Source organism: Felis catus, chromosome C1 (assembly GCF_018350175.1).
Source record: "Felis catus isolate Fca126 chromosome C1, F.catus_Fca126_mat1.0, whole genome shotgun sequence".
Classification (NCBI taxonomy): Eukaryota; Metazoa; Chordata; class Mammalia; order Carnivora; family Felidae; genus Felis; species Felis catus.
In genome coordinates, this window is record NC_058375.1 from 18,028,853 (window position 1) to 18,281,296 (window position 252,444).

General features: G+C 47.9%; 4 protein-coding genes and 6 long non-coding RNA genes across 35 annotated transcripts; 4 read left to right on the forward strand and 6 right to left on the reverse strand.

Annotated features, from left to right (window-relative positions):
* Nucleotides 1-13,749: 13,749 nt before the first annotated feature.
* Nucleotides 13,750-24,658, reverse strand: LOC102899441. Of its 3 annotated transcripts, XR_006584000.1 has the most exons (5): nucleotides 24,541-24,658; nucleotides 23,499-23,654; nucleotides 17,019-17,140; nucleotides 15,640-15,755; nucleotides 13,750-14,496 (listed from the first exon to the last, which is right to left on the reverse strand). It is a non-coding gene; the product is annotated as an uncharacterized LOC102899441 (long non-coding RNA). The 3 variants fall into 3 exon arrangements; XR_006584001.1 differs by lacking the exons at nucleotides 23,499-23,654; nucleotides 24,541-24,658 and adding an exon at nucleotides 17,225-17,335; XR_440867.5 differs by lacking the exons at nucleotides 23,499-23,654; nucleotides 24,541-24,658 and having other exon boundaries at nucleotides 17,019-17,556.
* LOC123379515 lies at nucleotides 20,883-21,396 on the reverse strand. Its single transcript, XR_006584004.1, has 2 exons — nucleotides 21,062-21,396; nucleotides 20,883-20,931 (listed from the first exon to the last, which is right to left on the reverse strand). It is a non-coding gene; the product is annotated as an uncharacterized LOC123379515 (long non-coding RNA).
* A 1,872-nt stretch (nucleotides 24,659-26,530) lies between the features above and the next one.
* Nucleotides 26,531-32,951, reverse strand: LOC123379514. Of its 2 annotated transcripts, none has more exons than XR_006584003.1 (4): nucleotides 32,816-32,951; nucleotides 32,194-32,268; nucleotides 30,363-30,495; nucleotides 26,531-26,633 (listed from the first exon to the last, which is right to left on the reverse strand). It is a non-coding gene; the product is annotated as an uncharacterized LOC123379514 (long non-coding RNA). The 2 variants fall into 2 exon arrangements; XR_006584002.1 differs by having other exon boundaries at nucleotides 30,363-30,610.
* On the forward strand, nucleotides 32,723-67,271 carry GRHL3 (grainyhead like transcription factor 3). Of its 5 annotated transcripts, none has more exons than XM_019836398.3 (16): nucleotides 32,723-32,991; nucleotides 44,612-44,798; nucleotides 47,839-47,900; nucleotides 49,299-49,644; nucleotides 49,901-49,974; nucleotides 50,901-51,054; nucleotides 51,265-51,376; nucleotides 52,770-52,864; nucleotides 54,492-54,650; nucleotides 55,207-55,285; nucleotides 55,405-55,541; nucleotides 57,553-57,587; nucleotides 58,714-58,802; nucleotides 59,695-59,780; nucleotides 62,180-62,244; nucleotides 66,346-67,271. In XM_019836398.3, the coding sequence occupies exons 1-16, from the start codon at nucleotides 32,975-32,977 to the stop codon at nucleotides 66,458-66,460; spliced, it is 1,812 nt and encodes a 603-aa protein (XP_019691957.1). In that variant the 5' UTR covers nucleotides 32,723-32,974; the 3' UTR covers nucleotides 66,461-67,271. The 5 variants fall into 5 exon arrangements, with proteins under 5 accessions (XP_019691957.1, XP_044891226.1, XP_044891224.1 ...); XM_045035291.1 differs by lacking the exons at nucleotides 32,723-32,991; nucleotides 66,346-67,271 and adding exons at nucleotides 35,500-36,028; nucleotides 64,679-66,324; XM_045035289.1 differs by lacking the exon at nucleotides 32,723-32,991 and adding an exon at nucleotides 35,504-36,028.
* Nucleotides 67,272-71,095: 3,824 nt separating this feature from the next.
* STPG1 (sperm tail PG-rich repeat containing 1) lies at nucleotides 71,096-129,153 on the reverse strand. Of its 12 annotated transcripts, none has more exons than XM_045035294.1 (11): nucleotides 127,836-127,871; nucleotides 124,894-125,005; nucleotides 122,304-122,444; nucleotides 109,476-109,597; nucleotides 98,763-98,864; nucleotides 94,153-94,323; nucleotides 89,254-89,362; nucleotides 83,474-83,639; nucleotides 82,381-82,446; nucleotides 74,352-74,542; nucleotides 71,096-72,383 (listed from the first exon to the last, which is right to left on the reverse strand). In XM_045035294.1, the coding sequence occupies exons 3-11, from the start codon at nucleotides 122,374-122,376 to the stop codon at nucleotides 72,307-72,309; spliced, it is 1,077 nt and encodes a 358-aa protein (XP_044891229.1). In that variant the 5' UTR covers nucleotides 122,377-122,444; nucleotides 124,894-125,005; nucleotides 127,836-127,871; the 3' UTR covers nucleotides 71,096-72,306. The 12 variants fall into 12 exon arrangements, with proteins under 12 accessions (XP_044891229.1, XP_044891230.1, XP_044891236.1 ...); XM_045035295.1 differs by lacking the exon at nucleotides 127,836-127,871 and adding an exon at nucleotides 127,018-127,036; XM_045035301.1 differs by lacking the exons at nucleotides 109,476-109,597; nucleotides 124,894-125,005; nucleotides 127,836-127,871 and adding exons at nucleotides 128,488-128,648; nucleotides 129,021-129,153.
* Nucleotides 129,154-129,266: 113 nt separating this feature from the next.
* Nucleotides 129,267-180,624, forward strand: NIPAL3 (NIPA like domain containing 3). Of its 3 annotated transcripts, XM_023258314.2 has the most exons (13): nucleotides 129,267-129,420; nucleotides 133,859-134,182; nucleotides 154,345-154,413; nucleotides 155,884-156,055; nucleotides 158,496-158,555; nucleotides 161,112-161,257; nucleotides 164,937-165,033; nucleotides 167,108-167,243; nucleotides 169,532-169,620; nucleotides 171,048-171,111; nucleotides 173,874-173,968; nucleotides 175,393-175,424; nucleotides 178,308-178,445. In XM_023258314.2, exons 2-12 carry the CDS (start codon nucleotides 134,087-134,089, stop codon nucleotides 175,407-175,409), a joined length of 1,041 nt encoding a protein of 346 aa, XP_023114082.1. In that variant the 5' UTR covers nucleotides 129,267-129,420; nucleotides 133,859-134,086; the 3' UTR covers nucleotides 175,410-175,424; nucleotides 178,308-178,445. The 3 variants fall into 3 exon arrangements, with proteins under 3 accessions (XP_023114082.1, XP_023114081.1, XP_044891228.1); XM_023258313.2 differs by lacking the exon at nucleotides 175,393-175,424 and having other exon boundaries at nucleotides 178,308-180,624; XM_045035293.1 differs by lacking the exon at nucleotides 178,308-178,445 and having other exon boundaries at nucleotides 175,287-175,424.
* On the reverse strand, nucleotides 149,223-158,060 carry LOC111561692. Of its 2 annotated transcripts, none has more exons than XR_002744364.2 (3): nucleotides 157,887-158,060; nucleotides 150,560-150,691; nucleotides 149,223-149,547 (listed from the first exon to the last, which is right to left on the reverse strand). It is a non-coding gene; the product is annotated as an uncharacterized LOC111561692 (long non-coding RNA). The 2 variants fall into 2 exon arrangements; XR_006584005.1 differs by having other exon boundaries at nucleotides 150,422-150,691.
* Nucleotides 180,625-181,802: 1,178 nt separating the features above from the next.
* LOC111561693 lies at nucleotides 181,803-184,904 on the forward strand. Its single transcript, XR_002744365.2, has 2 exons — nucleotides 181,803-181,935; nucleotides 183,912-184,904. It is a non-coding gene; the product is annotated as an uncharacterized LOC111561693 (long non-coding RNA).
* A 14,667-nt stretch (nucleotides 184,905-199,571) lies between these two features.
* On the reverse strand, nucleotides 199,572-202,437 carry LOC123379517. Its single transcript, XR_006584007.1, has 2 exons — nucleotides 202,201-202,437; nucleotides 199,572-201,981 (listed from the first exon to the last, which is right to left on the reverse strand). It is a non-coding gene; the product is annotated as an uncharacterized LOC123379517 (long non-coding RNA).
* On the forward strand, nucleotides 201,610-241,119 carry RCAN3 (RCAN family member 3). 5 transcript variants are annotated; one of them, XM_003989663.6, is made up of 6 exons: nucleotides 201,610-201,748; nucleotides 208,699-208,950; nucleotides 231,936-232,109; nucleotides 233,384-233,555; nucleotides 235,687-235,839; nucleotides 240,605-241,119. In XM_003989663.6, exons 2-6 carry the CDS (start codon nucleotides 208,756-208,758, stop codon nucleotides 240,772-240,774), a joined length of 864 nt encoding a protein of 287 aa, XP_003989712.3. In that variant the 5' UTR covers nucleotides 201,610-201,748; nucleotides 208,699-208,755; the 3' UTR covers nucleotides 240,775-241,119. The 5 variants fall into 5 exon arrangements, with proteins under 5 accessions (XP_003989712.3, XP_011282839.1, XP_044891241.1 ...); XM_045035305.1 differs by lacking the exon at nucleotides 201,610-201,748 and adding an exon at nucleotides 220,291-220,429 and having other exon boundaries at nucleotides 208,769-208,950; XM_011284537.4 differs by lacking the exons at nucleotides 201,610-201,748; nucleotides 240,605-241,119 and adding an exon at nucleotides 239,067-239,602.
* The last annotated feature ends 11,325 nt before the right edge of the window (nucleotides 241,120-252,444 follow it).

The window sequence follows — 252,444 nt, forward strand, 5'->3', positions numbered from 1 at the left end:
CCGTCAGGGAGCATGGAGAATGCCATCTAACGCTTTCTCAAAAGTGACATCGCCTTCTCCAGCCCAGGGTGTTGTCAAGCTATGGCTGTGACCACGGGACAGGAGGGCATCTCACAGAACATTTAAATAAATGTGGAAGAGGCCGCAGTGAGTGAGTGACCCCCGCCCCACTTAGGCCTTCCCCAGGAATTGTCAGGTGCGCCTTCTGTGTGCACCGCCCCCCGCCCCCCCCCACCCACCCCCTGCTTCTGTCTGTCACCTCTCGGAGCTGACCTCATTCAATCGCGTGGGGAAAATCAACTGTGTGATTAACGAAAATTGCAAGACACGCTCAGCTTTACCTGGAAACTCTCCAGAGAGCTGCTTCCTCCAGGAGCAGGGAACTGGGCCACATGTTCACTTTATTTACTTCCCTACACATATCTGGCCCACTTTGCACGGTGATTCATTTCAGGAGAGGTGGATCAGATAGGGCAGCACCCAACGCGGAACCCGGCTGGGAACGGATGCTTGAGTCCCAGAATTGCCTTCCTGGTAACCTCGGAAGCGGGCTCTCCTCTTTCCCACTCCCACTCGCCCTCTCTCCTACCTGACGAGGCTCCTCGCCAGAGCCTTTTGCACATTTGCCACAGGAAAAGGGGACTGGCCTTTCGGAGGGGCGAGTGACTCAGGTGGAGTCCCCAGGGAGACCCCACGGGCTCGGAGTGCCACTGTGGAGCCCTAGCAGGTTGAGGACCTCCTGAGGACCCGGTTTCCTCATCTGCAAAATAAGATGCTTCCTCTCGGGGTGCTACCAGTTTCAGGGAAATCACATTGTGGGTTAGCTTGCCTCTGGGCCTTCACACACGCTGTTCCTTCTTCCGGAGACACGGTTCTTGTCACTCCACCCCAGTCCCAGCCCCTCCGCCTGACGGACACCAACGATACTTTTGGACATAGTTTACACGTTATTTCTTCACCCCCAGTCTAGCCTGCGCCCAGAAATACACAGTCTTTTGCGCTCTTCTTACCGCCTCAGCTTAAGTACCTCTGGACTCTTTTTAACGCCTGCCTCCTCGGCCCGGACGGGGAGCTTCACGGGGCAAGGCTGGGTCTGCGTGACTCGACCCCCCCACCCCCCGTCCCCGGCTCCTCACACAGGTCTGACCCATCGCTGGCCCTCAGGAAACACCAACGTCCCTTTCAGAATCAGGAGGCGGCCGGCGGCTCTAAAGCCTCCCATGCCTACGTGGGAGGCCCTTAGACTTGGCATCTTGCGGATCAAGTCCGGGCCAAGGCCAAGGGGACTGTGGCAGAAGCCGTGACGTTCGCTGGGGTGCCTTGCAGCCCTGGGCCCGTGGCCGAGCTCCCCCTAGAACTCGGGGTTCAGTCAGTTCCCTGATTGTGCGGTCAGATTAGGGGCGGGCAGGCCCGGGCAGGCCTCCTCTGAAGCACAGGCCGCTGGGACGGGCAAACCCAGGGCCTCGCCCACGCTGCCCTGCACGCTGAGCGCACGCAGGCTGCTACACGCCCGGCGAGACGCGGCGGGCTGCTCGCCCCACACAGTCACAGCCTGTCTCCATTTTGAGGGCAAGGGAAGCCCCTGAGGTACAGTGTGGCCCCTTGAGCCCCCCACGCCAAAGACACACCGGGTAGACACGCACGCTGACAGATGCCCCTGTGCGCCCACCCTCCACTCAGAGAAAACTGGGGGGGCCGGGCCCAGCCCTCTGCTGTGGGTTTTCACGGGCCCAAACAGTCCTGGGTTTACGAGCTGAGGAGGGTGGTAATCCTGATAAGCATGGCCCCGTGCCACAGGAAGCTGCTCGTCTGTGTGCCCTGGGGAGCTACATTGAGTGTGAGAATCATGCCAACGGTAGCCGCCACCGAGGCTGGCTTTTGTCAAAGGCTCGCCGTGTGCCAGGCACTGCGTTAGGCCCTTGGGACACAGCGAGGAGATGAGCCAGACCTCAGAAGTTCTGGCCTCGTGCAGCCGATGGCTGGAGAGGACAGACGATAAATGGGATAAATGGCGTGGCTTCCAGCGGGTTGGAAGGCGGCCGGTGCTGTGGAAGGAGAAGAAAATAGGAAAGAAGTGTGGGGCTGGGCGGGGGATCTCTGAGCTGCTGCACGGCGGTGATCAGGAAAGGCCTCCCGGAGAAGGAGTCCAGGGATCATCTCGCGTCACCTTGTTAACAAGCTCTTGGAGTCATTACACTCAACATCCCCATTTTATGGATCAGGGAACTGAGGCTCCGAGGGTCTCCCTGATATCCAGGCGCTAACCTGCCGTGAGACCCTGTCCCCTTGCCCCCTTGCGTGGTGGCCCCAGCCTGCCAGGCCCCTGCAGGACCCTGGGCTGTGCTCAGAACCCCACCTGCTGGGTTGGCCCAAAGAGAGCAGCTGCCGAGTGTCCTAGGGCCCGGGACTCCTGCCCGGCAGACCTGTTTGGGCTGGACAGCCCAGCCCCTGAAAAAGTTCTTTTGTGTTTTCTCAAAGGGCCTCACAGAGGGTTAAACGCCCTCACATTAGTGCTAATTTGGGGCTGACTGTCCTATTCAGCCGGTGACAAAGCCAGGTGTTTGCACAAGGACCTGAGGAATGGGACCACACGCACTGCCAGGAGCACGGCTCTGTGCCCTCCGCCCCCTGCCCTCCCAGGCACCTGTTTCTGTCCCAGTAAGTAACCAGAGCTCTGTTTCTGGCTCTGCCCCACATCTGCACCAGGCTTCGCCCAGCTCTCCCAGTGGAAGAGACCTCTGGGAAGGACTGGGAGCCCCACCTACAAAAGGGCCCAGGGGACCTTGATTTGGCTGCAACCCCCTCATTGGCACGAACAAAAATGTTTGTAATAGGGGCACCTGGGTGGCTCAGTCGGTTAAGCGGCCGACTTCGGCTCAGGTCATGATCTCGCGGTCCGTGAGTTCGAGCCCCGCCGACAGCTCAGAGCCTGGAGCCTGTTTCCGATTCTGTGTCTCCCTCTCTCTCTGCCCCTCCCCCGTTCATGCTCTGTCTCTCTCTGTCTCAAAAATAAATAAACGTTAAAAAAATTTTTTTTTAAAATGTTTGTAATGATGAAAAATGAAGACACCGTAAATGACCATCTAAGGGAGAAATAGCTTAATAAATGAGAGAATACACCACAGATATTTAGAACGAGTGAGGCAGGTCTGTAGGGACCAAAACACAGAAAGTAGCACACAGCCTGCTGTTATATGAGAAAGGGAAATTGCACAATTAAATAGACAGTAGTCTCCCATGTAGGTTAATTGAAAAACAACCCAAAAGAGGGGCACATGTCTTTGGATATGGTTGTAAACATATATATGAGTCTGATTTAAGGATTTAGAAATCAGTTCACTTTGGTCAGTAAAATCATAAAACATTAAAAATTTTTTTAAAATTTTTTAACGTTTATTTTTGAGAGAGAGTAGGGGAGGGGCAGAGAGAGAGAGGGAGACCCAGAATCGGAAGCAGGCTCCAGGCTCCGAGCCGCCTGCCCAGAGCCTGACGCAGGGCTCGAACTCACGAACTGTGAGATCGTGACCGGAGCCGAAGTCAAGACGCTCAACCGACCGAGCCACCCAGGCGCCCCTGAAATGTTTTTTTTTTTTTTTTAAGAGTCTGGAAACAAAACATCAAACTATGAACGGGGAGGGGTATGGATGGGGAAATAAAAGTGGACTTTCAATGTTTCATTGAATTTTCTTCTGAATTGTTAAAAAGTTTTTAAAGAATGAGACTACACGTATACATATGTATTTCTGTGTGTATATGTCTCTCGGGGGCGGGGGCCTGGGGAGAGAAGCACGTTCAACAAAGAACTCCCATTTTGTTCATTTGTGATAGTTCTGTAAAGTCCCTACTGCTCCCAGGGGAAATACAGGCGAACGTTCTTGGAAGCCTCTGATCACGTTTTCATCAACTGATCAATCTGTAACCTTGTTTTGCATGTTCCTGTTTAAATGCACCCTATTTAATATAATTGCTGATTTATTCACATTGACCTCACAGCCTCTCTCTCCCTCTCTCTCTCTCCTGTTCTCTCTCTCCACCCCTCCCCCACCCACGCATGTGCGCACCCTCTTTCTCTCTCAAAATAAATAAATAAAACTCAACAAAACAAAACAAACCCGAAACAAGAAGGTGGAGCGTCACCTTGTTTATCGTCAACTGGGAATGTGTGTCTTGGGCAGTTCGTATCCCCCCCCCCCCCACACTGGATGTGTGTCCAAAAACGACTTGGGGGTTGCGAATAAATCTTGGCAAGCTGGCTACTCCACACACACAGACTCTGCGAATAATGAGGGTCGACTGTCTGTTCTTCAGCCTTCTTCCCACCGCAAGCTCCGGGTACCCGTGTCAGGCCGCTGGGGGGGCTGTGTGACCTTGGCTATGTCAGTATCTGAGCTCGGTGTTCTCTCTGTACCAACGCGGTGCCTGACAACTTTTTGGTAGGTCTTCAAAATTCGAAAGACGACCACCGTTGTTACTGCCACCCCACTCCCCTGCGTCTGTGCCCTGCGGGGAGGGGGACGTTCACCTGAGGTTTGGAGAAGTTTGTCTCAGAGTACCGGGCTCACATCCTTGGCACGCACGCTCTTTGTCCCAACCTTCCCCTCCCTGGCTGTCCCGCCAAACCCAGACGACCATCTGAATGTCGAAAGTTGCAGTCACCTCTGGTGCGGCGGTGTGGCCCTGGGGCTCTGCTCGCTCCTTGGGATTCCCCTGAGACGCTCAGCCCAGGTCCCACTGGGTGATGGCTTAACGGTCCAGATACTCGGGCCCCGGGGCCAGAAGAGCCGCTCACCCTGGGCAGTCAGTACTCCCCGGGCTCAGCACAGGGCCCTGCAGAGATGGGCCTGTGATCGCCGAGCCGGGCAGAGACCGGCGCCCTGTGAACGCCGAGTGGAAGAAATAGGGACCGGGAGTGAACAGAACTTCCCACCACAAAACTCCCAGCACGAGCAGAAGGCAGTGAGCCCGTGGAGAATAGATCCAAAGTAGTGCTTGTCATCAGCGTGCGCTTCATAAGCGGTATCCAATGTTACTGATATTTTTGGCTCAATCTAGCGTATCTCAAATCCTAAATGGCCCCCGATACATTTTGCACTCTAATAAAACTACGAATAAAAGGCCTGGGAGCGGAGCGGGGATTGCAATTTTTCATTTAAAAATTAAAACTGAGCCTGGGTGGCTCCGTGGGTTAGGCGTCAGGCTGGTCCTTTCAGCTCAGGTCACGATCTCACCGTTGATGAGATCGAGCCCCACTTCTGGCTCTTTTAATATTGAAGAGATTAAACACAGTAATGGGGAAAAAAGAAGGAAGCAGTGAACAGTTAGCGACCCTTATGTACCTGCGAAGAGGGACAGGAAAGGAGGAAGCAGAATGCCTGACAACTAAATAACCAAACAATCCAGTGAAATGACACCTGAATCGGACGGAGACATCGGAGCCCTCCTCCTCTGACCACAGCTGGACAGGGCAAGCAGTGAAATGAGCCAGGGGATATGTAACAGGCACTCGCACGACAGGTGCAATTGCGGTGCGATCGGTTCTGTGCTGTGTCTTTTGAGTGTGCAAACCAATTTAAGCTCCACACCAGTCCTAGAAGTATTACTGACCCCATCTTACAGACGAGCAGACTGAGGCTCCAAAGAAGCAAAGCAGATTGCCCAAGGTCACAGGACCGGATAGCAGGGCGAGTGAACTTGAATCCCCGCGGCTGGCTCTAGACCCTGCCCTCCTAGCCACTACGGGCCACTGTCCCTCTGGGCTGTGATTGTTCTTGTCCCTCAGAGGCACCTTCCAGGTGGTGGACATCCCATAGGGTGATGATAACACGAGGCTTGTCGGGACCACGCCCAGAGTCCGCCGCCCAGATCACTGGGTCCGGACTCCCCTTGCTTGCCTCTTTCCCATTTCTCTGCCACCTGTTCCAACAGACCTTTCCAGTCTTATCTCCTTCCCCTTCTTCCCCTTTCCACCGACTCGACTCGGTGCCCCAGCCCAGCCCAGCTGCTCCCTGTTCCCCAGTCACACCCCGTGCATTCCTGTCTCCAGGCCTTTCCCGTTGCTGTTCCTTCCTCAGCCCAGAATGTGTTCTCCCACCCCTGTCCACTGGACTCCTCCCCACGTCCCAAGTCAAACTTTGGGGCCACCTTGCTCGCGAAGCCCTCCCTGGCTGTCCTGGGTGGAATGTGTCACACCTGGCCAGCCTCTCGATCGGCCCCAAAGCCTGTCCCCCACGGCCACAGCCCACCCTAAGAAATTCTCACTGACCGGCAGCCTGGGCCGCACGTTCGCACCCCTTCCCACCACAGATGTGGGGGTGCCGGAGAGCAGGGAGCTTTGCATAGCTCATGTCTCTGCAAAAGCCTCACCCGGCATTTGGCATGGTAAACAGAAGTACTTCCGGCCCTGCAGGTGCAATGAATATCTTGACGGCAAAAGTAGTGACAGTTTCAAAGTCATCTGTTCTATGGATCCGTGCTCTGTGATTTATTTGCCCCATGAGTCTCTGGGTGCCGTGAGTTCGTGTTGTCAGCCATTAGGCTGATGATAGCACGATGGTGTTCCCAAATCTTCAGTTCCAGGGCTCCTTGGGGCTCCCTCAACGTACACCATTTTTCATCACACCTTTACCACGCTGTTCCCTCCATCGGGAATGCTTTTCCCCGCCACAGTTGCTCAGAGAATCCAATCCTTGCAAACTGGGTTTACATGTCCCCTCCTCGGAGAAGCCTCGCCTGACCGCTCAGCACCCTCTTTTGTCCCCAGAGCTAACCATTTCTTTTGAGTTCCCGTCACACTTCACACCTACCTGGGTGGCAGGTAATCTTGCTGTGCACTACAGTCGATCTGTCTGTATGTCTGTCCCCTGATGGCTTTTTAAGGCCAGGGACATGTCATATCATCTCTGTGTCCTCAGGATCAAAGATCGTAATGTTCAAGCGTTTTTAGGCGTGGACCTCTCTCTCCAAAAGAAAATCTATGAGCATCTTGATATAAAACAGGTTCAAGGAAAACAGTTCCTGGGGCGGTGGGTAGACACCCCTGCCTGTGTGGTCACCTCAGACCCTGCCTGGGACCCTCCCTTGGAGCCCCTGAGCTTCTACAAAAGTCTGAAAGCCCCTGACTCAGCACCATGCTGGGAACAAGGTCACTGCTCAACAGATACTTTTTAAATGACTTGAAGAGCAAACCCCTTCGTGACCCAAGGAATGAATTCCTTGGAGGAGAATTTCGGACACCTTGATTGCAAGGAGGGGTGCACCAAGCCTTTGGGTCAGGAGACAGGGGTTCAAGTCTGAGCCTGATTGCTGTCTGGCTGGCAGGGACCTCACCTCCCTGGACCTCATTTTTCTCATCCATAAAATGAGAATGGTAACACCTCAGCAGGGCTCTGGGTTTGTGATTATTCCCAGGGGCAGGGCTGTCTAACCACCCCTTCCCCTACCCATCATTCATGTTCACTGAGCATGGGCTTTGGCACTAGATCCCGGCTCTGACATCGACTAGCACGGTGAGCCTCAGTTTGTGCATCTGCCAAATGGGGATAAAAATAGTAGCTCAGAGGGTAGCAGTAAGCATGTGGCCAGGTCCAGAATGTTCTACCCTCAGGCCTGAGGCCTCACTTTCTAGCCCTGCGACCTTGAGCAGGTTAGGTTACTTAACCTCTTGGAACCTCAGTTTCCCCATCTATACAAAGGGGCCCATAGTAATTGCTACATGGGAGCAACTGATACCACCCCCCATGGGGCTGTTGTCAGGATTAAATTAATTTATATCTAAAATGTGCTTAGCCCATGGGGCGCCTGGGTGGCTCAGTCAGTTGAGCGTCCGACTTCGGCTCAGATCATGATGTCATGGTCCGTGAGTTCGAGCCCCGCGTCGGGCCCTGTGCTGACAGCTCAGAGCCTGGAGCCTGTTTTGGATTCTGTGTCGCTCTCTCTCTGACCCTCCCCTTTTCATGCTCTGTCTCTCCCTGTCTCAAAAATAAATAAAACGTTAAAAAAATTTTTTTTAATAAATAAATAAATAAAATGTGCTTAGCCCAGAGCCCGGTACGTGATAAGGGTTCGCCTGACAAGAGCTGATATTTAATATGAATTCAGTTCGAATTCAGCATGTTGCATATGAGCTTTGGGGGAAAACACACACACACAAAACCCAAAAAACAGAAGATGGGCAGAAACTCCAGGGCTTTGGATCTCCCTCTGTAACCTCCTGTGAAAGGGACAGAGGCAGCTTCGCTGGTAGGGTGGGGGTGCCCCACGGTGTGCTTCGGGGCGTGTCCTGCTGCCTGACTCAGAGAAAAGCACCCCCTCCCACCTGTCCCCCACCCGTCTCCCGCGGCACCCTGCGCCTGCCCATCCGTGTGGTGATCAGACCTGACCCTGGAGAGCTGCAAAGATCCTATCACTGCCCCAGGGCTAGGGGTGGCAGGAGCGGTTATAATTACGGGTTTCATCGAAATTGTGGCTATGATGAGCCCCGCTTTCCACGGCTCCTCTAAGAGCTCTGACTGGGCCCTCCCCAACCCCTCCCACCTGGGTGCTACCAGAAGCCGGCACTCCCAGCCCAGGGAGCTAAGCACTGTATTCGAAGTATCTCATTTAATGCTCACAAAAGCTATTGTCTCTCCCCCTCCCTCCGCCCCATTTTACAGATGAGGAAACTGAGGCTCAGGGAGGCAAAGCGATTCGCCCCAAAGCAAGTGGCCAAGACAGGCTCCAAGGTGCTTCTGGCTCATGGCCTGTGATCTTAACCTCCACCCCAGCCTGCATCTGGAACAGTGCCAAAATCTGCTTGCAATCGTACAGTTTGGAAACTGGGCTCTAGAACCCAACTGCCCTGGGTTTGAGTCTAGGCTGTGACGTTGTGTGATCCTGGGCGGTCACACCGCCTCTCTGAGCCTGGATTCCCCCCAACTACCCCCCCCCCCCAATCCCTCAGCTTGGATGTGAGAACTATGTGAGAAAACATAGGTATCTGGAAATGCCTGGAATAGAGAAGGGTCCGGTCAGGGTCAGATACCCTTCCTTCGCTGTTGTTAGTGTTAAGGTTTATTGATGAAGAGTCTGCATAGATACAGTCATCAGGGTGTGAAGAAACCTCTTGGTATTAGACGTGCCACATGTGACATTCCCAATTTTCTCCAGATTCTGAGTCATGAAAATGTGGATTGAGTCACGGGGTTTCCATTTTGCTTATATTAAGCCATCAAATTGTGGGATCTTTAACAGAATCTTTGGTGGAAAGCAAATGAAACAGATTCCTCCCCCACCCCCCCCATTTGCTGTATGAGTGGACCCCAGTCAGTCAATGTCTCTGATCCCAGAGTGTCTCTCTCTAGCTGAATGTGTTGATCCTTTGCCTGGAAGCTTGTAGTGACCACGGTACAGAGCCTGGAGCTCTGGGAGGGAAAGGGGTTTTAGAAGCCCTAGGTTGGGGCGCCTGGGTGGCTCAGTCGGTTAAGCGTCCGACTTCAGCCAGGTCACGATCTCGCGGTCTGTGAGTTCGAGCCCCACGTCGGGCTCTGGGCTGATGGCTCAGAGCCTGGAGCCTGTTTCCGATTCTGTGTCTCCCTCTCTCTCTGCCCCTCCCCCGTTCATGCTCTGTCTCTCTCTGTCCCAAAAATAAATAAACGTTAAAAAAAAAATTAAAAAAAAAAAAAAAAAGAAGAAGCCCTAGGTAGTCCTGTCCCTTGTTTCCTGTTTCCTGTCCCTTGTTTCCTGTGATAAATGACTGAGAGACAAAGATGCCCAATAGGGAAAGGGAGGGGGTGTCATTTACTGCTCTGGGAGCACCTCTCTAAGACACAGCTTGGAGTTCTAACCATCTCCGGTGACCCACTTCACTCTGTGGCCCAGAGCAAGTATCACTCTGGCTTTCAGTGACTGTGCCGTGATCACTTGTCTCAGACTTACTCACGTCTCCCGGCGAGGCAGGAAGGAAACACCGTGCCTGGCATTAGGCAATCCCGAGGACCGGGCAGGATTCCATTAACCCCAGAAATGAACCTTGGGTTCCCATCTGCCAGGTCCCACCCGTGCCGAGGCTGGGGCTTTATCCTAATTTACGAGCTTCTCCGTTTTGCCTGTTATTATGTCCCTCTTATTCATGAGCAGGCTTAGGACATTCAGGATTTCCTTAATTAGCGTTTCCTCCTTCCTGAGCATTCTGTCTTAGGATCTTTATAGGTCATTTACGACCTCGCAAAGTTTGACATTGTCCCAGGCAACTCTGGTTTCTTCGCTGGGGAGGACAAGGGACAGGTTGAGAGAAATGGGCGGCTCATCTCAGTGGGCAGGTGGGAGCCGCTTCAGCTCAGGTCAAGGGCAGCCTCTTAATCGCCAAAGGCCGTAAGCTCACCACGTCCGGTCACTGGAGGACAGACACCATGCAGACAACCGGCCCGGAGCGGAGGTTTTGTACGTACGCTCTTTGAAAATCCAGAGGGCCAGAAACTGGTCTCCAAAGACAGCAAGTTCCTATCACCTTCCCCACTTTTTTTTTTTTTTTTTTTTTTGAGCTTCTGGGTTTTTTTTTTTTTTCCGAGCTTCTAGTTCTGCGAGGTGCTTTCTCCCGAGGCCCTTTTCCCCCAGCCTCAAGCTCTCTCGGGCTGAGGTGGGCAGGGGAAGGGCCGGACGTGAGATACAGTCCCAGTCGACACAAGCACCTTTCTTTTCGTTCTGCCGTGTTGGACACACGGGCACGCTTAATAAAACAGGTGGCTGATCCGAAGTGCTGATTCGGCCACGCCCCCTCCCTTTCATCTTGGGCTGTGAGTGTTTAACAGCCACGCTTAACAAGAAGAAATGGAATTTATCTCCTTAATAAGCCACCCTGAAGTCACTGGGCTTAATCATGTTCATCTCCCAGGAGGCTGCGGGGATCATTTCTGGTTTTAGTAATAATTCACCTAGTGTGCTGCACAACGATCCATATGGTCATTTAAAACAACAGCAACAAACTCGGGGCGCCTGGGTGGCTCAGTCGGTGAAGCGCCAGACTTCGGCTCAGGTCGGGATCTCACAGTTCGCGGGTTTGAGCCCCACGTCGGGCTCTGCGCTGACAGCTCGGAGCCTGGAGCCTGCCTCGGATTCTGTGGCTCCCTCTCTCTCTCTCTCTGCCCCTCTCCCCCCTCAAAAATAAATAAACATTAAACGACAACAACACAGAAACCCCATTGATACGGGTCTTTTGAAAAAAGCAAGTTTATAAAACATAGCACCTTGTGTGCAATTCGGGTTTTGTTGGGGAACGTCCACTTGTGGACGGGAGAATAGTTTGGAAGGTTTAAAATATCAGCACTGGATGGTGAGGTAACGTGGTTTTTGAATTTTCGGGTATTTACTGCCTCTCGAGATTTTGATAAATTCCTTCCACAAACATACATTATACTCGAGAGTCAAGAAAAAAGTAACCCCCAGGATATCCCTCAAACAAACAAACTTGAGCTTGGCTCAAACAGTCTCGGGGACTCAGACCAAAAGAAAAATCTAGATGTCGTAACTAATTTCTGCTTTTGTATCCCCTTCCTCAATTCAGGCCCACCTCCCCGCAAGGCCCAGGAGTTGAAGCTAGGGAGAAATGATCACTCGTCATTTGTGTTCGACTCAGTAGCACATTTTTCCCCCTAGTTCTGGCTTCTTCCCACAGTGAGAGCTGTCACAGAGGCACGCAGGGGTGGGAGCGGCTGTCTTTCCACAACCCTCAAATGTTTGGTTTCTCCCAGCCTGTGCTTTATCCTGCAGGCGGGGGGTTAGAACTACCGTTCACTTCTCTGAGGGAGGGGTGTTGAGAGGAATTTGCCGGTTCAACCTGGGTTGAGGCAACCAGACCTCGAGTGTGGAACCAGCCTCTTTCTCGCAGCCTTTCGGGGGGCAGTGTTCTCGGCAGAAGCCGGGACGGGCAAGGCCTCAGATAGGGCCTTCGGGTACTAACTCTCTTCAGCTTCCTTGAGAACAGCCTGATTCCCTCCCCGCCTGAAGTTAAGCCTGGAAAGTTCCATCCCCCTGATTGGAGGAAGAAGAGGGGTTTACAAAAACGCCCTGGAAGATGAGGAGGAGGGCAATAGGCCGTTTGGGAGTCAAACGACATTGGTGGCAGATGAAGGCTGATTTTGAACCCCAGGTGGTAGTTTCCCGTGGGATGGGGAGAAACGGCGAGTGGGCTGACTGCTGGGGCCTGCTCCTGCGATGGCTGTGCCTAGGCCTCCCTTCTGCCAGGCGTGGCTGGCGAGGAGCGCCTTCCCAGTGGCCCGGGCCTCCCTTGGGCCCGCTGCCCCGCAGCTGCCATTTCAGATGTGAGGCTGCAAGCTTCTGAGAGGGGGCCACCTCCCGGGAGATTACACACCCCTGCAGGAAGGCTCCAGTGAGGAGGAAGGCCGGGCGAGAGGGGCTACCCAAATGAATATCAGGTCCACGGTGGGCACTCAGTAAATGAATGAACCCCGGGAAACAGTGGCTAAGAATGTGGCCACCGGAGCTGGTGGATCTGGGTTCACACCGCGGTGCCGCCTTTAAGAGCTGTGTGTCCGTCAGCAAAGGAGAACCGAATGCCCACTGCCTAGGACTTTTGAGGGGGATTAGCAGAGCATTGGGGCCTGCTAGTGCCACCGAGGACCTGGCTTTTAGACTTAATTTAATTTAATGTAACTTGTATTTAAATCTGGAAACTGACTCAGCGTAAAATATTTTCCTATGAAGGACCACTTTGTTGTTTTGGTAGGACTGCATCACACTTTTCATGTATTTTTCTCTAACTAGCTGCTTTATTAAGATATAATTTACATACCATTAAATTCTCCATTTGAAAGTATACAACTCAGTGGCTGTTAGTGTATTCACAAGGTTAGGCGACCGTCACCACTAAATGCAGAACACTTCATCACCCCAGAAAGAAAGCTCATACCTGTTAGCAATCTCTCCACGTTCTCCCCTGCCCCCAGCCCCTGGCAACCATAATGTACCTTCTGTCTCTATGAGTTTGCCCATTCTGGACATAGCATATAAATGGAGTCATTTAGGGGCGCCTGGGTGGCGCAGTCGGTTAAGCGTCCGACTTCAGCCAGGTCACGATCTGGCGGTCCGTGAGTTCGAGCCCCGCGTCGGGCTCTGGGCTGATGGCTCGGAGCCTGGAGCCTGTTGCCGATTCTGTGTCTCCCTCTCTCTCTGCCCCTCCCCCGTTCATGCTCTGTCTCTCTCTGTCCCAAAAATAAATAAACGTTGAAAAAAAAAATTTTTTTTTAAATGGAGTCATTTAATATATGTTCTTTTGATTCTGGCTTCTTTCACTGAGCATAGTTTCTCAAGGTTTCCTTCATCTTGCATTTACTCCTTTTATGGCTGAATAATATGTAATATTCCTTTGAAAGTGTATGCCACCATTTGCGTATCTATTCATCAGTTCACAGATATTTGGGTTGTTTCCATTTTTTGGCTACGAGCCCTTGGAAACATAGCATTCAAATTGAGATGTATGCTAAGTGTAAAATCAATTGCAGATTTTTTTTTTTTCAACGTTTATTTATTTTTGGGACAGAGAGAGACAGAGCATGAACGGGGGAGGGCCAGAGAGAGAGGGAGACACAGAATCGGAAACAGGCTCCAGGCTCTGAGCCATCAGCCCAGAGCCTGACGTGGGGCTCGAACTCACGGACCGCGAGATCGTGACCTGGCTGAAGTCGGACGCTTAACCGACTGCGCCACCCAGGCGCCCCATCAATTGCAGATTTCAAAGACTTGTACAAGAAAAGAATATAAAATGCCTTGTTAACACTTTATTTGTATTGGCTGTATGTTGAAATCACACTTTTTTTTTACATGTGTTGGGTTAAATAAAACATATCCTTACAAAAAACTAGCCTGAAAACAAGACCGGGAAGGCGTGAGCCGCTGGGGGGTTGGGGGGTGGGGGTGGGGGTGGGCAGGGGCAGGGGTAGTTCAGGGCCTGAAATGCAGAACAGGTTGACTCAGCAGCCAGAGCAGACACTTTTGGTCACCCTTCCTTGGCACTGAGGGCAGCTGCAGGGAGGAAAATCCAGGCAGGAGTTGGGAGCAGACCCGCACGTAGAATTATGGACAAAAGGAGTAATTGCAGTGGCCAGTGACAACAGTGGCTTCTCCTGGCACCTGGCCTGGGTCGGGGCTGCAGAGATGCTCACACCCCCATAAGCTCCCCAGCTCCTCCCAATGGGAGAGGCCTCCTTACCCCTGGGCACCGGGCATCTGGCTCCTGAGTGGCCATCAGGAGCCTGGAGCCCCGGCTCTGCTCTGTCACCATCCTGCTGTATGTCCTTGGGCAAGTCCCTTCCACTCTGGGCCTTGTCAGGCGAGGGGGTTGGCTTAGGGGATCTGGAGCGTTCTCCAGTTTTACTATTTAATATAACAATTTTAATATTAATATTTCCTATTCTAAATGAAAAAGTCCTGAGTCACACAGATGGGAGATCAATCCCGGCTTTCTCCTTACGGGCTGTGTCACGTCTCTGCCCCATGTTTCTCCATCTATAAAATGGGGTAAATAATAAATAGTTACCTCACAGGGTCACCGTGTAGTTTAAATCAGATAATCATTGCTGAGGCTGAGTGCTTAACTAGGTACCAAGTACTGTCCTAAGTGCTTTGCACAGATGAGCATATTTAATCTTCCCACCAAACCCTCCAAGGCAGGTCTCATCAGTTCCATTGCCAAGGGCACATAGTGACAGTGTTTCAGAGCAAGGGTTTTAAAGCCAGGACTTCAGAGTTCTTTATGTCTCATGCTAACCCAGTGCCAGCACACATAATAAACCCTCAGTAAGTGTTGGAAGGGAGAGGGAAGCAGAACCCCATGGTTGTTGATATACCTCGATGGAGACACTATTAAGCTCCCCACCAAACAGATAGGGACACCAGGCCCAAAAGGATGAAGTGATGTGTCCTGGGCCACCGCCAAAATGGTGACAGTGCGAAACCCAAGTATCCTGGCTCAGAGCTCCCTCCAGTCTTTGAAACAGGAGAGGATCTCATGCAAATCTGCTGGCAGATGAGTGGCCCCAACCCAGGCTGATCTCAGAACTTATCACTTGGCTGATTAACATCTGAATATCAGCGCGGTGCTTCTGGAAATGCCTTTGTCTTCCTCTGTGTAGAGTCCCTGAACTCATCTAGGTAGAATCCTTAGTTGTTAGGTCTCGCATTTAATAAGAATTGTCTGCCCAGGGCACTTAAAAAGTCACTCTTGGCTTGAGACTCAGTTCAGATATTTCTTGAGTGTTTACTGTGGGTAGAACATGTATTAGGTACCGGAGCTACAGGGAGATGAAGGGACTACCTCCCTGCCCTGCCCTCCGGGAGTTCCCAGTTGAATCAGACAGATAAAAGAAATTCCCTTGCTCAAGAATAATTGCTTAAAGATGGGCAAAAATGATAAAGGCCAGTGTTGGTGATGGTGTGGAGAAGGAATCACTCTTGTTCCCTGCTGGTGGGAAAGGAACTTGGTACCACCTTTCTGGAGAACAGTCGGTCACAGGGACTAAATGTCATAAAAATGTGCCTGCCCTTAAGGTCCTTCAATCCTACCTCTTGAAACCGGCCCCGGGGAAATAGTTGTGGCTGGGCACAAAGATTTAGCTGTAGTTATGTTAATACAGCATTGATTATACTAACCTCAAACTGGATGTAACTGGAATGTCCCTCAGTGGGTGCCTGGTCAATGAGGCCAGGTCTTCCATACAAAGGTCTTCATAGAACATTTCATGCTGGAAAGAGGTTCACGTTGTTGCCTAATGGGAGAGAAACAGCAGGTAACAACAGTATCCGTGGAGTGATATCATTTTTTTTTTTTTTTTTTTTTTTTTTTTGGTCAGGATACATATTTGCCACGATGAGAGCTAACATTTATTGAGTCAATTACAGGGATTATGTCAATCCTACAACATAGATCATTTCTTTAAAAAAAAAAAAACCTTCTGGGGCGCCTGGGTGGCGCAGTCGGTTAAGCGTCGGACTTCAGCCAGGTCACGATCTCGCGGTCCGTGAGTTCGAGCCCCGCGTCGGGCTCTGGGCTGATGGCTCAGAGCCTGGAGCCTGTTTCCGATTCTGTGTCTCCCTCTCTCTCTGCCCCTCCCCCGTTCGTGCTCTGTCTCTCTCTGTCCCAAAAATAAATAAACGTTGAAAAAAAAAATTAAAAAAAAAAAAACCTTCTAAATAAACTTTCATATCATAGATGCGGTCTTTATTTTCATTTTACAACTGGGGAAATGAGGTTCAGACAGTTTAGGAGACCAGGCCACCTGGTATAGTTGGGATTAGAATCCAGCTCAGAGAGCCTGTGCATTTAACCCAGGGGCTGTGGCCTTCCTGTAGGCAGAGAAAAAGGTAGGGAAGAGCCACAGTAGTTCTCTTTGGATGCAAATTTTTCAGTTATTTATTAAATGTATTGTTACTTAATTTAGTCTTCATTATATTTATCTGCATTTTCTTTTCTTTTTTTTTTTTTTTCTCTCGATGAGCACGGTTATTTTTACTTCAGATAATACTGGCCTATTGACCCTACAAATCAAAAAGATCAAAAGCTTGGGGCGCCTGGGTGGCGCAGTCGGTTAAGCGTCCGACTTCAGCCAGGTCACAATCTCGCGGTCCGTGAGTTCGAGCCCCGCGTCAGGCTCTGGGCTGATGGCTCAGAGCCTGGAGCCTGTTTCCGATTCTGTGTCTCCCTCTCTCTCTGCCCCTCCCCCGTTCATGCTCTGTCTCTCTCCGTCCCAAAAATAAATAAAAACGTTGAAAAAAAAAATAAAAAATAATAATAATAAAAAAAAAAAGATCAAAAGCTTGAACTGTCAACAGGGTTTTTTCCCTGCCATGCCTTCCAACTGCCAGAGGGCTGTTTCAGGCTAAGGAGCAGGCACACCAAGGTCCAAACTCCTACAAAGAGCGGAACCTCATCCCCAGCCAGCCCCCCTCACGCAGGATCCCAAAGGGCTAGGTTCCAGCCGAAGGGGTTCAGTCTACCCACCAGCCCCTGACCTCCAAGGCCTGGACCTCACCTGCAGTTCAAAGGTGGGCACTCTGGTCACGGTGGCCCCCATTCCTCTTGATGTAAGGCTTCCAACCACCTCATTTCAGAATGAACCAGGCAAGGAGAATCCCAAAGCAGGTGGCAAGGATTCTTAAGAAAACCAAGATTCATGTTTTTCCCAAATCAGTTAGCGATCCCCTAGTCACCACCCACCAAGGGGTTCGTTCTTTTTACTCCCTGTGCTGGCTGGCTGCTGTAATAACTGTTCATGATTAAAACTGTCACAACGGCTCTTAGACGGCCATATCTTAGGTTTCCACCCTCTGAGGAAAGGGAGACGTTGAGAGCAAGCCAAAGAACTGTTGGGGGGTGGGGGGCGGGGAGGAGTGGGAGCGTGGGCGGAGGAGGAGGGCAGGGAGTTGTAACCATACCGAAAATAGCAAAACGGTAATAATAAACTTAACCAGCATTTACTGAGAACTTAGACATGCTGTGAGGTTTACATGCATGATCTCATTGAATCCTCCCTTAAAACTCCAAGAGGTAGATCAGGCACTGTTACTACATGACCTCAAAGGTGGGAGAACCCAGGCGGAGTGATATTAAATAACTTGCCGGAGGTCATGTCACGCAGCTGATAAATGATGCAGCTAGGATCCTAAACCCAAGACCCCCTCTTAATAAGTAGCGCCTTCCTGGAGCTGTGGGAGCCCCAGTCTTTACACCTCTCGGTGCACGCATGCGTGCGCGCACGCGCGCGCGCGCGCGCGCGCGCGCACACACACACACACACACACACACACACACACGCGCGCGCGCGCGCATGCGCTTTGCAGTTTCAGGGAAACTGCTGCTTTCAAGTCTCTTGGCCAGAAAGGGCTCACATTTCTTCTGGATTTATGTGAGGCCACTTTGGAAATAGGCCAGCTCGACGACTCTGAGATCAGGCGCCCGGGTTTGTATCCTATTGCCAACACTACATGTTTCTGTGACCTTGGGCCTCAGTATCTCAGTGTAAAATGAAGATTGGTAATAATACATACACGCATGTACACAATCGCATGCTGACCATAAGGTTTGGAAATATACTATTATTTTGCCTGGATTATAATGTAGCATAGCTAAACCGTTCACACTGGTTATTCTTTGTTACTCGTATTTGCCTGTTTTCAGACTTAATGGCTACTATGTATTTATCTCATGGGGGTTATATGTATGCGCCTGTGTATATGTATACATACAGATATAGATGTTTAAACACATGTATATATATTGAACTATGTGTGCAAGGAACTTAGCATACAGCCTGACACACAGCAGGGGCTTAATACGTGATGGCCCCTGTTATTTTTATTTTCAGAAATCTGGCCTCAACTGAATCTCACCAATGTTGATTCAGTGCTTGCTATGGGAGGGCCCTGGGGGGAAGCTCACCCCCAGTGGGGTAGGCAGACATCCTCATGAAGAATTCTCATGGGAGTCTACATAAGTGATGTGCTACCTATATGGACACAGTGCTTCGAGAAAATAATAGACAAAGGAGTGCATGATTGCCAGGGAGACTTAAGTGGTAAGATTTTTATTTTTAGGTTAAATGCACAATACAGATAGGTGCACAGGTCTTAAATGTACAATTTGGTGAATTTTGATGGAAGTATACACTCGTGTAACCACCACCAGAATCAAGATGGAGAATATTTCTATTCCCTGCCCCCCCCCCCCCACCAAGCCCTTTTGTGCCCCTTCCAGTCACAAAGGCAACCACAGTTCTGTTTTTTCCACAGTAGCTTTGCCTGTTCTTGACCTTCACATAAATGGAATCATTTACAGTGTCCTCTTTTTAGGTCTGGCTTCTTCCATGTAACATGGGTGGCAGGTTCTAAGTTGAGCTTCAAAGCATTGCTAGGATTGAATAAGTAACAGTGGGGGCCAAGGAGGTAGCTTGAGAAAAGGTAAAAAGGGAGAAAGATTAACATAGTATGCTTGGGGAATGGTAAGTGTGGCTAGAATAAGGGTTGGGTTCCCAATGGGGAATAGTGAGAAAGGGATGGAAAGGTAGGTTGGAGTTTTGTTTTGCAGGGTTTTAAATGCCAGGTCAAACAAAGTATGTGGACTTTATCCTGAAGGCAGTGGAGAGCCACCTAGGATTCCTGAACAGAAGATGAAATGTGGGTTTTGAGAAGAAACATAGATATCTATCTCCATAGCAGATAGCATAAAATGGAGTAGAAAGAGTCTGGGGCCAGGGGATCTGTCGTTGGATCATTCATTCATACATGCATGCACATATGCGGGCATTCATTCAGTCTCCCAACTTTTTGACCAGATAGACTGTTCATTCATTCACTCAAAAAGAATGTATCTGTGACTGGGGTCTGGTTTGACCATTCTCCATTACATTGCATCCCTGGCTTTGGTCCTTGGACTAGAAAACAAATAAAAATTTGATAAACCCTGTCTGTTGTTGTTTCAAATTCTACTCTCCCTTCTTCCACATTCTAGAAAATCCTTAATCTATTCTGGGCATCATCATCAAGTCTTAAGAAAATCGTCATCCCCATCAAGTATATTTTTCTTGAAGACCCTATTGGGCAGGCATCCCCTTATTTTGTGAGATTAGCCCCAAGAAACAGGAAAGGCTTAAATCAATGAAAGCAAGATTAACTGCTTTTGGTGGAAGGCTGGCATTAGAATTTCCCAAAGTGGGTTCTGCACTGGGCCACTGGTTCTATAGTTGTTGCAGGTATTTGGTAGGGATAGGGAAGATGATTACGTGGCCACCTCAGTTTGGGAAACCCTGGGTTGAAAAAGCAAACAAAACAGCTTTCCTGAGATGCCTGGATGTCTCAGTTGATTAAATGTCCAACTTCCGCTCAGGTCATGATCTCACGGTCTTTGAGTTCGAGCCCCACATCAGGCTCTGTGCTGACAGCTCAGGGCCCGGAGCCTGCTTCAGATTCTGTGTCTCCCTCTCTCTCTGCCCCTCCCCTGCTCACGCTCTGTCTCTGTCTCTCTCTCAAAAAATGAATAAAACATTAAAAAAAAAAAAAACAGATTTCCTAACTGTTGGACTTTTAGAGACTTGACTGTGCATTGTTAATTTTTAAGGGGGTCTGGTGAGCAGCTCTACCCGAATGGTTTGATCCCAGAACCTTTTCTTGGGCATTCTTGTATTGCCCAAAAACACATCTATGGGATTTCCTGACTTGACTTTAGAGAATTCAAAAGCAATTGAGATCCAGAAGAGGTAGGGAGCAAACTGCCCAGGACAGTAAAGCCAGAGAGAGGAGAGCCAGGGGCTGTGAAGAAGAGGGTGCTACTTCCTCAGGAAGGGTGGGGTGGGGTGGGGTGGGGGAAGGGAGTGGGCTTGAGCCTCACAAGGAAGTGGGAAGAAGAAAGAAGCTTCCCAGCTGGAAGAGGAAGTGGCTCAGGCTGGACTGGGGCCTGGAGAGGATAGGCATCATGCAGAATTCTATGGAAATGTTCTCTTCAAGACTGACTGCATCTGGATGCTGTTGCAGGACAGAAGGAAGAGGAGGAAAGAGACCAAGGTTCCTGGCCACCGACTGGAACACAGGGTCCCCCATCACAATCTCTAGGGCTCCACCACACCCACGGACAGAGGCCTGTGAAGCTGAGCTCCGCCCCTTCCTGTCCTGGCTCAGACACTGTCACAGGCCCTGGGCTGCAGCTGCCCCTGCTGTCAGGGGACCAGAGGATGATCAGGTGGCGCCTCCAGAAAACAGAGTCTGAGGTTTCGTGAAAGATGGGCAGATCTGTGTCTCATCACCACCTAGGTGGTGGCTTCAGGCAAGTTTGCACACGAAATTACGGCTGCCGCTGATGTTCTGGGGTAATTCCGGCCCCGGGTTCAAGTCCCAGCTCCACACCCTCCTTGAACAAATAAATCACTTTACTTCTCTGGGCCTCAGTTTGCCCACCTGGAAAATGAAAAGCCTATTTTTTCCTAACAGTAAAATATTTTTTAAAAAAATAATAACATAATAGGTATAAAATATTTAGCATGCGTTGGGCACTAAGGGCTTTGTAAAAAGTGTGTCTGTTCCTTACCACCAATAAATTCCTCCAAAGCCCATTGTCTCTGCAAAGGGAAATTTGTGGCGTGTTAAAATGGTTAAGTGATGTTTTACTGTAGGGGGTAAAAACTGGTAGAACTAGTTGAAACCAATTGTTTTTTTTTTTCTGTAAACCCCACCCATCTCATCCCCCTGGGGTCAAACAGGGCATAAGAATAACTCAGTGGGGCTCTGCTCTAATGGACACTCCTGCGGGGAAGGACTCTCATTCCCAGGGATGCTAGACGCCTCCTCTATCCCCAGCATTTGTCCCCTGCTGTGGGTGACTCAGATTGCTTGATAGGCGAGGGGTTGGGGGGGGGGGGTTGGGGGGGGAAGTGTCAGAGGTCACTACACTAAAAAAAAAGAAAGAAAAAGAAAAAGGAAAGAAAAAAGAAAACGTTCCATTTCCCTGGCGGGGCCAGTTTTATAACAGATCACTACATCCCCAGGCTCCAGGGGAAACATCCCTCCCTTACCATAAACTAATCCGTCCTGAGGAAGTGAAGACCGACTCCTGCCTGAGGCGTCCGTAAGGGCAAAATCCTGGGGTGTGCTGTTTGAGGCTGGCCAGGTCATTGTGATGCAGGTTTTGCTTTCTGACCCCACACCTTCCCTGGGGCCTTGCTGGGGCCTTGCTGTGGCTCCTGAAAGCCTCGTGGGGTCTTGCAAACAGTTCTTGGGGTTGAGAAGGTTTAGCCCAGAGGCTGCTTGGATGCGGGGTGCATAGGTGGGGGATCAGCTTTTGAAGATGGCACCAGGTCGCTGGTGTTTGTGAAATGCGATCCTGGCAGATAAGACATCTGGCACTAACGCTTTCTTCCGTTCTGTTTTCTCTCGGGGGCACCTTCAACATCACAGATCACAAATCTTACCTAAAAGGAACCTGAATGACCTTCAAACCCAAACCTTTCACTTCACGGTTGAAGGGACTGGTTCAGAGAAGAGAGTTAACTTGCCTAAGGTCAACACAGCCAAGGAGAAGGCAGAACTGGAACTCAAACCTTGACCTCCTGCCTCTTGGTCCAGTGCTCTCTCCCCCACTGGGTAACAACAGTACTGGTAGCAGCCGTGTTAAGTGCTTCACATGCATTTCATCCTCACAACCATCTATGAAGTAGATACTGTTACTGCTGCCATTTTACAGATGGAAGAAACAGACCCAGACAAACAAGCTCAGGGTCACGGCTAACAAAACGCAGAACCAGGATTTGAACTCAGGTCTGGCTAGAAACCTGGAGCTCATGATCATTAACACTAAACTTAACTCTCATTATTCCAAACCACCTCCTGGGCTGCGGGGAGCCTGGAGAGTGGACCAGGGTGAAGCAAAAGGCTCGCAAACGTGTCACATCCAGGTGAGGCTAAGTATAAGCTGTCACTTATCCAAGGGTGACCGAATGAAATACTGTGGGACCCTATATTGGGTCATCAATCACTTCAGAGGCCACTAATAGTTTTGAAATATGGCCACACAGCCAAAGCCACTGGCTAGAGAGTCACGTCCCTGTCACCTGCCTACGGAGACTCTTCTCCTCCTGGAGGTGTCCTCAGGGCCCTTTAATGGGTAATACTGGGGGGTGTCTGCTCATGACTGAGGAGGGTGTGAATGACAGAGCTCGTTGTGAAAGGGGAGGGGGCTGAGGCTGAAGCATCTCTCCGGGGACAGTTGTCAAGGCATGACTCAGATTTCGAAAGAGCCTGGGCAGAGAGAACAGTCATGCTCACTTCCCCTCTGAGGATGAGGAATCTGGTGACTAACCTCCATCACCAGGCACATCTGCCCTGGGCTGCGTGCCCTGGTGGCTGGAGCCGAAGAAGAGACGAGACAAGGAACTCACTGTTTCACTGGGAGGCAAGATAAGCCATCTGTAATGACAGCAACAACAGCTGACATTACCAGGACTTAGAACACAAGAGTGGTGCTAAATGCTTTGCGTGTGTTCAATCATTTAAAACCCTACAAGGTAGGAGTTATGCCTACTTTGAAGATGAAGAAACGGAGGCTCCGAGAGATCAAAGAACTTGCCTAAGGTCCCGCGGGTGGTAAACGGTAGAGCCAAGGTTTGAACTCAAGAAGGTTGGCTCCACAATCTATGATCTCAACTAGATGGTGCCCTACCGTGTGTTCATGTGTGTGCACGTGCACGTGTGCGGGGCAGACGCTCTGCAGTAGAATCCTGCATCCCCTGGAGGGGGAGATTAGCACACTCTCACGGAGTCCCCCAACACGTGAGAATCTGACAATTCCAGCAGGAACCCGATTTTGCAGAAAGCCAGTTGTAGACAGAGGAAGGAGGCAAGGTTTTCCAGAGTAGAGGGGTTTGGTGAAGGTTCCCCCACCAAGCTTCCTGGTGGGCAGAAACATACCTTATTTGTTCCTCCCCCCGGCCCGTGGCACAAACGCTTGGCCAAAGCAGGTCCTCACTAACCTTACTGAATAACTGCTTGCTGAGGCAACATCGACTGGTGGTTCAAGGGCTTGAGCTTTAGAGCCAAATGTCCCAGGTTTGAATCCTAGCATGGTCACTCTAGGGCTGTAGGACACCATCAAGTTCCCTGGCCTTTCCACGCCTCAGTTTCCTTACCTAGAAGATAAGAGGTGGTGATTGTATCTAAACCTTTGGGCAGTTGTAAGGATTGAGTGAAACCGATCAGGGAACGTGTTCATCACAGTCTGGCATATAGTTAAGTGCTCAAAAAATAAGAGCTACCATTATAATTTTTAATGATTCAATGAATCTTCATAGTTGTTTAAATGAATAATGCACATATACAGACAGCAGGTCCTGAAGTGGAAGAGATTCCAGAACATCTGGAAAATGGAAGGTAGAGGTGGTAAATAAATAAACCCAGCCTGGGAGGGAAAGCTGACCACAGCGTGACATGCGCCCAGGTAGTGTGGGCAGCCTGTCCAGAGCACAGGCTGAAACGGTGAGTAGGGGCAGGTGGAAGTAGTGAACTGAGGAGGACTTCTGAGTAGCTGCCCTCCTGAGGGAAGAGCCGGAAAGGCCCGATCTCGGTAAGAGACAGGGTTCGTAAGCACCTCCAGGCCGCAAGAGGCCCCAGAAGCCCTTCCCCTTTTTCCTCCTCGCCGCTTGACCACCTGCCACCAAACTGAGGGCCTTAAAAATCTCCCAGCAGACCAGTCATGGATTCAGAAAAACCCGAAGCTGAATGTCTGGGGTCCAAGGTCGAGTACTGAACCTGTGACCACATGGCCTCTGCCTTCCTGAGAAGGTGCAGGGCCCAGAAGGCCCATGCATGTCCCTCCCTCCCCACTTCTCCAGTGAGATCAGATCTAAATAAACACCAGGGGCAGGCTCTGAAGGCATACTGTAAAGAAATAGCAACAACGGACCTTACGGGTTCATTATGCCTACTTGGAACCTCTCTGAGCCTGGAGCAGGCCCCGCCCCACCTAGCCCTACCTCTCTCTCACCTAGGGACACTCCACTAACCCCAGACACTCACTCCTGTTCAGCACTGACACACCAGGACTCTGTGTCCAAGCCAGGTCTTGGACATTTTCCTTGTAGTTCCTCAAGGAAACCCTCATCTGAACCCCGCAAGCCTCCAATTGGATCCCTGCAGACAGATGAGAAGGGGAAATACATTTTTAGCTTTGTTGGCCATGGTGGCAGTGGGATTAATAGGTGTTTTTTAGCGAGGCTCCCTTTTATTTGGAAGTGGGCAGTAACTTTTTTCTTTTTTAAGTTTCTTTGAGAGAGTGTGCAGGAGTGGGGGTGGGACAGAGAGAGAGGATCCCAAGCAGGCTCTGTGCTGCCAGCAAGGAGCCCAACCTGGGGCTCAAACCCCAGCGATCCGTGAGATCATGACCCGAGCCAAAATCGGGAGTCAGACGCTTAACCGACTGAGCCACCCAGGCGCCCTGGCAGTACCTTGTTTAATGGTGGCCCTTTTTTTTTTTTTTTTTAGTTTCAAAAAAAAATTTTTTTTTTCAACGTTTATTTATTTTTGGGACAGAGAGAGACAGAGCATGAACGGGGGAGGGGCAGAGAGAGAGGGAGACACAGAATCGGAAACAGGCTCCAGGCTCTGAGCCATCAGCCCAGAGGCCGATGCGGGGCTCGAACTCACGGACCGCGAGATCGTGACCTGGCTGAAGTTGGACGCTTAACCGACTGCGCCACCCAGGCGCCCCAATGGTGGCCCTTTTAACATGCAGACTGATGATGGCAATGGGGATGGGTCGCTAAGGCCAGAGAACAGGTTCCTAGAAAGAGTGGGCCTCCGGGGCTGAGCCAGGAGGGTTCTGTTCTTTCCAGAGGGCCCTCTCCTCCTAGGATGGAGGCTGCCTTCCCTGGCTGCCTTTTGCTCTGGCCAGTTCCTGGCAACAGAGAGAGACTTTCCAAAGAGTCCTCTGGCTGCTTCTTCCTTCCCAGCTCAGGGACAAGCCTTCTCTGATTTGCTACTTTTTTAAAACCAGTTTCCTTTTTCCTTTCTTTCTTTCTTTCTTTTTTTAAAAATGTTTTATTTTATTTGTGAGACAGAGACAGACAGAGTATGAGCAGGGGAGGGGCAGAGAGAGAGGGAGACACAGAATCCAAAGCAGGCTCCAGGCTCTGAGCTGTCAGCACAGAGCCCGACACGGGGCTCAAACTCACAAACCGCGAGATCATGACCTGAGCCGAGGTTGGACGCTTAACCGAACGAGCTACCCAGGCCCGCCACCCCCCCTCCCCCCACTTTTCTTTTTTATTAGCAGAAGAAATACTGTCCATAAGTAAGCCGAAAGAATAAAATATAAATGACCCCTGATCCATTATCCATGATACTCTCTGGTGTGTATCTTTCCTGTTCTTTTTCTATTCATATAAATGGGTTTTTAAAACAGGAAGTGACTAATTTACTAAAAGTAGAATTTGAGACTCAGAAGTAGAAAACAGACCCAGCTTCTAGACCCAGAAGCTTCCAGTAAGTTGCTGCATGAATGGGCCTCCCTTTCCTCGTTTGTAAAAGAGTAACGGCAGCTACCTCATAGGGTTGTCATGAGCATTAAATGAGATAGAACACTGAGCCCAGTGCCTTGCCTACAGTAAGGACTCTAACAATTGTGCTGTAAACTCAGTGAATAACTTTACGGGCCTCCTTTCAAACTGGCTCAGTGTACAACTACATTCGGGTATCTTATTCGTCACTGAGCTTCTGTTGAAGGGTATGTATATTAACTCTAATTTTTCAGGATTATAAACGGTGCTCTGATGCATAACCTTGCAGATAACTCTTTGCACCACAGAGATTACTTTGCTCAGACTAAATTCTTATGAGTGAAACTGCTAGATCCAAAATGAGCTAAAATCTAAAGCCCACGTTTGGACTGATTCACATTCCCTCCAGCAAGGAGAGAGCCTGTTCCCTCACCCTTAACAACACTGGGGTTTGGCATTTTCTTTCATCTTTATCACTTGGTAAGTGAAACAAACAAACAAACAAACAACACTTGCCTGCTTGTTTTCCAGGTATTCAAACCTTCTCTTGGCTTTTTTAAAGGGACGCTTTGAGGACAGTTTTAGACCCCATAATGATTCTTCCCGTCCAAAGCACTGCCAGGAAGGAACACAGGTGGTGTTAGCAGCAGAACTGTGATAAAAACCTCGAGTACAGAACCGAAGAGGGTCTGGATGCTGCCCACCCCTCACCCGCACAACTTGCAGCTTCTTCCATGCTTTCAAATGAGGGCTGTATTCTCTGTGTAGGGCGTGTGGCCCGTTTCTCCACTAAAGTCCAGGGATGGGGTAGAAAAGAATTTTACGATGAAATGTTTACAGAGCTTCAGGCACATGTCCAGGATAGCACTTTGGGGACCCATCAGGCTCCATAATGGTATCCAGGATGATGCTTTATCCAAAACCTGAGGTTCCAATCCAAACTCCTTTCTTAAGTAGGGATGTTTTCTCCGAACATCAAGTTCAAATGGGGCCAAAAATCCAACCCCACCCCCCCTTCACTACCTCCATCCTGATAAAGCCAGAGATAAGCCAGAGATAAAGCATAGGAAACATATTCTAAACTGAAAAGAGCTTCACACATCGGGCTGTTAACAGAGGCTGAGTGCTGAGTGCTTGCTGTGAATTAAGCCGTGTACTGAGGCCAGAAATAGGTGGTGGCCAAGGACCCTAAGCTGCATGCTCACCTATAGCCCCGGCTATCTTTTATTAGGTACCTACTATTAGCCACTGGCTTTCCATTGAGATCTTATTTAATTTAATCTTCAAATCAACCCCACTGAGGGATGATGGGGAAACTGAAACTTCCAGAAATGAGTCACTGGTCCAAAGGTATATGCTAATAAGAGGAAGTGTAGCGACTAGAAATTTGGAAGTCTTCCTTGGGGGTTGGAGATAGAAGGCAGCAGCCGATCTTCCCAGGATGTCAATTAGCTTCTGTACATTGTACATGTTCATCCATTTTTCATTTGTTCAACACATTTATTGAACACTTATGTTGAGACCTGGGACAGGTGCCACATAAGATTTATTTTTGTGTGGTTTCTGCACTCCAGAATCTTATAAATCCTTCCTACCTTACAAATCCTATCAACCAACCTATCTCTTTTTCCTCCTTTCTTCCCTCCTTCCCTTTTTCCTTCCACCACCCATTCATCCATCCAAGGCTTTATTCTAAGCACTCAGGATGCTGAAAGGACTGCTTCCAAGGCTTTAGGGTCAGGCAGACATTGGTCTGATTCCGTCACTAGTCAGACAGCCAGGTGACCCTAGAGGAGTTCCCTCACCTCTCAGAGCTGTTCCTCTTCTGCAAAGTGGGGATAATTATGACAACTACTTCACAGAACTCTGGGGAATGACATGACCTGCACATAAAGCACCTAGAACTGTGCCTGGCACGTTACAGGGACGATGGCACGTACTAAGGACAGTATCTCCTTTAACTTGCAATCATTTCACCGAGGAGGAAACTCAGGTAACAAGGAAGTAAAGTGGCTTGTCCAAGGTCTTAGGCAGTTGACTCCAGAGTCGGTACCCTGTGGTAACTTGGCCAGTGCTCCAGGAGTCAAGTCCGTCTGGAGTGGATTATGTGACCCCATTTGACAGGCAGGAATGGGATAAAGCATCTAAAGCAAGTAGCACAGGGTGAGTGCTCAATTAATGATCATTTTAATGAAGTCAAGGTTAGAACTGATTCCTGAGCTCCCTGCTTCGAACCTGCAAGTTGGGCAGCCCCCGTTTTCCATGCACACACTTCACAGGGAGGCTCCAAGCAAGGACTCCACATCTTTACTATCTTTATCTCCACCTTTGCTCCAGGAAGAATGGGGGCAGAAGGACCACTTAGTTAATGGGCATTAAAACTGGGGTCTGGGGGTGCCTGAGCGGCAGCTAAGCATCTGATTCTTGATTTCGGCTCAGGTCATGATTTCACAGTTTGTGAGTTTGAGCCCCACGTCAGGCTCTGCGTTGCCTTGCTTGGGATTCTTGCTCTCTCCCGCTTGTACTCTCTCTCACTCTTTCAAAATAAATAAATAAACAGCAATAACAACAACAAAAAACCCCTGGGGTTTTGCAGGGGTACCTGGCTGGCTCAGTCAGTAGGGTGTGTGGCCCTTGGTCTTGGGGTCATGAGTTTAAATCCCACATTGAGCACAGAGATTACTTAAAAAAATAAAAATATTTATGAACAACAACAACAACTGGAGTTTGGCATAGTATTTCTAATTAAAAAGCAATGCGAGATCAGTGCAGAAACCTGGTAGGGAAGAGAAGATAGGGAAAAAATTAAAATTCTGTCATTTTAGCACCCACAGAGAAGTACTGTTGACGTTTGGGAATTTGTCCTTTCAATATTTTTAGGTGGGTCAACAGATTTTCATTAAGTCTTGGGTGCCCATGAAGTCTTGATGTGTTAGAAAAAAAGGACTGTTCGCAGGGCCATCGTGTCCAACAGCGCAAGTCTTGTACCCTAAGATGGCACTGTGCTTGTGCGGTCCACAACCTCTGCAGACAAACAAAACAGCTCTTGCTCTTAGCATGTACTTAACTCCATGGTCCTAACCTTTACCCCTCCCCAACACGTAAAAAGTGTCACACTCTTTCAGAGATAAATCTGGAAAGGAGAAGGAGGGATTTCCAGAAGTAATCTAGAAAAGGAACCTGGGTGATCTCGCATGTAACGCCTCCCTTTTCGTGATTCATTAATCTGGTCTCAGAGGCTCCGAGAGAAGAAATTTACCCAGTTGTAGAGCTAGGAAGTGGCCAGCGGCCAGGCAGAACTTGAACCCAGGGCAATCCCTAACTTAATCTAGTTCTACAAGAATGGAGGCAGAAAGATGTAGGTTCAGATTTCAGCTTTTACTTATCAGCTTTTCACTTTTGAGAAATCATTTAACTCCTCTCAGTTTCTTCACCTGTAAAATGAGGCAGCAGCTTCCTCATGAGGTTTACATGAGAATTAAATGAGAAAAAAAGGCTATCCTAACAATTACTGAGTGCTCTGGGCCAGGCATTGCAGAATGCACTTCACGTGCATTATCTCATTGAATCCTCACAATGACCCTATTTCACAGGTGAGGAAACTGAGGCTCAAAAAGCTCAAGTCATTTGCCCAACATCACGTGGTTGGGCTGGGATTTGAACCCAGATCTGTCAGTCTCAGAGCAATACTGTTAGCTAACATAGGTAACTCTTAGCACAGGGCTTCCAACATACAAACGCGAAATAAACAGCAGCCACCATTATTTGCTTACACTGTTGTGAAAATAATTACTATGTCACATGTGACTGGTTGGTCTCTGTTTTCAATCTTCTCGGCCAAGAAACCAAGAATGGGGCCAATCCATAGAGGAGGAGAGATGCCAGCCCAGCTTAGCCCTGGGGCATGCCCAGGCTACACAGGAGGAGGAAAGGGGTGTGGGCAAAGCTTGGGTAGTGTCTCTCTCAAACCTTGGCATCTGTGATTCGTTTAATGAAGGGCTAGAACAGCCCACACCTCACAACTGGAAGGCATAGCTCTGCTGAGGGGTCTGGTAACCTTGTAAACTGGCTCATGGTGCCTGCGCCTACCTACCCTAGACCATTAGTCTATGGTCTCCATCCCACCCAGGGTGCCTTCCCATGTTTGGAGACACGGGACCCCTCTGCCCCATGATCTGGGCCTCTGCTGATCTCTGCAGATGGGTGTGTGTGATTAAAGAGGCAGAATCCAGAAGTAGAGAGAGAGGACCCATTTTAAAAAGTCCAGCGAGCACAGACACGCCGCCCGGAATCCCAGCCTCCATCTGAGCCCAGCCAACATGAGTCACCTCCACAGCCCTTTACCTGTGAGTTGCAACACAGCTGACAGAAACTCCCAGCCTTCCAGGAGGCGGCAGACCAGTGTGCCATCCCTTGGGCCGCAGTGAGCTTTGCAGTTACAGCTGGCACCAAATGGCTCTCCTGCCACCAATAACATCTGCAAAGGGGTTGGACACCGGCTCTGTTCTTGGATCAAATCCCAGCTCCAGCTCCACACTTCTAAGCTCTGCAGCTTGAGTAACTCAGTCACTTGTACTTCAGTTTCCTCATCTCTAAAACAAGGACAATGAAAGCGCCCCTCTCACAGGGTCCCTATGAGGATTAAGTGAGATGATGCACGTAACGGCGGAGCACGACGCCTGATATGTGGTATACCGAGCACCTACCGTCCGCCAGACCCGTAGTAGGCACTGGAGGTTCAAAAGCGAACAGGACAGACAAGGTCTTTACTCTAATGGAGTTCACATTCCAAAAAGGGGGGGGGGGGGGGAATGAACAATAAACAATTAGAAAAATATAAAAAGGTTGTTAGAGCTTTGCAGAGAGCCAAATAAAGTGGTGTGATATCGTGACTGAATGTGACTTTAACAAGGGCAGCTGGGGGGCCTGGGGGGCTCAGTTGGTTGAGTGTCCGACTTTGGCTCAGGTCATGATCTTGCAGTTCGTGAGTTAGAGCCCCGCAAGGGGTTCTGTGCTGACAGTTCAGAGCCTGGAACCTGCTTCAGATTCTGTCTCCCTCTCTCTCTGCCCCTCCCCTGCCCGTGCTCTTTGTCTGTCTCAAAAATAAATGTTAAAAAAATTAAAAAACAAAAACCAACCCCCCCCCAATAACCCAGAAAAAACAAGGGCAACTGGGAAGGCCCACTCTGAGCTGATGACTTTATTAGCAACCACTATTACTATTTACTGTTATTCGTCAGGGTCCCCTTGGCTGCCACCAACACAGCCTCCAGTGAGAAACCAACCTCTGACATTTCTCAAACCCAGTACCCTTTCTCCACAGGCCTGACCTCACCCTGAGAAGGCTCCTTCAGATTCTGACTTTACCCTGAAAACCTCCATCATATTGGCAGGAGGAGCTGAAACCGCACCCTTCCCTGAGAGAGAAAGGAGTGGGCCAAGGCGAGGCTCCCAGGAAGACAGAGCAAAGAGATAATTTGCTAAAAGGGAAGAGGGGGTGGGCAGAGAACAGAAAGAGAGAGGGAAAAAACAGATACCAAGATCTGTAGCTTAGATTTAATTTCAAATTAATCCTGGTGGAAGCTCTAAAAACAGCTCTAGCATTCTCCTAATTGTGTCTGTGGATCTTTCAGGTTTACCAACCTTGTTCCTCACAGAGCCAGCTCACGGCAATTATTCCACAATTACTTAGTCTGAGGAGTATCTGATTTCTCCTGTGTTTCCAATGAGGAAGAAAGCGCTTATTAGGCTCTGTGAAATGACCAGCTAGCTAAGGCTTCAGAGGTGGTGGACTTCAACTTTTCCTTCTGTGCTGGCCAAAGGTATCTGGTTTGCTCATCTCTCATTCAGATCTGTATCACACCAAATAAAAGGCTGCTTCCCACCCTATCTCCACCAACCCCCCCCCACCACCACCACAGGCACACACACTCCAATTGTAGACTCCTCAAGAACAGTGACCCTGTCTTCTTGGCCTCCGTCTCCTCAGAACCCAGAGTAAGGCCTGGCACACAACAGGTGCTCAGGAAATCATCTGTTGAATTGCGGCCACTGACTTCAGCTCTAAGGGACAGCCAGACTTGGAGATGACTGAAGATTCAGATCTGGGCTCTGACACTCAACTAGCTTTACCCGTGGGCAAGTCAATTTACCTCTCCCGCCTCCATTTCCTCACCTGTTAAGTGTGTTGGGAAGGAAGGGGGTGCCGTAATAATATCAGCCACGTAATAATATCAGCCACGGTGGGTTACTGTGAAAATCAAAAGAACTCACTTGAATAACTGTAAGATTATTCAAAAATAACATACTGTTATCTTAAGGGGAAGGCTCTGAAAAACAAAGGGAATTTACACACAGGACTCCCCCCCCCCTCCCCCCCCCCCCCCCCCCCCGCCCAATACGGTGGGGGTGGGGCGGGGAGATCAGCTCTCTGAGAATTCCCCAGTGACTGAAGTATTTGATGCTGGGTAGAGGAAGGGGCAAAGGAATTGAGGGGATGTTCCCAAGTATCCAAGATACTAACTAGAAACAGAAATCGACCTTTGGCCAAGTATCTGTCTCTGTACTTTTCCTCTATCTTCTCTCCAACATTTTTTTCCCCTCCCTCTCTCCTCCCTCTTCTCCACCTCCCACCCCCTCACCTAGGAAGGAATTGGCCAGCTCCACCCAGCCGGCCCCCTTGGCTCCGCCCCCAACGCGGCAGGCCAAGAGTTAACAGCTGCACCTGTTGAGGCATACCTGCTGTCGCCGGCACCTGTACCCATAGCCAATCAGCACCAGCGCTGCCGGGAACCTACCTGTCAGCAAAATCCCGACACTCAAACCTCAACATAAATCAAACACTTCCCTGGGCAGGGAATGTCTGTGTCAGGCAAGAATTAGAGACAAGCGGTCAGCAGAGCCTCAGTGCTGGTGCCCGTCTTCATCTTTGAGCTTGGGAGCCTGGGAGCAAGAAGATGTCGAATGAACTTGAGTGAGTAAACATTGGTGGATGCCTGGCGCTCTCTGAGCATGGAGGCTCCGTGGGGTTTCCAGAAGGGGGAAGCGCAGGGAGGCCGGCGCCAGGATTCACAGAGCAATTTGTAAGGGTAAATGAATGGGCTGACGATCTCACTTTGACGTGTTGAGGCAAGCCCCATCTCAAGCTAGAGTTGAGTGTTTCCCTGGGAAAATAGGTTTTTTTTCTCTCTCTCTCCATGCTGAGCAGTTTCGAGCCAGGTAGGGAAACACAGAGGACTGAAACCGCGAAGGCTGTCGGCACCACTTTCTAATACTCTTAAAGGGACTCAGAAATCAGCTCCAATCCCAACTAGGCTATCTTCTTGCCAAAAGGAACTTCTTTGAGGTAGTTCTAAGAGCAGTCTTAGGCGGAGAGCTGGATTTCTCTAAAGGGGCTTGTTTGTTGGGTTGGAACAGTCCCAAGTGGGAAGGTTACAGAGTGGTGTTTAAACATATGGGCTCTGTAGTCAGCCTGACCTAGGTTCAAATCCAGACTCTGCTCCTTATGGGGTATGTGATCTTGGGCAAGTCATTCAACTCACCTGAGCCTCATTTACTTCATCCAGAAAATGGGCACAAGAATGTTTTGTAGGGTTCCCGACAGAGTTGTGTGTGATAAAAACTGTAAAATGCTAAGCACAGAGCTCGGGTCTGAAGATGCTTTAACAAAATGTAGTTGATTTTATTCAGAGGCAGTTCTAAGCCTGAAGAAGCTGAGATGTGGTTTTCAGTGAGGTCATCTCCATTGCCTGGCAGGATGCAGCGCCTTCCTGCCCATATGAGTGAGATTTAGACTCCCCACTGGCTGATGCTGATGTTCACCATGGACCCCCTGCTTAGGGTCTAGACCTCAGAGAAGGTGGCTTGGAGCTGGGATTCTGGGCTGCTTTAGTTTGGGTTCAGGGAATTGGCAGATGCCAGGCTTCTAAAACACAGACTCTCCTTGCTTTGCTCAGAGGTGAGTGGGCAGAGACAAGGGCGGAACCATCTTTTTTTCTAGCTACTCCTCAATAGTTTTAAGAACATGAGACCTGCGGGGGGCAATTGGTGGGTCCTAATTGCAGACAGCGTTCCATGACACCCGCTAGCTCTTGAGTTCTCCTGGATTAGCCAACTATGTCCATAGTACACTGGGCATCAGATTTCACTTAACAAACTCCCTGGGGTTGACGATGTGTTGACAACTGGAATAAAAGCAGGGGCACTGGAGGCAACACCTGGGTTCAAATACCAGCTGTCGCTAATGAGCTGTGTGACCTTGCACAAGTCACTTCACCTACCTGAGTCTCTGTTTCCTCACTTGTAAATTGTGGGTGCCATAGTGGAGTTGTTGGGGGACCCAACTACTTTGGAAAAGTGATTGGTTTAAAGCCTGATAAGGAGCAAACTAACAATACCCTTGTTACTTCATAGAGAAATAACCGATGAGTATTTATGAGCCTCTTGCTTTTTGTTTTTCCACACGCCTAAAACAAAAATCTTATGTCTTGTAGATCTGCTGGTTAACACTGCAGAGGCTGGAGACAGAATCTGCTCATTAGTGCCCCTTTGGGGGGGGGGGGAGGGGTTGGTAAGTGTCCTGAAGCTAGGATACTTGAACAGAAAGGTTTCCTGATTTTCTCCTTCTTAATGATTTGGGTTTGAAGTCTGATCAGCTGACAGTGGACACTTCTCTGATCCGATTGGGGGAGGGGGAGGGGAACCTGTGCCCGAAGAGTAATTGCAGACAGACTCGGAAGCCACCATCTGAGATTACAAGGACAGAGCCTCAGTGCCCTGGGGCTGGGCTACACTTACGGATAAGGGGGGGGGGGGGGGGATCAAGTGCTTGGCTTGCAACTTTTGAGTAGTTGCTGCTGGTGCTGCTGTGATCACAGGCTTGGCTGCCGAATTCCCCCCCCCCGCCCCCCCCCAAAAGTGCCGAGTTAGGAGGGCTGGTTCTAGCGTCCATCTTGAGCTCGGACAGTGTGATGAACTCTTGCCAGGCCTTGGTGTGGTGGGAAAAGCCGGGCTCGTGTAGGACTAAATGCTGCCACTTGGCAACCGCAGGATCCTGGTGAAATTTGTTTCTCCTCTCCGACCCTCCGTGTCCTCCTCGGTCCAACATGGGCTGTGCACACCCACCTGGCCGGGGAAACAATGCGCTCCGGCGTGCGGGCCACCCGGCCCGGGGCAGGCCTCGGGTGGAAGGCGGCACTTCGAAGGCCGGGTCCTGGGGTGCATGGCGGCGCGTAGTTAGAACCCCGCTCGAGGCAGCTTGCGGGTGGAGCACTCCGGCCTTTCATGTGGTCGGGCCCAGCGCCTGCCGGGTGCGTCTGCCAGCCTCGGGGCCAACGCAGGCCGCCTCGGGTGCCGCCAGTGGGCGCCGTCTGCTGCCCCCGGGCTAGAGCCGCCGCAAGGGATCCTGGGGCTGCGAGAGGCGCAGGAAGTCGCGGCCTGGCGCGCTCCTCTCGCGGGACGCAGTGGGCGCCTGCGCGCTGCCCGCCGTGGCTTTCTGGGGGGGCGGTCCGCTTACAGCCCCGGGGTCTTATCCCGGTTGCTGTGGGTCCTTCGGGCCCCTTTGGAGCTACAAGTAGAGTGCTGCCCCGGGGCCTAGTGTGAGCCTGGCGCACCTGCCCTGGCTCGCCCCGCCCAGGAGGAAATGAAGCCTTAGGAGACTAAGTGATCAGCACATAGTAGGTCTAATGGAGTGGAGGAGAGAGAGTGAAGTGAGCGAGGCGCACCAGGATTCCCTCCTCCAGCCTTGCACGGTCTTCGGACTGAGAGCCCACCTGCCGCCTAGAATTTTCTCCCTCCCGAAAGCCTTGGAGAGACGGGACTGCCCGTGGGAGGGGGACAGGGGACGTCCCAGTGGGTGACCGCAGGCCTCTGTCGCCGCTCCATCTGATCTCCAGGAGCGCCAGGCTCCAGACTGCCTGGAGCGCTGAAAGAGTTAACCAGGAACGCCTCCCCACTGCGGTTTTTGTGGTCGAAACCATGATTGCCAGGAGCAAATTTTTGTCGTGCACAAGGTGTGTTATTAAAAGTCGGAGTTACGCTGCTGGTGAATGAAAAGTTAAGAGCCCTCATTAAGCTCGGCCTGTAAAACAGGCGGACTGAGGCTGAGACAACCCTAACGGCGGCGGCTCCGGGTGCGGGACGCTCCTGAGGCTCCTGCTACTGCACTGGCTGCCCAGGCACAGCGAGGGCCCGGGGTCAGGTGCCTGGAGCCAAAGGGGGCGTCGGGGGTCCACCCAGAGGAAGCGGAGCCGGAGGAAGGGCAGACAGGAGGAAGGGCCACAGGGCCGAAACAGAAATAGCATACTGGAAGCTTTCCCTTTGGTGAAAACAAAAGCAACAGCCAAGCATTGACCCGAGGGCCGACTCCACAGCAGACACGGTGCCCGGTGCTTGGTAAATACATGGTCTCCTTTACCTCTCCCAACAATCCAGTGAGGATGGGAGCATAAGTGCCGTGTTGTTCAAGGACGAGTCTGAGGCTTGCCCCAGGCTTGCTCGAGATCTCAAGGAAAGCCTCACCGGGTCTCAACCGAGGGGCTAGAAGGATGTTCCACACCAATGTGTCACCCTGCTTCCTATCATTGAAAAAAGAGGCGGAGATACGCCAACCTGTTAATAGTGGTTATCTCTGAGTGGAGGAATGCAGGTGAATTCTAGTCTCTGCTTCCAATTTTCTCTGTGTTTTACATTTTGTATATTGTGGTTTTACATACCTATGTTACTTTTGAAATGGGGAAGGTGAGGAGAGGGAGCCATTATTTTGCAGAGAGAGAATTATTGGTTCACCTAAAACTGATGTTCTCGAAGTGTGGTTCCTGGACCAGCATCATCATCTTCACCACCTGGGAACTTGTTAGAAATGCAAATTCTCAGCCTCACCCTAGACCTACTGAATCAGAAATTCTGGGGGTGGGGTTCAGCAATATGTGTTTTAACAGGCCCTCCAGGCGATTCTGATGCATGTTCAAGTTTAAGAACCATTGGCCTAGAAGACCTGGCAGAGGATTGGGAGACAAGAGGTTCCCAGATCCTCTTCTGACCTGCCACGTAGTTGCTGGGTCAGCAAGCTGAGAGCTCGTGGCTATGGGGGTCACGCTTGTGTTTGAGCCCAGCTCTGCCACGGAGGGACCAGGTGACTTTTGGTTGAGCTCCTTAACCTTTCTAGGTGTCAGTGCTGTATGTGTAAATTAGTGATAATACGCCTCCACCCCCCCCCCCCCAACAGGTCAAGTACAAGAATGAAAAGGCACAGGGCCTGATGCTTTTAAATAACAGTTCCTTTTCCTTCCCGTGTTGCCCTTCCCCTCTTGGGAGCTCAGCATTTGCAACATGGAGCAAATAATCCTGGCTTCCTTTCGTCTTCTAAAAAAGTCAGAACTCGGGGCGCCTGGGTGGCTCAGTCGGTTAAGCGGCCGATTTCAGCTCAGGTCATGATCTCGCGGTCCGTGAGTTCAAGCCCCGCATCGGGCTCTGTGCTGACAGCTCAGAGCCTGGAGCCTGTTTCAGATTCTGTGTCTCCCTCTCCTTGACCCTCCCCCGTTCATGCTTTGTCTCTCTCTGTCTCAAAAATAAACGTTAAAAAAAAATTAAAAAAAAAAAGTCAGAACTGACCTAGTGGATGTCCTGAAGGGAAATTATCTCACCAATATTTGGTGTTATTTCACTGGTGGGTGGAGCACCCGGGCAGCAAGAATTGGAAACTTTTGAGGGCAGGGACAGCGTGGTGTTTACCTTTGTGTCCTAGTACCCAGTACAGGGCTTATTATAGGGTAACTCTCAGTGAATGTTTATTGGATGAATCAGTGCGTGAATGAATGAAGGGATGTGGCACCCTGGGTTTAGAGGTGGATTTCAATTTCTTTCACATCTCAATTGAAAGAGGGAACAAGGGGTGCCTGGGTGGCTCAGTTGGTTGGGCGTCTGACTTGATTTTGGCTTAGGTCATGATCCCCGGGGTAGTGGGATCGAGCCCTATGTTGGGCTCTGCACTGAGCCTGGAGCCTGCTTAAGATCCTCTCTCTCTCTCTCTCTCTCTCTCTCTTTCTCTCTCTTTCTCTCTCCCCCTTTTCCCTGCTCACACACTCATTCACTCACTCCCTAAAATTAAAAAAAAAAAAGTGGGGGGGGGGACAAGAAAATTGGACAGGAAATGAGAAGAACATAGCACGAAAGAAAAATTCCCATAGAGGGCAGAATTTTTCAAAGAGGAGAAAGCGAGTTTCTGTTATAATTAGAAAATGGCACATGATTAATTTGCGTGCAACCGGAAGCTCTGGCTGGAGCCTGACCGCCCTCAGCTTGCCCACCTGAAGCCAGATGATGAAGCCGGCAATGCCTGCCCCTCTTATCTGGGAATCTCCAAGCTTTAAGTCTCCTGTTGCTGCTAGGAGGAGGTGTCCCATTTACAGGTGGGTGAAGGGGAGGCTGTGAGCTGTCGTGCAATTTGATGGGGGCTGCCCTACAAAGTGAGTAATAATAATGATAATAGTTCACATTATTATGTGCCGGCACTCTGCTGATTACCTGCATTATCTCATTGCATTTTCCAACAGTAATACCTCATAAAGCTGCAAAGATGAAATAAAACAATGACTAGAAATTGTTGGGCCGGCACCTGGTGCTTGTTAAGCCCTCGGGTGAACAGTAGCTATCATAATAATTCTGTGAGGTTAGTACTCTCGGCTTTCCCTCTTTTTACAGGTAAGAAAATTGAGGCACAGAGAGGTCAAGGTGCATTGTCACACGGCTAGTAACTAGCAGAGCTGAAACTGGAACCAGGTTTGCCAAACTGCTGGGGCCCACCCCGTAGTCATGAGCTCACACCACCTCGTTCAAAGTGGCGTCACGATAGAGCCATGCGCTAGGCTCCCTCTTTTTTCCATCGAGGCCCCCAAAGAGCCCCCAGCATGTGACAAGGCACATTCGCAACCTGTGCGTCCAGAAACCAGATGGGCCACTGGCAAGTACGAGAACCCCAGAGTGCTCCCATCATGCCCAGGGGAACACTGTGCACGGGACTCACTGATAAATGATTCCTCGGTGAGCGGTTGTGGCAAGGCCTCCCTGTGGGTAATTAGTGAGTGTGATTGATCACTGCTGAGGAGGCTGGGTGGCTCACGACAGGGTTTGCAAGTTACTGGGTGTATCTGGGTGTCCACACCCAGCTCAGGTGGCCCCTGGAACTCTTCCTCCTTGGGCTGGAGGGCAGTGGCACCCAGCTCACTAGATCTATCCTGCGCCAGGCAGGGGCTTGAGGCTACCCCCGTGGTGGTGAGTTTTCTTCTCCCTTCTGCAAAACTGAGTAAGAGTCCTTCCTTTTACATCTCTGAATTATTGAAAGGCCTTTGAGGTGGGGCAATGATTCAACTTAGCACTAGCTGGGAAGCTAAAAGACTCAACTCTCAACCCTGCTCTGTACTGAGTATCCTTTGGCAAAGTCACACTTTGTCTAAGAGACTAGAGTTTGAAAGTCCCTTTGCACCCTGAATTGAACCCCAAAGTCCTCAAGTAATGGCTCAGACACATTTACTTAGTATCATTGGGAGGTTCAAGTGGTTCTCAGCCCGCAGGCAGTGGGCACTCAGAGCCCAAAAGGACTTGGGAGGAAACCCACTTCATCATCCTGGGCTTCCTCCTCCAGCCCGGTGCCCAGAAAGATCCAGGGTAGAGTCAGGAGGCTAAGAGTATGGCTGGGGGTGGAACAGCTGGTGCCACACCCCTCCCGTGCTGTGGGCCCACAGTGAGCTGCTGGGACAAGGCCCCACCCACATGAGAACCCCTGCTTGGGCAGTTTGCACATCCCCACAGGCTCGGGACAGGGGCTTCAGGAAGTGAAGCTTATCAGGTAGACGCCCGAACTCCTCTCTCTTGATCTTCTATCCAACCCTCTCCCAAGTGGAGGAGAAGGCTGGACCAGGGAGGCTCTGAGGAGGCAGCCTTGTGAAGGTTCTTGATGTTAGAAACCAGAGACCTCTGTTCTAAGCTTTATGCCGTGAGATACTAGCTGGGTGGCCTTGGGCACGCCAGTGGCCCTCTCTGTGGCTCAACTTTTCCTGCTATCACACGGGGGATAGTCATACGTTCCCTCCCTACTTTACAGGGGCGTTGCAGGATCAGAGGTGATGACAAATGTATGAGAAGCATGTTGAAAAATATAACACGCTATGCAAATGAGAGGGATTATCAAATCTCTGACTTGAGTTTCCTCCTCAGTGGGCTGGCCTTCCTTGAAACAAGGCAACTTATGCAAAAAACCTGGCACACAGTAGGTGGACAAGCTCTGGGAGCGGTCCCAGGCTTATGCCTTTGATCTTGTGTCTCTTGTCCTCCGCTCTGGAAGATCCAAAATCCTCCCCACCTATCTTACTGCTCCCTCTTCCCTCCAGTACTCCTCTTAACAACATCCGGTTACTCCCCAGACTTTAGGCAGGTCAGGCTCCTGCTTCCTTCCCTTCATCGCTGTCTTCGCCCAATGTTAGGTGTGTGTTTTTGTGGTTTTGTCTGTCTTCCTGCCACTGAAATGCAACCTGAATGGTGGCAGGGATGACCTCGTTGTCTTGTTTGCCTAGGACAAGGCCTGGCACATAGTAGTTACTTGACAAATATTTGTTAAGATCAGGGATGGAGGGTTGGATGGATGCCACCCATATTTATTGGGTTTTTCCTCTCTTCTGCGTCCCTTCTTGGAAACTAATTGTCGGTGGAGAAGTGACTAGTTGTGGAGTTCGATCCCAGGAGGGCTGGCTTTGTAACTCACTTGACCAGTCCCCTGGAACAGGTCACCTAACATCTGTGTTGTCTATTTCCTGGTCTGTAAAGTAAAGATAATAACACACCATGTATGTTGGGAGGCCGCATGAGATAATGAACGTGAAAGTCAAGGCGAGGGGTTATTACACTGTCTCTTTTGTTTTTGACACAGAATCTTGTTCACAGGAGGCTCAGGGAGGATGTTAATTTAAGAACCTCAGGCAGAGTCTCCCCTTTACTCTCATTTGGGGGGCCATGATGATGGTGATCATGATGGCTATTATTTACTGAGTGATTATTCTCTGGCAGGCTCTAGGCTAAGCACACTTCTTACGTTAATGCATTTAATTCTCCTAACAGCCCATGAGATTAGCCCCACTCGAAAGTAGCCATCCCTGGTGACTCCCTCACATGACTGTTTTAATTTTCTTCACAGCACTTATCACTGACTAAAATTAACTCATTTACTCCTTGTTTGTGGTCTGTCCTCCCCAATTAAGCTGTAAGTTCCATGGGAGCAGAGCCTTATCTGTCTTGTTCTTGGCTGATTCACCAAGGCCTAGAGAGTCCCTGACTGGGTGCACAGAAGACATTCAGGAGACCCATCTAACAGATGAGGAAATAGGCTCAGAGAGGCTAATGCCTTACCCAAGGACACACAGTTGACTCGGGTCTGTCAGGTTATGACTCTGGTGCTATTTCTTTCCATGGTGCTGCTCAGGGTTCTTCTATGCCCTGGTAGAGATCTGACATCAAGAAGGCTGCCCAAGGCCAAGTCCTCTGGCCATCCTGTCCTCCCCCATTCTCCTTCCTCCTTCTTGTAGCCGAGGAGCTCTGCCTTGGGCCAACAGAGAGTTGGTGGAAGCCCTTGAGAAGGTGACTGCACAGGGTGAGAGTCACCTTGTCTCCCCTCCTTATTCTGGCTCTGTCACCCTTAAGTAAGGCTCACTACTTGGAACTCTTCACGTCTCTCACCCACTGGGCCCTTGATCCTCAATTCCAGTGTTAAGTGAAGGATAGAAGTTCTTGGATTTCAGGATTTGGCACATAAGTCAATGCCAGTCTTCTCCATAGTCAAGACTTTCTGGAAGCCAAGTGCTTAGTCTGGGAACATGAAATTGATCGGTAGCATGAGCAGGCATGGGGATGAAGACACTAGGGCTCCCAGCTCCTGGCCAGAAACTTCCAGTCATCTTGCTTTCTTACTCAGTTCCTCCTTCCTTGTGTGGGTGGAAAATCCTTTTCTGTATGTCAGTGGACCATTTGTTCAATGTATTGAGAGGAGGGGAATTTCCAGAATAAGAAAGGTATCCCGAAAGGAGACGAGCATGGGGTACAGAACATCTTAGAGTCCCGAAGGTCCGAGTTCAGGTTGAGCTTCTACCACCTACCAGCTGAGGGACCTTGAGCAGGTAATATTACCTGTTTGAGTCTCCATTTCCCCAGTACCTGTCTCTCAGGGCTATTGCACAGAGTCGATGAGACAGTGCAGAAAACCAGCACCGTGTCTGCCTGTGGTAAATGCTTAAGGTGTGACAGCCACTGTGTAGCAAGGACTCAGAGGGTGGGGTCCCAGCAGGGTGGACTGGAGACCCTCGTAGGCCAGAAAGGCCTCCCGGAATAACGACAAACACTGACCTTTTCTTCCTGATGGGACTTTATCACTGTCCTCTGAACTTGGATTTTTAAATACGGTAAGATAACTGATAGCTCATCGCAGCTGGTAATGGCCATTCCGCCAGAGTCAGCGAACGGGCTCCAGGCCCAGCTCTGCCACTGGCTTGCAGGGTGACCGTGTCTTGTATCACTTTGCAACGCTCGGTGTCTGGCTCCAAAGCTGGGTCCGGAGCACAAGAGTGGCTCTCATGTATTAAGCACTTGTTATGTGCCAGTCTCCGTTCTAATCATTCTTTGTGCGGCAATGCACTCAATCCTCATACTCCTATGTGGTGGGTGCTTTTATGAGACCCCTCTTACAAATGAGGGACAGTGCAAAGCACTGGGGGTCCCAACTGATGTGGAGGGAGGGCGCCCACCAGGCCTTTCCCTGCTTCTCCCCCGTCCTTTTAACGTGGGAGTTTCCTTTAGCCTGGGGCTGGGAGGGGCCGGGGCCAGCGACCTGGGATTGCTCTGTAAATTCTTCTAACCCCCCGGCCCAGGAGGCAGCTAGGAGGGGCCTACTTCTCACTTCTCCGTCTTAATGCCCTTGATTTATTGTAACAGAAACTCGGGGTGTGCCTCCCTTTCCGCACCCCTAGCGCAGGAAGGTTTCTGTCATTTCTCTTTCCTGTGTGACAGCTCTCTCCCCCTCCCTCTCAGAGCCCTATGTCCCGCACCCTGGGGCCCAGTGTGATGGGAGACACTGTGCCCTGGATGAAGCCTCCTCCCCCTCCGCCCCCGAGAGCTGCCGCCCACTGCCTGCCTGGGTGTGGTCTGGCTGCTGTTCCCACTCTGTGTCTGGGAATGCAGGCTTGAGCTGCAGGGTGGCTAGGGGGTACTTCCTGCAGCATGATTGTGAGGTCCTTGCCCACCCACTAGCCTCCCGCAGTGTCCCAGCCTAGCTGCTCCCATCTCTCACCTGCCACACTCCACACACTCATTTCTCTAAAATGAACAGACCGGAACTTTCCCACCTCTATGCCTTTGCTCACCGCTATGAGCACATTTTACAACCATGATTCTCAAAAGGTGGTCCCTGGACTACCGGCATCAGAATCACCAGGGAACTGGTTAGAAATGCAAACCCCCAGCTACCCCAGACTTACTGAATCAGAAACGCCAGGGGTGGAGCCCAGAATTCTGTGTTTTAAAAATAAGCCTTCCGGATCATTCGGATGCAGCTAAAGTTTGAGAACAGCATCCTGTATTACAGCATCCTGTATTACAGCATCATCCTGCTTGAGCTTGATTGCCCTCAGGGCCCCTCACTAACAGGAGTTTGAGCAATTCCCTTAGCTTCTCTGAGCTTGAGTTTCCTCATCTCTAAAATAGGGACACTAATAGTGCCTGCCTTGCGGGGTTCTTATGAGAATTAAGTAAGAGAATCCATGGAGAGTGCTTAGCACAGCATCTGAAACATGGTCAATGCTCAATAAAGATTAGATAATAATTTTAATAATCTACATCATTATTCTGTGTCACGTCCCTATCCCCATGGCCTCCCTTGGCTCTTCTGTGTGATCTATTCCCCAGTGCTGAGTATTCCTCCTGCTAAAATGTCCTGCTTCCTCCAAAAAGCCTCTCATGATCTCTTTCCTTTGAGCCCCTGTGGCTCGTCTCTTGGGCCACATGCCTTGTACGTGTCTGAAAGGCCACTTCCCAAGACCAGGTTCTGCCCACAGGCTTCCTCGCCCTGGCTCTCTCTGTTCCTCGCCACGCTCCCTAACTTGCAAACAATCGCCAGCCTTCCGTGGCCTTCACCGTCTGGAGAGGAACTTCTTTGGAAGAACTTGTGCTGGGCCATCTGGAAGTTTTGTTCTTTACAGCTTGTCGTTGTTTCCTATCCTTCTAATGCTGAATCCCCCTTGAATAAGGACCTACCGTGGAAACATCTTACTGAATCCTGTCTGAAGCTTTGCAAGGTTGGGGTTATGGTCTTTGTGCGGCAGATGAGGGAACTGAGGCCCGAGGTCTACGGCTTTCATATGGCAACATTTGATATTGACTGAAAGCATCTAGCGCCCGAGGGCAAGTACGTTCTAGTCCCCCAAGCTGCCCGGTGGTGGCAGAAGAAACGGTTCCAGGTTTTTAAGACTCTGAAATCCCTGGGCATTGGCCTGAGGCCAACCATCCACGGACCTTCTTCTGGGACAGCCTAAATTTAACATTCCTTACTCACCTTCTAGTTTCAGGTCCGTACGACTGCTAAAGAATGACCCAGTCAACTTCCAGAAGTTCCCCTACACTAGTGAGGACGAGGCCTGGAAGACCTACCTGGAAAACCCCTTGACGGCCGCCACGAAGGCCATGATGAGGGTCAATGGCGACGACGACAGTGTGGCGGCCTTGAGCTTCCTCTACGACTACTACATGGTGCGTTCACCCCTCTGGGCATGTCCCCCCCTGACTGAATGTATGCCTTCGCTTTCAGGCCTCACGGCCCGGCAGGCCTCCCCCAGCCCCTCGCTGTATTTTTTCTCTCCTCTGGGTCTTTGCACATGCTGTTCCCTCTGCCTGGCCCCCTCCCCTTTCCCCGTGACCAAACCCCACTCTTAACTCTGGATCTCAGCTTCAAGGTCACCTCATTCATTCACTGAGAACGGGGAAGGTTTTCTTGGGTCTCCCCTTCTGTGCCTCTTGGTTCCCTCATTATTACCATCATTACCCTTGACTCTGTCTTTAGAAACTTATTATTTATGCATTTATTTCTTCATCTCCCCCATGACTGAGCTCTCGAGGGCAGGAACCACGTGGTGATCATTACTCGGTCCTCAGCACCCCACACTACTGGCCACACACTCAGTGCTCCGTGTGTGCTGATGGAATGGATCAATGTGTACCAATGGCACACACACGCCCTGACACCTGCCATCTTCCTTCTGCCCCTGCCCTTGGGTCATCCCAGTTGCCCTGTCCCCCCCACCCACCTATCCCAACCTTACCACCTGGGACATGCCTGCTGCTCTTAAACCATTTTCTTTCCTTCCCAAGGCCACTTTCACTTGGCAGCTGTCCTGCCACATCACCTCTGCCTCTCCCGAGTGTCTGACTGTCCTTCCTGCCGTTGCTGCCGTTCTGTATGATTCAGCACCTCCTGACGGACGGCCTTTATTGTTCTCTGATTGTTTCCGGGGACCTTGGCCTTGACACTCTGGTAGACTCTCCGCTCCTGAGAATTAGGCCCTCCCGTATCTGACACGCGGGCTTGAAGTAGTCAGCAGTAACAAATACATAACACAGTGACCTAGCTACCCCTCCCAGTGCCTGTGCCAGACATTGCTAATGGATTACAGCCTGCATTCTCACTGGGGGTACGTGGGGCTGAAGAATCTTTTTCAATGCAGTGCTCCAAGCAGCCCCTACCCATCTGTCTGAATTGTCACATGACAGCAAACTTTCTTACCTTCCCTAGGCTGGGTGACTGCTCTAAGAGACTCTCCCAGATTTGAGACTAGGAAACAGAAACAGCCAATTATTGAGATAACTGGCTTTGAACTTGAAGATTTAAAGCTACTTTGTAAATAAGCCCTCAAATTTACTGACCAAAGAAATACTTTATCTACCTTACCCCAAGGGGGAAGGCAAACTCTCTGTGTAAACTCACGGGCCAAGGGTGGAACGTGTGGCCCCAGATTCGAGAAGGCCCCCAATTTTCTCTCTGGCTTTCCTTCTCCCCTTGGAGTGGTATGGTTACCCTAGCTTACTTCCTCCCCAGCAGACCAATAGCATCCTGATAGCATTTGGCACAGGCCGACTGCAGACACAGTGGGAGCTAAGAATCCTAGGCCTGGATTGAAACCCGGCCTGGGATTTACAGCTCGAGGTTGGACCATAAAGTAAAATCCAGCACCATCTCCCCAGGCAAAGGACCGTTCCCCAGGGCCAGAACGGTGGGGAGCCGCAGGTGACCCCTATGGTGGTTTTAGTGAAATACTGTGTCCTGATGAGGCACACCTGCCCTTCCTCCCCATTTCAGGGCACTCTGGGTTCAGAACAGCTCCGTGGATAATGAGGACAGGGTCTCATGATGTGAAGAGAGCACTGAGTTGGGATTTGAGACCTGGTCTGGTCACAGACTGGCAATGTGGTTTTGGGCAATATAGTTCTAAAGGTGACAGCTTATCCTTTCTTACTGAATGCCAGGTACCTTCCTTCATCCTGTCCCCTGGGGTGTGAGTAGGAGCCCAGGCTTTGGAGTCACTAGGCTGGGTTGGAGCCCTGGTTATGGCGTTATTAGCCAGAAGTCGAAATGACCTAGATGTTCTAACATACAACGATATTATAATTATAATCATTAAAATAACATTTATATAGTGTCCTCCATATGCTAGGTGCTGTTCTAAACATACATGGGGTTGAGGTTGCTATTATTATCCTTGTCTTACAGAGGAGGTACAGAGAGGTTAAGAGACTTGCCCAAGGTCACACAGCCACTATATGGCCTATCTAGGAATTGAATCCAAGAAATCTGGATCCAGAGTCCATGCTCCTAACCACTAAGACAACAGAGCCTCTCTGGGCCTCAGTTTCTTCATTCATATAATGGAGATAACATTAGTAGCTGTCACAGAGTGGTTGTAGGGACTAAATTAGAGATCACATAGAAGGCCCTTCATACAGGGCCCCGTGCACAAGAAGCACTCTACTGAAAAACCACAATGAAAGGGCTCCTGCTGGCTCAATCAGAGCATTACCTCTTGATCTTGGGGTTGTGAGTTCGAGCCCCATGTTGGGTGTAGAGATTACTTTAAAGTCTTAAGGGGCGCCTGGGTGGCTCAGTCAATTAAGTGTCTAACTCTTGATTTCGGCTCAGGTCATGATCTCACAGTTTGTGAGTTCGAATCCTACGTCGCGCTCTGCGCGGACAGCGTGGAGCCTGCTTGGGATTCTCTGCCTCCTCCTCTCTCTCTCTCTGCCCCTCCCCAACTTGCTCTCTCTCAAAAATGAACATTTATAAATAAAGAATAAGGAAATAAACAAATCAGATCTTTTTTAAAAAGTAAGCATTAAAAAAATAATAAAAATGAAAAATAAAAGTAAGCATTATTTTTATTAATAAATCTCCACAATACCCTTGAAGTAGGCATTATAATCCGCCACTCGCCATATGAAGAAACAGTCTCAGAAAGGCGCGGCCATTTATCTAGAGTCAGACAGCCCTTTTAAGCGGTCAAGTTAGAACTTAATCCGGATCTGCCTGACTCCAAATTCCATGATGCCTAACTGCTAATCTTGGGGTACTTCTCCAGCTGGGGGCTCAGGCTAAATGATGGCCTGCCAACTCTAAGGACTGGGTGGCAGGTTTTCTCCCAGTGACCAAGGTAGCTCCCCTGTCTGGCCAAGTCTGCTGGTGGGGGGGGGTGGGGGTTGGTCTTAACATGAACGTATAAATCCCTCCTTCCTCTCCTCTCAGGGCCCCAAGGAGAAGCGGATACTGTCCTCCAGCACTGGGGGCCGGAATGACCAAGGAAAGAGGTGAGGCACGCCCAAATACCATCTCTGCCCCTTTGCCCACCCTTACCTCCACCTCTGGGCTCATCCATTGGGCACAGAGGGCTCAGGGCTTAGGACCCAGGGGACTCTTAGGGGCCCATGAAAGTGTTAGAGTTTATCATCAAATCAGAAGAAAACAATGATTGTAATCCAACCTGGATTATATTTATTTTTATACCAATGCAATTGTAAAAGGTATTTTAAAATATTTTTCATGGAAGAAGGAGCCTGTGAAGGCAAAAGAGACTAGGGCCCACCAAGTCATAGAGACCCTGCTTGAAAACACACACACACACACACACACACACACACACACACACACACACACACACAGAGCTTACTGAAAACAAACTTCAAAGCCATCGTCTAGGAAAAGCCCTGAAGGCAGCTTTCTGTCCTAGCTCCAAACCCCTCCTCCCGGCAGCCTCCCGGGAAGGGAGACCTGGCCTGGGGCGGGAGGGGGGGAGGTGGTTCAGGTACTTCTTTCCTCTGGCTCTCTTGGGCCTCTGCCTGGCATTAGTGCCTTGGGGCACCGATGTTCCTCTCCCTGTGGAAGGCAGCCCAGGCCATGCTCGTGGTTAGATGGGCACTAAGAGGGACCCTGCCCTTTCTCTACTCTGCCCCAGCCCCCCTCTCCCACCACCTCCCCCACTGCTCTGCCCCACGTAGGGCCTCTGCTGGGAAACCTTCCGGGCTTCTGTCTGCCTTCCAGAAAATCCAAACTGCTAAGGCAGGCATTACCACTCATGCAGCTGGCTCAGGGCCCCTCCATGCTAGAAACAATAGGGTTTAGTGTGTCGGACTTTTCTGAAAACTAATTTTTCTTTTAATGTTGTTAGCTTTTCAGATTACAAAAGTAATACCTGTTATAAAATATTCAAGTTCTATAGAAATGTATAAAGTAGAAAGTAAAAGTTGCCTGTATTCCGACTCCCCTCCCCCCCCCCTTAACAGTTTGGGGTATATCCTTCTAGACCTTTTTCTGAACATATATTAACTGTACTCACAAATATACGCCACCACCCCCTACACACACACACTGTATTGATGACTGAATACAGGTGTTTTAAAGTGGAGACATTTGACTCTGGATAAGAAATAAATAAAATTTCAGTTTTTAAAATTACCAAGGACAGTAAAAGATAAAGCAGATGTTTTCCCTTCAGCCCTGAGCTGGTACTTTGTTCCGTTCTTAACACCCTCCTCCCCGCCCATCCCTGTGACAAACGGGCCTGGTACTGTGCCCTGAGTCACGCGTGTCGGGAAGGTCCGACGTGACATTGTGTTAAAGAAGGTCGGTGCTCACCCTCCAGTCCGGCCAAGGATCCCCCTGCCCCTGAAGAGAAGAGGGGCACTCACTCCGCCCTCCTCTCTCCCCAGGTACTACCATGGCACGGACTATGAGATGGACCTCGCTCCCCTTGAAAGTCCCACGCATCTCATGAAATTCCTGACCGAGAATGTGTCTGGAGCCCCAGAGTACCCAGATGTGCTCAAGAAGAATAACCTGATGAGCTTGGAGGGGGCCGTGCCCACTCTGGGCAAGGCAGCTCCCCTCCCCGCAGGCCCTGGCAAGCTGGAAGCTGGCTCTGTGGACAGCTACCTGCTGCCCACCAGTGATGTGTATGATAACAGCTCCCTCAGCTCCTTGTTTGAGAGCATTCATGGGGTGCCACCCACACAGCGCTGGCAGCCTGACAGCACCTTCAAAGATGACCCACAGGAGGTGAGGGCCCACCCCCATACCCCTCACAGCATCCCTGGATATGTGCATGCATGTGCAGAAGGGGAGAAGACAGTGAGGAGATCAGAGGTTTGGAATCCATGGGGTGAAAAGTCCTAGAGCAGAGGCAGGTTTGCCATGTACTGTTGTTCCAGTTGTGCACTAAACAACCTGCACAGCTGTATGGAGCAGGCCCGGGACGAGGCCCCAGCAGCCTGAATGTGGCCATTTATTCTCTCTGAATTGTGTTTCTCTGCAGTCACTGCTCTTCCCAGATATCCTGAAAACGTCCCCAGAACCCCCGTGTCCAGAAGACTATCCCAGCCCCAAGAGGTAACTCAGCTGCTCTGGAACTTTGGCCACTTGGGCAGTAGGCCGGGGGCTACAGACAGAGCCTCATACTGTCCCCAGAGTAGCCATCATCAATGAATGAGAAAAGGAGAGTGAAGGGACATGAAAGGAAAGAGACTGACTTCTCCATTTGTTTCCTGGGCTGGCAAGGGGCTCAGAGCCCTGTTTAAAACACTGAGGTTCTGAGGCACCTGGGTGGCTCATTCGGTCAGGCTGCCTGACTTCGGCTCAGGTCATGATCTCATGGTTCGTGGGTTCAAGCCCCACATCGGCTCTCTGTCGTTAGCACAGAGCCTGCTTTGGATCCTCTGTCCCCCACCCCCCCATGCACACATCTGCCCTTCCCCCGCTTGTCTGCCCTTCCCCTGCTTGTGCACGCACGGGCGCTCTCTCTCTCTCTCTCTCTCTCAAATAAATATTAAAAACAAAAACAAAACAAAAAAACCTAAGATTCTGTTGCCCTTAGTCTCCCCTATGGTTTTGTCACCCCTCAGGGGTCTCTCTGGTTTCCATTATTTGTTACTCAGCAGGATTGTGGCTCAAGGAAACCACTAAACAGAAACTCCAGGGACGCCTGGCTGTCGTAAAGCATGCAACTCTTGACCTCAGGGTTGTAAGTTCGAGCCATATATTGGGTGTAGAGATTACTTAAAAATAATTTTAAAAATCTTGAAGAAAGGGAGGGAGAGAGAGAGGGAGAAAGAAAGGAAGGAAGAAAAGAAAGGAAGAAAGGAAGAAAGGAAGGAAAGAAACCAAAAGTGTGGAAACTGAGGCCCAGGGAGGTTGAGTGATTTACTAGGTCACACGGCAAATCCATAGCACAGCCTCAGGCTTCCTGCCCCACTGCCCTCTGGGATACTCCTGCCTGGGAGCTCAGCCTTACTGTCCTCACCCTCTCTTCCCTGCAGTGACTTTGAGTACACCCTGGGCTCCCCCAAAGCCATCCACATCAAGTCAGGGGAGTCGCCTATGGCCTACCTCAACAAAGGCCAGTTCTATCCCATCACCCTGCGGACCCCAGCAGGCGGCAAAGGCCTTGCCTTGTCCTCCAACAAAGTCAAGGTATGTTGCCCCTGGAGCAGCTTGGGAAAGGGGTAGGATGGTTGGGCCAGCCCTGCCTGACAAGGACCCTAGGATAACTGTCCATTGCCATAGAGTGGGGGAAACTGAGGCAAAAGGGCAGGGGTACCGGACCAAGGCTCTGGGAAGGGTCAGGGGATGCCTGGGCCTCTCCGGGAGGCTGGGAGTCACTGTGGCTGCTTGTGCCTGCAGAGTGTGGTGATGGTGGTCTTTGACAACGAGAAAGTCCCGGTGGAGCAGCTACGCTTCTGGAAGCACTGGCATTCCCGGCAACCCACTGCCAAACAGCGTGTCATCGATGTGGGTGAGAGCCCACCCAAGCCTCCTCTCTTCTCCCTCCTCTTCTCTCCCTCCCTTCTGGCCCCCCCCCCCCCCCCCCCGCAATTTCTCTGTCACACACACACACACACACACACACACACACACACCCCAATCAGGTCTTAAGTGCCCTTTTCCCCAGCCCTCTGTGATCTCTGCAGGACTTCCTTCTGACCCCAGCCGCCTGCCTGGCCCCTGTCTCCAGGTCATAACTATGGGGTTTGCAGGGATTTGCATCTGTTGGCTGCAGGCTGTGGCCTTTTACTGTGTTGCTTTGGGATAAACAGTGCCCTAGAGACCCCAACGGTGTTGGATAAATAGACCCCTGGCCTGCTTGTCCCCACGGGGGGGGGGGGGGGGGGGGGGCTTAGCCAATTGAGACACAAATGCATAAGACAAGAGAGCAGGCAGCTGGTGACTGGGAAGGTTTGAAGGGCGGTGCGAGAGAGCTCTGCTCTGGGAGCTGGGACCTTGGCTCTGTCAGCAGCTAGGGGGCCCGGGGAAGGGGCACGAGGTGCCGCCTCATCCTTGCCCCGGGCCCTGGGATGGGACACGTAGGAGGCACAGCCCATCCTCGGGCCTCAAGGTTCTGGCTCCACACTCTTCTGACCGTGTGACCTGTGTCACCTCCCCTTTCCGAGCCTCAGTTTCTTCAGCGGTCAAATGGAATAAGGCCAGCCGCCCTGCCTGCCTACGTGCTGTTTCTTCTGCCTGGGAGCACGTGTACCAGAGAACATGATATACATAGGGGTGATTCTGTGACTTAACTGAGAGGCTACATAGCAAGTGGGTAGGAGCCTGTGTTCAGGGGCCAAAGCTGAGCTCCATTCTTGCTGTGCCTTTTTTTTTTTTTTATTTTTTTTTTAGCTGTGTGACCCTGGTCAAGTGACCCGACTTCTCTGAGCTTCATTTTTTGCGTGTGTAAACTGCGTATACATAGCATCATTGTGAGGATTAACAGAGGGCTCGCCACATTGACGTGTTCAATAAACGGGGTGGTGGTTCTACCGTTCGTTCGATATTCCTACCACCATCACTGCCCTCATCGCTACTACTAGTATTTTATCTGGGAGATCTCCTAAATCACAGTCCCAGTGAGAACGCTAACCCCCACCCCAAAATCATGAGGGCCCTGACCTAGTTGGCAGAGTTAGGGATTCTCTGTGGGGTGTGGGCAGATCTGCTTCCCAGGTTGGACCTCAGTCTTTGCATCTGCAACTCAGGGCACAGCAGTCAGTCCTTCCTTCCCCCTGCTCACCTGCCCCTGCCCCCCCCCACCCCAATTGAGGGATGGTTCTTGGGGAAGACAGTACAAACACCTCCCCACCACGTCCCCAAACCCCTTTCCTCCTGACTCTCCCGGTCTCCTGTGGTTTCAGCCGACTGCAAAGAAAACTTCAACACCGTGCAGCACATCGAGGAGGTGGCCTATAATGCATTGTCCTTCGTGTGGAATGTCAACGAGGAGGCCAAGGTCAGTGTGTGGCTGTGATGGGGCTGGTCACTCACAAGTCCCCAGGTGGGCACCTGGGATTGTGGCAGCCGGGACGGAGGAGGCAGGGCACACAGCACTGGCTCTAAAGCCAGAAGGGCTAGGCCTACCTCCAGCTCCGTGACCTCGGACCGGCGCCCCGGCCATCAAACTGGGGTGCAGTTGTAGCACCCACTGAGAGGTTGACGGGAGGATCACGGGAGATTAGTGGAAGTAGAGCACAGTCCGGCACCCCAGCGGTGGCTGCCGTTACGAATCCCATCCACCCACTCACCAGATGGGAGAACTGGGCCTCGTGCAAGGTCACACGGCAAGCCACCGAGGACACCAGCTTCCCTGACTTGCAGGCCATCGGTGTGGCAGGAGAAACGCTTTGGAGTCTGGTAGATGAGGCTGAGATCCGTTACGTGGCTTCCCGCGTCCGTCAGGAGGGAAAGGAGTCCACCTCCTGGGGCCGGGGTGGGGATTTATTCCATGGGATCGTGCGTGTCTAAGAGATGGGCCCGGCGCCAGACCCACTGGAGAGGCCTGAAACTGGAGCCTCTGGTGACTCTTTCATACCAGCCATTTGGTGCCTAAGGCCAACTTTCCATGTGCTTCCGGGCCTCTCTGTGCCCTGGTTTTCTGTTTGGAGAGCCGGCACCGTGGACAGGGCACGAGCCTGACATTCAGGGACTGGGTCCCTTTGCCTCCTTGGGCCAGGCCTGCCCGCTCATTCCAAGGTTGAGTCCAGCCCTGGCAAAAACGTTTCGGGCCTAGACAAGCGGGGGAGCTGGGTCCTGTCTGCCGGCTTGCCTCATGGAGCGGTCCAGGCCGCCGGGAGGGAACGGAGCTGAAGGGGCTCCGAAAACACAAAAGGAGGCACAAACGTGAGGGATTATTATTACTCAAACAGATGCCAGGGGCCAGAGGAGGGACTGGGGCCTCCAGTTCGGGGAGGCGGGGAAAGAGTTTCGTAGGAAGGGAGAGGAGGGTTTCGGTTGGGACTTTCTCACAGCCCTTTAAGCCCCCAGGCTTGGGTCTCTCTCAGGTGGGAGCTGGGTGGGAGCTGCATCAGGGCTGAGTTGGCTGAGGGGGAGGTATGTCAGGCATGCGCCCGGGGGCCTGGCCCCCCACAGCCGAGGAAAGAAGGGGATCTGCTCGGGCACCGCACCCCACCCCTACCTGTGCAGGTCAGGGCCACTTCCGAGGGAAATGGTCCCAGAGAACAGCGGCCAGTCTGGAGCGGGGTCTGGCCCTGGCGCCCCACGGAGGAGCCGGTCAGGCAGACAGTCGTCAAGCGAGCTTGGCAGGGAGTGCCCAGCGGAGACTCACCCCGGACTGCCTGCCGTCAGAGTTGGGCGGAGGCTTTGGGTTGAGACCCCAGCCGTCCCGCTCCCCATGACGGGCCACTGCGTGCCAGGCCCACTAGGTGCTCCGTGCACCCCCTGTGTCCCCTGGGGAAAGCTGCCACGCTGCCCTGGGCACAAGTCTGTCCATCTGTAAAAGAGGTGGTGACAGGCGCCTTCCAGGGGCGCCGTTTCCCAGGCTCGATATGCAGGGCGGTTGTGGGGCGGCAGGGCTGGCCGCCGGCGCAGGCTGTTTATCCAGCTCCCCCGTGTGTCCCCAGGTGTTCATCGGCGTCAACTGCCTCAGCACAGACTTCTCCTCGCAGAAGGGGGTGAAGGGCGTCCCCCTGAACCTGCAGATCGACACCTACGACTGTGGCTCGGGCGCTGAGCGCCTGGTGCACCGCGCCGTCTGCCAGATCAAGATCTTCTGTGACAAGGTGGCTGGGGTGGACGGGCCCTCTGCTGGGCCCCGGCAGGGAGGAGGGCCAGCCCCCACCCTCGCGTCCTCCCCAGCCGCGTGGGGTGTGTCGGTCTGTCTCTGCTCCTTGCTCTCCAAACACCTCTCTCCTCTGTGTGCTCGTCACCGTCTGCCTTGGCCCCTGTGCGCCTTTGCCCCGGTCTCTCTGCGCTTCTGTCTCTCATCTCTGTCTCTTTCTGAAGATCTCTTTCTAGACCTCAGCATCTCTCCGTGTCTCTTTCTGTGTCTGTCTCGCTCGTGTTTCTCTTTCTTCTTCGCATCCCTCTCTGACTCCACTTCCCTCTTCTCTGTTTCTCTCTCTGTTCCTCTCTCTCCACATCTGTTTCTCTCTTGTGGCCTGTACTGGCCTCAGACAAGGCTGGGCTGGGCCGCATAGGCTGGGAGCTGGTGCTTTCCCATCTCCCGGTCTCACTTTGCAAAGAAAGCAGCACTGGATGGCTGGTCCAGATTTAAGGTGCAAAGCAGCCAGCCCCTCCCAAGGCCCTGGGTGACCCCCTTTGCCCTCTTCCCGGCAGGGAGCAGAAAGGAAAATGCGGGATGATGAACGAAAGCAGTTCCGGAGGAAGGTCAAGTGCCCCGACTCCAGCAACAGTGGTCAGTGGGGATGAGTCAGGGGCTGGGCTGGCCTGGGGTGAAGGGGAGAAGGAGACTGGAGGGCAGAGGCTTGGGACGTGAAGAGAGGGGCCTCGGACGCAGTGCCTTCCTTTTCCCAGCAGGTATGAAGGGCTGCCTGCTGTCTGGCTTCAGGGGCAATGAGACCACCTACTTGCGGCCTGAGGCTGACCTGGAGACCCCACCGGTGCTGTTCATCCCTAATGTGCACTTCTCCGGCCTGCAGCGTCCCGGAGGGGTGAGGGTCTTGGGCCAGAGAGGGTCTCGGCCCCCGGGTGGGGTCTGATCAGCACAGGCCAGTGAGGAGAAACCTACCACTCAGCCACTACAGACCACTTTAGATCTTTATAGGCCCCAATGTATATATATTTTTAATTAATGAATTTATTTTGAGAGAGAAAGTGAGTGGGGGAGGGGCTGACAGAGAGGGAAAGAGACAGAGTCCCAAGCTGATGTAGGGCTTGAACTCTCGAACCGTGAGATCGTGACCTGAGCCGAGATCGAGAATCAGACTCTTAACCGACTGAAGCACCCAGGCGTGTTCCCCCCCGACCCCCGACTTTTTTTTTTAACATCAAGATGCAGATACTTGTATTAAATCCCAGGGGGTTAAACACATGGACATACATCCATATGTAACATTAGTGAAACTTTTCTACTGGGGAGAAGAAGGTTAACGAAGAAACGGATTTCATAACCACCAAAGCGTTCACACCTGGGGCACACACGGAGGGTCCGAATTTCTGAGCCCCAAATTAGATTGCAGCTGACTCAAAGCTGTGTGGATCACGATGGTCGCGGCAATGCCCGCGAGCGCTCGCTGTGCGCCAGGTGCCACTGTCAGCACGGTGCACGCACCGGCTGCGTTAACCTTCACTACCTCCCCGGGAGATCGATACCACGACTCTCCCTGGGCTTGTGGGCTGGACGTTGAGGCGGAGACCAAAACCACACGGTACATGGCAGAGCCAGAGTGTGGATGCAGGCACCTCGGCTTTAGAAGCCACGCCCGGGAATTCTAGCTGTACCGCCTCTCAGGCCAGTGAGCCATCCTTTGAGGGAGACACTGCTGTCCTCTCCACTTTCCAGATGAGGCCACACCATAGCTCAGTGGCAGAATCGAGACTCCAGAGCCTATCTAGTAGCTTGCTTCCATATTAAACAGTCTGACTATTTCCTGCCATTGAGGTCCCTCCGTGTAGGTGGGACTGTTTGCAGAAACAGCCCTTGCCCTCCAAGATGCGTTCAGTGCCTTGACCTCGAACAATAAGAGATTCTGGAACTGAAAGAGCAGGCAGTTCTTTTTTTCTTTTTTAAGTTGATTTACTTATTTTGAGAGAGCGAGAGAGAATAGGAGCAGGGGTCAGAGAGAGGGAGAGAGAGAGAATTCCCCACATGGAACTCGACACGGGGCTCGAAGCCACGAACTGTGAGATCGTGACCTGAGCCGAAACCAACAGCCAGCTGCTTAACCGACTAAGCCACCCAGGTGCCCCGAGAGCAGCTAGTTCGGATGCGGCCCGTGGTCCACACTTAAAGGCCTCCTGCGTCCACCATCCTCCCGTCACTGCCCCGCCCCGGAAGCGCTCTGTGGCCCCACAGTCAGGTGGCCGCATCACCCTAGTGTCTCTCCCCAGCCAGAGGCCCCGAGTTGGGAGATGACCGCTCTCGGGATTGAAGGCCCTGTGGCCAGGCTGACGGCTGCTCTGTGGGGAAGAGGGAGGCACCCTCGCACCTATGAGCCTGGGGGCCGCTCAGTCCCGACTCTGCCTCCTGCTGGGTGCGTTCCTTCCGGAGGCACTCACCAGGCCCGGTGCCTCACCTCACGGAACCGGTGATGACTGCCGCAGACAGTCTCTGGAACCCTCCGGAGAGTCCCCTTCCCCCCACCCCCTCTTCCCCTGTGCCTCAGCTTCCACTGCCCTGCATGATGGTGCGCAGTCCCCACCCTTCTGGGCGAGCTGGGGCTCAGGTGGGGCTCGTGGAGTTGGCCGCGTTCCTTTCACACCTCCGGGCTCAGTCCCCAACCCTTCCACTTGGGCTGGATGCTTCCCTTTCCCCTCAAGATCTCAGCTCACCTAGGAGGACTACATCTGAGCAGAATGGGCTGGAAAGCCATCACAACCGCATTCCCCACCTCACCCCCACAAAGATTGTGCCCCCTCCCCCCAGAAGGCCACCAGCAGCAGAAGGCCCCTTTCCTCTTCCTGCCTGCATGTGATGGGGAATGTCTTCTCTCTTTGTTGCAGGCAGTGCCCTCGGCAGGTCAGAGCAGCTCCAACAGGTAAGGGCCTCACCGCCCCTCCCCCCCCGCCGCCGCCTGGCCCCCTGCTGCTTGTGCTGCCCCCCCAAGCCAGGGCCTGGGCACAGAGGAAGCAGCCATGGGGCTCTGCTCCCAACCCCCAAGCTACATTCACGCTCCTTTCTCACTGAAACTGCCTGCGTTTTTATGGGCTTGTTTTATGTGAAAAGCTGGCGAATCTCTGGCGAGACACCTGCTTGTAAAAAGGGAAAGAAAAGGCCTCTGAGATGGTAGCACAGATTTGGAGCGTGAGGAGGGGCCACAGTGCTGGAGGACCAACTGAGGGGTCCACACACACACACACCCCCTCCCTGACTCGAGCAGGGAGGGAGGCGCCCCGAAGGGCCCCATCCTCCCCTGTGTCAGCCTAGAGATCTGTCCGAGGGAAAAAATGGAAAAATGGCCTCGTGGGCTTGAGGCAGGGATGGGGGGGTCAAGTGAGAGGAAAAGCGCACGTAAGAAAGCACCTTAGTGTCGATATCAGTCTCTTCCCCCATAGACAAGGGGTACTTTTCCTCTGTTGCTTTCACGCCGAACCACAGTGCCAGCCAGCCAGGCGAGCAGGGGTTATTGCCCGGCTTTATGGATGAGGAAACGGAGACTCGGAGAAGTGAAGTGACGTGGCCAGGCTCACACAGCTCTTAAGTAGCAGAGGTGGGCTGGAACCTAAGCCCGTCTTCCTCCAAACCCCACAACGCTTCCCCCTCTCCCCGCCTCGCATCCGAGTGGATTCTCCCGAAAAAGAACAACACGCTGATGATGGAACAAGAGTCCATATTTACTGAGACCCAACCGTGTGTCACACGCTGTTCCGAAAGCAGTTGGCGTGACGTCCTTCAGCCTCACAACTTCATGAAGTATTCTTGTCCTTACCTAATTGTCACCCCATTTGATAGAAGGGGACACCGAGGGACTAAGAGACTCATCCCGAGTCACCCGGCTAGTGAGTGGGATTCGAACCCAGGCAGTCCCACCTCCAGAACCTGCTACTTTCTCTGCCGTCCTCCTGCGCTGTGCCTGCCCTCATGGGGTTTTCTGCACATCTGGGACCCCTTCCAACTCTGGGATCCCCCGGATTCCTCACGAGCCCCTCCCTGTCACCCCCCAGGCTGCCTCTGAAGCGCTCCTGCTCACCCTTCGCTGAGGAGTTTGAGTCTCTGCCCTCCAAAAAGGCCAAGGAAGACGATCTTCAGAGAGGTACCCTCACCCCCGGCCCATCTGTTCTCTGAGCCCACCGCGTGGCCCCCCAGCCCCCCACGGGGCCTTCCCCAAAGCCTCGAACGCCAATCCTGGCCCGGCCGCCGGGGCGGCACCCACCCCGCAGAGAGGGCGCAAGGGCTCTTTGGAGCTGGATTTGGGCCACGACTTGAGGGTGGAGTGGGGATAAGGGTGACACGCAGGGTGCTTGGAGAGTTGACAGTGGAGCCGGAGGTCTTCTGCCTCCGCTGGCCTCGTGGGCATGTCCCCTGTTGGGCATCCCACGGCAGCTGGGCCGAGGCAACAGGTCCATTATGTTGGGCAACCCCCCCCCTTCTCTTCTGGGGGTGGGAACAGCATTGGGTTTCCATACCTGGCTTTCTGGCTCTGACAGCCTAAATCTGTAACTTCCTGGGAGAGGGGGATGTGCCCAAACCTCGGGGGGCTATAGCTGATCATCAGGAAGAAACCAGCCAGCAGCCAAGATCAGAAGCTTCTGGCAACCTTGCATGGAGCCTCGTGCCGCACTTGGTGTTTAAAATGTCATGTCATTAATTCCCCAACACCCCTGTGGAATAGGGGGTGGAGCCACCTCCATTTCCCATTTGGATAAAGTGAGGCTCAGTGATGTAACAATATCTTCTTCAAGGTTACCTGGCTGGCAGGTGATAGAGCAGGGATTCCAACCTGCCCAGATCAGCACAGTCTGACGGGGGCCTGCAGAGCCCGTGGGATTTCCCATCTGGGTACAGACCTCAGCGAGGATTTGCCTTTCCTGCAGAGTTCAGTCGAATGCCCGAAAGGATACTTTTGAAGATTCCCCCATCCCATGAGGGGTTCCCCGGCTCATTGACCCTCTCCTCACCACTAAAGCCACCCCTTTGCCTCTCAGTTCTGTTGTATGTGCGGAGGGAGACCGAGGAGGTGTTTGACGCCCTCATGTTGAAGACGCCAGACCTGAAGGGGCTGAGGAATGCGGTAAGAGGCCCTGGCTGGACCCCACTCTGAGTTTCTGTCCCCACTCTTCACTACACAGTTCCGATTTCCCACAGGAAGCCTCTGAGAAGGAATATGCCGGAACCCTGGCTTTCTGATGGTCCACCTGTCCCACCCCATTTCAGGGGGGCCTGCGGGCCTGGCTGGTGGGGGCGTGCCTCTGTGATGTTATCTCGAAGCCAGAACCCTGGCCCCACCCTGGGAGGCACACACACCATAAATCCTCCCTAATCTGATGGCTGCTGTCTGACAGGCCAGAGCTTTTTGTTGGCTTTGCAAACCTGTTTCTGTTTTAATGGGAATGAAACCCAAAAAGGCCAGGCCCCAGAGACTCTCTTTTTTCTTTTCCAGGGGGCCTCATTCCTCTCGCCTGTGGTTGGCTGGGGGGCACTGGCGGGGGCAGCCAAAGGTGGTGTCTGGGCAAGGAGACCTTCCCCAACCCCCCAGATTGCCAGAGCGGGCAAAAGACCTTTGAACAAAACCCACGGCAGCTTTGTGCCTCAGCTTAAAACCGAGCAAACACAAGCCTCCACCAGGGCCGGCTGTGCTTAAAGGTCCAACCACAGAGTAAAGCCAGACAGGTCCAAGATGCCAGGCGGGGGGGGGGGGGGGGCGGTGGGGGTGGGGGAATGAATCTAATAATAGCACCTTTTACTGAAGACCCACTATGTGCCAGGCATCGTGTCAAGCAAGCTGCATTTGCTAGCTCACCATATTCTCTTAACCCTGAAAAGTGGGTACTATCATTATCTCTTCATTTCCTACAAGGAAACGGCCTTCCAGTGGTCGGGCGACTTGCCGAAGTGACAGAGCTACCATCCAGCTCAAGCTCTCTCCACTCGGCTATCCCCTCCTAGTCACTTCACATACCGTCCACCCTGCTTGGTCGGCACCAGCCCCAGAAGTTGGGCTCACAAAAGGCCACTAACATCACTTGAATATCGACTCAGAATCTTTGGGCCGGACAGTACCTAAAAGGGTCCCCATCTGGTATTTGAGCTCTCTCCCCAGGCGGGTACCCGCTCTTGACTCGTGTCCTTCCAGGAATGGGGAGCTCACCGCCACACGGGGCAGCCTACACCGTCTTTGTACAATTTATGGTTAGAAAATACCTAAGTCCTTTCGAGTGAATGGAGATCTTCCTCCCGGAAGCTTCTAACCATATAGCCATTAAAACAAATAGCCTAAGAACTTTTCTGGACTGGAGGGATCTCCGGCAGGGCGGAGAATAACTGAGGAGCCAAACCTGACCCTCTTCCTAAAAGGCCCAGAGAGCACGTCAGTCTGAAGCCCTTGGTCTGAGGCTCGCCGCAGCCAGTAACGCCAGGCTGCAGAGTAACCTCTGCCTGAGCCTCTCACCAGGGCACAGGCCCCGCGCTGGGCCCTTCGTGTAATCTTCTCGGTCCCTGCGCAGGACCACGCTGTGCGTTTACCCCGTTATTGTGCCCGTTTTGCAAACGAGGAAGCCGAGGCTGGTGACCGGCTCAGAGTCTGCCCTCCGGGTGGTGGAGCTGGGACCAGACCAGACCCATCTGCCTCGGAGGAAACTTCCGGTGGTCTGGGAGAAGCGGGCTGGCTCTCACGGCCACACTCACGGGCCTCGGAGCTGCAGGTTCTTTGTCTGCAGAAGGAGCACCCGTGATTTGGGTTGTGACGGCTGGGATGGGGCAGGAGGACCAGGGATCCAGCTGGGCCTTGGTTGAGCCCAGCATCCTCCCCCATCCAATGGGGTTAGTAATTCCTGCCTAGAAGGGGGCAATATTTCGATCATCCCCCTCGCGACAGGGTGGGAGCGTCCCCACCACTCCCCTTCTAAAAGGACAACAGTGAGCACTTATGGAGGCCTTCCACCGCCAGGAACCGACCCAGGTGTTTTACACGGGCCAGATCGGTCACGTGAGCACCCCTGTGAGGTAGGCGCTTCGACAGGCTTCCCCAGCTAGTTTGCCCAAAGTCGGCAGCTGGTGAGTGGAACCCGCTGGAACAGTGTGGTTCTGACTACAGGCGAAGGTTGGGGACCTGGTGGCTGCTCTTTGGGGTATTTTACAGCCACTAAACATGCAGTTTTTCAGGAGCTTGTTGTGATGCGGGAAGGCTTATAACATACAGTGGTAACTAAAAACAGTTCTATAAAGCTGTCTGTGTGGAACATAAAAGATCTGTACACGTGGCCAAAAGATGGCAAAGGGCACACCCAGATGTCAGTAGCGTTTATCTCTGAGAAACAGGATTAGGGACTATTGAAATTGTCCTCTCTGGATTTTTCCACAGTATGGATGTATGTCACATTCATAATCAGGAAATAAAAAGTCCTAGTAGAAAAGGCTGGAATGGATCCAGTCTGGGCAGCAGACAACACATCCCCTACTGTTTTCTTCCAGATCTCTGAGAAGTATGGGTTCCCTGAAGAGAACATTTACAAAGTCTACAAGAAATGTAAGCGGGGGTAAGTGCTCATAACAGCTCTCCCTCCCCCTTCCCCCTGTGCTGCCCCTTTCCCTCTATTTTATTTTTTTTATTCTAATTTTTAATATTTACTTATTTTTGAGGGAGAGAATTCACGTGAGCAGGGGAGGGGCAGACAGAAAGTGGGGAGAGAATCCCAAGCAGGCTCTGCACTATGAGCGCAGACCCTGACTCAAGGCTCAAACCCACGAACTGTGAAATCATGACCTGAGCCGAAGCCAAGAGTCAGATGCTCAACCGACTGAGCCACCCAGGCGCCCCTGCCCCTTTCCCTCTAAAAGTGTTGGCTCTGGGAGCTCCCAGCAGGTGTGTTCTGCCTGGCCCATGCCAAGCAGCATTTGTACTTGGCTTCGTGGAAAGGATGAGGGGTGTGGGGTTGGGTGGAAAGCCCCCAGTCAGGCAAGGCCACCTGCAGAGACGGGACATTGAACACCACCAGGAAGGAAAGGAGTGGCAGACTGATGGAAGGGTCTTTGTAGAGACCACAGGTGGAGGGGCAGCGCAGGTTCAAAGATCAGAAGACCCAGGTCCAAGTTCCGAGGCCGCTGGATGGCCAAGTCGTTTGATTATAACGATGATGATAGTGACCACCATTCACTCGACTGTGTGCCAGATACTGGGCTACGAGTAGCTCACTTAACTCTCACAGCCACACTATGAAGTAGACACCCATTACCCATGCTTCACAGATGGGGAAATTGAGGCTTGGAGGTGATAAGGAATATCCAGGAGCGGGAGCAGCAGAGTAACGGCGTGGAGGCAGAAGGGCCCAGCAATGTGGCCACAGGCCGAGTCAGGGGGCCCCAGAAGGGCAAAGCTGCTGATGAGTCCGGAAAGGGGGTAGTGATTGATGTGGTTTTGAGGGAGCCCCCCCGGGGATGCTCCCCAGGCCTCCCGCTCAGGTCTGGATGAGGCAGCAGAGAACAAAGCTTTACCTTGCAGAGGGTCCAGCGGTGCGGGACCTTCCATATGTTCCTGGGGATTAGTGCTAAACACCACAGCACCCTTTGCTATCTGCCCGGGAGATCCCTTGGCCAGGGGAGACGGAGGGCCATGTGGTGACTGCCTTCCCAGGTTTGGGTCCCGTGGTCAGAGCCAGTGAGCTGGACCTTCACAGCCCTTGTGAACTGAGTCCCTGCACCTGCCCAGTGGGGGCCTCGGGTTAGCGAGGAATTGTCAGCGCCATTCCCTGCCCAGAGGACCCACTCCCAGCCCTCTGCCCACAGCTCAGACTCCATCCTCTTGCTCTAGATGGTGTAGCTCCAGCTACACTTACTAGCGTCCCCCGGAAGGTGCTTGGGCATCGCCCCGTGGCTACTGACTACGGGCTTTCCTTTTTAGAAGGCTTTGCAAAGCCAGGCAGGTTTTGTTCCCAGGCTGAGGCCCCATCCAGTCAGGCCTGGGGGTTGGCCTCTAGCCCTCCCTCCTCTTTGGTTCCCAGCAGCCTCCCCGAGAAGGGCGGGGGGGGGGGGTGGTGTGCAGTCGTGCAGCCCCTGGAGAAGGATCCGTTGGGTTTTGGTTGTATGAGCACCTAGGGTTTTTTGTGGGCTTTTTTCTTCCAAGTTTCGGTTTCAGATTGGGGCTCACATGTTCTCTGGGACGGAATCCACCTCCTAGCAGAGGGCAGGCCCTGCTTTGCCCAGACAAGCCCAGCCCTACTTCCCCTTGGTGCCAGTGCCCACGCCCCCCAGCTGCAGCGGCACCTGGGCCACCAGCCTCCCTGACGGATGCCACTGCAGGCTGCGCTGAGGGGCTAGGAAACGTGTCGGTGTGATTTGGGGGTGGGGGTACACACGCAAGGATGCCCCAGCCCCCGGGGTAGATGATAGTGTCCACGTGTGGAGCACGTCCTATGTGCCAGGTGCTGGGCTAAATGAGTCCCAGGCATAGTTCGGTGTGATTATCTGTAATTCTACAGATGAGGAAACTGAGGTTCAGAGTAGTTAGTAACCAGCAGAAGGAATCCCGGCCTGTCTCCAGCCTGTGCACGCACCCATTTTTTACCTCGCCTCCTGCTTGTTCCTCTAACTGCTAAGTGATGTGCAAACAGAGACCGTGGCCAGGTCTTGTACTTGCCTAACCCCATAGCCCAGGGCATCACTCAGCGGCCCTTCAGAAGCACCCTACAGCCCCCACACTCGCAATCATGAAAACTTCAGATCTAGCATCCTCTGAGATGCTTACATGAGAAGAGTCCACAAAAACGCTTTGGGGAGAGGAGATGCCGGGCCCATTTTCCACCGCCCTCAGCGTCAGACTCACCTCCTCTGAGGAAGAGAGAAAATTCTAATCGATGGCCTAGTTTCTTTGCACAGAACCCTCCTGAGTGTCCCCTGGACAAAGGTAGATACGATCAGCTTTACAAGCACCACTGAGTGATTGAAAGATTAACAAATACATTGTTTTCCCGGCAGCTGGCCAAGCGTTTCAGGGGAACCAGGACAGAAGACAGCTAGTAGCTGGCAAGTGACAAGAGGCCCACATTCTGGGACAGTGGTTCCCAACAAGCCCTGCCCCTAGGACCTGGTTGTCACTGACCTCTGAAGGGAAGGGGTCTGAGGGCTTGTCTGGGATCCCTTGTGTGTAGGTGTGCACTCGGGGCCCGCGGGGAGCCCGGCAGGGGAGTGGGAGGGAGGCAGCCTTCAAGTTCATGCACGTAAGGCACACAGGGCCTGGCATCTAGAAGCCCCCAGTAAATACCACTATCCGAATCACACACCCGGCTGCCAGCAAAGCGCTCACCCCTCTGGCCCAGGCCCGGCCTCCTCCGGTCTGTTCCCAGCCTGCAGCCCCCGGACGAGGATCCCTCTGTGAAAGGAAGGAACGGCTGACAGGACCTAAGGAAGTGGGGCGCCGTAATGAGACACTGACAGTCAGCACCCCGCCCTGGGCAGCCTGCGCCCAGACCTCCTTGCTGGAAGCAGCAGCGTCTGCAGAGACGGCCCGACACAGGCCATAGGCTTAGGCTCGCTGCTTCTGTAAGGTCTCCGTCCTCCAGACCCGGGGACGATGGGGACAAGGCTACCGCCTCCCCGGAGCTTCCCCTGGAAAGCCAACAGCTACTTGCCCGAAGCAGGGAGCAGAAAGAAACCAAAGCCTGGATTCAAGTCCAGTTCTGCCATCTATTAACTGTGTGACCCCTGTGCTTCTTTGAGCCTCCCCATCTACCCACTAGAGTAATAGGGTTACAAAGAGTCATTTTCTCGGGCCCTACTAGATTCTGAATTCCTGGAGGGCAGGCTCTAGGATCTCTGTGTGGCCCTTGTTCTTGCTGGGCGCAGGGCCCTGCACATGGAACGGCCTTGGCAAACGCTAGTGGGGTGGGTGGATGAGTGGCTGCAGACACTCAACTCCGTTACAAAGGGAAGCTGGTGTGGTCAGGTCAGGTCACATCTTGCTGGGCTCTTCATCGGGGAGGCGGCAGCCAGAGGGGTGTCCTCTGGCTAACACCATGGCCTTGACCCTCTGCGGAGGCCCACGGCGTGGAGGCTTGGTCCCGCTCAGGTTGGCCCAGGTCCCTGCCTGGAGGGTGTGGGGAGAGAGGACGGAGCCCCTCAAGTCTCTTGTACCATCTGTGAGATTGCAGCTTCGTGGGGGTGGAACTGAGAGGGCACTCGTGTGGCACCTGCCTCTGGCTCAGGTGGGCACATCTGAGTGACACAATGCAGCCTCCCACTGAACCCAAACCACACTGGTCCCCCCACCACACCTCTTGTGCTTGAACTCTCGCTTTGTGCCCGAGTCCTCGGTCCGGCCTGGTGACCAAGGAACACCGCATCTTCCACACATCTCACGTCAGCCGCTCAAAGTGTCCACACTCGTGTGTATTAGGAGAGGTGGTCTGGCGCAGCGGCGGCCGTGGTTGGAGGTGTGGCTCGGCCACTTGGGGATCGTGGCCTCCGCCGTAACGGGGGACAGTGAATACCCGTCTCTGTTGTTCTGACGGTCAGAGGGAAAGTCCAGGAGGTGCCCGAAATGTTGGCACCCAAGAGGTGGTAACCGATACTGTCATCCCTGTCGCCCAGCAGCCCTGAAACAAGGGGCCTGCCACGTTCTAGACACATCTCCTCTTCTCTTCCAGAATCTTGGTCAACATGGACAACAACATCATCCAGCACTACAGCAACCACGTCGCCTTCCTGCTGGACATGGGGGAACTTGATGGCAAGATTCAGATCATCCTGAAGGAGCTGTGAGGCCCAAGCATCCACACCCTCAGACCCCGTGGGGTGGCTCCAGGCAAGGAGCCCCCTGGGGAGTGGCCCATGCCGCACACAACCTCTCCTCAGGCCCCAGTGCTGTTACTTGAATGCCCTCCCTGAGAAAAACACATCACAGACCCGCAGATGTCAAGGTCAGGAAGGGACCCAGGAGGTGTCCTGACCTGAACCCCATCTCATGCTTGAATCTACCCTGGACTTCCTGCCAGCCCCCGCCCAGCCAGAAAGAGTTCCCATAGCCTGTCTCCTTCTCGGAAGACCCTGCTTCCAGTCCATCTCCTGGTTGGCCGTTCAGATGGTGCCAGTGGACCCTCTTTCCCAAAGCTGACTCGACTCCTGTCCGGCCTGCATTCTTGGTTCTTCCATCAACTTCAGACAGAGGATCCCTTACCCTTTGGTCAATTAACTTGAAAACTCTTTTGATTTTCAATGCAAACAACTTGTAAATGTTACCATGGTGGAAACACTCTCTTTCTCCCGGATTTCCTTAATACAAGTTGTAAATAATAGAGCTGATTCATTGGAGTGGCTGCTGTATAAAATAACTTCCATGCCTGTTCACTGATGTACACATTTCTTATTTACAATTTTCATTTATGTTATATATATATAAGTATATATTGTATATATATGCAACATTTTATATTTTTCATGGATGCATTTTTATCATTTCAAAAAATGTGTATTTCACATTCTTGGACTATTTTTTTTAGCTGTTATTCAATTATGCATTTTGTATACTCACGTGGTATTTAGTAATAAAATTCTACCTATGTATTACTTCAAACGCTACACTTGTTCCTTCTGTGGAAGTCTTCCCGGAAGAGAGGGCGAAACCAGATTGGGCCCGCCTCCTCCTCTGTCCTGAGGGTGCTTTACCTGGGCTCGAAGGCTGGTGGCGAGGGCTGGGCACCGGCGAAGCAGAGGTGCCCCCGGGAAGGGAGTGGGATCCTGACGTCGAGATCTGTGTCTCACGCCGCCCCACAGGTTGAAGGTCAAGACCATAGGACCACTGACTGGAGATGAAGAAGTCCCGGGAAGGACCTCACCGGGGACCTCCAGCGGGCGGAGCCCCAGGCTGGGAGCCACGTGACCGTGACCGGAGTTCTCTGCCAGCTCCGCCCCCACGCTCTGGGCCACTCCATTCTCCCCGCTGCTGACTCAGCGGCTCACAAAAGCTGGTGCTCCCGTCCCTTCCCAGCTTCGGTGACATCATGCTGGGACGTTGCCCAGGGAGCATTTACACCACAGACATTGACCACGGCTACAAATCAAGGCCTTTATTCCCTCTAGGGAACAGACGACAAACCTGCCCTTCCTTCCTCCTTCGCCCGCTTCCTAGCGCACGACCACCTCTGGGCCTCAGTTTCTTTGGCTCTGAAATGAGGGGCGTGGGTCTACGCCGGTCATCTGTTAACTATCATCTTTAGAGCCCCAGAGCTCACCGCTGGGTCTCAGAGGCCACCTCGAGGTGGGGGAGGGGAGAGCGGCAGCTTCTGAGGACCCTCCAGACTTCAGACCCGCTTTTCCCTGTTTACACGTAAGGGTTTCCCATAAACTTCTGTCTGAACAAAACTTTTTAAAAGGTCTGTAAACCGCAGATGCCTCCAACTCTCAGCTCTGAGAGCCAGAGCCTGTGGTTCTAATTCCCACCGCCCTGCCTGGAGTCCGCACCAGGACTAGGGTCCGGCCGGTGAGCCAAAGAGCTCAGTAACCAAGAGAAATCAACACAATGTGTTGCTTTTTTTTTTTTTTTTTTTTAATAAAGGCAAAAAAAAAAAATCCATGATGAACAAGATATCAAAATTTTGAAGCCAGGATCAGCATCACTGATGTTTCCTTTGGCCTCAGCCACCAATATGGCCTGCACGGCACTGCTCAGGGGACCCTGTGGGCATCCGGAGATGCCATGTCCACTCCCGGCCTCGCCGCTGCTCTGACACCTCCCGAGAAGTGAGAGCAGGATGACGTGTGAGGATGGAAGGACAGCATGCAGGCGGAGTGCCGGCACATCCGCGCGCGCCAGAGGTGCTCAGCATCTGTGTCCTTCCTTCAGAGCTTCCTGCCGGCTCCCCGTCCCCCTCCCAGAAGCAGGCTGGGAAGCAGGCAGGTGGTGCTTCTCGACCTTGGTTTGCACCCTGGAATCACCTGGGCAGCTTTTATCCCTCTCCCCACCGGCCAGACCCCACCCTGGAGCACTTAAATCAGAATTTCTGGGGGTGGGCCCAGACCTCAGAACTCGTTAAAGCACCACTCCACCCACCCCCGTGATTACAATGTGCAGTCAAGGTCCAGAACCACCGCTCTAGAGAGGCCATAATTATACAGGCCTTGAACTTGAAGCCTTTGTCATCCGGCAGTGTCTGGCCGAATTAGCACCCACAAGGAATCAGTACCCGTGCATAGCCTGCTTCGACGTTCGGGAAGGGAGCCGGGCAGCTCCATACCCACACGTGGCCAGCAGCCACCAGGGCTCAGTTCTCCTCAGCAAAGCCACCACGTGATGAGACCAGGGCCGTTGGTGCCTAGAAAGGCCGTGGGGACCTCAAAGAGAGCCCTGCAGGGCTTGAGGAAATTCAGCCCTGCCCTCAGAGAAGTCAGGGGGCAAGGGCAGCCCCTGAGCCTGACAGCTGCCATTCTAGGACTGTCCCTTGCTCCAAAGAGTAAAAGGGGGAAAAGGAGTGAAGGAAAGTCCTTTGCAAACAGGAGTCACTTTGGAAAGGTGGCTGTCAGCCGGTGGGGAGGGCATCCCCTGCCTGGTAGCTCTCCCCTAGATGGCAAGTTGCCAGTGATGGGGGGAAAGGGAATGAACGAATAAGTGACGGAATGAGAAGAAAGGAGGGAGGGAGGGCGCAGGGAGGGAGGAGGGAAAATAGGCAAACAGCGGACGGGCCAACAAACGGCCAGAGTTAAGCAATTAAGTGTATTTACGAGACCCTGGCTACCCTAAGTGTGGTCCACGGGCCAGCAACATCGGCATTGCCCGACAGCTTGTTAGAACTGTTTACACCTAAAACGAATACAGTGTGATAAGGTCAATTATATCTCAATTAAAAAAAAAAAAAAAGAAAATGAAATGCAGGCTCTCAGGCCCCACCCCAGACAGAATCTGCCCTTTAACGAGATATCCAAATGATACGCGTGCCCACTAAAGTTTGGAAAATACTTTATTCAGCTATCAGTGTATCCTAGCCTGAACTACACACGTCATAATCACGCTGAGAACTTTTTTTAAGTAATCCCTACGCACAATGTGGGGCTCGAACATGCAACCCTGAGATCAAGAGTTGCACGCTCTACCGACTGAGCCGGCCAGGTGCCCCTACTAAGAACTTGAATAAAGATACCAACGCTCAGGGGGCGCCTGGGTGGCTCAGTCGGTTGAGCCTCTGACTTCGGCTCAGGTCTCGATCTTGCAGTCGATGAATTCGAGCCCCGCATCGGGCTCTGTGCCGACAGCCTAGAGCCTGAAGCCTGCTTCAGATTCTGTCTCCCTCTCTCTCTGCCCTTCCCCCGCATGTTCGCACACTTTCTCTCTCTCACTCTCTCTCAAAAATTATACATAAACATTAAAACAGAAAAAAAAAGATACCAATGCCCAGGCCCAGACCCTACCTCAGATCAGTTAAATCAGAGCTCTGAGGGTTGGGGCCTGGGCAAGGCTATCTCTGTAACAGCTCCCAAGTGATCATAACAGCCAGGGTTTGAGAATCCCTGGGCTGGATGGAGCTGTGAACAGCAAACGACACCTTTAGAGAGACTAGACATGGTCAGGACAGACCCTCTGAGCTCAGGGCCTCACCTCCAATCGTGTCTTCGACAGAACACAGATTCAGACTGGCCACGAGCAGCCCTGCCACTCTTTTTCCCAGAGTCCCCTCTTCCCTGACCCCACTTGCAGGGGTCTCCTCTGGAGAGACAGTATTCACCTGCCGGTGCTCGGCCCAGCTGCCCAGAGAGAGGAGAGGCCTGTCTCGTTTTCCCATACATGTCCCCACGGAGACCCCCGGGCCCACAGAGACCAGACCCCAAGGCCGGCTGCTTCTAGCCCAACGGTCTGCTAAAAACCAAGGCGCGGGGATCTGGCCCCGTTGTCAAGAGTCTGGGGTCAAAGAAAGGTACAACTTTGAAAGGGTCTTCCAGAACTTCTAGCACCCAAGTGGACAACTGACGGCCTGCAGAAGTCTCCTTTAGCCCCGGCAAGCAATTCGAAGTTGCAGTGTGGTTGTCCGTGTCTCAGATCAGGAGATCTGGCATTTTAAATATTCCCCAGACTGTGTGGAAAATGGGCCTATCTGGCACCAGTGATCTGGAGCCGTGTCGGATGCCCCTTCAGCCCAGCAGCCTCGGCTTCCACACCCCATCCCTGCCCCTCACTGTTTTGCCCCATGTGCCGCCTGCCCGGCCCCCGCAAGTGTCGACCTTGAGCCCCGGAATTCGAACCTGACTCTACCTTCGAGAAGGAGCTTCGGACCTGACAGGATGGGAGCACGGGGTGTCCCGCCTCGAGGTCCAGGTGGCATCGCTCTTAACGAGGTGCCCCAGGCCACCTCCCGCCCGTCTGGACGCAGCGGGCCCTTGAGGGAATCTGAGGTTCACAAAAAGGCCAGCTTTGGCGAGACGCAAGAAGTCGGTTTAATTGGATATGGTATTCCATCCTTCTCCCTCCCTCTTCCTCACCCACCCCTCCCCACAGGGGGGGCCAGTCAGCGGCCATTCTGACGGGAAGGCCACTCACCCTCTGGTCACAGAGCAGAGTCAGGGGAGGGGCCCCGGGAGTGAGGGGCCTGGACTCCGTGGGGAGCGGGGAGGGAGCTGCATCAGTGCCTTCCGCTTGCAGAAGTGAACGACAACATCAAGGTTTGGGAAAGGAGGGGATGTGTGGTTTCTTCTATTCCCCCTTGGTTCTTTGGGAATCTCTCCCTCTTGCCGGGGGAAATGGACGTGGCAGGCCAGAAAAGATTCATCAAAGGCTGTGTCAAACTTGAGCAGGAGGCCTGGGAGGAGACGGAGGCCAGGCCCGGGGATAGGAAAGTCCCAGTAAAAGAAAGAACCCGCAGGCACCAAGCGGTGCCTCCCTGCCCCCTTGCCCCCTCAGAATGCTGTTTCCAGGGCTCTGGCTCCAGCAGCGGCCTGCCCACGTGTGCTGTTGAATGCTGGGCCACTCAACGGATGTGGTGGCCTTCTCCTGAAGGTGGGTACCGAGCACAAGTGACCACGGTGACTGGGGCCATGCTCTTCCTGAAGGTGAGGTGCGTAGGCTTAGCTGGGGGCCCGGGCCCAGGCAACCCCCTTGAGTCTGTCACAAGCACCTCTGGGCCTTCCCGGCTCCCGGAAGTCAAGGGTGAAGGATGGGAGTTGTGCCCGGGCCGCAGTCCTATGCGGTCCACCCAGCAGGTACAGTCTGGACCTCGAGCCCTGGCCCAGCGTCAGGCTTCTAGATGGGGAATCTGCCAATGGCAGCCTTCTCCCTCGAGCCTGAGCTTCAGGAACCTCTTACATCTGCGGGGAGGACTGCACGTCCCAGCACGGGCAGGTGCATGGCAGGTAACCAAGGAGGGCTCTGTCCACCCCTCATTTGTGCTCAGGGAACCACTGGAGTCAGTGGAGGCGGGTGTCCGATCTCCAGGAGGCAGTTCAAGACAAGGACAAACGCAGCCTCCCAGCTCCACGCCAGCCACGGGGGACGGGGGGCAGGGGCAGATCTGCCCTCCAAGTCGTCGTCTGTCACACACGAGATGGGCATTCTCTGAATGAACGTCCTGAGGGGCCTGGGTGAGGCGGCTGGTGGCCAGGGTTCTCCCCGAGCTTGTGTGGGGTCCCTACAGCACTGGGATCCATTTGTTGTCCTCGTTGTAGAGAAAGGACTGTTTTCCAGGGAATTCTGGCTTGTACGTGGCTGTGAGGGGAGAGAGAGAAAAAGACGGTATTAAGAGGGAAGAGGCCGGTTGCCCAAGCCCCTGGCATTCTACATCAGAGCGGGTGATGTCGGGGCACCCCTGCCCTGGTCCCTGCAACTTACAAGTGGGGAGGCAGAGAGGGGAAGGGATTGGCCCAGCCGAGGCAGGACTTGAACCCCGGCTTCCAGCCTTTAACTCCCTAACAGGAGAACATTTACAAAAGAGTTTTCGATCAGATTTGATAAAGAAAAAAAAAAAAAAAAAAGGAGTAAAACAATACTCTTAAAGAAGCAAGGTGTCAGCTTGATAGGGTTTTGTTTTTCTTTAGTCCAGAAATTTCCAGAAGGGCGCCTGGCTGGCTCAGTTGGTAGAGCATGTGACTCTTGGTCTCAGGGTTGTGAGTTCAAGCCCCACACTGGGTGTGGAGCCTAGTTTTAAAAAGGAAAGAAAAAGAAATTTCCAGAAAAGTGAAAGCCTTGACAACTGCAAGCACTTTCCGTAGGAGACCAGCTGCCAGGACCACACAGGGGTGACTGGAAACTCGCATACTGATGCCCATTCGGCCGACGAGGGTCCAGGCAGATCCGCACCCACGGGAGGCCAAGCAGGCGTGTGGCTCACTCCCAGGCCAGTCCTCCGGGAAACCCACCTAGACGCAGGTGGTCACAGCAGCAGGAAGTGGCCTGCACCTGTGTGCCAGGTGCCCCACACCATGTGCAGCGTGGAGCAGACACTCAGACAAAGCTCCTAGATGCCTGGACCAAACAGGGTCAGACAAGGCTCCGCACCGGTCCCCAGGCCTTCTGGAGCCCGCTGCTTGATTGGAGCGTGAGTACATTTGCCCCACCCTGCTGGGTCCTGCCTGCACTGACCAGGTGACCCCAAGGTCAAACCGCTGCAGTCTTCTTGACTTGGTTATCGTTCCATTTCCAAGGCTGGAGCCATAAGGATGACTCTCCCTGTCCCGTCCACCTTACGATTTACTCACCGGTATGTTTGGAGGGGAAGGTGTCTCCCCTACCAGACTGACACCTCCGGGGGTAACACCAGGCTAAGTCACCGTTGTCCCCCAGGGGAGGAGCGTCATCAGCGCTCCCTGGACGACTGATTTGGACAGACCTAGCAGCCACCCCGGCTCTGCCTTCCTCCTCCCCCACCGCCTGCCCACCAGCACACGCTGTCTAGTCCCCAGCGCCACCAGCTCCGGCCAACGTCAGGGAGGGGCAAAGAGCTAAGGGGCTGCGAGAGAGCTACAAAGAGGTCAGGGAGTCTAGAGACCACGCGCTGGAACAGGTCCCTCAGGCTATTAGCTCTCACGAAGGTCCCAGAGGCGACAGGGTCCCACGGCTTCAGCCATCTGCAAAGAGGGCTCGGAACCCGACAGCTCACGGGAGCTGCTCCAGTGAACAGTCCCCGACTTGTTTCACGACAACAGGGCACAGGGGGGAAACGGCGTGGCGCTCTGCCCTGCCGCTCTCTCACTGTGGCTCAGTGCACAACGTGCTCTCCAGGTCTTCCCCAGCTACAAGGTGACTCTGCCAGATCAGGCCAGTGATTTAAGTACTTTCAAGAACGGTGAAATTGTCGACCCATCTGACAAAGTGCTATGGCCCCTTTCTCCAAAATAATAGTAATAATGACAATAACAATAATGTCTTCATGCTCCAAATCTGCAGGCAGTCTCAGGGTCACAGACCCCTCTGGGGGTCCGGATCCCATCTCCGAGCCTCTCGGACATTCACGGTCATTGGTTGTGAACCCCTGGACGGGATTAAGTCCAAGAGTCCTTTCACCTTAAAGAAAATCCTTTCATAGTCCAAAAGCGCAGGCCTAAAAGTCTTCCGGATCGACTCTAACCTCTGTAACCTTCTTGGCAAACATCCCATAAATCAGTGACATTTGATGGCCCAGGAATGACAAACACTTCCAGATTTGGTTTTTACAATCATTTAAAACAATCCTCTGACCTGGGCCGGGCAGGCCTGGCTGGGACGGGGCTGCTGTCCACCGGCGGGTGTTGGACGCAAACGATGCGCTGGAGGTGAAGTGTCTGGGGGGCCCCTCGTAGTCCACGATCTCGTACTGACCGGGGCCTGGAAGAGGCGGCTTCGGGGGCAGGGGCGAAGGCTGGGCAGAGAAGTTCAGGAGGGGGTTTCTCCTTCAAAAAGAGACAAAATGTGAAGACGGTGCTCAGGCAGTCTGCTGGGGAAACGGTTGTTTTTAGACGTGGCCAAGACCTGCCCAGCACCGAGTCGTCGGGGCGGCTGGGCAGGGCCGTGGCTCCACTGCCGGGGAGCCGGGGGCCCCCGGGCCTCAGTGTTCTCTTCTGCGCAGTGGCGGTTCTCACAGCACTTTCCTCATAGGCTTACCGCCAGGGTTCAGTGGGATGTGGCATCTGTAACACAGAAGGCGGGGCAGCGCCCAGCACAGTGAGAGCGCCGCACGCGGTGTTGCAGATGATGTCGCTGAACTAACCAGAGAGGGCAGACATGTGCCAATTCTGATCACCCGGCGGCGCCCGGCTGGGGCTCCGTGTAGAGAACTCTGGCCTCGCGTGGGCTCTAAGGAAAGAGCATGCGTGATCCACTTGTGATACCTGCCATGGCCAGGAAGTGGGACGAGGCATCCTGAGTTCCAAGGATTTGCCATCCCAAGACTAGTAGATCTCAAGAGACCACTCCAGCACGGGCATGCCGAATCCTACTAAGTATCTTCCTGGCAAGGCAGGACATGAGAGTGGAAATCAAGAGACCTCTGCACAACACTTACCTTTTGCTGACACCTTTGGAAGCAAGGGCATTTAAAAAAAAAAGGTTTTTTTTTAATGTTTGTTCTTGATAGAGAGAGACACACACAGAGCGTGAGTGGGGGAGGGTCAGAGAGAGAGAAAGAGGGAGACGCAGAAATCAAAGCAGGCTCCAGGCTCTGAGCGGTCAGCACAGAGCCCGATGCGGGGCTCGAACTCACAAGTTGCGAGATCATGACCTGAGCCGAAGTCGGACGCTTGACCGACTGAGCCACCCAGGCGCCCTGGAAGCAAGGGCATTTTAAAACTTGGAGAGCTAGAGGGGACCTAGAGATGTCTTATCCACCCTCCTTACTGTGCTAAAGAAACTGGCACTCAGAGAGAGAAAGTATGTCACCCAAAGTCACCGAGCAAATGAGCGGTAACGACAACACCAGAACTTGAGTCTCCGGGGCCTAGCAATTTGGGGAAGGCATCATGGCAGAGGGGACTTTTTGAATTTTAGAGTCACGCAGACCTGCGTCTGAATTCCTGTCATCCCACTTACTGGCTGTGGGACCTCAGACAAGCCCCTGGACCTCTCTATGCCTGCAGGAGGGAGAAACCGCACCCTCTCTTTATAAGGGAGGTCAAGAATGGAGGAAAGGTATGGAAGGACCGAGCAGAGCCCACAGTAAGTGCTCAATAAAAGTGGCCACTGTTATGATGATGCTCCTGGAAGCCACTGCCTCCTGCTTGGTCTTAGAGGACGAACCAGCCTCAGGAAAGAGCCGCCAGGGTCCCCCCCCCACCCCCCACAGAGTCACCTGAGGCAGGCCAGCCGGCCAGGGGAGGCCCCTGAAAGTCATGGTAAATCTGCCGGAGGCTCACATCTAATAATGGAGGAACAGCTGGCGTGGATGCTTATATTTAGAACAAAGGTGCCCACAGAAAAAGGAGAGAAAACATTGCCTCTTTCTTCGCCTCCAGCTGACATGGGCGAACTGGTTATAGTGTGTGATCAACCACTTCTCCCCTCGGAGATAAAAGCTGGCTTCTCCTTGTTCTAGCTTCTGTCGCCCCTTCAAAGCACCCCCAGAAATTGGATGAGTGTGTCACTGGCATCCCTGAGAGACAGGCTGGATTCCTCCCCGCCGCAGCTGGAATGAGCCAACCATTGCATGAGGTCACCCCATCGGTCTGGCTCACGCCCTTGCCCTGATCTTCGAGAGGGCCGTGAGGTATGTACGTTCCTAACCAGGAACAGCCTGTAGGAGGCTGGGCCCGTGTCTCATCAGGATTCTTGGCCAGAGGGGTTAGAGCGGTCCCGTGCCCTCCACTCCGTCAGCGTGCCCAGGAGAGGCTCAGCTGTGACAGCTCAGCTGCCCGGACCTTTAAAGAGTGCCAGGGGCACCTGGGTGGCTCAGTCGGTTAAGTGTCCGACTCTTGGTTTCACCTCTGGTCATGATCTCACAGTTCGTGGGTTCGAGCCCCGCCTCGGGCTCTGTGCTGGCAGCATGGAGCCCACTTGGTTTTCTCTCTGTCTCCCTCTCTCTCTCTCTCTCTCTGCCCCTCCCATACTCTCTCTCTCTCTCCCTCCGTCTCAAAATACGTCAATAAACTTAAAAAATAAATAAAGAGTGCCAGCCACGTGTGCAGCTCTGTGCCAGGCAGACCCTGAATGCTCCCAAGGGCTTGACAATTCACGGCTAGCGACAGTCGTGACTGGTGACAACTTAAGGAAGTGCAGGCTTTGCACCCAAACTTGGGTTTGAATCTGCACTTCCCCACTCACCAGCTGTGTGTCCTTAGAGACGTCTCCTAGCCTCCCTGAGGCTCAGTTTCTTCATCTGTAAAGTGGGGGATAATAATACCTTCCATCCAGGATTGTTAGGAAGTTTAACTGGTGCTTTCTTTACTTGTGTTAGTATGTGTTTTTGTTTTTTGTTTTTTTTTTTTTAAATAGATGGGATATTTTCTTTCTTTTTCTTTTTTTTTTTTTTTGCAAAGTTTTTATTTATTTTCGGGACAGAGAGAGACAGAGCATGAACGGGGGAGGGGCAGAGAGAGAGGGAGACACAGAATCGGAAACAGGCTCCAGGCTCTGAGCCATCAGCCCAGAGCCCGACGCGGGGCTCGAACTCACGGACCGCGAGATCGTGACCTGGCTGAAGTCGGACGCTTAACCGACTGCGCCACCCAGGCGCCCCTAGTATGTGGTTTTTTTTAAGCATGAAATGTTAGAATAGAGGTAAAAACACTGCATTGACAGAGAGAGAGATTCCCACTAAGTGAACCCAGAAATCTACCCTAGAAGAGATAACCTTTGCCCTGAAAAGTAAGCAGGGAATTCTTCAGGTAGAAGAGGTGGGGGAGGGGGCATTTCTAGCAGAGGAAACAGGAGGGGCAAAGGCACGGACAAGGCACGAGCTGTGGCTGCACGTGGCAGGAATTGGGACAGGGAGGCAGAGGCCGAGCCTCCCAGACTGCCTTCAGCCCTCAACGCACCCAGGACTTCTAGGCTGTTCACCTGCTTCTGGCCATCCACCCTCAGAGACCCCGAGAGAAGCCGAAGGAAAAACTCCTAACCCAGCCTAATCCCTTAGGCCCCTTGCTCCCATTTGACCTTCCAGAAACACCCAACACAGATTCAGTCTTCATTCACTCCACGCCTTGGCCCGTGCTATTCCTTCTGCCAGGAGCACCTACTGTCCCTGCAAACTCTGATCGTTCTTCCCTTCTCACGTCCTTCTGGGAAACTTCTGTGGCCACTGCCCTCCCCCTCCCCCTCCCCCACCTCTCTTCCTGTGGCTTCACAGAGGAGCATGGGATCTGGAGGCAGCCGGACCTGCATGCCACTCCCTGCCCCACCAGCTTCATCTGTATTCTACGTGACAGTAGTTAGTGCCCTGCGGGGGCGCCGGGATGGCACCAAGGGACATCCGTCAACGCTCTTAGCTCGGTGTGGCTGAGCCCTCGCGATGTTCTAGCCATTCTTCTTTTCTCCGCACAGAACGTGCTGGGTTTCCTACGCTCCTTATGTGCCCAGCTCTTCATGGCAGGGGACTGCGTGTGACTCATCTCTGAGGCCCCCTCCCTACTCCCAGGACATTTGCTGAACTGTAGGGAAAACAGAGAGGTTGCACCAAGTAGGGGAGCCCAGACATCTGAGCCCCACCTGACAGTTTTATCATCGTCCAGGGCTGCTCCCTCCACGGCGAGGTGGGGCTGGGCAGATCACAAAGGTCCGGCTGGATCAAACCCAAGCCAGCCCTCAGTGCATTGTGACCGGAGCTTTTATGAGCCTCATTGCTCAGTTATAAAAGCCAACTGGGTCCTGCCCCGTAGAAAGAAAACATCTATCAAAGGCTCTGAGTTGGCCACAACTGGATTAAGTATGTTTGCAGCTTCCAATGTGAGCCGTTTGCAAATCGCCCGAGAATAATGAATGTCGCAGAGGACTCAGCAGGTCACTGGGGGAAGGCATCCGAGACCCCTCGGGACACTCCCAGGCACCGGCACGATTCACTCTGCCTCGGGGATTCCCAGGGTCGGGGAGGGATAAAGGGGCAATTTTTTCTCATCATTAAAGGGCAGCTGGTTGCCTCTGGGGTGGAATGCACTCTCTGTTTAACAGGGTAGAGGGTGACAGATTACAGCCGCTTGGGAAGAAGCATCCCATATCTAATTGAAAATCCCAGGGGAACGTTAGGTGGGTCATCGTAATTACCCAGATGGGAGCGGGGCCAACAGGGTTTGATTCTTCAGCTCTGGCTGTGGCAGGACAGCGTGTCTGTGCAAAACCAGCGGCTTAATAATTCCAGGAAGTAGATCAAGGGTTAGGAAGATGTCAGTGGGCGTTTCCCCTCGTTGCTGACGACAGCACCCGGGAGGGACCGTTTTGATCTCCAAAATAGCCCTTCTCCTGACTCACCCCTGATTCACTGAGCCATCACTGCGACACTTCTCTTCTCTCCTAAAGACCCCCCTGGGAGCTGATAAATGCCCTTAGCTTTGAGTCGGCAGGGTGGCCACGGCAAAGAGACACCTGTGCCCTGTTCTTCAGTTAGGGAGCCCAGAAACGGACATCCTAACACCCTGCCAGCCCTTAGCACAGCATCTGCCCTCCGAGGGCCACCCAAGAAGCACCAGGTGAGCGCAGAGGACCCGCTCACAGACCTCAATAAAAATGCAAGTTACATGTATGGAAAGCTTACCGCGTGCCAGACCCAGTGAGTTATGGGAGTTATTTTAGCCTTGCAAGCACATTATGAAGTGTTCATGTCACGATCTGCAGGGTTGAATTTGAATTCCCGGGAGTGAGGTGACCCCCTCCCCGCCCCCAGGCCCCCAGAGCTGGCAAGCCGGGAGGCTCGGCGCTGGCCTGACTTGGAGCCTGTGCTTTCCACCAGGCCACGTTGCCTCCGCAGCCCATTCTCAGCTCTGCAGGCCGGTCCAGGGGAGTGGAGACAAGACAGGCCCATGCCTGGCCCCCTGCCGGCCTCCCGACCGTTCCCAGGACATCACCCAACCCTCCCCTCCCTGGGCTTCGCTTTTGTTGGTGGGGAACACGGGACTAACAACTGTAGGGATAAGTAACATCTCCCGATTCTGCGTCCTCAAGAAAGCAGAGCCGAAAGATTATTTTTGCAGGCTAGGACCCTCCCCTCCAGATCGGGAGCCAAGTGTTCGCAATCGCAGACAAATAAGGACAGGCCTCACATCACGTCACATGGGTGTGACGCCTGTGTTTGCCCAAAAGAAACATGCGAGGTTTCTCAGTTGCCCCACGCAGCCCCGGAGAGCTAAATGTGCTCAGGCTTAGCGCGGATAAAGTCCCAACGAAGTCACATAGAGATGGGGAGGAAGCAAGGCAGACCTTCTCAGGGCCCTGAGGATCCCAGCAGGTGGCCCCCAGCTCCTGTCCCTCTCTTCCCTCCAGGGACACAGGAGAGGAAACAGAACACCAGTTTGAGAGACAGGAGTCTGGATTCTCCCTCCATACCACGACATCCAGCTGTATCTTTTCCTTATATTAACCCATTTCTTCATTATTCAACATAAGCAGTTGGATGTTTATTTAGGCTAACCCAAAGCACACTTGAGTTTTATCTTTTTGTTTTTTTTGTTTGTTTGTTTGTTTTAATTTTTTTTTCAACGTTTTTTATTTATTTTTGGGACAGAGAGAGACAGAGCATGAACGGGGGAGGGGCAGAGAGAGAGGGAGACACAGAATCAGAAACAGGCTCCAGGCTCCGAGCCATCAGCCCAGAGCCTGACGCGGGGCTCGAACTCACGGACCGCGAGATCGTGACCTGGCTGAAGTCGGACGCTTAACCGACTGCGCCACCCAGGCGCCCCTATCTTTTTGTTTTTTAAATACAATTACAGATTGTCAGCTTCATCCTTTCCATGTCAATTAAAAATTTATATATTTTGGGGGCGCCTGGGTGGCCCAGGTGGTTAAGCATCCAACTTCGGCTCAGGTCACGATCTCGTGGTTCATGAGTTCGAGCCCTGCCTCGTGCTCTGTGCTGACAGCTCAGAGCCTGGAGCCGCTTCGGATTCTGGGTCTCCCTCTCTAGCTCTCTGCCCCTCCCCCACTTGCTCTCTCTCTCTCTCCCTCTCTCTGTCAAAAATAAACAAACATTAAAAAATCTCATTTTTTAATGTTTATATATTTTGGGCCTCCTTTGGGAGTCCAGGCTGGTTCTACGTTCACTGCCCCCAATATGCTCTCCTGAATGCCATGGTGAGCAAACACAGGGTCGTGGAGTGTTGGAAACGAAGAGACTTCCCCTCTTTTCCCACATGATGAAACGAAGGCCGAGGGAGGTGCTGAGAGCCACCTAGACCATAGGGGCTGTTAACCAAATGTCCTGCCCAGGGCACCATCCACTCACCAGGGTGAACCCAAGTGGGGGGTCTATCTACTCACCAGGGTGAACCCAAGTTTAAGAGACACTGGGTTTAGTAGGGTTTTGGGGTGTTGTTGTTGTTGTTGTTGTTGTTTTACGTCGGGACATCTCAGAGCCTTTAATTAGGCCATGCACACAGTGATGCTCCCAGAGGTACAGGGCTCATATGCAGGGCTTCCTAGACTTATTAACCAAAGATCTGTCACTCGCAAAGCCCCACAGAGAGCCAGTGATCCCCAGACACCCCCAGACACACCAGCACCACCGCACTGCACCTGCTGGAAAGACTGCTCTCGGGATCTGTGTGGCCACACGACCTTGGGGCCATATGCTCCAGCATTCTGCTACCCCTCCTCTGCCTTGCTCTGGAGTTGTTCCCAGGTGAGCCTAGCTAAAGGCGTGTACAGTGCCCTGTTCACCCGAGCACCCCCACGGCCTCCGGCACAGACCCAGAAACCTACAGGGCCTGTTGACTAACAGACGCAAATGCCGTGAGATGGGAATTATCCCGAACCGCTCGTTCAAACTTCAGCAAAGGCCACACGGCACTTCTCTGGGGCAAGCGGTTCAACGCTGAGTATTCTCCACTCTCCTTCTCACCATTTCCTCAAAGAAGCTTCCAGATTCGAGCTAGGAGCCTGAGCGGCTCGCGCCAAGCAACAGCCGTCCCCTGTACGCTCATATGCCTATAGGATACGGAACAGCAGCAGCTCTAACGATAACATTTCTCGTCTAACCCCTCACAGAAGCCCTATGAGACGAGACTCTTATCCCCGCTTCATAACAGGGAGACAGGCTCGGAGAGAAGAAAGGGACAGAGCCGTGACTCACGCCCAGGTCTGCTGACTCCGAAGCCTGTCCTCTTACCCACTCTCTTCGTCGGGACAGTAAGGGAAGGTGTGCAGGGGTGCCCTGAGCCAGCCCGGAGGCGGTAAGTCCCTGGTGTTCAGAGAGAGCGTGTTCCTGGAGACTATCCTGCCCCGGTTTTGAGCCCTGGAGCCTGTGAAGGGTCACCCTGCAGAACCCAAGAACCGAAGGGCAGAAGGGACTTCTCCAGTGGCTTCCATCTGAGGTCTGGATCCCTTCTCCAGATCCTAAGTCTGGCACGGAAGGTTCATCACCTGCTCCTCTCCCCCCACCCCATCTCCTTGTCCTGGACTGATGGTCAGAGTATATGCCCAATGTTGTCAGTCTCCCGGGTTGCCTGGACGTCTGACCCACTGTGGGTATGAACCTGACCACCTGCCTGACCTCTTTGGAGGGATCTTCTGCAGGTCAGCCCGCCCAGTGGCCAATCCTGCCTGCAGAGGACTATACCCGGGTGAGGCCTCAGATGGTGACAGGCAGACTGACCTGGCAGTTAGTTCCAGAAGTTCTAGAACCATCTGAGGAATAAGTAAGCCCTGTGAGCCTTCGAACCTGTTAGGTGAAAGTAACATTAAATGCACCGGATATTAAACATGTTAACACAAATCCTGGGCTTCACTTTTTAAATTGGTGTGAATATTGTCACCTTCTGCACCTGCTACATGCCAAACATATATTATAAAATCTGAAAGCAACACTATGAGGGATGGACTGTCCCCACTTTGCTTCACAGACGAGGCCTTGGAGGTTCAGAGGGCTTAGTACCATGGCCAAGGTCACGCAGCATGAAAACAGCATAGCTGAAGTTCAAATCCAGCAGGTCTGACCAACTCCAAAGTCCCACTTTCAGCTTATCAGTGCAAAACTCAAACGGCCCTGTGCTGCTGTGTATCCTGCTACCCCAGTAGAGATTTTATGTTACAAAAGTAGAATCATGTCGGGGCGTCTGGGTGGCTCAGTTGGATGAGCGTCCGACGTCCGACTTCGGCTCAGGTCATGATCTCGTGGTTCGTGAGTTCGAGCCCCGCGTCAGGCTCTGGGCTGACAGCTCAGAGCCTGGATCCTACTTCCAATTCTGTGTATCCACCCCCCCCCCCGCCCCTCTCCCACTTGTACTTTGTGTCTCTCTCTCTCTCAAAAATAAATAAGCATCAAAAATTTAAAAAAAATATATAGAATAACGTCAGCACCAGGATAAACACAACATCATGAGGAATGCGGAAAGATCCAGACAGTCCTGAGCCTGATTCCTAGCGGCATTTCAAGTTAGCTGTGTGGACTTAGGCAGCTCCTTAGCTGCCCTGAAGCCTACCTATGAAGTAAGAATAATAATTCTTGCAACCGGGGTACTACGATGGTTGAACAGGATGCTAAGTTCCTGGTGCATAGTAGTTGCTCAATAAATATCATGCATTCAGCAAGTATTTCCTGAGCACCTACTATGTCACAAGGGCCCCTGGAGAGTGAGTGACCTGGCGCCATGTTCTGCCAAGCAGTGACACCCCTTCCTTTTCTGCTCCTGTTGGGTCCTTTCCCAGAACCGCCTTTCAAAAGAAAGATCAGAATAATCAGGACTCACGGGAAAAGAGCCTTTTTCAGAATTTTGATGTGGTCATTGGGGTTGTAATAAGCAGGTCCCGGGCCTGTTGATGTCAGTTTTAATCCACGTCCAGTTTTTGATTTAAAACAAGACGTCAATACCTTTGGCGACTGCTTCACGAGGGATTCGTTGATATTATAATGCCCTAAGAAGAAAGACATTTTAAAACAGAGTAAGGAACTCGTCCCAAATAAATAAAAAGCAGTACCTTACACCTAAAAATACATTTAATGACTATAAGGTGGGATCACTCCAAAATGGTCAAATGGGAGGGCTGCCTGAAAAATAATACCCTTTATTTTTTATTTTTTTTAAATGTTTTCATTTATTTTTGAGACAGAGAGAGACAGAGCTTGAGCGGGGGAGGGGCAGAGAGAGGAAGACACAGAATCTGAAGCAGGCTCCAGGCTCCGAGCTGTCAGCACAGAGCTTGACGCGGGGCTCGAACTCACAGAGCGTGAGATCATGACCTGAGCTGAAGTCGGATGCTTAACCGACTGAGCCACCCAGGCGCCCCGAAAAATAATACCCTTTGGAGAACATGGGCCATGTGCATCACACACTTAGCTCATTGAATCCTCACAGAAGCCCAGCTACATGGGTAATTGTCACCTCCATTCCAAAAAGGAGGAAATGGAGACTTGGAGATAGTGAATAATTTGCCTCCCACATTTCATCTCACTAGGAAGTAGGCCCAGTTTCCTCCGCTATAAGGTAAGAATAATTCTTCCAACAACAGTAATATTTTAGTTCCAGGCGTATAGTCGTTGTTTAGTAACTATTACGCAATCAACAAATATTTATTGAGCACCTACTACGTGGGCCCAGGGCCACCTGTCTCCAAAGTCCGTGCTTTCCCAGTACGCCCTGCTTCAAGAGAGAATAAAATTAACTTGCTTCAAGGAGGAAGACAATGACCCAGGCTGGGGGGAAGTAAAGGCAGTCTCCCCTAAATTGTCAGAAGCCCTGCCGGTGGGTGCAGGTGTTTTTCAAATGCAAAGCAGCAGTGCGGAGCGAAAGCCTTGAGGACATCGGGACCCACTACTCAGAAATTAAGGGAGTTATTCAACATGCAGGAAAAACTCTAAGCGTAGAGACTCACTCACGTAACAGCAGTAACTGCAGTGTGAGAAGGGCTAAGTGGCCTGAATGTCCAAGGCCAGGGGTACTGTCGTGGGAACAGCAGCCCGACCCGGTGGAATGTGAGCCTGGACACAGCAAATACGGAGACCAGAAGCCACACAGCAATGTTTTGGAAAAATAAAGGTGAGTGGGAAAAAAAAGCAAAATAATGCCTAAAATTTCCCATACTATGATGATGTCTAGGTACAAATGGATACATCTGAATAAAAATAGGTGGGGGACACCTGGGTGGCTCAGTCAGTCCAGTGTCGTGTCGTGTCGGAATTCAACTCTGGTCATGATCTCACGGTTCATGAGTTCGAGCCCCACGTCGGGCTCACTGCCGTAAGCAAGGAGCCTGCTTCAGGGATCCTCTCTCTCTGCCTCTGCTCTCTCTCTCAAAAATAAATAAACCTTAAAAAAAAAACAGACGGGAACCCAGAAAAGTGGAAGCAATTACATTAGTGTAATTAGTAGTTACAGTTACACTATGGGCGGGAAAAATATTTCAAATTTTCTAAACATGGTGAAGTTGACTTTGTTTTCAATAAAAATGTACTTTTCTTTTTTTTTTTTAAGTTTGTTTTTTTTTTAATGTTTATTTATTTTTGAGACAGAGAGAGACAGAGCATGAACAGGGGAGGGTCAGAGAGAGAGGGAGACACAGAATCTGAAACAGGCTCCAGGCTCTGAGCGGTCAGCACAGAGCCCGACGCGGGGCTCGAACTCACAGACCGTGAGATCGTGACCTGAGCTGAAGTCGGACGCTTAACCGACTGAGCCACCCAGGCGCCCCAAAAATGTACTTTTCCTTGGGGCGCCTGGGTGGCGCAGTCGGTTAAGCGTCCGACTTCAGCCAGGTCACGATCTCGCGGTCCGGGAGTTCGAGCCCCGCGTCGGGCTCTGGGCTGATGATAGCTCAGAGCCTGGAGCCTGTTTCCGATTCTGTGTCTCCCTCTCTCTCTGCCCCTCCCCCGTTCATGCTCTGTCTCTCTCTGTCCCAAAAATAAATAAACGTTGAAAAAAAAAAAAATTAAAAAAAAAAAAATGTACTTTTCCATTGCAAAAGTACTGAAAACAATATGGTACGTATTAGAAAGATTTTATTTAAATGATAATACCCAGTGGTGGCAAAGGTGGGGAAAAACAGTTACCTCACAGCAGCAGGAGGAAACTAATCCCTCTGCTGAAGAACAATTTGGCCACCAATGTATAAAAAAAAAAAACCTTAACTATTCTACATGCTTCTGACTTAGCAATTCCGCTTTAAGTAATTAATATAAGGAAATACTCTTGATTTTACACAAGCTGTGAGCTACAAGGATGTTTGCTGCCTCTCTACTTATATTGGTGATCGGTTTAAAACAACCTAAATTTCCAGTAAGAGGCCATTTGTTCCTTAACTTATGGTACTGCCATGGGATGGAATACCAAACAGCCATTTCAAAAAATGATATTCTTAGAAGGGTTTTTAATAGCATGAAAAGATGTTCCCAATATATGCTAAAGTTTTAAAAAAGTTGCTTCAGATTCTGTCTCACTCTCTCTGGCCCTCCCCTGTTCTCTCTCTCTCTCGAAAAATAAACATTAGGGGCGCCTGGGTGGCTCAGTCAGTTAAGCGTCCGACTTCGGCTCAGGTCATGATCTCACAGTCTGTGAGTTCGAGCCCCATGTCGGGCTCTGTGCTGACCGCTCAGAGCCTGGAGCCTGCTTCAGGTTCTGTGTCTCCCCCTCTCTCTGCCCCTCCCCCATTCATGCTCTGTCTCTCTCTATCTCAAAAATAAGTAAACGTTAAAAAAAATTTTTTTAAAGAAAAATAAACATTAAAAAAATTTTTTTTTAAAAAGCAGGGGGGCGCCTGGGTGTTCAGTCGGTTAAGCGCCTGGCTTCTGCTCAGGTCATGATCTCATGGTTTGTGAGTTTGAGCCCTGCATGGGGCTCTGTGCTGACAGCTCAGAGCCTGGAGCCTGCTTCACATTCTGTGTCTCCTTCTCTATCTGCCCTGCCCAACTTGAACTTGCTCTCTCTCTCTCTCTCTCTCAAAAAATAAACATTAAAAGTTGAACCATCGGGGCGCCTGAGTGGCTCAGTGGGTTGAGCGTCCAACTTCAACTCAGGTCATGATCTCACAGTTTGTGAGTTCAAGCCCTGCATCGGGCTCTGTGCTGACAGCTCGGAGCCTGAAGCCTGCTTCAGATTCTGTGCGTGTCTCTCTCTGCCCCTGCCCCGCTAATGCTCTGTCTCTCTCTCTCAAGAATAAACAAACATTAAAAAAAATTTTTTTTAAGTAAATGTCCAGTTTGCAGCCTTTATAATATTGGGATATATCTCTCGTATTAGGTTTATTTTTCTCTCATTCATGTGTAAATATGTATACATTTGTATATATGTTGTATAAAATATGTTTTCCCCTCCCACAGAAAGGTTAAAGCAACGCTTGATTATCAAATGCTGAAAAGCAGAAGCAAGACAAAACAGGCGCCCGTGATCTTACGGCCCAGAGAGAACCCAGTATAAGCTCTGGTGCATTTCCTTGGGGTCTTTTCCGGAGCGTGGTTGGAAAACTACTTGCTGCTGAGCCCACTGTTCAGATTCGATTCTGCAACCCCCGTTTTTCAAGTGATACTTTAACACAGGTGTTTCCCTTAACTGTAAGAAGCTTCTTCTATTTTTTTTTCTTTTTTTTTTCAACGTTTATTTATTTATTTATTTATTTTTGGGACAGAGAGAGACAGAGCATGAACGGGGGAGGGGCAGAGAGAGAGGGAGACACAGAATCGGAAACAGGCTCCAGGCTCCGAGCCATCAGCCCGGAGCCCGACGCGGGGCTCGAACTCCCGGACCGCGAGATCGTGACCTGGCTGAAGTCGGACGCTTAACCGGCTGCGCCACCCAGGCGCCCCTAAGCTTCTTCTATTTTGAGGAAAAAGAGAGGAGGACAGTCCTGATGAGCTCGGCAGATGCAAACTTTAGAAAACCCAAGCAGCAAACGTGTGGAGGTGAGCATTTGGCTCAGAATGGAAGGCGGGCGGGTCCTGGCCCTCCGCCCCTGAGGTAGGGGCCCTCAGAGCTGCTGGGACAGGGGCCGGCCGGGGTCGGGCCGCCAGTCACAGCTCCGCATCTGTTTTCCCCCGGCGGGGGAAGGAGAAACAACCAGAGTTCTTTCTGGGAGGTCAGGGCTGATGGTTTCTCCCAGGAGGGCGGCTCCCCCCAGCACGTTTCTGAGGCAGCAGGCGTCAATCGGGATGGGCCTGGATTCAGACCACCGACGGGCCCCTGGGCCTGCTTTCGAGGTGTCATTTTTTGGCTATAAAACGGGGGTCGATGATCGCAGTGGCTCACACCTTCTGAGCACGTGACGGCACGCTGGCCGAACACCCCGCGGCATCTGGACATCACCGGCTGAGAAATGGAGAACCTGTGGCACCCGGTAGGAGCTTCACAGACATTGGTGCCCACCTCTCCCTCTCCTGCTGGGTTGTGGGCTCATGCGGCTGGCTGAGAAGGTGCCCACCTTGGGGGGGGGGGTCGCGATTCGCTGGCAGGGCCTCTGGCCAAACTCCAGGGCTGCCGGCTTTGTTCTGTATAAACAAACAAGGTGGGGCTTTGCCTGTGATGATGCAAGGCCGGGAGCTTTAGCGGGGCTTAGCCTCCTAATTAGGGCTGGTTTTGTTATTCAGCTTCGGACTGATCTTCTCAGCTTTAATCTGGATTTGGTTAAATCTGAAGTGTGCTGCAACTTTATCCACACCCCCCTCCTCCCTGTTCCTCCCCTCAGCTCTGGGGCTCACGGCTCCCTCGGGGCGGGGAGGGGGGGGCAACTTCAGGACCCAGCGGGCAGGTGACAAGGGCTCCCGGAATACCAGTGGCAGCATCACCAGACCTCTCTCTGGAAACCTCTGGCTGAGGCTGGAAGCGGGGAGCGGGTCTGAGCCAACAGACCTCTCCCAGCCCAGGGAGGAAGACGCCTGCAGGCCCCCTCTTGGGGCAGTTCCAGAAGTCACGAGGGGCTCACAGGGGCAGCAGCCTCCTCAGTCAGACACCTCTGGACGTAGGCCTGCCATGTGTTAGCTGCGTGACACCAAGCAGGTCACTTCCGCTCTCGGAGCCCCCTCTCCTCACCTGAAATGCGGGCCCACGAGGGAGACAGGTGTGTGAGGGCTGCACAGAAAATACTTAGCACCGAGTAGGTGCTCAGTAAACGGAGCTACTGTCCATCGGTCAGTGACTAGTTGATGAAGCCAGCTCTAGGCTCAGGAGGAAAGGAAGGATCTGGACACTCAGTGCATTGAGGGCCCCGTTGGCCCGGGATGGCACCTGGGGCGTGTGAGCGTGCACACTTCTGAGGCGAGGAGCCGCTCCCCCAGCTGGCTGCCCAGGGAAGCTGCGCCCGGTCCTGAAAGGGGAGGCCAGCGAAGCTGCTCTGGGGGTCATTTCCGGAGCAGCCCTTCTCCCCAGAAGGGGGAGACCCCGCCTTCTCCCCAGCCTTCTCCTTTTTGTTCAACACCTGCTCAACATCCCCTTTCCCCCAAAGCCTAACTCCTTCCGAAGAGACTCCCTCCGGAGCAGTGGTGCCCTGCGGAGCAGATCTGGTCCGTTAACCCTTAGGTCAAGGCCAGTGCAAGGTGGCTGCTTACCTGGGGCAGGTCCTGTGTCAGTGATAGTGAAAAATCCTCTCTGGGTTTTGGACATAAACCCGGCTCGGGCACAGACGTTGTTTCTTTGCTTGCAGCAAGAGACAGAGGCCTGGGGACAGGGGAGAAAAAAGCATGGTGTGCCCAATGCCTTCCCTTTCTTTCTCTTTGTCATCAAGCCCAGACAAGGGGCACACTGGGGTAAAAAAAAAAAAAAAAAAGAAAGAAAAACAAATCTGATTTAAGCCTGTCCTCACAAAATGAACTGACGTGAATGGAAAAGGTCCCAGTGCCTTTCCCCGTCGCCTCAGCTAGAGCGGTCCGCGAGTTTGTGACCACCCTCAGATGTCTGGTCACCCAACATGGCGCAGAGGACCGTGCCCGGAAGAGAACCCGAAGACCTGGCTGCCAGGCCCGCGTCTGCCCCCACGGGGCGTGATTCTGCCCGAGGTGTTCAATTTCTCTGAACTTGGGTTTTCTCGCCTGTAAAGCAGACCCGATAATCCCTGCTCTACTCGATGGAGTTTATGCTGGTGACAGACTTCGTCTATAGGACGGGGATTTTTCTGTAAGTCTGCGACACCACACATGCACGTTATTTTCATAATTTTTTCTATGCCTTTCGTTCCTTTCAATACACTTAGTCCTACATATCTCCACCCTGATTCCGTACTGTCCAAACAGCCCTTCTATAAACGCAGGATTTGGGGCACACCAGGGCGTCATGTAATTTAAGATTACGATCAGATTTACAACGCTCCCTTGTCCTGACTTTTCTGGACCGACCAGAAATCAAGCATTTTGACTGATCCATGCAATATACAGTGTGCACAGCGCTCTAAAAATAACAGGGGGGGGGGGGAAGAACACTGAGATCATTCTTCTGTGATACGTGAATCATAAATATTTTAAATGCCAATTGGCAGTCAGTCCCCTGTATTCATTAGATAAAGGTGCAATAAAAATCGGATATGCCATGACCGGGCCTATTTACTGAACAAGTGAAACTATGTGCTGGGGCCCCGATGGTTTGATTTTCCGAGATACTCCTTTGTCAAAAAAATGTTTCGCGAGAAATGCAGATGGCATTTCGATTTTGTGTTTACAAAGGCGGAGGAATTTAGCTTTTCCCGGGGTCCTAATGGCTAGAATGCATGCAGGGAGGACAAACAAAAACATCGGGTGGAGAGGCTAATTACTGGACAGAGGGCCAGGAGCCAGGCTGCCTGGAGAGGAAGTAATCACACGGTACCACGAAAAAGGAGTCGAATAGAGAGGTGGGGGATCGCGGTAAGCAGAGGGGAAGAGAGGCCCCGACAAACCTCACTGCACCGTGTGGCTAACAGGATTAGCGCATTTCTGCTTCTTGCCAGTTGACTCAACCATTGTTCTCCGGGTCTGAAAAAAGCCTCCTGTAGACAAAACACGATCTCGGCCTGATTCCTCACCCAGACAGAAAAACAACTGAAAAAGGGAGCATTTTTGTCTACCCTGAGTGTGTGTCACTGGAAGATGTCACCATTAGACGAGGAAAACAGTCCACTCCACTAGCAGGTTGGGGGAAAAAGAAAAAATGAAACAGGTTTATTGTATTACCAGGGGGGGGGGAAATCCAAGATACAGTGGAGTAGAAAATGCACGTGTACTGTGGATAACGTAATCCTAATGCTGGAAGTAGGGATGGGGGAGGAAGAGAATATGAACGAAACTGCACCTGTTTCGAATGGCGGTTTGCTTCAGAGAGCGGAATCACAAGAGACTTCTACTTTCCTAGCTCAAGCATTTCTATAATGCTCGAATATGTTTTATGAGGAGCATGGATGCTTTTCACAGTCACATTAAAACCATGATCAACAAAAAAAACATGCACTCGAAATGGATCCGTTGGCAGAAGGTCCGAGCTCTGTCTTGGGAAGCGGTCTTTTCTACTAGATGAGCAGCTATACGCTACTGGGGGTAATTCCTTCAATGTCATAAACACTTATCGCCAAGTGCTTGGCATGCCAGGCCCTGCACGGGGCACCGGAGATGTGAAGTGAAGGAGCACCCAGTGGGCTGGGGAGGCATGTGTGTGAAACACTAAGTACCTGTGTCAGGAATGGCAAAGGCATTTTGCGGTGGCCAAGAACCTTTATTACCACTTTCTTGGACCGGGCCTTGACCTCTCTCCTGTTAGTATAAGAGCCTTCTAACTGGTTTTTCAAAAGCCACTCCTCGCCCACACCACGGTCCCTTCTCCATATGGCTGCTGGAGGGAGCTTTTTAAAAAAGTACATCAGGTGATGTCATCTCACACCCCCTCACCGCCCCCCCCTCCAAAGTCTTCCCACAGAGAATAAAATTAAAGATCCCTCCCAGGGTCTTTAGGGTCCTGAGTGAACTGGCCCCTGCCTATCTGTCTGGCTTCCCCTTCTCCCCTCTCCTCCTAGCTAATGCTACTCTAGCCACCTTCTTGTAGTTCCCAGAGCTGAGCTGCTTGCTGTCTCAGGACCTTTGCACATGCTGTTCCCTCAACTCTGCCTCTCCCTTCGGTCCTCAGGTCAGCCTCAGAGCCTTCTCTGACCACCCAATCTAACCCAATCTGAAGTACATGATACTGCCAACCCCTTATATTCTCTACATATTCTCCCCCTCAGGCTCTGTTTGTCTTTCTCAAAGCTGGCCACAACGTGTAATTATTTTGCTTCCCTGTTTCCTAGTTTTGTCTCGAGTTCCCCCACCAGAATCTGAGCTGGGTCACTGGTCTGGCACGGAGGAGCCACAGAACCCGTGAAGGGAGACCCAGCAGGGCTGGACCATGCTGACTGATCACCCTCCAGCCATATACCTCAGTCCTCTCCCTGTGCTCACTGATGTGCCAATGGTCCCTTCGAGTGGGGTGACTTTGGGCAAATCCCTTCCCCTGTCCGAGCACCAGCTTCCTCTTCTGTGAATTGAAGATAACCCACTTCATGGATTCTTGTGAATATTAAATAAGACAAATCCATAATGCTTAGAATGGCACATGGGCCTTGAAAAGGATTTCATCATCATCATCATCATCATCATCATCATCATCATCATCATCACTTTCAGGCTCTGATTAACCCAAGGGAAGACTGTCCAGAGCTATACCACCCAACTGGGTAGCCACTGGCTATCAGCACCAAAAACATGGCTGGTCTGGATTAAGATGTGCTGAAAATATAAAATACACACTGAATTATAAAGACTTAGATGGAAAGAATGTAAAACATTAATTATTTTTACTTATAATTATATGTAATTATAATAAAATTTATAATCAGGGATGCCTGGGTGGCTCAGTCGGTTAAGCGTCCGACTTCAGCTCAGGTCATGATCTCGTGGTCCGTGAGTTCGAGCCCCGCGTCGGGCTCTGTGCTGACAGCTCAGAGCCTGGAGCCTGTTTCCGATTCTGTGTCTCCCTCTCTCTCTGCCCCTCCCCCATTCATGCTCTGTCTCAAAAATAAATAAACATTAAAAAATTTTTTTAATATTTATAAAAAATAAAAATAAAACTTATAATCAATAATTTTATATTGATTTGATGTTGAAATAATGTTTTGAATATACTGAGTTAAATAGAATATGCTATTAAAATTTTTTCACCTATGCCTTTTTACTTTTCAGTGCGGCTACTGGGAAAATTTAAATGATGTATGTGGCTCCCATTATATTTCTATTGAACAGTGCTGGCCTCACAGGCATATATTGCTTTGAGCACATTATAATTGATTTGACCACTCACAGAAGGTGGGCAGGGGCCTTGTAGTCAGAAAAACAAATATTACTTGAAAGTGTTATAAAAGAAAAAGGAGGGGCGCCTGGGCGGCTCAGTCGGTTAAGCATCGGGCTCTCGATTTCCGCTGAGGTCATGATCTCACCATTTGTGAGACGGAGCCCCTTGGTCAGGCTCTGTGCTGACAGTGGAGAGGAATTCTCTCTCCCTCTCTTTCTGCCCCTCCCTTGCTCTCACTCTCTCTCTCTCTCAAAATAAATAAATATTTTAAAAAGGACATTAAAGATGAAGTATTCTAAGACCAAAACATTTTGCAGCATGGCATAGTGATATTAACACCTTACGTACAATTCACGTCTTATGTTTTCACACTTGCTGTCTCATTTGCTTTTTATAATAACCCCGTAGGGCAAGTATAATTGATTCCATTTTACAGCTGAGGCTCAAGAAGTGACGTGACTTCCCCAGAGACAGTTCTGCTGATCTCCATGTATAGTGGAACCCTGTGCGCCCAGGGCTGTGCCAAGCACTCAGCATCCATGACCTAATTTAACATTTGCATTAATACTACGAAGTGGACATGTGTCCCCATTTTACAGATCAACAAACTGAGTCCCGAAAGCTGAAGGGACTTGCCCAGAGCCACACAGAAAGTGGCAGAGGGGACATTTGAACCTGGCTCCATCTCTGAACCATTAATCATACCGTTCTGCCTCCGTGACTACATAGTGGGGCGTTACTGTTAAAAAAAAAAACCAATTTCTGATACGGAAATATCAGGTGGAAAATAAGGTGGTAAATACCTATTGTCACAGATGAGAAAACTGCCCCAGAAAGATTCTAGGGCAGGAGTGATGACCGTGTTTTCCAGGGACTGGTCTTCCCACTGCTCCGCCCTGACCTCCAGGGTTGCTCACATCTTTCTCCAGGTTCTGCAAATTCTCTCTAAAGGCCTTGCCCAGCCTCATGTACCCACTGGGCAGTCAACAAATACTAACTGATTTACTAATTGCATTAAAATGATATTTCCTAACTGATTTACTAATTGCATTAAAATGATATTTCCCAAAGCGTCGTCCCCCGAAGCGTCGTTCCCCCCCCTTCATTTATTTTAGTAAAGCATTCATTCGATACATATTTAACAAGCATACCCAACATCTTACATTGTAATGGTTTGGTGCAGGAGTTTCAGATTTGAGGGCTTTCGCAAAACTTGGCAACTGAAACATGCTGGAACAGGAATTACTGAAGTCTTTCTTCGAAACAAAATGTGATGGGATAGTGTACGCGTTAGCTGCAGGGTATTTAGAAATGATGGTGTCCAGTCGGGCACGCTGTAAGGGGAAAGCCAAAGGCATCAGCAGTCTTACATAATCTGGGGGCCCCAAAGGACAGACGTCAAGGGGATGATGCCCAGCACTATGTCCAAAAGCAGTTTATAAAAACTGAAACTCTAGCCGGTAACAACGATAAACTGACCTCGGGCTTTGAGGATTTGCTCTTGGAGGATGCGAGTTCTGGCCTGTTTTAACTTCTGTAAACTAACTCAAGTTATTCATCTTCTATTTGGGACTTGGCAAAAATAATGTTGCCATAAATGCATTGCCACCCAATCCCATTTGAGGCCACTTATACTTGACTCATCAGCTGTTGGGTAATTTATATGATGGGAAGCTTTCGACTTTCTTCCTCCAGCCAAGGCTTTCCTTCTGAGTAAAACCCCACGTCTTACTTCTAAGATTAAGTAATCTGAATTGCTCAAATAACAAGTTTGCTTCTAATGTCTTAAAGGCACAAGGGTCCAGGGGGCTTGCTGTCCACCTGTGCCTCCGATCCCTCACCTAATGGCTGATTTCAAAAAAACCCTACAATATTTTTCTGTTTCAGTAGAACTGATCCTACTCCTTCCAGGAAGCCACAATAAACTATTTTCAGTTAAAAAAAAAAAAACCACACAAACAAACAGAATCAATGTTTGCCAAATGAAAAGGGGCAAAAGCCATAGAAACTAGGTGATAACATCACTTTACCCTAGGATGCTATGGCAAGTATTGGAGTCTGATAAAACAAACGAAAAAATTCTCATTATTTTATGGTTAAAAGCTTGAGAACACTGCTCTGAGTTTTCCTCAGCGGGATAGGGGTCACTACCTATACAAGCACAGCGAGTGGGTGAGGCTGTGGGAACGCACGAACCCCCACCCCCACCAACTTCTCGCCCTTGCTCGGTTGCAGTGGGTCCCAACATTCAGTCTATGGACCACCGATGGTACGTGGGTGGATGTGCTCCCAGGGGCAAGAATGTTCTTGTCCAGAGTCCCAGCTGTTCAGAGTCGAGCCTGGGTTCAAGTCCCAAGTCGGCCTCCCCCTGTGTCCGGATTCACTGATGTTCCCAGAAGGAAGGTCACCCCAGCCCTGTATGCACTTTGCCTCTGAGTTTTGGGCAATAGTTAACTGAGTACTTTCCACGGGTTGTTGCATTTAATCCTCATGAAAAACCTGGGGAGTGGTTATTGTGATTATCCCGAATTTACAGATGAGGAGACTGGACTTTCTCCATCAAATGAGGAGTGGAACCAACATTATCACCCAGGCAGTCCGCCCCTACTATATGGTATGGATTAGATACCTCATTCTTTTTTTTTTTTTAATGTTTATTTATTTTTTTTATTTTTATTATTTTTTTTAATGTTTATTTATTTTTGAGACAGAGAGAGACAGAGCATGAACGGGAGAGGGGCAGAGAGAGAGGGAGACACGGAATCGGAAGCAGGCTCCAGGCTCTGAGCGGTCAGCCCAGAGCCTGACGCGGGGCTCGAACTCACGGACCGAGAGATAGTGACCTGAGCTGAAGTCGGACGCTTAACCGACTGAGCCACCCAGGTGCCCCAATGTTTATTTATTTTTGAGAAACAGCAAGTGGGGGAGGGGCAGAGAGAGAGGGAGACAGAGGATCCAAAGTGGACTCTGCGCTGACAGCAAGTCCTACGTGGGGCTCGAGCTCACAAACCATGAGGTCATGACCTGCACCAAAGTCGGACACTCAACCGACAGAGCCACCCAGGCGCCCCTAGATGTCTCATTTTAAAGAGGAATGGGTCAAAAGGAATAAAGCAATACACGTTTTCATTTACAAGCTGGCCAGCCGATAAATGACTGTGGAAGGTTCTAGTTCAAGAAGAATCGCTATGCTCTCTCTCCTCTGCCCACTAGGCTAGGCACATCTTTCCTCTTTCCTCTTCACTCCTGCAGGAAGAGGGTGGGAAGGTGAAACCCTCCCTGGTGGTACTGTCTGTAGCATTTCCATAGTGAGTCACTCAACAGATTAGGTAAGAACGTTTTTCTAAAGCACTATTTCCCAAAGTGTTTCTTGGCATGCAAAGTGCATAAGGTAAGTGAGTGTTGGTCGCAGCAGCAGGGGGAGAGTACCAGAGCCAAATAAACTTGAGAGGGTCTCACAGCATCTTCCCATTTTGAAGATTCATAATACCCGCCGCCATATTAAGTGCCCTGAGAAGTCCTACAATAAAGAAGCCTAACTATATTTAAGTAGGCCTTCCAGAACCACTCCTGCCACCATGCAAATACAGAAAGGCCATGGAAGTCTCCTCCCATCAGACTGACTGCTGTGTCATGAATAATTCTGGAACAAAGATTTAGAATATGCTAATGAAGCTCTTTAAATTACTTGGACTTAGAGCACAGGTCCCCTCCAAAGGTTGGGTGTAGTGGTTCCAACAACCATCAGGAAGTTTCTAGAATTTATAGATCCACAGAGTGTTTTGGTCAGCCTCACCTACAATCCCGCTCCTCCTGGCCAGACCGGGGTCAGTCAGGCAGATCTTTCTCTGACAAGGGCTGCTTTTAATTCCTTCAGAGTCTTCCGATCCGGAAAAGGAGGAGGTAACTAACGAATGTGAAAGTTACCAAGTGGGGGGCAGAGGCAGGAAATTCGCATCCGCGCAGAAAGCTAGGTGAGATGTGGGATCTCCTAATAGATCTCCCCCAGCCACTGCCGGCTGCTTCCAGGAACCCAAATGTCTATAAAAAATTCCCATATCCATCAAATCGGGGAGGGGAAGCCGGCACCACTCAACGGCCTGCGTTCTTTTTGGGTTTGGTCTGAATGTTTTAAAGACCCGACAGGCGTGATTCGATTCTCTAACACTCCGACCTTCCCTTGGGCCTCTTCTCCTCCAGACGGCCCAGCCTCGTCGTTTGGAAAGTTACCGCACGCAAAGCCTAGTCGGGAGGAATTGACCGGCCACGAACGAACGTCTCAGAGAAAACCTAGGTGTTGCAGGAGCTATTGTTTGTGACTCAGGTGGTAACACTCATGATATTTAGCGTGTTTACAATGCTCCCAGTTTCAAAGAGTATTTTGCTCATTGCAATTTGCCCAGAGCCTCCAGGGAGTCTCCACTTTTATGAGGCAACTGGGACACAGAAGGGTGACGTGCTTGAGGCCACGTCGAGCATCCACAGCTGAGTCAGGATCAGGTCTTCAGTCTTGTCTCCGGTGCCAGAGCCTGGTGAGGTGGCATTTCTGTTGCAGATTACTTTCAGGTCTCTTTGTTTGCAGGGCGTGGTTCCTCTGTAAGCTCACTGGGGGCATGTGTGACTTCAAGGGCTTTGCTGATGGGGAGCTAGCTCCAAAGTCAACTCGTTCCTTGAGTACTCACCTCTGCCAAACTCAAATTCCAGTAAGTGGCTGCATTCAGTGGGTCTTAAATGGACCCTTTGTGTGGTGTTTTCTTTGTGTGTTTTTTTTTTAAATCCATTCCAGTGTCAGGCATTATAATACATCTTTGCAAGAGTTAATTAAAAAAAAAATTTTTTTAATGTTTATTTTTGAGAGAGAGAGAGAGGGGGAGAGACAGAGCACAAGCAGGGGAGGGGCAGAGAGAGAGGGAGACATAGAATCCGAAGCAGGCTCCGGGCTCTGAGCGGTCAGCACAGAGCCCGACACGGGGCTCAAACCCGCGAACCACGAGATGGTGACCTGAGCTGAAGTCGGATGCTCAACCGACTGGGCCACCCAAGTGCTCCTTGAGGTATTTTAATATTTAAAGGGACAGATGGCATACATGTTTTGTTGATGCAAGTTTGGGTTTGCTTTTTTTTCACTTTCCTACCTCAGCCGGTCTTACCCTAGTTTGGCCCTTTTCCCTTGCTATGTCTATTCTTCTTGCCAATTTACAAAGATTCGAATAAAGAACAAGAAAATCCTGCCCAAGTCTGTTCAGGGACGTTGGCCCTTCATAGAGTTCCTTGATTCTTAGAGCCATCCACCAACATAAAGACCCTCATTGCACAAAGAAGGGAAATAGGGAGGGGAGGACGATCGCTACCTTTCAGGCCTGCTGCCTGCTTTCTTTCTGCCCCCATCAGATTTCTCAATATCTTGAATAACCCAATGAGACCAAGCGGTGTAAAACCTCGTATTAGAGTGAGATCTTTTCCCCGGAACCTAAAAATCTCAGGAGAACATCTGCTTAGTCCACTCCGTGATGACAGAATTGATGGTGGATGATCAGGTCCTGAATCTCCCTCTGGCCTCTCTTCCCACTCTGGCAACGTCTAGCAGGGGAGGGGAGCTACTTAAAGACACAGGCTCTAATTTATTTGCGTGACACGTGAGGTGGCAGTTATGCTCCTAATTAGAACCACGGCATTTGGAGAGAAGGGACCAGATGACCAACACGTGTTTATGCAAGGAGCAAAGCAAATTACTGATCCCGCTAGTGGCCTCACTCAAGGAGGGGGTTCTCACCATAGAGGGAAAAGTGCACGTCCCTTTCTTAGACAGCGAGACACTGTTGAACACCGGAGATTCGTGAATGACATTGTAGAAGCCAGGACCCGGGATATTATCCTGAAAGGGAGAGAACGTGGTGTCACTGGGATCCACACATTTCCACTGTGCTCTTCTGTGAGCTTTACATCCATTACATCCACGCTAAGCCTCAGTGTAACCCTCCAGGATGGCACCACCACTTTCCCGGTGACGGCTCGGCTCTACCGTTTCCTAGCCTGCCCAGTCACTGTCTCAGTGACCAAGCGCTGGGGTTGGAAGTCCAGCCCAGGTCTGGGACCCCCAAAGCCCTGACTCTCCCTCCACCATGCTGCCCTGCATTCCAGAAGAAGGCTATTGTTTTGTCATGGCATTAGGGAAGTGAACACAAGATGGGATGCTAAGTATAGCTGATGCGTGAGTCAGCGTGTGCTGATTGGGTCCGCCAAACCCAAGGTGAGGGACCGATGACCGCTGTCACGTTAACCGCACCCACCTGACTCAGCTTCCTCCTCAGCCTTTCAGAGGAGAAAGCAGGGAGCGTTTCTGTTTACAGAGCAAAACGAAACAAAAACAACCTTCCTCCCAAACAAGTCCCTTTCTAATTCTCAAACAAAAGGAGGCAGGCTCACGAGGCTCAAATGCTAAACGACGGAGGTATGAGAGAGAGGAATAAACAAACGCTTGATTTCTAAGCTCATTCCTGCTTTTGCAGCTAATTGGACTTTTGGCTCATTTCCCGGGCAAGTTACCAGGGGGAAGCATATGCTGACGGAAGTTGGCCAAGCGAGTGGCAGGAAATGAAAAGGATGTTCCGTTGCCTTGAGAGTTTACCGGGTGCCTACTCGATGCCACAAGCTTTTCAAAGGTTGCTTCATTTAATCCTCTGACAAGGAAGGGGCTACTGTCCCCATTTTACAGGTGGAGACACCGAGGCACGTGGGGATGCATTTATCCCACACCCCGCTGCTACTAACGGCCGTACCTGAATTCAATGCCAAGGGCATGATGAACGCAAACCCTTTGCGGTGGGGGTGTTAGCGGGCCCATTTTAAGGAAAGGAAGGCCCAGAGGCATTGGGTCCACATTTAGTAAATGGTGAAGCCCAGATTTAAATCCGGGGGCAGCCGGACTGCAGACTTGCTCTCCCCAACCTCTGTCACCCAGGCTCGTTGTCTCCACAATCCCTACCACTCTCCTCGGGGCAGAAAGAAAGCTTAAGGGGCCACCAGGGCTTTCCAGGACTTTCCAGTCTGGCCTGAGCAGTGTGTAATTAAGGTTTAATATTTGGGATAGGGCCATCAGTCAGTGAGATTAATAGGTTCTTCTGTGCTGAACTTTAAATGCAGGGAATCCTTTGAGCCTCGCTTAAAGCAGGTGGGTGAAGGGGCACTGATTCCCACTTTGTAGGTGATGGTGATCTTGGGTGCAGAGTGCGGGCTGATCACCAATCAGGTGCACCAGCGCCCTAGGCCGAGTTCGCACGTGGGAGAAGATTCGAGGAGCTACCGAAAACAAGGAAGAGATTTTTCTAGGGGGCTGTTTGTAGGGCTAGCATTTATTTATTGAGTGGCCACTCACTGTGTGCCAGGCACTGTTCTGAGTACTTTATTTTTTTTTTTAAGTGTATGAGAGAGAGAGAGAGAGAGAGAGAGAGAGAGAGCAAGTGGGGGGAGAGAGAGAATCCCAAGCAGGCTCTACACCATAGAGTCCAACAAGGGGATCAATCTCAAGACTGTGACATCATGACCTGAGCAGAAATCAAGAGTCAGACACTTAACCAACTGAGCCATCCAGGCGCCCCTGAGTACTTTATGATTTTTTTTTTAAGTAGGCTCCACCGAGCGTAGAGCCCAATGCAGGGTTTGAACTCACGACCCTGAGATCGAGACTCGGATGCTTAACCGCCTGAGTCACCCAGTTACCCGCAGTAACTCATTTAATCCCCATTTTAAAGACAGAAGGACAGGACCAAAAGAGATAAGGCCCAAGGTCACATGGCTAGTAACTGTCAGAGCCCGAATTTGAACCCAGGGGGGTCTTAGTACAAAGTCAACTCTTTTTTTATAGATTGAGGGATAACTGACACATAACATTCTATTAGTTTCATGTATACGGTGTAATGATTCAATATTTTTATACATTGGACAGTGATCACCCGGTAAGTCCAATAAACAGCTGTCACCATACAGTTACAGGATTTTTTCCCTGTGATCAGAGCTTTTAAGATCTACTCTCTTAGCAACTTCCCAATATGCAATACAGTGTTATTAACGGTAGTTGCCATGCTGTATGATACGTCCCCGTGACTTTTTTATTTTGTGATTGGAATTTTGTGCCTTTTCATTCCCTTCACCCATTTTGCCCATCTCCACCAAACATACAGAATCCACTACTCTTTTTTTTTTTAATTTTTTTAACGTTTATTTATTTTTGAGACAGAAGGAGACAGAGCGCGAGTGGGGGAGGGGCAGAGAGAGAGGGAGACACAGAATCTGAAACAGGTTCCAGGCTCTGAGCCGTCAGCACAGAGCCCGATGCGGGGTTCGAACCCACGGACCGTGAGATCATGACCTGAGCCGAAGTCGGACGCTCGACCGACGGAGCCACCCAGGTACCCCCAGAATCCACTACTCTTAAGCATTAAACCAAACTAATGTTCAAATGCAAAGGTGTAGGATAGAAGAAAAACAAAAATCGTCCTGCGTTTTGAATCCGCAAATTCCCGTCTCGGTGCTGCTACACACGCCAACTGACTTTTAGCAAGTTGCCCCTCTGGGCCTCAGTTTCCTTATTTGCAAATCAGAGACATGGGGCCACATGCCTTTCTTTGGGTGGGTGCCTCTTAGCTTGGAGAGTCCCTAAGTCCAGGGAAAGCTGAAGCAGGACATGTACTCGCGACTCTTCCAGGTTTAAACAGTGAACGAGGAAGACGCACCCCCCTGGCCCCTAGTTTACCGCTACGCTCGACGCCCGCCATCAGTTTCCCACCAATTTTCTGGGCACCTACGTGTCTGAGGAGCTAGAGTTGCCCAATAAAAGCTACTCCGTCCCACCCTGCCCAGGTGAGTTTGAATTTCAGATAACTACAAACGATCTCAGTGTAAGTACGTCCCCCGCAGTTTGGGGGGACACAGTGATACTAAAATAGTTGTTCGCCATTGCTCTGAAATTCTACATTAACTAGAGATCCGGCGTTTTTCTTTGCTCGATCTGGCAACCCCACTGGACCTAGCTCATGCTTTCATTCTGCTGTGTTGCAAACTGGTTGGAGGCCAGGCCAAATATGAAGAGGGCTGTCACCTCTTAGCCTGGAGGGACAGAGTGCTGCCTGTTTGCTCTGAAGGAATGTCTGAGAAGAGCTGTCCAGGCAGCAGTCTGCTGGAGCTGTTAGAATGTCGGAGGTTTTGCTAGTGGCCCCGGGGTGGGGGTATTTACACCACAGAAATTGGCAAATGCTATCAATCGGAACTTCCCCCTTTCGCGGAGGGGACAGCTGGTCTACCAGCCCACCGCTACCTTCACATGACTCCCAGCTAGGTGTCTAAGCTCCGCGGAGGGAAATGTCCAAATGCAGAGCCTTCAGGCCCTCTCCGGCGACTGCTAGAAGTGGTGAATGGCTCTCTGGGCGGGCAATAAAAAGTCAGACCTTTCACCTCTGGGATGACAGTTCACATGACTAACCTTTCGTGGCTTCGGTGAGTTGAGGCCTCTCAGAGCAGATCCCAGAAATAAGAATCCAGACTGCAACTGGGGTGAACTTAGCCGCCTTGGTTTCTTGGCCAAGACCACCCCCAGAGGGCAAAAATAAGCAAAGCAAAAATGGGCGTGGGGAGGGAGAAGGGAAGAGAACGATCGATCTCAGCCCTACCAGCTGCCTATTGAGCACTGAGAGAACTATGTGGATGTCATACCTGTGGTCTCCCCGGCCTGCCCCAAAGTGTGAGGATTAAATGAGTCAATACACGCAGAGGGGTGAGAGCCGGTGCGTGGCCACCTCGTCCTCGTTTCTACCTCTGCATTGCCCACGCCAGCCGCAATGGAGCTGAACCTTCCCGTGGAGGTTAAAGACCTGGAGAGTGGGATTAAGCAAGAGAGGACTGGTTCATGTGCTCCCATCCCTCCACCCAACACACACCTGGGTGACGTTTGGCTGAAACGCACTTAGAGAGCCCTTCTGAAGGATTAAAGTCCCGGAAGACAGCCTGTGCGGGTGCCAAGGGTGGGACAAAGATCTCCGCTCGCTTGACCCTGGGATAGGGTAGGGAGGTCATGAGGAGCAGGGCACAGAGCTCCTCACCCCAGACGTGTCCATGGGTTATAGGAAGCTTGGAGTCCCGCGGCTTGCAGCCAGCTATGCAGCCTGAGCTTTCGAGTCCTGATTTCATAAATTCTGTCCGATTAATACTTTCAAATCAACGGTTCGTCAAACTGCTTCTTGGCCTACAAAACATAGTCTCTGTTGGATCATTGGCTAAAGGCCACACAAGAGGAATGAAAGCTGCTGAGGGGTCTGCTGAGGGGCTTAAAAGGATCTAATGGGGGGGGGGGCGCCTGGGTGGCTCAGTCAGTTGAGCCTCCGACTCTTGGTTTCAGCTCAGGTCATGATCTCGCGGTTCGTGAGTTTGAGCCCCGCATCAGGCTCCACGCTGTCAGCGGATGGGATTCAGCTTGGGATTCTCTCTCTCCCTCTTTTTCTGTCCCTCCCTTGCTCCTGCTCTCGCTCTCTCTCAAAATAAATAAACTTAAAAAAAAAAAAAAGTATCTAACAGGAGGAGGACGTGCCTGGGGTAGAACCAGAATCCTGTGCTGTGGTTAAGCCCCCGGCAAAATCACACAGGGATGTTAGGCTCCTGGGGAAACAATTTTTTCCCCACAAATGCCTCTGGTCTTCAGATCTCAGGACAATGTGTCCAACGACCCTGCTGACTTCGTCGAAGCGAGAAAGCTTTTAGTCGGGTTGATGTGGCCAGAGTGAAGAGGACAGCACCGCCTGGACGGCGGGAGAGTCGGCCTCTGTCCCCGGGGCGCGGCACCGGCCCTCAGGCCCCTCATCTGTGGGGGCGTCAAGATCTGTGGTTTTCCGGCCACATGCCAGGCGTCCACAGGGAGCCAGGGAAGCTGGCAGCAGCTTGGAGGAGCAGTCTGCCCGTATCTGGCCCACCAGTGGGCTTCAGGACGAGACACTGTCACAGGAAGGGCTGTTCTGCTGAGCCCGGGGTTCAAGGTCACGGAAGCTCTTTCTGGTTCAAATTGTCTCTGACTCTGAGATTTGCCCCTTGGAAGACACCTTCCTCCTTTCTGCCCTCTGTCCCTCCCTCCCCCTCCCCCTCCCCCTCCCCCCCCCACATATGTTTCTGTCTGGCGCCAAAGTTTCCACACCTCTGATCACAGCTGCAAAGGGAGAGAGGCCGTGAGCGTACTTCATGCAAGAAAACACTGTTTTGTTCAGAATGGGGGAGGATGGCAGAATGAAGGGACCCTGGAAGCTCTGGGGGAGCAACCAGGAAAGGGGATGAGGTCTCTTGAGGAGATTGTTTATCTTTGCGGGGGGTGGGGGGTGGGGAGGGTGTGGCCGGAGGGGCAGAGAGAGAATCCCAAGCAGGCTCCGTGCTCAGTGTGGAGCCTGACACAGGGCTCGAACTCACTACCGTGACATCACTACCTGAGCTGAAATCAAGAGTTGGATGTTGGGGCGCCTGGGTGGCTCAGTCGGTTAAGCAGCCGGCTTCGGCTCAGGTCATGATCTCGCAGTCTGTGGGTTTGAGTCCCGCGTCTGTGCTGACAGCTCAGAGCCTGGAGGCTGCTTCAGATTCTGTCTCTGACTCTCTCTCTCTCTCTGCCCCTGCCCCGCTTGCACTCTATTTCTGTCTCTCAAAAAATAAATAAACGTTAAAAAAATTAAAAGAAAAAATAAGAAAACTACTGTGGACCAGGGCCTGTGCTAAGGTGCAAGGAAGGATACAGCACGATCTGTTAGCAGTTCACACACTCTAGGAATGGGATGGAGGGGCCGCAGCAAAACAGTGCAAAATGGACAGGGTGTGTTCCGCGACTCAGCGAGGGATGCATAGACTGGAGTCGGGCTCATTCATTCCATGCACTTTTGAGGGGTGTTGGGGTCAGGAAAGGACAGCGATGACCCCAGGAGTTTCCGGGCAGGTGAAGGTGAGACGGGCACACCCCCTACCATCAGGTGAAGCAGAAGGTGCACAGGGGCACAAGAGTGGCTGTCCAGAGCTCAGAGGAGGGTGTCCCTGCTTCCATCCTGGGGTGACATGGGAAGCGGCGTCTGGGACCCAGGAGCTGCCACCTGCATGCATCCTTGCCCCCCCTGACCCTGGCCGTGCAAGTTACTCAACCCCCTTTGTGTCTCAGGGTCATTATCTGAAAAGCAGAGACAACGATGAGACTCAGCTCACAGGGTGATTATGGGAACTAAACGGGTAGATAAATGCGAAAGTCTCCGAGGGGTGCCTGGCATGCGGTCAGTGCCAGCCAAGCGTTTGTTATGTCCGGGAACATATACTGCAGACCCCGTGGGGAGGCATGCCGCTGACCCTACTGTGGTTCAGACATGCAGCCGAGTGCACACTTGGGGTAATTATCCCCTTGAACACGGTGGCCCCTGCGAACTGAACTTCCTTTCGTTTCAATATCCCTGACATGTGGGGCGCCTGGGTGGCTCAGGCGGTTGAGCGTCTGACTCTTGATTTCGGCTCAGGTCACGATCCCGGGGTTGTGGGATCGAGCCCTGTGTGGGGCTCTGCACTGAGTGTGGAGCCTGGTTGACCTTCTCTTTCTCTCCCTTTGCCCCTCTCCCCGGGTTGTTCGCTCACTCTCTTTCTAATTGAATGAATGAATGAATGAATGAATGAATAAATAACTCGACATGTAAAACATCCCTGATCCAGTGCCTCATCAAGTTAATCAATGAAATGATATTAGCTTTCTACAATTTCACACAAATTAAATACAGGCCTGCTTTCCAACTGGGACGGTGGATTTACTGTCAGGCTGTCTATCAAATTAACATGTATGTTTAAATTGAGCCCTTCTAGAAGATACAGTATACGCATGCTACTGGCATTCATTGATTAGAGCCTGGAAGGGATAAGCTGGCTTTAGAATCATGGGCCTCGCAATTATAACGTCCTTGCTTTTTTTTTTTTTTTAATTTTTTAACGTTTATTTATTTTTGACAGAGAGAGACAGAGCATGAGCGGGGGAGGGGCATAGAGAGAGGGAGACGCAGAATGCGAAGAAGGCTCCAGGCTCTGAGCTGTCAGCACAGAGCCCGACGCGGGGCTCGAACCCACAGACCGCGAGATCACGACCTGAGCCGAAGTCGGACGCTCCACCGACTGAGCCACCCAGGCGCCCCACATCCTTGCTTTTAAGATGATGCAAAGATATTATTAGTGTTACACAGCCTGGAAGGCAGTGACCACCGTCCAGAGGGGAATAGAGACAGAAACAGGGAGGTGGAGGAAGAAAATGTCCATCAGCCTCCTGGGCTACGTTCTGCCCCAGATTAGGCATGTCTCTTCATGCACACGGAGTCACCAGCACATTTGTAAATAATCGTAAAAATGTGCAGGGAAGCAGACTTCATTTCTAGCAGCCTAAATTGCCAGTCCCGACACCAAGCTCCGTGAAGGATTGATTACAGGGCATACGAGCTGGGCAGTGTTTCCCCACAAAGTTAGACGGACAAGGTGACTGCACATTTCACAAAGCACCGATTCTCTGTGTCAAAGACGTGCTAAATGGGTCACAGAACTAATGTGAGGATACAACCAAGTTATGAGATCAGGCTCAGGGTATGGATGATTCATGTCCTAAGAAGGGTGGTGAACATCAGAGTTTTAAAATCTGTTTTTAATTTGTATTGCCTCACGAAATTATTGGGTGATGTTACACAAGATCTTTCACTTCTCAATGTCCATTTCCCTCAAGAGAAATGAGAATAATGAGCATGGAACAAGAAAAGTTTTTTTCCAGTTTTTATAGCTTGAAGAAGCTAAAAGATTATATAGTCCAAATTGTTTGTGTTTCAGATGAGGAAACCGAAGCCCAGAGAAGTCAAGTGACTTGTCTAAAGGCACACAGCCTCTTAACAGGGCAGAACACAGGGAACCTGATTTATGGATCCCGTCCGTGCTCTTGCCACAGAATTGCGTACTTTTTTACAGAAGGCTTTCAAATACCTAGATGGAAGTTCCCACGTTGTCAAACCAACGTGACTACATCTGAAAAGTATGAATCACATTTCTGAGCGATTTCTTTCCGTATCTGATACTGCTTACAGCTTTGGCTGGTTGCCCCCTCGGTTCCTTGAGCAGAAACGTTTCTGAAAAGTAGTAGTTTGAATGCTAACTCGAAATGCCGGCCTTTTCAGTTTCTGGAAGCGAGTCTGGAGAACTGGATCACGTAGAAGGGCGCCTACACTCATCGCCTGACATCCTTCCCTACCTTGTGCTGGGGCTGTTCTGGCGAAGGCCTTTTCAGAAACATACCTGCTGACTTTCATAAATCAAATGCATGGCTCTGGAGGCCACAAAAGGTGTGGTAGTGTGTGGAAACAACATGAGGCTTTGGAGTGAGCTAGACCTGGGTTTGAGGTCTAATGCTTTCCAGGTAGATTCAGCAAATATTTATGTAGGGCCTCTTATGTGCCGAGCCCTGTGCTGAATGACCTTGGGTGGGTCATTTAACTCCCCTAAGCCTCGATTTCCTCTCCTGTTAAATTAAGACAATGAACCCTTCCTTTTAGCATTGTTCTGAGGATTAGGGACATGGTCTAAAAATGATTTCACACCTAGAAGGGACCAGTAAAATGGTGGCTGCTACTATTTTTATTGGAGGCTGGACTGCAAGTATTCTAGAGATGGGCAACATGTTATTACTGTCTTGACAAACAGGACCCCAAACAGAAGGTACAGAGACCGGTGGACAGTTAAAACACAGACACAGAAACTAGAGGGAGAAGAGAGAAAAGTCCTGAGCAAATATCTTCTTTATCATCTCTGAGGTAAACCTTCAAGTAATTAAAAATGTGCGTGTGTGCGTGCACGCACACGTGAGCCTATACACACACCCTATATTCTTTATTATTTGCTTTCTTAGAATCCTAAAATGTTAGAAGTGAAAGGAATTTAAACGTCCTCTCATTCAGCGTTCTTGTTTACAAAGGAGGAACAGGCTGAGGGGCAAAGGGGCCTGACGAGGCCCCCCACGTGGCCAAAGGTAACTGAGATGTTGACTCCTTCAAAAGAATGTTATTCTACAGATCTTGGTTAAATGAGTAAAGGAATGAAGATTTTAAAGACTAAGGAGGTCTGTGAGGTGCTTCGGCCCCCTGCTGGTGAGAGAGGAGACCGTCAGACCCTTGAACCTTCAGCCAATGCAATCCCAAGCTACTTGAGGACCCACGAGGAGCCCGGGGAGCCATGCAGAATCTTCCAGATCAACGAGGAAAAGAGACACAAATATGTGGAGAAACGGGGCGGGAGGGGATACAGCAACAGAAACAACACACTGTTAAAGGAAGTTTGAGAAAAGGGGGGGCCTTTATCACAAAGGTGGTTTTAAGTTTATTCGACCCTTTTATTTACCCTTTTATGTTATTTGAAGAAAGGTTTGTTATTTCCTCTCCTGTCATAAAGAGTGAACGGGACCAGAGGGAGAGAAAAGGATTTTTACCTTTTACTTCATATACCTGGGATTCTTGAATTTTATACTTTTATAATAAATTTTAAAATACATTTCTTCTTGGGAATGCAAGCTGGTGCAGCCACTCTGGAAGAGAGTATGGAGGTTCCTCAAAAAACTAAAAATAGAACTACCCTACGACCCAGCAATTGCACTACTAGGCATTGATCCACGGGATACGGGTGTGCTGTTTTGGAGGGACACGTGCACCCCCGTGTTTACAGCCGCACTATCAACAATAGCCAAAGTATGGAAAGAGCCCAAATGTCCATCGACGGATGAATGGATAAAGAAGATGTGGGATATATATACAATGGAGTATTACTCGGCAATCAAAAAGAATGAAATCTTGTCATTTGCAGCTATGTGGATGGAACTGGAGGGTATTATGCTAAGTGAAATCAGTCAGAGAAAGACAAAAATCATCTGGCGTCACTCATATGAGGACTTTAAGAGACAAAACAGATGAACATGAGGGAAGGGAAACAAAAATAATGTAAAAACAGGGAGGGGGACAAAACAGAAGAGACTTTTAAATATAGAGAACAAACTGAGGGTTACTGGAGGGGTGGTGGGAGGAGGGATGGGCTAAATGGGGAAGGGGCATTAAGGAATCTACTCCTGAAATCATTGTTGCACTATGTGCTAACTAATTTGGATGTAAATAAAAATAAATAAATAAATAAAACAAGTTAAAAAAATAATGAAAATAAAATAAAATACATTTCTTCTTTAAAAAAATGTTTGGGGTACAATATGGCACCAGGAGTCCAGACGCCATCGTTCTCCCTGAAGCTAGCTAATAACTTCCCAACTCATTCTTCACCTTCCCGCACACTGGGAGAGAAGGCTATTGGCTCCTTGGGTGACACTGCCCTCTATTGGTCATAGGGACAACTGCACCAGCCTGGCTCACACACACCCGTCCCGAGGCTCAAACCCAGATTAAATGCAGAGTTTCTAAGACGATGTTATTACCTTTTTATAATAAAATCTTTTGGCTTGACTATTGAATCCCTTTTTTTCTGATTCTGGAATTGTTGAAGTCTGGTTCTTAAAAGGAATGGAGGAGGAGTGTGCTGGATGTGCAGCCGTAAAACCTGAACAACAAAAGCGAAGTAAAAATTAGCACGAAGAATTGACAAAGGCAGAAAACGAAGAACATTTTAAAGTGTTATTTTATTTTCAATATTTTTACTTTTATTTTTTTTAGAGAGCTACAGAGAGAGAGCACGCGAGCAAGGGAGGGGGACAGAGGGAGGGAGAGGGTCTCAAGCGGGCTCCACGCCCAGCAAGGAGCCTGACACTGGGCTCGATCCCATGACCCTGGGATCATGACCTGAGCCTAAATCAAGAATGGGACGCTCAACTGACTGAGCCACCCAGGCGCCCTGAGATTTTATTTTCTTCCTTTATTTTTTAAATGTTTATTTTTGAGAGAGAGCACAAGCAGGGGAGGGACGGGCGGGGCGGGGACAGAGGATGTGAAGTAGGCTCTGTGCCAACAGCAGCAAGCCTGGCGCAGGGCTCGAACTCACGAACCGTGAGATCATGACCTGAGCTGAAGCTGAAGGCTCAACCCTCTGAGCCGTCCCAGCGCCCAGCGCCCAACACCACCCCCCCCACCCCAAGATTTTATTTTTAGGTAATCTCCACACTCAACGTGGGGCTCAGACTCATAACCCTGAGATCAACAGTCTCATCCTCCACCAACTGAGCCAGCCAGGCACTCCTTAAAGTTTTATTTTATTTTATTTTTTAATTTTTTTAACATTTATTTTTGAGACAGAGAGAGACAGAGCATGAACAGGGGAGGGTCAGAGAGAGAGGGAGACACAGAATCTGAAACAGGCTCCAGGCTCTGAGCGGTCAGCACAGAGCCCGACGTGGGGCTCGAACCCACGGACCGCGAGATCATGACCTGAGCCGAAGTCGGACGCTTAACCGACTGAGCCACCCAGGCGCCCCCTTAAAGTTTTATTTTAAGTGGAATAGGAGAGAAACTTGCCTTTTGATAGGAGGTAAACATGAAACTTTTTTTTTTTTTAATATTCTCTTTACTTTTTTTCCCTCTTGGTAATCTGGCATTTCCCCACCCCGGGGCAACGAAACTAGTGAGATTGGGTCACATCGCTGAAGCATCATTTATAGAAAATCAACTTAAAATTGTGGATGTCCGGGTTGCGACATACAAATGATACACAAATTCCCCGCTCTCCTCCGCCCGGCCCCGCGTGTGGGAGAATGTCTCACATGAGAGACAACTGTTAAGGCTCCACGAGGGGCATCTCTCTGCACGGCAGACCGATTCCAAACTCCAACCTGTGAGGGTGAGAGAATCTGGCTCCGTTTTCGATGTGGGGCTGACTGCTCACAGCTTGTAAGCCTCAGCCCCCGGCTTCCCCTTCTGAGCCACACTGGGTAAACTGAGGAGAAGGCCTGGAGGCTCTCCCCTTTGGTGCCGGCCAGAAGTTCAAACCATACCAACCCTTGCCCTCCGACTAACCACAGCCCTACCAACTAACCACAACAAAACCCCAAACGTGTCTCTCTCCTCTGGTTCTCTCGAGCCGTTTTGGGGCCAGATTAGGAAGCCGACCCTGCTCTCCCCAGAAAACCTCACGAGGTGAGGAATACCCCTCTCCGTGTCCCCTTGGTGCGGCATCACCAATCTTGACTTGCAAGCCAAATTTTGGATGGGGGTCCACCCTGACTCTGCAGGATGCGCACAACATATCTCAACATCCAAGTCCGAACCCTCGTAGAGGAAATGTGTGCCAGAGTCGGAAAAGGCCAGGAGACAAAGGGAGGAGGGATGCGTTAAGAGTGGGGGTGCGGGGGCGCCTGGGTGGCGCAGTCGGTTAAGCGTCCGACTTCAGCCAGGTCACGATCTCGCGGTCCGTGGGTTCGAGCCCCGCGTCGGGCTCTGGGCTGATGGCTCGGAGCCTGGAGCCTGTTTCCAATTCTGTGTCTCCTTCTCTCTCTGCCCCTCCCCCGTTCATGCTCTGTCTCTCTCTGTCCCCAAAATAAATAAACGTTGAAAAAAAAAATTTTTTTTTTAAAAAAAGAGTGGGGGTGCGGTTGCCCAGGAGCCGGCTTTAAGGCCCGTTTCTTAGTCTCCAAATTTTTGAAAACACAAAACTGCTTTTCAGACTCAGACACCCAAGGCCAACAGGGACCCCTCAGGAGGTGCTGTGACAGATGAGGAAACTGAGGCTTAGACAGATGACGTCACTCGCCCTTAAGTGAAACACCCGGCTGGGGTTTGAACACAGTTGGCCTAATGAGCCGAGGCTCTGAAGGTCCAAGCTGCACCTCCTCATTCTGAGTCTGGCCCATAGTCAGCTCCCCCACACACCCGTGGGTGGAATGATGGGGGGCGATCTAGCCCAATGTGCTCGGCTTGAGGGTGAAGCAAGTAAGAGAAGCAGAAGAAATGTTTGGTTAGAAAACATTTGAGAGAGAAATCTACGATGTATTTATTGTTTTCTTCCCTTCTCTCCCCACCCCCATTTAGCAGCTGGACGGCTATGTACTTTTCTTTTAATGAACTAGACAGCAAATCAGAAAACAGCAGACGCAAGGCTTCCTAGCTTTTGCTTCTAAAAGTCCATGGAGCGATTTAAAGAGTTTGCAGAGAAGGCAGCAAAGAAAGGGGGATTCTTTTCTTGTCTTTTCTCTTTCTTTCTTTCTTTTTTTTTAAGGTAAAAGGAAGGACATTTCCCCCAGGGGAAGGAAAAAACCTTCCTGACTAAAAAAAAAGATCACTTTCAGGGCGCCCGGGTGGCTCAGTCGGTTAACTGTTGGCTTTGGATTTTGGCTCAGGTCATGATCTCACGGTTCATGGGATCAAGCCCCACAGCGGGCTCTGTGCTGACAAGCACAGAGCCTGCTTGGGATTCTCTCTCCCTCTCTCTGCCCCTCCCCGCCCCCTCAAAATAAATAAACAAACGTTAAAAAATAAAATAAAAAGATCACTTTCACTTCTGGCTGTGGTAGAACCTCCTGCATGAAAACAACCCTCTTGAGAAGAACCAGAAAAAGAAGACTTTTATTTTTTTTATTTTTTTTTATTTATTTTTTTTTATTATTTTTTTTTTAAATGTTTTTTTTTTTCAACGTTTATTTATTTTTGGGACAAAGAGAGACAGAGCATGAACGGGGGAGGGGCAGAGAGAGAGAGAGACACAGAATCCGAAACAGGCTCCAGGCTCCGAGCCATCAGCCTGATGCGGGGCTCGAACTCACGGACCGCGAGATCGTGACCTGGCTGAAGTCGGACACTTAACCGACTGCGCCACCCAGGTGCCCCTATTTATTTATTTTTGAGCGCGTGCGAGAGAGGGAGGAAGAACAAATGGGGGAAGGGCAGAGAGAAAGGGGGGACAGAGGATTTGAAGCAGGTTCCACGGGGACAGCACAGAGCCTGAGGTGGGGCTCGAACCCACAAACCGCGAAATCGTGATTTGAGCCAAAGGCAGCTGCTTAACTGACTGAGCCGTCCAGGTGCCCCGAAAAATAAAGTTTTTAAAAAAAACACTCTGGATAATTTGACCTTCCATTTCCAACCAAGATGGGGCTGGCTTTGCCCTCTGAGCTAGGGAAACAAAAGTTAAACATGGACAAAATATATCAAACGATGGTTTTCAAGACACTGGACACGAAGCAACAAAGGATGGGGCTGCCCCGAGAAATGGGAAGCAAATGAGAGAGCAGTGGGATTGCCCCCAGCTTACTGCCTGGAGAACTTTCCAGGCCACAGCACAGGATGGAGGAATCCAGGGAGAGCCTGGCTGCCTTCTTGAGTTGAGGAAATGAATCCGAAAGCCCAGAAAGACCAGGTGGCTAGAGCCGAGAGAGCAGAGAATCCAAGAAGAGAGCTCCCCAGACAAAGAACTCTGGAGCCCAGCACTGGGTTTCCCCTCAGGTACCTTTCTGAGTATTGTTCAGGATACACATGCGAGAAAACTACCCAAGGCTGGGGAAAGAATCAGCCGAAAGATGAATACTCGAACAGCAGTACAGGAATAGCTTACACCAAACCAGGAAGACCCTCCTGGTCCCACGCATCAGAGGGAAAAGCTTTATAATACGGAGGACATAGAGTATACAGAGTTTTGCCTCCGAAATAGAGCAAAATTACCCCTAGGCTTAAGGCGGCTCGGGTCCCAGCTAACACTCAACAGCAAGACTTGAAAAACTCCAACTGTTTCCAAGTAATTTAACTGTATCCCAGAACAAAGCCTAAGAATTTACAGGACTGGAAAAGGATCCAGCACCCAACAGGTACAATGAAAAACATATAGTGTTCAGTTAAGAATTAATAGGCATGTAAAGGAAAAAAAAAATGCAATTCATCATGAGAAGATATATAATCAATCAAAACCAGAATTTAATTTATAAAAACAGGCAGCGGATCAGATTTGGCCAAGGGCCAAAGTTTGCCAACCTTGCTTTAAAGCAGCCATTAAGAAAACACAGTAGGGGCGCCTGGGTGGCTCGGTCGGTTAAGCGTCCGACTTCGGCTCAGGTCATGATCTCATGGTCTGTGAGTTCGAGCCCCACGTCGGGCTCTGAGCTGACTGCTCAGAGCCTGGAGCCTGTTTCAGATTCTGTGTCTCCCTCTCTCTCTGCCCCTCCCCTGTTCACACTCTGTCTCAAAAATAAATGTTAAAAAAAAAATTAAAAAAAAAAAAAAAGAAAGAGTAAAGGTAAAGAGTTATTCCTTTTTTTTTTTAAGATTTTATTTTTATTAAAAAAAATTTTTTTTAATGTTTATTTATTTTTGAGAAAGAGAGAGACAGAGCATGAGCAGGGGAGGAGCAGAGAGAGGGAGACACAGAATCTGAAGCAGGCTCCAGGCTCTGAGCTGTCCGCACAGAGCCTGGTGTGGGGCTCGAACTCACAAACTGCGAGATCATGACCTGAGCCAAAGCCAGAGGCTTAACTGACTGAGCCACCCAGGCGCCCCATAAGATTTTGTTTTTAAAGTAATCTCTACTCCAATTCAGGGCTCAAACTCAAAACCCAGAGGTCAAGAGTCATATGCTCCGCCAACTGAGCCAGCCAGGTGCCCCAAGAGTTATTCCTAATAAGCCAACAAAGGAGATAAAATAGAAACAAAAATATACTCAATGCAGAAGATGACAGAAAAAGTAAATAAGGCATAGATACGACAAATAGCAAGCAAATCTCAAGATGGTAAACTTAAACCCACACACCAATGTTCACATTAAATTTCAATAGTCTAAATAGTCCAATCAAAAGACAGAGCTGCTCAACTTGGATAAGAAAGACCTAACTATATGCTGCCTGCAAGAAATATACTTTAAAGGTAATCCCAGAAATAGGTTAAAAATAAAAGAATGGGAAAAGATACACTATGCTAACATTAAAAACAATGCTAGATATTAGTATCAGACAAAGCAGATTTCAGAGAAAAAATATTCCCTGCAATAAAGAGGGTCATTTCATAACAATATAGAGGTCAATTCCTTAAGAGAACATTACAAGCCTAAATACCGATATATCTGATAACAAGAAACTCAAAATACACGAAGCAAAAGCTCATAGTACTGTAAGAAGAAATAGAATAGGGGCGCCTGGGTGGCGCAGTCGGTTAAGCGTCCGACTTCAGCCAGGTCACGATCTCGCGGTCCGTGAGTTCGAGCCCCGCGTCAGGCTCTGGGCTGACGGCTCGGAGCCTGGAGCCTGTTTCCGATTCTGTGTCTCCCTCTCTCTCTGGCCCTCCCCCGTTCATGCTCTGTCTCTCTCTGTCCCAAAAATAAATAAACGTTGAAAAAAAAAATTAAAAAAAAAAAAGAAGAAATAGAATATTCCACAATTACAGTTAGATTTAAAAGTTCCTCCCTCTGTACCCCAATGTTTATAGCAGCACTTTCAACAATAGCCAAATTATGGAAAGAGTCTAAATGTCCATCAACTGATGAGTGGATAAAGAAGTTGTGGTTTATATACACAATGGAGTACTACGTGGCAATGAGAAAGAACGAAACATGGCCCTTTGTAGCAACGTGGATGGAACTGGAGAGTGTGATGCTCAGTGAAATAAGTCATACAGAGAAAGACAGATACCATATGGTTTCACTCTTATGTGGATCCTGAGAAACTTAACACAAGACCATGGGGGAGGGGAAGGGGGAAAAAAAAAGAGAGGGAGAGAGGCAAACCATAAGAGATTCTTAAAAACTGAGAATAAACTGAAGGTTGATGGGGGGGTGGGAGGGAAGGGAAAGTGGGGGATGGGCATTGAGGGCACCTGTTGGGATGAGCACTGGGTGTTGTATGGAAACCAATTTGACAATAAATTTCATATGTAAAAAAAAAAGTTCCTCCCTCACTAATTTAAACAAGTAGATAGAATATCAGTAAAGATATATGAGACTTGGGGGCGTCTGGCAGGGTCAGTTGGTAGAGCATGGGACTCTTGATCTTGGGGTTGTGAGTTCAAGCTGCATGTCGGATATAGATATTACTTAAAAATAAAATCTTAAATATATATACATATTATATATTATATTTATATGTATTATATATAAATATATATATTATATATTTTATATTATATATTATGTATATTTATATATATTATTTATATATTATGTATATTTATATGGATTATATAATTATATAGATTATATATTTATATATATAATAAATATATATTTATATATGTTTATATAATATATATTATATAAATATATAAATAATATATAATATATATAAATATATATGACGTGAATAATACTATTACCTAACTTGACCTAACTAACATTTATAGAACACTGCACCTATCAATTCTATATAATCTATCCCAGAAAATTGAAGAGGAAAAGACATTTTCCAATCTATTCTAGGTGGTCAGCATCACCCTAATATCAAAATGAGACAGTGTCATGGTGGGGTGGGAGGGGAACCACTACAAATCAATAATCCTCATAAACCTACACACAGAAATTGTTAGAAAATTTGGGGGCCCCTGGGTGGCTCAGTCGATGAAGTGTCTGACTTCAGCTCAGGTCATGATCTCACAACTAGTGAGTTCAAGCTCCGTGTCAGGCCTGGAGCCTGCTTAGGATTCTGTGTCTCCCTCTCTCTGCCCCTCCCCCACTCATGCTCTGTCTCTCTCTCTCTCTCTCTCTCTCTCTCTCTCTCTGTCTCTGTCTCTGTCAAAAATAAATAAACATTAAAAAAATTTTCTTAAAGAAAATTTTTAGTAAATTAAATCCAACAGTATATAAACAAAGACAATACATCATGACCAAGTGGAGTTTATCTCAGTAATGCAAAGATAGGTTAACATTTGAAAGTCAATGTCATTCACCATACTGACCAACTAGAGAGAAAAACCGTATGATCATCTCAGTAGATGTGGAACAGAATCATAGAGTATGTATTCTTTTTTGCCTGTCTTCTTTCATTTAGCATAATTAGTTTGAGATTCATCCATGTTGTTGAAATATCAATGGTTCACTGATTTTATTGCTGAGTAGCATTTCATTATATAGAAACGTGACAATTATTAATACCTTGCAGATGGAAATTTGAGGTGCTGACAGTTTGGGAGTACTACACATAAACTCTTCTCTCCATTCCAGTACAAGTCCTCATACAAATGAAAGAGTGGGCATACGTTGTCATTTCTCTTGGGTAAATACTCAGGAGTGGAATGGCTGGATAAGATGTTGAACTTTCAAAGAAACTGCCAGGGGCAGTTGGCTGGCCCAGTTGGTTGAGCCTCTGACCTCGGCTCAGGTTATGACCTCACAGTTTGGGAGTTCGAGCCCCATATCCAGCTGGCTGCTGTCAGTCCAGAGCCTCTGTCCGCGCCCCCCCCCCCCCGCCCCTCCCCTGCTCACGCTCTCTCTCTCAAAAATAAATAAACATTAAAAATAATAAAAATAAACTGCCGAACTCTTTCCCAAAGTTGTGCTTTCGTAAGTCTCCACTATTAATGTATGAGAGTGATTGTGCCTTCACGTCCTCACCAACAATGGGCGATCTTTTTCATTTCTGCCATCCTGTGGGATGTGTAGTATCTCACTGTGGTCTTCATTTGCATATTTGTAATGACTAATGATGCTGAGCATCTCTTTATATGCTATTTGCCATCTGCGTATCTTTTTTTGGTGGTTATCTGTTGAGTACATAGAGAAAGCATTTCATAAAATCTAGCATCCTTTTAGGATAAAAAGAAAAAAACAACAACCTAGCCAACTAGGCCTAGAAGCAAATTTCCTTAATCGGATAAAAGCTATCTATCACAAAAGCCTATAGTAAACGTGATACTGAATAATGAAATATTAAAAGCTTTCTCCTGAGACAATGAAGCCAGGCGACTGCTGTCATAGTTCTCTTCAACACTGTCCTGAAGGACTCTCATCAGCATAAGAGCCAAGAGAAATAAATAGATATGGATCAGAAAGGAAGAAATAAACATGTCATTATCTACAGATGACTAGATTATATGTGGGAAAATTTGTGAAGAATCTATAGATAACCTATAAGGGGTAATCACTGAATTCAGTGAGGTCACTAGAATCAAGGTCAATATACAAAAGTCAATTTGTTTTATTTCTACACCAGGATACAATTAGAAAATGAAATCAAAATATTACCATTTATAATAGTATAAATATCAAATGCCTAAGGGAAACCAAAGCAAAAATGAACTATTGGGATCTCATCAAAATAAAAAGCTGCACAGCGAAGGAAACAATCAGCAAAATTAAAAGGCAACCGATGGAATGGGAGAAGACACTTGCAAATGACATATCAGATAAAGGGTTACTATCCAAAATCTATAAAGAACTTACCAAACTCAACACCCAAAAAAACAAAATAATCCAGTGAAGAAATGGGCCAAAGACATGAGTAGACACCTCTCCAAAGAAGACATCCAGATGGCCAACCGACACATGAAAAAATGCTCAACATCACTCATCATCAGGGGAATACAAATCAAAACCACAATGAGATACCACCTCCCACCTGTAAGAATGGCTAACATGAACAACTCAGGCAACAACAGATGTTGACGAGGATGCGGAGAAAGAGGGTCTCTTTCGCACTGTTGGTGGGAATGCAAACTGGTGCAGCCACTCTGGAAAACAGTATGGAGGTTCCTCAAAACACTAAAAATAGAACTACCCTACGACCCAGCAATTGCACTATTAGGCATTTATCCACGGGATACAGGTATGCTGTTTTGAAGGGGCGCATGCAACCCCATGTTTATAGCAGCACTATCAACAATAGCCAAAGTATGGAAAGAGCCCAAATGTTCATCCATGGATGAATGGATAAAGAAGATGTGGGATATATATGCAATGGAGTACTACTCGGCAATCAAAAAGAATGAAATCTTGCCATTCGCAACTACGTGGATGGAACTAGAGGGTATTATGCTAAGCAAAATTAGTCAGAGACAGACAAATATCATAGAACTTCACTCATATGAGGACTTTAAGACACAGAACAGATGAACATAGGGAAGGGAGGCAAAAATAATATAAACAGGGAGGGAGACAAAATATAAGAGACTCTTAAATATGGAGAACAAACAAAAGGTTACTGGAAGGGGTGTGGGATGGGTGATGGGCTAAATGGGTAAGGGGCATTAAGGAATCTACTCCTGAAATCACTGTTGCACTATATGCTAACTTAGATGTAAATTAAAAAATACATTAAATAAAAATTAAAAAAAAAACATCAAATGCCTAGAAGGCATAAAGGAGATACACATGACCTCTACACAGAGAGCCGTGAAACGCTTTAAGATTTTATTTTTAAGTAATATCCGCACCCAATGTGGGGCTCAAACTTACAGCCCCACATTCGAGAGTCTCATGCTCTACCAGCTGAGCCAGCCAGGTGCCCCTCTGTAAAACATTTTTGAAAAAAATTTAAGAAGACCTAAAAGAAATGCACATGGATGGGAGAAATCAACATTATAGACATGTAAGTTATCCCTAAATTGATTGCTAGAATCAATGCAATCCAAACCAAAATGGCACTAAGGATTTTTATTCTTAGGACATTAATGAGTTGATTCTAAAATTAATATGGAAATGCAATGGGGCCAAGAGTCACCAAAATAAAATACAAGGTTGAAAGATTTATACTACTACATTAAAGACTTATTATAGGGCCCCCTAGGTGGCTCAGTCGTCTAACCATCTGACTCTTGATTTTGGCTCAGGTCATGATCTCATGGTTTGTGGGAAGGAACCCCACGTGAGGCTCTGTGCATAGAGTCTGCTTGAGATCCAACCCCCCGCCCCTCTCCCACTCATGCTCCTTCTCTCTCTCTCTCTCTCTCTCTTAAAATAAAAAAACATTTAGGAAAAAAGACTTGCGTGGGTGCCTGGGCGGCTCAGTCAGTTAAGCTCAGGTCATGATCTCGCAGTCTGTGAGTTCAAGCCCTGCATCGAACTCCGTGCTAAAAGCTCAGAGCCTAGAGCCTGGAGCCTGCTTTGGAGTCTGTGTCCCCCTCTCTCTCTCTTCCCCTCCCCTGCTCATGCTCTCTCAAAAAATGAGTAAATGTTAAAAAAAAAATTTTAAGAATATATATAAAAAAAAAAGATGTTATAAAGTTACAATAATTAAGACTGTGTTGAGTAATTGACCAGAATAAAGAATCTAGAAGTAGACCTGCATATACATGGATACCTGATTTATAGCAAAGATAGAGCAGCAGAGTAGTAGAAAAAGAATGGCCTTTCTTTTTTTTTTTAAGTGTATTTATTCATTTTTGAGAGAGAGAGAGAGAGAGAGCGTGCACCCGTGCACAAGCAGGGAAGGAGCAGAGAAAAGAGGGAGAGAATCCCAAGCAGGCTCCGCAGTGCCAGCACAGGGCCAGAGATGGGACTCAAACTCATGAACCGTGAGAGCATAACCTGAGCCGAAATCAAGAGTCAGAGGCTCAACTGACTGAGCAACCCAGGTACCCCGGGAATGGCCTTTCAATAAATGGTCCTGGTTCACTTGCATATGGATACTGAAAACACCAAACTTGTACATCCACCTCATACCATACACAAAAACAATTCCACTGAATTGTAGGTCTAGACACGAAAAGTAAAATCATACAATTTCTAGAAGAAATTATTTGGGGCTAGGCAAAGATTTCTCAAGTAGGACAGATATACACAGCAACTAAAAAGGAAAGGATTGATAAATTGGGCTATATTAAAATTAAGAGCAGAAAGGAAAATCACAGACGGAAAGACATTTACTCTACCTGTAGGTGACAAATTGACTCATTTCTAGAATGGTTTAAAGACCTCTTAAAAATAAGAAGAATCCAGGGGCTCCTGGGTGGCTCAGTCGGTTGAGCATCTGACCTTGGCTCATAGTTCATGGGTTTGAGCTCCGCATCAGGCTCTGTGTTGACAGCTTGGAGCCTGGAGCCTGTTTGGGATTCTGTGTTTCCCTCTCTCTCTGCCCCTCCCTCACTCCTGCTCTGTCTGTCGGTCTCTCTCCCAAAAATAAACATTAAAAAAAAATTTTTTTAAGAAGAAAACTCCAATAGAAAACAAATGGGCAACAAACTTGAACAATCACTCTTCCAAAAAGAATATTCTAAAGGTCAACCAGCGTATGAAAAATTGCTCAATTTCATCAATCAAAGGGCAACGCAAATTAAAACCACTCTGTGTGAAAGATGTTGGCGATGACGTAGGGCAATTGGAATTCTCATACGTTGCTTGTAAAGAAGAAAAACTGGCAAAAACGCTCTGGAAAAATGGCGATATTGACTAAGCTGATCATCAACACATCTTAGGACCCAGCAATTCTACTCCGAGGTAGAGACAACATATATACACATATGTCCCCCAAACATGTACAAGCATAGTTTAACAATCTTATAATCATAGTAGCCCCAAACTGGAAACGACCCAAATGTCCTTCAATGGTAGAACTGATAAATAAATTGTGGTGTATTCCAACCACGAAAAACTTTATAACAACGAAAATGAACTCATCACTGATACAGGAAACATGGAGTTCAATCCCTCAAACATGAGTGAGAAACGCTTGAGAGCAAAAAGTTCACGTCGTATGATTCCAATTTATATAAAGTGCAAAAACAGGCTAAAGTAGTTAATGCCATTAGAAGTCAGGATAGCTGTAGTGTTTACTTTTGCAGAGATGGGGAAGGGACAAGATGGAACTTTTGGGTTACTTGTTGCGATTTCATGTCTTAGCCTGAAGAGCGATTCCATAGGCGGTGTTTTCATTATGAACATCCATTAAGCTGTATAACTATGACTGATGTACTTTTTCTGAATATGTATTATGCTTCGATTTAAAGAAGTATTGAAGAAAAAGAGAGCACAAAGTCAAAGGATGGGAGGAAGAAAGAGAGGTCTGGCTGGGGTGGGAGAGCATCAGGGACTCTAGAAGCCCATCAGGGAGATGGAAATACCCCAAACAACCCAGCAGAAGGGGGGCTTGCATTAATTTTAGGAATATAGAAAGTAAGATCTCTTTATACATCTAAATGCGAGGACTGAGATTCTTACCAGATATATGGAAATAACAAGTGTGTTGAATAGACTTCCTCCTCCTTCCCCCCTCATCCTTTCTTTTCATAGTTTCTTCCCAGTCACCACATTAGAAAGCAGTGAGGAACCACCAACGCAATCTATCTGATGTCCCTTAAGCCTTGAGGGTATGATCCAGGATTTACTATATTCCTCTAGAATGTGTTATGTGCCAAAAAGAACATATGTCAAGAGCTCTCTTGCCCCTCAAAGACACCTGTAATTAAATTCACAAGACCTTTCTGTACTTTGCTGGCCTTGCTGGAATGTTTTTTGCCAGGGTGTTGGTCTTTGTGTGTTGAGTCATCCATCGTAGCAAAGTTCTGCGACACGTTCCATTTGTTTGATGAAAAACTCTACCACGTGTTCTTCTAAGCACCTGAAACAGCAAAATACAGCATGTGTAGGGATCATTTCACCTTCTTGTTAACCATGTTGATTGGGTTCTGGTCTATCTGCAGAAGACACTGGGGAATCTTGTGGGCAGAGGCTGAGATTTACCAAGTTCGAGGACCCTAACTCCCAAGCATATCGCACTGCCTGTAACAGGAACTCCGAACGTGTTCACTGTTGACGTTGCTTACAGAGCTACCGATGGCTTGAACTTTATAAATTTATCCACGCTCAGGTAATTGACATGCAATCTAATTCATCAGTTCTAAGTGTACAGTTCAAAGTTTTGGCAAAGGTTTACAATTGTGTCAAATACATCACAACGAACACATAAGTATACCCATCATCCCCAAATGTTTCCCATGTTTCTTTGCCATCAGTTCCCTCCCAACCCTGCATCCGGCAACCACTGCTCTGCTCTCTGTCACAAGAGTTGCCTTTTCTAGAATGTCATATAGATGTAATCACGACTATATTTTTTCACATAGCACAAATGCTTTTAAGATTCTTCCATTTGTTGCCTGTACCAGTATAGTTGTTCCAATTGCTACACATTCTGACCACGGTCATCACAAATCAAATACTTGAGAAGAAACTTCTTCCTATTTCTTTTTTTCTTTAATTTTTTTTTAATGTTTATTTTGAGAGAGAGAGAGAGAGAGAGAGCACAAGCGGGTGAGGGACAGAGAGAGAGGGAGACACAGAATCTGAAGCAGGCCCCAGGCTCTGAACTGTCAGCACAGAGCCCGGCGTGGGGCTCGAACTCACGAACCGGGCGATCATGACCTGAGCCGACGTCGGACGCTCAACCGACGGAGCCACCCAGGCGCTCCCCTTCTTCCTGCTTCCGAACTTTACCTGTGCAGGTCCCCCCTCCTCTGTGGTATTCTACCCTATAAATTCCAGCCTCTCCGGTCTTCCTAAACTCTGATTTCTATCTCCCCAATCCAGAAAGCTGGGCTTTTTTGAGGGTACCCTCCTCCCCCCCACTAAACTGTGGCCCGGAAACTGCCCCCAGCACTAACCTTGGGCAATTGCAGGGCTCACCTTATTTCCCCTCTCTCAGGAATTGCCACACCAAGCTACCTCTTGTCTTACGTCGAAAACCAGTCGCCTCATGTCTGTCTTTATTTTAGTTGTTAACAGCAGGAGCAGGACTCAATTTCCATTGCAGTTCATCTTTCGTGGACAGACTTCAGTTCTATTTTGCTCATCTTTTCTTTCCCCCCAAAGAACTTAGACCATTTCCGAACAAATGGAGGACTGAATGAATGATGGCGTGCTCAACCAATCCTTTTCACCTTCAGTATTTGTTCCCCACTTGTCTCTTAGCAGCAATTCTCAATCTTTTTTGGTTGATAAGCTACACTGAAACTTTAATCTTTAATAGAGCTATTGGCAGTGCACTCCAAGAAATTAAGAGATTCAAAGCAACAGAAATCAATAATGCTCACAGCAAAACCACCTACTCCAGTATAAAAATGTCTTCTAGGATCTATACAAGCAGCACCATTCACTCACCACCCCAGAGTGCTGTGTTGTCTTAGTCCTCCTACTGAGTACTTAGTACTTCTATCATCTATTTCCCTAGCCACAAGAAAACTCTTATTTTTAAAATGCACTAATGGGAGGGGCGCCTGGATGACTCAGTCGGTTAAGTGTCCAACTTCGGCTCAGGTCATGATCTCGTAACTTGTGAGTTTGAACCCTACACTGGGCTCTGTGCTGACAGCTGGGGGCCTGGAGCCTACTTCGGATTCTGTGTCTCCCTCTCTCTCTGCCCCTCCCCTGCTCGCGCTCTGTCCCTCTCTCCCAAAAATAAATATTTAAAAAAGATTTTTAAATAAAATAAAAATGCACTAATGGGGTGAGCACAGCATGATGGGATGCCTGGGGGATCCCTGTGTTGTACATCTGAAACTAATGAAACATCGTGTGTCAACTACACTCAAATATAAAGGTTAATTAAGAAATAAATAAATGATAAAAAATAAAAATGCACGAATGTATAGAATTACAGGTGTTTAGAAAAAGAATTAAGCTTCCTATTATAATGGTGATATGGGCACCTTATCAAATTTTTGAAATATATAAAAAATTAAAGAGACTTTATTTTTTTTTTTTTAATTTTTTTTCCAACGTTGTTTTTTTTTTTTTTATTTATTTTTGGGACAGAGAGAGACAGAGCATGAACGGGGGAGGGGCAGAGAGAAAGGGAGACACAGAATCAGAAACAGGCTCCAGGCTCCGAGCCATCAGCCCAGAGCCTGACGCGGGGCTCAAACTCAGGGACCGCGAGATCGTGACCTGGCTGAAGTCGGACGCTTAACCGACTGCGCCACCCAGGCGCCCCTAAAGAGACTTTCTAAAACAATCCATAAAGTCACCTAAAGTCAACATTGGCAATAATGCTTTCGAGCCTTGTCGCTGCATACCTGCGAAGCCAGGATGAGAGCAGGTGCAGCCCAGGTCTGAACGGAGCACTGTCCGGATGTACCTTACTGGTGCACGTCCTTGTATAACTGTTCATGACAGGATGTCATGGGCCTAGAATCTCAAAAAAGAGTAATGAAGATATACCACCTTCCTAATCGGTGGTACGTGTTTAAGCAAGTCCCAGGTGAGCGCCAGTATAGTAATCAAGAGTATCCAGTCCTGGGTTCAAGGTTGTACTCTGCCGCTTACTAGTTTTTTTTTTTTTCCAACGTTTTTATTTATTTTTGGGACAGAGAGAGACAGAGCATGAATGGGGGAGGGGCAGAGAGAGAGGGAGACACAGAATCGGAAACAGGCTCCAGGCTCCGAGCCATCAGCCCAGAGCCTGACGCGGGGCTCGAACTCACGGACTGCGAGATCGTGACCTGGCTGAAGTCGGACGCTTAACCGCCTGCGCCACCCAGGCGCCCCTTACTAGTTCTGATTCTAGACAAGCCACTTAATCTTTTGAGCCCACTGCCCCCTCCTTAATGTGAGAATGATAATGGTACTTTCCTCTCAACGTGCTCGTGGATTAAATACAATGATCCACGTGATGAAAGAGATGATGCTGCCAGGCCTATGGCAGGCTTTTACTAATACTAGGTTTTGACCTATGCACAGGGATAATATATTAACAGCTTAAAATAAGAACTATCATTTATTGAGCCCTTACAGTCCTAAATACCTTGAATGGAATACTTCATGCTGTCCTTACAATAATCCAGTGAGGTATTATCCTCATTTTACAGATAAGAAAACAGCAGTTTAGAGAGAGGGGTTAGGTGACTTACTCAAGGTCACACCAGAGTAAGAGGTGGAATCGGGCTTTGAACCCAGAAAGTCTGACTTCTGCTCACTCTTAACCACTACAGCAACCTCTACAGCACTACAACCACTACAGCAACCCACTGAATGTGAACCTGCTAAATTTTGACATTTAGCAGCCTTGAGTGGGTATGGTTGGATTTTTTAAAACGAGGATACTACAGGGGCGCCTGGGTGGCACAGTCAGTTAAGCGTCCGACTTCAGCTCAGGTCACCATCTCACGGTCCGTGAGTTCGAGCCCCGCGTCGGGCTCTGGGCTGATGGCTCAGAGCCTGGAGCCTGTTTCCGATTCTGTGTCTCCCTCTCTCTCTGCCCCTCCCCCGTTCATGCTCTGTCTCTCCCTGTCCCAAAAATAAATAAACGCTGAAAAAAAAAATTTAAAACGAGGATACTACAAATAGTTTTCAAAAGCAAACATTTGAGACTGTCGCCCTTTCGCAGAATGCTGGGCTCTCCCAGGACTCAGTTTGAGAATTCCTGGGGCAGTTCACCGTTAGGTAGTTCTAATTACTAGAAAGCTCCTGCCTGTGTCAAAGCTGATTCCTTTTTCTCCCCTTCACTCATCCTCATTCCGCACCTTGGAATCAGCCTGGAATCAATCCCACTCTCTTTTCACGTCGGTGATTTTCAAAATGCAGGGCACAGCCTGCAGTTTTTTGTGAGCTTTTCGTTTGTTATGTGCATGTGTGAGTGCTGGATGGCAACATAAAATGCATTTCTAGCATGGATCACATTCCAAAAGTTTGAAAGCCACTGTTCTATAGGACTCTTCTTCAAGTATTTGAAGGCAGTTGTCATATCCCACTACCTAAAGGCATTGGACCTTTTCAGCCTCTGCAATACCTCCTTGTAGTATGGAGATTCCTCCCATCCCTCTTCTGGGTATTGTCTTCCGGCCCCGTCACCAGATTCGTCTGAGTCTCTCCTCAAAGTTTCTTAGGGACGTCTTCCTTAATCACTCTCTCCTACAGAATACCACCCCTCTCTCTCCAGCCCGACACTGCCTTATGTTTCTCAATGCACTTTTCACCACCAAGCATCATATTTTATATGTATTTCTTTGTTTATGGTCTTCCCCAATAGAACGTTCATCACTGAATCCCCAGTGTGTTTCCTAGCACATAGTAGTTGCTCGATAATATTTGTGGGATGAATGGATACTAGGGGTAGACGTATTCTAGCCATAGTCCATATAGATGTATTCATAATACAACTCTTTCCTTTTGGAGCCACATTCTATAAGGTTTTAACTCACCTGACTATAAATACAGGCATATCTTCACTCAACTACATGTTAGAAAAAAAAAACCCTTTATCATTTATGTTATAGTATTATCACATATTTTATACATCTATACATGCATATTAATGTGCGGCATGTATCAGTATATACTAAATCATATATACTGTTACTGTATGTGGAACTTTATAGTATTTGAGTGAGCAGTTTTGACTATATGAGATTTTTACCGACCCCAGTCATATATAATGCTAAAGGTGCATCTTGAAAGTAGTTTACACTTTTCAAAGCCCTCTCGGGGGAAATAATCCATTTAATATTTTTTCATGAACTGAGAAGGCATGTCAGAGAGCAGGAAGGAGCTTTAGCAGCCGGCTAGTGACTGCCAAATTCCAATCTCACCCTTTCACTTTACAGATGGATAAACTGAGGCCCAAAGGAGGGGAGACTTCGCTGAGGGACACCCGAGTTGCTGGGGAGGACCTGGGGTTAGAACTCAGCTCTTTGTCGTCCACCCACTGCCCAGCACGGAGCCCCCAACCGTTTGTACACTCCCAGAGGCAGAGGCAGGGGGCCAGAGGCCCACGCCCTTCATAGGACCTCCGTGGGGGAGGGCAGGCCGTGGTTATCATCACCGCTTTAGCTGGGGGCACACCATCAGGAGGGAGCACCTCCGACCTTGGCTTTTTCTCGCCCTGGGGCACCACCCAGCTCCGCAGAAGAATTCCGCACGCACCCAGAAGGCCGGGGATCTCAGTGGTGTCCCATGGGGTGCGCCAGGTCCTCCTCCCCACCACCCCGCGACCCGTTCCCGGACAAGAACTGCCTCCTACCTCGTCGGGTTCCCCGGGGCTGACTCTGGCCTGCGCAGCCTCCCCGTCGCTATGGCAACCACCCGCCTAACATTCTAGAGTCCTTCCTCAGCCCGCCTCCTGAGTAACTAGCCAATGGTTTCCTCTGTTTCTTTAAGGTGAAAAGTTGTTGGCCAATCGCCAGAGGCTTTTCAAAAAAAAAAAAAAAAACCCGCAGGGAGTTTGCCAGAATTTTAAGGGTTCAGGTTAATTAAGTCAGGATGGGTTGGGAAATTTAATAGGGGATTATCTAAGTGATCCCTCAAATGTCTTGTGATAGACCAAGAGCCTTAGAATTTTACCTACCCAGAAATCTTAGTTAAAAGAATAAACCTAAGACAACATTCCTCCAAGCCCTATGTATAAAAGAAAAAAGATTGCTATGGACAACGATCCAATGGCAGACAGACATATAGTGTTCCTTGAGCCCCTCTTTACAAGGTTCAGAACAGTCCCTGTGATCTTGTCACTCGCCAGCTCAGAACCCTCAATGGCCCCCCCTTAAATTTAGGATGAAATCCAAAAGTTTTATTAAGCTGGCCGGGTCCTCTGATTGCGGCTCCTACCACCCACGCCCCAGAAAAATCTTGCTCGAGTCACGCTTTCCTATGGGCAGTTCCTACGAAATGCCAACCTCGTTCTGCTCTCGGGTGTTCCCTCTGAGTCTCTCTGCCTCCAGATCTGAACCAAATCTGGCTACTTTCTCCTCCTTGGGGGTCTCTGCCCAAATGCCATTTCTTCATCTGTGAAATGGGCATGAGCTCCACGTCCCTCTCAGAAGGTTGTTGCGAGGATCTGAAATGAGATGCATGTATGAAGAAGTGTAAGCTCCATGCACGTGTTGATTACATTTATTGCCTACCGTACTTATGGTTGTACATTACAAGTGCTAGGCTCACTGGAGGACCTTAAGCATTGCGGAGCTGCGGACGCGCTGGGAGCGTTGGTATATAGCTCAGCCAACAGGTGTTAGGGGAGGGCCCGCAAAGGAAGATGTATATGGCCCCCAGTACTAAGGAAGGCTTTTGGGGTAGCCGGGTCTCGAGGGATGTGAAGGATTTGAATAGATGGTGAGAGCATAAAGTGCAGCAACAGCAGGAGCAGAGCCCAGGAGGCAGAGCTCCTGGCAGGCTGACCACCTGTCGGGCAGGGGAGGTGAGCAGTCACCTGAGCTCTCCGGAGAGCGAGAGCGGGGTTTGTTCCAACGTTCTTGGTGCGGCCGCTAGAGGGGACCCCCTCCAGGTGAGCGCGAAGCTGGAGGAGGGCGCCGCCTCCCCAAGGCTCTCCCCCTACGCTTCAAGCAAGCTTTGAGGCACAGCCAATAGCCGGGGGCTGTCCCGCCCATCCCTTCCTCGCAGCCACTCGCCTGCACGAAGTCGCCGCCAGCCTCTGACTGGCAGGCGTCCTGCCAAATCACATCGCGGCCTTTGAAAGCAAACCACTGCAGCACCCTGGCCGCTCTTGAGTTGGGGAAGGAATTAAGGAGGCTGTGCCTCCGGGTTGCGCGAAGAGTCCAAGTCATTTCTCAGAAACCTCCGATAGGTGGTCCTTAGAGAAAACGCCGCCGGTGAGTAGTGATTAAGCCTGAGAGAGGGGGGGACTTGAAATCAGCCTTTGTTTTTTTCAGGAAAGGGAATGCATTTGGAATCATTTAACGCCCCTTAGTACAAATACCCTTCCTTCTTGCTGTCATCAGCCTTGCAGGTCTGGGTCTCGCTGCCTCGGAATGCTTTTTTTCCCCCATTTTTGCAGGGGGCATGGGTTTGCCTTAATATAGATGATGGCAGGCTTTACCAAATCAGGAAGTGAAATGCGGTAACTTTGCCAAAATTATCCCTCTACACGCCGGCTCGGGCTTCCTGGCAGTAGCAGATGGTGGAGTTAGCAGGTGGAATGAGGGGAGGTATTCTTGATGTATACTGGCTGCTGGAAGTTGTAGTTTCCAGCTCAATGGGAGGGCAATGAAGAGTGTAACCCTTTAGTGAGCCAAAGCCCAGGAAAGGGAAAGGGCTTGGCGTAACTGGCACTCAACCAGCCGGAAGGCGAATCGTCAGGTGGTGGGAACGAGCGTATTTTATTTATTTTTTTCAGATAAAGCCAAATCCTAATGCAAACTCTACTCTTAGCAGCCATGAACTATGGTCCTGTCATCTGTCTGACCTGCTCTGTGGGTTGGTGAAATAATTCATTGAGATAAGGGGGGGGGGGGGAGGAATGGAAGCAAGCACCTAGAATTATATTTCCTTTCTTGAGTCAGTGACCCTGTGCTCACTGCTGGCTGTGACGGCCTCAAAATTAAGGGGTGGCTGGGAACACAGAGTTGGCCACTTGCCTCTTGGGCATATGTTAGTCCTGGAAAAGTGCTTTGAAGGCAGAAAAGAAGAATCATCCAGGCAAAGAATGTGCGCCTTACAAGGGAGGGCAACTGGCAAAGAGTTCCTCCAGAGCTTTTATTTTCTTTTTTGAATGTTTATTTATTTATTTATGAGAGAGAGCATGTGAGCAGGGGAGGGGCAGAGAGAGACGGAGGCAGAATCCCAAGCAGGCTCCGCACTGTCAGTGCAGAGCCAGATTCAGGGCTGGAACCCTCGAACTGTGAGATCATGACCTGAGCCAAAATCAAGTCAGATGCTGAGCCTATTGAGCTACTCAAGCAGCAGCCCCCATCCGAGGCCTTTAGTCTAGACTCCTCCCGAGCTGAGGGAGAGTTTCCTGTCTTTTCAGGTGATGCCTCAGAGGCCTGAGCGTTTCTGAGGCAGAGAGAAGAGCCGCTTTTTAAAAGCGAATTAAATGACAGTCACAACACCACCACAAACAAAAACAAACACAGAAACCCACCTGAACAAAGTAGCTGGTCCAAAGAAGGTTAGGAGGCCTAGGCTTCCATCACCCCATTGGCATGTCCCCAAGGCCTGTTTGCTTTCTCTGACATCCTGTGGGCGGGGCTGGAGCTGTATCTCTGGAGTTGTGGTTGTATCTCTGCAGCAGTTGTATCTCTGGAGTTGTGGTTGATGAGGCCTGAGTAAGCCATTCCATTCTTGATTGCAGACTGCATCAGGTGCTTAACAGGCCTGCCTTTAGCCAGTCAGGAGGTATAGATGGAGGTCACCATGCCAGGCCCTGGGCCGGATCTTGGCAAGGGATGAACAGGGGATTCAGCAAACGCCTTCCCAGAGTTTGTGCCCCAGTGCCTCTCCGGCTCCAGCTTGAAAGCCTCTAAGGGTCTCTGGGAGGTCTGTCCTTGGGCCACTCTTCCTTCCTAAGGCTACTATATTCAAAACATTAAAACACATAAATTTAACCCAATAATGCTTTTCACCCACACATGAAAGTATCGTGAAGAATAATGCTGCTTTTCACAAGATTGCAAATACTTTACAGTCAGGGAGGTTTGATTATGGGATGTGAGTTATAAAATTGATGAGTGTACCCTGTACGTATTGTATATATATGGCATGTATATGTATGTAATTAAGGTATTGACTATATACTGAATGTGTAACCTCATCTGGAGATAGCAACAAGGATTTGATTTTGAGGCCCTTCAACAAAGTGAGACCTGGGCTAAATGGTCTTCGTGGCTGCCCCTGTGCCAAGCCCTGCGTCGCGTGTCTCCTAGATGCTGGACGCAGTGTTAGCCCTGTGACATATGACTCCTACCAGGAACCAGCATTCCTGGGGAGAAGGCTAGATAACAGAAGGAACTGGAAGCCACAGGACAAAGAGCAACTTTGTCCTCAAGCCTGAAGCCTTGAGGCATAGCAGAGGCTGTGTCTGTTTGGCATATAGTAAGCCCTCAATAAATGTAGCCTGAATGCATGAAAGAAAGGAATATTTGTGGGTAAATTAAATAATTAAACTGATAAGAATAAAATTAATAATAGCTGCCATCCATTGGCCATTTGTTATGCATCGCATTTTACATGCATTATCTCATCAAATTCTCGCAACAGCCCTGTGGGGGTAGAAATGTTATTATCTGATTATCTGTATTTTCCAGCAGAGAAAACTGCCTGGAAAGTTAAATGACTTGGCCAAGGCAAACAGGTAGCATATAACAGATCAAAAGCTGTTTATAACATTTTTTAAATTGAAATGAGCATGTCGGATGCATACAAATTTGTATGATTGATTTTTTTCTTTCTTTTCTACTATACGAAGACTTCAAAGAACCCTTAGCGTTGTGGTAAGGTGTTTTTGGCCAGGCCTTCCAGAACCCTAGGAGCATACTTCATCTTTCTTCTCCATTTGGTAGAAAAACTTGACACGCATTGAAAATATCAGTCCGATAAAGTCAACGGGAATTACTGTCATTGACGATCTTACTTGAAGCCACATTATTACCCCCACTTTACAGATGAGGCACCTGAGTCTCCCAGAGGTGGTATGATCCGGTCACACAGGTCTTCTCCCAGGGTCCAGTGTTACCTCACCTGTGCTAGGCTGACTTTCGGGTAGCAGCCCAGTTCTTCCACCATTCGTGAAGATAGCTTTTCTTCTCGTTCTTTCATTCCGATATCGAACACAGGTGGTTCCTTTATTATGACAGCAGGATATTTTTTGGAGGTCTGGAGAGGCAGACAAGACAATCTTCTACTTCTCATGTAGGGGAGCCTATGGAAAAGGTAGGATTTCAGTTAGGATATGATGGGAAGAAGGAAGCTGGGGGGGAGCAAAAAGGCGATTAGAAAAAAAATTTTTTTAACTGTTTAATTATTTTTTTAATGTTTATTTATTTTTGAGAGGGAAAGAGAAAGCGAGCACAAGTGGGGTCGGGGCAGAGAAAGAGGGGGACAGAGTATCCAAAGTGGGTTGTGCACTGACAACAGAGAGCCCCATGTGGAGCTCAAGCTCTTAAACTGTGAGATCATGACCTGAGCCGAAGTCGGATGCATAACCCACTGAGCCACCCAGATGCCCCTAATTATTTTTGAGAGAGAGAGAGAGAGAGAGAGAGAGAGAGAGAATCCCAAGCAGGCTCCATGCTGTCAGTGCAGAGCCTAACATGGGGCTCGATCCCATGAACCTTGAGATCATGACCTGAGCCGAAGTCAAGAGTCAAACACTTGGGGAGCCTGGGTGGCTCAGTTGGCAAAGCGCCTGACTTCGGCTCAGGTCATGATCTCATGGTCGGTGAGTTCGAGGCCCGCGTCGGGCTCTCGGGTGACAGCTCAGCACCTGGGCCTCCTTTGGATTCTGTGTCTCCCTCTCTCTCTCTGCTCCTCCCCTACTCACACTCTGTCTCTCTCTCAAAAATAAACATTAAAAAAAAAATTCTAAAAGAGTCAGATGCTTAACCAACTGAGCCACCAGGTGCCCTGAGGAAAGGTAATTTTTAAGGGCCAGGGAAAAAGGTTTTGAGGTAGATGAGCCATGTCTTTATTATTATTTATTTATTTTTATTACTTTTTTAATGTTTATTTTTTTAATTTTTTGTCTACCTTTTATTTATATTTGAGAGAGAGAGAGACAGAGCACAAGTGGGGGAGGGGCAGAGAGAGGGAGACACAGAATCTGAAGCAGGCTCCAGGCTCCCAGCTGTCAGCACAGAGCCTGATGCGGGACTTGAACCCAGGAACCGTGAGATCATGACCTGAGCTGAAGTCGGATGCTCAACGGACTGAGCCACCCAGGCGCCCCTTTAATGTTTATTTTTGAGAGAGAGAGAGACAGAGTGTGATCAGGGGAGGCACAGAGAGAGAGGTAGACACAGAATCTGAAACGGTCTCCAGGCTCCAAGCTGTCAGCACAGAGCCCGGCCAGGGGCTGGAACTCACAAACCGTGAGACCCTGACCTGAGCTGAAGTCAGCTCCTTAATCCGCTGAGCCACCCAGGCATCCTGAGCCATGTCTTTATTAGGGGAGGCCAAAGGCATGATATAATTTTGTAAATGACTTCACTTCTCATGACGGCTTGCGTTTTGTCCTCAAAGTATGTCTCCCCTTGGGTGATCAAGCTGGGCTCACTGTACTTGCATTCTTCATGTTCCTCCCCACCACCCTAGGGCGCCGCCAGGATAAGGAATCGCACCCTCCCCTGCCTGCTTGGGAGAGACAGAACCTGGCACTTCTCGGGGTGAAGGTGAGGGAGAAGCTGTAAATCAGCCAGAAGAGCCTCGAAGTCCTCCAACGGCCCCGTGAAAGGAGGTGACCCCCCGCCAGGAGAGATGGTCTCCGGGTTCGGCCCCGCCTAGCGGCAGCTCCAGCTTCCCAGGGAATGTTCCACTAGCGCCATGGACCGAGCCCGCGGTGCGGCTCTGCAGCTGCGCCCGCTCCTGCCCACAAGCAGCGCAGACCCCGGCGGCAGCGAGGCTTCCTTCTCCTACAAGGCAAGAGCTTTCTTTCTGATTTTGAAATGCGGTGTTTTTCTAACCCGAGAGTAACACAGCATAGCCCTGGCTAACACGTATTTCCGGGGTCTGCGTGCCTGTTAGCGGCAGAAACAGGCACAAATGTAGGAGAACGGGTAATCCAGAAGAAAGAAACACTCATTGAAGTACATAAAGACAGGGGGTTAGAGAAAAAGAGAAAGAGAAATATTTTTTAAAAAATTTTAAGGTTTACTTATTTTTGAAAGAGAGAGACAGAGCATGAGTGGGGGAGGGACAGAGAGAGAGGAAGACCTAGAATCCGAAGCAGGCTCCGGGCTCCGAGCCATCAGCACAGAGCCGGACGCGGGGCTCGAACTCACAGACCGTGAGATCGTGACCTGAGCCGAAGTCAGGCGCTTCACGGACTGAGCCACCCAGGCGCCCCGAGAAATATTTTTAAAGGGAGGTATTCCCACTTAGAAGATTTGTTTGTTTTAAATCACCTACTCTATTACTCAGAGATAAGCCTTGTTCATATTTCTCCTTCCTGTCTTTTTTTGGTGTTACGCTTTTGGGATCAGACTGCACAGAAAGTTTTGTATCTTGGTTGTTTCACGTAGCCCTATTTGTGGGTTATTTCCCCGTGTCATTGAGTCGTGATTTAACGCATACTTTTTGAACGGATTGCCCAGTAATCTGTTGAGCTGCTCTATCAAAACTTTCTGGACACATCCCCTACTGTTAGATGTTCAGGTTGTTTCTACTGCGGGGTGAGTGTAAACAGGGCTGCAGCGAGCATCCCAGAGTGCTGCTTGCGTCCCTGCTGTCTCTAAGAATTGGCTAGCCCTGGGAGAGGTGTTCTCTGCCCTGTGAGTGAGGCCACAAATGCCAGAGCATCAAGAACAGAGAACACAAGAAAATACAGTTAATGCAGTTGGCTGTGATGAATGTGTGCCAAACAAACAGATACAGAATCTAAGAAAACACAGAACACTCTCCCAGGTGAGATTTCTAGTAAGTTTCCATTTCAATTACAAATTATCTCTGTTACTTACTGTAGAAGTACCTTCCGGGTGCCGGAGCAAAGGTAAGTCAATCATGGTGACTCTACCAACAAGCTTAGGAGTTGAGTTGAGATGGGAGATGGGCACATGCACAGTTATGAGCGAACTGAAGTTCCAGGGGGGATCAAGGGAAAGAAGACGCGTCCTCGAATCCCTAGTCTGCTCCTTCCCAGCTAAGTGCCCTTGGACATATGGCTTAGCCCCTCAGAGCTTCTCTTATGAGTAGAATGGTGGTAGTGATCCCTCCCTCCATCCCTCCTCCCTCCAGCCATGTGGATCAATGAAAAAGCACCTAGCCCACGCAGGAGGCATGCGGGAGGTGCTTGACTCACGAGTGCCTGGGGTTTACAAAGAGGAACAGAGGCAGGTGCCCAAAGCGGAGGAGCGTGTAGTTAATTGTGCCTAGGGAGAGAGGAAGTTGCTTCCTTCCACCTTGATTTGGTTAAGGCTATTTGGGTTGCAGGGAATAAAAACCCATTTCAGAGGCGCTGAGACAAAAGGGAAAACTATTATAATAAGACTACAAGGTAGCTCCTGCCACCAGAGGTAAGAAGGGCAAGAAGGAGATTAGAACAAATTGGAACTCCTCCCCCGCCTTTGACAGAGGGAAGACCCGATTGGCCAGTTTGGGTCAGGTGTCTACCCTGGTCCAATCTGTGGTGGGCAGGTGGGTGGAGTCTCACACAGCAGACAGGTTTCTGGGGCTCCCTCCTTGTACGCCGCTCTCAGAGAAAAGTGGTTATGTGGGCTGGGCAGGCTGCCCCCAAATCATCTCTTATATTTGGGGCAAGGAAAACGTTAAGAGGGCCCAAGTGCAACTTTATCAATGAGATGAAGTTAGGAGCACGCCGTTTGAATTGCAGCGCTGCTCTCTGCCCTGGTTGTTGGGGCGGGGTCAGTGAAAGGGAGCCCAAGAGGCCAGCTGCCCAGAAGGCAGCATCGCAAGGGGTTGCCGGCACTGGAGGCTTGGCCTCAGCCTGGAAGAGTCAGGCCTCAGTTTCTTGTGTTTAGCGAATAGGCTTTCAGCTGAGCACCTGGCTCTCCCTGCCTGTGTGGGGTGGGCGGGGCTGTATAAACCATTGAGCTCTCTCTTCCCTGAAGGAATTTGCAGTCTGGGAGAGAGGTGGGGGAAGCTATTTTTATCAGTGCCTTAGCCTTCCGGACATTTTTGATACAAAAGTAGAGCTAGGAGGGGTGTTACCAGCATGGCCTTTAGACTCAGACCTGTCTTCAAGGCCCAGCTCTCTCACTGTCTGTCATTGTAACTTGGGGGAAAGGCATGCAACTTCTCTGCAGGTCAGTTTTAAATCCACCCTACGTGGCGGTTGCGACCAAGACCTGAACTTACAGATGTAGGAAACTGAAGCTGCCTGCATCCACCCCTGTCTCTACTGATAGAAATCCTATGTATTCTTCCAGCTCCAGCTCAGGTATCACCTTTGGCAGTTTTCCTGGAAGGAAAATATAGGTCCTTTATCACACTTCCGTAGCCCGTTCCCAGTTCCTGTAGTAATCATCACGATCATAGCAGCAGCTAACTTCTGTTGACTGTTTACTATATGACAGGGACTGTGCTAATCCTTACAGGGCCCCTCAAGGTAGGTATTATTACAATCCCCTTTTACGTATTAGGAAACTGGCACAGAGCGGTTAATTAACTTGCCCAAGGACACACAGTCAGTAGGTAGTAAAGCTGGGATTCGAATTGAGTGTGTGCATTGCCAAGGCCCTTGCTTTTATCCCTGGCTCCCTGCTGCCTGCATTGGGCCCACCACTCTGCCAGGCCCCTTCTCTCCCTGACACTGGTTAGTAAGTATTGAAATGGCAATCCTGGGGAAGATAATGCCTCCCCTGCTGGAGAAGGTAAGCATCAGGGAGCTGGCCTGAAGCCAGGTGACAGAAGTAGCAGAGCCTGGAGAGCCAGGCAGCTGCCTCTCTTGTATTTGAATATGAGTAACCCTCAGAGCAAGCCAGAATGCAATTCATACTGAATTGTTGGCAGTTTTAAGCCCAAGGGATTGTGGGAGGTGAGTTTAAATAGCAAGTAATGACTGGTCTTGTCACCGTGATATTTAAATAGAGGCTCTTGTTGGCAGATGTAAAGCAGATGTTAGAACGGGAGATCTGAGCTGAGGTTTCACTCAGCAAGGTTTCCTACCTCTGGGACCTTTGGCTGCTTTTCTGGAAACCGTTTACTTTTTTTCCAGAGTCGTAGCTGGCGCCAAAAAGGTCCTTAGAGCTATTGCTAAGAATAGTGATAATAAAAATAAAAATGATAAAAAATAATGATAGTAACAAGCTAGAATTGTTTTAGCACTTTTTTATGTGCCAGGTGATGTTTCAACATGTACGTTATTTCATGTAACATGACAATCCCATGAGGGTTTACAGTCCTCCATTTTTCAGAGGGGAAGCCAAAGCTCAGAGAGTTAAGGTAATTCCCCTGAAGTCATACAGCAGTAAGTGGCACAGGCAGGACCCCAGCCCAGGACTTCTGGTCTTCAAACTCCACACAGGGAAGCTGAAGCAGAGAGAGAAGTGACCTTGATTTTGCTGCCCCACCCTTGACATTGAGGTCTGTTGAAGCCACGCCAAGAAAGCAGTTGAGTTTGAAACCTTGCTGCCTGCTTGTAGTGTGGCCCTCGCCCTCCTTCCCTCTCCAGCAGCCCTTCCCATTCAGAGGCTGCACTGTGAGTACAGGGACCAAAAGTCCTGGCTTGTGCCTCACGGCCACGTATATTAATAGAGCCCCCTTTCGTTTTCAAAGCGTCCCAGTTGGGTCGACCTGTGTCCTCAATGTAATATAAGATAGTTGGGAGGCCTCACTACTTCCTCACCTGTATATATGGGACCAAAGTGCTGGGAACACCTGTTAAGGTCCGGCCCTCCCACTTGCTCACTCTGACTCTGGCCGTGTCTTGGTCTTTCTCGGGCAGTTGAAATTCTCCACTGGCTGGAGCCCCCATGGAGGTATTTGCCTCCAAATGAGGCTGGCCCTTGCCTCTTTCCTCCCTTCTCTTCCACCTCAGTGGACTCTGCCCAATGAAGTCGAGAGCCAGTTGGGAGCCAATTAGGTGTTGCCTCAGCGGCATCGTCCCCATCTGACATCGCGGGCGGAGGAACTCAGGATCCAAAGATATGGCAGGTGAAGATGCTGGCCTGAGGCCACCACCGGGCAGTTCTCCCAACCTGCCCCTCAGTGGGGCAGGAATCTGTTTTAGTCTTGAGACAGAGTCACGGAGTCCAAGGTCAGATCCCTGTTCTGGCTTAGCCATCCACGTGGACTTGTTGAACACTTCCCCCTTTAAAAAACTTCTGTGAACACACCTGGTGTGGTTCCTCTGCAAAAAGAGGAAGTCGGTGAAGCCACCCAGGCCCCACCCCTCGTTCCCTCCCTACTAGCAGACCCAGACACCCCCATTTTGCAGTTTTCCAGCTCTGAGGTTTGGGGGCGGAGCTTAACGTCAGGCGTTCTGCCCGTTGTCACCTCGACTCTGAATCGCCTCTCGCCACACACTTGAGGGCTGCTAATAGGTGTACGTTCAAACTGTGTAACCCCTGGGCCGGTGGCATCGCCTTTGCCTGACTTTCAATGCTCACAAAATTGAATCAAGCACCACTTCACAAGGGCTTGGGGCATAATTAACGTTGATGAAGCCCTTTGAGATGCCTGGATGAAAGGGCATTTAATTATATTGCGCTGTTACTAACCAGGTCTGTCTGTAGCCAGTTATTATGCGTGGAGATTGATATACTTGTGGAAATGGCTTTTAAAAGAAACCCCAGCTGCCTGGGTCACTAGTGGGAATGTAGCACTCCCGAGGCAGGGTTGTCTTTTTTTCCTAATTTACCTGGGCCGCCTTTGAAGGGCACCTCAGAGAACACAGTGGGAGACAGCCCGGAGGAATAGTGACCGTCGGGAGACTGGAAGTCAGACCTGGAGCGTCACAGAGCCTCCCGTCCCCACCTCTGCCAAGTTGTTACATTTCTTTGGGCCTTACTTTGTTCACGTGTAAAGTCCTTCCAACCCGTGTGCCGAACCTAGGACTCCTGACAGTACACACTTCGTAGGTGGGTTATGGCCCAAAAGCAACGCATGGAAAGGGTTTCACGCCACACCTAATGTGTATGTATAAAAACACTCCATAAATACCGTCCTTGATTATCATAGTAACCTTTTAATCTTGTTTTTCTGCTGCTTAGCCTGCTTATAATTTTTTTTTAAGTTTATTTATTTATTCTGAGAGAGAGAGAGAGAGAGGGAGACAGAATCCCAAGCAGGCTCCACACTCAGAGCCTGACATGGGGCTCAAACCCGCAAACCCACGACATCACGACCTGAGCCGAGATCAAGAGTCGGAGCCACCCAGGAGCCCCTACGGTTTTTATTTCTAGGTTTGGGCCCTCACCATCCTCCTCCCCGAAATAGTATTGACTCGTCTACATGGCCACAGGGGCTCATTTCCCTTCTTGATCTCTTTACTTCCACCTGGCGAGTTGTTAGCACACTCTTCGGGCAGCCTTGTGGACCTCATCGGCATTGCATCTGAGGACAGCTTAGTCTCTTGCAGTAAAAATAAAATAGCTACCAGTTGTAGGTTGAACCGTATGAAACTATGGGTCCATTTTGTATGGGTCCAAGTGGCAAAATAGTGGTAGTTTCCTCCAGCTCACCCTAGTTCCAAGTTACCGAGGTAAGTGCTTTCTCCCAACTATCTCAGGAAGTCCCCCGCACCAGCTCTGAGAGAGGGGCACTGCTGACCCAGCTAGCGAGGAGGTGAAGCAAATCCCCCAGCCCGCGCTTGAACCTGCAGCCGCGTGATCCCCACGTGCCCTCTGAAAAGCCCTCGCTGTGGTCTCCGCTTTCTGCACAACTCCCAGAGCCTGGTTCCAGCTCCCCTTTGTCCCCCATAAAGGAAATAAGGCAGCTGTGAGGTGTTGTGGGAGCCAGAACCAGGGTCCTTCTGTCTCCTCTCTGCCCAAAGCAGTCGCTGTAGAATCGCTGCCAGTTAACTCTTTGAACCATTAATCATTAGCATAGATAAACTGACTTTCTGCATCGAGTGCCTGCCTGGCCCCCAGTTCTCTGCCTCCTTGAGGATGAGTTCCTTGCTCTGTAGCCTTAATGAGCTACACTTAATGAAGGGCTTCCTTTGGGGTCTTCAGACTTGACCCTCTAAAGAAACACCTTGTGTTTCCTCATTCATTCCTTTGGTTGACATCTAAGACATAAAACTTGTGTCACAAGTTTATATTTGCAAAGTATGTCGTTTCTAGCACATTTTAATACGAGTATTTTTTTTATAGCCCCTGAGATATAAAGCCCACGTGATATCTACCATCAGCCTTCGGAACAAACTCCTTTTTATTTTATTTTTTTATTTTGAGAGAGAGAGAGAGTGTGCACGCACACGAGTGGGGGAGAGGGAGAGAGGGGAGAGAGAGAGAGAGAGGGAGAGGGACGGAGGGAGGGAATCTTAAGCAGGCTCCACGCTCGGTGTGGAGCCTGACAGACTCCATCCCCTGACCCTGGGATCGTGACCTGAGCCAAAACCAAGAGTCGGGCACTCAACCAACTGAGCCCCCCCCAGGAGCCCCTGAAAAAGCTCTTCCTTAGCAGTCGGAAATTTTTACATCATTCCTGTTTCTCCCTAACTTTGTATTTTCCCGACCTTTCCCCCACAGAATTTTGTCCCCAAACAGTGTCTGTGTTTTAACACTTAAAAATTATATGGACACATATCCTACTTGTGTACAAGAAAGGATGTAAAATAGGCGATCGAATTTCACTTTGTTAATATTTCCTTTGGCATAAGGTTTGTGAAATAACAAAAATTCAACCAAGTAAATTTTGTAGATCTAATTGGCTTTATTAATTGATTCATGAATCAGGCAGCATCACATCCAGCAAGTAGAGGGGAGCTCCAAAGGGCTACAGAAAGGGAAGGGGTTTTAAAAGCAAAACAAGAAAGTTATAAACAGAAAAAAGGACTATTTCAGGTGAGATGACCTTTGGGGACAAACAGGTCTTATTAGGTGGATTGTGTCATCTTCCTTTGGGGGATGGAGAGAGTCCATGTGACAGAGTACTTTATTGGTGTTGACCAGAAGCTTCCTGACTGACCAGTTAAGACTACATTTCTGGGGGAGGTTAGAACTACAGTTAGGGGAGGTATTAAGCCCCAGTTTGGTGAGTTGGCCTAAGTGAGGCCATTTTGGGCCTCTGGCTTTCTTTTTAACATGTTCAGAAATAACTGATTCAACCCAGAAGCTTTTTATTGATACAATTGAATAAAAGCAATTGATTAATGTAATATAAAGTTTTATAATAATTATCAAGCATAAAATAACACATGAAGAATGAATATCTGGGGGTACCTGGGTGGCTCAGTCAGTTAAGCGTCTGACTTCAGCTCAGGTCATAAATTCACAGACCATGAGTTTGAGCCCTGCATCAGGCTCTGTGCTGACAGCTCAGAGCCTGGAGCCTGCTTTAATTTCTGTGTTTCCCTCTCTCTCTGCCCCTCCTGCCCCTCACTTTCTCTCTCTCTTTTGCTCTCTCTCATAAATAAATAAACAATTCAAAAAAAATTTTTAAATGAGTATCTGAATGAGAATAGGACTTTGTTTTTAATATTCAAGACAAATATTACTGATGGCTAGAATGGGACAGATTTTAGCATCAGTTCTGTTGCAGGTTTGGGGTTTTATAGCTAGAGGTGCTGAGAACGTGTTCACAGAAGTACCTGGAATGGAAGGAATGTTGTTATGGCAGCATCCCTAAATTTTTTCAATTCCTTCTAAGTTTCGTGCTAAAAATCACATAGTGATAAACTATTTTTATTGACTTATCAGCTAACAATATGAGGAGAGCCTCTTTCAGCCTCATTCAAAACAAAGTACTATATACATTTCATTTACCACAGTATTTGTTTGGCTTTCACAGTGTAGGTTCCCTCTCCTTGTAGATTCTTTGGCTGGTCTAATAATTAAATTGACATAAGATAGATTCCACAAGAGAAAAATTTAACATCATACATATGGAGGCCCCAAAGAAGTAACCAAAGCTGGTAACTTTCATACCTTTTAGACAATAAATTTGTGAAGAATTGATAAGACAAAAGGGGTTGGGCTTTGGGTAGTAAATTAGTGAAGTAGTAGCAAGTTTTGTTTATACAGGCTTCTTGGCCTTAAATTTCCTATCTCTGGTGATAAGAATGTCTTTCTTCCTTCTGGTACATACTGGGAAGGTACCTTTCACATGGAGACTTATTTCCCACGTTCAGGGGGACAAATGGGGCCTCAGAGTATCCTTCTTATACTGGCTGTTTCTTAAGTAACTTTAATTCAAAATAATCAGTATGCCAAAGTGACATATTTTGGGGTGACCTATTTTGTTCCTCTTCAATAAGTTCTGTGACATTAACCAAAAAGGCATTATCAATTATGCTGATAAGTTTTCACTTAGAGGCACATTGGGTTAACCTGATATATCCAGAAAGCGTTGGGGAAATTGAAATCTTGTTAATTTTACTACATCTTTGCCTATACTGTATTTCAATACATGTATTTTAATTATAGTATGTGATACACATATTTACTATTTACTAAATACTAAATTTACTATTATATGTACTATAATATTTGTACATATAATTGCAATTATAAATGCCTTATCACATGCTTGAATATGGCAATTATAATCCCTAACACAATCACTAAGAAAATAACTCAAAAATAGTCAAAGAAATTATAAGGGAATTAAAATGGTACACTAAGAAATATATCTCTTTAACACAAAAGAAGGCAGTAATGGAGAAACTGAGGAACAAAAAAAAAGAGGCATGACATATAGAAAACAAAACAGTAGAAATCCTTCTTTATCGGTAATTACATTAAATGTAAATGAATTAAACTCTCCAATTAAAGGGGACAGATTGGCAGAATAGATTTTTTAAAAAACACAATCCAAGTATATGCTATTTACAAGATACTCACTTTAGATTCAAAGACAAAAAAAGATTGAAAATAAAAAAATGGAAGAAGATAGTCCATGCAAACAATAACCAAAAGAGAGCTGAACTAGCTAAACTAACATCAGACAAAATAGACTTTAAGATGAAAATTATTACGAGTGACAAAGAAGAACATTACATAATGGCAAAAGAGTCACTCTATCAAGAAGATATAACAATAATAAAATATATACACCAAAATACATGAAGCAAAAATTGACAGAATGGAAAGAAGAAACAGGTAGTCCAGAAGTTATCATTGGATACTTCAGGACCTCACCAGCAGTACCTCACTGTCAAGAAAATGGAAGACTTGGGGGCGCCTGGGTGGCTCAGTTGGTTGAGCGAATGACTTCAGCTCAGGTCACAATCTTGCAGTCCATGAGTTCGAGCCCCGCATCAGGCTCTGTGCTGACAGCTCAGAGCCTGGAGCCTGTTTCAGATTCTGTGTCTCCCTCTCTCTGACTCTCCCCCGTTCATCCTCTGTCTCTCTGTGTCTCAAAAATAAATAAATGTTAAAAAAAAATTTTAATAATAAAAAATAATAATAATAAAATAAAATAAAAAAAGAAAATGGAAGACTTGAACAACAACCAACTAGACTCAACCAACATCTATAGAACATCTCACTCAGTTGTAACAGAATATCCATTATTCTCAAGTGCATATGGAACATATGGCATAGAGCATATATTCTCTGGGATAGAGCATATATTAAGCCATAGAACAAATGTCAATAAATGTAAAAGACTGAAATCATATAAAGTATGTTCTCTGATCACAATGGAATAAAGTGAGAAATCAATAGCAAAAGGAAATTCATAACAATAAAGTAGGAAGTTCACATATGTGGAATTTAAACAACACATTCCTAAGTAACCAGTGAGTTAGTGAAGACATTACAGGGGAAATTGGAAAATACCTTGAGGGGCCCCTGGGTGACTCAGTCGGTTAAGCATCCAGCTTCGATTCAAGTCATGATCTCGCGGTTCATGAGTTCAAGCCCTGCATCAGGCTCTGTGCTGACAGCTCAGAGCTTGGAACCTGCTTCAGAGTCTGTGTCTCCCTCTCCCTCTGCCCATCCCCTGCTCGTGTTCTGTCCCTCTCTCAAAAATAAATTAACATTTTTTTTTAATTTTAAATAAAAAAATACCTTGAGGCAATCTCATCCTAAAGTTCATATGCAGACATGAGGAACCCCAACTAGCCAAAACAGTCTTGGAAAAAGAAGAACAAAGTTGGAGGATTTCAACTTCTTGATTTCAGAACTTACTGCAAAGCTACAACAATCAAAACCATGTGATAGTGACCGAAGGATAGACTCACATATCAATACAGAGTCCAAATATAAATCGACACATCTATGGCCAACATACTTTCGACAAGGGTGCTAAGACTACTTCTGTGAGGAATGAATAGTGTTTTAAACAAATGAGACAGAGACAACTGGATATCCACATGTGAAAGAATGAAGTTGGATTCCTTCTTCCCATCATATACAAAAAATAACTCGAAATGGATCAAGCACCTAAATGTAAGAGCTAGGACTATAAACCCCTTAGAAACATAGGTATAGGCACACATTGGAGACATTGAAAATTTGGTTCTAGACAACCTACAACAAAGTAAATATTGCAGTAAAGTGAGTCAAATGAATTTTTTGTTTCCTAGTGCATATAAAATTATGTTTACACTATACTTTAGTCTATTAAATGTGCAGTAGCGTTATGTCTAAAAAGCAATGCCGTGCCTTAATTTTAAAAGACTTTCTTTATTGCTTAAAAATGCTAATCATCATCTGAGCTTCAAGTCAGAATCTTTTTGCTGGTGGAGGCTCTTGCCTCCATATTGATGGCCGCTGACCGATCAGGGTGGTGGGTGTTGAAGGCTGGGGTGGCTGGGGCAATTTCCTAAAATAAGACCGTAGTGACATTTGCCGCTCTGATGGACTCTTTCTTTCACAGACAATTCCTCTATAGCCTGTGACGCTGTTTGATAGCATTTTACCCACAGTAGGACTTCTTTCAAAATTGGGGTCACTTCTCTCAAACCCTGCTGCTGCTTTATCAACTCAGTGTATGTAATATTGCAAATCCTTTGTTGTCATTTCAATAATCTTCACAGCATCTTCACCAGGAGTAGATTCTCCATCCACCATTCTCTTACTTTCTTTGCTCGTCTATGGGAAACAACTCCTCATGCATTCAAGTGTATCATGAGATCGCAACAATTCCCACACATCTTCAGGCTCCCCTTCTAGTTGTCCTTCACTTGCTGTTGCCACCACATCCACAGTGACTTCGTCCATTGAAGTCTTGAACCCCTCACAGTCATCCATGATTGTGGGAATCAACTTCTTCCAAATTCCTGTTAATGTTGATATTCTGATCTCTTTGTATGAATCACAAATATTCTTAACAGCATCTAGAATGGTGAATCCTTTCTTGAAGGTTTTCAGTTTACTTTGCCCAGATCCATCAGAGAAATCACTCTCTCTGGCAGCTATAGCCTTAGGAAATGTATTTCTTGGGGGCGCCTGGGTGGCTTAGTTGGTTAAGCATCCAACTTCGGCTTGGATCGTGATCTTGTGGTTCATGAGTTCAAGCCCCGCATCAGGCTCTGTGCTGACAGCTTGGAGCCCGGATTGGATTCTGTGTCTCCCTTTCTTTCTGCCCCTTCCCTACTTGTTCATTCTCTCTCTCTCTCTCTCTCTCTCTCTCTCTCTCTCTCTCTCTCTCTCTCAAAAATAAACAAACGTCAAAAAATTTTTTAAAAAAAAGAAATGTATTTCTTAGAAAATAAGACTTGAAAGTTGAAATAACTCTTTGATCCATGGGCTGAAGTCGGACTTGTCACCGACTGAACCACCCAGGCGCCCCACCATCAACTTTTAAAAAAGAAAAATAACAAGTGTTGGCGAGGATGTGGAGAAATTGGAGTCCTCAGCCGGTGGGAATGTAAACAGGTGCAGCCACTATGGAAAACAGTTTGACCATTCACCCAAAAGTTAAAATAGTCACCATAGATACCCAAGAGACTCGAAAATATACGTTGGTACAAAAACTTGTACAAGGATGTTAGTTATCTGTAATAGAAAGTGGCGATAACTCAGATGTGACTGGTGATTGGATAAACAAAATGTGTTATATCCACGTAATGGAATATTATTTGACCATAAAGGGGAATGAAGTATTGGTACGTGTTATAACCTATGAACCTTAAAACATTATGCTCGATGAAAGAAACCAGACGCAAAAGACCACACACGGTAGGATTCCATTTATATGAAATGTGCAGAATAGGACAGGTCCAGAAACAGGAAGTAGATTAGTGGTTGCCGGGGGCTGGGGTGACGGGGAACGGAGAGGGACTGCTGATGGGTTTGGGGTTTCTTTTGGGGGAGATGGTGGAAATGCTTGGGATTTAGAGAGTCGCATGGTTGTACAACACTGATGAAAAGTGGACATTTCCAATATTGTGTCGCAACTGTGGAAATCAGATGTGCACCCCTCCCCCGTTTGCTGCCGTTGCTTGCTGTGTTTTGTTAGCGTTTGTTCGTTTTCATGATTTTTCTAAATTCTTTTCATAAAGTCCATGTGACCGCTGTTGTATCCAGCCTGATGAAGTCTGTTCCTGTTGGGTGGTCACCTTGTGTTTTGACAGTTTCCTTAACCACGTAGATCCAAAAAAGGAAAAAAAGAGAAAAAAAAAAAAAAACCTCCCCCAATTCTCCCAGTCTAAGCACATTGGCTGTGTGTCGGGCCCTCCGATGCTTGGCCAGGCCATTTATACCCCTGTGCCTTAGCCCTTGCTCCCTACTTGCATCCAGCCTGCAGGCCAGCCAGAGGTGAAGGCTAGTGTTTAATCAGGCCTTTTTGGAGCATGCATCCAGCCCTGGCTACATGCATGGCCTTTTTGATTCCCCGGTATACATGGAGACTTTAGAAAGCCCTTATCCTCTGTGTGTCCCCTTTCCCAGACTCTTCCTGCCAGGCTTTTCTTTCTGTCTGTTGCCCCTCCTGAGTGCTGTCCCTTGCCCCAAGCTGTTACACAGCCATTACTTGTACTTTTAAAGGCTTTAAAGTCAGACAGAACAAAGACAAGCCCTGTGCCAACCCTTCAGGGATCACCAGACAGGTCAGAATCCACAACCACAGTTTTTAAAAAAAATAAGGTTCATGTATCACTCTCTCTGTGTCTTCATGGCTGTCACAGATCTGGGGTGTAAGGGATGGGAGGCAGGCAATTTAAAATGCCACAGCGCTCTCTTACCGTAAAGCAACAGCTTCTCTCTTCACCATGCCTTCCTCTGATCGTTACATGTTCTTGGCTAGACCCCAGGGTTGTATAAACAAAGTGATTCTGATAGGTTTTGTCAGCTCATTAGCTGCTTTTCTGGAGAGATGGGTCCCTGGAATTCTCTATTCCACCATTTTCAATGGTGTCACTCATAACATTGTGAATAGACCAAAAACCACTGTGTGGGGTACTTTTAAAAGGTCAAAATAGGGGCGCCTGGGTGGCGCAGTCGGTTAAGCGTCCGACTTCAGCCAGGTCACGATCTCGCGGTCCGTGAGTTCGAGCCCCGCGTCGGGCTCTGGGCTGATGGCTCGGAGCCTGGAGCCTGTTGCCGATTCTGTGTCTCCCTCTCTCTCTGCCCCTCCCCCGTTCATGCTCTGTCTCTCTCTGTCCCAAAAATAAATAAACGTTGAAAAAAGTAAATAAATAAAAAAAATAAAATTAATTAATTAAAAAAAAGGTCAAAATGGTGAATTTTATGATTTGTGAATTTTACCTCAATAAAAAAGGTAATGATGGGTTAAATAAAGATATGCTAGGTCTATAGAATGGCCTTAAAGAGCATCTCAAGTCAGGCATTACAATGGGAAGACATTAGCTGGGCAAAGAAAGGGGGTGGGGAAATCAAGCAGGAGAATCATACACACTCAAGTCGGATGAAAGATGAAAGCTACCTGTTAGTGAATATCTGGGATAGAGTCAGATCTTGAGTCCCAGACAGAAACTGCTGGATCATTCATCAACCTCGGTTTACTAAGGAAGTGTATCAGTTAGCTACTACTGAGTAACAAACCACCTGGAAACCTAAATTTACAAACCACAACCATTTTACTGCTTGCAGTTCTACAGGTCAAGAATCTGAACAGGATCCAAAAGAGTTGAAGTCAGGATGTAAAAGAGATAATAGGACTTGAGTATTGATTGCAGTACTATCCACAATAGTCAAGGTGTGGAAATAACCTAAATGTCCATTGAAGATGAATGAAGAAGGAAAACGTGATGTGTCCATACAATGGAATATTGTGAATATTATGCAGCCTTGAGAAAGAAAAACGTCTTTCTGAAAAAGGAAAACAGTCTGTGTCAACAGAGATGAAACTTGAGGACAAAATGCGAAGTTAAATAAGTGCTATGGGCTACATGTTTGTCATCCTCCCACCCACCCCCACCCCCCCTGCCAAAATTTATATGTTAAAGCCCCAATCCCCAATGTGATGTTTTGGAGGTGAGACCTTTGGGAGATAATGAGGTCATGAATGTGGAGCCCTCGTGAATGGGATTAGTGCCCCTGTAAGAAGAGACACAGAAGGATCATTTCCCTCTCTCTCTCTCTCTCTCTCTCTCTCTCTGACATGTGAGGATATAGCAAGAAGGTATCCATCTGCAAACCAGGAAGAGACCTCTAAGCAGGAACAGAATCAACCAAAATCTTGATCTTGGACTTGCTAGCCTTCAGAACTGTGAAAAATATTGTTGAAGCTACCCAGCCTGTGGTATTTGTTAGAGCAGCTAACACTCCCTGAGACAGTAAGCCAATGACAGACCGACAAATACTACATGATTCCACCTAGATGAGCTGTAGACATAGTCAGACTCGCAGAATCAGAGAGTAGAACGGTGGTTGTGGGGTTGGCGGGGAGGGGAAATGGGAATTGCTAATCAACAGGCATAGAGTCTCAATTATGGAAGATGAATAAATTCCAGAGATCTTTGTGCCTGTATTTAACAGTACTGCATTATACACTTAACTTGTTCTTAAGAGGGCAAATTTGGGCTACAGTACCATCTGGAGTGCTGGACCGGGGCTGGAGAATCCAAAATGGCATCACTCGTGTCTGGAGCCTCAGCTGGGGTGGCTGACTCAGCTGGCAGTTGGCCGAGATGGCTGGGCCTTTCTCTTCTCTTGCTGTTGACTGGGCCCACTCATATATCTGTTTGGTCTTCCACATGACCCCGTCTCTCCTTATGGATAGGCTGGACTTCTTTATAGGTGGTTGAATTCCCTCTGTACAAAAGTAGAAGGTATAAGGCCTGAGCCCAGAAGTCCCAGAGCCTCATTTCTACCTCATTCACAAGGCCTACCCAGATTCGAATGGTGGGGAGAGAAATATCCACCTCTTGAGGGCATACAGAGATGAGAGAGATGTTTGGCAGGCATCATTCCACTTTTATTTACCAGAAATGGTAACCCCAACTCGGACAGTATAATTGTGAAAGTGTCATGGTAAAAGTCCTGCCTCTCCACTAGGCCTCCACTGACACCACCCAGTAGGAGAAGGGGACTTCACTGCTGCCAGCTGGGGTTAGAAGTCCACGCTCCCCGTGTGGGCTCTTCTCACTCTGTGGGGTGGGGAGGTGCCTCATCACTGGACCCCAGATCCCTCCTGGGCCTTCTCTGATAATCCCAGCATGAGGGTTAAGGTGCCTTGTTATAACTGTGAAAGGTTGGAAATCTCCCTCCTTGGCCTGTGCTGGTGTTGGGGATTGGGTCGGGGGTGGGGGGAGCTATTTTTTTTTTCCTGTGATATTTGGAATACAGCAGTTGTCTAAAAGTTTTCTGTCTTGGGGCGCCTGGGTGGCTCAGTTGGTTAGGCATCCGACTTCAGCTTGGGTCACGATCTCACAGTTCATGGGTTCAAGCCCCATATCGGGCTCTATGTTGACGGCTCAGAGCCCAGAGCCTGCTTTGGATTCTGTGTCTCCCTCTCTCTCTGCCCTTCCCCCACTCACTCTCTGCCCCTCTCTCTCTCAAAAATAGATAAACATTAAAAAAAAATTTTTAATAAAAACAATAAAAGTTTTCTGTCTTGCTTGACTGCTCATTTTCTGGTCTTTTGGCTAGAGAGCACGGGCTTTTCTTAGAGCTTTTCTGTCTATACCCATTATTATTCCCAGGTTGCCCGTTTCTTCAGCTTCGAGTCTGAGCGACGTGAGGTGAGGAGAAAACCCAGGGAACCCACTGCCGTGTCGTTCCTCGGGCCCCCAGCTCCCCAGCCTGTCTGTCTTCTCCTCTCCACCTTTCAGAGTTGTCTCATGTTTGCTTTGTATACAACATCCAGGGTTTCCTGTTGTACACAGCAGGAAGCATAGGAAAAAGTGAGTCCGCTCCATCTTGCTGGAAGCAGAAGTTCTGTCATTTGCTTTTTAAACTGGAAGGAATAACAGAATTTATTGTATGTAAATGGCATTGGAATATTTAAGACGTATGTTTGTTATATTCTTAAGTGCAGTTTATTAGACTTACAAGCATTTCTTAGTTCCTTGGTAAGATTTTATGTAAAAGAAACTAAATTTGTGAATCTGTTTTTTTATAGCAAATATAATTTTTTTAAGTTTATTTATTTTGAGAGAGAGAGAGAGAATGAGCACAGCAGGGGCAGAAAGAGAAGAGGACAGAGGATCTGAAGCAGGCTCTGTGCCGACAACAGACAGCCCGACACGAGGCTCAAACTCACGAACCAGGAGAAAGCCGAACTCAAGCCAAAGTTGGATATTTAACCAACTGAGCCACCCAGGCATCCCTAGCAAATATAATTAAAAAAAAAAAAAAAATCAATGTAATACAGATAGGCGCTTTTTTTTTTTTTTTTTTTTTTTTTGGTCTGCAAAAGCCATCCTTCGAAGAAATGAACACTCAGGTTTACTAGGAGTTGGACTCATTATAAACACGTACCCGAACTGCATCCCATAAAGCATGGACTCAGGCTCTGTGGGGCAAACAATAGAAACCAACTCCAGCAAAAAAGACTGTGGGGCTGCTCCCAGAACGGAAGGAAGGGCTAGAGAAGGAGGTCTGGGGAAGTCCCAGGCACCAGGATGGCCCCTGGGGCCTGACTTGCCCAGGCCTGGCCTTGGGCAGCAGTGAGCCCAGCCTTCTTTCAGGCCTCCATGCTTCTCTGTTCAAGATTTATACCCCAGAGAGAGGTTCTGACCTGCTGGTTGGCTCAAGCTTGAGTCTAGGCCCATCTTTGTCCAGGGAGGACAGAGCACTTGGAATAACAGTCCCAATGAGACTTTGCAAGGGGGAGAGGGGGCAAGAGGGAGCCTTCCACAGCAAAATCAGGGTGCTGTTACCAGACCAAAAGGAACGGGATTAAAATGGCAGGTGGGTGAGCATCACAGATGTCTGCAGACTACGAGTTCTAGAGCCAAGTAGGTTTGGGACACCTGGGATGGCCGAGGAGGAACTGCCCGTGAGGCCCTCCGACCTGCCAGTGCACTGTGGCCTCCAAGCAGTGCACCCAGGATCCAGTGTTTCCCAAACTTACTTAACTATGTGGTGCTTTTTGCCTCAGAATCCCATTGACATCTCTAGGAACCCAGTTAGGGAAACCCTGGCCTGGTTGATCTCCAGTGACCCTTTTAGCTCTGAGATCTCGTGATCCCACAGGAAGGACATGGTTTCTGCTTAAGTCTGTTTAAGAAGAGACAAGACAGCAGGGGCACGTGGGTGGCTCAGTCTGTTGAGCGTCCGACTTTGGCTCAGGTCATGATCTTGCAGTCCATGAGTTCTAGCCCCACGTCGGGCTCTGTGCTGACAGCTCGGAGCCTGGAGCCTGCTTCGGATTCTGTGTCTCCCTCTCTCGCTGCCCCTTCCCCCGCTCATGCTCTGTCTCTCTCTCTCTCTGTCAAAAATAAATAAACATTAAAAAAAGAGAGAGAGAGAGAGAGACAGCAAAAACACATCAACAGAGATGGAGAAGGACCAAGGAAGTGCAGCTCAAGCAGTGAGAGCCTTCTGGGGAAGAAGTGGAAGCCAGCTCCCTTGGGTCCATGAGATGCCCTCAATGACCTTCTATTAAGGAGTTGTTTTCTAAAGTGAAATGGACGAAAGTCAGGTTCCTGTCTGGCCTGCTCATTCACTTGGTTTCTGTTGGCAGTCTGGCTTAGGTGACCAGAGGCTTAGGTGGGGGCTGGAAGGATCCTTAGAGGTTATCTGGGCTGGCGTTTACATTTTCCAGACGGGGACACACAAGCCTGATGAGGGGAAGGGACTCCCCCAAGGCCATGCAGTGACGAGGCAGCAGAGCTGTAACCAGAACCCAGGTCTCCTGGCTCCCAGCTCAGCATCTTGCCTTTATTTTGCAATGCTGCACCTTGCTGGGGACAAAGTCAAGGCCAGGCCATGGTGGTTTCTGTCAGTGAAAAACACCCCCTCCCATCCTCTTCCACAACCACCTTCTTAGCTGTCTAGGCCCTCAGGATTCCAGGAAAGAGGGGAGGAGAGAGGGACAGAGGCTTGACTTCCTGCCTTACCAAAACTTGCTAATTAGATCTTCCAGATGAATTGCAAGACCGTGTTTGTCTCGTTCACCGCTAATTTCCTAGGGCCCACCCAAGCCTTAAGGACCCGGCATATTTCACAGGGAGGTGGGCTTGGTGGGAGGAACCTCTTGAGCTTAGGGGGAGTTGGAAAAGGCCCATCCTGGGGAGGGAGGATGCATATTTGGCTAAGATAGAACATTCCTTGGTGTTTAGTGGTGAAATAACCCCGGAGGGTGTGTTGGCAACATAGTATAGTGTGGTTTAAATGCCGAGGCAAGTACCCTTTGACCCAGCAGTCCCCCTTCTAAGAATTTATCCCAAGGAGGTAATCCTCATAAATGCACAAAAATGCATGTACTGGGATATTCAGTTAGAGCAGTGTTTTAAAAAAAGGAAACAGCCTCAATACCCAATAATGGAGAAGCAATGATAAAAAAATACGGTACATCGAAAAGACGAGTTATTTGGTATTTATTAAAAATGATGAATTAAATATGCTTGACAGGGGAATGTGTTTGTCATATCTTAAGTAAATATGGGTTATAAAAAGATGATAGTCTTATTTTTATCAAATGAACTAACATTGTCATTCATATCTGAATTATGGACGGAAAAAAGTTTACAAGAACAAAATGTTTGCAGGAGTTGCCTCTGGGTTTTAGAATTACAGGTGGCTTTTCTATTATGTCGTAATTGTTACTGTTCCTGTCATTTATTTGTATTTCCTAACTGTTCTACAACGAATATATATTTGGTAGTTATCTTTTAAGGTTAGAAGAAAATGCCATGCCAAGAAATCTGAACCTTATTCTTAAGGTGATAGAAATTAAATGTTTATAAATGAAATGATTAAAAATTAAGCACATTAGCCAGTTTAAAGAGTCTCACTGAGGGGCGCCTGGGTGGCTCAGTCGGTTAAGTGTTCGACTTCGACTTCGACTTCAGCTCAGGCCTGATCTCATGGTTCGTGGGTTCGAGCCCCGCGTCGGGCTCTGTGCTGACAGCTCAGAGCCTGGACCCCACCTCAGATTCTGTGTCTCCCTCTCTCTCTGAACCTCCCCCACTCACACTCTTTGTGTGTCTCTCTGTCAAAAATAAATATTAAAAACTTAAAAAACAAGAGTCTCATTGAGACCCCTCTGGCAACATGACGAATCCACTGATAAAATGGCAAATTGTATTCCTGCCTTTGTTTCGCTTGTAAATTCTGATTTCTGATGTTGCTTCCGTGCACAAGACTGCGGGGAGTCGACCCATTAAGGGAATAGCAGAGCAGATTCAGGCCTTACCAGGTCTTTATGACCGGTGGACAAAGGACGTTGCTTTCTGGAAGTATCCGACTCAGGGCAATGTTTTGTAAACCAGCAAAGCAGCCGCATTGACCATGAGTAGTAAAACTCCAATAGAAGGTCAGGGGTGTGTGGCAGATGTTTTCCTGGTTTGGTTTGGGGACAGCAAACAGTGGGACCTCAGATGTGCCCTGGGGCCCTTTAGCTTCGACCCAGCTCACATCTGCTCCTGTGAATTTTCCTTACAGGAAAACCTGATCGGCGCCCTTTTGGCAATTTTCGGGCACCTTGTGGTCAGCATCGCGCTTAACCTGCAGGTAAGTGTCAGTCACCAGCACCGTCTACAGTGGAGACACAGCTCTGATCAGCCGGGGCGTCTGGTGTGGACCCCGCTGCCTCCTCACCGTGGGACGCTGTCTACTCCATTCCTGGGCTGGGCCTACAATATCTTGTGGGTTGTTCCAGAATCTTCTTCGCCCCCATGTCATCCCCCCCATCACCCCTCCGCTCTGATGACAGCACTCACCATTACTTAGAATCCCTGGGGGCCCTGGAGCAGCTGCTCTGGAAGCCGGCCCCCTTGGCCCATCCGAGCTGGCAAGCAGCTACCTGCTCCCAAGCCCTGCCTCGGAGGTTGTTTTGGGGACACCCGTGGACGGGATACGTCCCACAGCACACGGGCTGGCTCCGCTCTGCCAGTGCTTACTCAGCTTCTAGCTGCGGTGAACCCGGAGCAGGGACATGAACACACATGGGCACCGGGTGCATCTCGGCTCCCACGCACACGCGTGTGCGGGAGTGTTTCTGTGTGTTTTTGGTCTCGTAGCCACTTGTTTGGTTCAGGCTCTTCTTTCTGCAGACCGGCATCCCTGCCGCCACATCTGCTTCTCTGGAGCCCGCCTCACGGTCCTCCCTAAGGAGCCCCATGGTCCTCTAAGTCTGCCTGGCTCTCTTCAGTCACCACCCCACTTTCTCTGCCCCGAGTCTGCACTTCCAGAACAAAGGCTGTTGGCCATACTTGGGCCAAGTATCCACCCAAGGGAAGGCAGCGTCCACGGATACCCCCGGGGCTGCCCCAGCGCGTCTACAGAAGGGAGTGAGGGCCGAGCAGGCACCCCGAGGTGCCCATGAGGAGTCCTGGGTATTGCAGTTGGAGGGAGACACTCAGGCCAAGGCAGGGCTAACATGGGGGTCCTAGACCACGGCTCCCACTCCAGACTGTGACGTGCATTAGAAATGCACCTTTCCTTGGGGCTCCTGGGTGGCTTGGTCGGTTGGGTGTCCGACTTCAGCTCAGGTCACGATCTCGCGGTCTGTGAGTTCGAGCCCCACGTCGGGCTCTGTGCTGACAGCTCAGAGCCTGGAGCCTGTTTCGGATTCTGTGTCTCCCCCTCTCTCTGCTCCTCCCCTGTTCATGCTCTGTCTCTCTCTCTGTCTCAAAAATGAATAAACGTTAAAAAAAAAATTAAAAAAAAAAAAAAAAGAAAGAAATGCACCTTTCCCCCACACCTTCCCTGAGGTCGAGATGTTAATATTTTCAGAACTTCCCCGAGAGTTTTTGAGGCTTTCCAGCCAGTTGGAGAACTTCTGTCTTAGAGTGACAGTCGGGTATTGAGAGCCCTACTGCTTGCCTCCCCTCTGAACAAGGACTCCAGCACCTGACAAACCTTCCTAAATGAAAAGGCGGGGGCGGGGAGGGGGGAGGGCGGGGGGAGACTTAGGATCCATACATCGCAGCATCTTTCCCCAAACATCTGGGCAAGTCACATTCTTTCTCGGATTTCTAGAAGTACTGCCACATCCGCCTGGCAGGCTCCAAGGATCCCCGGGCCTACTTCAAGACCAAAACATGGTGGCTGGGCCTGTTCCTGATGCTGCTGGGCGAGCTGGGTGTGTTCGCCTCCTATGCCTTCGCTCCGCTGTCACTGATCGTGCCCCTCAGCGCCGTCTCCGTGATTGGTAAGCCCGGGCTCCCTGCACCACTCCCCTGGGACCCACCTGCCTGCGCCTGCACCGTCCTAGCGAAACAAAACACCGTTTTGCTTGGCCACATAGCTGACACTTACAAAGGGCTTCATACACACCGGTCCTGCATTTAGCACTTTACAGATTCTAATCCTCCTTTTTGAGGTACTGTCATTATCTCCATTTTACAGAAGCGGGGGCACTGAGCGGTGAAGTTCCTTCCTCCAAATCACAACAGCTAGGGAGTGGCGGGCCTGGGGTATAGATAGACGGGGGGGCTGTCTGGCTCCCTAATCTGCTTAAAAATGATTCAGAAAGTGTACCCCAGAATTGCCTTTTATTTCCCCTGAAGAAGGAAGGTAGAAACCTGGACCCTTTCATCAAGATAATCCAAGCTTTTATAGGGTTCAGGTGTCTCACACCTCTAAAAACTGCACATTCAACTTATTCTCTCATCTTTTTACATCAACTGATACCAACATTGTTCACTTTCTCGGGGCGCCTGGGTGGCGCAGTCGGTTAAGCGTCCGACTCTTGATCTCGGCTCAGGTCATGATCTCATGGTTCATGAGTTTGAGGCCTGCGTCGGGCTCTGTTCTGACAACGTGGAGCCTGCTTGGGATTCTCCCTCCCTCCCTCTCTCCCTCTCTCCCTCTCTCCCTCCCTCCCTCTCTCCCTCTCTCTCTCTCTCCCTCCCTCCCTCTCTCCCTCTCTCCCTCTCTCTCTCTCCCTCCCTCCCTCCCTCCCTCTCTCCCTCTCTCCCTCTCTCTCTCTCCCTCCCTCCCTTTCCCTCTTTCCCTCTCTCTCAAAATAAATAAATAAGCATTTAAAAAATAAAATATAATCTGAATGCCTTTAGTTGTGGCAGAGGTCACCCCAGTCCTTGCCTTTCCTTGTCGTCTAATCTGGCCCACTTTCTATGTTTATTTTATTACACAGCCCCTACGGGTATTGACGTTTGTCTTCTGCCCGTTGCTGATCTGAAAAGGACTTCAGAACCTTTTCTCAGAATGAGACATTGGTGACCAAGTGCTTTAAATATCTGCCTTTGAATTTTAATAATTTAGTAATTCAATAATCAAATTCTTAATAAGAATCTGAATTGTAATGATGGGTTCTCAGGTATCAGCCACTAGAAAGTAAGGGGCTCTCAGAGCTTCTTAAGTCACCCAGTAAAAAATAATATTAAAAATAAATAGGGGCGCCGGGGTGGCGCAGTGGGTTAAGCGTCCGACTTCAGCCAGGTCACGATCTCGCGGTCCGGGAGTTCGAGCCCCGCGTCGGGCTCTGGGCTGATGGCTCGGAGCCTGGAGCCTGTTTCCGATTCTGTGTCTCCCTCTCTCTCTGCCCCTCCCCCGTTCATGCTCTGTCTCTCTCTGTCCCAAAAATAAATAAACGTTGAAAAAAAAATTTTTTTTTTAAAATAAATAAACATTAAAATAATAACTACAGTTTCTTGGGCACCTATTACTTAACAGTCACTATTCCAGGCACTTTAATAGTAATAATAGCTCAGTTATTGAGCATTTACTGTGTAACAAATTATCTACATGTATTATCTCATTTAATTGCCCTTATAACTCAGAGAAGTAGGTATTTTCATTGGTATGCTGATGAAGCAACATTCAGAGAGAGAAAATGAGAGAAGGAAAAGGAGGATGTGGAAGTGGGGGGAAGGAATTCCAATTTATATGGAGCAAACACCCCCACCATGGCTGATTTCACAGCCCACCATGCCTGAAACCACAGTGGCTTCCTGCATGTTTAACAAGCAGCGAGCTGGTGTGAGCTGAATCCAGACTGAGACTCCCATGTAGTGACTTACCCACCGGTACACAGCCAGAAGAGGCCGCGCTGAGAATGGCCACCCAGGTCTGTTCACGGTGAATGCCAGCCCCACCCTTCCGAGCAGTAACCTGCAAGTTGGAGAGGGAGAGAGAAGAACCAGGGGAAAGTGTCAGAGGTAGTCATGGCAGTGGAAGGAGCGGGAGCCCTGGCCTCCGACAGCCCTTCCCAGCTGCACGGTCCTGAGCGGGTCCTTCACCTCTCGGAGCCTCAGCGTCCCGTTTTTCAGATGGGAATAATAGCACCCACCTCGGAGGGTAGATGTGCCAGAAACGACTTGTGCAAATCACCTGTCACACTGCAAGTACTCAACACCAGCCCTCCTGGGCCTGTGGGAAATCCTCAGGAAGGCTCAGAGAGGAGCCTCCCTTTCCGAGATGGAATAACAGAGGAACCAGAAGGACTGAGTTTTGGGGAGGGGAGCATGAGGGAGAGGTACCAAGGGAGTACCAAGTTCCAAGGCAAACGAGTCAACCCCAGGGCCTGGGCAAAGGGACTCCGTTGGGCTGATGGCAACCTCAATTTTCTTTTCCCTTTCTTTTCCCCAATTTTTCTTTTCCCTAAGCTTTTACTTATTTTTTTTTTATAGCTAGCGCCATCATAGGAATCATATTCATCAAAGAAAAATGGAAACCTAAAGACTTCCTGAGTAAGTTCACTGATTTGAATCCCCGTTCTTAATGTTACGCTTGTGCCGTTTGTTCATTATAAAGCCGGCTCACCCCAATTTAGAGATCATCTGTCTCCTGCTCCCTTCTCTGCTTCTATATTCTACCCTCATCAGGCTCCTGAGAGCTGGGTTTTTTAATCAGTGGTTCCCAAATCTGGCTGCACAACAAAATCATCTGCGAGACTTTCTAAAAAGGGCTTTCATTCATTCCACTCAATCTATATTTACTGAGCATCTATGGTTGGGATTTTAGGAGGCCTGATAAAAGGCACCCTCTTTCCCTAAATGAGTTCTAAAGCAACGGGAAACAAACATGGAGGTCAAAGACAAGAGGTCACAAGTTATGCTTTATTGCTTCTACAAACCAGCTTAGAGCGTGCAGCCAAATGAACTTGCTCACGTGGCCAAGTTTGGGAACAACTGTTCTGAATCGTTGGTGCCGGATAAGAGCAAGACAGGGCCAGAAGGTTTGAAAAAGGAAAGAATCTGGCACTGCTCGGCAAACATACGAGGCCAAGAGTCTTTTGCTCAGAGTGATCTGCGGTAGAGTCCCGATGACAGAGGAAGGGTACAGGGGTAGCTGGACTGGTTCTGAGACCAGTGTAGAGTTTTATGTCCCTTCCAGGCTCACTCTAGGTGGTCCTGGTATAAGAGACACGCTAGTCCAGGCAGTGCCCTATGTAAACTGGAAAAAGATGGCCCCTCTGGACATCTGTAGGTCTATGGGTACATGACCTGGTGAGCAGAGCATGGGCTAGATTTTAGCCCTCATCACCTCTTCAGCTAGGTGCTCTTAGGCAGTGAGCAATTTATACAACTGTACATGGCTGTCCTGCATAAAGTTCCATTAAATTCAGCAAACATTCACCCGATGCTAGACCTGTGCTGTTCACCACAGGCATGGAGCTAAGTAAGACCTTTCCCTGCCTGAAGAAAACTTAAGACAACAGACTTGTATATCTTAGCACAGAACTCATTATTGAATTTAACCGTGGCTCATTCATTCATTGAACAAATGAACAACTGGTTTTTGAACACCTTATGAGGCCTAGAATGAAAATTAAAGACATGTGATGTGGTATCACATTTTTTTGGGGAGACAATGGAATGAAATATATAGTTAGTTCCATCCCACAAAAATCCAGAGACCTGTGGTAACCAGGCATAGGTCAGAACTCACAGCCCTTTTCAAAGCTTGCCTGGATCTGGGCTGGACTTCCAGAGGTTTTTCACAAAACCCCCAGGGTGCACCTGGAGTGTGACAGGACCCAGGGGAAGAGGCAGGAGACTCCCCACCCCTCTAACAACCTCTGACAGGTCTGTGGAATAGAATATTGACAGTATTTGGACCGATCTCTTGGGATTAGGTTAACCAGCCGACGGGAAAGGATAAGGTCATTTTCAAAAGGTACATGGTAGGCTCTGTAGGTTTGCTTGTGAGGTTTTGTTACGTTTGGTTTTTTATGTTGCCCAGAAAGTGATCCGAGCTTTCAAATGTTCCCCCCTTAACATGCCCATTAAAACCACGATGCATTATCAGAATGGCTACCAGGAAGGAAAAAAAAGAGGCAGTCTTACTCTAATACTCTCCCAGTGGGAGTGGCAATTGGTGCGACCAGTTTGGGAGACCGTTTGACAGTAACTACTGGGCTGACCGTCCGTGTATCCCCTGACCTGGGAATCGGCACTCCTCGTTTTATACCCAACAAGAAATACGGACGATATGTTTTCCAAATGACACGCTCAAGGATGTTCCTAGCTGGTTATTTGTTATCACCCGACAACTGGAGAGCCCTCAAACACCCATCAGCCGCAGAATGGATACACCGTACAGCCCTACACCCCACACCAGGATACAGATGAATCTCACGAGCTCCCAAACCTTAATGTTGCACGAACCCAAACACAAGGAAACGTAGTGTGTGAGCCCGCGTAGATAGAGTACAAAACCAGGCAAACTGTCGGCACCTGTTAGAAGTCAAAGTTTTCTCCCGGGGCCGCGGTCTAGTGATTCAAAGGAGACACAAGGGAGGATGTTGGGGTCCTGCTAACGTTCCCTTTCTTGATCTGGGTGCTGGTTACGTGGGTGTGTTCACTTTGTGAGAATTCATCGGGCACTTTTTTGTATACATGCCCCACCTCACTAAAATGTTTTCAACGTTACATGTTATTTTTTTTAAATAACAATAAGGAAGGGGTGCCTGGGTGGCTCAGTCGGTTCAGTGTCCAACTTCAGCTCAGGTCATGATCTCGCGGTCCGTGAGTTCGAGCCCCGCGTCGGGCTCTGTGCTGACAGCTCAGAGCCCGGAGCCTGTTCCAGATTCTGTGTCTCCCTCTCTCTCTGACCCTCCCCCGTTCATGCTCTGTCTCTCTCTGTCTCAAAAATAAATAAACATAAAAAAAAATTTTTTTTAATAACAATAAGGAAGATAAGAAAAACCAAAAACAACAACAACGACAGCAGGTACCAGAAGCACATGCTGGCCTGAGGCCCAACCTGCAGCCAGCCCTGTGACAGCCTCCCTTTCTCTGCAGGGCGCTACGTCTTGTCCTTTGTTGGCTGCGGTTTGGCCATCGTGGGCACCTACTTGCTGGTGACATTCGCACCCAACAGTCACGAGAAGATGACAGGCGAGAACATCACCAGGCACCTCGTGAGCTGGCCTTTTCTCTTGTACATGGTAAGAGAAGCCATTGTGCCTTCCACCCAAGATGGCAGGAGGGAGCATCAAGTCCTAGACCCTGAACACCTGAATATCCAACAACAGGGGATTCAAGTGAATCATGACGTATTTCACAGCACCAAAGACCGTGCTTGTGGCAAGGATGTGCTCCATGGGAAATGCCTTTTTCACTCATATCCTGGGTAATGTCTAAATCTGCACATATAATACGATCATTTTAGTTTTTAGAGATAGTGTAGGTGTGTGTGTACAATGTATATGTGAAGGACTAGACGGAGAAACAGAAACTCTATCTATAATTGTCTCCGAGAGCTGGAATTATGATTGAGTGTTCACTTCACCTGTGTCTTTATGCATCATCCAGAATTTCTCCAGTGATCATTTAAGACTTTTAAGGTAAGAAAAACACTTAACATTTTAAACAGTCATAGAAATGTTACCTATTTATTTTTTCCCAGTATCACACAGCTGCTAGAAGCTGATAGAAACTCCAGAGACACTGGAAACTGTCTCTTAAACCCCTAGCCCCGATTACGTCCCACATTAGGTCTACAAATAAACTGACTGAGGAAGCATGTAAGGTATTTAATAAGCTGCCGGTATATATTCCTGTTCTATGCCAGGCAGGCACTGAGCTAAACACTTTCTTGCGTATCATCTCAAATTCTCCCAGAACCCTATAAGGTTTTTCTCCCCATTTTATGGAGGAGAAAACTGAAGCATTGGGAGGTTAGCTGACTGCTCAGAGTCCCACGAGGGCAGAGCTGGATTCGAAGTCGGGCCTGCCTGGCTTCACGGACCACCTTCCTTCGCCACGGCCCGCTGATGAAGGTGTTGACTGTTTTTCCTCTGACACAAGCAGCCTGGGACTGCTCTACAGGCCTGAAACGTCCTTTTTCCTTAGTTTGCTCCCAAGGCAGAGGATAGATGTCCCCCAGATTGGGACTGTCTCATCTCCCTACCGTCAGCCAGCCCCAGCGTGTAGCTGGTGGGCGTGGAGACTGCCACTTCTCCACACCCTGTCTCTGGCAGGACAGAGCCAAAGAACACCCCTCTTCGGGAAAAGCTTAACCCCAGAACACAGTTTTCTCTTAGGGAGTCCTGGGCTTGAATCTGTCATGCGCTGTGTGACCCTGGCCAGGTCACCTAAATGGAAGCTCTGCCTCCTTCTGTGTAAGCTTGGTGGGAGTCACTGGCCCGGGGCTGGTGGTTGGGGGACGTGAGGTGGTGCGGCAATCACCCAGCCCTTGGCAGATGCCCAGTGACCTACTCTGTTTGTCTCCTTGTGTCTCCAAGGCATTGCCGCTGTAACCGAACTCAAGGGGTCACTGCTTGGGGTGCATCCAATTGAACACAACCCGAGGAAGTGTTGAAAGCAAAGACCTTTTATTACTTGTCACAAGTAAGGAGACAGGGAGATAGCTCTCAAAGCACTGTCTCCCCGTGGGGTTAGGGCAGGAAGCTTTTATGCAGTGTGCTGTGCTGAAGGGCAAGGGCAGGGAGCTGGGCACATTAAGGAACTGATGCATTTTCTGTTTCTTAGGCACTTTGGTTCAGCTGCACATGCTTATCAGCATGTCGACGTGCTAGTCCTTACATTGTATATTCACAAAAAATGGCAGAAAACCCCACCCGTAGGAGATCTTAGCATTAGAATGAGTGAAAGGTAACGTTAGGGCAGCTCATAGGGCTTCTGTGCAGGCCCCGGTCTCCAGCGTGGCTCGAACTGGCTCACTCAAGGGGTGTCTCTCTAGTGGGGTACCTGGCCTTGACCTCTCCTTGACGGGAGCTGTTTATTTCCCTGCCTTTGCCCCTGCCCCCTCTCCCTCCCGCTGATAGATTTCAGTCCCCTGACGTGAGTACGTCTCTGTTGTGACCTCACACTGCCAGCTAGAGAGATGTGGCCCGATTCGGTCAACGTTCACGGAGTATCTGCCGTGTGCCAGACACGGTGCACGTGAGACTGACGGCAGGTGCACTTGTGAGCAGAGCACGATACACAGAGTTGACAGAGTTGTCCAGTCGCTGTGTGGTACGCCTGACACTAACGTGACGTGGTGTGTCAACTATACTTCGGTAAAAAAAAGAAAGGAAGAGAGGAGACATGCTCCCGGGACTCAAGGTCACGTACGCAGCAGCACCAAGCCTATGCCAGCACGCATTTAAGCCTCGTGAAGAGTGGCTAGAAAACTGGGCCCCCTGAGAGCACGCACGATGGTTAGCAATGTTGATGAGCAACTGCATCTGCTTGATGGTGTATGTTGCGGCAATTAAAGATAATTATGACAACTTCAGAAAATACGAGAGTTGTTTTTGGTAACTAAAAACAGCCCAGGACAAAACTGCGCGGACTGTGATGACAAGTAGATAAAATATGTATTCACTGCAACAAAGGCAGGAAGAAACAGGAAAATGAAAACAGCTGGGGTTTTGTTTTTTTTTTTTTTATGGTCTCCAATTTTGAGGAATTTAAAAATTTTTCGAAATGCCCGTTAATGTTTCTGCGTTGCTTTTTATGAGTGCCGTCTACACCGTAGGCCCTGGGCCTCTCGCATCCGGGCAGCGTAGCCTAGTGGGAAAGTGCACGGGCCCTGGAGCCAGACTGCCCAGGTTCGGATCCCGGCTCTGCCATTTCATTAGCCAGCACCGTGACAGTGCCTACGTCACAGAATTATTGTGCTGATTTAACGACCTTAGTCTAGACACAGTGTTTACAAGGTGCCTGGCGCCTTTATGAGTTCGTTACGCGTTACCGATGATTATGGCCTTACAAAGTAAGAATCGTAATCCCTATTTCACAGATGAGGTAATCGAGGCTTAGAGATGTTAAGTGACTTGCCCACGGCCACACAACCATTGTAGAAGCGGATCCAATTTCAACCTTGGGCCTCGCTGACTCCAAATGTCCTTTCTTTCGACCCCACCAAGCCGCGCACATTGAAGGCTTGGTTAGGGGACAGGGGCACGTATACTTAAGCCAAAGGTTCTACTTCAACCAAAGAGCTCTTCTCCTCAGTGAACAGTGTCTCCCTCTTTTTTCCTTTTCACTTATTTTTTTAAATTTTTTTTTATGTTTATTTATTTTTGAGAAAGAGACAGAGTGCGAGACAGGGAGGGGCAGAGAGAGGGGGGAGGCACAGAATCTGAAGCAGGCTCTAGGCTCCGAGCTGTCAGCATAGAGCCTGATGCGGGGCTCGAACGTACAAACTGTGAGATCATGACCTGAGTCGAAGTCGGTTGCTTAACCAACTGAGCCACCCAGGCGCCCCTAGTGTCTCCCTCTTTGACCCACCTTCAGTTTTAATGGGGTTACCCACGGAGCAGTGAGGTGGGGAGAAACCTCAGCCTGATGAATCCCGGCCGTGTAAGACAGGGCGTGTGTGAGGCCAGCGCACCCCCCTCAAAGCCCTGAGCGAACTCCTCATCAGTGTTACCCAGAGGGTAGAGATTCACTCAGAGTTTACTCAGAGCCCCTCCCGTTTCCACGGGAGAGTTTGGGAAATGCTGGGTGCTTCAACTCCCTGTCAACTCTAAAGGACTCGAATCCTTCCATGACTTTCAACTCCGTGACTTTAGTGACACCAGCAGCGTCAACTCCAGCCCAGCCCAGCAGGGCCTCCCAGGCTTGCCCACACCCACGGCCACCACTGACCTCCCCGCCTGCTGACTTCCACAGCTTGTCGAGATCATTCTGTTCTGCCTGCTGCTGTACTTCTACAAGGAGAAGAACGCCAACAACATCGTCGTGATTCTTCTCCTCGTGGCCTTACTCGGTGAGTGGGGGTCTGGGTGGTTGAGTTTTGCCACCATCGGGCAGCACCACAAGGTCCCTGCCGAGTGGAGGTGGCTTCCGTCAGTTCTGTCACTCTGCTGACTGCGTTCAGTGTCCTGGCTCCCATACCAAGAGTCCCCTAAGTGCCAGGAACGGTGCCGGAGAGGGAGCCACAGCGGTGGACCAGACAGACAGACCCCTGCCCTAGGGAGGCCTCCATTCCAAAGGGAGGAAGTGTTGATAAACAAGCAGACAAATGCATAGATCCTGGAGAAGTTTGGGCCGTGGTGATTACAGTGAAGAAGAAGACAGCAGGGTAAGGGCGAGGGGGGTAAGAGTTTATTTCAGAGAAGTCAGCGGTGGGGCAGGCTCCAACAACTGCCTCCTTAAGGCTTCATGGAAGCCTGTCGGGCTGGGAAGGAGTGCTGGATTCAAAAGCAGGAATCGATTTTGCTCTGTCACCTGTTTTTTCTTTCCTTTGGGTGGGATGGGCGCAATGTGGGAAATGGCCCCCGAATCAGACTGGGGCAAGGCCTGACCCCACATAGAGTGTGATATGCTAATTGGGCTGTGAGATGTGCCCCGACTTCCAGGGGAAGGAGAAGGGGGGGGCCTCCTGCTGCCTCCTGGGGACTCTGTAGCCTGGGGCAGGTGACTCCCTCCTGTTGAAGCCCCGCTGTCCTCTAAAAATAGGCCTGGGGGAACACCCAAATCTCAGAGGGGGGTGAGCAGGGGTAAATGAGACCGGCACAAGTGCCCAAGACGTGTTGCCGCCCTTCTGTCCTTCCCACACCGAGCCTCCACACCAGTCACAGGCCGTCAGCCACACAGATAGGGGCCACAGGGGCCAAGGTTGCAGCATTTTGATTTTTTAAAAACAGCTTTATTGAGATATAATTTACCCACCATAACATTCACCTGTGTGAAGTATACAATATAAACGGAATCCTCTAATAATGGGGCTTTTTGTGACTGGCGTCTTTCACTGAGCATATTTTAGAGGTTTGTCCGTGCAGTAACTTATAGTGGCAGTCCCTTCCTTGGTGATCTTGTTTGCAAAGCAGTTTGGAAGGTCAGGGTCCCTCTGATGAGCAGGAAGGCCAGAAGGCCCTAAGGCACATTGGCTGCTCTCCCTGTGTCCCCTTCTCACCAGCAAGGACACCCTCGCGAAAGTGCCTGTCTTCACTGGCTGCTGCTGTTTGACAACCGTCATCTAGGTAGCCGAGGGGCCCAGAAGCCGCTGTGTGTGGTGGGTTGTTAGCAAGAGGGAAAAGGAGCAGAAGCCAAGAAAAATGGGAAAGCAGAGCACCTCAGCCAGAAAAAAGGGCTTCATTTGTACCCATACTTGGCAGTGGTTTCTTTTCACTCCTCCTCTGGCGGGGGGATCGGACAGTTTAGGCTTAGCAGTCATTTCTGCACCACTGGATAAAGCAGTGGTCTCCATAGTGAGGTGACCAATGATCTCTCCTGCAGCTGTTTTATAATGTAAATACCATAGAAGCACAGTGGTACATGGGTATCACTTTAAAATACACAAACATGTATTATTGGAAAAGTATGTGCAGGCACATAGGGGTAGGATTCCAAAACATCCAAGGACCTCTAACAAAATGTTTTTTTTTTTTAATACAAGTGAATAAGCATTAAAAAAAAAAAAAAATAGAGCTCCTTGCACACCATGTTTCTTTTCCCTGTGATTGCCATGAGAATGATACTCAAAAGAAGTTCATTTATCCATTCAAAGATCGTCTTGACCTCCTACCGTGTTCCCGGCACAACGCTGCCACTCGCGTTCAGAGACTTAGACTCAATGCCCTTTCTTGCTGGAGTCTGGAAATGACATTTGGAGACGTCTGTTGGTATTTTGCTTTCTTCTCTTCTTGGACGTAGCAGCACAGATAGGGCAGCTCATGGAAGGGGCGTAAGAGAGCCGAGGCAAACGGCTTCTTCTCGCCACGTCGGTCACTGGGTTGGCTCTGCCAGTGCTCCGTATTTTTCATCAAGTCCTTTGGGGTCATAAACTGACTTTCAGGGGGCGACTCCCTGCATCCGTCCCTCCTGTTCACCTTCTGCAGGCTCAATGACGGTGGTGACGGTGAAGGCCGTGGCTGGCATGCTGGTCCTGTCCATCCAGGGGAACCTGCAGCTCGACTACCCCATCTTCTACGTGATGTTCGTGTGCATGGTGGCCACCGCTGTCTACCAAGCCGCGTGAGTCGCAGACCCTTTTCCTGCCGGGCCTCTGCACGCAGGTCTCTTCCGGGCGCTGGGCCCGATCTGCTTTGTTTCGGAAGCTGTAGGGAAGGCAGAGCGATCGCACCACACAGCCTGCAGCCAAGGTTAGGCCGCCGCTGTGGGGGGAGAGGGGTCGCTGATTGGCCGAGCTGTCACGTGGTGGGGCGGGGCTCTGTGCCCCCGGAAAGACGAAGCCCGGAAGGGACGTTGTTTTTCCCGCCGCCTCAAAATGGGAGAAATGTGTGATCACCGGCAGCCTCGCCTCCCGTCTCCTCCCAGGCAGGCGTCTGCTTCGTGGACTTTTTTTTTTTTTTTAATTTTTTTTTTTCAACGTTTATTTATTTTTGGGACAGAGAGAGACAGAGCATGAACGGGGGAGGGGCAGAGAGAGAGGGAGACACAGAATTGGAAACAGGCTCCAGGCTCCGAGCCATCAGCCCAGAGCCTGACGCGGGGCTCGAACTCATGGACCGCGAGATCGTGACCTGGCTGAAGTCGGACGCTTAACCGACTGCGCCACCCAGGCGCCCCTTTGTGGACTCTTGAAGCTGTGCGGCCCCCAGGAGCCACCGGTTAGGTGGAAAACAGAAAGTTGCCATTTCTTGCCCCCAAGAAATCTTCCCCGTAGAGCGAGGTGATCGTTTCTCTCTCGGAAGCGGTGGTCGTAAGGGTAGGCCTGGGCCTTGTCCACGTCTGAGACCCGGTGCTCGGCAGAGGGCCCCCGACGGCCTGGGACCGGATTGAGTGTTGGGCTCTAGAGCCTCTCCCCTCCAGGCCTTTCCCTCAGCTTCCCTGGGATCAGATTCCTTGTCCGCAAGTGAGAACAACAACGTCCCCGACCTAAGAGAATTGCATAAAGCGCTCAGTACCGTCCCCAGAGTAATGTCCACAACATCTCAGCCTCTTTTATGATTATGATGACTATTATTATGGCGATTATTTTTTTAATGTTTATTTATTTATTTTGAGAGAGAGGGAGAGAGTGAACGAGCAGGGGAGGGACAGAGAGAGAGAGAGAGAGAGAGAGACAGAGAATCCCAAGCAGGCTCCACGCCGTCAGCACGGAGCCCAAAGTGGGGCTTGAACCCAGGGAACTATGAGATCATGACCTGAGCGCAAACCAAGAGTCAGATGCTTAACCCGCTGAGCCACCCAGGCACCCCTATTATGTGGATTATTACTGTCTTTAGTCCTACTGCAGAGATTCTGGTCATCACCCCTGAGCCGACCCAGCGCCAGGCTCTGTGCTGAGCACCCCACGGTTCCAGAGATGAATCCGATGCCCACTCCTCCTTCTCACTCACCCAGTCAGCACACGTCCACCGAGGGCCCGCTGTGTGCCCGGCCAGTCTGCACACACAGGCCTGAGCAATAGTCACTGTCCCCAGGACACTCACAGCCCTGGGGTAGGGGGAAGGGCAGCCACACTAACAGAAGAGAACTGAGTGGGATGTATGTCATGGTGTAGGCAACTAGGTAGTAATAACTAAATGCTATGCGGAGAATGGACAAAGAATATATTCCGAGATGAGGGAGTGTTCATCCTAGATGGAGAGATTAGGAATGATTCTAATTTCTCTCTCTCTCTTTCCCGTACTTATTGCAGCGAGCACATTATTTTTGCATTAAGAAGAAAATTTGTTTTAAAAAAATAATTTACAGGAGCACCTGAGTAACTCAGTCAGCTGAGCGGCCGACCTCGGCTCAGGTCATGATCTCGTGGCTTATGGATTCGAGCCCCATGTCGGGCTCTGTGCTGACGGCTCAGAGCCTGGAACCTGCTGCTGATTCTGTCTCCCTCTCTCTCTGCCCCTCCCCCCACTTGTGCACTGTCTCCCCCCCCAAATATAAACATTAAAAAAGTTTTTTTTTAAATAATTACAGCAATAGGCAGAATGTGCTAAGTGCTGTAAGTTTCTTGGACTATATACAAGGACAGAAGTGGCTCTTTTTAGTGGGGTGGGGATGCTGGCGACAGTGATGGGAGGAGCGTGAGAAGGGCGTTTTGGGTGACGAGGACCCTGTGGCCAGAGAGGTATGAGACCAGGAAGGCATGGCCCACGTGGGGAACAGGATTGTCCAGGGGACAAATGGGAACAAAAGCGTGGATCCCAGACCGAGAGAGGCACAGGGGTGGCATCTTTGTAAACCCAAGGGATGTTCCTTCATGTGCCATCTTCATTTTTCAAACCGAGCCTGCTGTCATCAGCTCTCACCTCAGCCTTCCTGACATGCCCACTGACCACAGTGCTCTTGTGTTTAAGGTTTTTAAGTCAAGCCTCACAGATGTACGACTCGTCTTTGATTGCCAGCGTGGGCTACATTCTGTCCACTACCATTGCTATCACAGCAGGTAAGGGTGGCGATCGCTAGATTCCTGTCTCCCACCTGCGCAGCAGGGACGTTAGCCCAGTGTGGAGGGACGGGGCTCTGCCTCTCTCAAAAGGCCAGTTCTGCGGACTTGTTCTACCTCTCAGAGTCGTGTATGACGTCATAGAGAAAGTGCGGGATTTCGGGCCAGAGGGACCCGGGTTTGCACCCTAGCACAGACACAGAGCCGTGTGACCCTAGGAAAATCACTTAACCTCTCTGAGCCCCAGTTCCACATTCATAAAATGGGAGTAACACTCACGTCCTAGAATTGAAACACACACAAGATGTACTTTGTACGACTGGCACAAAGTTTCTCCCGCGATTTTTGCCATCATCTGCTAGCTCTACTAAGTGATCACAGATTTCTTCTCTATAATTTTTAGAGATTATGTCCGGATGAAGCATCTGTAATGTAATAGGTGCTGAGTAAGCCGTCATCAGTTTGGCAGGCCCCCTTTCTTCTACCCCACCCCTACTTTTTCTTCTGAGGTGGCTTCGGAGGCTGCAAGCATATCAGAGTGTGTCTGTTTTTAAGGGTCGATGAAGACGAAAATCTCCGAGGTAATAAGGCCAATAAGAACAGTGTGCCTCCCTTTGAGGAAGGCCCGGCCTCAAAGCCAGATGTTTTGCACTGCCCTTTAGGCAAGCGTGCCAAATCCTGCTCACAGAGGTGGGAACAAGGTAGGCACAGGTCCTGCCAGAGCCTGTGCTGAGAGCAGGACCCGGGATCCCGGGAGGCGTTGACCCAGAGCAGCCAGAGAGTGAGCCCGCTGCACAGGCTTAAGTCATGATCCAGAACTTGGGTCCAGTCAGGGTTGAAAGGAAGAGCCAACAGCATGATCAGAAGCCGGGCAGGAACCAGGGGCTCAGGGACACAACATGAAGCCCCGGGAGGTGGAATGAGTCCAGACAGACGCAGGCTGCAGGGCGGGTGAGGGCAGCCAGGCCCATGTGGCTCCCGGTGCAGGAGCGGGCCTGCAGGCCTGCCATCTGCTGGCCACGCGAGGTTAGAGAGCTCTGACAGTTTAACACCAAGCCTTGCCTTTCCCTCTTAGGAAAGACGGGGGAAGGGAGTATATAAAAACTGGCAAAGAAAGTCTGTAGTTTCGTTTATAGTGTGTTTAATTGGGGGAGGCTGGGTGCAGGGTCCATGAGAACTCTATAGAAAAACAAGATGGAGATAAGAGGAGTGTAGGAGAAAGAGAAGGCAGTCTGTCTCCCCACCTCACCCCCCCCCACCCCGAAATGGCTTTTATTCCACTCTTCTGACATTTGCCCTGCTGGTCATGATGTTTCTGATCACTTTGGTTTCCTACAGGGAAGAGAGTTTAGCCAAATGCTAGACAGACTGGCAAGAAGGTGATTTGAAAACAGCTCACCCATATTTCCTATTTTCTGCTGTTTCAGGCGCAGTATTTTACCTGGATTTCATCGGGGAGGATGCGCTACACATCTGTATGTTTGCACTGGGGTGAGTTACGTCCTGCTGTCTGGCCTGGGGCATTGCCTGGGGCCAGAGAACTCCAGGCAGGTTGCCTCTCTGGCCCCACTATTGCTTCTGCCTCTCAGGCAATCCTTTAGATCCCAGGGAGCAGCCAGGATTTGGAGCTTTGTCCTCCAGAGGGTGAGGCTTTTCCTCCCAAAGGGCTTTATCTCCCTCCCTCTTCTTCTCTTTTGGGCTCTAATCTCCTTGTCATTTTGAAAAGATCCCATTTTGACACATGAGAAGACTCTCAGCCTCACCCCAGATCACAAAAATGCATTTTTTTTAAGTTTATTTTTTGAGAGGAGGGGGAGGGGAGGAAACAGGGGGAGGGGAGGAGAGAGAGGGAGGGAGAGAGAGAATCCCAAGCAGGCTCCACTCAGTGCAGAGCCTGACACTGAGCTCGATCCCACAACCATGAGATCGTGACCTGAGCCTCTATCAAAACTCAGATGCTTAACTGACTGAGCCACCCAGGTCCCCCCCAGAAATGCATTTTGAAGCCAAATGAGATGCCATCATTTTGCAAAAAGTAACAGGATTAATAAGCCACGTTGGCAAGAGGAGAGGACGAGGAGACCAGCTCTCTGCCACGCCGAGAGGATGTTTAATGCCAGAGGACAATTTGGCAATGTCAATAAAAATTGTAAGTGAGCGATGGTCGGTGCAACATTCCATTTCTAATCACTTATCTTGGAAAAATCATTGAAATGGGACGCAAAGACACATGTATGAGGCTGTTTTTTAGTTAAAAAGTTAATTGTACAAGCAAAAAATTGGAAGTAGCCTAAATACCCAGCAATAGAATACAGGCTAAATACATTGTGGTATATCCATATAATAAAGTACCATGCTGCCATTTTGAAAAATTGAGGTCAGTCTATAGGTACTGACATAGAACCATGTCTAGGATATATTTAATGGAAAAAAATACATTTTTTAAAAATGTATAGTCTACCCTATGATCTAGCAACTCCACATCTAGATATATACCCAAAACAAATAAGTACACATTGACAAAATGACTTGTACCTGAATATTTATAGTAGCTTTATTCATCATATATCCAAATGGATACAACCCAAATGTCTATACACAGGAGAGTAGAAAGCAAATGATATAGTATATTAAGACAGTGGATTCAATATAACAATTAAAACCAATGAACTACTAATATATACAATAAGGTGAATGAACCTTAAAAACATTTATCAAGTAGGGGCACCTAGGTGGCTCAGTCATTTGAGCATCTGACTCTTGATTTTGGCTCAGGTCATCATCCAAGGGTTGTGGGATCAAGTCTCCCTTCGAGTTCCATGCTGAGCGTGAAGTGAAACCTACTTATCCTCTCTCTCTCTCTCTCTCTCTCTCTCTCTCTCTCTCTCTCCCCCTCCCTCCCTCCCTCCCCCTCCCTCTCTCCCTTTCCCTCTCTCCCCCCCACCCCACCCCACCCCACCCCCTGCCTCTGCCCTGCTCACACTCTCTCTCTCTAAAATTAATTTAAAAAGCAGGGCGCCCAGGTAGCTTAGTCGTTGAGCATCTGACTTTGGCTCAGGTCATGATCTCACAGTTTCTGGGTTCTAGCCCTGCGTCAGGCTCTGTGCTGACAGCTCAGAGCCTGGAGCCTGCTTCGTACTCTGTATTTCCCCTCTCTCTCTCTGCCCCTCCCTCTTGTGCTCTGTCTCTCCTTCTCTCAAAAACAAACAAACAAACAATAAATAAATAAATAATGAAAAGTTTATTAAGTGGAAGAAACTAGACAGAGTATATACATGCTGTATGATTTCACTTATAAGAAGTTCAAGAACAGGCAAATCAAGTTTTGGGTGATAGTGGAGGTCAGAACAGTGGCTTCCTCTGGGGCAAGGTTAGCATGGATTGGAAGGGGCGTGAGGAAACTTTCTGGGGTGGAGGGGATGCAAATGTCTCCTCTGTGGACCTGTGTGGCGATCACACGAGTGTCCACACGGACCAAATTCATTGAGCGCTACATTTAGGGTTTGTGCATTTTACCGCATGTAAATCACACCTCAGATTTTAGAAAGCGTGTTTATTTATCTAAACTCTAGGGAAAAAGGAAAAGACTCTAGAAGAATGTACACCTGGGGGGGAGGGGGGTGGGATTAGGGGGAGATCAGGGGCTTTTTCACGTTTTCTTTCTCTCCTATACTGATTGAATTTAGGCCACAAAGAATTTTTTTGATTTAAACAAAATATTTTGGGGGGCACCTGAGTGGCTCAGTCGGCTAAGCGTCCGAACTTCAGCTCAGGTCATGATCTCTCAGTTCGTGGGTTTGAGCCCCGCATCGGGCTCTGTGCTGACAGTTCAGAGCCTGGAGCCTGCTTTGGATTCTATGTCTCCCTCTCTCTCTGCCTCTCCCCCATTCATTTCTCTCTCTCTCTCTCTCTCTCTCTCTCTCTCTGTCTCAAAAATAAATAAACATTAAAAAAATATTTTTTAAGGGGAGGTTCTGAAGACACAGGCCAAATGGAAGGGAAGACATTTTGCCCAGGAAGAGTCTAATTTATCCTGATTAACGCAGTGCCGAGCGGAAGGGTGTGTGAGGCCGTCGTTTATCTCCAGTCTGCTCCCCGCCCACCTCAGGCCCCCCAGCCTCCCCGGGGCTGTTCAGCAGCAAACCCCCTCCCTGTGGCCTGTGACCCTCTTTTCCCCCTGACCTGGGCTTGAAAGTAGCCCTCCCAACCTCACTCTGGCCTTTTTTCTCTCCCTCCCTTGCCCCTGTTCTCAGGTGCCTCATTGCATTCTTGGGCGTCTTCTTAATCACCCGTAACAGGAAGAAGGCCATTCCATTTGAGCCCTACATTTCCATGGATGCCATGCCAGGTAACGTTAAAACCCCATGTGTCCAGCTGCCAGCCCATCCATATAGAATGGCTGCTACTTCCTGTTTAAAAAGAGACGGCTCTCTGCTGGGTTTGGTACAGGGAAGGTGTGCTGTGCCGTTATGGTGTGACTGTCTCTCTCTCTCTCTCTCTCTCTCTCTCTCTCTCTCTCTTTTTAAATCTCACTGTGCCAGATAGGAGGCAATGGTTGAGGCACCTCAGTTGGTTTTGAGCCCATCTCGCCAGTTCCCGTGTGTATTTTGGGATCTCTTAAAGACAATCCTGATTCACACTGGATACAATTATGATCTGTCCATCGGGCTTTGTACCTGTGAAAGGAAAACTCCACTCATCCAGTTGGAATAGAACGACCAGAGAGGGGAAAGAATATAGGATGAATGAAATTCAGATACTATAACCTCACTCCTTAGATTCCACGAGGGAGTGGATTGTTCTGGAAAGCCTAGTTTCCCGGGGAGCTGGGGGTTCACACTGAGCAGCACAGGCTCCGATGTGTTTCGTCCTTGACAGTCACAAATGCGTGAATCAGCAGAGCACTGCACAGAAGGGAGCCGTGAGGGCTGTGGAGAACAGGGGCGTGCCCGCCCAGCCTCTCCAGGGACCCAGATGAGAAAAGTTAAGACACTGGGCCAGCCCCATCCAGGTTTGCCCACCTAAGTTCTGTGGGTTGCCGGTGACCACCTGCTTTCGCTTTTTAGCTCAAAATTAATTTTTATTTTAGATATAACGGCGGAACTCTCTCCAGATCATAATCCCCACCCTGCGTTAAGACAGCCTAATGAAGGGGCGCCTGAGTGGCTCAGTCGGTTAAGCGTCCGACTCTTGATCTTGGCTCAGGTCGTGATCTCACGGTTCATAGGATCAAGCCCCGAGTTGGGTTCTGTGCTGACAGCTCGGAGCCTGTGTGAGACTCTCTCTCTCCCCTGGCTTGCACGCTCTCTCTATCTCTCAAAATAAATAAGCATTAAAAAAAAAAAAAAACTTCTTAAAAAGCCTAATGAACAAACTATAACCACACTGAAGGCATCCGGTAGTCCTTAATAAAGGACGCTGGGATACAGCTGTGTTCTCAGGGCTGACTGAGGTGCCCCTGCTTTAAATGGCCCTATGGTTTGTGTGTCTTCTTTTATATTATTTCCTCATCTTGCTCTCAAGCTGTCGTCTGTCATCCGTGCTGTTACCAGCCTGCCTGTGTACAGCAACTCCAGGTCCAACTTCTCATTTGACCCAACGTGCTCGAATTGTATATAAAATTAAGATAAACAAGCTCTGAGTTGGGGCCTTACGGTTTCTCCTAGGAGTTAAGTGCATGAGCTTTAGTGCATGGACTTCGAGAACATCTAATCTGGCTGCTCAGATGCCTTTTTTGCTTACTTCCTTGTTTCTCGGCTGTGTCCCGGATAGATGAGGGCGCTGGATAGCTGAATTCCAGATAGGTGAGGTGTCAACTCTGTGTGTGTGCAAGTATGTGTATGTATATGTGTGTTTGTGTGTTCACAAACTGTGTATGTGTATATATCTATATGAGTACTTGTATATGCATATATACAGATGTATTTTCCAGTGGAAAATAGAAGGTAACCTAAGGTAATCTTAGATATCAACATTCTGTGGTCTGTTTGTGGATGTGGCTCTGGGCTTCCTCTTTGTACCTTGTGACGGGTGGGAAGTCAGAGGTTGATGAAAGGAGACCCTGCCCTGTTGCCATGGCGCGTCAGACACTTCCGAGTGGACGTGTCCCGTGCCACGTGGGCTTGGAGTTCGGGTGCCCTGGATTCCGATCCCAGCTCTATGTCCACCCGCTCTGTGACCTTGGGCATGTCCTTGGACAGGCCAAGGCCTCTGACCTTGTAAATTGGGATTCCTTCTCTCAGGGTAGTGGGATAATATGTGAAAGGCTCCCTTGCACAGTGTCTGCGACTTGGTAGATGCCTGGTTCAGTTTGGTTTCTCTTCCCTTTTGCTTTAAAAAAAAAAAATCTTTGAAAATTTCAAACATGTGTTCAACCTGATGCCAGGTAAGAACATGAAAAATAAAAAAAGAAAAAAAAAAGAAAAAAGGAGGGGGACGCTGGCTGGCTCAGTTGGTGGAGTACAGCATTCTTGATCCCGGGGTCATGAGTTCAAGCCCCACATGGGGTGTAAGAATTATTTAAATTTTAAAAACTTTAAAAATAAATTAGTTAATTCATTAAATTAAAAAATAATAATAAAACTGTTTAAACCCAGTACCTTTCCTACTACCTGTATTCCCTGGTCAGCATTAGAGCCTTGCATTTGGCCTACCTAGATTGACCTTCACAACCGACCAGTAGCTACAGTTCAAGAGGCATTCAGTTTCTAAAAAAAAGCAAAAAGCAGGGGCACCTGGGTGGCTCCGTCGGTTAAGCACCGACTTCAGCTTAGGTCATGATCTCACAGTTCGTGGGTTCCCCACATCGGGCTCCGTGCTGACAGCCTGGAGCCTGCCTCAGATTCTGTGTCTCCCTCTGTCTCTCTCTCTCCCCTTCCCTCTGTCTCTCAAAAATGAAAAAACGTTAAAAGAAAAAAAAAATTTCTTTTTTTAAAGGAAAAAGCAGCCTGATAGCTGGGAGCTGCCTTGGCAGCCACTGCTGGACCTTAGCACTCCCTGCCTGAAAATAAACAATTTCACAGCACATCAACATCAGACAAGGTCCCTCCAAATCGGTAGATCAAGATACAGGACCACTCCACTGTCATGTATGATCACAGACAAAACACGCACATTGTCCCATCCACAGAGGACTGACCATCCACCTAACACAAGTGACTGCTGCCTCCTTACCAATCACAACATTAGTCTCAGTACAGTCTTCTCCCCATCTAGATAAGAATTATTCAGATCCCCAAGTACAGAATTAGTTCCACTTCCCAACAGTATCGAATCCAAAGCAAAGCCCTGCTTCCTGAAAACTCCTCCCCCAAATCACCTAACACAAATCCAAATCCTGGAAGTCTTTTCTAACACCCTCTGACTGAGAGGTCTCACAGTCCCCCCACGGTGCACATCGCCCTCATTTTCCATAAATCAGTTAACCCATAATTGTTAGACTGTGGGTGTAGTCCTGCTGCTTAAGAACTTTGAAAACACCCAACAGCTAAGCCGTGCCCCGTAAGCGCACCCTTTTCCCGAAGGAACAGGCACCCCCCTCAGCTTTTGTAACTTCACCCCTTGGAATCTGTGTCCTCATCCGGATAATGAGGCTCGGATTGGGGGGTGGGGGGGTATTAAGTGGCAGGGCGGCCACACGGCATTCCTGTTAAGAGTGTGGGCTTCAGCGCTCAGACCACCCGAGTTTAAACTCTAACGCTGCCACTTGCGGGCTTTGGGACCTCAAGCGAGTTCTATAACCTCTAACCGCCTCGTTCTCCTCCTCATCAGTAGTTGTGAGGATCAGATGAGATGGAGCTTTTTTTCTGCCAGGAGCTCAACACTCAGTACCCGTTAGCTGTCCTCATGCTCCCTGTGGTTACCATTGTGATGTAGAGCGCTTAGCCCAGAGCCTGGGCGCAGTCGGGAGTCTGGCACCTGCTGTTATTGCCTTCAGAGTTTCCTGGAGGACCCTTTGAGTTCAGTTTCCTACGACAGCCTAGCGGCAAGAGAATTCGAAGTCTCAATTCCCAGGCCAGGAAGAGAGTTGCCCTCCAAGGTCAGGTCCTGCCTGATGGGGAAAGTGTAGAACGAGGCTAACGGAATTCAGGAGTAAAGTCCCTGTTCTCAACTGTAAGAAGAAATCCAACATCGGTATGTGCCCAGGAGCGGTAGGCAGAATGGCACCTGCCCTCTATGCGGATCAGGGATGTTAAATGTTAAAGGTCAAAACTCGCCTTCTGAGTGTCCTGATGCGTCTGGCACCGCCGCGTGTCCATGACACGAAAGTTACCCTCCCTCTTCTCCCAGGGGGATAATGAAATGTGCTGGATCCTGATTTAATTCCGCAGGAAAGTATTGGCATCTACCACGCTCGAAGCACGGTGCTGGTTCTGCTCCCCCTGGGGCCCAGACACGCGTTCCCACCTCGTGCTAGGCCAACCCATGGTCTCTCTTGACAATGGCTGGTCTGTGTGCATTATTGCCTGAAGATTCGTCCCCGGTTGCTTAGCAACCGTAATATTTCTAGCACATATTTCTGGATGTTCTTTTTTCGATCGAAAGCATTCAGGAAATTGGCAATGCACGTGATCAGCGCCCCCAGCACTATAATTAGCCTGCGATGGGGTGGAGGAAGACGCAGTCTCCTGTGCCCCACCCCCACCCCTTACCACGTAATGATGTGGAGAAAATGGATTTCATTTCAGGTATGCAAAACATGCATGACAAGGGAATGACGGTTCAGCCCGACCTCAAAGCTTCTTTTTCCTATGGGGCCCTGGAAAACAACGACAACATTTCTGAGATCTGCGCTCCTGCCACACTTCCGGTCATGCAAGAAGAACACAGCTCCGGGGCTGCCCCCGGGGTTCCCTACCGAGTCCTGGAACACACCAAGAAGGAATGAGCCCACCTCGCTCCCTTTATAACTGCTCAAGCCCTGCCGATAGTGATTCAACCCTGAATTCTGAAGTTTGCCTTTCGAGTCTTTTTTTTTTTTTTTTTTTAACCGAGAACTCTCCAGAAGGGGATCTGGAAGAGCCTTTGTCTCTGGCAAAGAATATATTATCTTGGCTTGGAGATTCCGGATGACCAGGGGGGTGGGGGGGTGGGGGAGGATGAAAGCAGTATTCCGGGGTGGGTGGGGCGAGTGCGGGATTCAGACCCCGCCCCGTTCCGCCCCCACCCCACCCCCACCCCCGGTCCCCCAGGTTGGGAGAGCCCCCATCATCCCCGAGGATGGTAACTGAACATCCCCCGTCGGTGACCGCAAGCTGCCACATTCCTCGCAGCTGAAACAAGACAGATCCTGCTCTCTCCTTTCCACATCGAAGGAGAGGCTGGGGACCCCTGAATCCAGTCTTCCCCTTGCCTGATCCTCCCCATCTCGCTCGCGATTCCATATGTTCACGTAACGTTTGCGTTATCTTCATATGGCATAGCGGGCCAGCCCCGGGACCCTTCTGTCATTCACCTGCAGAAAACGCACGTGTGCCCCTTCCGGTTGTCTGTGCCTTTCTAGCGAAAACGTGCTTGATGTGCTCATATTCCACCCGCGCCTGAAAGCTAATTTGTTTTGGGTTCTGTGAACTGTATGATTGCCTTTTTTTTTTAACCCCCCCAAAAGGAACGGAGAAGTTAAGAGAAGGAGGGAAATAACGTTCAGGAGCATCGGTAATGATACGTTAGCCTGAAAAGGAAGAAACATCCCTTCCTATCTCACAAAATGCGGTCGCATCGCTTACAAAAGGATAGACAGAAAATCTGGCTCTTTTATTATGGGTGTTTTCCTGCACACCAATGCCCTCTGGGAGGCCTGGGGGCTCTTATTTCAGAGACAGCCTCCATCATTCCCCCTCCATCCTCTCCTTTATAGATCAACAAACCAGACTTGAATTATTAGTTAATTAACTTGGAGCTGATAGAGACGCTGGGTCCTCCTTTCATACGGTCCCACACATGTCTGGAAAAGCGAGCATTCTCGGTAAGGGTTGCTGCTTTCTTTCAGGCTACTCACGTGACTGTCTTCCCCTAGACTGACTATACTTTTGAGAACGGCAAGAGTTTGCAAATCTTAGCATAAGGATCCCCTAAGGAGTTTATTTAAAATGCAGATTCCTACACCCCAAGCGCGGATATTCTAAGTGGGAATGGCCCAGAAACGGAGTCTGCGTTCTTAATTGGCAGTACAGGTCATTCTGATGCATGTAATCCAAGAATCCCACACCTCAAAAGCCTGATAATTGCGAGAGACGGTCTGCTACAACCCCCGGGGGGCCGACACACTCCTTCCTGGAAAGTCGGAATTAGCATTCCTTGTTTCCCGTCTAGGGTTCACTTGGCAGGTCAAATAATTCCCATAGGATCTGTGGCATTCATCCATCCAGTGATAACTACTTAGAACTACACTTGATGTTTCCCTAGGCAGTCTTTAACTAATAGGCAAGATAACAGTGTTAATAGACCAGTGTTGATAGATCATTAACCTTTATGGATTGTGCTTAATACCGATTTAGTACCTTGACTTCAAAACCTGGCATCTGTCGCCTGTGATAACCACTTCTGTATTGTGTCTTAACCACTTCTGTATTGCGTCTTCCATGCCTAACAAGGCAGCAGACGGTGACCTTTTTTCTTTAGGATACGTGTCCACTCAGTTCAACAATATTCGTGAGGCATTACCTGTGTGTTAATAAGCATTTGGATGGTGAAGGCTACAAAGAATGACCATGGTTCCTGCCTCCCCAGACCAGCAGAGGAAGACACATACCCAGGAAACCGTGGCAGGGCAGGCCTGGAGAGGTGCACCTTGCAACAGTGGGCCACGGAAAAGGACAGTTTGAGGGAGGGGGCGCTGCCAAAGGTCAGACCCCAAGCCTGGAACAGGGTACTCAGAATTGAAGGTGATTTGGGGGTGCCGGGTTGGCTCAGTAGAGCACGCAACTCTTGATCTCAGGGTTGTGAGTTCGAGCCTCATGTGTGCTGTAGAGTGTACTTAGAATAAAATTTAAATTTCTGAAACTATTCAGTTTCAATTCATTTTATTTATTTTTTTAAGTTTATATTTGACAGAGAGAGAGAGAGAGAGAGACAGAGCATGAGTGGGGAGGGGCAGAGAGAGAGGGAGACACAGAATCTGAAACAGGCTCCAGGCTCTGAGCTGTCAGCACAGAGCCTGACGTGGGGCTCGAACCCACAGACCGCAAGATCATGACCTGAGCCAAAGTCGGACGCTCAACAGACTGAGCCACCCAGGCGCCCCATCAATTACTTTTAAAAATAAAAAGAATTGGAGATGTTTGGGGCCTCACTCATTGATGGGGGCAAATCTTACTAAGGTTTGAGCAAAGCATAGAAGTTAGGGCTGACCAGCAACACCCCCCCCCACACACACACACACCCCAGGTAGAGGGGCCAGCATTTGCGAAGACACAGTGATAAGGAGTGGGTGTTGACAAAGAAAGGAGAGGCAGAGAAGGTGGTGGGAGATGAACCTGGAAAGATAACCAGTGGAGGGGCGCCTGGGTGGCTCAGTCGGTTAAGCATCCGACTTCAGCTCAGGTCGTGATCTCGCGGTCTGTGGGTTCGAGCCCCGCGTCGGGCTCTGTGCTGACAGCTCAGAGCCTGGAGCCTGTTTCAGATTCTGTGTCTCCCTCTCTCTGACCCTCCCCCGTTCATGCTCTGTCTCTCTCTGTCTCAAAAATAAATAAAGGTTAAAAAAAAAAAAAAAGATAACCAGTGGAGGCCAAATCATGGAGGCCTTGAATACCTAACAGAAGAGACCAAGGTGCATCTTAGTGGGCATGGGAGCCATTGATGATCCATCAGGAAGAGAGCGGCAGGATCAACGCTGATTGGAAAGGAGGCCTTATGCAGAGTGTGAGAGAAAGAATCTGAAGGGATAATAAAAGTCACTTTTCAAGGTCAAGCTGCAAAACCTGCAAGAACAAAACACAAAAGGGAATTAAAATCTGGTTTTGCTGCTATTCAGATTTTCCAAGTGATTTTTCTGAGGTGGGCAGGGATGAGGTGGGAGGGCAGAGCGGATAAATGGAAGGTGAGCAGGGAAGCCATTTATTTTTTTTTTATTTTTTTTTTAACGTTTATTTATTTTTGAGACAGAGAGAGACAGAGCATGAACGGGGGAGGGTCAGAGAGAGAGAGGGAGACACAGAATCAGAAGCAGGCTCCAGGCTCTGAGCCATCAGCCCAGAGCCCGACGCGGGGCTCGAACTCACAGACCGCGAGATCGTGACCTGAGCTGAAGTCGGACGCCCAACTCACTGAGCCACCCAGGTGCCCCGCAGGGAAGCCATTTAAATATGTCAAACCCAGGTGATCATTTTGGTGTATTATGTGCTCCCAACCTTACTCTGCCCCTTCCCTGTTTGGGTTATGGGCCTTTGAGTCCCAATCCAGGCAAGAATGAGATGAGTGGGTAAAAGTGCATTATAGTTTCCGGTCAGCTGACGGTCATGGTTTCAGTGCCACTCAGACATTGCCCCCGGGGCCTGGGGGCCTCCCCTGCCTTCAGGTTGGGGACGATGGCATAGCTGAGCTCCAGGAAGGCTGAGCAGAGAGTGCGTGGCAGCTTCCTGAGGGGAAGCCAGGGGCAGATAGGTACCTGGGTATTCTGGAAGAACAGCTGATGTGGATCCAGAGTTCTGAATCTGCCTTGGACTGTCTTCTCCCAGCCTTTCTCCCCAAGTGTCAATGAGCTGTTAGCTGGTGACACTTGCTGTTGCGGGACAGGGGTGGGGGGCAAGCAGACATCAACTTTCCGCTCACATATTCCCGATTCTTTATTTTTTTCTCTCGGCTCTGACATCCCCCAAGCCCTCTTGAATGCTCCAAGCAACGTTAAGTCTCCCACCTCTCTCTCCTTCCTAGCGGCCAGTGCCTACACCAGGGTCACCAGACCTGGGTTTAAACTGTCCGTTGTTCTCTGGTCTTCCCCTCTCCACTCCACTCTGCCCCCCTCTTCTCAAGGCTGGGACTCTGGGTTCTCTAACCAGACAGCTCAAACCCAGGTAGGTGCCTGTGGGCTTTGTCGAGAGCTCAGCCCCTCCCCGCACCCCTCCCTTGAAGCGATGATGCCGGGTCACCGGGGTTCCTGCACCGTGGAGCCGATTGCTGGGTAGGAAGGGAGGACTGATATGTCCATTGCCTTCCTGGTGGAAACCAGCCACCTCGATGGTACTGTGCACACAAGACAGCCATCAGGGTGGTTCGTGTTGGAGCAACTCCACCCTGCACGCGTATGAACTCCAAATCTGGACCAGCAGTGGCCGGTAGGCAAAAAAATACACTGCGTGCTTCTCTGAGAAGCGGTGTAAGTGAAGTCGCCTTAGAATATATTCTGCGTGGATGCTTATATTTTGTGAACTTCATGACTGATACGACATGTTGTATGTCTCAAAAAAATAGGTGTGTTAGCTGCAAATAACATTACGAAGTGGTGTTTTGTTAAAAAAAAAAAAAACAACCCACGTGATACCTGTTGAGTTTGAGTCTTATGTTTGGCTAGTGCTTTCTAAAGTTATCTAGAACGGTGCTGCGCCATAGACCTTTCTGCGAGGGTGGAATTGTTCTATGTCTGTGCCGCGAGGTACAGCAGCCACTAACCAGATGTGGCTATTGAGCCCTTTAAATGTGGCAAGTGCAGCCTAGGAACTAGATTTTTAATTTCATTTAAACTTAATTAAAGTTAAATACCCACATATAGCTAGAGTATGGCTGCTGTAGTAACAGTGCAGTTCTAGAAAGCCCTGTGATGGCAGTTAAGGCTGAATTAAGCACCCCCTGCCTTTTTTTTTTTTTTTTTTTTTTTCTGCAGTGGTTAAGAGTATAGACTCTGTGGGGCGCCTGGGTGGCGCAGTCGGTTAAGCATCCGACTTCAGCCAGGTCACGATCTCGCGGTCCGTGAGTTCGAGCCCCGCGTCGGGCTCTGGGCTGATGGCTCAGAGCCTGGAGCCTGTTTCCGATTCTGTGTCTCCCTCTCTCTGCCCCTCCCCCGTTCATGCTCTGTCTCTTTCTGTCTCAAAAATAAATAAATGTTAAAAAAAATTTTTAAAAAAATAAAAATAAACATTAAAAAAGAAGAAGAAGACGAAAAGAAGCTCCTAGTGCTCTTATCACTCACAAATTTACAAGGTTTAGGAGCCCTGAGTCAGAGACAAGGTCAAAGACAAATATTAGAGCCAGAGATATTCTCGATGTTCTTACCACTGAGGAGACTACAAGGGTTTTAGGAGCTCTGTGCCAGGGACAAGGTGCAGAGACCAATATGTATATTTTCTTTGATCTCATAGTGCCCTCGTTAAACAAGCTCCCTCGCCCCTTCTGTTCAAGTGAGGACACAGCGAGAAAGACTACGAACCAGGAACGGGTTCTCACCAGACTGAATCTGCGGGCACCTTGGTCTTGGAAGTCCCGGCCTCCAGCCCTGCGAGAAATAAATGCTTGTTTGTTTAAGCCACCCAGTCCACGGATGTTTTAGTTACAGGAGCCTGGATGCGCTAAGAGACCAGTGCGATGAGAGAAGATTCTCACGGCAGGAAAACGGTGCCTGCTGCCTTCTCACGTTGACACTGGAATGTGAATCTTCACCGTTGCTCCCTAGAAACGTTCGTGCACTTATTCCTCAGGATTGTTTTGTAAGTTAAAGAACAGCAACAGCAACAATCCACCTGTTTGTCATGAAAACAACAGCCCCAGAAATACGTCTTTGCAGATGTCAGTCACACTCTGATCCTTGTAAGCATCCCAGACGGATTCAGGAAATTAGATAGCTGTCGTATAATGTCTTCTACTTTTCCCAAAATGTCATCTTCTACCAAAACGTTCAAGTCACAGACATTTATTCCTCTTCACATGAATGACGCTGAGTATCTTAGCACGTGTTTATACGCATTTGTGTATCCTTTTCTGCCAACTGTCCAGTCTTTGCCCACATTCTCTGGCCTTATTGGTCTCATTGATTTGAGCGTGCTATTTGTATTTTGCATCAATTAACCCTTCCTCTGTGATGTGAATTTCAAGTATTCCCCAGTGTATTTGCTTTTTGATTAGCTTATGTGGCTTTTTTTTTTTTTTGCTATGAGAAAATCTTTTTGTGTGTTTTGTTTTACATATAATCCAATTATTTCTATCAAATATATTTTTATACATAAGTATTTTATAAGCATAATGGAATTGAGATGACATTTCTATAATACGCTAACTTTCTAAATTTTCTGGACTCTCTGCTCTCCCCCACTGATATGTCTGCCTATTCATTCACCATTAACATACTGTTTAAATTATCTTTATTTTTTTATTTTTTTTTTAAATTTTAATGTTTATTCATTTTTGAAAGACAGAGAGAGACAGAGCACAAGCAGGGGTGGGGTGGAGAGACAGGGGGACACAGAATCTGAAACAGACTCCAAGCTCCGAGCTGTCAGCACAGAGCCCGACACGGGGCTCAAACTCACAGACTGTGAGATCATGACCTGAGCTGAAGTCGGACACTTAACCGACTGAGCCACCCAGGCGCCCCTATACTATCATTTCAATAAACAGGACATTAATATCCAAATAGTAAACAGGCAAAATCTCACCATAAAGGCTAGTCCTTTAAGCTGAATAATTTAGTGTTATGAAAAATGTAGGACAGTGTTATTATTTGCCTCATCTTGCCACAGACCCATAAGAAGACACCGGCATTCGGGAACCAAACTTGGCTTGATGTGACTCAAACATGGTGTTTCACATGTCAGGAGAGGGGGGCCCCGCAGAGGGGTCCATTGCCTAGTTACCTGCGGACCCAGGACTAGAACCCAGGTCTTGGGATCTCGTCTTTTCCTCCCCCACTGCACCAAGTCCTGCCACAGCCTATGTTCCACATCCACCACTAGCTTCTGAGCTCTTCCTCCTACTGTGTCATTTCCCTCCCTTCTCACAACAGCTCTGCAAGGAGGCTGCTCTGTCCTCGTTTTATAAGCACAGAAACTGAGGCTCAAAGAAGTTCAGTAATTTACTCAGGGCCACTTGGTGTGTAAGTTACAGAGCCTACATTCAAACCCAGATATAACTGCCTCCAAAGTTTCTCTCTGTCTCTCTCTCTCTCTCTATGTATGTACACATATACATATACATATATACATACACATATATATGTGTATATACATATACATATGTATATGTGTATATATGTACATGTGTGTATATATACGTGTATATGTATATGTGTATATATGTACATATATGTATGTATGTGTATATATATATGTACATATATAACTTTTAAAGTTTATTTTTTAGTAATCTCTACACCCAACAAACTCACAACCCTGAGATCAAGAGTCACATGCCCCTCTGACTAAACCAGCCAGGTGCCCCCTCTATATATTTTAAATCCAGTCTTTTTTTTTTTTTTTAACCTTTATTTATTTTTCAGACAGAGAGAAACAGAGCATGAATGGGGGAGGGGCAGAGAGAGAAGGAGACACAGAATCGGAAGCAGGCTCCAGGCTCTGAGCCATCAGCCCAGAGCCCGACGCGGGGCTCGAACTCCCGGACCACGAGATCGTGACCTGAGCCGAAGTCAGACGCTTAACCGACTGAGCCACCCAGGTGCCCCATTAAATCCAGTCTTTGATATGTCAGTAGACAAGCATTCTTTTACTTTTAAATTCTTTATTCATTTTTTTTAGCACAGAATGTAACTTTCTCTGAGTCTGGAGTAGCCTAAGAGCGTAAGGTTTTTGGTTTTTTTTTAAGTTTTTATTTATTTATTTATTTAGAAAGAGAGAGAGAGAGAGAACGAGCATGAGTGGAGGAGGGGCAGAGAGGGAGGGGCAGAGAGAATCCCAAGCAGGCTCTGCACGGTCGGCCCGGGGTGGAGCCCGAAAGCGGGGCTCGAACTCACGGTTTCATGAGATCATGACCTGAGCTGAAATCAGGAATCAGACGCTTAGGCGACTGAGCCGCCCAGGCGCCCTACTTAGAACATAATTTCTTAGGCAGCTCTTGAGTCAATCAGGGTCCCGTCAGGAGACAGAAACCATACCAGTTACTGGAAGAGAAAATGTAATATAAGGAATTGGTAACTAGGTAGAAAGCTGTTTACTGGGCAACTGAAAGGATAGGAGAGAATGCTGAAGTCTCATAGAGACAGCGGCGGTAAGAAGCAGCCCCCACCCTAGGGCTGGGGCAAGACAGGGAAAAAGCTGGATGTGGGGGGAGAGCTTAGGAATTCCCTGAGCCTGCACTGATGGGTTAACAAGGCAGACAGAATCAGAAAGACTTAGGATGCTCACACCCCAGTCTGGCTAAACAAGATTAGGTAACTAGGTATAGAGAGAGAGGGGCAAAGGCCCCAGTGCAGATAGTTACAGGCAAAGCCCCAATATAAAACAGAGGCAGAAGAGTTGAACAAGATTAGGTATTCAGGGTGGAAACACCCCCAATTTAGTACAATAGCAGAAAACTGCTTTCACAGGAAGGAAGAACCAAATTAGGTAAACAGGGCTGCAAGGCGAAGTTGCCCAAAGCAGAGCGAATTGGCAAAAGGAAGGTTGTTTGACGCTTGTGGACCCTGAGGTAGCACACGCTGTCTTTCTTGTCCCCTAGACTAGTTCAGGTTAACAGAGGTGGTGCCTCAAGTCCTCTGTAAACGACCTTCCGCCTGGGTGCCAGGATTTTGTTTTGTATTAACCCAAAGCCCTGAGCCCGCATATTTTCAAAATGCCCTTTGCCTCACACCCGTGAGTTCATGTTCACAGCTTCACTGTCTCTTTGTGCACGTCCATGGCCATGTTTGTAAGCCTTCTGATCCTAATAAACACTGAGCAAGGACCCTTAATCGGGGCTCTTGAGCTCTCCCGGACATTAGCCATCTCTTGCGTTTTAATCCTGCGTCCTGCTTTCTTGCTGGACAAGAAAGAACTCCAGACCCGGAGTCTACGACAGGTGGAATTATTAAAACTTGGATATTATGCCTAAAGGAGGGGCCCTGGGGAGCTGAAACTCAGAGATGCTACAGCTAAAGCTGGTGCTGTGTCTCTGAGTTGGAGGAGACGCCTCACGGGATTGGGACCCAACCTATGAGCGTCTGTATGAGCCCTGGAGCCCACTGAGGAAGAAGACAGACTCCCTGAGCTTCAGTGGGAGAGGAAGAGTTCCTGGGTGGCTCAGCCTGTTAAGCGTCTGCCTCTTGGTTTCAGCTCAGGTCATGATCTCATGGTTCATGGGTTCGAGCCCCGTTTCAGCACGGGGCTGACAGCACGGAGCCTGCTGGGGATTCTCTCTCTCCCTCTCTCTCTCTTAAAATAAATGATAACGTAAAAAAAAAACAAAAAACAAAAAAAACAAAAAACAGGTGAAAGAGGGGAAAAAAGTATTTCATCATGCCAAGAAGATACGTTAAAAGTTCCTGTCCAACATGGAGCCTAAGCAGCCACACTCCCCTCTTCTCAGTGCCAGGGCTTAGTCAGTAGGTACCAAGAACAAGGGTGCTCTGGGCAGCAAAAGGACAGATTCATTGGAAAACTATAATAGACTCTATAGACGCAGGGCAGCATTTGCCCCAGATGGAACCCTCACAGTGGAATGTCTGGCGGTGGGGGCCCAATGGGAAGGATGCTGGGGCAGGGAGGGGGACAGGACAGAGCTAAAGAAACATGGCCCTCCACGAGGACAGGGAGGCAGGATCCGGAAAGGCATCTCAGCCCCTGGTGTGAAGTCCTGCTTGCTTTTGCCTACAGCACAAGGCGGCCTGCGGGCCCCTCACTTCCACACCTGAAGGGGAAGCCACAGACAGCCCAGCTCGCCTCCTCAGAGACAAAAATCACCCCCCACACTCGGGGGACAGGAAGCCTTTGGGGAAACAGACTCACACAAGTGCAAAGGAAAATCCGCACTTGCTCAAAGAGCAGGGAAAAGTACCATTAAGGGGACAATTTTTTGCCATTTTTCTTTCGTGCAATACCCATCTTAAATGCAAATAGAAGAGCCCTTCGCTTGTATGGGAACCACGGGTATTATACAATTTGTATTTCGTAGCTTGTACACAGATGTGTACTTTGTTCTATCAAGGCGCTGGAAACCCTGCACAAAACTAACTTAATTCTTTGTATTTCACTGATTGATACACACACGTGCTCTGTGCCTTCATGAATGGGATCAGGGTCCTTACACGAGGTCAGAGAGCCGGCTCGCTCTCTCCCCACCATGTGAGGGGACAGAAGGAGGTGGCCATAACCAGAAAGAGGGCCTTCATCAGAACCCCACCATGCCGGCTTCATGATCTGGGGCTTCTGGCCCCCAGAACTAAGAAATCAATATCTGTTGTCGATAAGCCACACGGTTTATGGTCTTTTATTATAGCAACCAGAACAGATGAAGACAGCAAGTCATGAAGCTATTTTTCTCTCCGCTCCAAACCTGCCCTTCTAGGGGGTGGCCGTGGGAGGCTGCAAACCACCTCTCTGCTCGGCTAGCTGCTTCCTGGGAGCAGGGGGTCGTGCTCACGAAGGGGGTCGTGAGGCTGCGGGAGGAAGGGGCTCGCCCCTTCCTGTCGACTTCCTGTTCCTGTGCCCATCTTCTGGAGACACTTCCTCCCCTCAGTGAAGCATCAGCTGGGTCTAGTTTGCAGCTCTTTCCAACTCTCACGCGATCAGCTCCACGGCCCCCACCCCTCAGCGATATCTGCACACCCTCCTGGAGGCCTGGGGGTGTGGTTTATCCACGGGACCCCTCCTCCTACCTTTTTTTAAAACAGCTTTACTGACATAAATCACATTCCATACAATGCACTCTCTAAAATATATGATTCGGGGTGCCTGGGCGGCTCAGTCAAACATCTGACTCATGGTTTCGGCTCAGGTCACTATCTCAGGGTTCGTGAGTTCGAGTCCCCGCATCGGGCTCTGCGCTGACAGCACGGAGCCTGCTTGGGATTCTCCCTCTCCCTCTCCCTCTCTCTCTCTCCCCGTTCTTCCCCCTCTCGCTCTCCTTCCCTCACTCAAAATAAATAAGTAAACTTAAATGAAATAACTTACGTAATGCAACAGTTTTTAGTCCATCTACAAATATGTGGAACCGTCACCACAGTCCACCCCAGAACACTTTCACCCCCTCAAAACGAAACACCGAAAAGAAGATAGCAAGCGTTGGCGAGGGTGTGGAGACCTTGGAACCTTGGTGCACTGGCAGTGGGGATGGAAAATGGCACAGCCATGCTGGCAAATGGTATGGTGATTTCTCAAAAGATTAAAAATAGATTACCCCGTGTTCCAGAAATGCCACTTCTGGCCACAGACGCAAAAGAACTGAAAGCAGGGCCTTAGATACTTATACTCCCGTGTTCAGAGCAGCGTTCTTCGTGATGGCCAAAAGATGGGAGCAACTCAAGCGCCCATCAGCGGATGCACACGAGGATTCGTCAGCCTTAAAGGGAAGGAAATATTGACACATGCTAGGACACGGCTGAACCTTGAGGTCAGTATGCTAAGTGCATAGGCCCAGACACAAGAGGGCAAATACTGTGTGATTCCATTTATGTAAGGAGTCGCCAACCCACTCTCTGTTTCTATGGATTTCCCGATTCTGGACTTCCACATGAACGGAATCATGTAATATGTGGGCTTACACGCCTGGCTTCTTCCAGCCAGCATGTTTTCACGGTTCGTTCCAAGTTCTAGCCCATGTCGGCATTTCTTTTCTTTTTATGGCTGAATAACCTCTTATCTTGTTAAGTTTTCATCATCACGACCTCTTACCTTGGTCCCCTTCACCCTCGGAATGGTCACCGCTTTCCACAGTTGTTAACGCCATGATCCCTTAAAGTTCTTTCTGCCTGTTGGGTTTGAGAGCCCCTAGTTTGATAACCTTATGTCAGTAACAATTCTTTCCATTAAGCTCTTTCGGTTCAAATCACTGTTGTGATTTCTGTTCCCCGATCAAACCCTGACTGATATGCAAGAAAAATTAAAATAATTTGAATCCCTGGTCCATGCAGGCAGCTGTCTGTTTTCCATGTTCCATTTTTCTCTTTATGTGCGTGCACCCCCCCCCCCCGCCATACTTCCTTCCCTAATTATGGTCATCTAGCTCGTATCCTCCTCAACCCATCTGCAGCTCAAGTGAATCAGGAAATAATGTCTCCGCCTAACAAAGTCAAGGATCAAAACGCTTAGAGAGCCGCTCCTTCTGTGTGGAGTGACATCTCGGCTCTTGAAGGCTCTTGAACCGATCTGCAGTTCATTCAGGAGCCTCTGGGTCTGCAGGCAAATGGAACTGATTCTTTGCAATTCAAAGCAACATGGCAAGATGGAACCTTGTGAGGCATCCAGACTTCAGAGCGCACTGAGAGACGAATTTCCATACCCAAACCTCAAAACCATCCACATGTTCTTTTGTTTGTTTATTTTAAGTGGGCTCCACAGGGAGCACGGTGCTTGAACTCACCACCCTGCTGAGATCAAGAGTCCCGGATGCAGCCAGGCACCCCTCACGTTTGTTTGTTTGTTTGTTTAAGACATGTTTCTCTTTACAAAAATGTAATCATTATCAATTGCCTCCATTTCTGTTAGGATTTTATAGTTCCCCAGCTTTCAATAAACCGTTTGTTTTGAACTCAAAACCATCTTAGGAGGGAGGTACCACTGTAATTTTCATTTAGCTGAAGAGGAACCAGGCTTAACGCATGTGAGATGTTCTCAAGGTTCAACAACTGGTCAGTAGCACAAACCAGGATGGGAGCCTACAGTTTTCTGGAGACTTTTTTTTTTTAACTTTATTTGTTTATTTTTGAGAGAGAAAGAGTGAGCAGGAGAGAGGCAGAGAGAGAGAGAGAGAGAGAGAGAGAGAGAGAGAGAATCCCAAGCAGGCTCCACACTGTCAGTGCAGAGCCTGACGTGGGGCTCGATCTCACGAACCAAGAGATCATGACCTGAGCCGAAATCAAGAGTCGGAGGCTTACCCGACAGAGCCACCCAGGTGCCCCATTTTTTTGAAGAGTTTTAAGTAAAGTGCCTGTAGCCCTGAGAATGTCTCTCTCATACACTGCTGAAGATTGAGGGTAGGAAGGGGGAGACAGGAAGGAGGTAGTATAAATTAATAAAACTTTTCTGGAAAATATTTGAAAATATGTGTACCCTGACTTTGCCTTCCAGATAATAAAACTACAATGATCAAAATAGTTTCTATTAACAGCTAGATCAATAAAACAGAAGAAATAACCAGAAATATATATCTACTGTGTTTTTGTATATGCCAAATTGTATGTATACAAAACAGTGGGTTAAATGGGTTCTTTAATAATTAACATTAGAACCACTGAAAAAAGAATTTAAGGGATGCCCGGCCGGTTCATTAGGTAGAGCATGTGACTCTTGATCTTGGGGGTATGAGTTCAAGCCCCACATTGGGTATAGAGATGACTTAAATTTAAAAAAAAAAAAAAAAATCAAGGTGCCTGGGTGGCTTAGTAAGTTGAGTAGCTGACTCTTGATTTTGGCTTAGGTTATGATCTCATGGTTTGTGAGATCGAGCCCGGAGTTGAGCTCTGCACTGGCAGCACAGAGTCTGCTTGGAATTCTCTCTCCCTCTCTCTCTGCTCCCCCCTTGCTTGCGGGCACACATATTCTCTCTCTCAAAATAAATGAACATGAAAAAAAAAAAGGAAAAAAATTTAAAAATCTATCTAAAAAAAGAATTTAAGTTAGAGTCTTACCTATATTTAAAAAAAATTTTTTTTAACGTTTATTTATTTTTGAGACAGAGAGAGACAGAGCATGAACAGGGGAGGATCAGAGAGAGAGGGAGACACGGAATCGGAAGCAAGCTCCAGGCTCTGAGCCATCAGCCCAGAGCCTGACGCGGGGCTCGAACTCACGGACCGCGAGATCGTGACCTGGCTGAAGTCGGACGCTTAACCGACTGAGCCACCCAGGCACCCCAGCATTTTTTTTTCCTAACGTTTACTTATTTTTGAGACAGAGAGAGACAGAGCATGAGCAGGGGAGGGTCAGAGAGAGAGGGAGACACAGAATCTGAAACAGGCTCCAGGCTCTGAGCGGTCAGCACAGAGCCCGACGCGGGGCTCGAACCCACGGACCGCGAGATCATGACCTGAGCCGAAGTCAGATGTTTAACCGACTGAGCCACCCAGGCGCCCCGTATATTTTTATACTAAAATAAATTTCACTCGAACTAAAGTGATAAATATAAAAAATACAAAATCAAAAAAAAAAATGAGGGTCACTATTAACCAGGGGAAAGCAAACGAAGAAATTATGAAGCAAACTATAGATACATTTACCTTAAAATTTTTTTTAATGTTTTATTTATTTTTGACAGAGCACAAGCTGGGAGAGGGGCAGAGAGAGAGGGACAGGGGATCTGAAACAAGCTCTGTGCCGACAGCAGCAGGCCTGACATGAGGTTCAAACTCACAAACCATGAGATCATGACCTGAGCCCAAGTCAGATGCTCAACTGACTGAGCCATCCAGGTGCCTCTACCTTTAAACAAAAATTTTAGGGGTGCCTGGGTGGCTCAGTCAGTTGAGAATCCGACTCTTGGTTTCGGCTCAGGTCGTGATCTCACGGTTTGTGGTTCGAGCCCCACGTCGAACTTGGGATCCTCTCTCTCCCTCTCCTTCTATCCCCTCCCCTCGTGCTCTCTCTCTCAAAAGAAATAAATTAGTTTAAAAAAATTTTAAACATCTGTCTATTAAAAAAAGAAAAAATTCAAAAGGGAAAACAAACTAAGGAAATTTTCAAAAAGTATAGTAGTCACAGGGTTACTATCCACAGTATATAATGTGTTCTTACAATCAGTCAGACAATGTTGATAGCTCATAAATACACGTGAAAAAATGTTCATCTTCTCCGGTAATCGAGATGTCATGGGGTTGTTTCTGCCTATGAAACAGGAAAGGCTTTTAAAATAAATACAATACCCGATATTATTAAGGATGTGGTAAGGTGTACATTGAGGATGTGGGATTGTATGATGTGTACAACTGTTCTGAAATTCATTTTGTCAACTTCCAAGAAGAGTTTTAAAAACGTATAAAGGTACCTGTTGTTGTTTAGTTAATTATAGAAGACAAAATTCTAAAGAAACCTTGATTCTAACAATGGATGATTAGATGAATAACAGAATACAAACAATGCAATATTATGTAGCCATCAAAAAATATATTTTTATAAATAGTATTTTAAAACACAAAGAGTGGGGCGCCGGGGTGGCTCAGTAGGTTCAGTGTCTGAATCTTGATTTTGGCTCAGGTCATAATCCCAGGGTCATGGGATCAAGCCCCAAGTTGGGCTCCCCACTGAGCATGGAGCCTGCTTAAGATTCTCTCTCTCTCTCTCTCTCTCTCTCTCTCTCTCTCTCTCTCTCCCCCCCCTCTGCACCTCTCCCCTGCTTGCATGCTCTCTCTCTCTCTCTAAAATAAAAATAAAAATAATAATAATAATAATTTAACAACACAAGGAAACACTTGCAATATAACGTGAAGCTAAATAAATGGGAGATCTGAATTGAATGAGTCCAGTAATATACTTAATCTTACCAAAAAGCCTGGAAAGAAATATACCAAATAGACCAATTCAAATATTGAATTGTGGCTATCTCTAGACCGTGAGGTTGTAAATGATTTGAATTTTCTTATTTATCCTTTGTTTTCAAATGATCTGTACAGGGAAAGACTAATTTTTATAATGAGAACATGAAAAACATCAACAATGCACATCACTACATCTCCCAACCAATGCTGAATGTGATGCCAGTAAGAAGCTTCACTCCTCCAACGAGCTATTGGATCATGTTGCAACTCTCCTGTTGGGGGAATGACTGATGTTCCAGGAGTAGGAGACAAATGAGGATGTCACCAGGGAGGCAGGTTAAATTAAAGGCTCTTCAGTCAAAGGCACCTGCGAGACAAATCCCACAGGAGATCTGGAGTGTGCAGATTAGGAATTTAAATATCTGGTAAACCCAAATGCACATTAATAAGCCTGAGGGGTAGGAGGGAAGGGGGGGGGGAGAGATTGAGGGAGACGGAGAGAGAGACCAATGGAATTGGCAGTCAGGCTTCTATCTTCGGCCTTCTTCCTTTCTTATTACATGCTCTCCCATGAGGTGACCTCTCTCACAATCAGAAACAGCTCTGTTTCCTCCCTCCCTTTCTCTTTTCCACATGTATTGAGCACTGTGTATCAGAACCAGATATCGTTATAGGAGCTGAGGATTCATCGGTGAACAGTCTAGACTGTGGGAGGATTTACTAGGCATATCAGTGGGGATTAGGTTTGGCTGCAACAGACACCTAACAATGTAAAATAATAATATTTGTCTCTCAAGTAAAGGCAGGCTAGATACAGGCAACCCAGGGCGGGCAGCTCCAGTCTCACAAGGGATTCAGGCCCCTCATCCTTTTGATCCATCATTCCAGCGTTCAATCTTCAGGGTTACCTCCTGGTCCAGAATGGCTGCTGGAGCTCCAGCCATCACATTCACACCTCGGGCTAGAAGAAAGAGAAACTGTAGAAGGGCAAAAGGGTACTTTTCCCAGCTGAGGAAGCTTCTTTTTGCTCATATCTCATTGGGCAAAATTAAGTCATACGTGGCTGCAAGGGAGGCAAAATATTGCTGCCTTGAATAAAATTTACTTGTAAACCAGCTACTGTGTACTGAACATCTGTAACGTGTCTGGCACTTTATAAAACAACCCTACAAAGCGGGTATCATTGATGCCATTTAACACATGAGAAAAGTAAGGTTCAGTAGGTTTAAAGAGTTTGCTCAACAGTCACACAATGGTGGCTAATGGTGGAGCTGACCTCCTAAATCCCATGCTCTTTCCACTGTATTTTGTTGCCTTCCCATCAGCAAATAAAAAATAAAATGAGAAGAAAGTTCCTCAGTCTTGTCATTATCTGTATTTAAAGACAGGCCACTGGGGCACCTGGGTGGCTCCATCGGTTAAGCGTCTGACTTCGGCTCAGGTCATGATCTCGCGGTCTGTGAGTTCAAGCCCCGTGTCAGGCTCTGTGCTGACAGCTCAGAGCCTGGAGCCTGTTTCAGATTCTGTGTCTCCCTCTCTCTCTGACCCTCCCCCGTTCATGCTCTGTCTCTCTCTGTCTCAAAAATAAATTAATGTTAAAAAAAAAAAAAGGACAGGCCACTTTTTTTTTTTTTTTTTTTTTTCCATTTAAAAGGCATTGGAGATGCCTGGGTGCCTCAGTTGGTTAAGCATCTGACTTCGGCTCAGGTCATGATCTCACAGCTCATGTGTTCGAGCCCCATGTCAGGCTCCATGCTGACAGCTCAGAGCCTGGAACTTGCTTTGGATTCTGTGTCTCCTTCTCTCTCTGCCCCTCCACCACTTATACTCTGTCTGTCTCTCTCTTAAAAATAAATAAACATTAAAAAGGTAAAAAAAAAATAATAACAAAATGCATTGATGCTATCTAGGCAGCCCATGGAAAGAGCTGAAGTAGATCTGTATAAAAGCAGGGACTTGGTCTGTTTTGTTCACTGCTATTTTCTCAATATCTAGAACAGTGCTTGGCAAATGGCAGACATCCAAAAATATGTGTTGAATGTATAATGTGAAAAGAACATTCCCATGAACCCTGAATGTGCTCCTATGCCCCTTTCTACTCAATCCTACCCCTCAGAAGCAGTCACTATTCTGATGTGAATCACCATAGATTAGTTTTGACTTCTCTTGGACTTCATATGAATGGGATAACGTCTACAACTCTCCAGTGTCTGGTTTCTTTAACTCCACATTTTTTTTTTTTTGGAGATTTATTCTATTATGTGCATCATTAGTTCATTCCTTTTTATGACTGTGCACTATTCCATGGACCGAATATACCATAGTTTGTTTATCCATTCTTCTGTTGACAGATATTTGGAATATTTCCGTGTTGAGGACATTATGGGTAAAGATACTAAGAGCAGCATGTATGTACACATTTGCTTACATTTCTCTTGAGTGTGTAACTAGGAGAGCAATTTCTGGGTCTTGGGTAGGTATACATTTAGCTTGACTTAACTGGCCGTGTCCAAAAAATGGTTGTACCCTTTTTTCCGCCAGCAATGCATGAGTGTAAGAAAGAGATCTTTTACTACATCTAACACTTCGGCAACAACTTTTTTTTTTTTTAATTTTTTTTTCAAGGTTTTTAATTTATTTTTGGGACAGAGAGAGACAGAGCATGAACGGGGGAGGGGCAGAGAGCGAGGGAGACACAGAATCGGAAACAGGCTCCAGGCTCCGAGCCATCAGCCCAGAGCCCGACGCGGGGCTCGAACTCACGGACCGCGAGATCGTGACCTGGCTGAAGTCGGACGCTTAACCGACTGCGCCACCCAGGCGCCCCGTGCAACAACTTTTTAAAGTATTGACTTTTCGATCTGATCAAGTAAGAATAACAAAATCTGCAATGAAATCTCCTGTCTGGAAATTCTCCCGAAAGGCAGGAGCTGAGCTGCTGAGGCTTTCTAGCATCATCTGACAGGTTCTACTTGAGTTTTCCAGGACAGCAAAATGCTTATCAGCCTTGGCACAGCTTTCAGTGGATTGAGCCACAAGAGATCGATTTCTCTTTCCCTTGTTTTTCTCTGCCTGTAACTCAAACCTCAGGAGGAGGGAGTGTTAGAAACGTGAAACCGTATAAAATTCATTCATAAGAAGCACTTATTTTTTTTTTAATTTTTTTTTCAACGTTTATTTATTTTGGGGACAGAGAGAGACAGAGCATGAACGGGGGAGGGGCAGAGAGAGAGGGAGACACAGAATCGGAAACAGGCTCCAGGCTCTGAGCCATCATCAGCTCAGAGCCCGACGCGGGGCTCGAACTCACGGACCGCGAGATCGTGACCTGAGCTGAAGTCGGACGCTTAACTGACTGCGCCACCCAGGCGCCCCCATAAGAAGCACTTATTATCCGTGTGTGCCCAACACCTTGCTGGGCGCAATGGTAAAGAAGAAAGATGGGCAGATTCCCTTCTCGTTCTCAAGCTACTGGCAACCTAGCCTGACGGATACAAGATGGCAACCCTTCCCCTGCCCACCATGTAAAAGACTGACGTTGTTCTGGATTCTGTCCTCTACTTTTCGTGCTCTATTTCACTTGCTCTCCCTGGGTCATCTCATCCGCACCCATGACTTCAACTACCCAACACACCTCCCTCCCAAATCACCACACCAGAGCCATTTCTTCCAACTGCTTTCCTCTCGAATGTTCATGCTTCCGTGTAATTCATCAGCAAATTTTGTTAGCTTTGCCTCTCGGATACAGGCAGGATCGTACCGTTTTTCACCACATCCCTCCCTACGACCCTTGTCGAAGGCACTATCGTCCCTGGTCTGCATTACTGCAATAGGCCTAGCAAACCAGGCTCCCTATCTGATTACCTTTGCCTGCTCCGTATTCATTTCCCTTTCTTTTGGTCATAGAAACTTGAGTTACCTTCGGTGAATGTGACCATCGGGGTTCCAGGAAAATGTTCATCTGAGATGCATTTGGCAACGGTTAAGCACAAAGGTACGGGCAGGGTTGAGGGAATCAAGAAGGAATGGAGAGCCATTACCACCCCGAGGCCAAGGGAAGAAAGATTTCAACATAACTAGAGCAGAGATCTGTATGAGACTGGGCACAAGCCTCAGGAGATGTATATGCAGCCACGATGCAGCAACTCGGGAGGGAAGGGGCCTCTGGATTAATACCCTCACTTCATCTTCTTCCAACCCCTCTGATCTCCTACTCATGTCTTCTACTGGAAAAATTCACATGGAAGCCGGAGGATAAGGGACCCACTGAAGCACTCCATGCAGGTCGGCCTCCTGAGATCCAAATCGGGAAGAAAGGAGTCGAGACGTACATCATCTGAAGGCACCAACAGAAAATACCTCACACACGAAGCTACGTCTCCTCAATTCTCAGTCTGTGAGACTTGAGAGCCGCCCACCTCGCTGCAGCTCCAGAAGGGAGCATGTGACCCAGGCCTGTGACCCCAGGCCCCTTCTCAAGAGAGCGGTTTACTGAGTCGCCAATAACCCGAGTGAGAAGGACAAGAGGCAGTCCCAGAACTTTCGTGGACAGCCGCGAGGAAAAGAGACTCGTTCTGTTGGTGAGGGTGCGATTTGAAGTTGTAAGCAGGGGCGCCTGGGTGGCGCAGTCGGTTAAGCGTCCGACTTCAGCCAGGTCACGATCTCGCGGTCTGTGAGTTCGAGCCCCGCGTTGGGCTCTGGGCTGATGGCTCGGAGCCTGGAGCCTGTTTCCAAATCTGTGTCTCCCTCTCTCTCTGCCCCTCCCCCGTTCATGCTCTGTCTCTCTCTGTCCCAAAAATAAATAAACATTGAAAAAAAAATTAAAAAAAAAAAAAGTTGTAAGCAGCCAGCCATTCTGCCGTCTCATGGAGAAAGGCAGCCTGAGAATGAAAAGTCAACACAAAGGACAACAGTCAGGAGGTGGTGAATAGAAACTAAAGCTGGGAGTGTCTGGCGGGCCCATTCAGTGGAACACGTGACTCTTGATCTTCGGGGTGTGAGTTCGAGCCTCATGTTGGGTGTAGAGATTATCCAAAAAAAAGAAAAAAAAAAAAAGACTAAATCCTGATGTTATCATTTTAAGCCTCTGGATCCAGTCTGACTGGAGCCCATACTATTTCTGTTACATGAAACAATGAATTTCATTTGTTGCTTAGTCCAGTTTGATAGACTGCATGCAAAAAAAAAAAAAAAAAAATTGAATACGGGGCACCTGCGTGGCTCAGTCAGTTAAGCTTCCGACTTCGGCTCAGGTCACGATCTCACGGTTTGTGAGTTCAAGCCCCGCGTCGGGCTCTGGGCTGACAGCTCAGAACCTGGAGCCTGCTTCGGATTCTGTGTCTCCCTCTCTCTCTGCCCCTCCCCCACTTGTGCTGTCTCTGTGTCTCAAAAATACATAAATGTAAAAACATTTTTTTAATTGAATAATATTTAATCCCAACCCCCAAAGACCAACACATACTCACACGTCTGTAAATACGCTGTTGTTACTACGAAATGCCCTTTCCCATATTCTCCACCTAGAAAACTCCTAATCAAATACCGTCTTACCTGCGAATCTTTCCCTCCTTTTTCTCAGCAGAATTGCTCACTTCGGTCTGTTTTGTCAGCGCTTTGCAAATGCTCTATTAGCACATGTGTAAAATTGTATCACAATTAGTCCTTCGCTTATCTGTCTCCTCTGTGAGCTCCTAAAGGGGTGGATTTTGTGGAAGATATCCTTAACAGCCCCTTGCCTAGCCTGATACCTCACGGGGAACTCTGGGATAAACGAGGCTAAATGGGTCTTTTTACCTTAGGACCTCCCAGAAACATTTCTGTGTTAACATGCAGGTAGCCGTAGAGAATGCCATAGTTCCCGAGCCCATTTGACCTAAAAACTCAATTTTTGGCCAAGCTGCTGGGTTGGTGGCATCTAGAGAAGAAAAATTACTACGGGCGGTTCTTAGGGTGACTTTCATGAGAGAAGTGGCTCTCCATAAATATTTGTGAAATGAAGAAAAGGGAAAAACTTGGTTAGGTCAAGGCGGGGAGCAGGGGCAGCAGGACTGTAAGGAGGAGAAACAACAGACGCAGTGAGCAGGAAGCAAGAGAGGTGATCTCTCTGACGGTGCAGGGTCAACTGTTGGGGTGATTGGACCATAATCCAACCCCATTTCCTTAGCGTAAATCTAACAGCCATTAGATGTATCCCAGGCACCTTAATCCTTTTTCTCCCCCCCCCCCATGCCCAGGGGGCTGAGTGTCTACAACACTGCCTGCAGGATTTTGACCTTCAGTTTGCTTTACCTTGCCTCTGAGGCAAAGGGGTGGGTGATCAGAACTGATTGTCTTCCAACAGCATACCCTTAAGACAAATTCCTTTCCTGTTCTATGGCTGTTTCCCTCTCCAGGGAGTAAGGGAATAGACACAAACTCACCTCCAAGCTCGGCTCAGATGACTTATAAAAAAAAAATAAAAATAAAAAAATAAAATAAAATAAATAAAATAAAATAAAATAAATAATAATATCTGCCAAAGAAAGCCCCAGGCCTGCCATTATAACCGTGGACAACTCATTGAACAGCTTAGGTACTTGCTCTATTTGTAAACTAAGCGTAATTATGTCCCACTGTCTCCCTGGGCTTCTGAGTGCATCAAGCAAGACCGTGCGTGAGAAAAGTATTCTGTAAACGGGAAGTAAAGCACTAAAAATGTAAATGTTATTAACATTGTACACAAGGGAGGGAGGGGGAGGAGGCGGAGGCGGCAGGTGGCAGCGGAAGCCCGCCGCGGTTATAGCCCAGGATGCGCAGGAGCCGCACACCCGGGGCTACCTAGAGTTCGGCTACCTACTAGCCCCCTCTCCTCGGGCAATTAAGCACGTGGAAGCCCTCTTCGTCTATAAGAGCTAATAATATCCGGTTCGTGAGGTTAAACGAGGTAAAGCTGGCCAAGCACCGGGCGCAGTGTACATAGTAACTGGCGCTCAGTAAACGTCCCTAATACTCCCACCGACTCCTCTTGTGACTGACACGTGCCGCTAGCGGGAGAGAAACTATTCCTGGCCACCGTGGGAGACGAGAAGGGCGCCAAAGGTGCTGCCATCGGGGTACCTAAAGCCCGCGGCCCCAGCGCTCCCGCGCCCCCTCCCAGCCTGGGAACGAGCAAACACCGCGAAGCCAGACCCCCGCCCCGCCCCGCCCCCACGGCCGCGCGCGAGGGGCGGGGCCGCTTCCGGCGGGCTTCCGGACCCGGCGCGCCCCAGCCGGCCGCCGCCTTCGGGCGCCTGCGCCGCGCGCGCTCCGTCGTGGGAGGGGGCGGGGCGGGGACGCGCGGGCCCAGCGCGCGCGCGCGCGACGCCGGCAGCCCGCCTGGGCCCTGACGCCGCTCGCGCCCCCGCCGAGGCCGCGGTTCCCGCGAGCATCAAGGGCGTGGCGGCGAGGCTGCGGGCGGCCCGAGCCGCGCCGACTGTGCCCCGGCTGCCGACCGCGGCGTCTCCCCAGGCCCGGCTCCTCGCGGCGGCCCGGCTCCCGCGTGGCCCGTCGGGCCGCTCCGGCCTCGCGCCTGCCCGCCTGCCTTCCTCCCTGCAGTGGCCAAGCGCGCAGGTGAGTGCCCCTCGCCGGGTGGGGCCGGCACCCGGCCTCTCCCAGCAGGTTGCAACCAGCCCCGGGGAGGATGGAGGGCGCGGGGTGCGGAAAGTTGAGGAAAGAAAGAAAGAAAGTCCGCAGATGCCCGATACAGGTGGCCGTTCCAGTGCCCGAGACCCCAGAGATGCTGCGCGTCCTGGGTCCAGCCCCTCGCGCGCCGAGCGTCTTCTCTGGCAGCTCCGGGCTGGTGTCTTGGAAAACAAAACCAAAAAAAAAAATTCTTTTGTTTTTTTGTTCTCTCCTGTCCACCAGGAATTTTTCCCCAGCACTTTGACTTTTTGAATAGCTGACAGGCCCATCCTGCCCCTGAAGGCCGGAAAGGTGCACTCGGGCACACAGGGATGGCGAGGAGTTCGGAGCCCCTCGCCTCCACCCCCCCTTGATGCACGAATAGCCGTCGCTTTACTTACTCGCTAACTTCTCGAAACTTGACTGTCTGCCTCCATCTGCTGTCTGGAGCGGTAGAGGGACAGTGGTCTGTTTCCAGGTTCCTTCCAGATTCCGTGCAAAATCCGATCCTCTCTTTCAGGGATTAGGAGTCCAGTGTAGGGAGCCGTTTTCAGATCCGTGTTTCAGTTACAAGCTACGATTCTTTCAAGTGATGCTTTCGTGTGGCGCCCAAAGCCGGAAATATTCTCTCCCCTGTGTCGAAAGTTCCCTAGCACACCACGTTTATCTGAACTTTGCGGAGAATTCTCTGCATTTTATGGAAGTCTCTGATGTACTATTTGGTAAGGGAAGCAGCGGGTTTCTTTGTAGCTGATATTGCATGTGGTTTACAATAATTCAAGACTATTTCGTTAGCTCTTTCAATTTATTAAATTATAAAAACACAACACTGAGATTCAGGGTATAGATTTTTGCACATCACGCAAATTTGTGCTTTTGGGCAGGGACTTGATGTTGGTATTGAAGACTTGTGATGGAGGAAGACAGTGAAGGGCTTGAAGACGACACCCCTTCTTTAGCCGTGCCATCCACTTTCCATTTCACTGCTGTGACAAACCTTTTCCTTCCTAGCTTGGGAGGAGATTTCAGTACTTTTAGGGAAACCAAGATTTTTCCCATTATTGAATTGTACGTTTGTAAAGCTTTTAGACATGTGGATGTCAAGGGTTACAAATGAGAACACATTTTGTATGGTGCCCGGGGGATTTGTTGGTTGAAAGAGTTAAGCAGAACATCATGGGGAAAAAAAAAAAAAAATACTGTGCTTTGGAAATCCATTAGGCTGAAGCCTGTGAAATAATGGAAGCTCTAAAGTTGAATGCCATTTGTTGTTTAGACCCCCCAAAACCCACAGAATGTGCAGGGCAGACAGTGGATCTATCTAGAATATAGAGGTTATATAGTGAGGGAAAATGCATTATATTCAGCAAAACAAATAGCATCCGTCTTTTGTATCCCTACTTCAATAAGTCTTTAAAACCGATCATTTTCATATGTTCTGACTGTTGATATTTGTTGTTTATTTCTCTTCTCTCTCTCACACTAAGAAATCCCTCTATGCCTGGTGGAGCACTGAACCTCAATAATTGTAATAGGACTAATTCTAAATAATCTGTGAAGAGAGGGTATATAGGTCATTGAAACATAAAAAAATACAAAAATCTAATTTTCACCTACTTAATTTACTTCCCCAATGTTTTTTCTTCTGCCACAGCTATTAAAGAGCAGTAAAAGTCTGCCCCTAAGTGGTAAATGAGCAGGAAATAGACGTTGGAGGCTTACATGATAGTTATCCAGAACCCCCATAGCGACAATTCTGTTTTTTTTTTTTAAAGAAATCTAGTCTGAATTCTAATTTCAAAGTTTTTAAAAGGAATTTAGTAGTTCAGCAACATCTGTGAGTATTTTCCTTATTTTATGTATGAGACAACAAATAAAAAGCCCAGTGACTTCCTCCAAGGTTATTGAGCAGGGCATATGTAAAGCCGGAGAGGGAATAACTTGTTTGCTTCCAGTATTGTTTGGTAGCATTTTGAGTACATCAAAAAAATAATAAAAGCGAACCTAGCTGAGCTATTTTAAAGGTTCAGCAAGTCGAGAAGCATACTGTTTTGAGAAATTGTTGTTTCAAAAAATCCTGGAAGAGGCTGGATTTGCCTTTTCCCAATCAAAACTTCAAATGCCAAGTCAAATGCACATGCCTGCCGTTTTGCCGTGATGGATTACTTTTGTCACAAGGCTGGTAGGAGAACAGATGGTCATGCTACTTGGAGTTTTCCACTCATTTGATGTTTCCATGAAGAAACAATTTGCCAGAAGCCAGCCACGGCTACAGTGGCGCTGAGATGATGCTAAACCCTGATTAGCGCAGACCTTTGCTTACAGAAGAGGGAGGATATTGGTTCAGCCCTGTTAAACCAGTCAGTGTTTCCTTGGTTTAGTAAACTTAGGGACAGCTTAATCTTGTAATAGTTGGAGTGGGCCAGAGTTAGCAACTGCTCCAGTAATAACAGCATAGAAACAATGTACTTTCGTAATTATTTTCTTTGTCTTAATGAAATCAAACTGCTTGTTAAGCTGAGTTACCTTACAAGATGATTTTACAGATGTGCGAAGGTTGTCATTTCCACTATTTGATTTTGATCATCTCTTTCTGATCAAATCTAACTGCATTTTATGATATCAGAAAATTATGAAATGGTCGATGATGTTGACTTAAGCTATATGCGAAAAAAGCTCGTGGCTTGCCTTCAGCAAGAGAGGCATCATCTGAAAGATAGTGTCTCTACTACCGTGTGCATTGAATTACAACATAAAATTCCATGAAGCTCTTAAAAAAAGCACGATGGCCTTTTTTCAGCCAGCTGTTTTTAAATCTTTAATGGTTTTCTTCCTGGAGCCATAGTACTCCTTCCAGTGGTTGCTCTGAGCTGGTTTTACTGCTAGATCAGCCACTGAACAGTTTTCTTGAAATGATACAAAGTGTTTATTTTCTTTTCGTAGCCTTTTTATTGCTTGGAATTAGATTATTTGGACATGTATTTTTCTCATTTTATTGCTTGAATATCTGTTCCATTGATGGTTCTGACATTATTGGCAACCTCTCAATCCAGCAATTCATTGATGTGGATTGTGCCTATGTAAAAATCATTGAGCACTAACTGTATGCAAAGCATTGTTCTGAGCACTTAGCGTTTAATCCTTCTGACATCCTTTTGGGTAAGGGTTATTATTTTATAACTCTATCTTACAGTTGAGGAAATGGAAAGCGAGGTAGAGTAATTTGCCTCATACAGAGTACTTGGGAGCCAGAGTTTAAATCTAGAAAATTGATTATGGAGACTGAATCTTCTTGGGATATGCTTAAAGACTGTTCAAGCTTGTTTGCAGTACTGTGATATTTCATCAGTCCATCCTTTTAAAGTGTATCAAATACCCAGTAATGTATAAGTGAAGAAAGTGTAGCAGCACTATAAAGATTATTGAGATATCTTGGGACAAAAGGCAAATTATGTAACAATAACCTAAAACATTTGAAGAGAAAATAATCATAAGGACATTACTAGGAATACTGACAAAATTTGAAGATAGACGACACTGATTTAGATAACAGTATTGTGTCAATGTTAAATGTCCTGGTTTTGGTCACTGTACTGTGGCTTATGTAGGAAACTGATCTTGTTCTTACACACTGAAGTATTTGGGAGTAAAGACAGCACACTTGTCTTACTCTCAGTGGTTCAGGGGAAAAAGCATATATATATAGAAACAATGATTTTAAAAATGGGCAAAAATGTAATTAATTGGTAACTCTGGGTAAAAAGTATTTAGGACTTCCTTCTACTAGTCTTACTTTTCTGTTTGAAATTACGGCACAAGAAAAAGTTACCCTAAAGTGAAGGAAGAAAACAGGAAACGAAGGTATAACCTTCTAAGAATTTTTTTTTTAAGTCAAGTGAGGGATTTTTCTTCTCCCTCCCCCTCCCCTTTCCTTTCCTTTTTAGGGGTTGGAGGAAGGAACTTGAAACAAAAAATCTTGTCAAAAATGGCTTGATTTTTCTCATATTTCAAAATCTGGTCATTCCGAGCTCCCCAACCTTCCATTCCCTAAAAAACCACGCACAGTATTTTCCTCACCTCTTTGTAATGGGTTGGGAGTCGGGTGAGATTAAAAACATTAGCTCCTCTAAGAGATAAGATATAAAGACAATCTACTTTTAGGTAAATATATCATTTCCCTGCCTAAAAACCTTCAATGGCATGCTGACTCTGTTTTGTATCAGGATGCCGTAACCCTACTTTTAAGGCAGCTTGGAGACCCATGCCTGCCTTTCCAACTTTGTCTCCTGCCACCCCACCAAATACAGTACGTTCTGGCCACATCAGATCTTTGTTCACGATGATCTGTCCTCCCTTTGTCCTTGAACTGTTCAGGCTTTGCCTGGAACGCACCCCCTCATTTTTCTGCTGAAATTGTTTAAGTCTCTCCATAACATCCTTGGGGAAGCTGTCTCTAATCTCACATAGAATTAAATTTTCCTCTGTCTGTGCTGCCGTATTAGTGGGGTAAACACAGTGCTATCTGCTTTCATTCAGCAATCCTTATTAAGCCTATACTGTCAGCCAGAAACTGTGCCAGGGACAAGGGGTTCAAAGGCACTCACGGTCTGGTAACAGGGAGTGATTTGTAAACAAATAGTCATCAGGTAAGTATGTAACAGAGAAATAAACAAAGTGTTGTGAGAATTATGAACTCTGACAGCTTAGTCTTAAAGAAAAGGATTACAAAGAAAGCCTTAGTGAGATACCATTCCCCCGCCCTGCCCCCCCCCCCAACCTGGCCCCTTTCCAGATTGGAGACTTACAGCACAATAATCTAATTAAAGGTATGAAGTTTAAAATAATTGTAGTACCTGTGGGCCACACAGGTAGATATGTGTAATAGGAAGCTAAAAATACAAGTCTGGAGCTCAGGACAGAGGTTGAGTCTGGATGTATGAATTATACAGATTAGTGATTTTCAGGGTGTATAGGCAGGAAAGACCTAGAGACAGATTAGAACCTCTTGGGATCATGTACTTTGTCCACCCAACCGCCCCCCCCACCGCCCAAGATTCTGCTCTTACTCCGGTGACATCCTTCCCAGCTTACAATTCGTTGCGCAAAATGAGAGGCAGTATTGATAGCCCCATGTTGTGTGTGTGAGCCACCGGGTGAGCAGGAAACAGAGCTGAGAAGCACTGGCAGTTAAGTGGTTAAAGGCTTGATGGATGAAACCACTCAAGAAGAAGAAGAGGAGGAGGAGGAGGGAAACCTCAAAGAGATGAACTTGTAGAGGGTGAGTGACGACAGAGGAGCCAGTGACAGACAGTTGGTTTAGGAAGGAGAGCCAGGAAGGACCGAGACCCTACCTGGAAGGCAGAGGCACACTGAGTGACGAGTGACGGGTGGGCGGCACGTCTGGTGCTGCAGAGACAGGCACGTGAGGACAGTTTCAGCCGAAGGTAGTGGCAGAAGGCCAGTGGCACCGAGTTCTCGAGCACGTGCTGTTGGGGAACAGAGCACAGCAGGACAGCTTACTTTTTGCAGGGAATTGGTAGGAGAGGCGAAGAAGCAGCGGAGAGGTAGCCGGAGGGGAAGACAGAACTCCAAAGGAAGATGTCTTTTTCTAAGATTGGGTGGGTGGGGGTGGGGAATCCCGAGTAGGTGTGTTTGCTGAAGAAAGGGGACCGGTGGAGAAGCAGAAATTGAAACAAGATCCTTCAGGATTGGTTAGCATTGTTGAGAAGAAATTCTTGCTCTGGTGGGAGCTCCTTGAGGACAGGAACTATTTCTTACCCGTCGAATATGCCTAATAATACCTGGCATGTGATGGGCATTCAGAAGATGTTTATAAAAATGAGTAAGGACTTTCCTTTTGGGAATTAGTCTTTCCTGATTGGTGTAGTAGACTAATGGGGGAAAAAAAAACCCTCTACTGTTTGTAGCCTGTAATTGACATCTGTCATGTACTCTGTATAAGCAATATATTTGCAGCATTGTGTTCTTTGACATAAAATGTAAAATCACAAATGAAGTCATAGTAAGCTAGTAACAGTCGTGATTGCATGATTTTTCTGTGCCTGATTGGTATTTTTAAAATTGCATTTTAGCATCTTGAAATTTGTTATGGTCCAGGCAGTGTGCTCGGAGGGTGTGGGTACAGCTCATCAGAGGAGACCGACATGCAGAAAGTCCATAGAAGACAGACGCTCTTCCGTTATTTAACAGAGGGCCGCTGTCGGCTCCAGGCCTTCGGGATTAAGATTATTAATTTATAAATGTTCAGAACAAAGGTCATCTCTTCAGTTGTCGTCTATGTCAGATTTTGCCTTTCATCCGTATTTCTGGTATTGACCATGACCTGCCTCATAGAGGACTTTCGGTTCTGTGCGACTGGGTTCTTTGAGAGTATATTCAAAAAGCACAAATTGGTTAAGACAGGTGAAGTCATCTCGCTGCAGACCGTGTTTCACGGTGCAGATGGTGAATGAATCCGTGTGGGTTGTATTCAGCTGCTCCAGTTTCACTGTTGTAGACCTAAAACCCAAAACAAATATGTGAAGGCAGCTCTGGTTCACATTTTCCTTCCTACTGCTTGTAAACTAGCATACATATTGATACTGTCTCATTTCGTACTGCCCATTTTTCCCCTGATGTCACTAGAAAACTTTTTGCCCTTTTTTTTTTTTGTAATATGTCATTGCCAGTGAAATGTATTACATTAACTATGCTAAGCAAATCAAATTAGAATCTATAGAACTTACTTATGAGGACTGTGATGAATTGATTTAGACTCTGATTTATCTTCCCTGAATAAAATTGCTTCCATTGATAAATTGCTGTCTTGAGAATTGACGGGAACAGTGTTTGGCCTTCAAAGTCTTACCTTTATGCTGTTTTCTCTTTTTTAACACCAGATGCCTGGTAGACACCTTAGAACTTTAAAAACGGAAAAGACCTGCTTTTAGGGGATAATGCTGAGGGACACTATGAAATCTTGGAATGATAGCCAGTCAGATCTCTGTAGCAGTGACCAAGAAGAGGAAGAAGAGATGGTTTTTGGTGAAAATGAAGATGATTTGGAAGAGATGATGGATTTCAGCGATCTGCCTACCTCCCTCTTTGCTTGCAGTGTCCATGAAGCAGTGTTTGAGGTGCGAGAGCAGAAGGTAGGCACGTATCCTACCTTTCCCTGCATTTGGTAGTGGGTTCAGTGGATGTGGATGTGGATGTGGAGAAGCAGCAGATGCTGCCTGTTTGCACAGTCTGTTACTGGCCCGTGACGAGTACAAGAAGCACACCTCAACCTTTAGACGTTGCTGCAGCATTTAATTGTATTGTACGACAGTAACTAACAGTCCACAACACGTAAGAAGTATTTCCAAACCAGTTCTTTCCCACAAATATTTTGTGAAGCAGTGGTTTATAGCGCATTCTCAATCAGGTCTTATTAAGTCCTCATTCATTCATTCATTCATTCATTCTTGGAGCCTGTGATTAAGGAACAGCTAGTGATTTTCACCCTGGCTTCCTATTACTTGAGAGTAAATTCACACAGGTCAGAAGTATTTGAAGCTTTTTTTTTCTGAGTCTGATTACATTTATGATTCCGTTGTAACAGACTTGGCAACATTTCTTGTATTACTTTCTACAGCTTGGGGAAAAATGATTGAGTTTATTTTTTAAAGGCTACTCTCCTTTAGTTCATATATTATTTACCTGGAAAGAGAGGTTTTATGTGTGGCTTTTTCCTCCCATCATGACCTCACAAAAGCCTGTAGGTTTTAGTCACACGAAAGTAAACTATTTCTGCTGTTGGTATAAATTTTGCATGTTCTGAGACTTTCTCAACACACTACTATCACCCACCCCTTAGTTTTCCATCTGTGTCCTCAAAGTATTTTCCCTCCAGTGACTTTCTTGGAGAGAACTTGATAGAGTTTGACTCCCTACATACTTGAGTGCCTCCAGTGTGTAAGGCATTGTGCTGCTTGCTTCAGGGGATAGAGTAGGAATTTAAACAGCTTCTGCCTCAGACAGTTGATAGTCTCGCAGTGGAGATGGTAAGTAATTTGGCGCAAGACGGCATACTAGTTCCTTTAGAGGCACTTGAAAGTACATCGAGGGGTCAGAGGACAGAGGATGACAGCCAGGTCCAGTAAAAGGTCTTACGGGGAGATGGCATTGGAGGAGGGCAGCGTGAGCTGGGTAGGAGGTTCGCAGGGAAGGGAAAGGGAATTCTGGCCAGAGGAAACAGAGCGAGCCAACGAGCTGACTCAGGATGAGTGTGGACACTTCAGGAAGCAGTTGTGTGGCTGGTGCATAGGTGAGGTGCGGCCACAGGGAAGAAAAGTCAAGCTGGAAAGGTCAGCTTGGGGCATCCTGCAAAGTTCAAGAGGGTTGCCTGTCTCTGGCCAGTAGTCTTCTGAGCAAAGGGGTGACCATCAGAATTACATACTAGGAAGGTCAGTGGACAACATGTGAAGGGTGGAGTGGTGGAAGGAGAGCCAGAAGCAAGGGGCCAGTTAGGACGCTCCTGCAGCAAACCTGCTTGGAGATGCTGAAACCCCCGAGGGAGCAAGGGAGAGGGACCACAGCCTCCAGTTTTGTATCTTTCAGGTTGGTTTTCATTCACAAGTGTTGTCTTCTTTCTCAAGTTCAGCCACGACATAGACATTCTGAAATCATTCTTCCTAGGTTTCTCAACTTTTTAAGAGCTCTGCGTTTTCATGTAACAATTACATTAACTCTGTTGTTTATTTGTGATCCACGAAAATCACATGTGTTCCTAGTTTATCTTAAAATTCATAAGGATTGCTTCAAGAAACCTCACAATCTCTCTTCCAACTTTTTTTTTTTTTAAGTGTAGCCTAGGAAGTTTTTTTTAACTTGCCAAAGTGGTGAGTTCTTGTTGGTTTTCATTTTAAAAAACCATCTCGGGGGGCGCCTGGGTGGCTCCATCGGTTAAGTGTGTGACTCTTGATTTCGGCTCAGGTCGTGATCTCACGGTCGTGACATTGAGCCCCACATCGGGCTCTGCGTGGACAGCCGGAACCCGCTTGGAATTCTCTCTTGCACGTGCACACTCTCTCAAAATACATACATACATACATACATGCCATTTGGGATTATATCTAACCTAAATTAAATTGGGAATCTTATCAGCAGAAATTATAGTAGCAGTTCAGTAGACCTTGTGTTATATGCAATTCTCAGTCATGGTAAACTTTACATAAAAGCCTTAATGGTAATATCTGAGGCTGCAGAATACTTATTTTATATTGGAGGTTTGTACCTTTTGGCCACATTCTCCCATTTTGTCACCCCATTCCCCCTGCCTCTGGCAACCACCAATCTGTTCTCTGTGAGTTCATTTTGTTTGTTTTGTTTTGTTTTTTAAAATTTCCCCGTATGAGAGAGATTATATGGTAATTGCCTTTTTCTGTCTGACTTACTGCACTTAACATAATGCCCTCAAGGTCCATCTGTGTTGTCCTAAATGGCAAGATTTCATTTTTTTTTTAATGGCTGAATAACGTTCCATGGTGTATATATGTGTATATGTACATATGTATGTAAATGCACATACAACATACACCACAATGTCTTTATGCATTCATCCATTGATAGACCCGTCTGTTTCCATATCTTTCTTATTGTAAACAATGCTGCAATAAACATGGGATGCAGATATCTTTTCAAGTTAGTGTTTTTGTTTTCTTGGGATAAATACCCAGAAGGGGTATTGTTGGATCATATGGTACTTCTGTTTTTAATTTTTTTTCTTTTTTTTTAATATTTTAAGTTTTTATTTAAATTCTAATTAGTTAACCTATATAGTGTAATATCAGTTTCAGGAGTAGAGCTTAGTGATTCATCACCTACATATAACACCCAGTGCTCATCACAAGTGCCCTCCTTAGTGCCCATCACCCATCTGGTCCATCCCCCACTCTCCTCCCCTCCATCAACCCTCTGTGTGTTCTCTATAGTTAAGAGTCTCTTAATGATTTGCCCCCTTCTATTTTTTTTCTTTCTGGTTTTAATTTTTTGAGGACGCTCCACACTGTTTTCCATAGTGACTACACCAGTTACATTCCCACCAACAATGCACAAATGTTCCTTTTCTCCATACCTCACCAATACTTGTCTCTTCTCTTTTTGACAATAACCATTCTAACAGGTCTGAGGGTGATATCTTATTGTGGTTTTATCTGCATTTCCATGATGATTAACAGTGTTGAACATCTTTTCGTGTACCTGTTAGCCATTTGTATGTCTTTGGAGAAATGTCTGTTCAGATCTTATGCCCATTTTTAAAATCAGATTGTGTGGGTTTTTTCTGTTGGGTTTATGAGTTCTTTATATATTTTGGATATTAGCTCCTTACCAGATAAATGATTTGCAACTATTTTCTCCTGTTCAGTAGGTTGCTTCCCCCCGCGCCCCCCCCCCCCCGACTTTGTTGATGGTTTCCTCTGCTGCACACTGCTTTTTGCATTTCTTCCTTTTGGTTTTGGTGTCAGATTCAAAAAATCATTGCCAAGGGGTGCCTGGGTGGCACAGTAGGTTAAGCGTCTGACTTTGACTCAGGTCATGATCTCATGGTTTGTGATTTAGACCCCACATCGGGCTCTGTGCCAACAGCTCAGAGCCTAGAGCCTGCTTCGGATTCTGTGTCTCCCTCTCTCTCTGCCCCACCCCGACTTGTACTCTGTCTCTCAAAAATGACTATAAACATTAAAAAAATTTTTTTAATAAAAAAAATTCATTGCCAAGACCTATGCCAAAGGGCTTAGCACCTATTTTTTTCTTCTAGGATTTTTTTATGGTTTCAAGTCTTACATTCAAGTCTTTAATCTATTTTGAATTAATTTTTGTGTATGGTGTAAGGCAATGATTGAGTTTCATTCTTTATTTGTAGCTGTCCAGCACCATTTATTGAAGAGACTGTCCTTTTCCCATTGTATATTCTTGGCTCTTTTATCGGAAATTGACCATATGTGTGGGTTTATCTCCCAGCTCTCTGTTCTGTTTTCATTGATCTGTGCGTCTGGTCTTATGCCAGTACCATAGTATTTTAATTACTGTGGCTTTGTGGGTTTTTGTTTTTTGTTTTTTAATGTTTATATTGTTGGGAGAGAGAAAGAGGGAGAGAATGAGTGGGGGAGGGCAGAGAGAGAGGTGGGGGAACAGAGGGTCTGAAGTGGGCTCTGTGCTGACAGCAGAGAGCCCGATGAGGGGCTCAAACTCACAAACTGTGAAATTGTGACCTGAGCCAAAGTTGGACGCTTAACGGACTTAGCCACCCAGTCACCCCTAAATACTGTAGCTTTTGTAATATGGTTTGGAATCAGGGAGCGTGATCCTCCAGCTTTGTTCTTTCTCAAGATTGCTTTGGCTATTCAGGGAGTTTTGTAGTTCTGTACAAGTTTTAGAATTCTTTGTTCTATTTCTTTGAAGTATGCCATTGGAATTCTAATGCAGATTGCATTGAATTTATAGATTGTTTTAGGTAGGATGGACATTTTAACAATACTGATTTTGCCAGTCCATGAGCTTGAAATATCTTTCCATTTATTTACTAATTCTTTATTTCTTTCATTAATGTCTTGTAATTTTTAGTATACAGGTCTTTTACTTGTTTGGTTAAATTTATTCCTAGGTATTTTATGCTTTTGATGCACTATAGATGGGATTGCTTTTCTTTCTTTCTTTCTTTCTTTCTTTCTTTCTTTCTTTCTTTCTTTCTTTCCTTCTTTTTTGATGGGATTGTTTTCTTAATTTCTTTTTCTGATAGTTATAAATGTAAGAGATGCAACATATTTTTGTGTATCAATTTTATATCCTACAACTGAATTTGTTTACTGAATTTGTTTATTAGTTTTAACAGGGTTTTTTTGTTGTTTTTTGGAGTCTTTAAGTTTTCTACATATATCATGTCATCTGCAAATAGTGACAGTTTTACTTCTTTTCTAGTTTGGATGCCTTTCATTTATTTTTCTTGCCTAATTGCTCTGGCTAGGACTGCCAATGCTTTGTTGAATAAAAGTAGTAAGAGTGGGCATTTTTGTCTTGTTTTTGATATTAGAAGAAAGGCTTTCAGCTTCTCATCATGGAGTATATAGGATAAGCTGTGGGCTTGTCATATATGGCCTTTATGATGTTAAGATACATTGCCTTGGGGCACCTGGGTGGCTCAGTCAGCTTAGTGTCGAACTTTGGCTCAGGTCATGATCTCACGACTCATGAGTTTGAGCCTCGCGTTGGGTTCTGTGCTGACAGTTCAGAGCCTAGAACCTGCTTCAGATTCTGTGTGTGTGTCTCTCTCTCTCTCTGCCCCTCTCCTGCTTGTGCCCTGTATCTCTTTCTCTCAAAAAAATAAATAAATAAATAACCATTAAGGAAAAAAAAAAGATACGTTCCCTTAATACAGAGCTACAGTAATCAAAATAGTGTGGTACTTACATGTCAACTGTATCTCAATAAAAATTTTTTTAAAGCCGGTGTGGTTCTGGCATACAGACAGACATTGACCAACATTAATGGAATAGAGTCCAGAAATGAACCCTTATATGTATGGTCAAATGATTTTCAACAAGGGTGCCAAGACCATTCAATGGGGAAAGGACAGTCTTCATCAAATGGTGCTGGGAAAAGTGGATATTCACAAGTAGAAGAATGAAGTTGGACCCTTATCATATACCTTATACAAAAATTAATTCAAAATGGATCAATGACCTAAATGTCAGAATTAAAACTATAAAACTCTTAGAAGAAAATAGAGGGAAATCTTCTTGACATTGGATTTGGCAAGAATTTCTTTGATATAACACCAAAAGCACAAGTAACAATAGAAAAAATACATAAGTTGGATTTTATCAAAATGTAAAATGTGTACATCAAGAAATACCCATCAATGAAAAGGCAACCTACAAAATGGCAGGAAATATTTTCAAATCATATTATCTGATAAACGATTAATATCTAGAATATGTAAAGAAATCCTGAAACCCAACCATAAAACTCAAAAACAAGCAACCCATTTGAAAAATAAGCAAAGGACTTGAATAGACGTCTCTCCAAGGAAGATATATAAATGGCCAACAAGCACATGAAAAGACGCTCAACATGATTAATATTAGGGAAATACAAATAACAATCACAACGAGCTAGGGCTTCACACCCATTAGGATGGCTCCTGTCCTAAAAACAGAGAACAAGTGACAAGGATGTGGAGAACTTGGCACCTTTGTGCACTGCTGGGTGGGAGTGTGAAATGGTGCCACTGCTGTGGAAAACTGTGTGGTAGCTCCTCAAAACCTTATGCACGGAATTACCATACGATCCAACAATTCTGCTTCTGGATAGATACACAGAGAATTGAAAGCAGGGACTCGAACAGGTATTTGTACACCAGTGTTAATAGTGGCATTATGCACAATAGTCAAAAGGTAGAAACAACCCAAGGGTCCATCTACAGATAAATGAATAAATAAAATGCAGTATAGGGGCACCTGGATGCCTCAGTCGGTTGAGCGTCTGACTCTTGGTTTCAGCTCAGGTCATGATTTCACTTGTGAGTTGGAGCCCCACTCTGGGCTCCATGCTGACAATGCAGAGCCTGTTTGGGATTCTCTCTCTCTCCCTCTCTCTCTGACCCTTCCCCTGCTCATGCTCTTTCTCTCTCTCAAAATAAATAAACTAAAGAAAATGCAGCGGAGGGGCGCCTGGGTGGCTCAGTTAAGCGTCCGACTTCAGCTCAGGTCATGATCTGACAGTTCGTGGGTTTGAGCCCCGTGTCAGGCTCTGTGCTGACAGCTCAGAGCCTGGATCCCGCTTCGGATTCTGTTATCTCCCTGTCTCTCTGCCCCTTCCCTGTTCATGCCCTGTCTCTCTCTGTCTCTCAAGAATAAATAAATGTTAAATTTTTTTTTAATGCAGTATATACTGACAGTAGAATATTCTACAGCCTTAAAAGTAAATGAAATTCTGATACTTGGTATAACTTGCATGACCCTTGAAAGACATACTGAGATAAGAGGCACAAGAGGACACATACTGTATGACTTCCTTACGTGAGCTAGCGAGTGTGGTCTGGCTCCCAGAGAGAGTAGAATAGCAGTTGCCAGGGCTGGAGGGATGGCGGTTGGGAGTTCTAGTTTAATGCATACACAGTTTTAATTTGAGCTCATGGGGGAGTTCTGGAGATGGAGAATGGTGTTTCCCAACAGTATAAGTATACTTAATGCCACTGAATTGTACACGTTTTAAAAAATGGTTAAAATGGTAAATTCTGTGTTTTGTATATTTTACCACAATAAAAATGCGTTAAAAAAAAGTTAAAAAATAACCCATTGTTCTTGAGTTTAACATTCTTTGTAATATGCTTGTGTGTGTGTGTGTGTGTGTGTGTATGTATACATATATATATACACACACACACATATACACACACACGCACAAGCATATGTATGTATCTACACACATAGATACATGTGTGTAATATGTATGCATATATGTACGGGACACCTCTTTTGTCCTACTTCACATTGTCTTGGCCCCCTGCTTTTCACTCCAGCTCTTGCTAGAGCACCTAGCTGTGCACAGGTGTAACCTCACTATTACACCATACGTACCTTGCATTCCATCGCAGCGTTTCTCTGCTGCCTGTGTGAAGTTGCTCAGCAGTACCGATGCCTGGGCAGAAATGGAAGCATGAGGGAGTTAACATCCCACAGGACAGCCCTTGACCAGGGGGAGACTAAAGCCAGTGAATAAGTCCCCCTTCCTCTGACGCTGAGAGGGTCTTCTCACTGCCCTCCCAGAGGGCTCCTGGCCACATCATACCCTGCTTGGCCACAGAGGTGACCGGCTTGACGACACAGCCTGGACAGAAGGGAGACTGGCTTTCCATGCTTCCCTGTTTCACTGTTCCCTCTTTGTCCTGTGCAGTCACTTCCCAAAACTGACTCTCTGTGTGCCCTTACCTTGGCCTCTGCTCTCCCGAGGAGTCCAGGTAAGACACAGGTGAATAACTTTCAGGTTTGGTTACTTATCTTGTGTGAAGGCACTAGCCCAAGCTCTTAAACAAAGGGTGATTTTTAGGCTTTACAAAGAGGATAAAGACTAATAGAAAGAAAACCCATGTGCCCACCCAATTTAGCTAATAAAATTTGATTAATATAATTGGACCCCTCGTGTCTCCTCCCACAGATAACCATTATCCTAAACTCAGTGTTTATGATTTCCCATGTAATTTCAACTGTTTATTAAGCCTAACCATATGAAATTGCTGTGTTTGTAGGTCACGTGATCAAATATTGCTATTTCCTGTGGTTCAAAATACTGTGTATGTATGTATACTATGATTTACCCTTAAACGATGCTAGAGTTAAGAGCCCTGATCTTCCATAGAGTTAAAAATCATGTATAACTTCGGACTCCCCCAGAATTTAACTATAAGCCTTGCCAATAACAGAGTCAATTAACACATACATTGTATGTTATGTATTACATACTATATTATAATAATGCAAGCTAGAAAAAAGAAATATGAAAATCATAAGAGAGAATACATATACTCTGTTATAGTATATCAACAAAAATCTATATATAAGTGGATCTATACATTCAAACCTGGGTTGTTCTGTATTTTTAAATTGTACTGTTTGCAATTGACATGATTGTCCATGTAGAAAGGAATCACCTAGAAACCATTAGAACTAACAAGTGAGTTTAGGAAGATTGGAGGACATAGGGTCAATATATAAAATCAACTGTACATCTATATGCTAGCCATAAACATTTGGAAACTGAAATTTAAAAAACATTACCATTAAAAAATAAAATAAAAAACATTACCATTTAAAGTAGTACCATGAAATATTGAAGTATAAATCTAAGGAAGTACGTGCAGGATCTGTGTGCTAAAAAACTAAAACACTAGTGAAATACATAGTATTTTACATTATTTTTAATTTTATATAAATGGCATATTGTAAAAGTTCTTTTTTCCCCCTCAACATTATATCTGGAGGATTAATCCACGTTGAAATATGTATTGTTTCACTTGCTATATAGTGTCCCATTTTAGAAGATTACCACCACAACTTTTTTACCCCTTCTTATGTTGGACCTTTCGGTTATTTTTGATAGGTTGCCGTTGCAACAGCGATGCTGAATGTTCTGTGCGTGTGGGGGGTGCAGGGTGGGTTCCCCAGGGTGTCTAGCTGGGACTGATGTTGCTGGCTTGTAGGGTTGCGTTTCTTCAATCCTAGCAGATCCTGTCACGTGGTCTCCAAAGTGCGGTACCTGTTTTCATTCCTGCCAGCCACGTAAAAGAGTTCCCGTGGCACCATAGCATTACCAGTGCATTCTCTTTTCAGAATTTAACATTTTTGCCAGGCTGGTCATTAACATTTTTGTTACCTTTTAACGAATTTCTGGATAAGCTATAAATGAACGCTTCTCAAATTGATTGCTTAGTGGAGGACCAGGCTTTTCCTCCAAACTATCACAGACTGATGTTTTGGTAAAATGCAGTAAGAAGGTCACAGCAATGTAAACTTGCTGAAGTGTTTCTAGACACTCCCTGGACTGGTAGCAAACTTCGTGGGCTCACACTGGGTCCTCGGACCACACACCACAGTACGTTATAACGTTTCGGGATTTTCAAATGTCGTAGGAGCTTTTGAAAGGAAAGAGCTGTCTCCAGTTACCTTTAAGTATATTTGTAGTTTCTACTGTGAATACATTGTCTCAAAACCAAGAGTTAGAAAGGATTTTGAGTCCTTTCATTAGGTCATTAGGTATCCTAACTATCGGCAATATTAAGATACCAGGGAGTAATGAGGTGGTTCTCATGAGGCTGTCATGTTCTTAGAGATCATTGGTTTACAGGTTCCACGTTCTCTGTTGCTTCCCGTGTGCAGTAAGCATTGAGCATTGTGCCAGCCACAGTTACAGTTACAGGGTCTAGGGAGACCACAGTGAACAAGATGACGTGCCAGCCCTTGGGGAGCATAGGGAGAGAAAGATACTAACACGCAAACAAGTGAATAAGAAATTCGGGTAATAACAAGTACTATGAACAGAATAAAAAGTAGATAGGGAGTTGTCGGTGGTCATTTTTAACTAGAGTGGTCAGGAAAGACCTATCTGAAGAAATGACATTTGAGCTGAGACCTGAATAATGAGGAAGAACAGTGTGATAATGAGTCCGCCTTGGCTTCCTATAATTTAGTTGAAATCTCTCCTAACAATTTAACTAACTTCTCTCTAATGTGTACGTATAGACAGAGTGCCATATAGTTTACCTTTATCAAAAAAAAAAAAAATTTTTTAACGTTTGTTTATTTTTGAGACAGAGACAGAGCATGAACGGGGGAGGGTCAGAGAGAGGGAGACACAGAATCTGAAACAGGCTCCAGGCTCTGAGCTGTCAGCACAGAGCCCGACGCGGGCCCGAACTCACGGACCGCGAGATCATGACCTGAGCTGAAGTCGGCCGCTTAACCGACTGAGCCACCCAGGCGCCCCAGTTTACCCTTATCAAAATACACTGGCACCTATCCTGCATCAGAGGTTCCCCCCCCCCCCCCCCAATAATCTCATTTCAGTTGGGAAAGATCTGCCATTCCCTAAGTCAAGGCAGGACTCAAGGCTCTTAGGTCCGAAGAAACAGCTGGGTTACCCATGTGAGTGTGTTCCCAATCTGTCTGAAGCAGGGCTCCCAGGGGTTGGGATGACTCAGGAATGAGCCCTGGGGAGGGTCACACGTGTCATCTCCACACTGCCTGGCACGGAGCCCAGCTTTCCAGCCTTGCTGTCCATCAAATATGAGCTGAGTGAGACTGGGAGGGTCACCTACAGGGTCAGGATACCAACACTCGCCAACATTTATGTCGAAGCCTCATAAATTGATTTTAGTAACCATGTCCTTTCTGTTTCTTTTATTTCCTCCTCTGATTTACATTCCATTTTTACAAATTTTATAGGTGATACAAGGGCAGCAGGACATGCCCATAACATATGTATGTGTGCGTATAAATAAGCGGGTAAACAAGTTCAGTGTGTTTGAAGTGCGTAGCAAAGTATTTTTCCTGGTTTGGGAGTACAAAGAACTCTTTTCTTCCTGAACTGTTTTGAGAGTAAGTTGCCAACAGTGATGCCCATCACCCCAGGACTAAGATACGTGCTTCCTGCAAGCAAGGGCCTTCTCCTAGGAGAAAATACAACATTCAGGAAATTGACGCTGGTTTATTATACCCTTCTCATCCTCAGACTCCATTCACAATTCTCTGGCTGTTCCAGTAATGTCCTTTGCGTCAAAAACTTCAGCTCCTTTTGTCGCATTGCACTTACCTGTCCGGCCCCTTTAGTCTCCTTGAGTCTGGAAGAATTTCCAGTCTCCTCTGGTCTTTGTTGGTGTTCGCACTCAAAGATTCCAGGCTGGTTATTTTGTTGCATGTCTCATTTCAGTTCCTGAGATGTGTCTTTGGGATTAGTTTCAGGTTGTGGATCTTCGGCCAGAATACCATGGAAGTGATGCTCTGTTCTCACTGCGTCCTGTCCGGGGGAGAGATTTCCATTTGTCCCATTACTGACAAAATTCACTTTGAGCCCTTGATTAAGGTCATCTCCCAGGTGTGTCCACTGTCAAGTAATTCTCTTTCTCCTTATAATTATTTTGTGGGAGGTGTTTGTAAGTGTTCTGTTTCCCTATCAGTGTTTTAAGATATTCATTTATTCATATCAGTACAATTCATAGTTTCCTATCTTTTTGTTGTTGTTACATCTTTATTTTTGAGAGGCAGAGAGAGACAGAGCGTGAGCGTTGGGGGTACAGAGAGAGACACACACACAATCCGAAGCAGGCTCCAGGCTCTGAGCTGTCAGCACAGAGCCTGACGCGGGGCTTGAACTCACAAACTGAGATCATGACCTGAGCCAAAGTCGGACGCTTAGCCGACCGAGTCACCCTGGCACCCCATGCTTTCCTATCTTCTTCCTTGGTCTAATCTGTCAACTGCCATTACTTTGACTTGTCCCAGGTTTGGGCAGTGGTTGCCCCTTCAAGATGGCCTCTGTGCCTTTTTGACATGTGCCCACCATTCTTTGAGTACATGCTTAAACTCTCTAGCACAAGATATTCCAAAATTATCTCATTGTACTTTGCCTGCCCCAGCCCTAGAATCCGCCATTTCTCCAAGGAGCCCTGACTCCTTCCAGTGGAGAACAGTGTTTAGAAACCAGGATATGTGAGTAGTTAGCTGTCGCTGTTCCTAGACTGCTTGCTGGACAGAGCTAGGAAATCCCTAGATGCATGCATATGTGTGTTTACAGTTCTACTTCCAGCCCCAGTCCAGCACTAAAGAATTTGTTTCTAGTTTTCTCCCATTCCAAATTTGTAACTCTTCTTTGACAGAGAGAAAATTAGCTTCTGTTATCTTATTTTTACCTACTCAGTCACTCCCTCTGTACTTAACTGCCAGCGTCCACCCTCTTCCCCATGTGGACGCCCTCCTTACCCCCACTGTCCTCCAACACCTTGCACCCAGACCCCATGTGAAAGTGCTCTTGACCCCATCCAGGTTCTGATGGTCCCACTACTCAGGATCCAGTATGCTGTGCTGGGCCACCTTCCCACACAGACACATCCTCACCGCACTTGGGCTCCGTGACCTTGTGCTGGAATACCTCCCCGCACAGACCTCCCTCCTCACCCTTCTCTCCCCGTTCTCCCCCCACTTGGGCTTCGACACCCTGTCAGTCTGCCCCTGTGCTGAGATAACTTTCCTCCTCCCCTGTTCTGGGCAGTCTTCCTGCGTGGATACCCTCCTCAGCCCCCTGAGCTTCCACACCCTGTGCTGGGCTGCCCCTCATGGGCATTCTTTCCGAACCCTGTTGGGTTCTGGCCCCCCATGCCAGGCTTGCCTCCCGGGTGACCACCTTCCTCGCCCCACTGGAACTCTGATACCCTGCTCAGGGCTACTGTGGCTCCCGGCTTCCCATCAGCATGGACACACCAACTATACTTGGCTTTGCCTGAAAGCTTCTTGTCTAAATGTTCAGGTAGAAAGCTACATTTCTCTTTTTAAAGGACAAATAATACGTGTAAGTTTCTTCCCACTGTTGTTTGTGACATTCTTTCAAGCTCACATGTCTTTGGAAAGATGGGTCTCTAGCCTTAAAAATTACCTTCACCCTCTAATGTCCTTGAAGAAAACACCATGAGAAAACAAGCTTGTATCCTTGAATAAATCACACAATCAGTATGTGGTCCTTGTAGCCTCAGCACCTAGGGTAGGACTGGCCTTACTGAATGAGTGAGTGTGGATGAACAGTGAGGAAGATTTCAACAGACACACGCACACGCACACACACACACACCCCTAGATGGAGTCCACAGAAATAGATCCCGGAGTCACTGCCAACCACTGGGCACATGGGCAAGCGTGAGGATGGAACATTCTTGATCTTTGTGCATAACTGACCTTGATTAAAAAGAATCATGTCTTTCTGCTTCACATTTTCCTTTTATGCTTTAATAACATCATATCCATTTCTGTTTGTTTGAAGTGGTTTTTCATTCCCCTGGTCTAGCCAGGCACCATGAATACATAGCAAAGCATTTTCTTTTTTCTTTTAAAATTTTTTTTAACATTTATTCATTTTTGGGAAACAGAGCATGAGCAGGGGAGGGGCAGAGAGAGAGAGAGAGGGAGACACAGAATCTGAAGCAGGCTCCAGGCTCTGAGCTGTCAGCACAGAGCCCATCTCAGGGCTCGAAATTGTGAACCACAAGATCATGAACTGGGCCAAAGTTGGACACTTAACTGACTGAACCACCCAGCTACCCTGCAAAGCATTTTCAAGGCCATCACCAAAGAGTTAATTTTTTTTAAGTTTATTTATTTTTGAGAGAGAGCATGAGCAGGGGAGGGGCAGAGAGAGAGAGCGGGAGACAGAATCCCAAGCAGGCTCCGCACCATCAGCTCAGAGCCCCACGCAGGGCTCGATCCCATGAACCGAGAGATCATGACCTGAGTCAAGATCAAGAGTCAGACACTTAACTGACTGAGCCACATGGGCGCCCCACCAAACAGTTAAATTATAAGAAATAGCAAACAAAACAAAACAAAAAAAAGATTAAAAGCCAAATAAGATTAAAAGTGAAAACAATGTATTTTCTCAACGTGGAGAATTCTGCTATAACTACAAAAAAAAAAAAAATCCCTGCTATCTTCTCCCTCAATTCAAGTCCCAGGTTCATAGCAGAGTAATACAAGTTCCTCAATGTCCTAACAGAGAAGCAGTTTCTCTGCTTCGAAGGGTCAGGGGGCATAGGTCAAGTTCTGAAGATCCTGAGAAGACAGGGCACTGATGTCATCAATGAGTGGTACACTGTTGCCCAGAACACCCAGGTCTCTGGGGAGGGCATGTCTCCAGGTGGCTGCTCCAGCAATGTGACGCATCTGAACGGTTCCTAACGGACTGTTAGGAAGGGCAGATTCTAATTTTCCATTGGCAGCCTCCACGGTACCTGCCATCTAGTTCATACTGTGTCACTGGTTGTGTGTTCACCTCCTTCTTGGGGAATCCGCATCGTACAGGAGAGCAGCTGTTTTTTTGCGACCACAGAATAGCAAGTGGAATATTGTCAAAGCCCTACCCTGTTTGTGTTAATAACAGTAACAGTACTCTATTCTCGTTAGAGTACTTGTTTAGAGAACTATTCCTGTTCTAAGAGCTTTAAGTATTCACTCTGTCCTCCATAATACCCCAATGAAGTGAGTACTTTTATTATCCTCAATTAACAGGTAAGGAAAGTAGGCACAGCAAAGGTAAGCAAACTGCCTGTCAAATCCAGACAGTCTAGCTCTAGAGCTCTGTTACTTGAGGAGATAAATGCCTGGTAGAAGCCATCAGACCTTCCTGAAGTTGTCCCTCCAGGTTAGGGATTCCTCCTGAGGTCTTCCTTTTGTGGTCTCGTGTTTGGAGAAGTGACCAATCTCTGTTAACTGGATGAAGAAGGAATATTTTATCCATGATAAAGGCCAGTGAGCAGAGAGCTTCTGTTCCTCAGGAATGGATATAGAGGAGGGTTTGGTACGTTCATCAGAGCTAGTGCTCCATCACCAAAGTCATAGGGAAGAGACCACAGTGTTGACTTCGATAGAAGCCTGAGATGAGATACGAAGTTCAAGCTGAACCTGGGCTTCCCTTATCTTTCCTACTTCATCAATGGGGAGAAGAGAAAAGAGGAAGTAGAGATTCAGCTGGACACCCCGGAGGGCAGAATCATGGATTTCCTTGTGCGTGAATATACGATACTGACCTTGCCAGCTGAAGCCTGGGTGCTTGGAACGGCAGTCTGGGTGACTGACGCTGTTTCCCTTGTGCCTGAGGAAATTCACACGGTTTTCAGGGAAAGAACTCGCTTTTGTGGTCTTTCTCACCTCTAGTGTCAGATCAAAAACTGTGTTTGAGCCCAAGGGCCTGGATGAGCTTACAAACCACGGGCCACCTTGAGTCCTCACGTTGGGTAATGCCCACCTGTAACCCGACTGCCTCTTCAAGATGCCCACCAGCAGCACAGTAATGGTCAGGGTAGGAGAAGACAGGCTGAGCAAGACAGCATTCTCTGCTTTTCTCCTTGTGTCTGCTCGCTCCCCAAGTTGGTTGCATCTGCCCTTTTCCTCCAGGAGGCCTCACAGTCTGCTCCTCTGTCTCCTCTGCTCTGTTCAGTAAACAACCAGGCTTCAGGCTGAAAAGAAAAGGCCCTTGCTGCTGCCCAGGGACTGTCAGGAGCTGGGATCTCGCTGGAAGTTCTCACAGTGAGGGCTTCAAAGATTGCGCCTTTCCGATAAACATTCCCCAGAAAAGCCAAATAAAAAGTGCTTTTGTTTCCTGATGGGCTACCGGTACCATGTGAGTAGCACTGATTGAGTGCAGCACCTCTGGAACTCCAAAACTGAGTGAACCAGAGCGTGGCTGGGTCGCACCTCCTGGTAGAGGCCCTGACTGCCACTCATCAGTTTAACTGTTCGTGTTCCAGCTGGCTGTGGTGGCGTGGTTGTGGATCTCATTCCCCTCCTTCAGTGGCAGACCGTTTTCTAGGTGTTTTCAGGGTGGTGATTGGCCACCAAACTGCTGAAAAATGGCCTCTGCATTGGGCACACATCTTCTGTAAAGGCACAGTCACACATGTTTTTCAACGAGCCGTGGAAGACAAAAGGAGAAGTTTTTATAACCGCACTTACTAGTGACGACTCAGGGTGTGTTGTCCCACGTGAAATAGTAGCCTTGCTGTGCTCCCGGCTGAGCAGAAGGCCGCCACCCGTGTGCGAGGCTCTGGGCCCGACAGGCTGTGCTCAGCAGTGGTGAGGGCTCAGGTTCGCCTCCACAGCTGGCCACAGTCGCCACCTCATCCCATCCCTCCTCTTGTTTTCCCTCTTCCTTTTTTCTCTTTTTTGTTAATTTGGCAAGACTTGCCTACAGTAAAACGTAGAGGTCTTAAGTGTGCGATTTGGTGAGTTTTGGCAGTATTTACCCACGTGATGGACACTCTCATCAAGGATATTTCCATCCCGACCCTATTACCAGTTTGCAGTTTGTTACCATCAAAAATGATTTATCATTGGTTTGACTACTTTTCGTGTACATGGTATAGGAGATATTATGGATTTGGGCAGGAATCATAGCCGCCTAAGAACTTACATTCCAATAAAGGCAGCGGATGTATTTGTAAACTTAGTATGAACCATTAAAACCTAAAAACTAATACTGAACAGATAGTATCCCGTATCTTCTTGAATTTTAATTCAGTTTTATGCCTCTTTCTGATCTGGAAAGGTGTTGAAGGCAACATGCATGCCATAGCCCAAAGGTTACAGAAGGTTTTTAAGTTTTCTGTGTGTTCTGGTCCCCTCTAGCACTTCTGAATTTAGGGCCCAGAAGTATTACAAGTGCTCAGATTATCAAAGTTTTAAATTCACCATACCCAGGAGCATGCATGCTGTTTTTTTCCTGGTCCGTGAATTCCATCCCTCTGCCTGTTTGAGTCAGCAGTGATACTGACGAGCACCAAAGGCACTTGCCTTTCCCCGGGTGGACACAAAGGCCTTACCTCTGACATCCATGAACCTGCTGGAGAGATGGGATTTGCTGTCTCGGATTTACAGACAGACATAGAACATGAGAAATTTCCTGCCGTAGGACTCCAAAGATAATTCCACAGCTGAATGGATTGAGCATCGCTTCTTCTCAACAGTGAAATTGTTCCTTCTCCTTCTTCGTACAGAAGTGGTGGGGTCCTCGGGTTCTTTTAGTCCAAGGCAAAGGGGTCCGGCAAAATCATTTTCACAATGTATTTCTCAGTGAAATTGATGAACCCCACATTCTCTGCTTTGGGATGGGGAACGGGGGACGAGGCAGTGGTATTTCCGGTAAAAGGTCAAGAAATACACGCTTAGCTGCCACCCTCATCTGTCACTCCCTGAAACCTACCTTCGCACAAGACCTTTTCTGCTCTTCTCTCTTAATGGGTTTTGTGTGGCTCCTGCCCAGCTGCAAAGTACTCTTCTTGAGTTCCCAAGAAAGCTGTCGGTGACATGTTGTCCTCACATATTTTAGGTGCAAGGTATTTGTAGCCATTAAAAAAATTTTTTTTTAATGTTTTGTTTATTTTTGAGACAGAGACAGAGCATGAGCAGGGGAGAGAGGTAGACACAGAATCCGAAGCAGGCTCCAGGCTTTGAGCCGTCAGCACAGAGCCCAACACGGGGCTCGAACTCATAAACTGTGAGATCATGACCTGAGCCGAAGTTGGACACTTAACCAACTGAGCCACACAGGCGCCCCTGTTTGTAGCCATTTTTACTGCTGACTCATTGTGCCAGTGATTTCAGTGTATGAAGGCAGCGTCTGTATTTTGTGGAAAACTGCTATAGCAGGAAAAGCCTCAGGGATCGATTTTTAGGCACAATTATTTGTGTTCCTCCTACAGATGTACTGCCCGAGGGGACACGAAGAGACCACTGGAAAAATAGAATGGTCAATGGCGATTTGGATTTTATGGGATCTTCATTTGCTTATCAGAAGTAAATGTGCAAGACCACCCCTTAACAGGATGGTGTTAATTTTATTTGAGAATTCAGAAGGGTACAAAAGTGAATTATTTCTAAAACAATTCTAAGGAGAAAAGTAATAATTTTGTTTCTGAATAAATTCTACTTGTCACAAGTTATTTTTAGGCCGTGCTGATTCCGACCTCCTGTCTGCAGTCTTCTAAACCCCTTTTGTGCTAATGCTAGGATGTCAGGAATCTGCCTATTGGTACCTGTGGATTCACACAAGGGCGGAGCTACCAGCCAAGGGCGGAGCTACCAGCCAAGGGCGGAGCTACCAGCCAAGGGCTCTCACGTTGTTCCTCAAAAGGAAACAGTAATAGTTTTGCCTCCTTTTTTGTGGTCCCTACCGCACCTCATAGCTGGAGATCACACGTTTTTTTTTTTTTTTTTTTAATTTTTTAGATGTTTATTTTTGAGAGAGAGACAGAGCACAAGTGAGAGAAGGGCACAGAGAGAGACAGAGACAGAGACAGAGACAGAATCTGAAGTAGGCTCCAGGCTCTGAGCTGTCAGCACAGAGGTGGGACTCAAACCCATAAACCACAAGATCATGACCTGAACCTAAGTCAGACGCCCAACTGGCTGAGCCACCCAGGTGCCGGGAAATCACACATTTCTTAAACTGTATTATGCTCCATGAAAATGAGAGGGAAAGAGAAAGAACTAACAAAACTTAGAAAAAGCATACTGAGCAGCTCTTGCTTGGCTTTGTTTTTGTATAATTCTGAATCCATTCGCAGATCTTTGAAAATAGGAGAGATCCATAGAACCCACTGCTACCTTCCTGTTATATTCAGTTACAGTATATTTCTGGAGTGAAAAAATGTTTTGAAAGGAAACAGGAGGATGTGATCAGGGAGTAGCTGTTTTGTTTGCAAGATAGTGTTACTATAACTACAAAAAATTCATTGTTGTGGGAATTAGGAATAAATATATGGTCCTCTTACCCTTGGCAAGGGAAACTGTTCAATGTATAGAATTACAAAATACTAATATTTCATAAATCATGCTTAATTCTTCCTTGCTTTTCATTTCCACTGCCTTCAGTGTTGATATTTCTTAACTGTCTCATGTGGGAATTTTAATACTTGCTTAGAATTCAAAATGTGAGCATCTGCCAAGAATTAAATAGAATGTAATTTCACAAAATCTCAATTCTAATTTTTTAAAAAAGTGACAAAGCCAACCATCTTTAAAATGGATGCTGAGGGGGGCGCTCAGTCAGTTGGGTGTCCGACTTCAGCTCAGGTCATGACCTCACAGTGTGTGAGTTCGAGCCCCGCGTTGGGCTCTGTGCTGACAGCTCAGAGGCTGGAGCCTGCTTCAGATTCTGTGTCTCCCTCTCTCTCTGCCCCTCCCCTGCTCATGCTCTGTCTCTCTCAAAAATAAATAAAAACATTAAAAAAAATAAATAAAATGGATACTGAGGAAACTATAAAACATGCCTGGAAGTGTTTATAATTATTAGTATTTCATATACTTACATGTTCATATTTATTTTTAAGAGCCGATGTGCTGTTTAAAAATCCTAACTATATCTCTAATAATTTAGTTGCCCATATTACTTTAATATGTAGGAATAATATAGTAAATAAGAATAGAATCAGTCTTAAAGTTCACCTCCCTTTGAAGCAGCCTGTGGTACATTGGAAATCTAGCACTCAGTGTAAGGTCTGACATACAATTGGTTGCTTAATATATGTAGGTTTTTAAAGTTTATTTATTTTGAAAGAGAGACAGTGCAAGTGGGGAAGGGATAGAGGGGGGGGAACAGAGAATCCCAAGCAGGCTCCGCACTGCCAGTGCAGAGCCCAATGTAGGGCTCGAACCCATGAAACCGCGAGATCATGACCTGAGCCAAAACCCAGAGTGGGTCACTTAACCAATTGAGCCACCCAGGCACCCCTTTAATTTTTTTTAAGTTTATTTATTTTTGAGAGAGAGAAAGAGGGGCAGACACACACACACACACACACACACACACACACACACACACACACACAGAATCCGGAGCAGGCTCCAGGCTCTGAGCTGTCAGCACAGAGCCCGACTGGGGGCTCAAGCTCACAAACTGTGAGATCATGACCTGAGCTGAAGTCAGATGCTCAACCAACTGAGCCACCCAGGTGCCCCTTAATATCTGTATTTTTTAGATGAATGAGCAAAAATAATGTAATTTTTAAGTAAATTATGTTTTCTAAATCACAAGGGATATTTGAACATTAGAAGAATAAATATTTGATAAATCATTTCACGTTTTCACATTGGAAAAATATTGTGAAGTGGTAGGAAAATATTCAAACTGAGAGAAGTTAACAAATGATTTTTAATTCAGTATCAACAACTAATTGAAGCTTCTGCACATAAACCAAAAACAAAGGTATTTTTCAGGTTCCTTTATTATGTTATCTTTGGCAAGCCTAAGGAATATTTCTTAAAGTATTGAGAATTTTCTTAGGTCTGTTTTGTTACATTTCACTTATTAAATTGCATAAAAGTAAAGTTAATGTTGCTGTTCCAGTAATTGAAGTTGGGTTTTTTTTTTCCATTATTGCCATTTATTAACAAATGGGAGTAGAACCATTTTTTTTTTTCTTACCCTTATAGAATAACTCGCTCTTTATTGCTCTATTTCGTCTCAGATATTTAGGATATATATATATATATATAGTTATTTTTTACCAAACGATGCTAATTTTGTAGAATTACATATTCCCAAATGAACCTTGAGAAAAAGATTTTGTTGCTTTGCTTTTGTAAAAGAGGGACTATGGCTGTAGGATGTTATGTGTCTTTAAAGAAGATGCTAAATGCACATTACCAGCGTCATTCATAGAAATTCTATCCAGGGGGGTAAATAGAAAGTGAAAAAAAAAATTGAAAAGAAAGCCAAAGAGGAGAGAATAGGAACATAGAAAATATGAGGAAAGCAGATAAAATAAGATGGTAGGCATCCAAAAACATCAGTAATCACAACAGTGGACTACTTCGCCCAATTAAAAGCTAATGACATCAAAAAGGTACATTCATAGGGGCGCCTGGGTGGCTCAGTCGATTGAGCTTCCGACTTTGCCTCAGGTCATGATCTCATAGTTCTTGAGTACAAGCCCCAGGTTGGGCTCTCTGCTGTCAGCAGAGCCTGCTTGGGATCTTCTGTCCTCCTCGCTCTCTGCCCTTCCCCCACTGCCTGCCCCCCCCCCCCCAAATAAACTTAAAAGGTACATTTATATAAAATGTTCCCCTGAAGCTAGATCTCAGGGAACTCTGCCATTCCAGATACAACTGGGAAGTACCCTTCCCCTAAAAAAGTCCATTTATATAAAACTCTAGAAAATACAATCTAATCTAGAGTGATAGAAAAATGATAGTCATTGCTGGTGGGGTGGGGCACCTCATGCATAAAAGTCATTTGTGCTGAGAAAAGACTTAAATTTCAAAGGTAAAACCATAATACTTTGAGAAATGATCTAGGAGAACATCAATCTGAATATAGAAGGATTCCTCTCTCTTTCTTTCTTTCTTTCTTTCTTTCTTTCTTTCTTTCTTTCTTTCTTTCTTTCTTTCGAGAGAGAGAGAGGGAGAGCATAAGCAGGGGAGGGGCAAAGAGAGAGAGGGAGAGAGAATTCCAAGCAGGTTCTGTGCTTGTAGCACAGAGCCTGATGTAGGGATCAAACCCACAAACTGAGATCATGACCTGAGCTGAAGTCAAAAGCTGGACACTCAACTGACTGAGCCACCTAGGCGCCCCTAGAAGGATTTCTTAAGACACAGAAAGCACAGAAGGAAAAAACTGATAAATTCAGTAATGTGCAGGTCTAAAACTTCTGTTTCTCACACACACACACACACACACACACACACACACACACACACACACCAAAAAGAGCTGGGAAAAAAATATTTATGGCCCATTTAATTGACAAAGAATTAGTATTTCTGTGGAATTTCCATGACTCAATAAAAAAAGACAACCCAGGAGAAAAATGGGCAAAAGATATAAACAGGCATATGACGTTAACAGGAGTCCCAAATAACCAATAAACAGGAAAAGAGGCTCAACCGCAATCTTCAGAGAAATGTGAATGACAGCCAACATCAGAGCCCATTTGCAAGCCCCTACCTCCCATTAATAAAAAGTCCATTTTAAGCAAAGATGCCTGCAAAGATGTGTTGACAAAGACATAACTATAGCACGTGTCTGCTCTTAGAGAGTAAACTGGTACAAACACTTTGGGAAACTATTGGGCGGTATCTACTGAAGTTAAAGATGTGCCAAGTGTAAGGTCCACGAATTCCACTTATAGGTGGGTCCACCAGGGAAACTCCTGCCTTTAGGTACCAAGAGATGTGTGCAAGAATGTTCATGGCACCACTGTAGCAGACAGTATGGGGCAGTCCAGATTCCACCAGCATTGGATAAATCACCGTGTGGCTCTTGGGTGGAATACTCCGTAGCAGCAGAAAAAAAAAAAAATGACTTACAGCTACAAGGAAGACTCTTAGGAGCACAATGTAAGGGAAGAAGCTCACAAAAAGTTACAGAAGTGTACATGCAACGTGGTTATGTCTTTCAGGACACAAATAAATGTAAAACTATCAAGAAAAGCATGGGAATAATAAGCACAAAACCCAGAAATGGTTACTTTGAAGGAGGAAACAGATGAGCTGGAAAAAGCCAGTCTGGCTCAGTGGGGGCTTCAAACCAGTACAGTGTTCTTGTTCTGTGATTGCGTGTATTTAGATCTTTGTTTATACTTGACATTTGCTTATTTTATAATTCGAACCTATACGATATTTAATAAAGTTAATTACTTTTAAAATAGGTGCAAATTGCCGGATTTAGCCCATGGCAACGGGATACCTATGTACACCTGCAATAAAAGTACACGTTTTTGGAAAAATGGTAAATCATGAGTTCCATCCCATTACTTACGTTTAATTAAATTTCCTTTTGCTAAAGGTTTTCCTTCTTCTCCCCCCTCCCCATTTCCCCTGCCCTGCTGCTCCCCGGTTTTTAGGAGAGATTTGAAGCACTTTTCACCGTCTATGATGACCAAGTGACATTTCAGTTGTTCAAAAGCTTTAGAAGAGTCAGAATAAATTTCAGCAAACCAGAAGCAGCAGCAAGAGCGCGAATAGAACTCAACGAAACAGACTTCAACGGGAAGAAGCTGAAGCTGTACTTTGCACAGGTACAGGTGGACAGGGAGGGCACTGTTCCCTCAAGCTCCTTTCCTCCCAAAGTACCGTCAGTTCTCCACTTTCTTGGTTATGGCATCAGAGGCCTTTGAATCCCAAGCAGCAAGTAATGTAAAAGTATTTTTCCTTTATTTTACAGATACATAAATATTTATTAAGCATATTTTCCCTCCTAGCTCTGTTTCGCTTATACTGATAGTCAAAGGAATCCATTTTTCTGGGCACCATTTCTCAACTGGTGAAGCCCTGACACCCTAAGATCAGTGAATTAACTTTCCTCCCGTGCACTTGTGATGGCACTTGGGATGTGGCATCCTTGGGAGAATTGAGGAAATCGTCTCTGAAACCGTTTCTATGTTGTGTGATTCATATGAGACCCCTCACTGAAAATAGCTGCCAGCCTAGGGATGACCAGGGGGGTGGCGAGGACCGTGCAAAAAAGGCCGTTTCTGGGAGCCTGTGGGTTACCAAGAACCGTAAGTGCTTTCTGTTCTGATCCCTACTGGTGGAATTCTCCGAAACTAATTTCTCCTCAGAAGAATTGATGACATAAAGGCTTTTGACCTCTATTCATGTATTAAGTGGGCTGCTTTACTTTCAACTGATGCTTTTCCCCCTTGGTCTTAACTTTCAAATTAAAAAAAAAAAAAGGAGGGGGGTGGGGAGGAAGTACCTGAGTGGCTCAGTCGGTTAAGCGTCCGAGTCTTGATTTCAGTCCAGGTCATATCTCTGGGTTCATGAGTTTGAGTCCCACTCCAGGTGCCACGCTGGCGATGTAGAGCCTGCTTGGGATTCTCTCTCTTCCTCTCTACCCCCCTCCCGCGCTCTCTCTCTCTCTCTCTCTCTCTCTCTCTCTCAGAAATAATAAATAAACTTTAAAAAAGCAGAAGCTTGTTGTCTCACACTCCAAATGAAAACCTAGATGACAGTTGTCGGGATATTTCAGTGGAGCTGCTTGAGACGCAGCCGGTGTGACCTAATCTCTTCTACAATCGGCATGTAGGTTTCCTACCATTCATTGTTCCTTCATCTGTTTGTCAGTTGCTTCTTCCAGGCAGCTGTCGAACACCCGGTGTGCGTGGGCTCTGTGCTGTGCACCGTGTGTGCCCCGGGGTAAACTAAAGGGACCGGCCGCCGCTGGGAGGTGCGGGCTGTGGAAGGGGGCTTGGCTTTCGTGGTCTGCGAAGAGGTGTCACAGCCTGAAGAGGAAAAGGAAGAAACAGCCCCGTTGCAACCTGGTCTTGAGAACCTCCGTCCTTCCCCACAGGTACAGATGTCCAGTGAAACACGGGACAAGTCGTATTTACTGCCACCCCAGCCAGTCAAACAGTTCCTCATCTCCCCTCCCGCGTCGCCTCCGGTGGGGTGGAAGCAGGGGGAAGACGCGACACCTGTTATAAATTATGACTTACTCTGTGCAGTTTCCAAACTGGGACCAGGTAACAAACTTTCATCTTTCCTTTTTTTTTTTTTTTTTCCCCCAAGAAACTTTTTTGTTGTTGAGAGAGAGCAGAAGGGGAGGAGCAGAGGGGTGGGGGGGCAGAGAGAGAGGGAATATCTCAGGCAGGCTCCACACTCAGCCCAGAGCCCGATGTGGGTCTGGATCCCATGACCCTGGGATCATGACCTGAGCCAAAATCAAGAGTCTGATGCTCAACTAACTGAGCCCCGCAGGCATGAGAAACCTGAGAAACTTTTGTGTTAAAGGCCCTATTCACCGATTTGTGTTCTAGCCAACTGGTAGCAACACGATCAGAGCGGAGGATAAGGTCAAATAAACCCGGGTTCAAACTCTAGCGTTGGCTAACTTTGTGATTTTTTTTTTTAAGATTTAAAAAAAATGTTTGTTGATTTTTGAGGGGGAGAGAGGGGGACAGAAGATCTGAAGTGGGCTCTGTGCTGACAGCAGAGAGCCAGATATGGAGCTTGAACTCAGGAACTGTGAGATCATGACCTGAGCCAAAGGCAGACACTTAACTGACTGAGCCACCCAGCTGCCCTTTTAAGATTTTATTTTTTTAATTTTTTTTTTCAACGTTTATTTATTTTTGGGACAGAGAGAGACAGAGCATGAACGGGGGAGGGGCAGAGAGAGAGGGAGACACAGAATCGGAAACAGGCTCCAGGCTCTGAGCCATCAGCCCAGAGCCTGACGCGGGGCTCGAACTCACGGACCGCGAGATTGTGACCTGGCTGAAGTCGGATGATTAACCGACTGCGCCACCTAGGCGCCCAAGATTTTATTTTTTAAATAATCTCCACACCCAATGTGAAGCTTGAACTCACAACCCTGAGACTAAAAGTCACATGCCGGTTGCCTTGCGAACTGTGATCTTCAGCAAGTTACTTAGCTCCAATTTCTGAACCTATTTTCTCATCTAAAGTAGCGGTCGTAATAGCTCCCGTTCAGTGTGGACTCAGTATAAGGATTAAATGTTATATACATAATACTCAATAAATGTAACCACAGTTTTAACTGCTGCAGATTCTACTAGTAATAACAGGCCGTTAGTGAATGTTGGTTACATTCTGTACACTGAAGACTTACTTCAAGGAATTGGTGGCAATACCAAACCATTCCTTCTAAATTCTTCTATTTATTTTCATTTCTTTTTCTTTGATTTCTCTCATCTCTTTAAAATAATATAAGAGGGGCGCCTGGGTGGCTTAGTCGGTTGGGCGGCCGACTTCGGCTCAGGTCATGATCTCGCGGTCCGTGAGTTTGAGCCCCGCGTCGGGCTCTGTGCTGACAGCTCAGAGCCTGGTGCCTGTGTCTCCCTCTCTCTGACCCTCCCCCATTCATGCTCTGTCTCTCTATCTCAAAAATAAATAAAAACGTTAAAAAAATTTTTAAAAAAATAATAAAATAAAATAATATAAGAAATCAATGCCATTGCTGGTTGTCCACCTACAATAATATTATGCCTCTTATAAAGGGAAACAGGCTTTTTAGGGAGGTGGCTTACTGTTGTTTTTAGACATGATAGGCTATATCTTAGATGTATGAGGTCCTATAATAAAGGGCTTGCTTGGGGCATCTGGGTGGCTCGGTGGGTTAAGTGTCCGATTTCAACCCAGGTCATGATCTCACAGCTTAGGAGTTTGAGCCCCACGTCAGGCTCTGTGCTGACAGCTCAGAGCCTGGAGCTTGCTTCGGATTCTGTGTCTCCCTCTCTCTCTGCCCCTCCCCCGCTCATGCTCGCTCTCTCTCTCTCTCTCTCTCTCTCTCTCTCCCCCCCCCCCTCCCTCCCTCCCTCAAAAAACATAAATAAACATTTAAGAATTAAAAAAAATAATAAAGGGCTTGCTGATGCTGCCTGGCACCTTACAAGTCTCTCCTGCAGGAAAACCAAAATCATTCTAAAGTTAAGCAGTTCCCTCATACTGTTCATACAACAGTAATTAGCATTTCCATTTTAACTCCCAAGACCTCAGGACCCCTCACCAGCTAATTTCTTAAAAGGGCAAAACTGTCTAAGAACCTTCAAGTATCCTATCTCTCGTGCCAAAACTGAGTGGAACAAGAAGTTTTAAGACACAGACACCTGTTCTTGCCGTTTACCTCCACAGGAGAGAAATACGAGCTCCATGCAGGAACTGAGTCGACACCCAGCGTGGTGGTTCATGTCTGTGACAGTGAAACTGAAGAGGCAGAAGAAACAAAAAACCCCAAACAGAAAATTACCCAGACGAGGCGCCCCGAACCTCCAGCCGCAGCACTGGGTGAGCCCCAGACCTTCGATGGGGCGCTGTGAGGCCGCTGGTTGTGGTGCCAGGCAGGTGCCCTTGTGGGCTCAGCACCGGAGCCCCGTGCCCCTCTGCAGCGTTGCCGGTCATTGGCGCTGATCCTGTGTGTGGGGGAGGCTGGGAGTGAATGGGGCGCGGTGTGTTTTGCCACCACGCCTGTGCTGCAGACATCGCCCTATCAGGTCGCAGCGGATTTTACCTGGTCGCAATTTTAACAGATCTTCCGAACAGCACATGAAATGAAAGGATTGGCCCCCAGCGTGTCGCAACTCTTGACCATTTTTTAAGCGGTAGCAAATTAGGAAATTTGGCTGATTTCTGGCTCCCTCCAGCAATGGTAACTTCCCTGATTCCATTTCGCATGGGGTACCAAAAAACTAAAGCGATAGTCACCGAGCTCAGTACCATTTTTGTGAATTTAAAAATAGTCTTACAATTTCAATAATCTGCTGTGGGTACTTTTGTAATGGTATAATAGCTTCCAGCTACTCTGTTGATCAAAGGTCAGTTGTTCCTCCATATACGTGAAATTTTTTGCACAGAAAGAAATCTGAAATGTAGAGTAATTGATAGAGAATCATTTTTCTCAAGTAGTTTTTTCTTTAGCTTTGGGGAGGAAATGCCAAATTCACTTTGACTATGGGAATCACATAGTACAAATCCGTGTGGGTGTTACTCTCTTCCCTGTTACTGTTAAACTTCAAGAGGACGGTGACACACAGACCACTGTTCCCAATGCACTGTCCCTCTGTTCCCAATGCACCGTCCCTCCCAGAGAAGGAACTGCTACTTTGGAAGTAGGACATACCACCAGAGAGTTTGACTGACGAGGACCTCAGGTGGCTCATGCGATCTGCCATGTGGGACCATGTGCTAGCCTGTAGCATACCCAACTGTCTTTAGCCACCTGTTGAGTTTTTCGATGGTAAACATACTGTGTGTGTCATTCGTTGACTTTAAAGTTTTTTTTTTAATGTTTATTTTTGACAGAGAGACAGAGCATGAGTGGGGAGGGGCAGAGAGAGAGGGAGACACAGAATCCGAAGCAGGCTCCAGGCTCTGAGCTGTCAGCGCAGAGCCTGACGTGGGGCTCGAATTCACAGACCGTGAGATCATGACCTGAGCCAAAGTCGGATGCTCAACCGACTGAACCACCCAGGCACCCCTTCGTTGACTTTAAATTAGAAAAGGTACCGATAAGGTTTTCCGAAGACCAATGTTTAATGGCCTATTTAAACATTTTCCAGTTTCCTTTGGAAGAAAAGACACACATATTCTTTTCTGCTGAGTTAGGGAAAGATGGGGGAAATCGAGATCATTCAGATAGTCAGACTTCTGTTCCTGGTGCAGTCTTTTATACCCTGGCTTACACTTGGCATTTTTCCCTAAAACAGAATCGTTTCTTAATTGTGTTTCAGGAGTGGATAGTGGAAGCCCCTAAAGCAGAAGCAAGCATCTTTTTAACTTTCTGTGGTCTGTTCAGACTTTGTAATCCTTTTATAGAAAAGTCTCATAACTAAGAAAACCTGGCTTTGGTCAGGTGGCTCTGCTGAGCTCTGTTCACTGTGCTGTTTCCTCCATGTGTCAGATGTCTGGAGCCCCCTGGCACGTGTGTGAGGGGCCGCGCATGGGAGTTTGCACCAATAAACCAAGGAGGCTGTGCCCACACGGAGAGAACACAAATTCATGCCAGGATGTCCGTTTTTGGTACATTTTTGGTACATTTTTGGTAGCATGTTTTTGTGGGTTAGAGGTTCTTATTATGGAGAGATTTATTTCTGAGGACTTAAACTGTATTGCCAAAAAAAAAAGTTTTCTATATTTTCCTTGCCCTCAAATTCTCTCAGATGATACACTCTCCTCTTTATAGATGTCCGCTGCTACTAAGCTTCAATATAAATTCAGTTGAAATTTGTGATCTCATAAGCAGTTTATTAAATTCAGATAATTGTTTGGCAGTTTAACTGACAGTCACTTGATACATTTGCTCTGCATTCTAAATTTCCCATTTTGCCAGTTTTCAATTTACCTGGCTACACTAATCATTGCAGATTGGACCCCGTCAGGAAATGTGTGTATTTTCAACAGGTGGGAATTAAAATTTTTCCTTTTAGGTAATGTTTATTAGCTATAATTTTCTAAGTAATCAGAATCCATGATGTTTTATTATTTGGCATGGCTTTCATGGTCTTCCTTCCAATTAAAGAATAGTCTATCCCTAACTTACATAACCTGGTTTTAAAGTCAGGCAGTGCAAATTACCTGAATATTTTCTTTTTCTCTGTTCTTATTTTTTTGAGAGTATTGAATACATTGAAAAACTTAAATCAAAATAAATATATATTAAATATAAAATACGTAATATATATTAAACTTTTCTGAATGGAAAACATTAATATTTTCATTACCTCTAATGTAGTTCCATAAGGTGAATGCTAAAAGAAAAACTACTAAATGCCCATAAACTTTTAACTATTGTGAAATTAACCAGTTTCTCAACAAGTATGATGGGCTCTGTCCTTTTTTTGGCCATTTTTATATCCAGCTCATGTAACCATCTTATAAGAGATGAGGCTCGTGTTCTTTTTTTAAGTTCCTTTTAATACGTTTAGCTACATTTTTCTTCTCTGAAGTTGAGTTATTACTTAGATTGAACTGATAGTAGAGTAGCTATGTGCTCTTTGGAAATCATAACTTCTTCTCGGGAATCAAATTACTTAGAGCATTGTGAGGAAAGAAAATGATGCTTTGTGTTAGGAAAAAAACAGTCTGTGAGGGATAAGAAAATCATAGCACTTAATGAGAATAGTCAACAGAACCTGCAGTGCATTGGCTCTTCCGTTCTAGGTTCTTGCAGCATACCCACCTGATAAAACCAGAAATCAGCCCATTTAAGAAGTGTGCTGGTGTGAGGATCGACTAGTTGAAGGTTCTAAGAGGCAGAAAGGGTGTGAACAGTTCCCTTGCCCTCGGGAGCAGAGAGCAGGAGAGCAGACTAATCTTCTTACTGTCTGCTTCTTGAGACTTTATACACTAAACCTGTGCACATAACTGAGAGCCCAGTAAACGCTACCAGGAACTTTTAAGCTCAACAAAATGGTTCAAATAGAACATGGTGTGTTTGAATCAGAGCTGCCGGGAGATGGGACAGGAACAGCACTGTCGTTCTTTTAGAAAATGGTCATTTTGTTTCCCACTCCCAGCGATTTCATCTCAAAAGCTGTTGTGATCGAAAGTGAAGACTAGATTCTCTCAGAACCTGAGCCACTGTGCTGAAGGAGGCTTTGGAAAATGACGTACTCTACTCCTCCTGTGACACAGACGAGAAAACTGAGGTGACGCGACTTGTTTCAAAGCTCGCAGGGACTAGCTTGCATTCCCAGCTCCCATGTTTGGGCCTTTTCTACTTTTTTCTTGCATAGGCCTCTTTAGAGGCCCTCAGAAGCAGTGAATCTCTGTCATAAGAAAACAGACAAACAAAAAAAAGGGAAAAGGATTCTATCTCCCCCTGAAGGGATACAGTGAACAAGAAACATCAGATGAAGGTAGTGACTTAGTAATTTCATGAGTGAAGTTATGTTCCGTGTTTGTGTTTCTGTTTTCATCGTGCTGTTGGGATTGGAATCCCATTAAATAATGGCATTTTGGTAGCCAGCAATTCTGTTGACATTTTGTGTGGGCTTTCCTGGATTTTAGTCGTAACGAGATTAAAATATAAACAGTCATACTTGAGATGTGACTCTCAGGAAGCAGCGTGAGATCTCGTCGGATTTGGAAACAGTTTGCAGTGGAATGACACCATTACCCAGTGCTTGTAAAAGGTTGAAGACTGACCTGTGCTTCGTGTTTTTAGATAGACTCTTTTACAGACCATAGCTTTATTTTTAAAAGGGAAGATCTCAAACATAATTAAGCAGTGGAAAATGTATGATTTTCTTTGGTGCATCAAAGTTCCCTGTCTGCTGGTATCTGCCTTTTCTCTGAAGATGTGTACTTTAATACCTGTCACCCAGGTGAACGTGGTCAACCTTCCTTCCCCCCCCCACCCCCACTGTGCTCCTGTTTTCCACCTGCATTTGCATCGTCCTGTATGAAAGGAAACAAATTACTTTATCCGTGTGACAATATAAAGGAACAAAAGGTGAGGGGATTCATTCCTCCCAGCTGGAAGGTAAGTCCATTGTAATAGAAGCTCACTTTTTAACAAGTTAAGTACATTTGAAGAAAAAGGTTTATGAACCTTGTTCAACAATATGACAAGGACTCGTTTGCTTTATAAACTCCCCTTGGGGTCCGGGCCAGCCAGATCATTTTTATTGGAACGCCATCGTTGTGTTTAACCATGAATCGGGAAAATGCCAATACCTTGAAGAGTGTTGTTTTTATTACCAAATACACAAGCCACAAAGCAACGGGAAGTTGCTACAACTGCTAGGTTTTACCGACCAAAAAGATCATAAAAACGGTCACGTTCAAAATAGAAGTTTCCAGCCAAGCTTAAGAAAAACGAACATTGAGCTGAGTCCAAGTGTCTCCATCCATTTAAACAGAAGTGTAAAGACCTTTCACTACATTAGACACGTGGTCTCTCTTGTAAACTGTGTTTCCTTTTGAAGCAAAATCAATTATGGGCTGCAGACCCTTGGAGTTTCCTGCACCTCTTCGACTGAATGTTCATTCTGTCATAACGGAAGATCTCTATGCAGATAATACGCGCTTTCCTGTATTGTTTCCTATTTAGTGCCCAGGCTGCCTCCCCCAGACTGGGGACTGCGGAGAGAGAAAGGTGGCTACTCGTGTGGCTGCGCTATCCTCTTCCCACGGCTTGTCACCCCGAGGTGGGGGCCCCAGACAGGAGGGATCCACGTTTCTGCTGCCAGCGCACATGTCCTCCAACTTTATCTTCATTGAACCCAGGAGTTGGATTGCCATTTTATGTGAACATGTTTGTGATCTTGTGTTATCTTCATGGGCACGTTACTTTTCTGGTACTATAAATTATAGTGAATATTCATTGTACTTCCGAAAACTGGTCAGTAATTTATATACGTGTATTCCGTATTTTAGTGTGCTTGAAGTGGCAGTCCGTAATTCGTAGTAGTTCGTTACTTGTCAACTTTGGCTATCCTGTATTTTTAGGACATGTAAACATTCCTTGTCCTATCAAAGTGACAAAAGCAGAATGTAATTTTTTTGGAATCCTTGTGATTACTTGTAACACGTTTTGTTTTTAAGGCTAATAAAAATAAAACTAGGTTGTTTTTTTTTTTTTTTTTAATCCATCCGTTGGATTGAGTTCTTGTACTATTTTTAATAACTGTCATTTACACTGGGACACCTGGCTGGCTCAGTTGGTAGAACAGGCAACTCTCGATCTCTCGGGGTTGTTAAGTTTGAGCCCCATGTCGGGTGTGGAACCTACTCTAACTAGTAGATTCCGGTTGAACGTTAGTACTGTGCTGTGCCAGAGTTAAAGGTGTTAACTCACTGCAGACTCTGGAAATAACCACGATGGTTTGAGTTCTTTACCAAGAAAAGTTTTTTTACCTGGGTTTATCCTCAGTTAAAAATGATTCATTCCAGGTAAAGGCTTATTTTCTGTCTTGGTTTAAAAAACCAAAAACCCTCCAAATCCAAATGCTGAAGCTAAAAATGACTGTAAAGTTTATCTAGTGCAGTGATTGTTTCAATATATACTTAATTCTTCAGCCATAGAACTCTATTCTTTGTTCCAGTGAAATCTTACATAAAGTCTAATGTAAAACTGATTACCAAACAAAGGTGAACAGCTGCTCCCTTTGAAGGGATTGAGGGAGAAGTGAGGACCAGAAGGGTATCTGGCCCCTGGGAGAGCTCAGCAGAACAGTCCCAAACACCAGTCTGTCAAGCGGCTGCCACATCCCCACGCATGCATCTTTATGAGTAAATGCCCAAGAAGAATTGCCAAATTCATACATCTGGATGGTAGCCAACCTGGGACTAGAACCATAGTTTTCCTGCCTCCGTTCCAGGTGGACCATGCTCCACTACTCTGTTAAACTGAAATCTTTCGGTTTTTTTTTTTTTTTGGAAGAATTAGGATTCAAAGGCTCTTAAAATTGTTAAGTGTTTTGTTTGTTTCAGTAAAACTAAAAGCGCATTAGTCCCCAACGGTTCTCCTTTAAACAAGATGTTTTTCCAAGCTGTGTTCCTCAGGGCTGCCTCCAGGGGGAGCCAGGCTCCCAAGTCAGTGGAACCTTGCACCCTGCTTCAGACCCACCTGCATTCCTTGTGCAGAATGGCGTTAGCATGAGATTGCACTTGAGCTAAGGATTCCTGGGCTGAAACAACAACTTGTAGAACCACTGCAAATAACCTGAGGATAAAATGATTTTTTTAATGCAGAATAGAAAATAGAAGAATAAAGGTTTAAGTAATTTACCTCATGAAAATAGACTTGACTTGGGCCACCTGGGTGACTCAGTCCGGTAAGCATCCAACTTCAGCTCAGGTCATGATCTCATGGCTTGTGGGTTCAAGCTCCACATCAGGCTCTATGCTGACAGCTCAGAGCCTGGAGCCTGCTTCGGATTCTGTGTCTCCCTTTCTCTCTGCCCCTCCCCTGCTCATGCTCTGTCTCTCAAAAATAAAACGTTTAGAAAACAAAAATTTTTTTAATTTTTTTATTTATTTTTGAGACAGAGCATGAGCAGGGGAAGGGCAGAGAGAAAGGGAGACACAGAATCCGAAGCAGGCTCTAGGCTCTGAGCTGTCAACACAGAGCCTGACACAGGGCTCGAACTCACAGACTGTGAGATCATGACCTGAGCCGAAGTCGGATGCTTAACCCACTGAGCCACCCAGGCACCCCTAGAAAAAAAAATTTTATTTAAAAAAATACACTGACTTAAAAGTGAAATTCAACAGTGAATGTGTCAGAGTCCAATTATCACCAAGACACATGTTAAACTAGATAGCAGGAGTGGGCAGAAATTCCCGCTGCCTTTTCTGAACACATCACAATATGGTTCTAATCTAGAAGGAGAAAGGATTAAAATTCTTATACACATGAGCAACATCTCAAATCTTGCTAAACATCTCCCAGTCTTCTAAGACATAGAAGGTATAACTATAAGTTAGTGGTAGATTAAGTATTTAGATAGTAATGTTATTTGTGAAAAGCTTATGGTCAAAATGCCTGGGAAAGTTGACTAGTTTCTGTATTGCCATGCTTCTAGGAACTTTTTAATTTTAATTTAATTTGAGAGAGTGCAAATTAATTTGAACTAGGATATACCGTGTTTATCAAATCTAATTAGCGACAGAGCCCTTTTGCCCAGAAGTGTTCCATTGCATTGCTGTCCGGGGAACATTTAGAGAAACATTCTACTAAAATCTTGACATGCAGTCTGATTAAAGGATAGTTTTGTGAATTAAAATTTCTTTATTAATTTCTCTAAGAAGGACAGTTATGAGGTTGGGGTATCAGAAGGGCCTTCCTGATTGAATAAATGGGAAAACCAAGTTGATAAAACTATTAGAATTTACAAAAGTTCAGCAGAGAATACAAGAATAACTTAGAAAAATCAGTAGCATTCCCTTACACCATCAATGACCAATATATAAGCAATAACACTCATAATTGCAACAAAACATCAGCATAAACAAACTTTCGAACTCTAATAAGGACATGATAATTTACGTACATGCTTTTAAGCGGGATAACTTCATATTTTAGGAATGTCGAATTTTTTCCAAATTCTAAATGCAATGGAATCTTTGTCAAAATTCCAGCTATATATTTTTTTACACTACACTCATTAAACTTATTCTAAAAGAATAAAAAAAAATAGTTAAGACAACCTTAAAAAGAAAAAAGATGCAGGAGTTGCCCTAACAATATTAAGACAACCTACAAAGTCACATGAGATTGATACAAGAAAAGTCAAAGTTTTAAAAGAAGAATAGACACAGACCAGTGTCTACGTAAGATGTAAAAAATTTTTAAGTTTATTTATATTGAGAGAGAGTGCAAGTGGTGGAGGGGCAGAGAGAGAGAGAGAGAGAGAAAATCCCAAGCAGGCTCCGCACCACCAGCAAGAGCCCAACGCGGGGCTCGAACCCACAAACCATAAGATCATGACCTGAGCCGAAGTCGGACACTTAACCGACTGAGCCACCCAGGCACCCCTGCAGAAGATTTTAATACACAATAGAGAGGCATCATAAATAAACAGAGAAAGGCTACACTGCCTAGTCGATGGTACTGGGGAGAAAGGTTTAGTATAGGTAGGTCAATAAAACTTGGTTCCCCGTCAAACACTACATACAGAGATGGACTCCAGAATATAGAATGTAAAACTATGGAGTTAATAGAATGGGTTGTAGGAGAATGCCACTGTGACCTAGAGGAAGGGAAAGACTTGATCAAACTTTAAAAGCATAAGCTATAAGGTTAAAATTATTTGATTACATCAGAACTAATGATTTAGAGTCTGTGAAGAATGCCATGGACAATGTCGACAGATAATAGGGAGAAGATATTTGCAATCCAAATATGGGATAAATAAACATATGAGGTACTTTGGCAAATCCAAAGGAAAAGCATCCCAGTAGGAAAATGGGGTAAAGGATATGAACAGCAATTGACAGAAAAGTAAAGGGGGCCTGCAAGAGACCTTCACACCCAGTAATCAGATATGTGTAAAGCAACAAGGTGCCACTTTATACCTACTGGATTTTCAAAAACGTAGAAAGTAAATAATGCCAAGTCTAGCCAAAGGGTGCGGATACAGGAAACCCAATGTAACACAGGTGGGAGTGTTGACTGGTTTAGTTATTCTGAGGAACAATGTGGCAGTACTTAGTCATTTCAGTAAGAACAAAATCTTTGACTCAGCAGCTCTGCTCTGGGAATATCCCAAAGGTATTATTCTCAGATGGGTCTGGAAGGAGACACAATGAGAATGTTTATTGCACCGTTTTTTATGGAAGCAAGCTGGTGTCCCCTTCTGGGAAGTCGACCCCACGGAGAAGCATATAACAGAGTAGACTTCTACCCAGCTACATGGATGCTAGACCGCGTGACAAAAGTCATCAGTGAGATGTGTGTAACACTTGAGTTACGTAAATTAAAATACGAAGACAGTACTGTGTTGTGCAAGAATATATACAAATAAAAGGATCTACGTTAACCACATACGTACGTACTAATACAGAAGAGGCATCTTATATGGATCAGTGATGATGATGTGCTGTGAACTAAGAAGTCTGATTTATTACTAGACTTTATATAACCTTTACATAGTCATTAAAAAACTGTTAATACCTCTCTTTTTCCTCCTTTGATTCTACATCAGGGTTAGTTTAAATTTGTGTGCTATTTCTATTGCTCTAGAAGAAACTATTTTGCTGTGATTTGTTTACGTAAAATGCAGCTTTCATTGGAGATGTTTATGCCTTTTAGGATAAATATTTCAGAAAAATATCAGGTACCACCTATTCTGTTGCTGGATGTGTACATGTAAATGCTTACTCCAACTAAGTTACGTAGATTCCTTATTAGATCTACTCCCCTGTGGTGGGAAATATACACCTATCATTCACTGTTTTCTGAGTTACAAATGAATAAGCGTTGCATGTGGTTTGACTCTAGATTCACCATTTCCTTTTGCTTCAAAGAAGTAATCAAGGTAATTCTTGGTCTGGTGCTATCCTCCTTCAATGTGTTTTGAATAATCGAGGTGTTTTTTTTTTTTTTTTTACTTTAAAAAAGCATTTAAATGTTTTCTTTTTTCTCCACCTTTTTAAATTTTTCATTCATTCATTCATTCATTCATTCATTCATTCTCAAGTTAGTTAACATACAGTGTAGTCTTGGCTTCAGGAGTAGAACCCAGTGATTCATCTCTTACGTATGACACTCAGTTCTCCTCCAAAAAGTGCCCTCCTTAATGCTTGTCACCCATTTAACCCACCCCGACACCCCCCACCCCAAACAACCCTCAGTTTATTCTCTGTATTCAAGAGTCTCTTATGGTTTGCCTCCCTCTCTGCTTTTATCTTCTTTTTCCTTTTATCTTCTTTTTCCTTCCCCTATGTTCATCTGTTAAGGGTTTCAAATTCCACATATGAGTGAAATCATGTAATATCTGTCTTTCTCTGCCTGACTTATTTCGCTTGAATAATGAAGATCTTTAATGGAAAATTTTACAATCTTCTGTCCTAGGAGATTTTACGAAGGCTCTTGGCCCCAAAGGAAGTAATCAGACCAAAAATGATTTCTCGGAAGTTGCCTGAGTGAATCCTTTGAATGAAAGGTATTTTAGAGGCCAAATTTACTTGTCTTCTATTACTCATTTCCTTGATAACTTTGGTCATTTTCCCAGATTATTCATTAGAAGTTTCTAGCAACTGTTGGAAAGTCTGGAACAGAGATTTGTTCTCCTTTGCAAATGAGAAGCAGCCCCTGGGCACTGATTTCCCAGTGCCACCTGTTCCCAGTGTCAAAGACTTGGCTGCTTCTTGTTCTGGGATTTACTTACCAGGCACCCAGAAGATTAGGTGGAAATGATCCGGTCATCTAGGGTGCTGAAGGTCACAGAATTGTGATTGGGGCTTGCTCCCAGAACTGGCACGTTAGAGGATTGTGTGGGTGAGCATCTTATCCCCTCTCTATCCCTCTCTACAAGGTGAACTGAATTAGTCACAGAGCAGAAGGAACCATGTCTGTGACAGCCTGCATGGTTTTCTCTGCTTCTGTGGCATTTGTAGAGCCCACAGGGCTCATTCACTCCATTATGGTGAAAGGCCCGTGCTCAGGGGCTCAGGCCAAGCTTGGGCATCTTGACACTGACCAGTCATGCTTGCTAAATGTTTCCTCTCTTCTTCTGTCATTTTTTAAAAATGTTTTTTCCCTTGTTTTATTGAGAATCATTGCATGTGTCATTTTTTCTTAATAGTTGACTGGCCTGTGAGGGAGGTCCAGTCCTAAACTGGTCACAGGAAAACCACATTTTTTAAAATGTTTGTTTGTTTGTTTATGAATGACTGAGAGAGAGAGAGAGAGAGCACAAGTTGGGAGGGGCAGAGAGAGAGAGAGAGAGAGACAGAGAATCCCAAGCAGGCTCCATGCTGTCAGCGCAGAGCCCAATGTGGGGCTCAAACCCACAAACCGTGAGATCATGACCTGAGCCGAAACCAAGAGTCAGACGCTTAACCGACTGAGCCACCCAGGCACCCCAGGAGAACCACAGCTTTAAAGAGTGAGCCTCCAGTGAAAAGTCTTTCAGTTAGATTGGTGGGTATTTTGACTCCTTGACTACATTTTTTTTATAGCCAAAATACAACCAGAAAATATGCAATGATTAAATATCTTTTTTTTTTAAGTTTATTTATTTTTGAGACAGAGCATGAACAGGGGAGGGTCAGAGAGAGGGAGACACAGAATCTGAAGCCGGCTCCAGGCTCTGAGCTGTCAGCACAGAGCCCGACGCGGGACTCGAACTCACGGACTGTGAGATCATGACCTGAGCTGGAGTCGGACGCTTAACCGACTGAGCCACCCAGGCACCCCGCAATGATTAAATATCTTGCTTTCCCTGGAGCAAGACTCAAATTGGTGAGATTGTCTTTCATCCTGTTCCGATTCCATAAATCCCTGCATTTTCCCTGGTCACTCCAGAGAGTCGGCCCGGTGGGAAATGCCCCCAGACAGAGTCAGGCTGACACTGAAGGTGAAGAGAATCAGTGGGGTGTCAATGTTTAGAAGACATTCTTACCCAGGAAAAAAGACGTTTGTATTTTGGTCCTGGTTATGGGTAACTTAAGATAATCTTGTTTGCTTACAGTTCAGGCCCTTCTGCAGGATGGCAAACCTTTTAAAGGAAATTTTTAAAGAGATTGGGATTCCAATAATAAAAACATGAAAAGTGCAACAAAACTAGCTTTAAATTATAAAATGTGTAGGATAGGATTTCATTTTTATAAAATAGACACAACCCATATTTGCACACAGAAAAGATTGGAGGGCTATACATTGAAATTTTTTTTTAATTTTTATTTATTTTTGAGAGAGAGGGACAGAGCATAAGCTGGGAGGGGCAGAGAGAGAGGGAGACACAGAATCCGAAGCAGGCTCCAGGCTCTGAGCTGTTGGCACAGAGCCTGATGCAGGGCTTGAACTCACAAACTATGAGATTGTGACCTGAGCCGAAGTTGGACACTTAACTGACTGAGCCACCCAGGCACCCCTTTTTAAATTTTTTTTAATCTTTATTTATTTGAGAGAGAGAGAGAGAGAGAGAGAGAGAGAGAGAGAGAGAATGAGTGGGGGGGGGGGGCAGAGAGAGAGGAGGAAACAGAATCCCAAGCAGGCTTCAGGCTCTGAGCTGTCAGCATAGAGCCCTATGTGGGGCTCGAACCCACGAACTGTGAGATCACGACCTCAGCTGAAGTCAGAAGCTTAATCAACCGAGCCACCAGGCGCCCCAATCTTCGGCAGACTCCAGGCTCAGCACAGAGCCCAAGGCAGGGCTCGATCACCACCACAAGATCATGACCTAAGCTGAAATCCAGAGTTGGACACTTAACCAACTGAGCCACCCAGGTGTCCCGTGCCCCTAAATTTTTATTATTTGCCCTTATCTGGTGACCCAAGAAACCACAGCCAAAGGCTGTATTTCATCAATTCTTTCATGACTGTTTCCTGGGCATCGATTAAGCTCAGAGAACTATGCTTGATGATGTGTAATGATCACCAGCCTGGTCATCATTGAGAAGAAGAGTCACACTGTTCTGTCACCGTCAGGTAGGAGAGACACCAGGGGTCCGGGAGGAGGGGCCCGGATGCCAATGACAGCCCTGAGGGGGCTCCCAGCACTGAAGGGAATGAGGTGCTGACTGGCAGCAGGGAAGTGGCGCCTGGAAGAGGAAGCAGGTCAGGCCTAGAGGCCAACTGGTGGGCAAGTCGCTCTCTCTGTGGCCTCAGGCCCCTCCTCTGAAATGGGAGGCTCTCAACCCTGGTCACACATTGACCACCTAGGCAGCTGGGGGCCAAAAGTGAATATCTGGCCCCGCCCCCCGAACTCTCGTTCAATGGGGCATTGGTGACACCAGCAGAAGCTTTTCAAAACACCCAGGTGATTCTAAGGGGCAGCCAGGACTGAGACCCCCACCCCCGCCACCCCCCCACCCCCGCCCCAGGCTGGAGAATGTTCACGTTCCCTTCAGCCCCCAGCCGTGATTCACGCCCAGACATGGGTTCTGGACCCCAGATCACCACATTCTCTGGCCCTTAGGATCTCTGTTGATGCTTTCATTTAGCAAAATGTCTATTTTACAGTATCATATTGCAATTGCAATTTAACTACTCTTTGCAATATTATAATTACTCTTTATTTTTTAATGTTCATTAAAAAAATTTTTTTAATGTTTATTTTTGAGAGATAGAGTGTGAGTGGAAGAGGGGCAGAGAGAGAAGGGGACACAGAATCTGAAGCAGGCTCCAGGCTCTGAGCTGTCAGCACAGAGCCCGACGTGGGGCTCGAACCCACAGACCGTGAGATCATGACCTGAGCTGAAGTCAAACGCTCAACTGACTGAGCCACCCAGGCGCCCCTGTAATTGCTCTTTAAATTCGCATAGCGCATTACTGTCCAATGAAGGAATTGTACTGACACGAACTCATTCAGTCCTCACCACAATCTGTGGGTGGGCAGTGGGCAGATATCACTATTCCCTCCCCCCCTTTATTTCTCCCCAGAGCACTCACCGCCCTCCAACATGCCTAGCATTGGCTTATTTTTGTTTTCCCCACATGAGAACATAACCTTCATCAGGGCAGGGATTACTGTCTCTTCTGTTCGCTCCTGGCATATAGCAGGCACTCGGTAAATATTGGTTGAATGAATTAATCATAGAAGAGTAGTCAGAGAAAGATAAATATCATATGACTTCACTCATGTGGAATTGAAGAGACGGAAGAGATGAACATAAGGGAAGGGAAGCAAAAATAATATAAAAACAGGGAGGGGGCGAAACATAAGAGACTCTTCAATATAGAGAACAAACAGGGTGGCTGGAGGGTTGTGGGTGGGGGGATGGGCTAAATGGTCAAGGGGCATTGAGGAAGACATTTGTGGGGAGGAGCACTGGGTGTTATACGTAGGGGATGAATCACTGGATTCTACTCTTGAAATCATGATCGCACTATATGCTAACTAACTTGGATGTAAATTTAAAAATAATAATAAATAATAAAAAAAAATTGAACTGAAAAAAAATGAACCATGGAAGAATAAACTAAAGCCCAGAGAGGTTAGAAGACTGCCTGAGGTCGCACAGCAAGTACACGGAGTAGCTGTTGAACTGCATCTTGTCTCTGTGTGTTCTTATGGCTCTGTCTACGCTTGTTCAGGTTTCCCAGGGTGACTGTGGTATTTGAGTGGACCCAGGAGGTACCAGGGGAGGGGGAATTCGGCAGTTGAGAAAGCTGAAGATGAGTTAACTGCCACCAGAAAGAGCTCCCAGAACCCTCAAGATAAAAATGCAGGCTCCTTGCCAAGGGGAGGGAGAGCAACTTCTGCTGATGGCCAAAGGCTTAATTTCATTTACAGCCTCTCCTTTTCACCCTGGGACCAGTTTTCCCTTGTAATCACCTGCAAGTGATTTGTGCTAATGCACTGAGTCATGGGCTTCCTAAAAAAACATAGCATCAAAATGAGGAAACTGCCTGGTGATTACCTGAGCCGGCTGTCTAAAAAGGCAGTCAAGACAGGGGCGCCTGGGTGGCTCAGTGGGTTAAGCATCCAACTTCGGCTCAGGTCATGATCTCTCGGCTCATGAGTTCGAGCCCCGCGTCAGGCTCTGTGCTGACAGCTCAGAGCCTGGAGCCTGTTTCAGATTCTGTGTCTCCCTCTCTCTCTCTGCCCCTCCCCTGTTCATGCTCTGTCTCTCTCTGTCTCAAAAATAAAAATAAAACGTTAAAAAAAAAAAAGTTTCACAATAAACACGGGGCACCTGGGTGGCTCAGTCGGTTAAGTGTATTCAGCTCAGGTCATGATCTCACGGCTGTTGAGTTTGAGCCCCAGCTCAGAGCCTGGAGCCTGCTTCAGATTCTGTGTCTCCCTCTTTCTCTGCCCCTCCCCTGCTCACACTCTGTCTCTCTCTTGCTCTCAAAAAGACATAAACATTAAACAAAACAAAACGGCTGTTAAGATAATCAAACTTACCATGGATCTGGAAGAGCCCTCAGAGACCAAACAGTCCAACCTGCCATTTTACAGATGAAAAAGAGGCCCAGGGAGATCAGGTGGCTTGCTGGGGGTTACAGACGCCTGGCTTGGCCCCATAACTCTCTTCTTTCCTCACTCTCCATCACCCCGATGCTCCCAGAGGTAAAATGGGAATTAACCCAAATGCAGGACAACCGTTCATGGAAAGGGATGCCTACCTCCACTGGATCTTGTTAACCTTATAGATAAAACTGTCAGTTCTTTTACCAGCAAAATAGGCTTATTCAGGAAGAGCAGAGGAATTGCAATTCAGGACATATAAACTATGGCAAAGTCATAGGCAAGTCGGGAGAACAGAGAAGAACCCTCATTTATAGAGGGTGTTAAGAGGGGCTGTTATAAACACAAAGCCCACTGGAGAAAACTGGGCTTCAAAGTGTAGTGGCTTTTCATTGGCCGAGTTGGAACAGTCTCTCATTGGCTGGGCTGTTGCCAGGCAAGGAGAAAATCTTCCTCCTGCTAGGGTGGTAAAGTGCAGGCTTCTTCCTGTTGGGAATGCAAAGTAGGTCTCTTCCTGTTGGTTCTGCAACTGAGGCCTCTGGTAGGAGGTGAGAACTGTCCCTTCTGGCCTCCCGACTCCATTTCATTGGAAGTTCTCTTTATTCCGTTTCACAATTGCATCCCTGGGTACTACACGGTCCACATTTATCTGGGGAAACAGTCACATGAAAATCATGCTACGCCCTGTAGGTAATTAATTAAGAACTACAACTTCTGAGTCTTTTGGACTTTGCTACTCTCTCCACCTCTTGATTGAGAGACAAGAAATTGATTTTTTAAAATGTTTGTTTATTTTTGAGAGAGAGAGAGAGAGTGTGTGTGTGTGTGTGTGAGTAGGGGAGGGGCAGAGAGAAAGGAGGACAGAGGATCTGAAGCAGGCTCCACGCTGATATCAGAGAGCCCAGTGCAGGGCATGAACCCATGAATCGTGAGATCATGACCTGAGCTGAATTTGGATGCTCAGCTGATTCCACTCCGAGACAAGGAATTGATTTCAAAACCGGTTGGTCTAGGTATGTTTGCTTCCTCTTTTTTTGTTTTTGTTTTTGTTTGTTTGGACTGAACTAATTAGTGTGGATCTGGATTTGTCTGGATTCATGATTCTCTGTGCTTTGTCTTGCCCCTGAAATTGCATTCAAATCCTACATGACATTTGTCTGGTTTCCCCAGCAACCATCTCAAAAACCATAAACAGCAGATTAAGGCTTTGAAGGGAGAAGTGAGAGCTGCACAGTCTTGGCTGGGAGGTAAGATCTCAGATGTTCAGGGGCAGCTGGGTGGCTCAGTCAGTTAAGCATCCCACTCTTGG

Bases quoted from the DNA above. Each gene is read 5' to 3' on its own strand.
- NIPAL3 (XM_023258313.2), top strand. From the start codon at position 134,087: ATGGACCGAGCCCGCGGTGCGGCTCTGCAGCTGCGCCCGCTCCTGCCC. The intron at 134,183-154,344 runs GCAAGAGCTTTC...TTTTCCTTACAG, and splicing joins AGGCTTCCTTCTCCTACAAG to GAAAACCTGATCGGCGCCCT. The intron at 173,969-178,307 runs GTAACGTTAAAA...ATTTCATTTCAG, and splicing joins TTCCATGGATGCCATGCCAG to GTATGCAAAACATGCATGAC.
- STPG1 (XM_045035294.1), bottom strand. From the start codon at position 122,376: ATGGATGACTCAACACACAAAGACCAACACCCTGGCAAAAAACATTCC. The intron at 94,324-98,762 runs GTGAGAACCCCC...TTCCCCTTACAG, and splicing joins CGTGCACTTTTCCCTCTATG to CGTGCCCGACTGGACACCAT. The intron at 83,640-89,253 runs GTAAGCAGCCAC...CTTTCTTCTTAG, and splicing joins TGACACAGGACCTGCCCCAG to GGCATTATAATATCAACGAA.
- GRHL3 (XM_045035289.1), top strand. From the start codon at position 35,994: ATGATTGCCAGGAGCAAATTTTTGTCGTGCACAAG. The intron at 49,975-50,900 runs GTAACTCAGCTG...TCTTCCCTGCAG, and splicing joins GACTATCCCAGCCCCAAGAG to TGACTTTGAGTACACCCTGG. The intron at 57,588-58,713 runs GTAAGGGCCTCA...GTCACCCCCCAG, and splicing joins GGTCAGAGCAGCTCCAACAG to GCTGCCTCTGAAGCGCTCCT.
- RCAN3 (XM_003989663.6), top strand. From the start codon at position 208,756: ATGCTGAGGGACACTATGAAATCTTGGAATGATAGCCAGTCAGATCTC. The intron at 208,951-231,935 runs GTAGGCACGTAT...CCCGGTTTTTAG, and splicing joins TTGAGGTGCGAGAGCAGAAG to GAGAGATTTGAAGCACTTTT. The intron at 233,556-235,686 runs GTAACAAACTTT...TTACCTCCACAG, and splicing joins AGTTTCCAAACTGGGACCAG to GAGAGAAATACGAGCTCCAT.